Source organism: Aedes aegypti, chromosome 2 (genome assembly GCF_002204515.2).
Source record: "Aedes aegypti strain LVP_AGWG chromosome 2, AaegL5.0 Primary Assembly, whole genome shotgun sequence".
NCBI lineage: Eukaryota > Metazoa > Arthropoda > Insecta > Diptera > Culicidae > Aedes > Aedes aegypti.
In genome coordinates this window covers 77,633,099-77,921,456 of record NC_035108.1, presented here as the reverse complement: position 1 = coordinate 77,921,456, position 288,358 = coordinate 77,633,099, and the positions used below count along the sequence as shown (strand labels likewise).

General features: G+C 37.4%; 5 protein-coding genes and 2 non-coding genes across 8 annotated transcripts; 4 read left to right on the top strand and 3 right to left on the bottom strand.

The window, feature by feature from the left end:
• Positions 1-2,633: 2,633 nt before the first annotated feature.
• Trnaf-gaa lies at positions 2,634-2,706 on the top strand. Its single transcript has one exon. It is a non-coding gene; the product is annotated as a tRNA-Phe (tRNA).
• A 12,977-nt stretch (positions 2,707-15,683) lies between these two features.
• LOC5574797 (mitochondrial import inner membrane translocase subunit Tim10B) lies at positions 15,684-17,262 on the top strand. 2 transcript variants are annotated; one of them, XM_001655302.2, is made up of 2 exons: positions 15,684-15,814; positions 15,891-17,003. In XM_001655302.2, the coding sequence occupies exons 1-2, from the start codon at positions 15,794-15,796 to the stop codon at positions 16,257-16,259; spliced, it is 390 nt and encodes a 129-aa protein (XP_001655352.1). In that variant the 5' UTR covers positions 15,684-15,793; the 3' UTR covers positions 16,260-17,003. The 2 variants fall into 2 exon arrangements, with proteins under 2 accessions (XP_001655352.1, XP_021697006.1); XM_021841314.1 differs by having other exon boundaries at positions 15,696-15,814; positions 15,891-17,262.
• Positions 17,263-32,401: 15,139 nt separating this feature from the next.
• Positions 32,402-32,474, bottom strand: Trnaf-gaa. Its single transcript has one exon. It is a non-coding gene; the product is annotated as a tRNA-Phe (tRNA).
• A 273-nt stretch (positions 32,475-32,747) lies between these two features.
• On the bottom strand, positions 32,748-42,919 carry LOC5574793 (lethal(2)neighbour of tid protein 2). Its single transcript, XM_001655300.2, has 2 exons — positions 42,482-42,919; positions 32,748-34,266 (listed from the first exon to the last, which is right to left on the bottom strand). Exons 1-2 carry the CDS (start codon positions 42,795-42,797, stop codon positions 33,005-33,007), a joined length of 1,578 nt encoding a protein of 525 aa, XP_001655350.2. The 5' UTR covers positions 42,798-42,919; the 3' UTR covers positions 32,748-33,004.
• Positions 42,920-51,983: 9,064 nt separating this feature from the next.
• On the top strand, positions 51,984-55,113 carry LOC5574032 (protein lethal(2)denticleless). The gene is made up of 2 exons (XM_001661071.2): positions 51,984-52,448; positions 52,516-55,113. The coding sequence occupies exons 1-2, from the start codon at positions 52,406-52,408 to the stop codon at positions 54,612-54,614; spliced, it is 2,142 nt and encodes a 713-aa protein (XP_001661121.1). The 5' UTR covers positions 51,984-52,405; the 3' UTR covers positions 54,615-55,113.
• Positions 55,114-85,333: 30,220 nt separating this feature from the next.
• Positions 85,334-208,562, bottom strand: LOC5574790. Its single transcript, XM_021841311.1, is given in 9 exon segments — positions 85,334-86,725; positions 86,788-86,813; positions 95,195-95,561; positions 95,622-95,816; positions 95,877-96,124; positions 103,540-104,325; positions 104,327-105,207; positions 189,410-191,019; positions 208,329-208,562. Coding segments are annotated over 8 exon segments (2,964 nt in total). The 5' UTR covers positions 189,576-191,019; positions 208,329-208,562; the 3' UTR covers positions 85,334-86,430.
• Positions 208,563-215,219: 6,657 nt separating this feature from the next.
• LOC5574792 (retinol dehydrogenase 13) lies at positions 215,220-217,972 on the top strand. Its single transcript, XM_001655297.2, has 3 exons — positions 215,220-215,430; positions 215,506-215,772; positions 216,947-217,972. Exons 1-3 carry the CDS (start codon positions 215,354-215,356, stop codon positions 217,596-217,598), a joined length of 996 nt encoding a protein of 331 aa, XP_001655347.2. The 5' UTR covers positions 215,220-215,353; the 3' UTR covers positions 217,599-217,972.
• The last annotated feature ends 70,386 nt before the right edge of the window (positions 217,973-288,358 follow it).

Sequence of the window (288,358 nt, the reverse complement as noted above, 5' to 3'; positions counted from 1 at the left end):
TGGCGCAGACAACTCTTACAAATCATGAAAGAACTATATCTCCCCTTTCGGAATTTGATAAAAACTTTTGTCTATAAGCGTCTTTGCATTGGTTTTACTATCAAACAAATAAGCTCTATTAAAACGAATTATACTCCTACTCATTATTATTACTATCATTCATTTGAGTGTGTAAGTATTATTTGAGCGTGTTTGACTCCTTCGACCGTGCGCAAGTGACAGCGATGGCGGAATCGGCCGAAAGTGGAGTGTAAGACTGAAATCGGATACTACAAACGGCATTGCATGATTTAAAAAAAATCACGGACAACACGAATCAAAGTTCTGTGAAAATCATACTCGAACCATCGATCACGTCCGCCCATTAAATTGTTTGCTAATCTGGGTCATTATAGTATGCTCTTCATTCGATATAACAAATAAGCATCCAGCTTAGCTTATTGCGAGACTGGTAGCAGCTTATTAAATCGATTGTTTATTTCAAACTGACCACTATGAGAAGAGATATAGAAAAAAAGAGTATAAACTTCAAAACAACAATCATGTCCAAACAAAACAATCAACAACAGCACAGAAGCAAATATATGCAGGAACTGAAATAACACTTTTCAAGTTCGAATCGCAGAAAGTTTCAAACAATAAGACCCCACCCCCTCTTATTCATGCGCTTTTGTATGTTTTCACACACGCGCGAATACTGTGGAACAACATTGTTGTTTTGCCACCATTCGGATCAGGAAGAAGAACCAAAACATCCGTCGAGTTGTAATGTGGCCTGAGGTCCCCAAGTTCCAAGCACTGAATAGCGTGGCTCAGGGACCCTATTTCGGCGAATCTAAACCTAAGCATAAATAAACCGTAAAACAGTTCCTAAGATCGCATCGCACGTCGCCAGCCCTCACACCCGGCCCCACTCAGTTGCGATTATGCTCCTTGCAGCACCGTCATATGCCGCATTTTGTCCGTGGCTAAACTATACACAACCCGAGCAAGGGATGAGAGCATATTTGTAACTAATTTGTATTTGAATTTGTTTTTGGTAACAAAGTAATGTCTAAGTAAAAGGTGTTTTTGAAATATTTATTTTACTTACAGTTTTCATATATTTTTGAAACCAAGATAAATTTTTATCTAGCATGAGCCCTAGATACTTAACTTCAACTGACTAACTTTATTGGAACCCCTTTTATCGTGACAACATGTATACTTGAAGGTTTCAAATAAAGAGCTTTTAGTTTATGTGGGAATATTATTAGTTGAGTTTCAGAAGCTTTATTAGAAACCTTTCATTTTTGCTACTTCACCAAATTCACCAAAAAAATCTGAAAATAAAAGATTTACCGAACAAATGTTGTCAAAAATTGAGCACAATTGTCTTGAAACCATAAATACCACGATTTATGTTAAATTTTATAAACAGTTCATGGTGGGTATCAGTTTGAATAAGAAATTCAGTTTGAAAGATATTGCTTAGATTGTGTTGTAATTGATATCAAATCTCAATTGTCTATTTGATTCATTAAGCGTCATACTAAATATTGAAAAGAAAACAAATTTTGCTTTCAGGAATTAATATCTTATCTTCCTATTAACTGTGTATGTTATCGACTCAAAAAGCTATCTTATATACCTTTATGATTAGAACTAAAAACTAACGCTGTTATTACTAAGATCTTTCGAGTACATAATTTTGATTTCATTCTTGATATGTTAACATTTAAATCAAGCAAAGCGCAATATAATTTTGTAATCGAAATCCAGCGTATCCAAATAAATACATTTTATACCACTTAGATTTCACCCCCGGCTCGGGAAGACATCCCCGATAATGTGTGGAACCGTTGATGGCAGCTCAAGTGAACGATATAAAGGCAAAAGAGCGAAAAAAATTGGACCTTGAATTCGTTTCGTACATAACGTAAATTTAAAGGGCCACCATCCATATCATTACCACCACCAGCGCGAGGGAATAAAAAAAAACACATCATTCGATGTCGACTCAAGCTGTGCGTATATGTATAGCAAGATGATGATGTTGTATATTGGCCGGCACCGGTACACATGGTTTCAGTCAAAAACAACTTCAGAATAAGCGAAAAAAAAACTTCCACTCGATCTAGCTCGTAAAGCAAACACTACTTGCCCCCCAACAGCCCATAACGATTGAAGAAGATATTTTAATTTGATTGATTCTCAATGGATCTGCTACCAGGAACATGCTTCATGAGATGAGGAAGCCGTTAGTACGACTATCATTATTCATTCATATTATGGGCAACACCGGAATGGGAAACGGCTATCGCGAGAGCCCTGCTAGTGGGATTATTCCACCATCAAGCGAGCGACAAAAAAAAACGAGCAAAACAGACAAACATAAAAAGCAATCAAGATATTCACGCTTCCCTGAATGGACATGGTCAATTGGGTAGATCAAGATTGACTTTGTTGCATGTGGTTTTGAAGGGGATCGCGTTTTTTTTGTTTTGTTTTTTCTTCGTTCTACTTGCGATGAGCTGCTATGCAGTTTATGAACGCGATTAGCGATGATAAGGATGGACTGAACGTAGTTTTGTATTCGTATTCAGCGTTCCGTTTGCTTTATCAGTAGAGGTGTGCTTGCTCATCTTCATCTCGCCGAAATAGCTCAGTTGGGAGAGCGTTAGACTGAAGATCTAAATGTCCCCGGTTCAATCCCGGGTTTCGGCACTTAGATTTTTTAATGGGTCTCCAAAGGGATATTTTCCAGATGCAGCAGGTTCCCAATGGACAGCGTAGACAAATTTTGAAGGGTTTCTAAAACTAGACATGCCTTTCATTTAAGTCCAACAGAACTGACATCGATCAACACACTGTTTGTTTTATTAACGGCACTTTACACCATAAGGGCATTCGTGTCAACACATAACTCCACAATGCTGTATAAACATCAATTACAATATTTAGCAATAAATTTGTTTAGCCGTTCTGAGCTGTTTGAATTTTCGGGTCGGAAACGACTCTAAGTGCCCTAATAAGCTTGCCACAAATTGTTGAATTTCTGGCTTTACTGAAAAAAAACTTCAGCTGATCCAAGAAAAACTCCAAAAGTTTTAGTTGGAATCCCTCCGAGAATTTATCCATTTTTTCTAAGGATATTTCTAAGAATTTCCTTCGATATTCATCCAAACATTACGCTAGGTATTAGTCTTATGTATTTTTCATGTTTTTGTCCAGGAATTTCATTGAACATTAGTTTAGGTATTTTCCCAATTTACTTCATGCTTTATCCATTTATTCTTTTACTAATTTCTTGGGGAATTCCTACAAATTGTTTGTTTAGGATCTTTCTAAAATTCAATCAGTAAGTTCTTTAAGGTTAACTCTAAAAAATACTTCAATGATATCTCTAAGGATTTTACCTGAAATTTCGCCTCTGTAAAATTCTCTATTTATTAATCCGATGATAATTGATATCTCAAGAAAATAGGTTAGAGATTCTTCCAGATGTTTTTCGATATATTTCTAACTATTTTTTCAGTAATTCTTCCTGGAATTTGTTTGCAATACATCCACGGATCTCCTTTAGTAATTTCTACAGAATCTTCATGGAATCTGTCAATAAAATATTCCAAAGAATTGGCAAAATTGTTATAAGAACTCGTGAAAAAAAATCGTAAAAAAAATTTTGAAGGAAATTGTAAAGTAATATGTGATAAGGCTTTTGGATGAATACCTAATAACTCCAGTAAGAATCACTGAAGAAACAGCTAGATCCCTAAGAACGCTTGGGAATATTCACCAGCTTCTTCTTCTTCTTCTTCTTGGCAATAACGTCATCCACTCTCAGCTTAGTGTTCTTATGGGCACTTTCACGGTTATTAACTGAGAGCTTTCTTTGCCTAAGTTGCCATTTTCGCATTCGTATATCGTGTGGCAGCAGGTACGAGTATACTCTGTGCCCAGGGAAGTCAAGGAAATTTCCATTAAAAAAAGATCATGGATCCACCGGGAATCGAACCCAGACACCTTCAGCATGGCTTTGCTTTGTAGCCGCGTAATCGAGTTATAGAACACAAAGTGCAGATGCGATCCAAGGGACCATCGAGGTTGCCATGAAAATCAACTTTTACTATGGTTATTAGATTCGGCTGGTGCAGTTTCTGAAAAAAAAGTGTCTATAGTGGAAATAAAACGATTAATTCTGCAAGCATTCTGCTGGACAGTGCTTTGATAAAGCCCAAGCAGCCAAACCTCAAATTTTCAGGAGCGCGGGTTTGGAGAGCAGGACAGCGGATCGAAATGATAGTGACCTGGGAGGGAGAAACCAATACAAAATTTCTCTACGTCACAGTGAGCCGAGATTTTGCTGTCACGAACTGTCACTGTGAGCCCGGATCTTAAACAATGGACAAACATGATAAAAGCGCGTAACAAGCCAAAGCATATTTTTGCTTTTCATCAAAAGTAGCAAAAATCGAATTAGAATCAATTCATGCACATTCAAAAGTAACGTCACGAGAGCGCCGTTTATTCTAATTGAATGTAACGTACTGGAATGAGGCTCTTTTTACTGTTTTCAATAAAACTGATAATTGAACGCATAGAAAATTGTGGCCCTTTTTCAATGTTTGTCCAGAAAGATCGAAAGTACACAACAAATGAAAACTAGCGATTTGCACCAAGCCTGCCTTGATTGTCGTTGGCAAACTGGAGTTATCTTGCAGTTTGGAAAAAAATTGTATCAAATTTCGTGTGTAGTATCTGTGTCTCCCTCCCAGATAGTGACCAACCGATAAGGTTTTCAGCTTGAGCCGCTGTCTGGTTCTCTAGATTTTTGCTGTTAAGAGTTTGAGTTTTGGCTTCGCTGGTTTTTTTTTCTCGTTTCCGTTGTCTTCAGAGTACTGATAGGTGATTTTTTAAACAGAGGTTGCACCAATCGCATCAATTATCAAGGTGAATCCTGATCATGCAGCTATGATCCCTCCCCACACAAAACTCCTTCCCATGACAACCATGGAGATGCAGAGGTGATCTCGGTCTCTAGTAACAATGGATGTCATACCAACATTTCTTCCCTTCCCCGAAGACCGCAAGGACGAGGCCGGCACCGTTATTGACTTTTTAATGTTTGGAGTTCTTGAAAGTGTACATTGAAGATGGAAAGCTATTCCCAAGCTACATCTCTTGGTTCCCTGTACAACTTCGATTATTCTGGTCAATCACGAAGTAGCAAAGACAACAGGTTATCAATGCTTATGCTTATTAAAATTTTGACGGAATTCTTGAAAAGTCTAGAAGATTCTGAATAGTAATGTTTAAATTCTCAGAACTACCCGGAAAACTCTTCTAATTTATGGTCCGGAAAACTTGGGAATTTGGTCCAAGTGGTCCCGGAGTTATTGCAGTACCAAAATTGGCCAAATCAATCATTCAAAGGATCCCAGACAACCAAAATGTACATACAGTCGACTCTCCACATCTTGATGTTCTATATCTCGATATCTCCCCCTATGTCGATGATTCCTTCATTCTGTATACATTTTCCACTTCACTTACCGTATCTCGATATCCTCTATATCTCGATATCTCCCTATCTCGATGTGTTCCTGATTGGTTTGCGTTCCCAATGGATCATTAAAATAACCAAAACCAGAGTGGATCTAGATAAGGGTTCATTCATTTATTTCATAACGCCGAGAATGGCCATTTTTGACACCCACCCACCCCCTCGTAACGCTTTTTGTATGAACACTCTACAAATTTTGTATGAGCCGTAACATCATGAGGACACCCACCCACCCCCTTTGGCGTTATGAAATTTGTGAATAAGCCCTAAGAGTGGTGTCAATGTCAAAATTGGAACAGTGGCGAACTGTCATTTCCATACAAATCCGTGTTCCAATCGAGCAGGAGATCTGTCAAAACTGGAACATGACGTCACTCTTGTTTACAGGCACTCTAACCAAAACGACCGGTATGAAATGCATACATAGATAGTGCAACCGCAGCCTTGTGTGTTTGACACTTTGACAGAACAGCAATGCTGTCACAATGTTAAATCGCATATACGGTGGTGCCGCTGTTTTGATACGGTGGGTGCCAAATGAGTGACCTTCAATGATCCATTCCCTCTCCAAGAATTAATCTATGATGACGTCACGCTGCAACTTCCAGCGGGAAGAAAACTTTTACTGCGGGCCGTGTTTACAGAAAAGGAACGATTTCGCTACACATTCATCCACTTCATGTTCATTCGGTGAACATTCCTTCAGTGGATGTAAACACGGCCCGCATTTACAGGGTGTCCGCAAATTATCCGTACAAACTTTGAAGACATGGCTCTATACAACCAAGCATAATAAATTCAATATTCTTGCATGGTTTTAAACATTGGCTTGTTATATTCTTAAGAAGTAAGTTTGACACATTTCCAATTTCAAATAATTGCACAATCAACCCAAATGTATTGAGGTGTCTTAAAGGGAGCTGTTTCCGAGCTTTATGACGGAAGAGAAATGTCCATGCAACTCACTGGATTTGAACCGTAAAATTTTCTATTTCCAGTCTAACTCGAAGCCACTTACCTGTAGATTACTTCAAATAATAATAGGACATTTGGATTCATCTCTTTGCGGTTTTAGGGATAACACATCTCCAGTATGACTAGCGGCCCTCAGGCAAACGTGGCGCCATACCAGCGTCGAAACGTCGGGTTAAATAATAAAACTCGTTTTTAACAAAAAACACTGCGTTGCCGATATTTCATCAATCATTGAAAATACAGTCGAACTCTCAATAGAAAACAAAATACAACTTTAAAAAATTTCGAAATAATTGCTTGATACTGATATAGGCAAATTTCAATTTTTCGGAGACGTTTTGCCTGAGGGCCGCTAGTCATACTGGAGATGTGCTATCCCTAAAACCGCAAAGAGATGAATCCAAATGTCCTATTATTATTTGAAGTAATCTAGAGGTAAGTGGCTTCGAGTTAGACTGGAAATAGAAAATTTTACGGTTCAAATCCAGTGAGTTGCATGGACATTTGTCTTCCGTCATAAAGCTCGGAAAACAGCTCCCTTTAAGACACCTCAATACATTTGGGTTGATTGTGCAATTATTTGAAATTGGAAATGTGTCAAACATACTTCTTAAGAATATAATAAGCCAATGTTTAAAACCATGCAAGAATATTGAATTTATTATGCTTGGTTGTATAGAGCCATGTGTTCAAAGTTTGTACGGATAATTTGCGGACACCCTGTAGAGCGCAAAACAAAAAGAAAATCGACAATAAAAGAAGACCGTGGATAAGTCCATATGTCGATATGTCCATTATCAAAGGTGACTAGATCCGATTTCATGGATTCAAAACCGTTCGGGAACACGAATTGACGGCTGCTTGTGTTTTATTTTCCTGGTAACGGAGTGGTTTTCAATCTAGTATTCATTAAACACATGTTTTTTGTCTCGATCTCTCCGTATCTCGATGGTCCCTTTGATATCGACTGTATAACCAAATCCTCTTTTGCGTTATGGGAGGCTTACATGTGCAAATTTTCACGTATAAGATGTCGCGAAAAGGCCTTCTACGTATTAAAGTGGAGGCGATATACGTCATATATGGTGTGATAAAAAATGGCGTACAATGCGAGTGTATAAGTTTTCTACCGAACTAGTATGTGATCCTATGCGACATACCTTATGGTAACAAATGTTGATTTGAAAGCTGCTGCGGATTGATTCGACTTACTTTGTAAGAGTGTACGGGACGAAACCAAATGTAAAAATGAACTCAGAAAATAGCGTCTTATGCGAGGAAACTCATCAATCTGACGATTTCATGTGTCGTGTTTTGCGGGTTTGATGTAATTTTTATGAATAAACGAGTTGATACGTGAATTTATATGCGACTTCTGATTGTCTTGGATGTCTAAGGCTGTGAACCGTTTCACCAGTTCGTTTAACTATTAGTTAAAATTTGACATTTCGATAGTTATTTTCCCCTCAAATGGTTAAATTGAACATCGCAGTCGACCCATTTGAGCTTTGACAGTCGAGTAGTTATTTCAGAACAAAGTTGACAGATGGTTAGTTATTCTCAAATTCACGGGAGCAAAAAATTACTTTCGAACTGTCAAGTTTAACCATGCTCCAGAGCAGGGTTATTTCTAACCGGAGGGGAAATAACTATCAAGCTGTCAAATTTCAACTAAAAGTTAAACGAACTGGTGAAACGGTTCACAGCCTAAAAACCCTGATGGACTAGAAGGTTGGTGTTTTCGGTAAAGTTGTTCAGCTGGTCAAGGGCTATCTGTCAATAACAAACCTACTTGGAAATGTATACGCTGTACAGTCGAATTTCGTTCGTTGCACTGTTGTAAGACGGGCTTCGTTTTCATTGGATTCCCGTTAGTTGGGCTACAATCCACATAAAACAAAATTCGTTCGGCAAACGTTATTCTTTGACATAAAGCTCAATTTGCCAATGTTGGTATTGCTGAATTTCTATCGTTATGGTTACACAATTAGACAACCAAATCCTTAGCCCGATTAGTGAAAGTTTTTTAGTAAGTGGGCTACATTTTATTGCAAATTTTCTTCAATCTCCTTTACCACGCGGATAAATTCCCCAATAAACACCACATAGCTTATTAGGATCTCTAAATATAGAAGATTAAAGGGAATTTCATAACTTACGACTTCTAGCGGATCGATTCCCAATTATGTTTGTTGCTGCCAGATAGCCCTCGATCTGCTAAACAACTTTGCCGAAGACATCAACCTTCTTACTCATCAGGATCTTGAGATAAAGAAAATTGAAGGGAATATGTTACTAGTGCCACCTAGCGCATAAATTCCCATTTACTTTTGCTATTGCCAGGTAGCCCTTGATCTGCTTAACAACATTGCTGAAGGCCCCAACCTTCTAGCTCATCAGGATATTGACGTAAAGTCGATTGAAAATTTTTACTAGTACCACCTAGCGGATAAAATGCAAATTAGTTTTGTTACTGACAGATAGCTCTTGATCTACTTAACAACTTTGGTGAAGACAGCAACCTCTAGCTCATCAGATATCAGTTGAAAGGTTTAGTTGGCCTATTTTGACACCCCAAGACAGTCCGGAATAACTCAGGAACCACTTGGACCATATTCTTGGCTCGTTTGTTAGAATCTGAAATTGTTTCTAGCAAAACTACTGCATTTATTTCTTTACATAACTTATTGTAGAGAATATATGTAGGTTATAGATTTTAATGTTTTAATTAATTCGCAAAAACAAATTATTTTTAAATTAAAAATAAATTATTCTTATTAATCATAGCCAATTTTAGAAAACGCGAAACATGAGTAAAATATCCTTACCAACAACACTTGCGTAATTCTAGTATACGTCTTGATTGCAATATTTAGAACAGCTTTGAAGAAGTATCTTTGACAGGCAGGGCTGGCATCAACTCGCACAATGCGCGCAAAGAGCAGAATTTAACCACTGCACAAGGAGGAGACAGACGCGCGCAAAGTGTAACAACACGAACACAATGAGGGTGCGCAGTAGGGAAGAGAGTGAAAGCGATTACGCAAAGATTGATGCTGACGGAGTGTGTGGCAAAAGATGCTCAAAGTGTACACAATTTGGCTCTTTTTGCCTTATAACATGGCCCGTTGGGGGGTCCGTAGCCTTGAGGTTACGCTTCCGCTTCATAAGCGGAAGGTCATGGATTCAATTCCCAGCCCCTCCAAAAAATAACCCGTCCAGCCACCAGAAGACGCCGCACGGAGGACTGTGCTTAGAAGGGGAGCACATCCATTCTCCGTCAGTTTCAGATGGTGACTGAGACAAACTTGACCCACTTCGCAGGCAGCTAGCCTCAAACGACTCAGGAACACGGCAAAACGAACCACCGCGAGAGCAATGGACTATGGCTTATGGAAATCGATTGGACCAACAGCTCTCACTCTCCTACCTGTTCGGTGTGAGAGCAAAAAAGAGCGGAAGAGAGTGAAAGCAGATGTAAATATAGATTAGTTAAAAATAGAACTGTATCGGTAAGGAAGATACAGATAAAAACTGATTCCGGCACAGTAGTGGCCATGAGCACGGAGTGCCTTAGAAAAAAAAAAAAAAAAAAAAAAAAAAAAAAAAAAACATGGCCCGTTCCAAAAATACCCATATTGCATGGGTTTGAGGTGATTTTCACAAACCGGAAGTCGCCATCTTGGAATCTAAAACGACTTCGGACATCGATTTCCGTCATCTACCCGACGGCTCCGTTTCAAAAATTATCCCATATTTTCCAATAGAAGCTCGCCCCATTTAGTAGACTACTCAATGAGCTACACAAAAAGTATGTGTTCACCATTTTCCTTCAACACTTTGTGTCGAAGACTGCATTGCAGCGAGAGCAGAAACACAAAGAGGCATCAAAGAGGTAAAAACCAGTGAGAAAGTGTAGCTGCCGCACTGCACTCACATTCATGATAAACACAAAGTGTATGCTCTTTGTGTTTTTCTGTTTGCACTGAGGAGATGCCAGCCCTGTTGACAGGCAATTTTTCTAAATATCTCTACATTAATAATTGAAATTTAAGCGTGCCTTGGACGAGTTTCTGACGGAGTTCATTAATATTTTTTTAGTTGTAACTAGTTGACCCGACAAACCTTATTTTGTTCCGAAGTATGCTGTTTGATAATGTTCAACCAAAATTCAACTAAAAAATGTTAGTACCACTTTTTTTTCTTAATTTTCCCTTGAAGTTCTTCGACTCACCAAACACCATTCCATTTCTATTTATATAGGGAGCAGAGCTACTTGGGCACTTCCATGATTCACTTTGGCATGGGGAAGCACTTCAATAGAATGCATATTGTGACCAAATATGAGCTCGATAGCTTTCAAAAAACCTTACTGCCGAAGTAAATCAAAAGTACCAAGAATAGGATCCGGCTACATAGATTACAGAGATTCTTTGCCAAACTAGGGCCTTACTCAGCCTCATGGTAACGTCCGTGTCTACGATGTAAAGTCATGTTGAAGGAGTCTGGGTTTAATGCCCGGACTGAGACGAATGAACTGATTAATTAAGTTTAAAGCCTCATAAATAAATACAAAAAAAAAAATACGTTCGGCCCAGGAGCTTTTCGTAATGAAAATTTCCTTGGCTTCTTTGCGCATACAAACTTAGATTTCTTTTTTTCAAGAGCTCGGCTGCGCAAATCTCATGAGTCTGCAGTCGAATGAGAAGAGTTGCATTTTTTTCTGAAAGTAAGTTAAAGGTCAGGTGAGTAGAAAAAATATTGTGAGTATTGCATATTTCTTCAGAAAAAAGATTGAATTTAACAGAGGCTGACCCATCTCGCGGAACATTACTAAAGGACCTATGTACAAATGAGAGATTCTCTTCTCTCTCGTTCTCTTTCGATTATAACAGTGGAACACTAAAGATTTTGGGAAGTTTTTCACTATAGATCGAAAATCAATTTCCTTGACCAGCGTTTCATACAAAAAACGCAACAGAAGAGTTTATGTGACTCAGTTATTAATGAAACAGAAAGTAAACAAAGAGAGCCTCTTAATGTTAGATAGTAATGTTTCGCGAGATTTCATGTCAATAGGCGGGAATCAAACTTTATGACTTTCCATTCGCTTATCATCATAGCTAATAAGTATGTAAGAGAATCCAGATGAAAAAAGAGCAATTCGATTTGGGGATATGGGTCCTGTCCATCTTGTTCCTCTTTACTTTACTTCATATTTTTTTCTACAAGTGATGATTATAATCATATAAGGACTGTTCATTTTATAAAGTGGACAGCTTGTGCATGCTGTATCTTTCTTATTAATCAATGAAATTTCAATCGGTTTTTTGCACATCGTTCGACTAGTATTGTACAATGTTGTGATAATAAAAATTCTCCAAAATAATTAAATTTCACACGAATATGGAACAACGATTAGATCGGTCGATTTTTTGAGGTTATCAAAATCAATGATTGTAAGAAATTGGCTGGAAAATTCGATAATTTATATTTTCTATTTTCAAAAAAGGCTTGTTCTTCGAAAGCATCATCAATCAGAAGCCTGATGGAAAAAATCAAGTTATTTTTGGAGCAACAATTTTACAGATATAATAAAATCAATTTTCCCGTATATTTTTAAAGAAATTTTTTTTAAATTTGATGGGAATTGATATGAGTAGAATTTTTTGTGTAAAAGTACGTCCTGACGGAAGTCCTAATATAGTATTAATATGAAAAATAACTTACGCCTTCATAGAGTTATTTAGTAAGTCCCCACGTCACATTCAAAGCACAACAGACACACAATTGTTTTATTCTTAGAAGACCTATCAAAGTACATTGACAATCATCAAAATTGGCAACACTGCTGTAATAAAATCGATTTTATTTTCTACATATTATTTTCATAATATGTTATTCTGAGATTACCAATTGAAAAATTCGGAGAAAACTGTTTACAATTTGCTGTAGATCGATAAATATGCGTACATGATTTTAAAAGTATGAGACTTTTTAGTAAAACTACCATAAACAGTAAAATTTATACTTAAGACTGTAGTTTAATCTCACGATTTAGCTTTCGTTTATACTAATATAGTTTCTTTAGTAATCCAAACTAGTTTTGAACACGCTTTTTACTTTTCTCTTTTGCTGGGAGTGAAAGGAAGGTGTATCAGCAAATTTGGCCATAAATGGGTAAATCACTAAAGTTACCGTAAAACGGGGTGAAGTTGATCACTTTTGAGCGATTCTGTTCTGTAATTCCTGATAGAATGCATGTATTATTATCCACATATTTTTAAAACATGTACGGGTTGGATATCTATCGAATTATACAAACAAAATTTCAACGAAATGTTCATTTAACTACAAAAATATATTTAAAAAATCAAAAAGTGAAGTTTTTGATTCCGGGGTGAAGTTTCCTGAAATAAAGAGATATGCTATTCACCTAAATTGGGGTCACTGAATCTGGATCAATACTCTAAAATCTTACAACTTAATGACATATCGGTCAATTTTAAATTTGAATGTGGTAAATTACAGAGTACACCACTTTAAACGCCTAAAGGTATGCAATTTTCCTTGGAATTGTCAACTCGCACACAAAAAATTACATTTTTTACTCAGAAAATGATTGTTTATCCACAATGTAAACTCAAAAATGGATTCACAGAACATATCTGGAATGTATGGAACAGTTTATTTAAATGTTGTCTTTGTATAGCCTTATCAATAGTCGATTGTTTGGAGAAGAACCGTTCAACAGTTCATCAAACATTTCACAAAAAAAATCTGTTTTCCATGGTATAATTATCTTGAATGTCAAATCTTGAAACTCAGGAACATCAAGAGCAGCCATCAGGTAATACGACGTCGTATAAATTGTGCTAATTGAAATCGAATAGTAGCTCTCTTGACAGTTTATACTTGTGGGTACGTGAATGATCAACTTCTCCCCACTGATCAACTACACCCCGAATTACGGTACCTAATGTCATAGAATGGTGGAATATAATTGATACTTTTAAAGCTTTACCTTTAGTAGAATAGTAAAGGATACAAACATACATTTGTTCATAAAAATAAGGATTTTTGTTTTGCGAAAAATAATGTTAAACTTTGACGGACAGCTTTTTTTAAGTGTTTTTGGAAAAACTATTTAGCTCTTCAACCAAAAGCATTTTCAAAGATTTTATATTTTCATAGCATTTTAGAATAATAGGTCAACGATATACAGAAAACCGATTACGATTTTATCAATAAATAAAATGTTGAAATAAAACAACGCAAAACAAGGCTATTCCGCTCCACACCGCAGGCTACTGACTGATATCGCTACCAGCCAGCTCCTCTCTTTTATTTCACTGTCTGGGTATATATTACAATTTCCTTCTCTTACCTCTATCTTACAATATGTTTACCTCCAGACACCTCCGCTACAGGGTGTGTGATGTACCTGATCTCCAACACTCCTCCTCATCACACAACCTTCAAACCGCCATCTGCCACCCGAGCTCTCTTGTCCACTAAGCTCCTCCTGGCATCGAGCTCCAGCTACCGAACTCTTCCTAGTCGAGCTTCTCCTGACCAGCTGCATCATCGTCAACCGCGCCGTCCTCTGAGCTCCTTCTGACTTCCGAGTTCCTCCAGCTGTTTCATGCTCGTCGTCCGATCAGCCAGCATCCGCACCTTCAGCCTCGTTCTCAGCATCTTGGCCTCCAACTCTTGGGAACCTCGTCCAAGCCACCTCCCGTCCAGACTCCACCTTCCGTCCAGGCTCTATCTCCTCACCGAGATTCTGCCTCCTCGTCTAGGCCATGTCTCCTCGTCCAGGTGCTTCCTCGTGGTCCCTCATTGAAGCCGCCTCAGCGTCCTCCAGGCGTTCCTGGGCCCATAACCTGTTGAAATAAAACAACGCAAAACAAGGCTATTCCGCTCCACACCGCAGGCTACTGACTGATATCGCTACCAGCCAGCTCCTCTCTTTTATTTCACTGTCTGGGTATATATTACAATTTCCTTCTCTTACCTCTATCTTACAATATGTTTACCTCCAGACACCTCCGCTACAGGGTGTGTGATGTACCTGATCTCCAACATAAAAAAGATATAGCATAAACATAGTGTCCACTTTATAAAATGAACAGTCCTTAGATGGCACCTGGCCGCCTGCTTTTAATTTATTTAAAATTTTGAATTGTCGTCTATAGAGCTTGAAGTTTAAAAGGTTGGAAGTTACTTAGTTTGGCAACATATTGTCATATGTTTATGGTTATATAATAAGATAAATAAATCTCGAAAACTTATTCATATAGACTCAAGTCAAAAAACTATACAACCTAACTTTATCGATCCTACGTGTTTCGCAGACGAAATTCTACACGTTTCGCTCTGAACCAATTCGATTTTTCACTTTTAGAACGTTTAATTTTCGGATTTACAAAACGACGAAAGTAAGATTTTCAACATTCGCAACCTAACCACTACTTTCGCCACCCCGCTGTATGGAGAGACAAACTTAACCACGAATCAAAACAAAACACTACTTGAGTCGATTTTACACTGGTAGAAAAACGTCGCAAGTAACTGAATGAAAAGGCTTATCAGTTTGTCATAAAAATTCTTGTGTGAAATAATAGGAACTCCATAGTTTAGGACGCGAGTTCATTATATGCAAAATTTAAGCATTGTACACGTCGAAAAAATGTTAAAAAGGTGATTCATTTTAAAACAGTTTTAGAAGAAAGGTTGTGATTCTTCTGAATTAATTTTCTCGAAACCGTATGGAAAATACTTACGTCGATTTGAAAAAGTAATCGAGATATAATACATTTTGCACAGACATAGGATAAGTCTGGAAACGGTCATCGAATTATTGTCTAAGGTACTAATACATTCTTGCCTAATGTTTCAATATAATATATTTAATGTCTTACTGTAGTTTGAGTTTCGATATTTCATAAGCCAATTTGTAATTCTCATCATGAATCATGCATGTCCAAATTGTATACGTTACCCTATGAACAAAATATCCGTCCGAAATAACGGAAATAACTCACAAATTTCAAATAATTTCAAACACTGCATGTCTGCCTTGAACCGTAAGCACAGATCGTTCAGTACCACCACGCACGTTAGCACCACCTACCAGCACCACCAAGCGCACGTGCGCTCGAGACCTGTCAAACACATCTGTTCATTGTAAACAAACTCTATCCCCGTGCCGAATGTGTTGAATAACTCGCAAACTTTTTCCGAAATTATAGTGAAAATTCTCGTCAAGTGATGGATTTTGAACTAAGAAATGTGAGCAAACTGAAGCACTTTTTGGCCCCACCAAACTGAGGTAATAATCCTTAACACCGTTTTCTCATCTCATCAGCTGAAAGACTTCCTCACCCTCTACAACCAAGTGACGGAACTGTGCTTCAAGTCCTGCGTGGACAACCTGTTCGGGCGGGAACTGAGCGGAGACGAGATCCGATGCACCGACAACTGCGTCGGCAAGTTCTCCAGCGTCAACCAACGGCTGATGCAGGTCTACGTGGGCGTTCAGAGCGACATCAACCAGCGGAGAATGGTGGAATTCGATGCCCAGCAAGCGAAATTGTTGGAAGCGCAGAAACAGTCGGAAACGGCGCCAATTGAACCAGTCAAGACGGATTCCGGTGCGACGACGATATCGACTGGTGGAACCGAGTCTGCCAACACCACGGTGGACAGTGGGAAAGTTGAGACGGTAGCAAATTAAGGGGGTGTGGTTCTGAATTAAAATTTAAGCGTTAGGTTGATTGTATAGTGGTTCGATTAGTAGCAATGAATAAAGTTTGTTTCGTCGTACTGATAGGAATTCCGGGTGCCGGAAAGACTACCTTTTGCGAAAGATTCCAGCAAATAATGTTAGAAAAATATTCTATGGTTAAAGTGGTTCACGTTTGTTTCGATAAATTTATAAGAATAGGCGATAATCTAGATTTGGAAACAGGTCACATGAAGAAAAAACGGAAGCAGCTTCTAAGAATATTGGAGAAAGTCGTCGAAGGAATCAAGTTGAAAAATCGAATCGAGATTGAAGAAGCAAACGATGAGTTAACTCGAGAATTCAACGAGAATATCCACCTTGATTTAGACCATAAAGAAAAGATTTACAGCCTTTTTCTAGACGACAACATGTATTATAGAAGCATGCGGTATGAAATTCTTGCTCTAGCTCGGAAGCATCGAACAGGATTCCTACAGTTGCATTTCAATGTTTCCCTAATGGAGGCCAAAGCTAGAAACAGCGAGAGATCGAACCCAATCCCCGAAGATACCATGTCACGAATGTGGATCAAACTTGAAAAGCCGAATGGGCACTTCTACAGGTGGGAAAAGAACACCGTCGATTTGCTGGGAAACAACAATTTAGATGACTTGGAAACGGTAGAGCAAAGGATCATACAGTGCACCAACAGCCCGGAATGTCCAATCGAACAGAACGAAGTTAGGGAACCAGTAGAACAGTCAACTATCCATAAAGTAGACTTACTCCTGAGAAAAGCAGTCAGTGATGTCATTAAGCATCAAAAGGCGTTATTGAATGGTGCTGATTTGAAGCTATTTACCAAGCAACTCGTGTGTAAGAGAAAAGCGATTTTAAATGATTTGAAGCTGGGTTTGATCGATGTTGACCCACAATGTGCTACAAAAGAACAGATTGAGTTGTTGTTTTGAAGAAATTTCTTTTAAATAAATATGTTAGATACAAAAACAAAGTCTGTTGTTTCTTTTTCTGTTATTTAAGTTTCTCCTACAATTTCTGAGGTTCCCGTAAAAGGGTAGGGCGGGACAATAGGAGCACCTTGAGGAAAAATTGTTTTTTGGTGAATGTAATCATTTTTTTATTTCAAATGAAATGCAACCGTCTATATCACAAACAAAAATCATTGAATGAAATTATTAAACGAAAGATAAGGTACCGTGGGGCAAGTGGGTAATGGAATTCGCACAGTTGAGATTCTTCATATTCTAGAGATTTTAAATTGAAACAAATGAGATCGTGTATATTTTTTAGCTTGACTCCCACCAAATATAAGCAGTATGCTGAAATTGATTTTTATGTGAAATTAAAGAAAAGATACAGAAAAAGTTTTTGAAAAATATCTTTTTACTTTTCACTTGGCCCAAAAGTGGGGAAAGTGAAAAGTTTTTCGTTGTGAATAATAAATTCAAAAACTAACAGTTAACACACGATTTCTATTACCTTTAACATTTATAAGGGCGGCCCAATGAACAATAACATAAGTAACATGTAAACAAAGAAAATGTTATTCTTGGCACTTGAATTTTCTTCTGTTTAGTTATGTTTGTTGAAATGGTTTACCAACATTATAACTGCACCACTTTCAACGTTAGTTGTTATATCATGGGACAGCAATTGCATTTCTGCTGTGTAGTATTTCCACCGCTCGTTATTTGTTATTAAGAAAGTCGGATATGCCGTCGGATAACTCTTTGGGAGAAATCAAACGAAATCCTTCAATAAAGTATTTGGAATCTGTTTTAAGTGGATAGACCTTTACCTTATTTTTATGTTTTGAACTAGCTTTACAGACATTTCACGGGATTTCCGTGCGCTCTCTTATGTTAGAACTTTTCAATCAACGTCGTCCTTTAAATCGGCTGTCCGAAGTAGACCAGGGTGTCTACTCGTTTACCGAAATGAAATTCCCTAATATTTCCAGGTTTTTCCAGGTTTTTAAAAAAAATCCAGGTTCCAGAAATACTCTAATTTTATATGTCTATGATTTTTTTCACCCCCACTTAGGTCTTAAATCTAGTTTTATTATATGGGTTTAACGTGGTTTACGGCTTAAGCGAAGGTGAAGAAAAGGGCCCTAAAACAAACAAATGACAAATTTTAAAATATTTTCAATTTAATAGCTACTTATACACTTCTGAACATTATTTAAAGCATGCTGATGCGATTCCAATATCCAATATTGCAATATGAACATGCTAACAATACCAAAGCTTAAATTTTATTCAAATGAATTGTATTTTTCAATGATGATGTATTATATTGCGTTTGTTAGAGCTCCGTGAACTGAACGAAACTTTCAAGTACATCAGTATGCTACTTCTTGAAAGTATTTTTAGTACAGATGAATGGTACATATCATTTCCATCGGTCGTTTAGATAACTAAGACAACTTCATGGGCGCAAAAGTAAAACTTTATTTGGATTTGTGGTAATATTTTAAAATAAATACTAAGTTTATCGATGTAATAGCAAGCAATAATACAGTTCTGATCTGCATAAAAACAAAATTCTTTAAAATATCTTAACATTAACACGGTCATCTGCTACATATTTAAGTAGATATACATAAACCCATCTAAATTAATACAAATAATCCGTAAAACTTTTGGATCCCGATCCATTTTTTTCGAAAATAGAAACACGAATTATCAAGCCCCTGGGTAATCGCGTTCGACCGTATAACATATCACTGTGGTAATTAAAATAAATGTTGAATTTTCGCATTTCTTTCGGAAAAGTTCTAAATTATTCATGATTGTTCGAAATTTTCATTTTAACGCTTCAGTCATCCCGCTGTTGTATTTTGTACAACACCGCTGAAAAAACCTCGCTTTTCGTTCACAACAGCAGCACGGTGGTTCTTACGGTGGCAAACCGCGCGACGACTGGAAGGTTAAAGTTGTACAAATTCCAGAATTCTTTTCGAAAATCGTTTGTTCTAAAACCGAATATTTTCCAATAATTTTAAAAATTGTGCATGAAGCAGGGCTGGTGGTGACTGAGTTTCTTGAAAACAGGAAATTTAGAAACCTCTTTCCAGAAAAAAAGGCACTAAAAAGTAATCAAAAAGAGACGAAACAGTAATCAAAAAGCAAAACGAGACCTAACAGAAACCAGGATAGAATAGTTTGATCAGACCACATATTTCTCTGAGAATATTTTAAACTTTTTTTTCGAATTTCTCGTGACATTACGACGACATACCAACAAATCTGGTATATGCCAGTAAATGACAAACATGTATTATGACGACATTACGATGGGGATTGATTGATATCTTTTTTTTTTTTGAGATTTTCACTTTCCAAGAGTTTCCTAAGGAATTCCTCCAAATATTTTGTTTTAGGTATCTCAAAATAGAATCAAGATTTTTCCAAAAAAATATCACATACAATACTTCAGGGCTTCCATCAGAAATTCCTATAATTATTTCCATTGTTTCAGATATTTTTCGAATAGCCTTTAGTCCTCTAGGATTTTATCCGGTGATTATCCAATCAGTTTTTCTACAAACATTGAAGGATGTTTGTAGAAAAACTCTCGTTTAAAACATGTTATAATATTCAGCTAGAAACTTCTCCAGATGATTCCAAATTTTCAAGAATTTCTACAACATTGTTCTTTAGATTTTTGTTTAAAGATTTTAACAGCAAATTTCTCTGAGGGTACCTTCAGGAATTACTCCAGAGATTGCTCCTAAGATTTCTTCGGAAATTCCTCCATTAATTCTAAAAGATTTCTCAAGGAAGTTTTCACAACTTTTTTCTCGAACATTCTTCCATGAGTTTTCTTCGTGGAAATTTGAATGAAATTTTCCAGTATGCTGAGAAATTGTTGAGAAAAATTCGTGACGTATTCCTAAAGCAAATTTTAGGGTACCTTCTGTTACAGTTACTTATGTAATTTCATAGGTCACCTTTGATGGAAAAGGTTTTTAGAAAGAGTCACTCTTGAAAAACTATTAGAAGATTTCCAAGATTATTGCTAAATTATTGCTAAGATAATTGAAAAATATAAAAGAAAAAATGAAATCTCGCAGGATATTGTGAAGGAACTCCTGAAAAAACAGGAAGAAATTCCTAAAAAAAATGTGAAGGAATTATTGTTACTACAATCGTTGGATCTCATGAAAAAATGTTGGAGTGTTAACTGGGGTGGAATTTTAAATGAACTTTTCAATATTCCATGGGGATTTTTTGAGAATTCATTCAAAACGTTTGGATGAACTCCAAAATTCCTTGGAAAAAACCGCTGGAGAAATTTCTAGAAAAAAATCTAAAGAAACTTAATAATGAAAACAGGTCAAATATAAGGAATTATTTGTAATGTTCTTAATAGATTCATTCGAATAACCCCTCGAGGAACTTTGGAGCTATTCTTTGGAATAACCGTAGATGAAATGGCGTTGAAATGCTTGTCGGGTTTTCTTGGAAGAAATTCTGTGGGAAACTTTGGATATCTCTTAGATTAACGACTGTAGAATTCGGTTGAAAAGTTAGTGAAAAAGTATCTGGAAGAAGTCCTAGGATAGACTTTGTTCACAGGGAATACCCTGAGAAAATTACTAGAGGTAGTAACGTTGAAATGCTCAATCCTGAAGCAATTTCTGGAGAAATTCTTGTGAGCATCCTACAAAATATTGCTGAAGAAATTGGTTGAGGAATGATGAAATCTCTGGAGCAACCACAAGGATAATTCCTGAAACTGTTCTCGAGAAATATGAGAAGAAATTTTGTATCTTAATTATCTGCAAGCAAGATAATGGAAAAAAGAGACTTTAGAGACTATTTTGGTAAAAAAAGAAACTTCAGACCCCTTTTATCAAACATAAAGACTTTTTAGAGACTTTAATGCAAGTATCTAAAATAAACCTGCTACCAGCCCTTGATATGTTAATCTTTCACTAAAAACAAAAGCTGATAAAAATTCATACTTAAAAGGATCTTCATTGAATAGCTCATGTAGTGCTCATGAGAGCGGCGCAGCCGAAATTTTTTTCGAATTTTTTTCTGGATTATGACGCAAAAATCCATTGTCGTTAACATATTCTATCATGAATTACTGCCTCAAAATAATTTCCCTGATTGTGATCAAAATTCCCTGAGAATTCCAGGTTTTTTCCAGGTTGAATAAAATTCCCGGTTTTCCAGGTTTTTCCAGGTAGTAGACACCCTGTAGACATATTAATATCGTAATGTTTTCAACCTCTTTTAAGAGAAGTTCCATGATAATACCTTTTAACGCTTTGAGTATAGTGTTTCTTGCATTATCAGCACGTTCTGTTGTTCTATGATAATTGCGAGCCTTGTTTACTTATGGCTACCTGAAGAGAAAACAAAAAATCAATCTCTAATGAGCAACTTTTCACTTGTCCCACGTGGTTAGAAAATTGACGGTGTTTTGATTTAGTTATTTTTTATTGCAGTTTGAAACTGTCAGAGGGGACAACTTAGAAGTGATACAGAAAATTGTTTTCCGCAACTTTTTTCCACTGAAAATATTAAAAGAAGATTGCACGCCGCCAACTTGTTACGGAGTTATAGTTGACAGGTTGAATGTTTGAATGTTTTCCCTTTATTCATTTCCAAAATTCTGGTGATCGGCAGTTCTATCAAGATTCTTTCGCTTGTGAGGGTAATCTGAAGCTATAAAATCTACAGTACTGCACAGAACAAAGTAGGTACGCATTTACACAAGTCTATCTTCGCACAAGTTAGCCAAATTGCAAGGCACAGATCTCAGCTTTTAAGACTCTGATTTACCTGAAACTTCAACCACAGCTTCAAATAAAAATGTTCAAATTCAAAACTTGATATGGTAAAAATTTAAATTAGAAGTAACCTAGTTTAGGAACAAAAAATATGGTGTGATATTCTCATTTGAAAATCCGTTCAATTTGGTAAAATTCCCTGGCCACGATCACAGGGTTTGACGGTGCCAAAGTAGAAGGTGCACCATAATAATACCCGTCTGTGAAACATATCACCTTCCCAATACTTTGGCACACCTCCAACGGTTCATGATTTATCATGAAACGGCTGCATTCAGGCGGAGGATCTGTTAATATGTTTCGGCATATTATCAGGTCCTCTTCGAACGGAGGGACCGCCAGGGCTCATTAGTTACTTATAAACCAGTGCTGGTTGTTTGATGTTTCAATTCGTTTACACGAGCTGTACACTGAACGAAATCTCCCGCCACGAATTGAATGATTTATAATTCACTTGTCTGTAAAACGTCACATTCCTCCTTTTGAAAGAAAATCCAACTATATGATGAATCCATCGACAAATTAACGAAAATCATCCAATTCTGAGATGACTTTCGTTGTACATCCGTATGACATTAAGTAGATATTTTAACTATGCTAACGCAAGTGAAAAACATCTAACTTATGACGGATTTTAACTTCTACCATGTTCCAAATCAAAAATCATTCAATTACCGTCCGAAACAACATATGGAAAGCTTACGATCATAGCTGTCAAATTATTGTTGTGAATCATAGTGTAAATATGGCGGCAGAAGCGTGGCGGATCCGAAACTCCCGATTGAATATAACAGGTAATTGCGTGTTGTGATGATATTATCAATGGTTATCTTCACTTTAACCATGTCTCTTTTATTCTAAAGGCCGGAAAAATCACTGATAAATGTGCGGCGGTTAGACGGAATTATCATGGAAGTTCTGGAGTCAAACTCGTGCGCTCTAGAGAGGCATCTGTTGCTGGCAATAATAATTATTATGCTCAATATTTATCCCTAATAAAACTCATATTGCGTGAACAGTCAACAGTTGAGAGTTATTCATTGTGAAATTGAATAGTTTGGAATTATTAATAACAATATAGCATGGGGTGTTTATATGTATGAACGATAATCATTCAATTTTATCCCTTTTTCAGAAGGATTGGAATCCTTTCAAGTTTGGATGATTTTCATTCAGTGCGATATGTAAACAGAGGATTCCAACGAGGATGAAAATCATCCTGAATGTGTCTGAGAATAGGTATGGGGCTCGGATGAGACAAAAATCATTCAATTCGTGGCGGGAGATTTCGTTCAGTGTAGCATCCTTTGTACTAATCAGCAATGGTGGTTAAGTTTCGAAGCCAACGTGTGATCAATCGTTTTATAATGCAACATAAGAATGGGTGTTTGGTGGAACTGTGCGTTACACTCGTCGTTATTAAATTTAGTGATTGTGAAGGTGCTAATAGTGATTTTATAATTAAATCTATAGTGATGAAAATTTGAAAATTAAGGTGAAGTGATTCTGATAGTTTTGTTAAAAATATAATAATAATGATGTGAACTCTACTAATTTAATAATGGCCATAATACATTGTGCAATCATTTTTCTGAATATAAACTTAATTGCCTAGTTCTTCAAACGTGCATGATAAAAATATTAATACATAATGACAGCGAGTGCAGAAGAATGGATCGAATTGATTTGTTTTTAATGTAACTTTCTTGATCATAGTGCTAAATCGTAGTTTGAATTGTAATGACTCTACAGCAACAAAAATAATGATACATTTAAATTGAATATTTTTAAATTACTTAGTAATGCTAACAGATGGTAATGCTAACAGATTTATATAAAAATGGTGTGATGTGAAAAGTGATACAATAGAAAGTATATCTGAAGTGTATTACGAAAGTTGATGAGTGATAATCGGTGATATACGTGATAGTGTCGAAAATAAAAGTGACGATAGTGAGTGATGAAATGAAATGGGGAATGAGGACCTTTTAATAAAACTATTTCGTTCTTCACTTTAACCACTCTAGTAGCATTTCAGGCCTTATCATAGTTTGATAGTATTTTGAACTACTAGACTGCAAAACTACGGCAAGGGCTGATTGCTGCTAGCGTACACAGTGACCATTTGAGCAACATTGCTTAGGAACGTCTGTGTGATGAACGCAATAGAGGCTTATAAAAGCAAATGCTGGGAAGGAGCTTAGGGCAGATTAAGAGTGCCAGTACTACCCCTATCGCTACCGACAAAAAAAAAAAAAAAAAAGATATTCTCATTTGAAAATCCGTTCAATTTGGTAAAATTAAGGCTCTAATTTTCACATTATTCACGTTAATTCACATATTTCATAACACTGAAGGAGGTGGGTGTCTTAAAATTGTTACTGCTCCAGTGGCGTACCCAGAATAACGCTCAGGGGCGGGGAGGTTTTGGATTTTTTTCCGAGACTGGAAAATGGAACAACAGCGATAAGTGAGGTACCACTGAAAGATATAAAACTATACTGATCCAAAATTTATGCCTAAAATGTATTTCGTTAACGATATAGCAAGGGAGTGGATGTTTTTACCTAAATTGAGATTGCCGTAAGTTATACATATTTTTATGTATATTTGTTCAGCAAGATAAAAGAATTACTGCAGAAAATGTTGAGTTTTCTTATTGATAAATTGAACAGGTTTCACTTTTTCGTGAGATTCGTGCACGCTAAAAAGATTTCCAATAATATATATATTGTTCGAAACAGATTGAGTGTTCGTTCACCAACTTAGAAGAGTATTCATATTATAGCTCGAAAGGTTCTAATAATCAAAATCAAAATGATTAAATGCATACCATATAGGTACAAGCAAATGTTATTCATCCATTGCTAGACTAGCAAATTCTGAGCTTTGGCGAAGTTAGCGCAGCCAATTTGGAAAACTGTATGACTGTAAAGCATGCAAGGATGATGTAACTTTCATGCAATACGACGTTAGCTTCTTTCGTTTCTCTTAACACGTGCTACCAGCCCTATAAGAATATATACCGAGCATACAGAGGTGAGGTTGGATATATTCACAACCAACCGCTGGCACAGACTGAGGAAGATGATAAAAGTCCAGGAAGAATGTATTTCAATGAAATTGAATAGGGTCGCGCTTTTTTTTCGTACACTTCTCCAACCAACATTTTTTGTATAATATTTAATTCCCCTCTATTTATTTTTTCCACATATTATTGAAAGATCCATGTTGTTTGTTGAAGAGGGTTAACAGGCCAACATTGTACGCTCGCTTGAAATATGACACTGTATTCTTAAATTTTCGCTGTACACAGTACAGTACATATCCATTATTGGTAGCAATGATTGAAGAATTTGAAAAAAATATATTTGAATAATAGTTTATAATAATTTGAAAATAGAGAAAATAAATAAGTCGAGTCTAGCACACGATACTGAAAACGACCTTACAGTTGTGGTCGAAATACTCGTATCTATACAAACTCTAGTTGAATTAAGTGGTAAATGTTTGAAAATCCAATCTCCCATATGTTCCTTACCATCCTTACTATAAAAATAGTGTTCTGTGAAATGTTTAGCTTTCTGGGTGGTGATTTGAAGGTGGCCCAAAGACAATGTTGGTTTATGTGGAAATTACTATGAAGAATTATGGAAATTAATATGAATTAGGGGCCCAGATAGACGTAGCGGTAAACGCGTAGCTATTCAGCAAGACCAAGCTGAGGGTCGTGGGTTTGAATCCCACCGGTCGAGGATCTTTTCGGTTTGGAAATTTTCTCGACTTTCCAGGGCATAGAGTATCTACGTTCCTGCCACACGATATACGCATGCAAAAATGGTCATTGGCACAGTAAGCTCTCAGTTAATAACTGTGGAAGTGCTCATAAGAACACTGCTGAGATGCAGGCTCTGACCCAGTTGGGACGTAATGCCAGAAAGAAGAAGACTATGAAGAAATTTTGCGATATGTTCCAAACACACTTGTACTGTAATGTAAGTACAAACTTATGAATCTATGACAAAAGGTCGAAAGACAAAAGGTCGAAAGGACAGAAGGTCAAAAGACAAAAGGTCGGAAGAACAAAAAAGAAAGGACAAAACGTCGAAAATCTTTTTTCCAAGAAGAAAAAATTTCCCGCCAAGCAAATCACTTTCGACCTTTTGTCCTTTCGACTTTTTGTTCTTTCGACGTTTTGTCTTTCGACCTTTTGTCTATAAGCCCAAACTTATTATGCCATTGGAAAAAAATATTCTTCAAACCATAATAAAGAAATTTGCTGCAGAGAGAAATTCAATCCGACGGATAGCAGAAAAGATATTCATGAGTTTGTTTGCTATTATTTAGCTTAACATGCAAACATGTACAAAAATTCCAAACCCATTTTAGCCTCATGATGTTAGTTTCTAATCTTTTCATAAGTACTGTGCTGTTAAGGAAATAACATAAAAATATAAGATTTGAAGCTTCTTAAATACCATAGAAAATAGCGTATTTTTCAGCACCATGGGGCAAGTATGTTACATGCCTTATAACAAGGTTTATCACATGCGAAGCCCTCTACTATTCAATTCGAATAGCTGAAATTGTGTTGTTTGAAAGGCGGATAAGTCACTTTTGTATCTAGGTACGAGTAAAAAGAGAAATCTCGCATTATTTTTGATCTCGTCCTAAAAGCCATAGGTGGCCAAGTGTGTAGCTTGTTATTACTGAGCAAACGAACGGATTTACACTTTATTTCACAATGCTACAATGAAGAGAAGATCCTCCTCTGTCTTCCAGCGGTGATAGTTTTTATTTTGTAATTGTAATTGCTCAATCCACACCCTGGCAGACAATTATCCGCCCATCTAGACACGGGCTGGGTGAGGACCTACCAAGCCTCCCCCGTTAACATGTCCTATACCGTTTAGCACACCGGGATCTTCCACAAGCAGGCGCCGGAATTAAAGCGGTCCCACAAGCTTCAGATACATTAAATAGATATAGTCCCTCTGGCACTAAACCGAATGGCGCCCTCCGCTTCACCACTAGTACTGCCTCCCCACACGCCAAGCACAATATCGAAAGTAGCGCGTTGTATAGCAAATACAGTACACCACCTCCGACACTATGCCAAATGTACAGGAAAGACAGCACCAGTAATAAAGCGGAAGGCGCACCACTCGGTTCAGTGCCAGAGGGACTATAAGTATAACGAAGAAGAAATGAAAAGATAGTAGAGTTGGTTCGGTTTTTGATTGCTGAAACGAAAAAACAGAAAAAAAACAGAAACAAAGTGTTAACATTAAAACGGGGTTTTATAATTAATAAATGTATCGATAGTTTCTCATCTGTTACGTTTCCTTATCGTAGCGCTGTCGATTTTTCCATCTCCAGGGTGTTCGTCTCCGCTCGAGCAATGAGGACCATGATGAAATGAGAATATAAAAATGTGAGCATTAGTGGTGATCTACTAATAGATTAATTTAAACTGCTTTTCATGTGCTAAGTAACTTTTAAACTCCTACTCAATTATGTTTTTTTGGCCTACACGTTTTATTTAGACACAATTTTTATTCAGCAAACTATTTGGATCCGAGATTTTAGGTGCCGATTGAGCATGTTTGATAAAACAAGCATCCTGTTTTCAGTTAAAGAATGTTTAAGAAGTTAATGATATTGTTATTTATACTAGCTATATACAAGAATTCACTATTGATGTAATATATGGATATTGAATAAGTTTCAACGCGCGATTATAATACTTCAGTTTTCGTGCTGTTGTATTGGTGTATGTGGTGGGAAACCAATCAGTTTGGTGATTCTAACGGTAACAAATAGCACGACGAAAGGAAAGTCGATAATCTATCATCATTATGATTTCAGTCCTAATTTCATGATCCGTTTAATAAATTCCGCGTATGATTCGGCAATTTTAACAATTTATACATGTGTATTCGATGAAAACAGACTACGAGTATTTATTACCTTGCAACACATTCCTAAGTGATCAGATATTTACCATTTTCTACAGCCTAATTTAATAATACCTACATTGGTTGTAACAAAAATTTGATCTTGGGATGTTGATTTGCCTCCTAATCATAGTTTCGACAATAGTCACATGCTTACTATCCCTTATGGCAGTGTTGTTGATTCTATTGTCTATCGCTCATCAGTTTCGCGCCACCCGGCAGGGACTTGGTCCTATGTACCCAATACTCTGCTGTGTCTAAACTTCACGCAATACATTCTGTAGATGTGTGATACAGTTTGCGGAATATTATGATTTATCACTTCGTTCAGATGGAAAATTCTGTTATGGTACCATATTCACATATCAGATAACTCCCACCTGGAACGATGTAATACATCGGAGACATGTAGATTCAGATGTATGTATACGATCTATGCCTAGTTCGGCTCTGATCGACAGGCAATCAGTGTATTCAGTTTTTCAACTAGCTTGAAGCGATGAACGTTTCAAGACAAGCTCTCCACTATATCTGCTACACGCAGAGAAAACAATTTTGATATCAAATATATTCTGAATCATTACAACAAATTTTCTGTATTATTTGCCGGCTTATAATAGCCTTTCATTGTTTTAATAACTGTTAGTGATTTAGTTTAAAAATATTTATTTTTGAATTTGACAGCTGAGTATAACGCGGTTTAACTAAATAAATATTTGATTGAATACGTTTTTCTTTTGAAACAACAATATTGTTGCATTAAAGTAAAAAATTACTGTTTTAGAACAACGCATAACTGTTTTTTGATTTTACAATATTTTTATTTGAAATAATAACATCTTTTTATCGCCTGCAGTCCCCTCTTTCTTTATTTTGTTTTTATTTTGGAATGAATAAAAACGATTATAGATTAATTCATTTTCATTTTTCATTCTAATTCATATGTTACAAGTAATGTAAGTATCTGGGCCACTTTCCAAATGTATAATCGTTGGATTCCTGCTCTGCAATTAACGGGATGAAATTAGCAGCTCAACTTCCTTCTACTAAAGTAGTATCAGCGTTTCAATACGCAATTATGTAAAACATTTAATTAGAATAAATATTAAATAAATGGGCATTACTTACCGAGAGTAGTTTTAAAAGTTGTTTCAGATATTTCAAAACAATTGATTGAACTTTTACAGAAAAATGAATGAACCTTTCCGCGTCGTACATTTGCGCTTTTGATTAGAACAAAAAACAAAAATGGCGGGTCACTTTACACTCCAACAATGAAAATAATTGAAACAAAAAATTTTCCAGTTGAAATTAAATTAGTTTTTGTTGTTTTAAAAATATATCTCATCGAAAATGCTGACCGTAGTTTCAACAATATATCTGATTTGTTTTGATAAAAATCATTGTTGTTTTAACGCAATTTCTTCAATTACAACAAATTGACAATGATTGTTGAAAATAACAAAAATTATCATTGTTTTGAATGACTGTCAATTCTCTGCGTGTAGCAATCACCGGTCATCGATAGACATTTCGGTTCTTTTCTGCTAAAGAAAGATCCGATTGTATGCCAAAGACTATGGCTCATGCTTTTCAATACAGCTGGAAAAACAAGAACTACACCCAGCACCAAATAGTACGTAACTATGAGGCGGACCGGAAGGTTTGATGAGCAATCCCCACCTACAATGAAGAGAAGACCCTCCTCTGTCTTCCAGCGGTGATAGTTTTTATTTTGGTCCATTTATCTGCTTTATAACAACGAGCTACACACTCGGTTACTAATGGTTGTTAAAGCGAAGATACATAGAAGCCAAACCTCTAATTTTCAAAAGCACGAGTCTAGAGAAGCAGACAACCGGTAACTCACTGGTCACTCGCTGATGTTGACCGCATTCAATAAAATGTTCAACGCAAAAGGTTGTCAGGTTCTCTAGATTTGTGCTCTTGAAAATTCGAGGTTTGCCTTAGATGCATCTTCACGTTAGGACGAGATCATAAGTTTTGCGAGAAATATTTCTTAATAACTTCTTACATCATTATGATCAATTTAAGTAGGTACAATTTTCAAGGTTTTTCATGGAACACAATTTTAAATGACTCTTGAGACAGTTTTGAGATTATGCGTATATCATTTCTGGACAAACATTTGAAAAGGGCCCAAGAGGTCTTGAGCCTTTTTTCAGAAACGTTGCTGTTGAGCCCTTTTTAGCCCGACCACGCAAACTAACACCGCTATAAGAAAGATTGGTGTTAGCTCTTCCTGATAGAGGTATTGGTGAGCGTGATCGAATTGAATTGGGCTCAACAGCGTCTTGCAAAGCCAATGTTTACCAATGTCGATGTGCCCTTTTGAAATGTTTGTCCAGATTTATGCTTATTACAGCTCTCTTGACCAAGAACAACTTTACCTTCCATGCCAAGGTGTTCAAATGGTTTGATCTTGCAGTTTGCCCCGTATTTCCATACGTTCAACGCAATGTGCGTCGGTACAAAAACACATATCCATAAATAACTTCACACAAAATTTAAAAAAAAAAAATGTTCTGGATCTCCCGACCGATTTTTTTTTTTTTTTGATTTTGGTCGCAAATGAAAGAGCAAAGTCTAATTGTTTTTAGTTCGAAATCTCAGACTTACCTATTTTTTTGTAATAAAGTTATTCCACACAGACACCGTGCATACTCTGCACATTGAATTTATTAACAACATTAAATTTATTAACAACTATTAAATTTGCAATTACATTTCAAAACCCTATACAAAATTATAACATTGCAAAATTGCATGAACCTATTTCATGTTTCTATAATTCACAAGCATAACGAAAACGTAAGCATAAAAAAGAAAAATGGTCATTGGCATAGTAAGCTCTCAGTTAATAACTGTGGAAGTGCTCATAAGAACACTAAGCTGAGAAGCAGGCTCTGTCCCAGTGAGGACGTAACGTCAGAAAGAAGAAAAGTGAAAACCGAGTAGGTTCAGAGTGAAATGCGTATAATTGTGTCTGTAGAATAGGATGAATCAAGAGGGTAGGTTCGTTTACTATTCGGAGATAAGGCTGTTTAGATAGTTTTTCGAGATTTGCTCGAGGCGCGCGAATGTGCAAAAAGACTTAGAATTGCTTTTTTTATGATTTGCCTGGAATACTGATCGAGATGTGTATTTTATGCCGGCAAGCGCTAATGCAGTTCACCAGATTGCTCGTCCATGCACATAGTCAACATTTGGGAGATATGAAAGAATGCACCTATTAATCTTAATGAAAACAGATGAAATTTGGACTCCTTTCAGGATGCTAGTCAAGATACGTATGGGGAATTCAAAATCCGAGAACGCGTTCGAACGTTATTAAAACGTGGATAGGCCTGATGCAAATCGATTTGACCCGTTTTATTCCATCTCACACTCTTATTACACATACACCAATTAGTTATAACAAAAGGCGAACGAAAAGTCATAAAGTTGGATACCCGTCTTTTGTGGAGCAATTTGACATATTCTTAAACTATATTTTTAAAACCTAGGAGCAAAATGGTCGAACTCAATATTTTTCTCTCTTACCTAACCTTCACATACATATTGACTAAGAAGAACAAATCGACAAAAAGATGATACCCGTACAATTCGTATGATGGCCCTCTCAAAAAGCTACCCAATGTCATATTTAAAAATGCCTAAAACTAAAGTAAATTGATTGTTTATCAATAGCTGTACAAGTGAAACAGTTTGTTGACTTTTGGATAAATCTGATAAATATGTAATTGTTGGAGAGCAGGTACATCACACGCCCTGTAGCGGAGGTGTCTGGAGGTAAACATATTTAAGATAGAGGTAAGAGAAGAATTGTAATAAAAGTGTGACAGTGAATAAAAGAGAGGTGCTGACGTGGTAGCAATATCAGTCAGTAGCCTGTGGTGTGGAACAGAAGAGCCTTGTTGTTTTGTAGTCGTTTTATTTCAACAGTAATCATATTCTAGTAACTATTTCATAGTATTTATCTTATACGATTTGTCTCCAGTTCATCGAAAATCAATGGAGCTCTAAAGCTACCAGAAAGGGTTAAAAACAAGGTGAACTCACTTACCCTTTTTCTAATTATACGTCGATTGTATATATCGGTAAAACAGCGACTTTATTTATTTAATCTTATTTGAAAGAAACGTAAAAAACTAATAAAACCAACATGTATCCCTCAAGTAACTACATGTTTGTGATCTAATGAACATATTCAAGCCATAAAATAATAATAAAATGCGCAGACCTTGCACATCCCACCACCATGACATTTGTTTTGAATTGAATTATAAATCTTAAAAAGTGACTATGGGTTTACTTACTTTATTCTACTAAAAAGTTTCCTCTGTCGAAACCCGGGATTGAACCGGGGACCTTTAGATCTTCAGTCTAACGCTCTCCCAACTGAGCTATTTCGGCTCGATGAAAATAGGGCATTGATAACAGCACTAGGTGATAAAAATAATTTCTTAAACACATAAGTATTTCGATCCAATAGATTAAAGCATACCTCTGAAACAGAAAACCAAACCCAACCAACCAAGGTACAATTTCTTCATAGATCTTTAGCTAACAATTCCAAACGAATCGATATCGATCGCTATCGAGGATCATCCACCGATTAACCGGGAACATGATTCAAAGGTTAAAAGGAAGTTTCTTTTAAGCTCCGTAAATTCAACGCCCGCCACGTTTCACATCAAATAAATTAAAGCTCTATTACGTTACAATAAACACATCAAACACAGAAATCGGTCAATAAAAACCCTACTCTACAAAACACAAAAAATATAAGAAAACCCTGATCGAAAACAATTCGTATTCGAGCAAAAGGCACACTATAGCGCAGAAAAATGCATCAATTTCGTTGTCCTCCCGTCCGTCTATCGTCTTTTTGATTGGCACACGTTCCTTTCGCCTACACGAGATCTAAACCCTGACCCCGAATCTCAATCGGTGGCTTTGGTCATTTGCGATAGTTCCGGAATTTTGCGGAACATCTTCTTCCCAATTCCGACCAGCAAGATGATGTGGCAAGTGTGCAGAATGAGGCTACTTACCGCGGTGCTCGGGTAAGTGTTCCAGCTAAACTCTATCAGCAGGAGGAGTAGGAACTTTAGGCTGGTGCTGTACTCGGTGAACCAGGTCAGGTAGGGCAGACTGTGGAAGTACCAGACGTAGAACTGGTAGTGTAGACTGCGAGCGCACACAATTCCGATGAAGTTCGCCAGGAAGATGGGAAGCAGGGCCAGCTGGGTGGCACGATCGAAGTGGATGGAGAACTTGCTGGGTTGGGCCTCTTCAGCTGGAGGTTCCGGGGAGCTGTTGACCACAGGTGATGGGGCGGATTCCTTTCCGGACATCTTCTTGATGCCTTTTTCGAAAGACTTCAGGAACTGTTCCTGCTCTTTGGTGAGCTTTTCTTCAGGCTTCTTCGGCGCCGGTTTTGGCTTTTCCTTCTTCTTCTTTTTCTCTAAGGCGACCTCACGGTTCTTAGCGGCAATTTGTGGCGCGAACATGGCTTCCAGATGCCTGAGGCGACAATAGTTCTGGAAGTATTTGTAGCAGGGTGAAGCGAAGGCAATCAACAGCAGCACGTGCAGTCCTAGGAGTGCGAGATGGAAGGTCTTGTTCTCGAAAATTTCCCGCTCAAGGAAGCGGTAATTAACGGTCCACTTGTGTTCGAAGATGCGACCGAGATCGAAGCTTCCCTTCAAATATTCCCACGGATGTGTCAGCAGGAATGGAGCTCCCAGAAACAATTGAATCACACCGCAAATGGTTAGCTGCACAATTGTCTTCACAAGTCCTAGATTGGTGATGAACATCAGGAAAATGGCCGGAGCGAACAAGAGAATGTTCATTTTTACGGAAACGCCCAAGCTGAGGAAGATGCTGCCCAAAGTCCATCGATTGTCGATGTAAGCGTTCAGTGCAAAGTATAGGAACAGAATCGCTATTGGGTCATTGAACAACCTCAGCACGTAAATCGAATGAATCCGATAGGACGTGAATGTGGTAATGACCAGCACATACGGTGGCAACTTCCGGCTCTTGCTGTACAACCTCAGAACCAATCCCATTTGCAGCAGGTAGATGCCAATAAAGATGTACTGCGCCAGACGGATGTTTTGACCGTGGGACGTGATGAAGTACAGGGCACTGTAGATATAGACAAATCCAGCCGGGTAAACCAATGGACCAGTGTCACCTAGAGAACACAGAACAAACTTATTATTATTATTATTATTGTTATTACCATTAGCTTTATTAGGTAGATTTCTATCCAGTGGTTGGGTCATCTCCAAGAACAAAATTAAATTGGACATCAGGGCACCACGCATACAATAGCCGCCTTATGCCCCAATTTCCGCTCATATGTGTAAAAACATGTTTTTTGTAAAAATACAATATTTTTCATACGGATATCTTCTGAGGTACTGTATTGATTCAAAGTGTTCGAATGCTTCGAGTCCCGGACACCGGCCTTAAATCAATCAAAAAATTTGATTTTGTTTGACAACTTTTATACATGGAGTATGTAGAAGACGTCTTAATTATGGATTCTAGGTGGAAAAAGTAAGAGGTTGTTTCGAGATACAACCGCCAAGTTGACGTTGGATAACGTTAGCTTCTTCTATTTCCTGGCTTGATACCGTCACGAACTTATGAAAGGTTTCTACGGATAAAAATCCAATCATTTTTTTTACTATTTGTTGCATGCCATTCTGATCTATTATGGACATTGTGTAGTATTATTTGGTTGGTTCGGTTAACACTTCAACACCGATAGAATCGGTCGATTGAGGAAGAAGCATGAGCGGTAACCCTCGCTTCCTAAACAAATAGTTCGGTCAAACGTTAGGTCCACGCATGATCCACTAAGATTAGTTGCTTTAGTGGGTTCCGAATCCAGTTTGAGGTTGAGGTACTTCTCCATGAAGTCCGCGAGCTCCATGTTCTCCTCTTTACTTAAATCGATGTTAAAGTTGCTAGTCACGATGATTGGCATGATCTTTTTTTGATACTCGAAGAAGCTCCGCACCATGAAGAACTTATTCTGCTTCGTCGTGGTATCCGGGGAAATGTAGAGCCAAATCTGCGATTCTGGAGCTCGGCCGTCATGGTCCTGCAGGCGGCGTCCTGCGAGTGGCCTAACTGATCGGTATCCGTGGAGAACGCGCTTAAAATGATTTGCAGCATTTCAAACAAAATGGTCTTTTTCAGGGTCACAACAATGCATTTGACGTAAAAGAGTTACAACCAGAGACACTTCATCTATTACTATAAATTGATTATTTAATTTATTTATTTATCAATTATAATTGATTAGTTTTCAACGGAGATCAATGACAAGCAAAGTTTAGGTTCCCGTCGCTCGGGTCGGGCGGCTATGTGTGCATTTACATGTAGGTAGCGACGACGACAACGGCACTATTCATAGTAAGTGATGTTTGTAAGGATGCTTAAAATATATCCTTGAGCCCGATTTCATCTTATAAACTCGTACCAATTAGCTCATACGGTTGAATTAATTAAATTTCTGTTAGGTACCGTAAATTCGGGTGAAATTGATCACTGTGTCACTCGATTTTATTTCTTCCTAATGGAGCACAAATATCAATGTAACCTGCAGTGAATGAACGTTGTTTGTCGTAAGTATGTCCAAATTGTGTGTTGTGAAGTTTTTTGCGTTCAAATATGTTCATTACTATGAAAATAATGTAAAATTTCAAAATCTTGTACGGTGCAGTGTTGACAAACATCAAAAAACTTGTAGTTCTAGATAAGGATTTGGACATCGTATAATCCTGAAAGTTTGTGAGGATACTTAAGATCAAAACTCGTACCAATTCGTTGATTTGGTTGAAATAATTGAATTTCTGTTATACATCAGGAAATTGCATACATTTAGGTGTTTACTGCGTTATTCTTGAAATTTAAACATTCATTATTTCTATAAATATTGTATTGTTAAGAATTTGGCAAGCATATTCGGATTCAGGGAGCTCAAATTTATTATGTGAAGTTGTTTTGAAAACTAACAATAATGGCATTGATAAGTGATCAATATCACCCCGAAATGAGATCTCCAGATTTTTTTTTATTTTAGGCATGGTATTTAGCACTAAAATTACATTTGTTAGAAAATTTCGTTACTTGAGTCAATGAGGCTCACCTTCATACTTGTTTTCCTGCATTCAGTTACTTGGCATTATCAGCCTTGTAGAAATCAAATATTAGTGATTTCCTTAGGAAATTGCCTAAATTTAGGCGTTTTCATCGCAATTCTTGAATTTATTTATTAATTATTTCTTCAAATATTGCATTATTAAGAATTTAGCAAGCATTTTCGGATTCAGGGAGCTCATATTCATCATGTAGAGTCGTTTCAAAATATAACAATAATCGCATTGACAAGTGATCAATTTTACCCCGAAATGGGATTCCCCGATTTTTCATTTAAAGGATGATTTTTAGCACTAAAAACAAATCTTTTAGAAAATTTTGGCACATGAGCCAAAGAGGCTGACCGTCGTACTTGTTTTCCTGCATTCAGTTGTTTGACATTTTCAACATTATTGAAAACAGACAAGAAAAATCATGAAAAATGATCAATTTCACCCGGAATTAGAGTACAAAGACGTCAAAACCTTATAACAGCAAGAAAAATGTGCTTTTCTATGAAAAATAAGACATGCCTCGATATTTACCCTTTTTTCAATAGTTTAGTCATGAAAATCAATAGTTTTCCATATTGGAATAGATTCGTAGAAACATTTCCAATCGATTGGTGCAAAAATCTTTAAAATCTATGCGGGCATTAGTAAGTTATTAACAGTCAAAATCTAACCACTTTTCGTGACGCGAGCGATTTTTCGTTTTTCGAAATTGTACCCCAGTATGTTGCCGTAAGACGTTATCCAACGTCAAAAAACGGAATTTGGTTGTGAAACAACGTGAAAAAGGTCAATTCGATGCAGCACGGTAAGTACCTTTAATAGTTTTGAAATGAAGCCTTTTTACCCTTCTTACAACCATAAGAAGGGTATAAAGATCGCTTGAAAAACTGACTTTTGGCCCGGAGAGCCAAGTCTCATATACTAATCGATAGAGCTCGACGAACTGAGCACATGTCCGTGTGTGTATGTGTGTGTATGTGTATGTGATTACTAGTTACAGAGATATCAATGGAAGAATTTTGAAAAAAATAATAAATTTATTTAGTTGTTCTGATACAAGGTTCCAAATGAATGATGAATAATAATTACTTATAACCTGCATTGAAATGTAAGAAGGGTTCAGTCTCAACATCGGTGGATAAAGTCAGGTTTTGTATTTTAGATTAATTCTTAGCATTGATATTATAAGACTTTGTGAGCAGATATTGGATCACAACTCCAGTTAAATCACTTGATACTGCAATGATCTGATGTTTGCTTTATAATATTTCGTAGTTCCAAATCGAGCATTTTGTTCAGTAGTCTAATACTAACGCGCTCGCCTTTTCCACGAAACATATGAATAAATCTCATTTTCTATGCACAGCATCAGCGCGATGGCTTTTAAATAGACAATCACGCAACAAACAAAAGATCAATGGGTACACGCCTACGTAACAATGTTTGCCTTCATAAAAGTTTCTCAGTGTTATTTTATTTAGCTATCCGTTGTTTATTAAATGTCGTACCTAAAATGAAACTATTATTCAAGCATTATTCGCCCAGAAATAGAGAATCTGTCCAATAACAACTTTTTCATTTATGTAATATACTGCCTATAAACGCATGTCAGTCCCATGTTTGCTGGATTCCCTGTGTACATGGGACAATTATGCGTTTATGGGCAGTATACCTAGTACATGTTTGTTCCATTGACTTGCTTCGGCTGTTCGACAATAGTAACATTATACTTAAATAGGCTCTACAATGTTTATTCAACATTTAAACCACCAGTTGTTATCCATCGAATATCCAGAAATGCTTGTTCAGCGTTTGTCTAATAGGGTTGTATAACGAGTAATTACTGAATTGTGGAAGAAAAGTTGTAGAAGTCAATATTACCTTTGATCACCGTCATTAAAAATAACAGCCCAAAAACAGTATTAATTCAACCACATGTTTATATAAAGTGATTGTTCGTCTATTATTAAACCGTAATAAAGCTGATAGGTTTGATAATTATCTTAAGTCTTGTGTTTAAGACCTTGTGACAAACAAGGTTCAACAATGGAATTTAGACGATGTTTGAACAACATATTTACGATAACCTGTTCGATTATCTTATTGCATCTTTTAATACTGCTGATGTATGTAACCTTGGTTGACGCAGAAGAGATGCAAGTACCTGTAAATCGGAAGGTCGAAGCCGGCATCACAACAATGTTTAATTAATTTAAAAATGAAAAATTTAAATGAAAACCGATTTTTATAGGTACTAATTTACTGAACAGCACGAAGATTTATTATTTTTTCAAATATGTTTTTCTCAACAGCAGGTTTTTGTTGAGTTTCAGACAATTTGATCAACAAAAGGCTAAGGTAAATCATCGAACTGCTCAAGTAGCAAAGTGCTTTTATATAACATATCTCAAGCTGGGGGATGCGAACTTAAAATCAATAAGCAGCCAGGCTGCTGTCAAACAAAAATTTTCGTACAAATAATCAGAGTATGCCTGGAAACGTATGGTCATGATTTCTTCACGCTAAAAATTGTTACACAATTTATGCAACGCAAAGACCATATGTTCTGCCTTGTTGTGATAGCTGCCAAGAACTTCTTCAGGCGAAATTGGATTTTAATCGCCTTACTGTGCAGCAAAAGCTTCTAACGGAGCAGCTCCATGCAAACACCGAAGTGGCTCATCGGTCTAATGTGCAGCAGAACAAACAAAGCATGGTAAATGAAGCTTTCGAAGGGCTCGAGATTTTGATGACCACAATAAAGAATGAGCTTGCTACCATTAAAAAAACCAGTAGTCTAGCTGGTTGCGTAGTAGCAATAAAAAAACATATAACTACAATACTTGATACTGTCACTAAAAAGACGAACGATAACATATCAAAGTCTTTCGAATCTGTGTCATCTAACTTGGCCACTGAGCTCAAAAACATTAATGATGGCATATGCCAAATCAATCAGCTGCACCTGGATTTGTCAGCCACAACCGCAATGTCTTCGAACCCATATCTAGGAGCACTGAACCTTCTACTTCGTCACACGATTCATGCACCAGTTTAAACCACGAAAATGATGCCGATAACTCAGGTTGGCGCTGCCTTGGAACAAGAAAGGTGTGGAGGGCTGACTGGACGGACTACGATGCGCGAAAAATAGTCCGCCTTAAGGTGAATATGAATCGAAGCCAAACCTAAAATTTTCAAGGACACGAATATGGAGAACTAGACATCCGTTTTTACTGAAAACTTAATCGATTGGTCACTAACTGGCGGTGACCAATCGATTACGTTTTCAGCTCAAACGGATGTTCGGTTCTCCAGATTTGTGCTCTTGAAAATTTGAGTCTTAATCAGCAAAAACAGGCGGCAAAGGCTAAGCGGAGAAGGAAGCAAAAAATCAACCGCAATAACACAGCTGACAACGGAATGAATCATCATCCAAGCGACAGTCGAAATCGGAATAGTGCGGCAGGCGGTCACAGCTTTCTACCACCGGACCGAGTACTTTTGGCAGCAGCAAAGGAGAGATTTTCCAGACCACCACAGTGCTCATCATCAGGAACACCGGCTGCTCAACGGCCCATACAATTTCAACAAGGAGAAATTTTGAATCCCAGCCGGACATGCGTCGAAAATCAGCAACCTACGCATGGCAGGCAGTAACAAAGGATTTCTCCCGGATGCTCATCAAATTCAGCTGCATCATGTGAAGCGTGCCATGCTTAACATTCGTGTTTTCGGCGCAATCAACGCACTCCTTAGAGGTAGGACTCAACTTAACGCACTCTATAGAGGTAGGACAAGATAGAAGTTTACTGTACTTGACACATTCCTCATACAGTGAAGAGGTAAGAGACAGCCAAGAATCAGGTATTCCAATTGACTCAACCCAAAACACTTCTTCAAATCCAACACAAATTGGAACAGAAATCGTAGTATATTGCCAAAATTTCAACCGAATGAAAAGTTCGTTGAGGATAAGAGAAATTCATAACAAAATTTTGAGTTGTTCCTTCCCAATAATTTTAGCAAATGAAACAAGTTGGGATGAAGGAGCTAGGAGTGAAGAAGTGTTTGGGTGTAACTACAATGTTTAAAGAGATGACCGGAATTTGGAAACGTCTGAAAAGAAGTCAGGGTGTGGAGTTCTAGTTGCTGTTTCAATTCAATTTAATTCGGAAATTATCAGAATCCGAACATGTTTGGGTGAAAATGCTTGTGGAAGGCGAAACACATGTGTTTGCCTCGGTATACTTTCCCCCAAATAACGCTCGTAAAAACTCTTATGATAAATTTTTACAAATCGCTGACGAAATCATGTCTAAGCTCTCTCCAGAAGTAAAAGTGCACATATTCGGAAATTTTAAGGTGACACATCTCGGAATCCAAACATGGCAGGCACAATGGCCGGCTTGTGCCCCTACTCACGATTTCAAAGGTACTAATCTGCTAGAATAATGAACGTACAAAGTCAATCTTCTTATTTTAAGCTTTCTGGTAGTGCACAAAGCTAAAATAGAAATGACACTGTAGTTTGATGCTTCTTTCGCGAGATTTGTGCCTTCAAAGTTTTGGTACATTATTGAATTTTGATTCCAAGCTGTTTCATCTTAATCAAAGAAGCATTGACTTTATTCCAGACGCTGACAATGAGTGCATCTTGCTTCCAATCGTTGGTGATAACGAAACATTGCAATTTTTATTTTACAAAATCGCTAGCTTAGGCCTCAATCTAGTTAACCACATTAAAAATAAGCAAAATAACTATTTAGATTTTTTATTAACGAATATGTATGAGGACTTCTGTTTGTCTGAATCACTAACCCCATTATGGAAAAATGAAGCATTCCATACGGCAATTGAGCTCTCAATTTTTGTACACAAGAATAACAGACCTGATGACTGCGTATATGAAGAAGTTTTTCAATATCATTCTGCAAATTATGAAAATATTAGGGAAAGGTTAAATAGGATAGATTGGCAAACGATTATAAGAAGCGAAAGAAATGTCGAAGCCTCAGTCGACGTATTTTACAAATTGTTATTTGAAATTATTCTTGACGAGGTTCCATTAAAAAGAATAAGACGAAGAAACCATTCCAAGACTCCAGTGTGGTACAAGTGGCAATTTGAAACAACTTTTTCAAAGACATGATTTTTTTATCTCGTATACTTTTTGTGATATACGCCTCTGTATGAGAGTGACCCCTAAAAATCATATTTTTTATCATAACTTTTTTCCAAGATTTTTTACATTTTTTGTTTTTTTTTACAAAGTTGTTTAGACATGATTAACATGTCATCACGCTATCTTTTAAAATAACAAAGTTATTCAAATATTACTCTTTTTTAAGGGGTAGTTTAAGCCCCAATACCTGCTTCCGGCGCATGGCGCAGACGACCCTTACCATTATGAAAGTACGGTATCTTCCCTTTCGGCATACGATAAAAACGTTCATCTACAGTCATCGCTCCCTTACTCGATATTGAAGGGACCATCGAGTTAGAGAGATATCGAGTTACAGAACACAAAACCAGTGTAACTGCGATCCAAGGGACCATCGAGGTAGCCATGAATACCAACTTTTACTATGGTTCTCTAACTCGATATCGAGTTACGGAATATCGAGTAAGGGAGAGTTAACTGTATAAGAGTCTTTTCATGCGTTTTTACTATCAAATAAATTAATCTTATGAAGCCGAAATCGACCGAAAACTTCTCTACTTTAAGAGATAGAGAGTTGTGATGATCAACAAAATAACACGTTTTAAGATATCAAACAACTTTGTAGAATACATAAAAACTGTTAAAAATCTCGTCAAAGAGTTAACCTTAATATGGACCTTAGATCTTTTTCAACCCAGTTCAAAATTCAAATCAATGTAACTTTTGATTAAAATAACCTAGCACCAATTTTGTGTCAATTATTTTTTTGTAGGAAATTTTATATTTGCTAAAACAAAACCATTCAATTAGGTCGCGAATGTTGAAAATCTTACTTTCGCCGTTTTGTAAATCCGGAAAACGTTCTAAAAGTGAAAAATCTAGTTGGGTTGGAGCGGAACATGTAGAATTTGGTCTGTGAAATACGTAGGATCAATAAAGTAAGTTTATTCACTTTTTTGACTTGAGACTATTTGAATAAGTTTTCGAGATTTTGTTGAGCGCAACATTAACCTCAAAGGAGCGGCATCTGGTGCACTGACGGTAACCTCCCAAATCACAAAATCCGCCCAGCAACTCACCTCTCAGTTCAGCGTAGTTGGTAGTTCCGTTCAGGAAGCCTTCGCACTCCTGCATATAAGCCTTCCAGTCGATTTCCGTATACGGAACCTTCCGCACGACGAAAACGTTCAGCACCAGCTCGGCGGCCAGAATAAGCCACGACACCAGCGGAAGCCGGGCCGGATCGAAGATCAGCGATTTTACAAACGCCACATTCAGATACTGCTTCTGCCAGTGGCTCCACAACGATACTTCTTTGGATGATTTTCCGTGGCCGGATGTGCTGCCCCGTTTGGCCGAATGGCTCTTGTTTTTCCCGGCTCCCGGTGGGGCCATGTTGACTGAACTGAACCTGCTTTTTCTGTCTCTCGTCGCGACTCGACGTTCTATTTTGATCACTTACGACGAGTACCGTTTGAACGAGCGAGCGGCGGCACGAAGTGAGAGAAGTTATCGGTATCTCTGTTTTGTGCTTTCTTCGCAATCGGCACTCAATCGGTGTGGGTGGAAGGGTGCCAGCGTGTTCAGCGCAAAATGAAGCGTCGCTGCATTGCACAGTGGGCTAAATGTATAATGCTATGGGTCACTGCACTGTTGTGTTTGCATGGGATTTTAACGTTTATTGGCCTTGTTGTTTACAATTTTTGTAAAGGAGTGAAAGTGAGGGAACGATTCTTATGCAGGGCCCCATGGCCAAAACCGGGAAACCGATATGAAATCCTTCTACGCCTATTTGTCCCATGTTCTCTGTAAACATTATGGGCCGTGAGACCTGGAACTTTTTTTGAACACGTTTGAAGTTAGTACACACTTAGATGAAGGCTCAAGAATCCATCATTCAATCATGATGATTGCTCATCAAAAATTGAAAACCAGTTTTTTCGTTCAAATTTCAATCATTTCCAATGAAAATCTATCATTTCATCATGCTATTTCAGATAGCAAGTGCAATGCAATGATAGATTTTTTTGAGCATTGCTTCAATTTTGAGCAAAAAATCTGGTTTTGAAAATTCGGAAAACGATGATGGTTGTTTCACAGACAAACAGACGTAACGCGACTATTTGAATTTTCACTTGTTTTCTTCATAAATTACTGGGGTCGGTAAAATTTTACTGGGTTTTGGAACTACCGAAAAAGTCAGTGAAATGAAAACTGTCGCCACGCGTAATTGAAAAGAAAATTTCACCATGTTTTATTTTTTATCAATATATGATATAAAAAGAAAGCTCTTTGCAAAATTTCAGTACAAAATCTCAGTTTTTCGATTTCTGACATTTTTTTTAGTTTACTGACTTTTTCGGTAGTTCAAAAACCCAGTTATTTTTACCGAACAGATAGAGTGTGTGTGGAAATCGCTGAAATGTCATTGAGTCTACTATTTAAATATTCATTATTTTTTTATAATGACGAAAATATTTAAAAAAAATAAAATAATTCAAAATCAGTATATTACTATAACAGTTGTTGTAAATGGTTGTGGATAGTTTCGGAAACAGTGCAAGTATGGTTCATATTTATGCGGGTGGTCATTTTGATATCGACTCATAGAGGTTTGATTTTATTTCACTAGTCCCATGACTCTTGTAAGAACACAAAATATTTATATCAGCCAAAAGAGTATCGATAATTAGTAAAATTAAATAAATTATCAAATTTTCTGGTAAAAATCACGCATTAATCTTCAGTTTTTTTTTTCTTAAATCTGGCACAAACAATTTGTTTGCACGTCTCGACATCTATAGAAATTTCGTGTAGTAGCGTGGATGTGAAATACCGGGTACCCCCGTTGGTTTGACCACATTTAATCTGAACACTTTTCAATCTGTACCCCGCTAATTTGCACATCGTTCAGATTTAAAATGGTTCAAACGTCATTTAGCTCATGAAACGGAGTGAAGTGAGATGGAACGCCGTGGAACGGAACGCAGAATCAGAACAAAACAGTGAAAGAGGTAACCAGAAACTCGTTTCTAGGGTGACTAGATGTTCAAATTAAAAATGAACCCCGATGGTTTGCATGAGGTACCGTTCAAATTAGCGGGGGTGCACGGTAACTGATTATATTTTCGCAAAATTTTAACTTATCCAGCTTTTTACGCTAGCCATAAAAGTAAGAGGGGTGATTCGATTTTGACGTTGCTTGCTAACAGAATTTATGGCTTGGTCTTAGTAGGCTGTTATTTAGGATTGTTGATTTGGCTGTCAATGATTTTCACTTTATTTGTGAGTGGCAATTTCTGTGTATTCGCATTGTTGTTGAATATTTATCTCATCTAGGTACTGAATAATTAAATTTGTTTTCAATTTTAGAGATTCAAGATCCACGAAACTGCGTTTCAGGAAAAAATCAAATCGTCTAATCGAAATTGAGATTACAACGAGACTCAATAATCATAAAATCTGCTGGACTGTCCCCACTCATATGTGTCCTGACAAGTTATAAATAAAGGCTATGGAAATCGCATTTACATCAGGGAAATAAAAAGTTATAAAATATGTCGTTTTTACACAAATTGACAAGAATTTTGCTGAAAATTTTACGAGAGAAGCATGGCCTGAGGGGATTGAAATAAGGTTTCTTTTATTTCTATGTAAAACGTGAACCATTGCTTTTTTAAATATGTTTGGACAGAACATTTGTCTAATCCAAGGTCTAATCTAATTGGAACTTATTTCAAGCATGGGCTTGTTTGAATATTGACATAAATATTCGAGGTTTAGAAATCTACGAGAAGTGGATCTTTAATTGCATACATTGTTTTAAACCCAAATGCTTTGCAGAAGTAAGCCCCCACCCCCTTCAATGGATCAGCTTTGTAAGGACAACGTCAAAGCAAAAGCAATCACTACAAACACTGCTCTTAAACGGGTTAGCCACGCCGGTCAATTGTACTCCATAATCTCTAAAAGAATGTCACATTTTATTTCTCTGCTCATTCATGGAGAATCCAATCCATTATCTTAGTTTTGGTGAACTTTGTACATACGAGCATATTCTGTCGAATAGGTCTAATCCGATGCACTATATTACTGAAGTTGTCCATTTTGATTGACCTTAAAGTAGAAGAAAAAGCAAATACAAAAACAAGAAATAAACAGCAATTTTAACTTTCATTTCCTGAAATAAACCACTTTTGACTTTCCATGCCAACACATATTTTTCTTCATTGCAATGCTTACTGGGATCCAACCATATAAATTATGGTGTGGGCAAGACATGTCAGAAAGGGATGATTCAAAATTTATAGCATGCTTGCGTAAAAAGCTGGATATGCTTTCTGACAATTTACTGAACAAACTTTCCTAAGTAACCGATATGTTTTGGAGCCTTTAACTATAAGCAAACAATGAAAAACGGCACGTTAGTTCACCCCTCGGTCCCCTACAAATTGTTTCACCTCGAAAAAATGCAGACCCCTTTTTCCTCTATGGTTTTGCCACCACGTTGTGGTGAATTTAAGATCAGCTGGCATGACTAGATGATTTTTGTTTATGGTTTCATTCATCATATCATAATGGTTCCGCTGGTTTCGCTCCATCCTTCCTTCACGGTTCCTGAAGTCTCCGTAATCACCACGGAAACCACCTTAACCGCTTCGGCCGGTTATGACCGCACCCGACGAACACTACACGGTTCTGTAACGCAAGGATTGTAGTCGACAGATGCCTGATCTCTCTGTTTTGTGCCGGCGAGGATTGAATAAGCCGGAAGCTTCCCGCCTAGAGGCAGCAACAGTCGCTCAAAATTTCCTTGCGCGGCTGTTGCTGTCTTAAGGCGGAAATCTTCCGGATCAACAGCCAACATATAGATTTAGGCATTTGCCGGTATGAATAGTAAAAGAGCATCTTTAACGGGGGCGACTATTTGGGTGATTAAAATGATCACCCCCAGAGTTGTCATTTTAGTTTAGTCACTCATTCTCACACCGGTGGCTACCATATTTAGTAACTCGTTACCGTACCGGTCGTTGCTTTTTGGGTTAACATATGAGTTGTGAAAATAATGGTGATCAATTCAGGTTGGGAATTTTTGTAACTCTGCTGGAATATCTATTATATTCTGGTGCGGAATTATTAGAATTCCATCGGAAATTTTTGAGATTGTTTATGAATCCAACTGGATGCTAATTTGATTGGAACCCTTGCCAATTCTACCGGAATCCTTGTAAATCCTACAAGAAATATTGCAAATTTGACCGTAATTATTATGAATCTGACTGGAATCCTTGGGATTCCGACTGGAATTCCAGTCAGAATCCCGAGGACTCTAATCTGAATCCCGAGGATTCCAGCCGGAATCCCTAAGATTCCAGCCGAAATCCCGAGGATTCCAGCCGGAATCCCGAGGATTCCAGTCGGACTTCCAAGGATTCCAGTCGGAATCCCAAGGATTCTAGTCGGAATTCGGAGGTTTCTAGTCGGAATTATAAGGATTTCAGTCGGAATTCAAAGGATTCCAGTCGGAATCCCAAGGATTCTAGTCGGAATCAAAAAAATTCCAGTCGGAATCCCAAGGATTCCAGTCGGTATTTTTATCAAAATCTCTTTCCATTCCAGTCAGAATCTCGAGGATTCCAGCCGAAATCCCGAGGATTCCAGTCGAAATCCCGAGGATTCCTGGCGGAATCCCGTGGACTCCAGTCGGAATTCTAAGGATTCCAGTCGGAATCCCAAAATCCCATAATACTCCGAAATCGATAAATTCTTACGAGGATTTTCGAATATTTCATAAACTTCTATCGGATTTCCAATAATTGCATCAGATTCCTAGTATTCTTATCAAAATCTTGAAGGTTTACCCGAATTCCCAAAATTTTGAAATTTCTACTTCATGCGCATCATGCATCAGATTTCCAAAACTTCAACCAGAATTTCATATCCCACACCGTATGCTTGAATTCAAATCGAATAGCAGCGCAACTATCGCGCTGCTAAATTTGCTCACCCGATGCTTTCCGAAGGCAGCGCTGTCATTTTGCTACCCCGGTTAGCAGCGCCCGGTACGGATCAGCGTAATGATACTGCGCTATGTAATTTAGTTTAGTCGCGCACCGTTACGGCTGCTCTAATAGAACTAGCGGTACCGTAACTGTTGGGTGGATGAGAGATTTGTGCTAGGGGATGGTTTTGAATTTTGAATCTGTGAAGGAAAATATACCTTCCCAAACCTGAATCGAGTTGGAGTTGAAACTTCGATTCAAAACGGGTTGCGCCAGTTCCAACCTGGTTCAAAAACGTTTGTTTGAGTAATTTGAAATTATTTTCGATGGCGCTCCTGTTTGGGGCACCCTGACCGGGATCAAGGTCAGCTTGTGCGCGCAACTGATTTGACGTTTCCAAATGTAAACAGCATCCCAATGCAGGGGTGGAATCGAAAAACTGTTGCAAAATCACAACGCTGATACCCATAGCTGTGCCCATAGGGTTGAACAAACTGTGCCGCATCTCGAATTATTTTTCAAAATATGATGAGTATCCTTGTTTTCAGAAATTTGTAAGAAAATCAGGAGTGCACACAAACAAAATCTGAAAGCGTTAACATTCATTGAAAGTTATTGTCTTTTGAAGAAAAACACAAAAACTGGGGGTTAGATCTGACCTTGGATCTGACGGAAATGGTCTATTGAATTGAATATATTAAATAGATGTTGGCGATGAATGAAAATTTGTTTTTTACACGTTGGTTAAGCCATTTTCTAAAACAAAATAGATTCTAATGAAATGTTCAATAAAAACGTCTCATTATTCTCCTTTTATTAATTTCTTCTTCTTCTTGGCATTAACGTCCTCACAGGGACAGAGCCTGCTTCTCAGCTTAGTGTTCTTATAAGCACTTCCACATTTATTAACTGAGAGCTTTCTTTGCCAAATTTGCCATTTTTGCATTCGTATATCGTGTGGCAGGTACGATGATACACTATGCCCAGGGAAGTCAAGGAAGTTTCCATTATGAAAAGATCCTGGACCGACCGGGATTCGATCCCAGACACCTTCAGCATGGCTTTGCTTTGTAGCCGCGGACTCTAACCACTCGGTTAAGGAAGACCCCTTTATTAATTTATACGTCCGTTTTTTTTCACGTTTCGTTTTCCACAATCGTCTATTGCCGTACTTCCTTCCCCCATACTAGAATTCTAAAAAATTTGACGCAATATGTGGATTGTCAACCATGGCGGTGATATCGTGCTGCTCTCCAGTCGAATGACGATTCTATCAATGGAATTCTATCTACAAATTTATTTTCATATTATTTTCAAATTAGTTGAAAAATTATTTACCAACTTATAATCTTTGAAAGTATCCGAAAAAATCAAGGGATGAATCGGTTAACACATTTTAAGCTGTGCCGGTTTTTTTAGACTGCCTATGAATGTTTTATGCGTGCCACAATTTGCAGATGTATGCCGATGTATTCCACTAGGTGTTTTTGACCAATTTGGCAACCGGGTTTATGGTATCACGAGGAAAATTACTAATGAAATCCAGTCATGTGGAATAGCGGTCACGTCGGTTCATCGGTGTGTAAACCCCGCATGGCAGCCTTCCCCAATTTTAGCGTTACGTAATAAATGGACGGTGCCTAAGAACAGCGGGAGAATGGATTATTTGTGGAATTGTGTGGTTATTGTCGGAAATAGTTGTGGACGTTCTGGGGAATGGTATCAATATGATTTATAATTATGTGGGCATTAATGGCCGGTACGCTGATCATAAGTACTGTGCAAAAGGATAGGACAAGAAACAGTCAAGGAATGATTCCGCTACCGAAATTACTTGAGCTGTACGCTGCTGAGAAGTAGAACTGATTTCATAACGTCGGTAACGCCTGCTGTAGAAATCAAATAGAGCTGTCACTTTTCCGTACGGAAAAATGTGCCGCTCAATTATTCCGCAAGTAAGTGACACTTTGCTCATACTGGATCGGTTGCTAAAATAACTTTGCTAATGCGTAGTATGCACCTGAAACGTAAAGCACTCAAGTAAAATTTCTCCTTTTTACCGAAGTAATTTTGACAGCTGATCCAGTATGGGCGAAGTGTCACTTTTACTTGCGGAATAATTGAGCGGCACATTTTTCCGTACGGAAAAGTGACAGCTCCATTTGATATGTACGGCAGGCGTTACTGACGTTATGAAATGAGCTCTACTTATCAGCAGCGTACAGCTCAAGTAATTTCGGCACCGGAATCATTCCTTGACCGTTTCTTGTCCTATCCTTTTGCACAGTACTTATGATCAGCGTACCGGCCATAAAACAGAGAAATTTTACTTGAGCGCATTACGTTTCAGGTGCATACTACGCATAAGGTGGGACCTACGAAATACATCATACCACTGCACTATGGGCGATCAGGTGGCCAATAATCGAAAAAATGACTTGTTCTGATAGGTTTTTCTTGTACATTATTGGGTCCTAAAATTTTGAATGAAATCTTGTTTTTATTTAATGACACGAAAGAGCATGTTACTGCAACTATTTTAGCAATTTTTCCCGCTCAAATGACGGCTATATCATATTTCAACTTTAATTTTAAAATTGGAGCCATAAATGAACCTTGACACTTTTGATCATGTTTGACGTTCGCTCAATCGTCAAAAACACCACAGGGCTTTTAGTTTTAACACTGGGGTTGTTCCTATCTGACATTTCGGAAGGGACACGGAAAGCAAAATACACCGAAAATTTAAGTTTAAGCCAAGGAGTGTGACAAAATCTAAAAAAATGTTTTTTGGACTCAAACAAAAGAAAAAACATTGAAAAATTGAGTAAACATGTGTTTTTGGCCTAAACTTAAGCGTTTGGCACTAAAATTGGTACAGGCCTTTAGGACCCTATTCCATAGTAAACTTCTATTAAGATATTCCTGGAATATAAGGACAGGATCTTGTACAGTTTAATTGATACAGTATGTCAAAGTTAGAGTTTTAAAGAAAAATAAAAAATCAGTGAAAAGACAAGGTACACATTGAATACAATATACTGCATAATCGTAATATTTTATACAGATCTTTATACACTGTCCGAAAGTTTATTCAAAATCTTATCCAATTCAAAAGCTTTATCCAAGCTATGTTAGAAAAATAAAATGAAATAAAAATTCGTTCCTTAGGTCGGAAAAAAGCGGGGAGTGCACTAAAAAATATATATATGATTTTTTATCGAAACTTTACACATTCCATACTTTTTTGTCCCAAGTTGTCCCAGGCTAAAATTTATTTCCAAGGGTACTTTGAGATGTAAACTAAAGGATCGTGAAGAGTTTAGCTGCACAAATTTGCACTTTTTTGATTTAGGGCTTTTTGAATTCTTCCAATATTTTTAACCATTTTCTATTAAAAACAGCTAAAAAATAATTCATCATTTCTTTGTAAAGCCCCAAGCACAATGTGAGCGGCAGCGCGGTACAACGGCAAAACGGCAAGCCCATCTTGAGCTACACTCTACTTGTCAAATCAATGTTGAAAAGGATTTAGTCAACACTGGATTGATAAGTAAAGTGTAGATCAAAATGGGCATGCCGTTTTGCCGTTGTACCGCGTTGCCGTTCACATTGTGCTTGGCCTTTAAGTTATAACATTTATAATGGTTTGCACAACGTGAATCGCATAAATGGCTTATATACATCGTTAGTAACAAAACTTATTATTTCGCTATAGGCCCTATTCAAAAGTTAGTCTCGAAAACTTGTTTTAGTTTATTCATATATTTCAAAACGCCAAAAATTGTCATTTTTGATAGCCACCCACCCCCTCGTAACGCATTTTGTATAGATATTTTGCAAATTTTGTATGGGCTGTAACATCTCAAGGACACCCACCCACCCCCTTCAGCGAATGGGCCCTTTTTGAAAATAAAACATCCAATTTGTATCACAAAACTCATAAATACGACATGAGATGAAAAAAATATTTTTGGCCGCCAGTCTGTATGAAATCGGCCATAGTGCACTGTGCGGGGCTCTGCACAAAAATCATTCCTTCTCTCTCACACTTTCATGAAATTAGTACACGGAGAAATATGTTTACCTAATTTTTGAGTTTACTTTACCCAAAATTAAGTATATCGATTATAGTTTCAACCCAAAATCTCTCGGTTTTCTCTTTCTCCCACACGAATGTTGTCAAAAATAGAGAGAGCTGCATCTACCCAATGGGGGTACTTTGGCCCAATAAGCCAAATTTGGGTAAATGCAACTTTTTTTATGTTTGGGTCGAAAGAACTCAATTTTGCGTTAAATCAACCCAAAATTGAGTATATTTTTCTAATGGAATTAAAGCCAAACTACCTAGTGGGGACCTTGGAAATTTAGCCAAAATTGAGTTATTGGGCTCAACTACGGAATTGCGTTGAAACAACCCAAAATTGAGTTGAATTCCGTCTCCGTGTAAACAACAAGGCCAATAAACGTCAAACTGCCATACTAAAACAAAACAGTGCAGAGCCCCACAGAGCAGTCCGATATCAGTTATTTTTCCGTGTTTAGCGGCGTTGCTTCATTTCCTCTGTTGCCAAATTTGTTAAGTTCGTGACCCATCTTCTGTCATTTTGCGCGAGTGCATCGCCGAGAAAAATTTCTCGCGGTTGTTTTCCCGAACGCGATTCCTTTGTTTCTTGCTCGCTCCCACGGGCTTTTGGCCGGCCGATTCCTCGTTTTTGTTTTGGTTACCTTGTTTCGTCAGCAATCAATTTTCTGGTGCGCGAAAGGAAAGAAGGAAGGGAAGGAAAATACGCGCGCCAGCAGCTAAATAACGGACGAAAAATACGGACGACAGTGTGAAGGCAAAGAGCGCCAAAGAAGTCCGCCTAAATTTTCCCGCAAAAAAATCTGCTTTCGGGGACACGGGTCAGCGCCAAACAGTCATCAACCTGATAAGAGACGAACGTATAGGATCAAAAAGGTGTGGATTATGTGCTGGAATTTAATACGGATTTCGCGGAAATGAATTCGGTTCTGAACTTCTTCGGGCGCCAATACGGAAATGGTAAGTTGGGTAGAGGTTCGCTTATGGGGCAACAGGAAATTTCATGAAATTTAACTTTCTGTTACAGGGTTTACAGCTTCGTACGATCCGGCGATGATGCGATTGGCTGTCCACGAGCAGGACAGTTGGAAGGGTATCACTCCATCGCTGTTAACGTCGGACTTTAATCCGGCTCCGCCGATTTTGGCGGCAAAGTTTGCCAAATGCGAGGGACAGGAACATATCCTGGCCATTGCCAATGAAGATGGTAAGATTGCCCTCCAGGATACGAATCTGAGGAATGAGGAACCGGGTGGAGAGCGGGCCCTGGAGGGGAAACAGTGTCATATGAATGCGGTCTTCGATATCGAGTGGATGCCGGGAAATATGAGTTTGGTGTCGGCTTCCGGAGATCACACGGCGCGATTGTTCACCGTGACGGAATCGAGTCTGGAATGCATGCGGATATTCAACGGTCATTCGAGATCGGTGAAGACTGCGGCTTTCCGGCGGACGGATCCGGCTGTGTTTGCCACCGGAGGAAGGGATGGAGTGATAGTGCTGTGGGATTCGAGGGCTTACTTTGGATCGAACATGGCACCGAGGGCGGATAACTGTATAGTCAGCGGACACGCTGGAGGACCAGGAACGCCTTCTGGGTATAGGAAGCGAACGAGAGCGACGCCAAAGATTCCACCGAACGTTTGCAGCAGTAGCATAACCGGTCTTGCGTTCCAGGACGACAATACGTTGATTTCCTGCGGGGCCGGAGATGGAATAGTGAAGGTGTGGGATGTTCGACGACATTACTCCAGTCATAACCGTGATCCGTTACCAAAGTATAGTTTTCCTTATGCTGGCACCACGACGTTGAAAGGATTCACGAATCTGTTGATTGACCACACTCGAATGCGGTTGTATGTAAATTGTATGGACAATCATATCTACTGTTACAATATTTCAACTTATGCGGCTGAGCCGATCCAAAAGTACAGCGGATTGAAGAATGATACGTTCTACATCAAGTCATATCTGAGTCCGGATGGACAGTACCTGATAAGCGGGTCTAGTGACGAAAAGAGTTACATTTGGAATGTGGACAACCCTAAACCATTGGTCCGATTGTGTGGCCACACAGTGGAAGTCACGAGCGTAGCTTGGATGCAAACTCACCAGGACATCCGGATTGTGACCTGCAGCGACGACGCTAGACACAAAATTTGGAGGGTTAGCCCAGAGGAGATCGATGAGGACACCAAAGTGCAATACAGAGGACATTCTGAGTATTGTGATAGCTATAGGCAGGAATTAGCTAAGGTTCGTCTGAAATCGCTGGAGTTTACTCCTCGTTCCATACGAAGGCTCGTGGAAGAGAACGAAAAGACCCCGAACACCATCGAAAAGAAACCAACGGCCAAGAGGACGTTTTCGGAGATGAACGGACACAGTTCGGAAGATCCTTCAACGTCCTACGTGGAAATCAAACGTCCCAACATCGAAACACGCGGCCGACGTCTGTTCAGCCCTGCCAATCAAAACTCAAGGTCATCGGGAATTGCTGCCCTCGAAATCGCCTCCTCATCAGCTTCTTCACGTAGTTTGACTACGGTCCTCGAAGAAAGCGAAGAGCCATCGCCAACGCACTGCAAGTCTCCCCTCGCCATGTCGGATCTCAATCTCAAATCTCCGGAACCGGACGAACCCAGCACCAGCAAACTCCCCAACGGCCTATCCTCACCCACCATCAACCTTCCGAACTTCGTCCTCGATGGAGACGCCCCACATTTGGTCAACGTGAACAAGCGCAAACTAAAAGAGAACGTGGACTGGCTTACGAAAATCCGCAAGCAAAAACTACTCCAAGCCTCGAAAACCTTCGATTCTACCTCCTCCAGCAACAATGGCCTAGGACTGTCAGCAAACCATTCGGAAGACGTGTCCCTGCTGCTCTCGCCACGATTGCAGCTCCTGAAAACCTCCGAAGATCAACACCACCCGCTTTCCTCCAGTCCAAGCACTCCCCGGCGGAGAATGTCCCGGTGTGGTTCCGTTGATGGACAGCCCCGAACGCCCAGCAGTCGAGCGCCGAGCAGGCCAAGCACTCCGGAGACCTCTATTTTAAGATTTTTTACCGTTAAGACCCCGACTAGTTCCGCCGGAAGCGGAGCCAGTGGGAGCAATGCGTGAATTTCGATCCCCATTTCCTCTAGTTAACAAGTGTTCTGTATGATTTGACCATTAATATGCACTGGGATTTGCTTTTCTTTTTTTATGTTTTAATTTTCAAATTACACAAAAATCTACACATTTGACGAATGAATCATTGTTCCTCTTCGATTGCTTTTTAGTGTCTGAAGGTTTTCTATTACTTTCTAGTATTTCCTCACTTAGTTAGAAAACACGCCTCAAGATTGTTACTAACCTGCCTCAACTGCCTAATTATACTTACCGTAACACAACGTATTCTTATAGTTTTTCTAAATGAGATATAACGACTGAGAAGCGTATTAGACAATAGGTACGTGAATTTGTGAAACAGATTTCTAACGCCAATTTTATGCCATTGTTTAGAGCATACTTCCTATTAGGGTTAAAGATGGTAATGCCTGTAAATATTTTATTAGATGTATTTTTACCAAAAAAGAGAGGTCGGAAAGAGAAATATAATTGGAGCTTGAACTTGTAATCGGTGAGTTTTTTTTTTCTTTTGAGTACATGGTGTGAATCTGTCCTGAATGTCATATAAGTATGGGTTTCTCAAGAATACCTATTTACCCAAGCCTCACATTTGAATAATCTCAAAACCCAATTTACAAATAAAACGAAAAATGACTTTTATGACAACCTCTACATTCCAAATATATTCCTATTTAATTCTGGTATTCTTAAAAGGATAGTTTCAAATAGGGTAACTTGCTGTATTTTCGGCAGCTTTGTTCTCTTCGTCATGGATGGTTTTCCAAAAGCTATGGAGCTCAAAATTTGCATCACTACTTTTGAGTGATTCCAAGCAACAGCACCAAAATTTGGTAGTTTTTTTAATTCATTTTTTTCTATTGAGCTGAAACTTTGCACAGTTTTCCAGTTCCATCTAAATCGTCATTTTCCGATATCAAATCTTCAAGTTGAGTCACGACTAACTTTTCAAAAGGGTGTATGTGAAAATGGTTCAAAAATATTCAAAAAGCTGCACAGCAAAAACGGTTCGTTCGATTGTTAGACAACTAAAGAAACAAAGTTAGACAACTAAATAAAGATTCCAAAAAAAAAACACACAGTAAAAAAAATTTTTTTTTGCATTCTAAAACATAATTTTTGACACAAAAACTCAAATATCTCAAAACCCTATCGGAATACCAACGTAATTTTTTGAGGGAAAACGGTCCATTATATTAGCTATCTACCATAAAAATTTGGTGATGGTAAACCAATAAACAAAAAAGTTATGACATTTCAAACATGTCACAATTTTCACATTTAGTAGAAAAAAAATTTTTTTTTTCGGTGTAAATTATTACGGGAACCGCAGTTTGTTGCTGATTTTATTGTTAAGGGCCTTGCGTGAATTAAACAAGTCGTTTTCATGTATTCATTAGTATTATGTATATTATATGTATAAACCTCGATTACTTTTTCAAATCGACGTAAGTAACTTTCATACGGTTTTAAGAAAACTAATTGAAAAGAATCACAACCTGTCTTCTAAAACTGTTTTAAAATGAATCACCTTTTTAACATTTTTTCGCCGTGTACATCGCTCAAATTTTGCATACATACAGATCGCGTTCAAAAACTAGGTAGTTTCTATTATTTTCAACAAAAATAATTATAACAAAATGATAAGCCGTTTCATACAGTTACTTTCGACGTTTTTCTACCAGTGTAAAATCGGCTCAAGTAGTGTTTTGTTTTTATTCGTGTTTAAGTCACTTTGTCTCTCTATACAGCGGGGCGGCGAAAGTAGCGATTAGGTTGCGAAAGTTGAAAATCTTACTTTCGTCGTTTTGTAAATCCGGAAATTAAACGTTCTAAAAGTGAAAAATCTAGATGGGTAGGAGCGGAACATGTGGAATTTCGCCTGCGAAACACGTAGGATCAATAAAGTAAGTTTATTCACTTTTTTGACTTGAGACTATTTGAATAATTTTTCGAGAAATATTATGTATATGTATAAATATTATACAGGGTGTTAGGTTCGTGAGTGCAGACATTTTAAGGGGTGATAGAGGACCATGTTAGATGAAAAAAATCGTTCTACGGATATGGTCAATTCTTAACTGTTACTGAGTTATTAAACATTTAATGTTTTAGGATATGTTTGTCTTTAAGTGGTTATAACTTTGGAATAGTTCAACGAATCTCAATTCTCTTACTTCCATTTGAAAGCTAATTAAATTTCCAATCTACTAACAACTTTACATCTGATGGGTTTTGCAAATAAATTCATTTTTAAGAGCAAATAAGTTCAAAGGTAGTGATTTTTCTCTTGTTTTTGTCAGTTTACTTTAAAAAATGCGTAATAAATTTCATGCTCGTCTTAAGCAAAGCTGTGTGCTTCAAGCTGCTCTACAATTCGTTCTTTGACACCAAACTGCTATCTCTACGCGTTCTCTTGCAATTTTGATTTGAACACGCCACTTTGGGTCATAAATTTTGGTCCGTAAACGCAACAGGTAACAGTTCATTTCACCCCACTGTGTTGCAAAACTTGACGCATTGTTTGCATCCGCGCACAGCACACTTGATCTCAGGTTTAGACAACAACAGCTTGGCGCGTATGATTAAGCACACGCTGCTGTGCGTTCTTTTGCATGCTGTTTGAAACTTAAAATAAATCGTTTTTGTCCGATGGAAATCAACTTTACAAAATGTTGAAGGAGTGTAGGGTAGATGTACCAATAGTGGAGGTACTAAGCACTGTTGAACTTCATTCAATCGCCTAAATTCAACAAGCGCGATTAATGGACATGTTAATGTTGTAACGGGAAGTAACGACCATTGCATTGACTTAATGAGAAAAAATATTTCATCGCAGTAATCCACGGCATGTCAGTGAAAAATAATACCTCCACTATTGGTACACTGTTCCTTTAGTTGCGGTATATTTTTAATTTGTGTTCCTATAGTTGCGGTATCCGTGGTTTTCTTATGGGATCCTCCACTATAGGAACACTTTACCGCAACTATTGGTACAAGCAAGAACATTTTTAGCAATTTTAGTGATATTTTCTCAGTTTTAAAGGAATTTGAACGCTCTTTTCAACCTGGGAGGGAGGCACCGATACTACACACGAAATATAGAACAATGTTTGTTTGAACTGCAAGATAACTCCAGCTTGCCAACAACAATCAAGGCAGGCTTGGGGAAAATCGCTAGTTTTCTTTTGTTGTGTACTTTCGATTTTTCCTGACAAACATGGAAAAAGGGCCACAGTTTTCTATGCACTAAATATTCATTTTTTATTGGAAAAAGTAAAACGATGCTTTATATTCAATCCGAATGAAAGGTGCTCACGTGACATTACTTGCATTGTGTGCATGAATTGATTTTCAGTCGATTTTTGTCACTTTTGATGAAATGCGAAAATGTGTTCTAATCAGTTACGCGCTTTTTCCATGTTAGTCCAATGTTTGAGATCTGGGCTCACAATGACAGTTCGTGATCGTGACAGCGGAATCCCGGCTCACTATGACGTACAGAAATTTTGTATTGGTTTCTCCCTCCCAGTTTTCAACTATTCCGTGCATCAACAAGCCAATACGTCGATTGGCAGTGTCGGTTCTGTGGCTAGTGTAATAAAATCAGTGAAAACGGCACTACCGCAACTATAGGAACACCCACAAATAAGGGAACACTTACCCTAGTAAAACATTGATCGGTTTGTTATTTTTCTGTTGATGATTGATCTGAATTGTAAGCAATGGGACTCTGCACAAAAATCGACCTCTCTCTTTCACTCTACCATGAAATTAGTAAACAGCAAGGCCAGTAAACGTCAAAATCCTATACAAAATCAAAACAGTGCAGAGCCCCATAATTGTCATTGCTCGTAGAGTTAATGTTTCAAAGTACTGCATAACAATATTGATGAAACAACATTGAACATACAGAAAATGTTTATCTGGTTGATTCATATCAGTTTATCTAAAGGCTCTGTGCAATGTTCCAAAGACTGCAAGGATGCTGCTAAACATTTGGAAGCAGTAACACGCTTACGATACTTAAAAGCTTTGAGTGTATCCCAGTCCCAATTTTACTGTGAATCTCATTCAACTGTTAACGCCAGGAGTTAAATTGTTTAATGATTCATTCAAAAATAACCTAGAAACTTTGCTAGAAGTTTCCCCAGCCCTATTAACTATTCAAGAATATCTCGAGAAATTAATTCAGGGATGCATCCAGACATTTAAAAAAAAATGTCTACACCGAGGAATTGTCAAATAAACTCTTCTATGAATTTTTCAGCTCTTCTTTAAGAAATTTTTCATGGTAACACTCACCAAATTTGTAGTGGAATTCGTTTTAAAGTGCTTACTTAATTCATCCTGATATTCGATGAGGTATTCGTGTTGAAATTTATCTAGAGATTACACCAGGAATCTCTCAGGTTCTCTTATAAAAGCAGGATAATTGTCAACAAATTCGAACTGGATTTTCTCCAGATGTTTTTTGAGGAATACATGTAATTTTCAATTCAATTCTTCTCAAATTATCCAACAAATTCTTTATAGAGCTGCTGAAAAATGTTTGAAACAAGAAACCTCATGAGGATATCGATGAATGAGTTGATGCAAAAATTGAATTCCAGGAATCCTTGAAAAAATCTTCAATAGACTCGATGGGAAAATGTCTGATAATATTCCTTGAAGAACCACTCGAAGTTTGGTTAATTGTGTTTACTTTAAAGATCCATTCCTCCAGAATTGATCTGGAAATTCCTCCAGAGTTTCTCCAGGAATTTTTCTATACATTCTTTCGGAGTTCTTCCAGTTATTCTTCCGAAGTACCTCTGGAGCTTCACCGGTAGTTTCTCAACAGTTCTTCCGAAAAAGTCTCCAGAGCTCCACCGAGAATTTGTTCTCCGGCAATTCCTTGGTTAAAGTCCGCGGCTACAAAGCAAAGCCATGCTGAAGGTGTCTAGGTTCGATTCCCGGTCGGTCCAGGATCTTTTTGTAGTGGAAATTTCCTTGACTTCCCTGGGCATAGAGTATCATCGTACTTGCCAAACGAGATACGAATGCGAAAATGGCAACTTTGGCAAAGAAAGCTCTCAGTTAATAACTGTGGAAGTGCTCATAAGAACACTAAGCTGAGATGCAGGCTCTGTCCTAGTGAAGACTTTAATGCCAAAATGAAGAACAAGACTAAAGGAACTCCGGAGGAAAACCAGGAGAAACTCTTGAGAAATTCGCGAAGGAACTCTGGGATACTTCGCGGAGAAAATCTAGGGGAATTTCCGGAGTAACTCTTGAGGAATTCCTAGCGGAACTCCGGAGGATTTCCGATAAATTACTGCACAAACTCTGGAAAATTCCTGGAAAACTCCGAACTTTGGCGGTAATCCGAAGAAATACCTGCTGGAAATCCAAAGGAATTTCTGGAGCAAATCTGAAGGAATTGCTTGAGGAACTCCGACAAAAATTCCATGAGGAACTCTGAAGAAATTCGTAGCGGACCTCCAAAAGAATTCCTGGAGGAACACCGAAAGATTTGCCGGAGGAACTGCGGAATATTTTCTAGAGAAACTTCGAATCAAAATCCTGAAGAAACTATGGAGGAAATCCTGGAGGAATCTGGTGGGGTTTGACTGTAACTCTTTATCGTTCTGATTTAACGGCTACGCAGTCTTTCAGAAAATGAAACGAGGTTTATAACTTGCCCAACGTTTCGAACCGGGGGTGGTGTCTTGGAACTTTGGAGATATTTCTGGAGTATCCTTGAAGAACTCCGAGGATTTTCTGGAGGAACTCCGAAAGAATTCCTAGATCCATAAAGGGATTCCCGGCAAAAAATTTGAAAGAATTCTTGGAGAAATTTCTAGAGAAACTACGATGGAACTCCTTGAGAAACTCTGAAAGAATTCCTGGAGAAAATCCGAAAGAATTCCTGGAGAAACATGGAAGCCCGGAGTACTTTGAAAAATTCCCGGTGGAGCTCTGGGGGATTTCCAGAAGGAAGTCTGCAGGAATTGCTGGATGAATGCCCAAATCAGCTCTGAAGGAATTCCTGGAGGAACTCTTAAAAAATCCTGGAGGAATTCCGGATGAATTGCTGGAAGAACTCCGGACAAATTGCTGAAGAAACTCCAGAAGAACTGCTGGAGATCTGCTGAGGAATTTACGAGGGCAATCTGGAAAACATCCTGGAAGAATTTCTAAAAATACTACGGAATAACTCCGAAAGGAGCTATGAAGGAAATCCAATGGAATTCCCTGTGGAGCTCTGGAGGATAAGCTGGATACAATCCAGAAGAAGTACTAGAAAAACTCCGGAGGAATTTCTGGAGCAACTCAGAAAGAATTATCGTTAAAGCTACGAACGAATTCTCGGAGGAACTCTGAAGAAACCCTGGACAAGTTCCTTGAGAATCTCCAAAGCAAATCCCGGAGGAACTACGGAGCAATTCCTGTAGGAATTCGAAGGCGTTCTTATAGAAACTCCGGATGTGTTTCTTGAGGAACTCCGGAGGCGTTTCTAGAGAAACCAATTAGGAAATTCGGAAAAGTTAGTGTTGGAGCTCCAGAGGAACTTTTCAGAAATAACTGGATGAGGAATAGCTTGAGTACCTCCAAAGGATTTTCTGAAATAACTTTGGAAGAATTTCCAGTGGAGAATTTTCCGAGAAGTTGCTGATTGAAATCCAGATGAACTGCCTGAGGAATTGCGGAATAATTTTTGGAAGGATTTGAAAAAAATCCTGGAGGAACTCCGGAAGAACTTCACGAGGAACTCTTGAGGAATTCCGGGAAGGAAGTCTAGAGGAGTTCCCGAAGAAACTCTTGAGACATTTCCTGAGAAATTCTGCAGAAATCCTCGAAGGGAATTTAGGGAATTTTTTGAAGTAGCTTCAGAAGAATTCCTTGTAGAACTCTGGAGCATTTCCAAGGAATTATTTGAGGAACTCTGGGTAATTCCTGGAGAAATTCCGAAAAAAGGAGGACCACGGAAGAAATGCGAAGGAATTCCTTGTAGAGCTCCAAAAGAATTCCCGGAGGAATATTTGGAATTTCTCCAGAGGCATTTCTGAAGGAAATTCACAGAAATTCCTAGGAGAAATCCCTAGATGAATTTCCTGGAGCAAATCCTTGGAGGAAATTTTGGATGAATTTCTGTAGCTAATCTCCAGAGGGGATTTCGGAGGAATTGATGTAAGAAATCCCCGAAGAAAATTATGAACAAAATCTCTGGATGAAATTCCCGGATCAATTCTTGGAGGAAATACTTAGGTCTTAGACGAGTTCTTGGAGGAAACCTCCGAAGGAATTCCTAAGGAAAAACCCCGGCGGAATTTCTGAAGATATCCCTGGAAAGTTTTCTGAAACAAATTCTGAAAGAAATACCCGGAAAAATCGCTATTGGGGATTCCCTGAGGAATTCGTTGAAAAAATCCCGGAGTAATTCTTGGAGGATATCTGATGCAAATCCCAAACATTTCCTGGAGGAAATCTCTGGAAAAATTCTCAGAAAAATCGCCGATATAACTTCTGAAGAGTGAGAATTCATCCACAGAGGAATTCCTAAAGAAAATCTCCGGAGGAATTCTTGGAAAACATTTCCGGAGGAATTTCTGGAGGAAATCCCAGGAGGAATTTCGGGAGGAAATCCCCGGAGGTGCTACTTGAGGTACCTCCTGTAGAAATTCCTAGAGGTAATCCCTGGAGGAATTCCAAAAACAAATTGCTGGAGAAATTCCTGGAGAAAATCCCCGGAGGAGTTCTTGGGGGAATCCCCGGAGGAATTCATAGAGCAAATTGCCAGACGAGTTTCTGGAGGAAATCCTCGGCGGAATTGCTATTACAGATCTCCTGGGGATTTTCTGGAGAAAATCTCCGAATGAGTTTTTGAGGGATATCCCCGTAGGAATCGTTGAAATTGCCGAAGAAATTCCTGGGTGAAATTTCCGAAGAAACTTCTGTGGGAAATCTCCGGATAAATTCTCTGAAAAAATGCCCGAAAGAATTTCTTGACAAAATCTTTTGAAGAAATTCCTGGATAAAATAACCGGGATTTTTGGTGGAAATCAACGGAGGAGTTCTTGGAAAAAATCTATGGTGCAAATCCCCAGCGAAATTTTTGGAGCAGATCCCGGATAAATTGACTGAAAAACTCCCAAAAAGAATTTCTATTGGAAAGCCCCTAAGAAATTCCTGGAGAAAATCCTCGGACAAATTCCTGGAGCACATTTTACACCGAGGAATTGTAAAATGAGGGATATACTACAATAGATATACTACAAGATCAAATATTAGTCGCAGTGGTTTATGTTCCGAACAGAAAAATATTCTTAAACTGCTTGATTTGTTTTTGTTTTATAGTTACTTAATTCCTTTTTTTTTCAGAAAAATGGAAGGTATTTTGTGAGCACCATTATGAATGCCACTACATCCATTTACAATTGCTGGTTGTAGGCATGCAAGAATTGTTAGGAAAATATCTGGATTTATTTCTGAATTACTTTCTTAAGGCATTCTTGAAAAATTCATTGAGCTGAGGAAACTTCCAACATAATTTCCAGGTTATTTTCGAACGAATCATTAAAAAAAATGATGAAAAATTCCTGGCAAAATGTTTTAAAACATTTCTGTAAATGTTCTTGGAAGATTTTTTTTAAAAATATCCTGGAAGTATCTTTGAACATAAAATCCATGATGAATTTTGAGATAAGTTAAGATGGATGCTAAAAACATTTATTATCATAAAATCCTTAGGGAAATTTAAAAAAACTTTTTTTGCAAAGCATGTCAATTTCACATTTGACACGAATCATGTTAATTTGCAGTACGTCACCATTTTTAAAGTGCACATCTCATTCAATGGCTAACGCAGTGAATGTGTAACAGGTAGAATAAATCTAGAAATGGATTTATAATATCGCAAAGACACTGTCAGCTATTCGCAGGAATTTCTTAGGGGCTTCTTTTGGGGACTTTTTCAGTGAATTTATCCGGGATCTACTCCAGAAATTTCGCTGGGGATTTGCACCAGAGATTTTTTCCAAGAATTCCTCCGGTGATTTCCACCAAAAACTCCGGTTATTTTATCCAGGAATTTCTTCAAAAGATTTTGCCAAGAAATTCTTTCGGGCATTATTTTAGAGAATTTATCCGGAGATTTCCCACAGAAATTTCTTCGGAAATTTCACCCAGGAATTTCTTCGGCAATTTCAACGATTTTTACGGGGATATCCCTCAAGAACTCATTCGGAGATTTTCTCCAGGAAATCCCCAGGAGATCTGTAATAGCAATTCCGCCGAGGATTTCCTCCAGAAACTCGTCTGGCAATTTGCTCTATGAACTCCTCCGGGGATTCCCCCAAGAACTTCCCGGAGATTTTCTCCAGCTATTTGTTTTTGGAATTTCTCCGGGGATTACCTCCAGGAATTGCTACGAGAGGTACCTCAAGTAGCACCTCCGGGGATTTCCTTACCAAATTCCTCCTGGAATTTCCTCCAGAAATTCCTCCGGAAATGTTTTCCAAGAATTCCTCCGGAGATTTTCTTTAGGAATTCCTCTGTGGATGAATTCTCACTCTCCAGAAATTATATCGGGGATTTTTCAGAGAATTTTTCCGGATATTTCCTCCAGGAAACTTTCCAGGGACATCTTCAGAAATTCCGCCGGGGTTTTCCCCTAGGAATTCCTTTGGAGATTTCCTCGAAGAACTCGTCTATGACCTAAGTATTTCCTCCGAGAATTGATCCGGGAATTTCATCCAGAGATTTTGTCCATAATTTTCTTCGGGGGTTTCTTACATCAATTCCTCCGAAATCCCTCCATTAATAGCTCTGGAGATTAGCTACAGAAATTCATCCAGAATTTCCTCCAAGGATTTGCTCCAGGAAATTCATCTAGGGATTTCTCCTAGGAATTTCTGTGGGAATTTTCTCTAGATATTCTTCGCCGAGGATTTCCTTCAGGAATTTCCTTCAGAAATGCCTCTGGAGAAATTACAAATATTCCTCCGGGAATTCTTTTGGAGCTCTACAAGGAATTCCTTCGCATTTCTTCCGTGGTTCCTCCTTTTTTCGGAATTTCTCCAGGAATTATCCAGAGTTCCTCAAATAATTCCTTGGAAATGCTCCAGAGTTCCACAAGGAATTCTTCTGAAGCTACTTCAAAAAATTCCCTCAATTCCCTTCGAGGATTTCAGCAGAATTTCTCAGGAAATGTCTCAAGAGTTTCTTCGGGAATTCCTCTAGACTCCCTTCTCGGAATTCCTCAAGAGTTCCTCGTGAAGTTCTTCCGGAGTTCCTCCAGGATTTTTTTCAAATCCTTCCAAAAATTATTCCGCATTTCCTCAGGCAATTCCTTTGGATTTCAATCAGCAACTCCTCGGAAATTTCTCCGGATTTCCACTGGAAATTCTTCCAAAGTTATATCCTGTGGAGGTACTCTAGCTATTCCTCATCCAGTTATTCCTGAAAAGTTCCTCTGGAGCTCCAACGCTAACTCCTCCGAATTTCCTCCTTAGTTTCTCCAGAAATTCCTCTAGAAACGCCTCCGGAGTTCCTCAAGAAACACATCCAGAGTTTCTATAAGAACGCCTTCGAATTCCTACAGGAATTGCTTCGTAGTTCCTCCTGGATTTGCTTTGGAGATTCTCAAGGAACTTGTCCAGGGTTCCTTCAGAGTTCCTCCGAGAATTCCTTCGTAGCTTTAACGATAGTTCCTTCTGAGTTGCTCCAAAAATTCCTCCGGAGTTTTTCCAGTACTTCTTCTGGATTGTATCCAGCTTATCCTCCAGAGCTCCACAGGAAATTCCTTTGGATTTCCTTCATAGCTCCTTTCGGAGTTATTCCGTAGTAGTTTCAGAAATTCTTCCAGGATTTTTTCCAGATTACTTTCGTAAATTCCTCAGTAGATCTCCAGCAGTTCTTCTGGAGTTCCTTTAGCAATTTGTCCGGAGTTCCTCCAACAATTCATCCGGAATTCCTCCAGGATTTTTTAAGAGTTCCTCCAGGAATTCCTTCAGAGCTGTTTTGGGCATTCATCCAGGAATTTCTGCAGACTTCCTTCTGGAAATCCCCCAGAGCTCCACCGGGAATTTTTCAAAGTACTCCGGGCTTCCAAGTTTCTCCAGGAATTCTTTCGGATTTTCTCCAGGAATTCTTTCAGAGTTTCTCAAGGACTTCCATCGTAGTTTCTCTAGAAATTTCTCCAAGAATTCTTTCGAAATTTTTGCCGGGAATCCCTTTATGGATCTAGGAAATCTTTCGGAGTTCATCCAGAAAATCCTCGGACTTCTTCAAGGAGTTCCTTTGGAGATCCTCCAGAAAAATCTCCAAAGTTCCAAGACACCAACCCCGGGTCGAAACGTAGGGCAAGTTATAAACCTTGTTTCATTTTCTGAAAGACTGCGTAGCCGTTAAATCAGAACGATTAAGAGTTACAGTCAAACCCAGCCAGATTCCTCCAGGATTTCCTCCATAGTTCCTTCAGGATTTTGTTTCGAAGTTTCTCTAGAAAATATTCCACAATTCCTCCAGGAATTCTTTTGGAGGTCCGCTACGAATTTCTTCAGAGTTCCTCATGGAATTTTTGTCGGAGTTCCTCAAGAATTCCTCCAGGAATTTTCCAGAGTTCGTGCAGTAATTTATCGGAAATCCTCCGGAGTTCCGCTAGGAATTCCTCAAGAGTTACTCCGGAAATTCCCCTAGATTTTCTCCGTGAAATATCCCAGAGTTCCTCCGCGAATTTCTCAAGAGTTCCTCATGGTATTCCTCCGGAGTTCCTTAAGTCTTCTTCTTCTTTTTGGCATTAACGACCTCACTAGCTTAGTGTTCTTATGAGTACTTCCACAGTTATTAACTGAGAGCTTTCTTTGCCAAAGTTGCCATTTTCGCATTCGTATCTCGTTTGGCAAGTACGATGATACTCTATGCCCAGGGAAGTCAAGGAAACTTCCACTACAAAAAGATCCTGAACCGACCGGGAATCGAACCCAGACACCTTCAGCATGGCTTTGCTTTGTAGCCGCGGACTCTAACCACTCGGCTAAGGAGTTCCTTAAGTGTTCTGTACGAATTTGTCCAGGGTTCCTTCAGAGTTCCTCCGAGAATTCCTTCGTAGCTTCAACGGTAATTCCTCCGGAGTCGCTCAAGAAATTCTTCCAAAATTGTTGCAGTAATTCTTCTGAATTCCATCCAGCATATCCTCCGGAGTTCCTCCAGAGCTCTACAGGGAATTCCATTGGATTTTCTCCATAGCGACTTCCTACGAACTCAGGAATTTTAGGATTAAGTCTCAAGGGATTCTTGAAGGAACTCCCTATGAAAATTTTGAAGAAATTCCCGGGAAAGGAATCCTCAGAAATTCTTGGAGGACCTCTCAAAGGAATTTGTGGAAGAAATCCTGAAGAAATTTTTGGAGGAACTCCCGGAGGCCTTCCAAGAAAACTCTCGGGTATATTCTTGGAAAATTCTCGGAGGAACAACCGGCAGGATTCCTGGAGAAACTGTGGTAGAATTTCTGGTGAAGCTGCCAGATTCTTGAAGCAACTCGCGTGTAAATTCCTAAAGGAACTACAGTACAGTTCCTGGAGGAGCTCCTTAGAAATTGTGGGAGGGATTCCAGAGGAATTTAGGAAGCAACGTTTGAAAAAAAAATCAGTGGAGCTTCGAAGGAATTCCAGAAGAAACTCCCTAAGAGTACCCGGATGAAGTCCCAAGGAATAGCCGAAGAACAAATTCTCGGTGGAGCTCTGGAGACTTTTTCGGAAGAACTGTTGAGAAACTACCGGGGGAGCTCCAGAGGTACTTCGGAAGAATAACTGGAAGAACTCCGAAAGAATGTATAGAAAAATTCCTGGAGAAACTCTGGAGGAATTTCCAGATCAATTCTGGAGGAATGGATCTTTAAAGTAAACACAATTAACCAAACTTCGAGTGGTTCTTCAAGGAATATTATCAGACATTTTCCCATCGAGTCTATTGAAGAATTTTTCAAGGATTCCTGGAATTCAATTTTTGCATCAACTCATTCATCGATATCCTCATGAGATTTCTTGTTTCAAACAGTTTTCAGCACCTCTATAAAGAATTTGTTGGATAATTTGAGAAGAATTGAATTGAAAATTACATGTATTCCTCAAAAAACATCTGGAGAAAATCCAGTTCGAATTTGTTGACAATTATCCTGCTTTTATAAGAGAACCTGAGAGATTCCTGGTGTAATCCCTAGATAAATTTCAACACGAATACCTTAGTAAATATCAGGATGAATTAAGTAAGCACTTTTAAACGAATTCCACTACAAATTTGGTGAGTGTTACCATGAAAAATTTCTTAAAGAAGAGCTGAAAAATTCATAGAAGAGTTTATTTGACAATTCCTCGGTGTAGACATTTATTTTTAAATGTCTGGATGCATCCCTGAATTGATTTCTCGAGATATTCTTGAATAGTTAATAGGGCTGGGGAAACTTCTAGCAAAGTTTCTAGGTTATTTTTGAATGAATCATTAAACAATTTAACTCCTGGCGTTAACAGTTGAATGAGATTCACAGTAAAATTGGGACTGGGATACACTCAAAGCTTTTAAGTATCGTAAGCGTGTTACTGCTTCCAAATGTTTAGCAGCATCTTTGCAGTCTTTGGAACATTGCACAGAGCCTTTAAATAAACTGATATGAATCAACCAGATAAACATTTTCTGTATGTTCAATGTTGTTTCATCAATATTGTTATGCAGTACTTTGAAACATTAACTCTACGAGCAATGACAATTATTGCTTACAATTCAGATCAATCATCAACAGAAAAATAACAAACCGATCAATGTTTTACTACACTCCTTCAACATTTTGTAAAGTTGATTTCCATCGGACAAAAACGATTTATTTTAAGTTTCAAACAGCATGCAAAAGAACGCACAGCAGCGTGTGCTTAATCATACGCGCCAAACTGTTGTTGTCTAAACCTGACACGGTGTCTTTGGTAGAAAACATTAATATAAAAAAAATCAGTATCGCTAAAACACTAACCAAATGAAAGCTTAAGCTTTCCCCTTTCATTTGATACCGGTTTGGAAATGTTCTATCGGGGGGTCCTGAACATTTTTTTTATTTTAATAAGATATAGGTACCATAGATGATCTTCATTCACGAATAGTATAATACTACGTATCGCTTTTGCCATATGATGACAACTCAATAGAATCGTAGAAGGCCATGACAAATATTTCCATGATTCTTCTTCTTCTTCTTCTTCTTCTTGGCATTACGTCACCACTGGGACAGAGCCTGCTTCTCAGCTTAGTGTTCTTATGATCACTTCCACAGTTATTAACTGAGAGCTTTCTTTGCCAAAGTTGTGATTTTCGCATTCGTACATCGTGTGGCAGGTACGATGATACTCTGTGCCCAGGGAAATCAAGGAAATTTCCATTACGAAAAGATTCTGGACCGACCGGGAATCGAACCCAGACACCTTCAGCATGGCTTTGCTTTGTAGCCGCGGACTCTAACCTCGGCTAAGGAAGGTCCCATGTTTCCATGATACAAACTTGTTTTTGTTTTGGCAGTGTTGCATGAGTTGTCGCGTTCTGAAGTGGTATAGCGAAGAATTGGTGCTTGTGTCGCGTGAAAAGTTTATACTGTTATTGCATGTGTCAACATTTTGGTTTGCTGATTAGAGGCATGTATGTTAATGTTTTTTGAGGTAGCACATCTACTCTTTCATGTAAACGAGAATGCAGAAACGTTATTAAAATCTGCAATATACTGTAATAACGTTCAGGGTTTGATTGATTATGTGACGTCCAAAAGGGGTTGACCTGGGCAGATCGTTTTGCAAGATGGAGGAGGAGGGTCCTTTAAGATTACCCTGTCGATTATCGAGCCTAATTCCGACGTCACCAGGACTCAAGTCCGATGTAAGGATACTGGCGTAAAAATGCTGTTGTTGCTCCTTGCGTTCCGAAAAAATATTGCTATATTGAGAAAATCTAGACGACACTGTTGCATTTGAACAATTTCAAGTGCTTCATTGCTGGAGATTTGAAGATTGTCAATCTGCCTTGCGGAAAAATGGCACATAGTTCAACATTTCCTTGCCCATACTGTACCGCGCAATAAAACGATCTATTCAATGTTGCTGTTCATCCACGAACACTTGGTCACATCCGCGAGATGTCCGCGAAATGGAAAAGTTTCGGCTCGGACCATAAACTGGCGAAGCAGTTCTTCAATTCTATTGACGAGCCACTGCTCAATGGATCACCCGACGTACAAATAGTAAATCTTTGCCCACCACCGTCTTTGCATATAACGCTAGGAGTTGTAAATGCTATCTACAAAAAAGTAGAATCCATTGCACAATGGTCGGGCTCCATATAAAGGGGCGGCCAAAACTACCTGAAACTTTTTTTGAGATTTTTATGTTTTTTATCATTTTAAAATATACCTCATGTATTATATTATTATGATCCTCAATTGAAATTGACCTAAAATTTGAATTTCTATGACTTTTTTGACGGCAAACTGGCTGAAGTCAAAAAATTGAAAAATGTTACAATAAAATAAAGTACAAAATTTATAATTTAGGAATGCAATATTTTCCCAAAGTTACGCACTATCTGAAAGCTTATGGTTTAACACTTTTATCGAGCATGAGGATGAAAAAAATATTTGGTTGAAGTTTTAATTCTATTCAATATTACACTTGAGTAATTTTAATGATTTTTAACATGAGAAACAACTCTTGTCGCGTCATGTCGCCGCCATTTCGAATATTGCACATCAATATGCATCCTTAGATCTTACAAAAAACGTTTAAATTTTTTGCAGAAATTTGCTGATTTGCAAGTTAGAGCTATATGAATAATTCAATATTTTCATATATTTTGAAGATATTTTTCATACAAAGTTTATTTAAAATATATTTCATCACTGTTCATACACGTTTTGATCAAACTAGGTCAAATACAAATAAAAAATGTGCTTTCAGCCCAGTTTGATAACATTTGTAATGAAAATAACTTTTTTCAAAAATGTTACGTAATATGTGAATAACCCCTTCTGAAACAATAAAAACGCCAAAAAACATATTAGGTTTACATATTTCATCGATTTAGGCAATAACACTAGTTTTGGCCAAACTTCATTTTTTTCCGACCATTGTGAATTGATCTAAATACTGCCGAGCAATTGTAAAGATCAGCAGTTTGATTGTGTGATTCATAAAAATGACCTAACAATTAATTTGTTTATCACAGGTGAGGACCAGCAGTTGCCAACGCCACAGCAAATATGGATTCACTGGCCGAAACTGTCAAAAGCTATTGAAAAATCGGCATGTTTTGGAAGTGAATGGGGATCTAAATTTGCTAGCAACTGTAAGTTATCGTACTATTCTCTAAACCATCTCGTTTCAATGAAAAGTTGTATTTCAGGCGCTTGATCAATTTGATCAGGTACATAAAAATTGTTTTCAAAAGAGTTTGGCTGATACAGAGAAGGTTGAGAACTTTTCGGAAACGTGGATTGAAGCAGGCTTACCCACCCTTACTGTGTTGTACGGTTTGAGCAAATACGGGGAACAAGCCAGTGAAACCTTGCATTTCGATTTTCAAGTTGCTTGGAATCGTTTTAAGGTTTCGGAGAACTCCGAAGCATATGATCGACAGCTTCTTCAAGCTCTAGTAATGTGCAATAGTGAGCATTTGTAATCGTACGGACCATATCTACTTGTATTCAAATTTGGATTAAATAATTGGATTAAAAAAATGGTATAATGCTAAGTCATTTTTATTTGTTGGTTAACTATACGTAGCAAAATTTCTCATGGCTACCTAGATAAGCATGAAAAATGACTGTGTGGACCATAATTTAGAAATCAGTAAAGAAAAAAACGGCATCGTACTGATTTGAAAAAAATGTTCAGGACCCCCCGATAGAACATTTCCAAACCGGTCTCAAATGAAAGGGGAAAGCCTAAGCTTTCATTTGGTAGATGTTTGAGCGATACTGATTTTTTTATATTAATGTTGTTCTACCAGAGACACCGTGCTGAGATCAAGTGTGCTGTGCGCGGATGCAAACAATGCGTCAAGTTTTGCAACACAGTGGGGTGAAATGAACTGTTACCTGTTGCGTTTACGGACCAAAATTTATGACCCAAAGTGGCGTGTTCAAATCAAAATTGCAAGAGAACGCGTAGAGATAGCAGTTTGGTGTCAAAGAACGAATTGTAGAGCAGCTTGAAGCACACAGCTTTGCTTAAGACGAGCATGAAATTTATTACGCATTTTTTAAAGTAAACTGACAAAAACAAGAGAAAAATCACTACCTTTGAACTTATTTGCTCTTAAAAATGAATTTATTTGCAAAACCCATCAGATGTAAAGTTGTTAGTAGATTGGAAATTTAATTAGCTTTCAAATGGAAGTAAGAGAATTGAGATTCGTTGAACTATTCCAAAGTTATAACCACTTAAAGACAAACATATCCTAAAACATTAAATGTTTAATAACTCAGTAACAGTTAAGAATTGACCATATCCGTAGAACGATCACCCCTTAAAATGTCTGCACTCACGAACCTAACACCCTGTATAATATTTATACATATACATAATATTTATACATATAATATACATAATACTAATGAATACATGAAAACGACTTGTTTAATTCACGCAAGGCCCTTAACAATAAAATCAGCAACAAACTGCGGTTCCCGTAATAATTTACACCGAAAAAAAAAATGTTTTTCTACTAAATGTGAAAATTGTGACATGTTTGAAATGTCATAACTTTTTTGTTTATTGGTTTACCATCACCAAATTTTTATGGTAGATAGCTAATATAATAGACCGTTTTCCCTCAAAAAATTACGTTGGTATTCCGATAGGGTTTTGAGATATTTGAGTTTTTGTGTCAAAAATTATGTTTTTGAATGCAAAAAAAAAAAAATTTTTTTACTGTGTGTATTTTTTTTTTTGAATCTTTATTTAGTTGTCTAACTTTGTTTCTTTAGTTGTCTAACAATCGAACGAATCGTTTTTGCTGTGCAGCTTTTTGAATATTTTTGAACCATTTTCACATACACCCTTTTGAAAAGTTAGTCGTGACTCAACTTGAAGATTTGATATCGGAAAATGACGATTTAGATGGAACTGGAAAACTGTGCAAAGTTTCAGCTCAATAGAAAAAAATGAATTAAAAAATTTATCAAATTTTGGTGCTGTTGCTTGGAATCACTCTGTTGAAAACATTCCTGGGCTAAATGAAAGCGTTGTGACCGGCCAATATGAATAGTACTCTGGATTCACTAGCAGCACGTTTATGTTGGTTTGGAACATAGGTATCCTGGCGTGAAATCGGACAAGTTTTGGCGCGCTTGATTTCGGCAAAGCTGTTAGAAATTTCTAAGATATCCACAATACTGCCTACTTTTATGCCTTTTTATTTCTCAGCATTGGATATCGCTAAAACACAGTTTGGCCAGTCGACGATATCAGTGGTGATGTCCGAATGCCGATGTTGGCCCAAAAAGCTCTGTTACAAATTGTTTGAAACGAAATATAATAAAATCACTGCAGCACGCAACACTGCCACATCATCATGAAAATCATTAAGATTGTTGCCGTCAGAGCAACTCTACACATGCCAAAACTGCACGAAAACTCTCGCACTCTCATGCTCTCGAAAAAGAGAATCGAACATTTACGACAACTAAGCTCACGAACTTGTACGTTGCTGATCATTCGTTTTCTGCTGGCTTAAAAAGTGGACGTACGGGAGGTGCATGACTAGCGAAGCTAGTGCACAGATTGAGTGTGGAAAAATCAAATCTCGGCTCAAAGAAAAATCATCAGGTAATTCGTCACGACGTAGTCCAGAATCGGACGTAGTGCTAAAATCACCATTTATGCTAGCAGGTGTCCAACGACTCCGATTCGACCATCAATCGGAAAGACACGCTCAACCCGCATGGAAAACGGTGAAACGACGCTCACCAGTATTCCAAAAGGTAAAATGGCGTCATATTACAAAGAAACCTAGACGATAATGTCCTTTCACCAACAGAACCCGTCCACACGCACTCGTTGTAGTGCTAGCCAACACTTCGATTTGCAACCGAACGACGTTCATCTAAGGTAATGGCAGCATATTTCCTCATATAGGACTTCTAACTATAGCGTTTAAATTCAGCCAGCAGAAACAATTGGGTCCTAAAATGTGTAATGAAATCTTGTTTTTATTTAATAACACGAAAAAGCATGTTACCGTAATTACTTTAGCAATTTTTCCCGCTCAAATAATAGCTATATCATGTTTAAACTTTAATTTAAAAATTTAGTCCATAAATGAACCTTGACACTTTTGATCATGTTTGACGTTCGCTTAGTCGACAAAAACACCACAGGGGTTTTAGTTCGACCACTGGGGTTGTCCTATTTGACATTTCGTAAGGGACACGGAAAACAAAATACACCCAAAATTTGAGTTTAAGCCAAAGGATGTGACAAAATCTAATAAAAATGTTTTTGGGCTTAAACCAACGGAAAACATTAGAAAATTGAGTAAACATGTGTTTTTGGCCTAAACTTAAGCGTTTGGCACTAAAATTGGGACATGGCTTTAGGACCCAATTGCCGAAATAACTTGGACAGATCGGCAAACCGGTTGGAAATTACCTGGCCGCGCATCACGGAGACGAGAAAATCGAAAGGCTCTCTACGGAGGTAATTTCAACCAAAAATTCCAATTGGAATGTGATTATAATTCCTGCTTTGTCAAACAGGGCCTTTTGTTCGGAATCCTCAAGCGTGATCGCCATCGGCTACGAAGAGTGTGCGAGAGCAAGAAGCACACTCCAACACCATTAGCGCTATCGAATCGCACGACGGTCACCGAGTCACACACACACGAACATCCATGTCAAAGCTCTCAACGAGCGTGCAATCTCGAGCCGCAAGATAACGACACAGCTACGGGAGCGGGAGAAGCAACAGGGTGTGACTGTGTTTAGAACATCAGTGTGATCACACGCAAGTGAAGGGAGTGATCGGTGTTGAATAGCGAGAAAAACGTTTGAGTGTGCGTCGAACCGTACAAGTGGCCGGAGAGCGATCAGCGTAGTGAAGACCGACAGGACCGTTGGTGTGTCGGCGTGCATCCCCGGTTGCAAGTGGTATCAGGTGAATGCATCGTATAGTGAGGTCGGCTTGCAGTTAGTGGCAGTGTGTGAGTGCATGTGCAGTTGAATCTGCTCGAATAGTGAGGGCTCGAGAAAAGCGCGTTCTGAAAACCAGTTGAGAAGAGAGAAGAAGAATATCATCATCATCGCATCGATGCGGGGCCCCGGCAGGTGCAGCATCATCAACAGCATCGGTGCAGCAACGTCAGCATGTGAGAAAGGCACAGGTGTAGTACCTGATATATAAGGTAGGACAGTACATGAGACCTATTGAGCATAAATAGATTGTGATGCTGAGAATGAATATGCTTATGCTTGTTTACTTTATTGTTTATGGCCACCTATTGGCTGAGCGAGAATTTCAAATCCTTTAAGAGCGCCATAGCCGGGCAGGGACTTTCAAATGTTACAAATCTCAATCACCCAATTGTGTTGGACCGTGAACATGAGTTGATTTATGCGAGTTGAGCACTTGGAGGGAAACTCATATATTATTGAGCCCAATATAATAAAGTTAGTAATAGCTCTCCCCTCCATATCGTTGGAAGATGAACCCACCGAAGATTTCGTTGATGGTTGGCCAGACTCTCGTCCTCTGGCAGCTGTAGCTTTGACTTCGAGGAAAGCAATTTATCTTATTTTTTATTTAGATTTTCGCAAGGATTAAAAATTAAATATGTTTCTACCCCTTTATTTTTACGAAATGCTTCTAGTTGCATTCCGGAAAAAAATAAGTCAAGTCAAACCAATTTTTTATGAAATAAAGATGGTTTAAAATACTGACATTTGTAGTATTTATTTCTCTTTTGAAATGAAAACTACGATGCAAGCTTACATAACAGGAAAAGGTTGGCTTTACTTTCATAGTAATCTACTAGTGGGACTGTTATGCGGGTACTTTCAATATGGGACGCACATGGTTTGGTATTTTTTCGCATTTTGTCCATACAAAGATACAATTTTAGGTATAATACCAAAAAGTACACTAATAATAAACACGATTCATGAAGAAAACTAAAAAATGACGAAAAGTCAAATGGGACTGTTATGCGAGTATGGGCAGACATCATGAACCCTAAAAATACAACCTTAAATGCTTTAGTAGGGCTTGTGCATTAAAACTGCTTTACTAAGTATTGCATTAATTTGGTTGTTGTGGGGCCCTTTCCCATTTTAATTATGCTTTATGAAGCTCTTAAAGATTATGTCGCTTTAAAACAAAATCTGATAGCACACTATAAAGCAAACATAAAGTATTCATATAAAGCTTCGTGGTTACTTGGGCAGTGTACTAATAGTGGAGGTATTATTTTTCACTGACATGCCGTGGGTTACTACGATGCGATGAAATAATTTTTCTCATTAAGTCAATGGTTTTTACTTCTTGTTACAACATTAACATGTACATTAATTGCACTTCTTGAATTTATGCGGTAAAATAATTTTCATCGTGATTAGTACCTCCACTATTGGTACATCTACCCTACTTAGCTCAATGTCTCCAATCGAGTGGAATACTACCAGAATAAACGCGACAAATTGCTGGATGGCTTTAAAAAAAACGTTAATCTAATTAAAATAAAACGTACAAATTTTCATAGCTCATAGTTCAGATTTTTTGGGATTTGGTGGGTTTTTGTCAAGCATTTCAATCAAAACGTTCCTTACTGCATGAGCGTGTGGGATTTTGCATGAAGTTCTGAAACGTGTGTTGTCATTTTTTATAATTATTTATCTTTGGCTTTTGCCCTATACAAAAAAAATCTTTGAAAATTTTTCCTAGAATTTGTTGCGTCGAGATTTGTTATTTGCAGCAAGTATGCAAGCAACATGTCGCGTCTCAGTTTTCGATTCGATTTATTGAAGTTATAAATAAAGATTTGTTAGTAGTTGACTGCTTTTCAAGCCCAACATATGGACGATGCTCGAGTAGGACCTGCAAGCGCTTGGAGTCTTCGAACGCTAGGTGCTTAGGATGATCTTTGGCGGCGTGCAGGAGAACGGTGTGTGGCGGCGAAGGAAGAATCCAGAAGGTGGCCTGAGCTGGAAGGATACGATAAGCAGGGCATGTTGCGAGAATACCGGACAGCAACCCTGCAAAGATGGTAATCGCTTCGAAGCCGAATGGTACAAAAAGGCGTGGAGCGTAGCGAGCCTGGTAGGCGGATCAAGCAGTGTTGCATTTTGAACAGAACGCGAGCAGATTAGCAAGCCAATTGTTCTTCGAAATTGATCTTGATCACAGTAATCATTGATCATTGTTCATTTTTTCCAAATGCTCTTGAACTCTCAGTTCAGTTCTAAAATTTGAACGCGTTCAAAATCAAACAAACATGATACCGTCGATGGGGGTGATAATGAGTTTGAACATTATATGAAATATGCTAAAAAAAACACCATTTCCAATTTTTTTAGCCCAATGTCACACCCTCGATGGACAGAGAATGGGTGAATTTTCATATATTCAATAATCAGTGAAAAATTAATAATTTCGAATTTATTTTCAACATTTACAAACACATTACCCATCGAATTTACAGCAAATATTGACACGCTGGAGAGAGTAGTGGGAAAAAAGACACGTTTTTTAAATAATGAGGATGAATTATGCAAAACTAAGACTAGCTTGTTCTGAATCCCAGCTATTTTTTCTATGTACTGTTTAGTTTCCCTACTCCCACTCCATAACATAATGAGAACAAGTTTATTGTTGGAGTATGTTTGGATTTCTTAATATATAAGCTTATATTAACATTTAAAGTTATTGGGTGATATGCAAGTTACAGAATGTTACTTTTACAAATCTTCGTAATCTAAAACAACGCAATGAAACAAATCTTCATTTAGCTTCACAAACAATATGTTCGCCAGATTTTCGTCGGAGAGCTGCAGTCTTCTATCAGTGAGGATCACGCTCAGGGCACTGAAAGAACGCTCAACAGATACCTGAGTACATGGGGCTGCTAGAACCATTTGGGATAATTCATATAGTTCTGGCTCAGCTGATCTCACCATTTTCCAATATGAAAGTACATTTGTATCAGCAGAAACTCGAGGTTGTGTCCCAAACGATTCTAGCTTTTGTTCAAACGTTTTTTGGGATAAGTCGACCGCCGATTCCTTCGTACGTAGCATTTGTTCAATCTTTGAAATCGATGTTATATCGAACGAAATTTCCTTACTCTGGTCATTTGACTTATTTGAAAATCGGTGTTTGATCTTTTCCCATACGTTGAGCAAGTGTGTCGTAAAAAATAAGAATATACGTTAAAAAATTTAAAACTAGTAGTATTTTAATTACCTTTGCTGTAACTCTCTGTTCATGGGTAATCAGCTCACTTCCTCTGTAGTTTATTCGTGGATCCAAACTTATTGCTGCCAAAAATGAATTATTATTAAATAGATTGGACTGCCGCTTCTCCATTGCTTCAAGTAAGCTTAATGACAATGGCGACGCAACTTCTTCCAATTCAATGCGGCATGTCAACCAAACGAAATAAAAATCTCCCATGGTTATAGATTCATTCTGCAACTTCAAGCTGTAGCTGAATAAACTGGTTTGAATGCCTTTGAAAAATCTTCAATAAATTTCCACATTTTAGATCCAATTCGCAGTGTTTGATCGTTCTTCAAAATATTCTGGATGAATTCTTTATGCTCCATAAAGTATTCAACCATCAAATATGCTGAATTCCATCTTGTGTCACATTCAAGTGTCGCAATGGGTTTTTTATGTAACTTGAAAATATGTCGCCACTTTTTTGTGCGAAGCGCCGCAGCAATTTTCTTAATAAACTCGATTTTTTTCTTGAATCTTTTCGATTTGATGACATCGTACACTGCGAGTTGCAACGTATGTGCAGCACAACGGACTCCATGCAGCATGGCCTCGGATAACAACACTTCCTCAGTTTCATCGTTTGTATCATAGTATTCATCTTCATTAAAGTTATCTTCATCATCAGATTCCCAATCCGCCAATACTGGTGATTCATTGTCCTCATAGTCGATTGCACTGGGCTCGTCATTTGGAGCATCTATATCGAAATCTTCATCGTCATTTTTAGTTATATTTACTTGATCTTCTTTCAAAAGTTCTACTGCTTTCACAAAATTGGCGCCGTTATCGGTGGTTATTGAGTAAACTTGATCCAATCCGATTTCATATTTAGCAAGTATCTTATGTATCTCTTCACGAATATTTACCGCCGTTTGTGCAACTTTGATGTCCACCATGCCGAGCGTCCTTACCGTTATTTTCGAATCCTTCAAGTATTGTATATTGACACCCAAAATGCTCCGTCCTTTTCTCGTTGCTGAGTCCAACTTCAAACAAACGAATCTGTTTTTCAAATCTTCAGTTATGCGTTTCTTGAATTGGTCAGCTGTGTACTTAACCTTAGACGGTATGTTGTTGCGATTGAGTTTTATCTTGAGAGCATCTTGAATTTTTGTCAGAATTTCACAAATACCAGGTTTTTCGAAAATAGACAACGGCAAGCCTCCGGATGTAACCATTTTTACACATGCTCTTGTGAGAAAGTTGGAGTCGATTTCATTTTCATTTCATTTTCATTTTATTGGTTTGTATTAGCATATAAACGTGTTACATAATTTTCTTAGCTGAGATATGGAGTTCCTTTCAACAGCTCAATAGTTCAGTTTGCCAACAAATTTACCGGTTACAAAAAACAAATTAGCATTAAAGGGAAAAACTACAAAAAAAACCTTCAAAATTGCAAAAAAGTAATGGGGATAGTTAGAGGAAGAGTTAGAGTCCTTATTCTAATATCACAGTCTACGCGCCAGTTGTTCTAGCAAAGGATTTGCTGAAATAGAACATCCCAACCAGAACTTGGGAAGTACACGCTGGATCCAGTCGTCAATAATTTCCATCTTCGCTAGCCTATGCACGTCTTCAGTGGGGTAGAACGGGTCCAAGTTCAGCATCATCTTCAATATACGATTTTGCTTCACCTGAAGCTTCTTCCTGTGAGTAGCGGCGCAGTCAAACCAGGCAGGAAAGCCATACGTTATGGAAGGAAGAAACAACATCTTGTAAAGAAGCATTTTAGATTTCTTATCCAGCTGTGAGCGTCTCTTGATCAGTGGGTAAAGCATTCTGGTCAGTTTGTCGCATTTACTCAGTGTGTTCTTGATATGGGATGCGAAGGTCAGCTTACGATCTAAAGTTAGACCAAGATACCCCACGTTTTCGGACCATGGAATTTGTTGTCCCCATATTGAAATTTCATTCTGAGGAAGTTTTTGTGGGGATCGTTTTCTAGTGAAGAAAATTGTCTGCGATTTGTTCGAGTTGGTCTTGATCTTCCATCTACGCTGATAAGTTTCAATGGCGTTTTGTGCCGCTTGCAGTTTGTTCACTACAACACCTGCATCCTTATCCGCTGCGATGAACCCAGTATCGTCCGCGAAGAGAAAGTACTGCACGCCATCTAGCATCACCAGGTCACCGGTGAAGATGTTGTAGAGCGTCGGGCTTAAAACAGCACCTTGAGGGACGCCGAAGGGCACTCCATGTCTGCTAGAGGTATGACCGTTAACAGTCACGTGGAACGATCGATTTGACAGGAACGAACGAATAATTTTCAGAATGTAGGATGGAAAGTTCCCAAGATGCATCTTGTGCAAGATTGCTTCCTGCCACACAGAATCGTACGCCTTTTCAACATCAAGAAGCACCATTCCTGACGACTTCTTCTGCGAAAAGTTGGTTCGAATCTCCTTCACAAGTCGAGCTAGCTGATGGTTGGTGGAATGTCCAATTTTGAAACCAAATTGAACATCAGGAATAAGACGCGTAGTTTCAAGATGTTGTTCGATGCGCTTCAAAATTACACGCTCAAGAAGCTTGCTAAAGGCAGATAGCAGGCTAATTGGCCTATAGTTGGATGCATTCGTTGAGTCCTTGTTTGGCTTCGGTATAGCGATCACTACTGCGTGCTTCCACTTGGCAGGAAAGTAACCAAGACGGAAACAAGCAGAAAAGATTTTTGCGAGAAAAATATAAGCCTTCCGAGGCAATTTCTTGAGCACACAATTCCGGATGCCGTCTTGACCCGGAGACTTTTTTGCCTTGAGCCTACGGATAAGCTGTATAATTTCTTTTGGACGAATCAACCACGGATGAGCATCAGCCAGGCGAATTTGATCGATGTGTGTGATCGACTCGTTCACCGCAACCACAGTTTCTGGATCATCAATCATTTTATTGACATGAGATTGAGCAAAACTTGAGGCTAGTAGTTGGGCCTTCTCAGACGACGAAGCGATAATATTGTCTTCTTGACGCAACGGAGGACTGTATTTGGTTGATTTCTTCAGAGCTTTGGAAATTCTCCAAAGTGTGTCTCGATCGTTGTTCAGGGTGCGCAGCGTGTCCTGGAATTTTTTGAAGTTGGCCTGATAGCATTCTTCGCGTATTCTCTGGTTGAGTGATAGCACTATACTCCGGTAGATGGGATCTCTCCTTCTATACCATTGGCGTCGACGTTTGTTTCGCAATGCAATTAATCTGCGAGTGTTTTCGGGAATTGTCGCTGTTTGATACGGACGTGTCTGCAGTTCAGGGACTGAAACAGATTCGGCTTCAACAATGGTCCTCGTTAACAGTTCGATGGCATTGTCAACCTCTGCTTCGCTGCTTAAGATTGTGATCGCTGGGTCAAGCAGATCCAACTTTGAGTTTATTAATTGCTGAAAACGAGACCAGTCTGTACGTGCATAGCAATGGAACTTCGGTGGTGTCTCCGTAGCTGGAGCTGATAAGTTGATTTTGAAGATTACCGGAAGATGGTCTGATGACAGTTCGTTAAGAGTAGTCGGCTTGGTCATGTCTAACAGGTTGTTGGAGAGAGTTAGATCCAGAGTAGATGGACGACCGCGACCCGTGGGGTGGAATGTAAAAGAATCCGGGAAGTGGATATAAAAGTTGCGGCATGTGGCTTCCTGAAACAGCAGTTGGCCAGCCTTGTTGGCTTTTAAACAGTTCCAATGACGATGGCGGGCGTTCAAATCGCCCACTATGAAGAACGGCTCTGTGAATCTGGTGAGAGTTGAGATGTCGCGACGAAACTGTTGGGCTTATTCTACGACTGGGGTGAGGTGACAATTGTCGGTGTCGTATAGCGAGGTGACAATTCTCGACTCGAGTGAAGTGACTCGCCGTGCAAATCAAATGGAGAGTCACTTCACTCGAGTCGAGAGTTGTCACCTCGCTATACGACACCGATAATTGTCACCTCACGCCAGTCGTAGAATAAACCCATGTGTCCAGACTGATCTTCTTCTTGCTCCTGGGAAGTATGCGGCAATAATATGTATATTTCCGTCTGACGTGCAAATCGAAATGCCTACGCTTTCGATAATCTTGGTAGTGATGTTGAGCTCTGTAAATCTGATGCCCTTTCGAACCGCTATAAGGACTCCTCCTCCTCTTTCAGCATCGTTAGAAGTGCGGTCAAAGCGAACACATGAAAATTTCGGATGAAGGAAAGAATGTTTTTGTTGTAGCCAGGTTTCAGTAACTATCCCTACATCTACTTCATTACGTTCTAAGAAGTCAAAAAACTCGAGTTTCCTGCCATGAATGGAACGCCCATTCCAATTTGCGAGGCGTAAGTAGTCTGAGTTAGACATTGTAGATGTACTTAGTTGTCAGCTCGAACAGAGCTAGAAGTTGTTGCTGTTTTGACTGACAATTTGCTAGCCGATCAAACATATCTCTTGCCAGAGCTAAAAACTCCGAAAGCGAGAATAGATCTTTATTACCAGATGTTTGATCTTTTAAGACCTGGGCGTATGAGCTACCCGAAGGAGGAATGAACGTGTTGTTTGGGCGGTCTTGGGAGGAACGGAAGAGGAGTGGGGGAGGCGCTGATTGCCGGCGTTCTGCTCTTAGTTTCGCCAACTTCTCGATGTATATTTTACGACTTGGACAGCCACGATAGTTCGCAGTATGTTGGCCACTGCAATTCGCACATTTGATTAGTGCCCGTGTTTCGTTCGGGTTGTTTCGCTGCAAGTCCGCTTTTTTCGGAAGTTTGCATTCAGTCGAGTGATGTTTTTCACCACACTTAACACACAGAGGAGGGAGATTACAATTCCTCATTCCGTGACCAAAACGTTGGCAACGGTGACACTGAACAGCATCTGTGGGTCTTCTTTCATAGTAGCGCCATTTCACTACGGTGTTGAAAACAGCTTTTACCTTTTGCAAATCTGCTAGTTTAACACTTCCTTTCACAAAGTGGAGTAGATACAAAGCAATTTCTTCTTGCCCAATAACTTTGAGAGAAAGTAACTTTACTTCAGTGGCTACTACACCGAGATTAGCAAGTTCTGTTTCCAACTCAGCGATATCGTATGACGATAGCCCTGATAGAACGATTTTCACCGGTTGCTCGGATGCAAGGGTGTACGTGTGGAACTCGACGTTGGATTTTTTCAACGCATCGACCGAACTGTGGAAACTTTCTTCGCTCATGCAAAGTAGTTGTACTCCCGATCTGGTTACTTTCATGTGATACTCGGTTTGCGCGATATTGATTTTCGACATCAGTTCACGTAGCTGTTTGGTTGTTAGATTAACAACCGTTATGGGCGGGATACGAATCTTTTTCGTCTTGGACGAAGTGCTCGCAGTGGTCATGACTGGAGTAAGTATTGGCATCTCTTCGGTGTTCTCGTCTACCTCTTCCTCCGATAGAAGGTCGTATTCGTTGCTCACGGTGATATTGATATTATGTTGAATTGAGCCGCTACTGGTACAGCCGCTGGGATGTTGTTCAGTTGGTCTTTTTGGCGAATTGGCATTGGCATTGGATACGGATGACATTTCTTCCATACACGGGCTTTTCGGTCGGGGTGGATGAAGATTCGGGTCGGTGAGGTTATGCTCTGACACTAAGCCGCGCTTTTGCCTTGAATGTGTTTCGCTTCTAAGGATTCTTTGCGACGTTTTCGAGGCCGCATTTTGACCGCCAGTGCTCACGGGGTCTACCTGGGGCTTCAGAGTGCCGAATCGCGATTTTTTACTTCGAAGTGAACGTAGAAAACTCGGAAAAAGTGAGGCGCGAATATATGGTTTGTTTACTAGGCAGGCAGTGTTGCCAAAAAAACTGCGGAGTCGATTTCAATTGTCACTTTCATCATTTTCTTGGGTCGCGGTTCAGAGTCTTCTAAGCTAACTTCTTCAGGATCAAGCCCTAGCTCTAGAAACCTTTTCGGATGCATATCTTTTAAGTGGCGCTTCAAATTACTTTTTTTCGTGGACAAAAGATGTTTTTGGCATAGCTTGCATTTCGCCGGAGGGGTTTCAATATCTGTGAATTGACTTGCTATAATAGCAGCAGATTCCTTGGCAGGTAGTTTTCGTTTCGATGATGTTAGTTTAGTTTTCGAATCCTAAAACATGAATTTAGTTATATAAAGTAGCATTGTAGAGCAATAAAACAAAAATACATACCATTATAGAGAAACGTGTGAAATTTTTCGAAAAGCCGGAATAATAAGTTTCACTTAACAACCGATCAATCAAATTACGCCACGAAAATGAACTTTGTTCGTCGAGCGAGCAATCAAAGCCTGCTTAAAGTTCAATTTTCTGAACAGAACGCGCGTTCTGCTCAAGAGCTCGCCAAGTTCAGTTCATTTTTTTGGAACGCAAATTGAACGCGTTCAAATGCATCACTGGGATCAAGTGCACAACGATTTGCCGAGCGTGGGGCAGAACCGAGGCTACGAACCGAGCATTGTGGCGTGACAAGGTTGATTCAGTGTTATCTGATTAGGGTCAGTGTTCCCTTAGTGGACAGTCCCTTATAGTCGCACTAGTGGCTTTTTACGGCCGTTTTGTTATGAATCTTTTCAAAATATTTTAGACATGAAGGTCAGGAGCTATTTATCTAAGTACCATTGATACACAGCTTGATTTTGTTCAAAAAATGATCGAAATAATTAGTTTTGCTTAAAATTTGAGCTCCCTTGCGCCTATAGTTAACCTACTGTTCCTATAGTAGCACTACTGAGAGAAACTATTTTTTATTATACGAAATAATTAATGAATTACGTACTTTTTTACATCAAACGAAAGCTTTTGATCCACACTTTGAAGGAAAAATATGAAAGCTTTGTAAAAATACGGTTTTGATTAGTATTTTGCCAACTCGTGATGCTAGTGCTACTATAGGAACAGAAATTAGAAATAGTGCTACTATAGGCACATGTATTCCTATAGTGGCACAAGCGATAATAAATGCAAACATATGAGTTTTCGCAGTTTTCATATTTTTCCCACAAAACCAAGATAAAAAGCTTTCAGATGATGTTAAAATAATGACGCTAGCGTTATTTTTCGATTCTATACGAATATTTGTTCTTAGCTATGCGGCTATTGGTACATCGACCCTAGATGTTACCTACATAAATGATGAAAAAATGAGAAGTGGGAAAGAACAAAACCGTTGTTTATGAAGTTTCTTTCAGTGAATAACTAACAGTTAAAGCAAGCTGTAGCACTCTCCAGTAGGTTTCATTGTTTTTCGTGTTTTTCTCGATTTTTTTTTTATTTTCAATACATTTCATTGTTAGAATATTTCATTTCCATGTTTTCAACCTTCTTCTCCTTCGCTATGTAAAGTTTCGTTAGGAATTAAGATGTATTATTCTTGTATGGTCTATCGCTTCAAAGTTCAAACACAGTTTACTCCACAGGTTAATAATGCTCGCCTTGCTTAGTTAGTTCTCCTTCTTAGATATTTCTCTACTTTCGAATGTGATTTTGCTGTCTAAGTCTGTGTCGCCTATATGCTTGTTTATTGGTAGGTATATATTAGGAAGCAATTCTGATCTAACAAGTTTCGCATGATACAAATTTTATCTTTTTTCATTGTTAACTATCAGCGTCTGTAAAATTTTATCAACGAGCTATCTGCTGTAAAAATTTTGATCCTCCACTTTTCTGTGATACTTCTTGTTTATAATGTTTAATGAGTCTCAAAAGAAAGTATAGCTATGCTTACATTGTTTCTCGTTTGGAAAAATCTCTTCTCTGATGTCTCGTTAAATATATTACTATCAAAAAAATAATGATATTGATATTGATCCTCTGAAAAGTATCTCACTTTCTACGAATAACTTTTACTATTATACAATTGATATAAAGGGGTTTCTCCTAATAGCCTGAACACGCGCTCTCTTCGAATGGATTTTTCATAAATACGGGGTTACAACTCTCAAATGTTCTTTAAAAATATGTGATTCTATAGTTAAACCTTTTAAATTATTGCTTCGCTCTCTCTCTTTCAAGAATCATACTGCATCGCTTTGCTTGCGTCGTACTCTCATCTAATCAATGTTTTCTCGCTCGTGCATTCCGGTTCTAACAGATATTTAATATCCGCTCCACTACACATTAACTCACTCTAACTTTATACTGAAAACAAGAACCCGTCCAAAAAACCGAAAAGCACCCTCCCTCAAAACGACCTACTATTCACATCGTCCACCTCGCTGTTGCCGAAAGACCGTTGCGCTTCCGGGCCGCGATCGTCCACCGTTTTCAGCAGATCTCCTACTGCCACCGCTGTTGGTTCCATAGCGATTCGTCGTCGGTTGACCCTGTCAGGCCTTCACGGAGTTGTGCTGCTGCACCATAATCTCCGGCGCATCCAGACCGTTCCGCTTGCCCGAACTGGTGAGCGTCTTTTCCGGTTTCTTATCCTGCTCTTCCTTGAAGAAGATCTTCGTGATTACGATATCTCCGGTGCTGAGCGTTTGGCAGCCGGCTTCCTTCATTTCGGCCTTGGGCTGCTGTGGCGGGGGTGGAGTTGCACCGTGCTGTGACTGATGGCGGGAAGGTTTGATGGAGTTACCCATTGAGGGTCCTACCATTATGGAGGAGGACTTTGGCGTTCGTCTGCGGGAGATAGGGAACAATAGTGGATGCTCTTCCTCGGAAGCATAGAACGTGACACTTACCCCTTAGGTTCCTCCTTCTTCGCCGGCTGTAGAATATTATCGTTAGTTACTACTATCGTATTGGTATTGAAATTGTTCATGGTCTCAGTGAAGGACTGGCGGTGGTGTGATTTAATTTTTTCGTTTGGTTTTGATTTTGGTACGAAATTGGGTAGTAGTTTTATTGTTGGACACGTGCACATGGTGGTGGGTATTGTAGTAGTAAGAGTGGTAGTAAAAAATGGTGTGACAATAGTAGTACGGACCGATTTCGGAGTAGAGCGACAAACATGTAGGCGAAGGGGTTGGTGGTACGTGGTAGTACACAAAACGGAAATAGGGGAAGAAGCAGAAACAAAATCAGAAGATTAACATTTTTGCGGTTGAACAATGTTTGGCCTTAAACCTACTGCTAAACGGGACTAGTTGAACACACTGTGTGAGCCCATGACCGATTGAGATGAATGATGAGGGTGCACCAAAAGCGGATGATTTATGCTTCTACTCAGAACTTAACTAGCGTCAGCATGGATGAATGAGTGATGTTATGATACACAAATGCTAAAAAGGTCAATTGGCAAAGAATAGTTCACAATTTATAACTTTGAACTACCTACTTCAAGAGCATTACGCTTAAAAAGGCTTTGTCTAAGCAGTTATTTATGTGTTGCGTCTTTTTGTCTGCTCAGAAATTTATCCATAAATTTTCGGCGACAATAACTATTTCTGACACCCTTCCTGAGTATTTAGCTTGCCACAGCAAAATACACTGTCGATTTCCAAAAAGTTTTATATAACCTAAAAAGAAGCTGTTCATTCCAAATTCATTTTACCTCCACTTCATATGACCAAGATAAACTAAGCCATTCATAACCACCAAATAATGACTCGGTAATTGTTACTGAGGTTACCTATCATACTTACGTGAAATTCACGTAGGTGCCTGAGTTTATTTTGACATCTCAAGCGTGTGCTAGAATAAGGGCGTAAGTCGCATGATCGATTTCTCTTCATCGATCTTCTCTTCTGTGAATAATGGTGGCAAGATACGGGTTTGTTAGCATTTTTCAATTCAGGTCGCTAGGCAGCAATGCAATCTTGCGTCCTGAGGTGAAAAAATGCTGACAAACCCCCACCTTGTCACCTTTATTCGCAGAAGAGAGGATCGATGAAGAGAAATCGATTATGCGACTTACGCCCTTATTCTAGCACACGCTTGTGCATATTGTACGTACGTTCGGTGTTGAGCTCAAATCCCAAGATGGCACCCGGTTGATTTTTGAAGAACTTCAGAAGCTGCTTCAGAACTTTAAACTCTGTGTAAGATTGATTTCAAAGTAAATATGCTTTGAATACCGAAGAATCCCTGCATTACTTAATATTTTATACCTGATTTATAACCTCTATCAATTATAACACACGAAGGCTACAACAAGACAGACCAAACTCACAAAAATTGGGAAACATGATTCAAAATGCTCCGATTGAATATTGTAATATCACAATCTATTAAGTTTGTTTATATTTTCCAATTGGGAATTAGTTTTATACATATGTACCTAGTTTCTAAAAGTGGTCAAGGAATTTCGGAAATGTTCCTGTGGTCACAGTTATTCCAGTAGGTCACTTGGTCAGGTCGGGTTGAAAAGGGTACTATGCTTCTATGCCCTTGTAGGTAGGCAAATTTCATGTCACAGATAATTCCCGGAATCGGCTAAAATATGGCCGATCATGAAATTTTAAGAAAAACGCATCAGCGTTATATTTTTGAGAAACGATTGAATTAGATAACCAAGTATCCTGCATTTGATTGACCCTGCTAATGATCATTTTTGGGTCCACGGGACGCCTCAAATTTACAATAAAATGACCAATTTGTATCTAGACATCTGTGCCAAACGTGATGTGTATTTTAGTGAACTATTATGTTTGGTCTTTACTTTTCAAGAATTGAAACGGTTTAGTATCCAACAAATCCATGGCCGGTTCTTCAAGGCATTCAGTCCGAGTGGCCACGTCCAGTACATTCTAAACGTTGCAATGCTATTCACTATAATGTTGAATATCAGATCTTAATGATTTATGCAAACTAAAATTATTGTCATTGCAAATAAATAAAGATAAGTTGGCATGTACCAAGTTCCTCTGACCACTTTTAGAAACAAGATATATGTACCAGTATACTGACCAAAAAATATTTGAATCCGTTAAGTATTCGCTGAGCGCTGAGGGTTTTAGCAATTTTGCTTTCACTCAGGGCTATACGGGTTAATTCACATCGTTTTTGTATGAGTATTTTAAACTTTTAAGTGTGCCAAATATATTGTACTCTATGTCACTCGAATTCTTTCAAAGATTCATTCAAGAATGTGATGAAATGAACTTTTACAAAATACTAACAGTAATTTGTTCAGGAGGTCCCCTTATAGTTTCATAACGCATCATTTAGATATTTCTACAACATTTTCACGTGAACTTCTACAGAAGTTTCGCGAAGAATTACTACAAAAATTTATAATATTTTCAATTTTTGTTCTTAAGTACACTATATAGTTTGTCCGTTCTATAAATTCTTACACTTTTTACTGAAAACATTGATTGAGTATTTTGTTTTATAGCCAGAGTTAAGCCACACACAAACCAAACCTAATGGTTAATGGCAGAACAAACAAATTACAAAAGCAATAAGGTTTTGAAAATGCCTTAGATCGGAAGAATTTTCCGGTATATATAACACAAAATCGACCAAAATATCCCTTACACCCCTTTGCATTTGAGCCTCTCAAATGGTTGATTGGGATAAGGCAGCTTTTCAAAATGTATGATGGAAAAAGTTGAAGACCTTAACTCATAATTTATTCACTGATTCATTTAAAAAATTTCACCAATATTTTCAACAAAACTTGCAACTTTTCATGACACAACACTTCGGATTAAAAACTATAGTTTGAACTATTCTGCGAGACAGTGTCATTGACTATAACCCATCTGTTATTCGCGACAGTCTTTTTTGGACATGTGTGTCTGAATAACCTAAAAAAACAAAGAATGGCCACGTTGCGAAAAAAAAATCTCAATCGGACTTCTCACGTCCAGACAGTCCTTGATCTGCTGAACAGCTATCCCAAGGAACAATTGGTAGCTTTTAAGATACTTACGTGTTTAATACAAGCTGCATAGTAGCAACCATTGCTGAACAAATTTTTAGTTGAATCATTAATTGAATAAAATTAATTTCCGCTTATAAAAAATCTGTTATTCCACTTGCAGTTTGTGTTTTGAATAAGAGCTGAATAAACCTCCAAAAATGCAAATATAGTAGCTTTTGTTCTACAACACATAAGAAGTTTAACAATAGACTGATTAAAAGCTTCTATAGGTTGTAGCCATCATTTTAGTAGCATATTGAACATTTGATTAACAACAAATCGTACAAAAGTTTTAGTGTCTAATACTTAAAATGTTGACCAGCATGATTAGTAAAACTTATAAACAATGTGAATAACAGTATATGAGTATGCTCTTATTCAAGCAAAACATATTATGTCATCTACTTTTAAGTTTCTATATTATGTCGTTTTATGTTATTTTCAAATGTTTCAAATGTTTTTCAAATCAAATCTAAGACGTGTATGCGATGGATGGATTAACGTAATGGACGTAATGGCGACGTAATGGATCAACGAGGGTAAAGTTCGAATCACATTGGATTAAAAACATCAAAATTTAAATTTTCCATATGTAGTGATCATCATCTGCGACGTTATTGATATCGGAAAAAGTTACTAATCATAACATTGTTAAGCATAATCGAAGTAAAAATAATAATTTAACAACAGTTACATGAAAGTGGTTACCCAACTTACAGTCAAGTGTCACAAATAAACATACATAGTTAATTATTGTTGAATAATGATGACAGCTGAAAAAATGCCCTACAAAGAACTGAGAAGATGGTATTTAGATCCAAATTTAAGTCAATGTTCAACATTTTTCATTGGAATGAATAATAGTAGCAATCAACACTTATTAAACTTCTCCAAAGAATCTCTGCCGACTTCTCAAGATTGTTTTACTAATGAGTTGAACAAGTCATTTTTCCTTCTTTTAAAGAGCCAATATTCCACCAAACAAATATAATTGTGTAAACAGATGTACAGGAGACGAACTAACGTTTTGGTTGCTTCGCACTTCAGCTGTTTCCATGTTTAACATGAACATGATCAAAAGCTGAATAGGTATTTTATAAAATCCTAATACAACATAGATATATCATCCGAGCAGGTCATCCAAAGAAGTCCAAAATAACGATTACTAAACACATTGTTCAGCAACAAAGAAGCCTTACAAAAGAGGTCACACCATAGCCAAATTTTTGAAAAATGGACAAAATATCTAAAAATTGCGTTGTATTCCTAATGTATTGCAATGTTCAACTTACTAATATTATTATTATTTATCTTTATTTGGGTGGCTTTTTCGCCCTTGGCGAATTCGCCACTAACTTACTAATATATAAAAACATGTTGGATACAATAATAACTGATGCTTTCTCAATACAATATTTAATTATGTTTAGAAAATATTTTGAATCAGTCTTCTGGCATAGGATTATTGATTGAAATATATTTTATATTTGTATAATGTTTAACAGATGGAAAAAGTACGACAAATAATTAAAATATTAACCTAGTAGAAATATTATACTTTTAATAAATGAATTTTAGTATAGTTAGATTAACAATTCAATTAAAGTTTTAACAAGTTAAAACTTATTATGAAATTCGATTAATCATTTCAGACTGTTTTTACTTTGTGAATAAACTTTATTTTTGACCAGCATTGAAATAAATTTTCTCACTGTGCGCTATAAATAGCCGACTGAGTTCAGCTCGCATCAGTACTGAACAGCAGCAGAAGTAATGCGCTTATTCAGTTGTTGATCAGCATAGCACGTGTTGATTAGTTATTGTTGAATAGAAGCTCAAGCATGATCAATAATCAGCTACAAGAGGTTTATATTGGGCACTGGAAGGCTGATATATGAATTCAAGGATGACGCAGATGGCAAGGTATACCGCTGACGATGGGAAGGTCTCGAGTTTGAATCCAGTATTCAGGTAATCATTAAAAGTGTGGTTATTAATTCATGGTAAAGGTTATACACTGCAGTTGATGTATACAGTGTTAGCTATTTTTAGTAATTTATTTGTTTTCAATCAATTTTGTGGCAGTTGAATAAAAGCTGAGATGAATGCTTATAAAGCGATTTTGAAGTTGTAGAATAAAGTCAATATACAACGAGACGCTTTATAACTTCTCCAAATTTGTGTGAACAACGCCTGAACAAAGGCTTCACTTGGAAATAATAAAAATGTTGTTCAACATGATGCTGAATTAAACTGCAATAATGTAGTTTGTTAAACTAGCGTTGTTAAATCATCAATCCTTATTAAGCTAAGTGAAACCTGAATAAACATCATTACAATATATGATTATAGTCACTAAATGATAAGAAGCTTAATAATTTCGCCAGATTTGCTTGAACAATGTGTGCGTAGCAGCTGAAAAGTAATATAATAAAGCAACTATTCAGTATGCAGTTGAGAAAAATTGCTTAATAAATGATTATAAAATAGGCAAATGTTTCTTGGGTATGCCGAAGCCACCAACCTTTTAATTGATAAGGATCTTAAGATACACACAACCGAAGGAAATTGTTACTAGCGCCATCTAGCAGATAAATTCTCAATTACATTTTTTAAGCTCCAGGTAGCCCTCAATCTGCTAAATATCCTTGCTGTAGACACCACCTACTAGCTGATAAGGATCAGCTCGTATCGTAGGTGGTGTCAGGAGGTAAAGAACATTGAAACAAAATTTTTACTGCTCACATTGAAAAAAAGATAAGTTTAGTTATCAATGAAAATGTTAGTAGTTACTCTCAGGGGGTGCGAACTGGATATCAACAAGCAGCCAGGCTGCTGTCAAGCTAAAATTTAAATGAATAATATGATCCGAGTATGCCTAGGAGTGTGTGGCCATTACTTCGTCACGCTAAAAAATGCTATACATTTTACGTGACACAAAAACTATCAACTGTTGAAAAAACTTTTACATGGTCTGATTAATGCGTAAGTTTGTTAGTATTTTAGTGAAATATATTTTTAACTAACATACGGTCCGAAACAATCTTTTCAGCTGATTTAATTGTCTGATTGCTTGCATCAAACTACAGAAGCTTTGTGTGAAGTATTTTGAATGTGCATCTTGAAATCGGTTTCCTGCGAGATAAGCAAACAAACTACGGTTAGCACAGGTAGCACCCCTCTGGAAGTTACAATGCAAACCACTAGCTTAACAACTTAATTAGAAAGAACAGCCTATGATCAAAAGAAGGGAAAATCAAATATGAAAATGTTAGCAATTACAATACCAAAAACATATCGGTATTGTCAGGTTGTCAATGGTGCGCACAATCAGCAAATTGCGGTAATTGGAAAGGGCAGTATCCTCAAAAAACATTTCAACTCAGTTTTCAATGATTTTGCCAAACGTACATTATGCCAAACGATCGTTATGTCAAATGGCTGTTCACCCTAGAAAAATCTGATAAAATATTCCGGTATACTTCCAAAAATAACTCCAGCGATTCTTCCAGGGACCAAAGTACGCAAATAAGCTCAAGCATGTCCCTTTCATAAGCAATTGGTTCTAGTGATAGTCGAAACTTATAGGGTTGATTGCCAATTTTTGCATGTATCTTAAATGCACCAGTTGCACGCTATCCGTATAAAGCTTTGATGTTGTTTTGGATGTTGAAGTACGTATGTTGCCTCTGCGTAGATGTTACCAAGACATTGAAATGCTCCGTTCTCTATAAAACTGAATTAGCTACTGTCTGGAATGAATTTACCATTTAATTCTAGTAAGTATAATAATTGCTTTATCATATTTTTTTTATTTTTTGAAAACTCAACTGGAACAAAGCCTGCTTCTTAGCTTAGTATTCTCATTAGAACTAGAAGAAAACGAATTATTCATGTTTGGAACTTTTGCCGAAATGGATGATAATTTTATGAAATACCAAATCGGCGATCAACATTATCTGTATTTCATTGTATACCTAGATGGAAATATACAGAGTGTGCAAGCAAGTGCAGTGCAATAATTGGTTATCTACACTTTGCACTCACAAGACATAAAAATGAGAGATTTGACAATAATTATCAAACAACAAAAATATACTTAAAAATGTATTATCTTGCAAAGATCTTGTAACATCAACGAGCTACTAGATTGATTTGCAAATATCAAGTTTAATACTGATTTAGATGTTCCTGATACCATCAATGATTCTAGGAATTATTATACAAATTGCAATGATTTCTACAAGTACGTATTTATTTTAGGACACTAGAACAGTAATCTGATTCTAGGATATCCTTGTAAGATATATTGAATGAACTCACGTATCCTGGAACAATTTATATAGTAATTCATTGTGTTAAAAAATAATAACTTCGCTTTTCGAATTGCTTATAAATTTTTACTGAAATTCGTTCAAGAATTCTTCCAGTAAATTCTTTCGTAATTTTTCAAAAAATGCCACGAAAAACTCAGGCCTGGAACTCTATTAAGGATTCATCTTGAATTAACTTCCTTCGGGATTTCTGGACAGCTTTTTACAGAAATTAATTCAATGGTTTATCCAAAACATTGATCAATGATAAATATTTGTACATGGCTTCTTCCAGATTCCAGAGATTTCTTCAGAAACTCCTATGGAGATTCCACGATAAACAACTATAGAGATTCGTACAAGAATTTGCCTAGCATTTTCTACAGAAACTTCTTTAGGAGTACGAAGGATTAAATCCTTACAAGAATTATACTCTTAGGTTCCAGGTATAATTTCGGAATTCCTACAAAGATCCATTCAGAAATGTCTCAAGAGATTTCTACAAAATATTTGCAGAAACTCTTCAAAGGAAGTTCTCAGAGATTTAATGAGAAATCCTCTAGGAACTTTTCTATGCATTCCAGAAATGTCTGCCCTCCTTTTAGCAGGAGTTTATCATTGTCTATGATGTCTATGAATGCCTCCAAAGATTCTTTCTTGAAATCATTTAGTTATTCTAACAGTATCGAACTTCATAGTAAAACTATAGTTAAATCCATTCTCAAGCGAAAGCTCCATCACCATATGCCATAAACTATGTACAACTTTGGGAAAATGTGTGCATGTGCACTGTGTAGTACTGCAAAAGCTATAAGTGTATGTTGATTTGTGCAGAGAATTCACCCTGTGAAGGGTCAATCATCAATCAATCATTGTGCAAATTCAAACCATCAGCCAAACCGAACCAGCCTCCATCCAATCCGTTAAACAAAAGCAAGAAAAAAAACGCACACGCGCGACACTCACCTGATCGTTTGGTAGTAGGGTCGCCGCCGACAGGATCGCTTCCAGCTTGTCGATTTTGGCCATCCGGTCCATGGTGGTGTTGGACAGGATTTCGTCCATCAGCTGCATCGACTCGGTCAAGCTCGGCGGTTCGGAGTTCTTCGGTGAAAACGTGCCCGGTCCTCCGCTGCTTCCTGTGCCCGGTAGCGAGTTATCCGACGGCATGCTGTCCAGGCTCTGGTAGTCCTGCTCGATGACGTCGCAATCATCGTCGGAATCGCTCGCATCGCCACGGTCCCGGTCGAAGTTCTCCAGTTTGTCTAGCTTCTTCGCTACTTTGTAGGAGACGCGAAGTTTTTCCTTTTCGTCTTCCGTCAGGTCCATGTACCTAAAAAGGGTTGAGCGTTTTTGGTTTTTGAAGGTTTTCGGAAACTCCGACCAAAATTACCTCAACAACCGAATCTCGCGATTGCTCAGCACCACGTTCTTGCTGGCACCCTTCAGCTTCACCTTAAGGTCCTGGATCTCGGAGCGGACCTTGCGCTGCTTCTTGCGCATCTTGACGTCCACTGGGCGGATTAGCATCAAAATCTGCTCAGTGCACAGCTCCGCGAGCAGCTCGCGGAATTCCGCCTTGATCGATCTAGATAGGAATACATAAATCAGATTCGGAAACACCGGCGACAATCGAAAAATCACTCACGTGGCCATGTTGAGGTACAGCTGCTCGTTGATCAGTATCAGCACGTCTCCGGCGGCGTACAGAAGCATGTCGCGGGTCAGCGGCCTCCGGGCCCAGTACTTCTGGTCCCGTCGGTACACGTTCTTGAGCTGGTCCTTCATCGGGTTGACGGTGGCGTTGTACATTTCGCACAGGGTGTTCAGCGAGACGTTTTTCACCTTGTAGACCTGCTTGCCCTGGTCCTGGAACTGGAGCACAGCGTGGGCGGACTAAAAAGGAAATTTGTTGAAATATTAGATAAGATTAGATCTCTAATCACTCTTAAGAGTAATCCATTCTTTGGTTGGATAATGCTTCCTTGGAATTCTACTAACTCTATCCTAGGACATTATAACAATATTTTTTCAAAGAATGTTTACGGAGTTTACTTCAGAAATTCAGCCAGAAACTTATTTTTTCCAAAGAGTTCTTTATGCTGAAGATGAATCGAAGCCAAACTACGAATTTTCAAGAGACTTCCCTGGGCATAGAGTATAATCGTACCTGCCACACGATATACGAATGCGAAAATGGCAACTTAGGCAAAGAAAGCTCTGTGGAAGGTGGAGAAAGCTCTGAGGAAGGTGGAGGAATTGATGTTACATTTAAAACTTGCCCACAGTAGACCGGATATACCCCTGCATCTACGCCAGTTCATGAGAGGCATGGTCATTGTATGGCAGAGAGGTTTGCTTTTTCGTTAGTGTCATGTCTACCTATCTCGAATGATATTCCTTATTCTGCCTTATGACTCTGGTACCTTTTACTTGTTCGTACCTAAGGGATTTCTGAGCTATAAATACTGGTTGTTGTAGGAGCAAAAGAGAGAGGCTTCCCGGACTGTGGACAGATTAACATATTATTTTAATCTTTAATTACAGGATATAAAAGTTAGCAGACTGCCTATATATCAGGCGTAAGGAAAGGTGAGCTATAATGATGGAAGAATGGGATGAATGATGGAAGAATGGGATGAATGATGGAAGAATGGGATGAATGATGGAAGAATACGGGAAATGGTTACTTGACCGTCTCTCTTGCTATGCACGAATAGTTTGAGTTTGATAGATTAAAAATAGAATATAGAAGCATGTGAAATATACAACTGTAGAGGGGCGGGCTTGCGATTGAACCCATGACCTTCTGCTTGCTGAACAACAGCGGTGGCCACTAGATTTCTCTATCCACAAAAAGTCTTGCAAGCTTCTCTTTTAAATTCTTGACAAAAGGTCGAAAGAAGTATTTTTTGTTACTTTAGCTTTAGCTCATCATTTTTTACTTCAAGTCATTCAGTTCAATCAGGCACTTTTCAAGAAATTTTTCAAGGAACAAGCACTTCTTAGTCTTGAGGTTTTCCCATTAACCTGCCAGTTGTCACGTGGATTGCCACCGTCAGAACCACCGCGCTGCTGTTATGAACGAATACCGAGGTTTTTTCAGCAGTGTTGTACAACATACAACAGCGCGACGACTATATTTTTTTAAGTTGGGTTCAAAACTTCTAGATTTCTCAAGTAATGTTTGAAGAATTGTGCTCAGGATTTCTCTAGGCATTCCATTTTTTTAAATGGCGACCGACTAAATATTTCTCTGAGGGCACTTCTGAGAAATTCTTCTTACACATTCACATTACAGCAAGTTGGTTAACTGGGAAATTTTCTTCAGAAATTCATCCTGTGGTTCTTTTACGGATTGTTCAAGGAATTACACCAACATTTTCGTATAAAATACCTTCTACAATTAAAACTTTTTTAAAATTACTTTTTTTTTAAGATTCCTTTTTTTCAGAAAAAAAAATCAAGGGATCCCTCCAGGAAATTATCCAGTAAGTCTTTTCACTCAGTAGCTCCCATTTTCCATGATTTCTGTTCAGGATTTTTTCTTTAAACATTCAATCAGGTATCTATAAAGATATCATCAGAAATCACTTCAGGGATTTCTAAGAAATGTTTCGTAAGATTTTCTCAGAAAAAACGTGGGATTCTTCAACATTTTTTTTTCATGAATTCATCCAATGATTCTCCTATGAGCTTTTCCTAGAATTTCCTCTATAATATTTGATCGGGACTTCTTTGAGAGGTTACCAGTTGTCTAAGGATATCTCCAGGAATTGTTTAAGATATTTGAAGAGGAATTTCTTCTTCTTGTTTTCTCCTTTAATGGCATTACGTCCCCACTGGGACAAATCCTGCTTCTCAGCTTAGTGTTCAATGAGCACTTCCACAGTTGTTAACTGAGAGCTTTCTTTGCCCAAGTTGCCATTTTCGCATTCGTATATCGTGTGACAGGTACGATTATACTTTATGCCCAGAGAAGTCAAGGAAATTTCCATTACGAAAAGATCCTGGACCGACCGGGAATCGAACCCAGACACATTCAGCATGTGTTTGCTTCGTAGCCGCGGACTCTAAACACTCGGATAAAGAAGGAATTTCTTATTTTTGAATATTTTTACAAGACTTTAATCAGCATTGTTTTTGAAAATATTTCCAGGATTTCTCCGAAGACTCTTTCAGAAATATATTGATATTTTTTTTCTGGGAGATTTTCATATAGCCTCAAGGAAATTGATTTCATTCAGAAATTGTACAAATGTCCAAATTGTCCAGAATTTCTTACAAGCATTTCTCCACTAACTTCCCAAGGGTAATGCAGAGAAAAAATCAGAGATTATTAGAGGAATTCCTGAATGACAAAAAAAAAACGAGATCTTATGCTAAAGGAAATCCTAAGATAAGTTTCAATGAAACTCCTACCTGATGAACTTCTGCGAGGATCTCTGAAAAAAACTTCAGAAAATTGAGAATCCTGGATAAATTTGTATAAGAATAATCAAGAAGCTATCGAAATGGTTGACTAAACAAGAGAAGCGTCATATCTTTGGAGGAATCAGTAGGAATCCCTGGTTTAATTCCTGAATCTTTGTCTGAGTCTACAATTTTGCCTGAATCTACAATTTTGCTGAAGATAATAAGCATAACGCCATTACTTCAACTTTTCATGTTACGTAAATTATACAAAATTGTCAAGAAAAAAAAAAAACGCTTTATTCAAGCTGTTATTGCTTTTGAATTTGTGATTGGAAAAATCTCTCAAAAATATATGTTAAAATTCAAATTACGTCAGACGTGCTGTAAAAACGTCATTCAAATCGGTCTATAAATAACTGAGATCTAAGCTTCCAAAGTTGACCGTTTTGTATCGAAAATCGAAAAATTTGCAAATGTCATATCCAATACTGTATGTATCCTCGTAACTATTTCTTGAGGAATTTTTGTAATTATAACTTAAATTTCTTGTAGAATTTACCGAAATAATTCCCAGTAGAATTTCAGAACCATTTCTTGACAGAACTCTTAAAGGAGAATGTTTCGAGGAATCCTTGTAAAAATGGCTAGGAAACTTTGGAAGAGTACCTAGATGACCAATCGGAAATTTGTTGAACGAATAATTGGAAGAATTCTCTAGAGCAATTGCTGGGAGAATTTCTGCGAAAATTATTTAAAGAACCAGTGTTGGACTGCTTAGGAATATCGAGAATAAAATACTGGAAGAACGCCTTGAATCAACCTTTGAGATATCGTTAGAATGAATCCCTGAGATAATTGGTGAAAGAATCTTGGGAGGTGTTTCCAGAAAACCTCTGAATGTGTTCTTGAAGATATTCTGTAGGAATCATTCCAAAAAAAGTCGTTATCGAAGAATCTGTGGAGGAATTCTTGAAGAACCTTTGTAAGAGTCGCTTATAAGTCTCTGGAGAATCTAGAATTTACGCTAGTCTGTCTGCAAGCATTATTCCACGAATTCTTTCAGAAATTTGATCTTAAATACTGAATTTTATTCATTGAAGGAAAATCGCTAGTGAAATCTATTGAGAAAATTCATGGAGGAGCTTCATGAACAATCTCTGGTCGACAGTGAAACCATTGACGAATCCTTCAAGCAATTAAACGGCGCCGGTCAAGTCCTTACAGTCAGTTGGAATGCGGAAGGAATGTTAGTGTGTAGTGATTGTTGCTTTTAGAGACCGAGAATACCTCTGCATCTCCACAATCACCACGGAAAGGGTGTTTGTAGTGGTCGGTGATGAGATACATGGATACGCAGTAAAAATACGACTTTTATTTTAAACTAGTTCTGCGTGTTTGTCTCGCAGTGAAAATATATTGGTAGGGGAATTAGGGGCATAATGGACACGTTAAGGAAATGTTCGTTTTAAGACCATAAAATGGCAATGTTTTTAATGCTATATTCATTCATGATGATAAAAATCATAACATATGTCAGAAAAGCGAGATAGAAAATTGGGTCGAAAACAAGGCGGGTAAAAAGGTATCGGGGCGAAATGAACACATGCATGAAATTTAGTGATTCCAATATATTCTATGACTGTCAATCGTTCCGATATGTTGATGGACTCTCCCTCAATCATAATAGTTAAAAAGAACCTTAATGGGTTCGTTACTTTGCTCAAAAAATAGATTCTTCGATGGCCTTGCTTATGTGCCAATTTGAAACTGAGAAAAACTTTAAGTCAAGTTTTGAAGGAAAATTGAAGCAAAAAATATATTTTTATACCGTCATACATTTCAGATGCAATACAGATTTCATGCAGTGAATGAACTTTTGATAGAGTATGCATATTCTCAGATATTGAGGGGGTGTCCATTTCGCCCCGTATGTTCATTATGCCCCTAATCCCCCTAAGAGATTAAGAAAATACGTCGACATTCAAAATGTCGAACTATTCAAAGGTTAGTTTTAACAATGACGCGAAAAGAAATAAAATTATACAAAACATGAATAAGAGATTATGCCGACACTTGAAATGACGAACCATCCATGGTTTGTTTGAAAATTACATAAACGTAGCGTTGTCACAATAAAAATGTGTTATCATAAGCATAAAACGAGCTCACCATTTTATAATTCATCCTCGACTGAACACGCCCTTTTCGCCCTCGCACAACACGAACCGGAAACGACGCCCCCTCCTCTAGGACTGAAAATCGCCTCCAGGGGGGAGGGAATAGGTGGGGTTTGTCGCCTACTTTGGGTGTAATTGTTTTAAAGTCTCGAGACTTTGAGGAATTTTTCCAGGGAGTTTTTTTTATTGAATTCCATTACAGATTCCTCAAAATATTTGTTCCAAACTTCCAAATGCTTTTCAAGGAATTTGTGGAGACAGAACTTCTTCAATGGATTCTCAGTGAATTGAATCAGGTATTTTTTTAATGATTTTCTCCTGGAATTTCATCAGAAAATAATTTGGGCATTTGCTCAAAGTTCACATTGGAATCACTCGGAAAATATCTTAGGAAACCACGGATTTTCAAATAATTTTCAGCAAGATTCTTGTGTAGGATATTTTTAAGGATCAAAGAGCATTTTTTTTTCAAGAGATTCCTTTAAAGATTTTTCATGAACATATCAAGGAAATTTAATCAGGAATTCTTTTAACATTTTCAAAAATTCGATTGGTAACTCATATTTCCTAGGAATTCTTTTGAGGCTATTCCAGAAATTACTCCAGAGATTTCTTAAGGAATGCTTTGAGAGAATTTTAATTTCTCCAGGTTTTCATCCGATGATTTCCGATTAATTTGACTTATGAATTCCTCCAAGATTTTTGATCAGCTCTATTAGAAATCTTTCAGACATAATTTGCAAATTTTTCCTAGAGAAACTTTTCTTCAATATTTTCGCTCGTGATTTCTTCAAGATTTCATTCAAAAATTTCTTCAAGCATACTACCAGGAACTATTCTAGAGATTGCTCTACGGCTAGCTTCAGAGATTCTTTCGGATGTTTTTGAGAAGTTCTTCCAGAAATTTTGCAATCTAATGCTCAGTAAAATTATCCAGACATTCTTCCAGGCATTTCTCCAAAAAATGCTTCAGGGCGTTATCAAGAAAAAAAAGCAGAAATTATTAGAGGAATTACTGAATAAAATATCCAATTGGAAATTCAGAACAAAATCTGAAAGTAATCACCAATGAATGCTCTACTTTGTCTGTTGTGATCCCTGTAAGATTTTCAGGAGAAATATTTAGAAATTTCTTGGGTGGATTCTAGGAGCATCTACCGAAAAAAAATCCTGTAAGAATTTCTGGAGCGATTCTTGGAAGAATCTGCGGAGGAATTTTCGAAGGAATCACTGTGGAAATTGCTTAAGTAATTACTTGTAAAATCAAAGAAGGAACTCCTGAAGTATAACAATCCTTATAGAATTTATTGGAAAAACCCTAAACGAGTTTTTCCTCAATGTATTGAAGAAAAAAACTGTCGAATATCGCTTGAAGTAACAACTGGAGATATTGGTGGACAAATGATTAGAAGAATCTCTAAACGAATTCTCTTGAGGAAATCCTTGGAGAATCCCTGAGAGAATTTTCTAAGAAAAAAACTATAGGAATTATTGAAAGAAACATCGTTAGAGTTCTGGAGAAAAAAATCCGAGTAGAAACTTGTGGAGGAATTCTTGATAGATTAACTGAAAAAATCTCAAAACAGTTTTGAAAGAATTCCTGTAGGAAACTTCGAAAGCGGATAAATTGGTAAAATAATTACTAAAACAATCTCTAGAAGAAATTCTTAAAGCAATTCCAGTGAGAATAGGCAGAGCATTCCTTATGAAAATTACTGGAGAAATCAGTTTAAAACTACTGAAAAAAAAATCTGACAGTTGACCTTCAAACGTTCTTCGAGTCTCTGAATGGATTCCTAGCGCAATCTTTGGAGAAATCATCAGGGAAAAAACTATAATCTTTGAAGAATGTTTAGAAAAATTGTTGAAGAACATGTGTGAGAGTCGTTTTAAAATTTAAATCAGATTTCTTCCACAAATTATTGCAGAAATTCTTCCTTGATCACTTTCCCGGAATTTTTTAGGGATTTCTCCAAAATTTCACGTAGCAGTTTTTCTTATGTAAATTTGAGGAATTTCTCAAAAACCACCTGCAGGGATTTTACCTGAAGTTTTTTTCGGTGGTATTCACAGAATTTCTTTACATTTATCGAAAATGTTATGGAGAAATTCCGATTGAAAAATAACAGTAAGACTCTAACAAACACTTTATTTAGGATTTCTGTTGAAAATACCAGTAGTTTATCCAGAGATTTCTTTAAGTAATTTTCTAGAATTTGACCAATGCTCACATGTTTTATAAATTCCACTTAAAATATCAGCGGGATTACTTCTGAAATATTTCCGGAGAATCATTGAAAAACATTCGTTCAGAAGTTACTCCATGAATATTTGCAGATATTTGGATATGTAGTTCGTAGGTTGCCTTATGACAAAACTTAAACCTTAGAAGAATCTTTGAAAACCTAAATGAAAAAAATGGGAGAACTTCAGGAGTATTCTTTTTTTTTTCTTTAGAGATTTCTCTAGGATATTCCCCTGAGATTGTTTTTATGATTTAGCGAATTTTTGAGCAAGTTTATCGAATTACTTTTAAAAAAGGAATATAATCATTGACGACCAACGGCCTATCCTAAAAAGTTTCTAGTTTTGGTTTAGCAGCTGAAAAGGGTTTCAGTCCGATTGGAACATTTTTCAAGCGTTTAATCGCGCGGTTGCCTAATCAACCTTTTCAACGTGTTCTTTTGAGACCTCCCGCCATATTTATCAGCTACATACCTGCGTATCGAACACATTCTTCAGCAGTATCTGGAACTGGTTGAACAGATTCACCGAATCGTTCCGGCAGTCGTGTATCACCTTGATCACCTTCTCCGACTCGAGCACCTCCTTAATGCCACCGTGCGGCACCATGTCCGGACAGGACGCCACATCAAAGATGAACGCCTCGCCCCGGGTCGTACCCAGCTGGATCATGGTAATTTGGCCCCGCACGCCCAGATTGATGCCCTCGCAGTCGAACGAGACCACGGCCTGATCCTCGTAGGTGGACGCTTTCAGGATGGCATTGTTCACGAAGAGGGACTCCTTGACGGTGGAGATGACCCGGGTGTTCTGCAGCACCTTGATCTTCCACGTGTCCCCGATAAAGTAGTTGTTCGAGTGCACCGGACTGGTCGGCGTCGGCGAGACGGGATGTGGCGCTGGGTTGTTGTTCGGTGGGGGACCACCCCCTCCGGGACCGACGCCGATGCTGTGATGTTGAATGGCAGACATTGATTGCTTATCTTTCTCTAGGTTTTCGGCGAGCGTTTTGATCACCAAACTATTAATACGTTGTTTGAGGGTTTGATTTTTCGGATTCACAGCCGGGTTGTTGTTATTGTTGTTGATGAGATTGGCTTTCTCGTTGGCTATCGGGTTGTTCGATTCTAGCCTTGCCGTTTGAGTGGCTTGCTGTTGAACTGCTGAGTTCTGTTGGGATTTTGAGTACGCGGAATTGGAGGAGAACGGGCAATTTTTGGGACAAAGGTTCTCCATTTTAAAAATCATTATTGATTAGTAAGCTATCGAAACCACTAGTGGGTTCGCTTTTACTACTGCTCAGTACGGTGGCCGGATCGTTGGGGACTATTCCGACCGAGACCGGTTCGTTGAGTTTAAAATCTCCGATCATGTTTTTGGGTGATGCTGTCCGACTGGTATTGTTACTACCGTTGGCACTTCCCACGGCACTTCCGGCACTGCCGATGCTTGGTATGGTGTTGAACGAGCTGTTGGACAGGTTGAGCTTGTCCTGCGCCTGCCGAATGTGTGAGTCGGACAGTTTTGGCTTCTGTAGAAGCGTGACTAGATTGGATTGTATGTGGAAGCAGTCCGAGAAGAGCTTCAGAAACGTTTTCAGATCGCTCGGGTTTTTGAACATGTGAAACCATTGTTCCTGGGGGAAGTTGGATGTGACCATGTGGAAGAGCTGATCGACGATGATGGGGCCCTTGACTTCTATCACCTGGGCAAACGAGTCCAGCAGCTGCTGGGTGGCCTGTGTGTCGATGGATGAGTTTGGCAAATGCAACCGCTCCGATGCGGGGACGTCCTCCTCGTTCTCGCACCCGACCAGGACGACATTATCTCCGTCCACCACGTGGAAGGTATCCGGATGTTTGAGCAGGAATTCGGTGAACTCTCGGATGTGCTGGCCGGAGATGTGTCGTACTTGGGGAGAGGCCTGACTCCGATGGCCGAGCAGACTACGAATAGGCACTTCAGTACCCTTGCCGTACTGGAGTAGTTTGTGTTTGAAGTAGTCTTTAGCCTCCTGGATGTAGTCTCGTTTGCCTGTGATCGACGAGTCGTCCACGCTGCTCGATGTGTAGCTGTTGATGTGAACGAAATCGCCGTTGATTTCGAATAGGGCAGGGTACTGTGAGAGGAACTTTTTCAGGCCTGCAAGAGAGGAAGAAAAGATGACTTTTAGTGGGCTTATTATATTGGTTTACAAATATTTGACAAATTGCAATCGGCCTTTAGAGTGATTACTCCAAAAACTTATTTTCCATGAAGCTAAAACTCCTATTGATGAAACTAAAGTAATTTTTGAATTTACATTTTTACCACTATCCTATGAATAAAAAAATCTAACATTTGCAAATTAATAAAAGGACTATTATTATTATACTGGTTTACATTAAAAGTCCGAATCAGTTCATCACACAAAAACGCATTCTTCATACAAATCATATCAGCTTACTTTCTAGTTATCTCCAATCGCCCATTTCTGTTTCACTTTCATGCATTAAACAAAATATTGCCAATTTATTAGTGTTTCCTATCGCCCCCAAAGCTCGCTCAGTAGCTACTTCTGCCCCAATAAACAATTTCCCGGGGGAGTTCATTTCACGCTAGTTCACCATCGCAGCTCGTAGAATCCATTGGTAAATGCATAAAACAGAGCCGGGAATTGGTGAACAGACGGGATGCATCGCCTTGCCAGCAATCCAGTAGAATACTACTGCAACACATCAGCTGTGAACAGCGTGGGCGTGTTCGATTTGTCTGCAGACTATGCTAACGGGTGGCGGAACAGGCGGTAGCAATTGTTGGGATGAAACTAAATGTTCAAACTTATTCCTCAGCCCACGCGTTCCGATTTCCCCTACTAGCCCAAGTCGTTTCTGTATGGTGTTGTAACCCAGCTTCCAGATGCAACTTGTGCAGGCTGTTTAGCGATCGGACAGTATTGCTCGATGGTGTGCTTGTTACAAGATGGAGAGATAGTTGTGTTGATTGCCTTTTGGTAACGTGCCTATCCGTGCAGAAATTTACAATGTGGTAATTGAGATCTTAAAGGAAATTAACCAGCGTTACCGATGGGCATCAAAGAAAATTATTTTTAATTTGATATCAAAGACAGTCAAGATATCATTATTATATGAAGTTTTGAGATAAGATTTATTAACTCATATTTTAAGCGATACAGTAGCGCAACCAGGATTTGGTTCTGGGGGGGGGGGGGTTTGATATCTTGAAGGTAATATTTTTTTGGGAAAGTAGGAAGCCAGACCCCATTCTTGGCTCACTTCGGCAGTGGGGTTTTTTAAAAAAGCTAGAGCGCTCATATTTGGCCACAATATGCATCGTACTGATGCGCTTCTTAAACCAAAGTTTCAGACAATTCTACCGAGAAAAACCCCCCATGCCAAAGTGAATCAGGGAAGTGCCCAAATGGTTCTGCACCCATATGTTTCTACAAAAAAAATGGGTTGTAGAGTTTTAGTATATTTTGTTTTGAATGTGCATAATTGGTTAAACTCATTAAACAAGATTAAAATACATAACACGTGATAATGCTCAATCAGCATTTACTTATCTGTATTTGTTGAATATTTACCATAGCATTCGTTGTCGTCCCATGTTACAGTATTCGATATGCAGAAGGAGAAAACATTATCTGCGTAATTTTTTAAAACTGAAGAAACGATTCTCCGGAAATTCATATGCTCTGAAGGTCGGAAAAGTTTGCAATGTAATGAGCAAATTGAAAGATTATTTATGCTGCGGATGGGACCTTTTTCCCAATACCGTTTTGATTCATATTACGGACAGCTTCAAATTCCGGACACTCTACTTTGTAAGGGAAACATTTCACGCGAAATGTTTCAATTTTTGCTGTTCAAAAGTTCTCAATTTCAAGGCTCGTTTTAGTAAACTTTTTCCATAAATATCTTTGAAAATTTATAATGCCCAACTACCTTAGATGTCTCTTTGGTGGTTTAAGGGGACACGGGAGACCGTGTTATTTTCCCTATCTTTCGTCTCACTCTAACAATAATCATCAAAACTTTCTGGAAGCAAATCTCGATTTTTAGTGAACCGATGAAGCTGAAAATTTATCGGGTTGTGCACTACATATATAGAATCATAGTGATACATTTTCGCATCGATATATGGAGTGGTTCTTGGGATTTGCTTCTTGAAATGGATAGGATGATTATGATGACGTCCCGTGCGGCCTTAACGATTTCGATTGATGATTTGACTGTTCCATTAATGATTGTCATGAGCTGTCCGGAATTCGATTCAAAGTGTCCGGAATATGAGGCAAAAGTGAGGAAGCGTCCGGAATAAGAATCATGAAAACGCCACACATTTTGATTTATTTAAAATTATTGAAGTTGCGGAAGCGTATTATTCACCCACCGTTCGAAAGTAAAGGGTTTCCGACGCTCAATAGCGCTAAGGAATCATACAGAATGATTTATTTTGTATGCTCTATGCTGGGTTATATTTACCTGAGTCCTTAAGTGTCCGTAATATGAATGAAAACGGTATATTTAAATGGATGACCAACTTCTGACACAAATGCTTCAGTTAAGTTTTCAGAAAAGGCAAAATAATATTATAGCCTTACAGCACTGAATAGCATAAATTACCCACGGGTCGCTTTTCATATTAAAAGGTCAAACTTGGAGACCTGGGTCTTGGCTTCTAGTGGGCTTTTTGTAACTTGCACTGAAATTCATAAATAAGCTTTCACTCACTTCACATAATTTCACTCAGCAGAAAATTCATGATATTTCAAACACAAACTTCTTTGTCTTCGTATGTTTCGCATCGTGTGAAAAATGTCTTAACTTTCACTTTGATTTTATTTGAATACAAAACTTTTACTAAATAATATAGTTCTAAAAACAAGTTTGAATTATTGATCTATTTCGCAAAATAAGTGGAATGAACAGTTTTATTTTTGTGTTTATGTTAAATTTGAAGATTTATTATTACTTAAAAGATTGATTTTTTAAAGCTTCGTATTTCCGGCTAACCTATGTATTTCCAAGCTAGGATGTATATTTTAAGTCAATCCAAGTACTAGAAGCCGAGATTCAATCCTCCAAACTCGACCATTTTGTTTTGATAAAACGACCAACTTGTACTATATTTTGTTCAGTACTGTATTATAGTACAAGTTTGCAAATATTTTTGTTTTATTAACCTCTTCAGGGGTCTAAGAATTTAAAGAAAACATAGAATAAGAATGTTACTGTTAAAACCACTGAAACTCAGAGTGTTAATACGAGCCTAAATTACTGATCCATAATTGTAGAATGTTAATGAAGTACAGAAATATACAAGATAAGCCTTATATTTTTTCGGCTCCGGGGGGGGGGGGGGGTTACCCCCAAAACCCCTTGGTTACGCCACTGAAGCGATACTTTACAATTTACAGGACACAAAATCATTCAAGTTTCTAATCTTGAAAGATTTTGTGTCCTGAGAGTGAAGATTATGTGTGAAACAGCTTTATGAAGTATATAGGGTGGTCCAGGAAAAATTGGCACAACTTCAATAACAAGAATAATAATACCTATTTTTGTAGCAAACAATTATTTTTATAGTTTTGTGTTTCTCTTACGGCGATTTAAAATGCCACATGAGGCATTTTTATGAATTTATCTATAAGGTAAATTACATCGGGGCAAGTTGAAACGGGTGAGGCAAGATTAAATGTGAAGTTTTGAACATGATGCCAACAAATGTTAGCTGTTTCTTATTCCGCAAAAGTTGACTTCATCTGTTGACTGAATGTTTCTATAGTTGAATTTTTCAACATTACAGATTTTTACAATGATATCTTGCCATTTCGATTTACCCCATCCGTTTCAACTTGCCCCGGTGCGCCATAAAAATTGAATGGTGTTTGTATGTCATGAAATAACTTGAGAACGAGTCAACTGATTTTCCCTATTCTTTCACAGTTCTTGAAGTGTTACTTTGTATTGTAATCAAGTAGGCTGTAGTCACATGCACTGAAATACCCCATGCACAAGAGACTTTCCTAAAATTTTACTTCGCATAAACACGTTGGAGTCCTGGATGAATGCAACAGTGAAAAAATATTCAAATTTATTGACCCGTTCACAAACCATTTCGTGACATACAAAAACCATTCTATTTTTATTTATTCAAATATGCCGGAAAACCGTTCAATAGATATTGAGATAACATTTTTTGAGCAATAAATATCGCAGGGAAGGAGTGGGATGATTTCAAATTCCACATGGAACAAGTTTAAAAATAATAAATAAATTTTATAAATATTACTAGGAAGATGTTTTATTAACATATATCAACATCATAAGCTCAAGTACATTTAGGTGTTTCATAGAAATTATTGTTGAAAATTTAATTTGGCTTCTAATCCTAATTTATCCTACAATTCGAAAAAAATATTTGTTTTTCAATCTTCGTACAGTCGGGTCTCCAATTGAACGCAATCCATTAACGCGCATTCATATTACGCGCACTCCCATAAGACACACTAGAGCGTTATAGGAGACTCAGTCAGGGCTTATTGGATTTCATGAATTTGGGGGTGTTTTTGAATATATCTTATGCGTTAAGCACAGTACTGTCTTGGGTGAAGTTTCAGTGCTCAATACGATCTACCTTTAGGAGTTGAAGATCATCTTTTTTGTTGAGAACTTGGCCGGTAGGGGCGCTTTTTCTTACTTGTACTATATGAACCTTGAGGGATAAGAATGCAAACATTGTAACATACGATATCTATGAATCCTGATGATTTGGAAAGTTGATGTCTTCAGAAGAGTTGTTCAATGGTGGTCATTGAGATATGGAATTACGCCACTACGCGGAGTTAGTGAGCATTAAATTTTTGATTAGCGGATAGCTCAATAGCCTGACCACTTAGAAAGATGGCGTTTTAGGCAAATTTGTTATGCAATACAAGGGCTATCATTATTTGAGTCAAGATATTCGAGATTTTGCCACCAGGCGGCGCTAGCGAGCATGAAACTTTTGTTTTGCGGATATCAAAGGAGCATGACCACTTGGAAAGTGGTCGTCTTCAGCGAAGTTGTTCAGTAGTACAAGGGCTAATATTATTTGAGCCAAAAGTTTCAAAATATTGCCACCATGTGGCACTAGTGAGCAAGACAATTTTGTTTTTGTAGACTTGACTGTAAGACAATATCATCTTCTTCTTTCTGGCGTAACGTCCCAACTGGGACAAAGCCTGCTTATCAGCTTAGTGTTCTTATGAGCACTTCCACAGTTATCAACTGAGAGCTTTCTTTGCCAACTGACCATTTTTGCATTTGTATATCGTGTGGCAGGTACGATGATACCCTATGCCCTAGGAGTCGAGAAAATTTTCAACCCAAAAAGATCCTCGACCGGTGGGATTCGAACCCACGACCTTCAGCTTGGTCTTGCTGAATAGCTGCGCGTTTACCGCAACGGCTATCTGGGCCCCTGAGACAATATCACAAAATTAAAATTTTGTAATAATTTTGGTATTTCAAACACAATTTTCAGAACTCCTTATAATTTTCGATAGGCTACTAAAATTTTTAATTTAAGCATATTTCAACGTAAATATAACGATCTTAAAGACTTCATGACTAAAATTGAGATAAAAAAGAGATTGAACACGAACTAAATAGAGACCAAACAGAAACCTGAAAAAGCTCTCCATAAATAATTCTCAGGGTACATAATTTGTTTAGGGGATTTCTCATCACATTAAGTTAAATTAAAGTATTATTTTATGTATTTTTCTCAAAATATTTCATCAGAAGGATATTCTGGTATTGATTATAGGTTTCGTACGGATGTTACTCCGAAATTTCCCAAAGAAGTGGATTCTGTGATTCTTTCACGGATTTCCCAATGAATTTTTCCAAGATTTTCTTCAAAGATTTCAAACAATTTTTTAATTTTTACGTACAGAAAATACAACGAAGATTTCTCCGGAGTATTTCAAAGTTTCGTTTTGACATTTCTTAAGTTCCCAGAGAGATCTTGAAAAATATTTTAAAAAATCTTCCGAAGCTTGTGTTGTTAGCAAATTTGTTCAGAAGCAATTTGAGGAAGCACTGTTTGGCAAGCAATTTTGATATTTTCAAGATAAACGGTCACAGTACCCGTACAATTTTGACAACATGTCAAACATTTTGTCTAAATCGAAGCATGCTAAAATCTAACGGTTGTTTTTATTACAACTTTTGCCTCCATAATAATGACTACGAATTAAATTTACCTATTTTGAACTTGATACCTAAGCCTCAGAAAGGTTCACAAAAATATTAAGATTAACATGATGACTGACCCATGATCTTTTTTTTTTTGTATTAACATTTCCGTGTTGACAAAATCGGCCGGTTTCGTTGCCAAAATCGAACGAGCAATTTTTGAATTTCGTTTAAGTGTAGGAGTTTGTAGAAACATTCCTTCTTCTAAATATTTATGCCTAAAGAGTATTTCAATTCGAATATTTTGGCATTTCTCTCAAAATTATATTTTAAGTTGCTCATAGATTAAAGTTCCAGTTATTTCTGACATACAGGTCAAATTTCTGACATACAGGTCAAATTTCTGACATACAGCTCAAAGCTGTGATACAGGTCTTCAAAAATGTCCATTTTATATGGAAATCAGCTATTGTTTACTTCATTCTTGCCAGTACTGTAATTTTAAAAGCAATCGTGCAACTCTGGTTTGCTTTCAGTGTTCTGAGTAAGTATGACGGAGACACTACTCTTCTAGATCTAGGTGGTAAAGATCATAATATAAAGCAGTTTGTAAAGCGATAAAATTATACATGATACTTTTCAATCAAATAAACATTGCTGGTCAAGTTTGTTGAAACCAAATTATTAAGGTTTTGAGATGTTTCATCGTTTTCTTTCCTTTCCTTCCTGGTGATGCTTCATTTTTTAGATTGTAGAAAACATTGCGATTACATATATACGGTGGGTGATACTTTCCCGAAGATGCCTAAAACCTATTAATGTACATGCAAACTGGCAAAAATAGCGGCAACATTTCTACCAGAACAGTGCTGCCTCAAAATACATTCAAGCTTCTGAATAACTTTGCTGGAGACACTTAATGGGTCGGAATCATAAGCTAGACTCTACTGGAATATACCTAATTTACATGCACACTAGCACAACGTAGCGGCAAAATGCGGCTATGGTCCTCATAGAGTTCCTTATCAGATAAGTGAAATAACAGGAATATAAAAACTTTTATCAACCAGAGATGTTATTCCGAAAGGATTTTATAGCAGAATGTGTTGTATCTAATAGCCAGCTAGGTGTTGAAATAACAAAAAATTTAACAGAAATTCTTGAGGTGGTATCATAATTGGTTGGTTTTCAGATAGACTGGATTTGATAACATGCTCTAGAGCTGCGTGCTCTTTGCCTGTTTGTGATAGAGCGAAAAAACTACTTAGAGAGCCATCACAACTTTGCGAGGCCTATTTGAATACAGATGTTTCAACAAATAAGTAAGCTCCATCTTTACGAAAAATATTGCAGATGTTATTCCGGATGCATGAAGGGCGTTTACCTTGATGTTATTGAACACGTACCGTAAAATGGGGTGTTAAGAGATGAAAAACAATTAAACTCAATTTTCAAGCTACTTCCAGTATATCAATAGATGAACAACAGACAGCCCTACCATTCTCTTATCGTGTAAATCAAAAGCCAAATACAATGATGACGATCCTATGACAGATTTCTGAGATAATCGTGAAAATGCGTGATTTCTTTTACGGAAATGCAAAATGGAGTGTTAAGGACTTTGAGTTTCGTAAATAAAACCATATTTTGCCGACAACAAAACATAATATTTTTGGTCAATAAGTTCCATATTTTCATTCAACATCATAAGTTATGTTTAACCCTAATTAGATAACACATCAATATTATTGAACTTAGAACTCTTGCATTTGGGCTTTGGGCGTTTTATTTTAACTGCTAAATCTTTCATAGTTGTTAATCTTATTTGGGAACTATCAATGTATCGTAAAATTATCTTGAAATGATTTTTGTGCACATAAGGACCATAACCTATAGAGTAAGGTGGGGCAAAAGTCCGACCTTAGTGGTATAATCAAAGTTTCCAGGAAAACAATAGCAGTTGAAGCAAAACAAATACCATACTGTGAACCTTCAACATATTGGCTATAATTTTGCTGAACAAATTTGGGTCAAAATATTCCCTGGCCACGATAACAGGATTTGACGGTGCCAAAGTAGAAGGTGCACCTTATGGTATACCCGTCTGTGAAACATATCACCTTCCCAATACTTTGACACACCTCTAACGGTTCGTGATTTATCATGAAACGGCTGCATTCAGGCGGAGGATCTGTTAATATGTTTCGGCATATTATCAGGTCCTCTTCGAACGGAGGGACCGCCAGGGCTCATTAGTTACTTATAAACCAGTGCTGGTTGTTGATGGTTCAGTTCGTTTACCACGAGCTGTAGCATCCTTTGTACTAATCAGTAATGGTTGTTAAGTTTCGAAGCTAACGTGTGATCAATCGTTTTATAATGCACCCATAAGAATGGGTGTTTGGTGGAACTGCGCGTAACACTCGTTGTTATTAAATTTAGTGATTGTGAGGGTGCTAATAGTGATTTTATAATAAAATCTATGGTGATGAAAATTTGAAAATGAAATTGGAAGTGAGTTTGATAGTTTTGTTAACACTTCAGTCGTCGCGCTGTTGTATTTTGTACAACACTGTTGAAAAAACCTCGCTCTTTGTTTACAACAGCAGCGTGGTGGCTCTGACGGTGGCAAACCACGCGACGACTGGAAGGTTAAAAATATAATAATGATGATGTATGATGATGTGAACTCTACTAATTTAATAAAGGCCATAATACATTTTGCAATCATTACTATGAATATAAACATTATTGCCTAGTTCTTCAAACATGCATGATAAAAGTGTTAATAATGACCGTGAGTGCAGAAGAATGGATCTAAGTGATTTTGTTTTACGGTATCTTTCTTGATAGTGCTAAATTGTAGTTTGAATGGTAATGACTCTAAAGCAACAAAAATAATGAAACATTTACATTGAGTATCTTTTAGTTACTTAGTAATGCTAACAGATGGTAAATGGTAATAACAATGAATTTATATGAAAATGATGTGACATGAAAAGTGATATAATGGAAAGTATATCTGAAGTGTATTACGAAAGTTGATGAGTGATAATCGATGAAATACGTGATAGTGTCGAAAATAAAAGTGACGATAGTGAGTGATGAAATGAAATGGGGAATGAGGACTTTTTAATAAAACTTTCGTTCTTCACTTTAACCACTCTAGTAGCATTTCAGGCCTTATCATAGTTTGATAGTAGTCTGAACTACTAGACTGCAAAACTACGGTAAGGGCTGATTGCTGCTAGGGTAGTGACCATTTGAGCAACATTGCTTAGGAACGTCTGTGTGATGAACGCAATAGAGGCTTATAAAAGCAAATGCTGGGAAGGAGCTTAGGGCAGATTAAGAGTGCCAGTACTACCCCTATCGCTACTGACAAAAAAAACAAACTTGGGTCAAAATATTTACCCATTTTTAGTTATAACACCGGTGGGGCAAGAGTTCGAATCTTGTGTGGGGCAAAAGTTCGCTGGCTTAAATACAAAATATCGATACTTTTATGACAGGCAACCTTTACACTAGCCGTAAACTTAAGTTTGCAGACAAATACACACTAAATTTTCATCAAAAAATTGCCCAAAACAGGGTTAATTGTAATATACTCAAAAATAGCAGTTTTTCGCAAAACTATCAGGTATCAGAAGGCCGGCTCCAGAGGCACGTTCCCCGCCATTTGGGAGATTTGTGCCATCGCCATATTTGAGCCTATTTCATCATCTACCCGATGGGAGAGGAAAGGAAGGGGAAGATGGGAGGAAATAGGAGTGGGGTCCCTTGAAGAGGGAAAATCGCACAAGCGAATTAAGAGCATGTAGCTCCATACCACAATGGGTTCGAACAGCGCCCTAAAAAGGGCACTGCAAAACGCATAAGCGCAAAGAGAGCCTATAGCTCATTACCACAGCGGGTTAAGAATAACAGAAAGTCCTGAAGATTCAGGTTACTTAAATCAGTTTCACTTAATAAGTGTTTACCAAGTAATTGGAATCGCAATTACGCGAGAACTTGACAGTTACATATCAGGTTTGGGGTGGCTCAGTAATGTACAGACGTCCACTCGTCCCGCGAAGGGAGTAGGAAGTTGTCCTATAAGCAAAGTGACAAGCAATTTTGAGATCACTCGAAGCAAGGACAATTGTGTCCCAATTCACCGGAAGTGGAAACATCCAAATCACTAGGATTTCCAATGGACGGAGAGAATTCATAGAATTTGCACACAACCAATTCACAGTTTGTGGAGTATAACAAATGCAAAGTCTGCGAATTTAATTCTTATGTTCATATAGAGATGTAGGAGATTTCCTACAATTAGTAATCCAAGATTTGAACTACTTAAGCATTCCATCAGACTAGAGCTTCTCAAATTGATATCTGAGCTGTTCCAGATGGTGTGATGAATATCAGCATCACTGCCCACAATTAGCAGAAGGCCTTTTCATAGGCAGTGAACGACTACTCGTTTGAAATCATCCATTGGGGATGGTTCATCATGTGGTAAATACACCACAAAACGAAAGACGTATTTCCTATTGAGGTCACCAACAGAAATATCAATTGTGACAGCACATACATCTCTGGTTGTTAACTCAGAAATGAGTGTAGAAACGTCAGCGCTATTTACGAGCACGCATGCACGAGGCATGGTACTCGAGTTTGCCATTTCATGTTTCTGAAAGTAGCAAAAACTGGGTCCATAAGGTTACCTAGATAAAAGTTCACAAAAGTAAGGTTTTTGAACTAGCGCCACTTGAGCTGTACCATTTGCATGAGTCTACAAAGATTGATCGTTGCTGGAGATTGATCTAACTAAGCTATCCTAGCCGTAGCCACTACCCTAACTAGGCAGGATTTAGCTTTTCGCCATCTCAGAACGAAAAAAGATTAGCAGCGAACAAAAACCAGATCGGTATCTCTTAAAAGTCGCCAAAGGCGAAAAGCACGGAATACACTGCGTAAAACACATAATGCGAAACCATATAGGTGAAAATTTAAACTAAATTACAATGTATTAATAATCCCACCCTTATTTAGCCTCAGGCTTGAGACTGAAGAAGGGCAGCCGATTATCTCGGAGAAACACAAGGTCACCTGCACCATTGCTCCGGGTAGCATAGGAAGGGCATTATACTGTGGAGGGTGCCCTGGAACTCCACAGGCGGCTAGGTTTTATTTAGACCCCCCTAACTATTCATTCTTAGGCACGGTAAGCTTAAAGCTGTATGAATTAGGGGTCACCTGTGAGGTGGACTTTTACCACCGGAACAGGCAGTCCGTAGTGTTAACTCTTAGCCAGTTGAAACAACCGCTACCGACACTACGCGGCTATCTAGGCTGATCGGGAAAAGGAAGTTAACATTGATGATTAACTCCTGACGTGCCCTAACAGCCCATATTGCCCAAAACAGGGTTAATTGTAATATACTCAAAAATAGCAGTTTTTCGCAAAACTAAGTGGAAATGTAAAATTTTGATGACATTTTTCGCACGATCAAACAAATTTTGCTAAATTTGAAGATAATATGTGGATTTTAGGCAATTTTCAGATTTTTCCGTGAGTTTATACATGGGTCGAACTTTTGCCCCGCTGATTCGAACTTTTGCCCCACTATGGGCTAAAAATGGTTTTCAAGCATTTATGCAAAAACTAATACACCTCAACGCATCCTTATGATAGGCCTAGAAACGCCCTTACATAAAGTATTAAAAGAGATTTTATCTTTAATTGGTTCCATGCAACGAAAGTTTGACCAAAAATTACAATATTCACGTCGAAAAACAACAAATAGCCATAACTTTTCCAAAGTGAAAGTTTCTTACTTGAATAGCATTCGAGCCACCATGACATTTATAAGTTTTGTTTTGAATTGAGCTAGAATCTTAAAAAGAAGCTCTTGCCCCACTCGAAATTTTGCCCCATTTTACTCTATACTTGCAGTTTACGAATCCTAGAAGCTGTGCAGAGCAACTTCGTGAAAAACCTACCATACAATTAACTCTCCCTTACTCGATATTCTGTATCTAGATATCGTGTTAGGGAACCATAGTAAAAGTTGGTTTTCATGGCTAACTCGATGGTCTCTTGGACCGCAGGTTTTGTGTTCTGTAAATCCAAATCTCCATTACTCGACGGTCTTTTCAATATCGAGTTATGGAGAGTCGACTGTATATGAAAAATTTCAACAAGCTTTTAGTTATATATTGGAAATGGTCAATTTGTCCTGTAAATAAAACACTACACTAAACAACGTATTTGCATGCAACACCCAGTTGTATGGTCGGAGAAATACTGAAGAAAAATATTCCAGTATGGAGCGGAAATTTAACGCACACTCTATAGCACAATAGGTTTAGTGCCCGACGAGGCTCCGCAGTTTCTCAAAAACAGCTAAAAATGACATAATATCATTATTGTATACCTTCCACTCCAAAACCTCTTGAGGAATTGAAAACCATTTCTGAAAAAATAATCATTCCTGTGATCGAACGAGTTTTGCAACATGATCAAGAGAAATCCCATTTTTACTTTGTTATCAAGATATAAGTAAACCTAGTACTTTTAACAAATTTCCAGAATAGACATTTTGGTGATATTCAGTAAATAACAGAATAGACCCCTTAACTTTTACAATGCAGTTTTATTTTACAGAACAAGCTAAAAGTATGTTGAAATATATGACGGCATAAATCGAATGCGTTTAGTAACTTGGAAAAAGTAGAATGGATAATCCCTTAACACCCCTCTTATTTGCAAAAAGAAACATTTTCCAAAAAAATATCAGAAGTCAAAATCTAATGTTTGAAACTGGTCCACAGTAGACCGGATATAACCCTGCATCTATGCCAGCTCTAGATGAGCTCTGGAGGCAAGTAATTCGTATGGCAGAGAGGTTTGCTTTTTGGGTAGTCTTATGTATCAGGCGTAAGGAAAAGCGTGCTATAATGATGAAAGAATGGAAGCGTAAAAATCGTGATCTTGTCCGTCTCTGGTTCTAGAAAATGCTATGAACGAATAAATCAGTGGTTCTCAACCTTTTCGGTACTGCGACCCCCTTTGAAGCTTTATAAACGTCTCGCGGACCCTTAAAGGTGAATTTTCTTGAAATCAAATGCAATCAACCAAATGCAAGAATCCTGCTATGGTCCTTTGGAGGAGTTTACTTATAATTTAGCCAGGAATGTAGATTTCTGACTACTAGCATCTTTTCAAAAGTATGACAAGGAACCTCCATAAACAACGTTGACTAAATCCAACAAAAATAATGCAGGGAAAGTAAGATAAACCCTTTGGGAACCTTCATCTTTCACATTAACATTGTGGATTTTATCCAACCGAAGGTCTGAAACTCTGCAGTAAATCGCATTTATGTCCGGTTTCAGAATATAGTAAAAAAAAAAACTTGGGACAACAACGATTCAATTTAAGATGGTTATTTTTTTCTCGGCCGAAACTTTGCAATTAAAACGTTTCGTTCGTTTTCTCAACAAAAATATTCCCAAAGCCCTGTCCCAATTTAAGTACCAAACGCTTATGTTCAGGCTAGAAACACATATTTACTGAATATTTAAATGCATTTCGTTGGTTTACGGTCAAAAAACCCTCTTTCCTGATTATTGAGATTTTGACACACCCCTTGGTTTATACTTAAATTTTGGGTGTATTTTATTTTTCCTGTCCCTTCTGAAATGTCAGATAGGAACAACCCCAGTGTTAAAAACTTGAGCCCCTGTGGCGTGTTTGTTAACTAAAGGAACGTCAAACATGATCAAAACTGTCAAGGTTCAAATTTGAACCCATTTATTTGATTCAAGTTTAAATATGATATAGCTGTTATTTGCGCGGGAAAATTTGTCAAAATAGTAACAAGAACATACCCTACCGTGATGTAATAGAAAAAAGTTTTTTTCAAACATTTTAGGAGCCAATTTAAGATTTCATCAGCTTAAGCGCTTAAGAGATTCCTCATATCAAGAGAAACGACACTTATTCTTAATGTCTTCACGGACCCCCTGAGAGCTCGTCACGGCCCCCTAGGGGTCCGCGGACCACCGGTTGAGAATTCCTGGAATAGATCAACTGTGGAAGTTTAAGAGTGGAAGATAGAAGCAAGTGAAAGATACAACTACAAAGTACGAGGAAAGGGACGGGCATGTTATTGAACCCATGACCTGCTGCTTATGAAGCATAAGCGGTAGTTATTAGACCACCGTCGGTTTTTACATTTATTTATGATTATTACTTAAAACTGCTATGCAAATCATGACCATCAACTTCAAAATATCAAAAATGTTGACATTTAACATAGGCCAGTTATGCTTGCACCAGCAGTACACGTTATTGTTGCTACTGGGTTATGCTCTAGAGAGACTCTCTTATCAGTTTTCTCTAATCGATTCGACCCAGTAAGCTTCCTCCTCCCGGTAAGCAATAGAAGAGGAAGCTAGCCACCGTTTCTGTTTTGCTTGTTTTGTTCGTACGAATGATTGGACCGTGTTTATGTGTAGTTTCAGTCGGGAGGGGGTGGTCAGCGGAATCATATTGTAGTAGTTGTTCTGCCGAGCCTCTCCCCACACCGTTTAGCAGCGTTTGAATCGGTGAGCTCGGCATGACTACAACAAGATCAGATAAGACCACAGAAACCTACTAAGCTACTTTATACTGGGGCTGTGTTTTATGGCTGTTTTTATATTGTTTATTGGTTTGATAAATTAAGCATTTAAAGTGCTAATTGCACGCGTATACGGTTCCATCGTGTTCTAGATTTCGGACGGAGCTTCTCCCGTTGACACTGCCTGCTTCGAGTGTCGTGCTCGTGTACCACTATGGGCAGTTTTCATATAGTTTGATGGCCAAAAATATTTGTGCCGTCTTATGTCTTATTTATGAGTTTTTCGAATAGGATTCGATCGAAGGTTGTATCCACCGTAAACAGGAAGGTGAGGGTGATAGTTACGATGTTACATTTTGACATACATTTCACCATGTTCAAATATCCCAGCAAGCTTGAGCTAATATGAAAGAAGATTTATTATAAAAAAAATATATGAAAAATCACCTTAATAAAATCAATATCAGCGCGAGTAATCAATTAGCTACACAGCTGACTAGAGGAGATTAAGATCAAGTCAATTGTGTAAAGATTTCTAGAAGTGAAAAAATAAGTAGGACTATCAGGCTATTGAATCGAGAAGTATTTAAAATTGAGAAATATTGTTCCGCGAGCGATCTAAGTCATCAACGTCAAAGAAATTCAAGCCTTTTGCGAATCAATTTGAAGCAATTGAGCTTGCTGCCAAGTATATTGATATGCCAAATAGGCAGCTATGAAAGAATGTTTTCTTTGTTTTGCTTTGGCATACTGTATCAACAAAGCTAAAAAAAATCTTGCTCTGTTATATCAAGAATATCCTAATAAAAGTATTTATTATGGAATGGTGCGCATAGAAAACCTATCAGAACAAGTCATTTTTCCGATTTTTAGCCACCTGATCGCCTATAGTGTGTAAGTCTTAGAGCGTGTGTTTCGGAGTCGGACTCTGAGCAATTAACCGATCACCGATCCAGATGAGTAAGCTCCGAATCGACGATCGCGTTCATTCGCTCGTCCGCCCATCCGCCCAGTCGTCGCGCCGATGCTTTCGATTTCTACAATTGATCTGTGCAAACAACGGTGCACCGATTTCGTAATAGTTTCTCTTTTTACTTCTCGTTGCCAATGCTGTGTGTGACCTGGTTGTGAAAGTTCAAGAAAAAGTGCCACCAAATTTTTCCGATACTTTAAGATGACGATTACTTAACGTGTGATGATCGCAGCTCATTACGATCGTCTAATCTGTGTTATTAATCTATCGTTCGCTCGTTAGTTTAAACAAACATGGATCGTGCCCTGGATGATTTAGGGGCGATCATAGTTTATGATGATGTATGGCTGAAATGGATCTCTCAATCCAAGTATGTGACTAGTAAATAACATACGATTGGATCCGAGATGATTCTAGTTAAAGAGATGAGAAATGAATTCAGATTCAGTAGCAGCTAGTTATTCTTTCCTCCTCGGGTTGCCAGATATTGTTTTGATCATGTAATATCGTAACAAGATATTGTTCAATACTTCTCCATATCTATTTTTGATATTATTTTTGATCTCTTATCTCAACAAACCAATAGTCGATTATGATTGTCAGTAATTACTTTAGAGCAATAAATTATGAGCTTGGTCAGCTTTTTCCACCTGCTCGGCAAGTACAAAACATAAAGCTCTATATTGTTTGAGTCCAAAGTTATCCATGAAATATTTCTAGTTCAGATCTTCTGATTAGAGCAGTGGTTCTCAAACTTTTCGAAGTTGCAACCCTTTTTGAAGTTCTTCAGAAGACCGGCGAACCCCAAAAAGTTATGTGCCTTAAATCAAAGTTTATGGAAAGATCTTCTAATGAATAACCAGATATCCTCACAGGCATGTATGTAGTCCACCACAGATAATGTAAGGATTATGCTAAGATTCTTCTCACTAAGAATCTAGACAGGTGTCCACCAAACATGTTTCCTAGAGTCTAATATGGAACTTCTTAACAATGATCTTATTAATATCCTTTGAAAAATCTTGCAGGTGAAGTATTTTGGAAGATTTCAACTCTCGTCAACAATTTGTGAAAGATATTTACAGGAGCTTGATCTTGATTTCCTCGAGAATCATCACAAAAAGTATTCACAGGATACGAAGTATTTCTTCAGGTATCATTTCACCAGAATCCGCGAATCTTTCGAAAAAAATAAGCAAAGATAGGTTAGGTGCTCATTAAATTCTAGATTCCGTTTTGAACATTAAAAAAAACTTGCTCATCAGGTTTGAGAAGCCAACTTATTTTGGTTGGTAAAAAAATGTTGGAAATTTCGTCAGGAATGTATCACTAATCCAGATATCAGTTAAACCGTATAATGGTAGATTCGAGAGCATTCCGCCAATGGGATACAGTGAAGAATTTCAAATTCCTTCAATTCGCAAAAAAAGTTCGCAAGAAACTTCCACAGAAGTTTAAGAAGAATCTAGCAACGATGTTAGTATTATTTTTCAATTCGTGCTGGAAAAAATATTAAAGCGAACAGAAAAGTGAAAAGGCTTAAACAAAATGGCAAAAAGGCAGAAAAGTAAGGCTTCCAAGAATATTATCATTAGTCTATCGCGTAGTAGATAACACATATCCTTAAGCGATTCGAGTGAGAGTGAAAGAGTGAAAAAATGTGAGGATTTTTTCTGGTATTCTCTCTCTCTCTTTTATTTATTCACGCTTCAAAAGAACTCTTGAGCGTCCCGCTCGAGCAAGGCAGTCCTCGGGGAGTTGTGAGAGCATTCTTTTTTTTTAATAGTTTTTACTCTGGTGTGTTTTGTACTGCTTCTCGCTCAATTTTCGTTGCCTCTCTGCTTAGCATTTTTTCGCTCCCTCGCAAAGAGGCAGCACGCTGCTCTAGAGTATGTCACCGAACTCTGATGATGTTGAGGAGTATTATCAATATATTAGAATGCATAATCATGGTTTTGGGATTCTGAGTTCTACCCGTGCTGTTGTAGTGGCAAGAACACACGCCTCTTACGTCAAGGACCTGGGATCGAATCCCATCTCCGACATAGCCACTTATGACGTAACAGTTATAGTGACAGCTAGTAAAGCGTGATGAAGTAGCCCACACGGATAAAAATCTGATCCCCAAATCATGATTTATAAATCATGAAATTCATAAATTGGTTAGGTCATAATACCAGGATCACAAATCATGGTTCCTGGAGTCATAATCATGATTCTTCATAAGCGTAACATCCAGTGTGAAAACATTAAGCGGTGCACTTTGCTTCAGCTTATTCGTATCGATCACTCTTAATTCAAGATTACGAAGTGGTTGAGTGGTAAGGTACGAGGCTATCAATCGGAAGGTTCTTGGCTCGAATCTCAGTGTATGCTATTTTTTTTTAATTTTTGTTGATCATAAACGGATGCGCGACTCAGCATTTTTGGCATTTGAATCATGATTCCGAGCAATCAGCAACAAAAACCTAACGCGTGTGTTGCGTTACGGCAATCTGACTCATGATATCATGAGTCCAAATCATGGTGTATTTTCATAAGATGAAAACACGCTGGAATCATGATATCATGAGTCATAATCTTGTTTTTGGATTCTGATTTCTACCCGTGCAGGGCTAAAAAGCTCGTTAATAAAAAAAGAAAAACGATACTTATTTACAAAAGGCTCTGCGGACCCCTTGTGAAGTCGTTACCACGGTGCTCCCCTGACCGTTATTATCAGAAAAAAATCTCCATCAAATCTGTGCTCATCAGTCGTTTTCTATAGTTAAGCTGCATGTCTGGGCAAAATTAAAAAAAAAATCGTAGGACCCATTTTTAAGTTACGCCCTTTTGATTGTTTAAGTTCACAAATTCGAAGAAAATCTGCAATATTTGAACGGGTTTTCATTAGCCGTGACTACCAGAAGCAATATACCATCAAAATGTGGTAATTAGTTGCTTTATATATTTATTTGTTACTTATGGGAGGAGTTTTGAATGAGTTAATCAATAAAATTTTGAGTTACGCCCTTTTGGACGTATAATGATTAAAAACACTAATTTTAAATAGAATAATTAAGCATGTTCAAATGTTTTCAATGGCACATTGCATTTACATGCAGCAAAAGTGTTTCACCATTAACTGATTTTTCAAAGGCTCAAGTGCTATAAGGCATTACGGAGCCAATTATGTACCACATACAAACAGACGTAACAACTAGTACAACTATCAATTAAAATCATAATCACGTGAAAATTTACGCCAATACTAATAATACTTCATTTGGAATCCTACACAAACTGAAGATTTCTATGAAAAGAATCACCAGCTGCTATAACCCTGCACAAACAAAAATCATACTTTGGGCGCGACCCAAACTTTCCCAAGCTGACGAAGACAAAATAATTAAAATTAAGCTCTGTAAGTGCTGCGATTTGAAATTCCATTAAAAAAAATAATAACGGATGCTCTAAACTTTGCATTATTTTCTTTCATTTTGTATCGCTGCTTTCTCTAAATTTTGTTCTACTACTGCTACCCATAACGCCTACTATTTGTATGAAGTATTCGGAGCCTATACGGATTTCGGCCCCCCACTGTACGTATACATGCGTTTCGTTACACAACATGTACCAATGATTTTCATGAAAACTAATCTAAATCGTAAGTACGTGGGTTCACCAAACTAGCCAGAATATTGTGCTACAAAAACTAATTTGGTTACATTGTGAAATTGGCTCCGTAATGCCTTATAGCACTTGAGCCTAAGTAAAATCAGCTAATTGTGAAACACTTTGGCGGCGTATTAGCACAATGTGTCATTGAAAACATTTGAACATGATTAACGATATTAAAATGCCTGATAATTCTATTTCACATTAGTGTTTTTATTGATTACACCTTCAAAAGGGCGTAACTCCAAATTTTGTGGGTTTTCTCATTCCAAACTTCGCCCATGAGTTACAAATAACTATATAAAACAACTTTGATTCAAATTATAGCAATATATTTATTCTGATAATCACGACGAATGAAACCCCTTTTAAATATTTAAGATTTTCTTTGAAATTGTGGACTTAAACAATCAAAAGGGCGTAACTTCAAAACGGGCCCTACGATTTTTTTAAAATTTTGCCCAGACATGCAGCTTAGCTATAGAAAACGACTGGTGAGCGCAGATTTGATGGAGATTTTTTTCTGATAATAACGGTCAGGGGAGCACCGTGGTTACGGCTCCCTAGGGGTCCGCGAGGGAACCCTGTTTCCAGAATCCAAAAACTGTTTGGTTATTCAAGAACTCCTTTCAGTATATTATATTCCAATTTATTACAGTTGTTGAAAACAAAAGTTGAAAGAATATAGTTGAATGAACTTACATAACTATGAATCTTATACATTACCCTCCAAGAGATCTCTGATTATGATTGTATATCTTTAGGCCATCCTTAGCCGAGTAATTAGAGTCAGCAGCTACAAAGCAAAGCCATGCTGAAGGTGTCTGGTTTCGATTCCCGGTCGGTCCAGGATCTTTTCGTAATGGAAATCTCCTGGACTTCCCTGGGCATAGAGTATTATCGTACCTGCCACACGATATACGGATGCAAAAATGGCATCTTAGGCAAAGCAAGCTCCAGTTAATAACTGTGGAAGTGCTCTAAGAACACTAAGCTGAGAAGCAGGATCTGTCCCAGTGGGGACGTTAATTCCAAGAAGAAGAAGATTTTTAGTCCTGCACTCAAAAGAGAAGCATTCCAGTAATTCCAGGAGTAGAAAGGATCGAATAAGAAATACTACCAAGAAGTAATTCCCTAGAAATTCTTTCGAGTAATTTATCGACAATTTGCGATTAGTCATTCAGAGATTTCTACATGCATTTTTCCAACCCCTCCAAACTTTTCCCAGGAGTTTCTCCAGAAATTTCTGCAGAATTACTTACTTACTTGATACTTGATGGGCTACAATCCGCTACGTTGAATCTACGCCGAATGAATAGTTCTTCTCCACTGGGCCCGGCCCTGAGCCAATCGCTTCCAGTCGAACTAAACGCTAAGTGCCCTTAAGTCCTCTTCAACTGCAAAAAGCCAACGTGGCGCGGCCTACCACGAGCCGACAGCCTCGTCCTGTTTCCCTACTGAATATTATTTTTGCTTGTCGTTCTTCCGGCATTCGTACCACGTGACCAGCCCAACGCAGCCTGCCGTGTTTTATGAGCTTGATTATATCCACTTCTTTATATACTGGTACAACTCATGATTCATGTGACGTCGCCAGATGCCATTTTCTTGTTTACCGACGAGTATTTTTCGCAGCACTTTACGCTCAAAAACTCCAAACGCTTTCCGGTCGACCTCTTTTAATGTCCAGGATTCATGGCCGTGTAGAGCAACCGGATGGATAAGTGTCCTATATAGCGCGAATTTTGTTTTCGTCTGCAGGCTACGGGAGTTAAGCTGGTTACGGAGCCCGTAAAAAGCCCTATTCGCAGCTGCAAGACGCCTTTTCACCTCGAGGGTAGCATCATTATCGCACGTCACTAAAGTACCAAGATACACTAATTCTTCCACTACTTCAAATTTTTCACCACCCAGCACCACTTCACTACCAACGTCACGATTGGAACCACGCTGTCTACCAGCGATCATGTACTTAGTTTTGCTGGTGTTGACGGTAAGTCTAATCCTCGCTGTCTTCCTTTTAAAAGGCAAGAATGCCTCTTCTACGGCTCGACGATCAATTCCGATTATATCGATATCGTCCGCAAAACCCAGGAGCATATGCGACCGGGTGATGATGGTACCGCTTATTTGCACGCCCGCTTTCCTTATAGCACCTTCGAGAGCAATGTTGAACAAAAGGTTCGAAAGCCCATCTCCTTGCTTCAATCCATCTAAGGTTACGAAGGAAGTTAAAGTCTCATCCGCAACCCTCACACTTGATTTCGATCCATCAAACGTTGCACGAATCAGTCTAATCAGTTTCGCCGGAAAACCGTGTTCTACCATTATCTCCCATAACTCATTTCTCTTTACTGAATTGTACGCCGACTTGAAATCAATGAACAGATGGTGAGTCTGCAAGTTGTACTCCCGGAACTTATCAAGGATTTGTCGAAAGGTAAACATTTGATCCGTCGTTGATCGGCCCACACGAAAACCAGCTTGGTATTCGCCGACGAAGGACTCCTCCAGCGGTCTCAATCTGTTGAACAGAATACGCGACATTATTTTGTACGCCGAATTGAGGAGCGTTATTCCTCGGTAATTGGCGCACTCCAATCTGTGGCCCTTCTTGTACAAAGGGCAGACGAGGCCCTCCAGCCAGCTAGCAGGCAATTACTCAGAAGAATTACTTAGAGTAATTTCTGTATCAATTTTTTATGGAATCGAAGAAAAAATATTTTGAGGAATTTTTATCTCAGGATAGATTTTTTATAATTTCTTAGAGGAATTCTAGGTTGAATTATTTGTGAGATCCTGTTATAATAATATACAACACAAAAATAACTAAGAAAATTGTTGGATTAACTTCTGATGTCCTTCGTCAAATGTTGGAAAATATTGGCATACATACTGGAAGAAACCAAGACATAATACTTTGAGAAATATAAAAAATAAACCTTTTAAATTTTTCATTGTGACATTTTTAGAAAAAATAAATCATAAATTTTCGGTAGATTTCATGTAAGATATTCTAGTATATTTTTTGAATAATTAGAGAGGAAATATTTAGAAGAATGGCCGAAGGCTTTCTAAAGAAATACGGAATGTTTCGTGTGAAAAAATGGGAATTAATGCTGTAGTAGTTTTTGGAGGAGATCTTAGAAAAACTACAAGAAAAAAAAAATTGAATGAATGTAGTGGTGAACTCGCCCAGGGCGAAAAGGCACTATAGTGAAGATAATAATAAAAATATCTTGAATTATCCCTAGACGAATCCGTCGTGCTGATTTATCTTGAGACTAGTTGACCCGACAAACTTTGTTTTGTCCCGAAGTAGGCTATTTGATAATGTAAATGAAAACTTTACTAAAAAGTGGAGACGTACCCTGTTTTTCTTTGTTTTTTCGTGAAGTTTTTCGACTTTTCTTACAATACAACACGTCAGAAAACTTCAAGAACCTAACGTAGGTACGATCTTTTGCAGAAGCTAGATTTTTAAGTAAACTTCAAGAAGTTATGACGTATTTTTTGCTAAATGTGAAAACTGTGAAGTCCGAGCAGGACGGTTCGTTTTTGCATCGCGAGGAGAATTTTGTTTCAGTTTTCGCTCGTTTTTGCGTCGCCATTCCGTTTTCGCTAGTCTAGCTGGGCAGTGCTTCGTGTAGCCCGAGCAATCTGACTCGTTATTGATTTTACCCGTATGCGGTAGGCGTACTGAATTTGAAAAAATTTGGAACTGCCTTGTCAACGATGGGTTATCAAATGGTGAGCTCGTTTCATGCTTTTATTACTAACGAATGATGTTTATCGTGAAAACGGTTTGAATGTTTGTTTAATTTCTGTATTTATTAAAAAAAAACAATGATTCGTTCGACACTCCAAGTGTCGACGTTTTATGAAAGTCATATTGAGGACTATTTCGAATGAATGAATCGAATAACTTACCAAACGCAACAAACTATTTGAAAAGGTGGCGACGTTTTTTGTTCAGAAGAAAAGAATAGATGAAAATATGTAAGTAGATAAATTTTTAAATTGAGGTTACACGAATCGCATCGCTTACCAACGTGAATCTAGATTGTGTAGCTTCTGAATCCTTCCCACTAACAAAAACTCCTTTCCGTGACAATCATGAAGATGCAGAGGTATATTCGGTCTTTAGCAACAGTGGATATCATACTAACATTCCTTCCTTGCCCCGATGACCGTAAGGACGTGGAATGCGCCGTTATTGACTTTACAATATTTGGATTTCCCGAAATTATACACTGGTAAGCTACTCCCAAGCTTAATCTGTTGGTTCCTTGTGCAATTTCGATTATTCTGGTCAATCACGGAGTAGCAATTACGAATTGTACGGTCATCAATGTTCATGCTCATGCTCAATATGAAAACTGTGAACAATCTTCCAAAAAATCCTGTAAAATTTGGATAAAATCATAGACCAAAGTGGTTTCGACACAGAAGCAGCAACTTATAGATGTCTTTCTACGACAGCTCTCAACTTCAGCAGATAATCGAGCAGTTATTAACCTTTTTTTCTTTCTCCACTGGTCGTGATTATGTATGAAAACAGCTGATCCGGGGCGACCGGTTTCAGAGCTCCGAGAGCTCCTCAATGGATTGCCATCATTATTTAGTTCAGTCTCAGTGCGTAGTCAAGGCCGCGCCTCGGAGAGACGTAAACCAACGAGTCTTATGCATCCAAGTGGCAAAGCGCTGTCGTTTGCTCTGTGGTGGAATGGTTTGTGCCACCATCACTAATGACCAGCAGTAAAACAGTCCTACTACAATCGGCAGGTAATCTGGTTTTCCTCGTGTTGAGCAGTTCTGTTTTTATTATACGTTCAGTTGAGAGTGGAGAGCATCGAATCAGAGCTGAAATAGGTTTGACCAGCTGTCAACAGGTGTAATGTCTGTTGAATGATTTAAGACATATTTACGCAGTTTACGATTCTGTTGACTTTGTCCTCGAGAAAAGCGGATGCGTATATCGTGGCTAACGACAAGAAATGAATAATCCTTCTTACAGTTGTACCTTTCTGTGTTAGCAATTCAAAGTTTATGTTTGTTCCCAATTATCCAGGTATGAAATCCGTAGGATTAGTCTAGTATAATTGTGTACTCAAATCTAATAGAGAGTTATTACACTAAACTATCCCTCCGGTTTACTACAGACCGGTTTTAATGAATGTACCTAAATGACGACAACATCCACACCTTTCCACTCTCATTCTGGCGTCCTGCTCATCAACCATCTCTAACATATCACGCATCCGATCAATCCGGAAAAGGTTGTTGCAAATCTAAACAAGCACTGCACTGCGTGAATGGTCTTCGTACATGCATGGAAAGAAGATTGGATCTATTCACAAGCCGTTGGCACCGAGCCACAGTGGCGAGACTTAATATGATATTTTTAAGAACGGCAATGGATTCAACAACCTTCAGTTCAATAAAATGCGATATTTTGATGCTTAGGACGAAATCGTGTTCCGCAGTGGAATTGATGGAGTTTCACTAGATCCCGACGACACCATTTTCTGTCAATTCAGTCGAATATTTGGCTTTTTTTCAATTAATTTTTTCAATTTGCATCCAACACAAGAAAGCAAATTTGATATTTTTTAGGTTTTGGCCACGTCCCGCCACTGTGCAAGGGTCTCTTTCGCCGGGGGAAAATAAACATGCAATCATAACTGGGTATCAGTGAGCAATAAAATGCTAGAGAGCAGCGGCGACTGGCACCGAGCAGTATACTACGTACGTTACGTACAATATACCGACAACATGCCCGGAGAAAACATCATAGACGTGGAGTGCGTTGGGGCCGGCAGTCAGTCGACTTATTAGTGGCAGGAGAAAATAGTAATTAATCGAATGATGCCAATTGAGGGGCACGACTGCACCTCTCAACACTATGTAAAGGTGCTGCACGGATTGGTGTGAAGTGGCGGACAGTTGTAGGGAAGTAGTTGTGTTAAGATTTATTGAGTGTTAGGAAGAAAAGTAGAAGAAGGAGCCTTCCTTATCCGAGTGGTTAGAGTCCGCGGCTACAAAGCAAAGCCATGCTGAAGGTGCCTGAGTTCGATTCCCGGTCGTTCTAGGATCTTTTCGTAATGGAAATTTACTTGACTTCTCTGGGCATAGAGTATCATCATACCTGCCACACGAAATACGAATGTGAAAATGACAACTTTGCCAAAGAAAGCTCGCGGTTAATAACTGTGGAGGTGCTCATAGAACACATAGAAGCTGAGAATCAGGCTCTGTCCCATTGAGGACGTAATGCCAAGAAGAAGTAGAATAACTAGGAAGCCTTTCATAGATTTGTGATAATGAACGTGGCTGTAAAATAAGATTATGCTGAAGGTGTCTGGGTTCGATCTTAGGTGAGGCTCAAGAACTTTTTGAAATCATCTAATTTACTTGGCTGCTTACCTCTTGTACGATAGGAAGAATGCACACATGTCAACTTTTATCAAAGAAATCACTCAATTATCAATTGTATAAGTGTATATTGAATATCAAGCTGGAAAGCACTGGAGTTGTAATTTCAAGTAATAGAAGAAGAATTCGATGGTTGTGATGGCTGTGCTCATGGTTAATAAGAGCAAGGGGGTTTTGATTGTATCGATTTGAAAGATGAAACAGTCCCTCAGGTCTGATTAGGAAAGTTAAGTAGAACATCTAAGACTTCACTATGGGTGGTTTCCATATAGACTGACGTCCAAAAATATGTTGTCATCTAATGTCATATTTCAAATTTGATGTTTTGTTTAAAAAAAAAAGTTCTCGATACCAACTTATGAATAGGGCTTATAGTGAAAAATTAATTTCCTTACTAATTATGCATATAGGCCACTTATGCGGTCAACGTTGCCAAAACCATCATAAATAATAAATCTTACATAGTAATGATGATATGAATCATTATGTGATGTTCAATGATCCCCGAAAATAATCTTCAGCTGTTGTCATAGTAAAATTGTCAAAAATATTGAAAAAAAGTCAATTAGCCCTAAAAGAAAAAAGTGCAAAAATGTGCAGCTAAATTCTTCACGATCCCCAAGTTTGCAGCCTCCGACAACTTGGGACAAAAAGTATGGGATGTGTAAAGTTTCGATAAAAAATCGAATATATTTTTTTCAGTGCAGTTCCTACATTTACCTGAACTAAATTAAGAATTTTTATTCGATTTTTTTGTTTTTAAGATAGCTTTTTAAGTAAGCTTTCAAACTGTAGAAAGATAGAGCAAGGTGGGGCAAAAGTTCGACCTGAGTGGTATAATCAAAGTTTCCAGGAAAATAAAAGCAGTTAAATCAAAACAAAACAGTGAACCTTCAACATATTGGCTATAATTTTGCTGAACAAACTTGTGTCAAAATATTTACTGATTTTTAGTTACAACAGTTTCAAAATTGATTGTCTTATTCGAACTTTTGCCCCACCGGTGGGGCAAGAGTTCGAATCTTGTGTGGGGCAAAAGTTCGCTGGCTAAAACACAAAATATCGATCCTTTTATGACAGGCATACCTTACACCAGCCGTAAACTTAAGTCTAATGAAAAATACACACTAAATTTTCATCAAAAATTGCCCAAAACCGAGTTAATTATAATATACTCAAAAATAGCAGTTTTTCGCAAAACTAAGTGGAAATGTAAAATTTTGGAGACAATTTTCACACGATCAGACAAATTTAACTAAATTTGAAGACAATATGTGGATTTTAGGCAATTTGCAAATTTTTCCGTGATTGTATACATGGGTCGAACTTTTGCCCCGCTGATTCGAACTTTTGCCCCACTATGGGCCAAAAATTGTTTTCAAGCATTTGTGCAAAATCTAATACACCTCAAAGCAATCTTATGATAGGCCTAGAAACGCCCAAACATAAAATATTGAAAAAGATTTTATCTTCAATTGGTTCCATTCAACGAAAATTTGACCAAAAATTACAATATTCACGTCGAAAAAACGACAGATAGCCATAACTTTTCCAAATTTTAATCGATTTTTATGATATTTGGAGTGAAAGTCTCTTACTTGAATAGCATTCGAACCACCATGACATTTAAAAGATTTGTTTTGAATTGAGCTAGAAATCTTAAAAAGAAACTCTTACCCCATTCGAACTTTTGCCCCACTTTACTCTATGTATAAAATATTACGATTATGCAGTTTATTCCATTTTACATATACCTTGTGCACTGATTTTTTTTTATTTTTCTTAAAAACTTTAACTTTTTCATACTGTATTAATGAAACTACAAAAGATCTAGCTCTAGTATTCCAGGAGTATCTTACTATAGGTGTTTAATATTCAATGATGTACAAGAAGAATCTGTTAGAACGTGTTATTTTTTCGATTAACACTCATCTCTCATAGTGGACTTGATAGGTGAAAGGAAAAACGGATTAATTTTTGTCACGACAGACTATCGATTCTATTTAATAAACCACGTGCCGGATGATGCGTGATCTTCCTTAAAACGTCTGTCAGGGCCTTTAAAAGCCCAAACATAGACTCGGAGCATTACTTCGTAGTTGCTAATTGTGCTGAAATGACAACGGCATGAGATTGGCACTTGGATTAACATTATTTAACGATTGGCACATCAAAACACCTTCTAATCGACCAATGGAGTAGACGAAATCAGTAAAAAACATTACAAAAGGCCACATTGACATTGGTTTGCAAGACGCTTTTGAACCCAATTAAATTCAATCACGCTCACCAATACCACTATCAGGAAAAGGACTGAATAGCAATGTTTCCGAAAAAAGGCTCAAGACATTTTTTATGTTTGTCCAGAATTGACAGAAGTGAATATGCCGTCAGTAGTCGAATGCAAGTGGCTTTTTTCCGACTCTACAAGGAACAGAGGGGCAGAAAAGAGTCTGTGATGGACCGAAACGATATATGGGGATTCTCCGCAACGTAACGATGTCACACGTTCTGGAAAGGTGTGTATATTTTTAGTAATATTAATTAATAAAAAGTCTTATTTTTGTGACCCCATTTATAATTATTGTTTCAAAAGGGAAGAATATAAAAAATCATGCTTGTTTCCCTATTATACAAAAAAAAAAAACAATGCTTGCTCTAAAACTAGCATAATCCATAAATCACGTGATTCAATTTTAGTCGACTTTCTCTTCCCCTTACGTTGGTTTTGAGCACATTTTTTTTTCGAATATCTGCAACAGTTAAGGTCAAGGAAGATATGAAAGTCTTCTGTGAAGATGGAAAAGTGGCAACACTGATGCAACTGGCAATGGAATAAGAATTTTCTGATATAGTACAACCACCATTAGTCGATGTTCCATGACTCGATAACGACTTATGGAATCATAATTTAAACAAAATATTATGGTTACTTACAGAGGAAGACCCAGGCTATTTGAGGATATCAAGTATATTTTTTCAATCAGACGTATATGCAAACGAACAAATCGAGATTTGCTTTGCATAAACTTGACAAACGCATAATCCACATATCGAGTCTACAAAAGTATTCATAAAACCATTTATGGATTTTTTAAACAAATCTTAGTTATGTCTATGTGCACTTGTTTCAGTGTTTTCAATTTGGCTACATACACCCTCGCTTGTAAAGCGACTCAACTGTCAACATCTTTCATGCTAGCACATACATCGCACATACGCTCATGGTAAAACGACCTATGTGCAGAATCAAAACACAAAATTTCAATCAGCAAGTACGTCATACTGTTTCTGAATCACTAAACATTTTGGAAATCGAGAGACTCACAGCTGACATCAGGTCGGCAAACTTATGTGGCACATCATCAGTATTTGGTTTTGGACAATATTTCTCACAAATGTTAGTTCTCTATCTACTTTTGTAACTCACGTCCGGTGCTCCTGTTAGTCGTCTATGAAATTGGAAACATTCGAAAACCAATATTCGTTGTAGTTGAACAAAGCAACTGACAAATTATTTTACTTTATTAAGTTTTTATGGAAATTTACAAACCGGCGTAAGTACAACTTCAAAACAAATACCGGTGTATCTGATGTGACGCAATTGCAAAACAAACAGTCAACGCATAAAGCAACGTGTATGCAACAAGCAGGGTATTATATCGACGAATCACCATGATGTATGTGACAACCACAAAGTAAAGGGTATATTTGATAATTTTATCAACTTTTCAATGTTATTCAAAACAAATCGGCATTGCCTAATAGCGATTAGAAACAGTGTTCTGTTTTAAACGTATAATAGATAGAGTAATAAAAAATTGCAAAACATTTTAAATAAGTTTTCAAATGCTTCAAAATAGATTGCATTGCAATTTTTCTCGAATCCTCCCAAGTGTTAGATACGTCGTTTTGAAAAATTATGCATGATATGCTTTCGTGGAGGACGATCCTAGATAAATTTAAGGAGTATTATTCGTAGAATCAGGTCTCACAATGTGTAACGAAATTCTTCTTCTATAAGATGTTAATATTCATAGTGGGTCTCGAACATGGCAAAAGATTTTTCATGTCAATTGAAAATATTATATTCCTAGGTATGTTTATATCTCACAAATAATCGTTTATCATGGTCTAACCGCTTATCAAAGTGTGACCCAACGATCCTCCACATTAACAACCATCCCTCCCAGTAACCTTTGTGGAGATGCAAAGGAAAACACGGTCTCCAAATAGCAAAGGTTTCACACTAACATTTCTCCCCTTAATCCCACCTGACTGCAAGGACGTGGTCGGCGCCGTTATTGACCATGTATAAATAGAGGCACTGAATTATGCACACTGAAGAAGATTATGGCCAATCCCAGCCGAACTTCTAGTTGATTCTTTGTGAATATTCACTGACTTCCGTCAATCACGGAATAGCAAACATTGATATGTGTAGTCAGTCTTAGCTAAGTTAAGTTAAGTCCAGAATAAAAGTAACCAACCTCAATAATCTAATCTAAGTGAGTTATTCCTTAACCACAATTTTGCTGGACATGATTATTTGAAACGACATGTTGAAATGTTCTATTATCCACCACGAGAAATTCAAAGGAAGAACTTTCCGACTATGAACTTACACCATATTAAGCTGGGTTAGAAACCATCTGAAGTTGCGAATTCGGTGAAAGATTAGCTTTTTTCAAAATTTCTTGTATTTGTAATTTTGATACTGCAAATGAATGTTATTTTTGAAAGAGTTCATCCAAATGTTAAATTGGACTTCTTGCGATATTAGCTGATTTTGAGCTTACGAGCCAAGATCGAACATTCTGTTCACTTTCCTCCAAGACAGTTAGGTTTGACAATTACCTTCACGTCCGAACGATCGATCGTAAAGATCGTAAATCAAATGAAAGCGACGCCTCGTGTTTTCTCATTACACGTCGCGAATGATAATAAACTCAGGTTAGGAATAGCTTCAAAAATTAAGAAAAAAAACTTTGCGGTGGATTTATGTGTGCTGCGCTGTCATGAATGAAGCTTTCAAAATTAATAGCGGAGATTGGGGTTGAGTAGGCCAAAATCATATGAATAGGTCGAAAATTGTTGCTTTTCCCCTATCTATTTATCATCTGTGCAGTTAAACTTAAAAAATTAAAATGCGTTTGAAACCAAGTAATGTCTTGGAAAGAATGTTTGGTTACTTGAATTGCATATGATCAAAATTAGATCATCTTTCCATGTAACTTTTGAAATAAAATCGAAAAAAAGTTTCGACCCAAAGACAGTCATGAAACGTCATCCCCTATGGAAGTAACTGACGGCGCACTTGAGGTATGCATCCACTTTACATCTGTGCACTAAAGGCCAGGAATGGGACGTGATTTGGAAGCTCAATCTCAATTCCCGGCCGAACGACGGGTGGTCATAGCCTTAAAATGCATTTGGATCGTTCGAAGGCGGATAGGCGGACCGGCAAAAGTAAAATGACCATAATTTTTCTAGAAGCGTGATTTTCGCCCACCCTCCTTTTGGCAAACGACAGCCACCAGACAGACTTGCTGAACTTTGCAATGCGGTAAATGGTGTTTTCTTCTCTTAATGGTTTAATTAGTAGTTACATTGCAACGCCATCCTCGACGACAACGCTTCGCAAACGTGCCGAGCATGCAATAGAAAAGTGGAAAAATTGTTGCCATACCATCTCCGGTAGGGCGATTCACAATATATAAAAAAATAAGATCTTATCTCCCATAGGGTAGAGGTACCACATATGACTATAGTACCAATTATGGCAATAGCAGGAATAAAACAAAGCTTTAACGTAAGGATGGTAAAAGAGATATGAGAAATTGGATTTTAAAACTTTTTTGAGTTTTGAGTCGCCCTAATCTCCAGTAAGGCAGCTAGCGGTCGTCCAATTTGTAGGCTGGGAAGATTGAAACGGCCGAGAAGAACCTCGGCCATTTGAAGATGATGAACTCATCATCTTCCTCCAGTAGCGTCGCTTCTGTTGTTTGCCAGATTAACGGTGCTGACTGACGCTTTGCATACAATTGTCAATGTTTTACTAATAAGGTGCCTCAATGGAATGTGAGAAAGGTCGGTTGTCTTCATCAACGAACGGTTGTACGCAGAGGCTGAAAATTGATTATGAAGCAAAACTGTTGCGTCGTCGCAGCGAACGGAGAGCAGGCTGAGAGAAGCATTCGCATGATTTACGGTCTACTCCGTGGCACGTGGTTTACAAATCGAATGAATTTAAATGATACTCAAAATGTGGGAAATGGGCGATGATTCAGAAATTACATTGTTATTAAATCTGAAAAGGAAAGAAGTGGACTAAATTTAATATATTTTTTAATAACCCTTGACTCTGACTTAACAACTTGTCTCCGAGCGATAACGAAAAAGGTACTCAAGAAATAAAAATCACATTAAGGGCATTCAAGCCAAATGTAATAAATATGTAAAATGTCTGTATCCACTTATTCATAGAAAATCAAAACTTTGTCTTAAGAACAAGCTTTTGATATTCAAACAAATTTTCAGGCCAGCCATGTTGTATGCTATACCAATATGCACTAGCTGTTGTAATACCAGGAAGAAAGCTCTGCAGAGGATTCAAAATAAAATTTTGAAAATGATTCTGAAGCTTCCTCCCTGGTATAGTATCAATGAGTTACATAGAATATCCAATGTTGAAACATTGGAACAAATATGAAATTGAATAATTATTAATTTAAGGCAAAAATCGTTACAATCTTCTATTGCCACGATTAATGCGTTATATATTTAGGTTAGGTTAGGTTAAGTAAATTAAAAGCGTTTTTTTCTCTTATAGCAGGTGAAATAAACTCACCTGAAAAAAATTTGTACTGCTACGGCAAATGAAATGTAATATGTTGTTAACAAAATGTTAATAAAAGCTTAATTTTGATATTCCAAATTAGGATGATAGTGTTGTCTAACACAGAACACCTAGATATAAGAAATGAATGTACTGTTTAGAATCATACTGATAAAGAAATTAAACAAAAAAAATAAATATTTGAAATGCGACTAATAAAAAAGGAGAGTCTAGCCAACGTTTAACACAGAAGTACACTAGAAGCTGAACCTCAACTGTATCGACAAGACGTTTGCAAAATCATTCTTCAAAAGCTTTACTCAATCTCCATTTACTAAATTTCTCATTTTCATCACAAAAACAATTACCGATGACGAGAAGATTGTCTGCCTACCTACAACACAGAAGCGAATGTTTTTGTTCACGGATTTCGTGAAATTTGAATCGCAGCACCTTTGACGGATTTCATGGCTGCTGTGCGTACGAGTGCGTTTTGTCGATGCGTTCGTTACTCAACCGTCGTCGAATTTTTGTATGTGGTACACAACCGAGCGCCGCGCCGTAGCGGTATTCAACCCATAATGTACCTACCACCAAGTAGCAGTTCATTGACCAGCCAGGCGTAGGAAGCGACGAGGAATGGTTTTGAACTCTCTCATCATCAAGATGTGGTCTGGTTTTTAGATGCTCAATTTGCAACCGCCCCTCGGCTCATGTTTACCAAAAGCAGCAAAGCACAGAGGTCCAATTTTGTAGCTGGCAAAAACCTAATGTTCAAACATTTATTTATTTATTCTTGACATTACGTCCTCACTGGGACAGAGCCTGCTTCTCAGCTTAGTGTTCTTTTAAGCATTTCCACATTATTAACTGAGAGCTTTCTTTGCCAAAGTTACCATTTTCGCATTCGAATATCGTGTGGCAGGTACGATTATACTTTATGCCCAGGGAAGTAAAGGAAATTTCCATTACGAAAAGATCCTGAACCGATCGGGAATCGAACCCAGACACCTTCAGCATGGCTTTGCTTTGTAGTCGCGGAAACTAGTGTAATATTGAAAATGCATAATTTGAGCCATGATTTTTCAATTCTGGACCACTGTTCAACGGTCGTGATTTTGTTTTCGTTAGATCTCTTTTCTCTCCCCCCCCTCATCGTGGGGAACATCGATTGCATCTCGAGGCAAGTCCATTGAAATTGTGTTTACCTCAAATGGTGCGTGCATGGAATTTAAATCTACAACTGGATGCTTTTTTTTCTATCTCTCTTAAATCTGAAACTACTGCTAAATGCGAAATGACCACATCTGAGTAGATTTGGTTAGTTTCGAAAAATTTGCAATGCCAATTTAATCGATCGATGGTGGCTCGTTTTCCAACAGTAATGTCAACATTTGGGATAATTGGTGCTTTGTAGTCAGGCAATGGGAGAATCGGTGGGCACTATTTGATTGGTAAATTAAATAAAGTACCTCAAACCGGATCAAGCAAGCAGCTCATAGTTAGTTTTCAACTTTCAACATTAATGCCTTTCCATTTGCACTTCATTGTAGCAACGGTTTGCTGTCCTTGCTTTGTGATTTCTAGTTATATTATTTGAATGATTTAAAAAATAGAAAAAAGAGCTGTATCGCCGAAAAAACTATTCTGATATCTTTTTCTTACCGTCGTAGAGTTTTGAACAAATAAATTTATGTCTTGATTTACCCACAGTACCGAACAGTAGGAGGAATAATCATTTGTAGATAAAGGCTGCACACAAACCTGCAATAAAAGAAAAATAAAAACATAATTACTAGTTGTCACATTTAACAGCTAATGATATTTATCTGAACAATAGGATACATAAAGGTAAATTATAAAAATAGTTTTCCATTTAAGCTTACTATTATTTTCAACACGGTGATTCTAACCAGTCCGCGGAACAAATTACAGTAAGCTTTACTTTTTCCTATCTATGCTTTGCTAGCCCTATGTCTTGTTTGCCTGTATTTCAAAATTCAAAGAAATGACATGTAGTTATTACGCCATAGTATTGTTTATTGAAGTCAATTTAATAAATTCAAATAGAAATACACATTTTTCAAAACACTCAAAATTGATTTTACCTAAGAACTACGAAAGAACCTTTTTCAACCTGTTTGCCTGAACTTCAAAATTCAAAGGATTTAATTTATCTAAGAATCTGCTAAAAACGCTATTTTATGAGTCTGTTTGTCTTCAAAGCAATGACAAGTAGGTTTTTTTTTAATTAATATGCTATAGCAGTTAAGCAAATATGTTTGAGAAGAAATAGACATTTTGTGATGATGTGATGATATTTTTTTTTGAACTTGTTTGCCCGTTTTTTTTATTTATTTTTTATTTTATGGCTGTAGCGGTCATGCGACTTAAAGCTAAAAGGAGTCTGTAGAAGCAAATGATGGAAATGAATAGATATATAGGCGTAGCAAGGGAGCGACAAGATTGAAATTTAATTAGGTAGTGAAAGTTGAGCAAGCCAGTAAGCATCGAAGCGTCCTGTATTTTGCCTAGTTTCTCTACTGGAAAAGGGTTGGCTCAAAGCTTTGAGTTTTGCTACCAACTGTTTGCCTGTACATCTAAATTCAAAGCGATGACACGTAACTTTTTCAGAATAAATTTGCTTACAGAGAATATGTTTAATTTTTTTTTATTATTTGAAAAGTCAAGACTTGCGACTGTGAAAGAAAATTAGAAATCTAATGACTAATTTTAGAGTATTTAATGACTGTTCAAAAATCTGCATAACTCTAATTTTAGCAACGTTTCCTGACTGTTAATCCGAAATTTTTAATTGAGAGTTGCTGTAGTTTAAATTCCGGATTACTTTTCCAAAATCAGTTTAGAAATTTAGAAAACTGTTGCCTGAAAAACTGTTTGCATTTTGAATGATTTTTGCAAGAAATTTCATCAGTAATTATTTCAGGTATCTGTCCAAAGATTCAATATTATTCCGAAGATTTCTTTAGGTTAGGTAAATGGATTGATATCTTTATTTTAGAGATTTGCATTTTCCTTCAGTGACTATTTCTCATTTCCCGCCAAATTTTCCATGGAATTCCTCCAAGAATTTAGTTGGGGGTATCTCAAAATACAACCTGGATTTTTCCTAAAATTACCTCAAAGATTTCATCAGGAATTCCTTCGTATACTAAATATTTTCACGAAAGCCCTTTGTCCTCCTGGGCAAAAACTGGGTTATTCTCTCATCGGTTATTCTAGACTTGCGTTGAAAACATTCAGGAATATTTAACTAAAAATTTCCCCAGAGATGCCTCCAGGATTTTCTACAAAATTGTTCTTCAGAATTCCTTGAAGATTTAAACTTGGATTTTTTCTAAGGATACCTTCAAGAATTGATCCAGGGATTGCTCCTGAGATTTCCTTAGAAATTCCTCCAGTAATTCTAAAATATTTCCCAAGGAAGTCTACAAAGGTTATTCAAGCATTCTTCCAGGAATTTCTTCAGGGAAATGTGAATGAAATTTTCCAGATATTAAAGAAATTGTTGAAAAGAATTCTTGACTTATTCCTAAACAAAATCTGAACATCGAGAAACACAAACACTGTGGAATGAATGTCGTCTGACAAGATGACATTTTCATAAATCATACATTATGCATAGATTTCAGAAATGTCCGATCATAAACATCAAGGTTAGTTTATTATCATCAAGATTAGTTTACTTTTGCTTGTTATGTCGAATGTGACACACACATACAGTGAAAGCACCTTCTATTACGAAAAATAATAGAAATAAACAAAAACGAATCGTTTTCTAGCGATGTTATCGTGGTCAGCTCCATTCAAATGACATTTTTTTTTTGGACGTTGTGTGACCGCTCGTGCTGTGAATGCGAAAGCAAAGAAGGTCGAGTCACAGTTCCCAAGCCTAATCAGGTCACTGATTGGTCCGCAAAATTGATCAAGTATTCGCCCAGAGATTTCTCTGGGAATTCCGCTAAGGATTCCTCTTCGACGTCCACCAGAATTAAAAAAAAAATTCCAAAGCGTATTGTTTAGGGATTACTCTAGGATTAATTGATGAATTTTTTTTGATGATTCTTCGTGAATTTCCTTACCAAGATTTCTAAGAATCTCTACGTTATTTTTTTAGGATTTTTTTTCTCAGTAATTTATTGATTTTATTTAAAAAGTTTATAAGAATTTCACCAACGACTTTTCCAGAATGAATTCTTGCAGCAATATTTTTGAGATTCAACTTTGAAATGCTTCAAAAATGTCGCCAATGCTACTGCATGTAATCACATGTAATCACCAAAATTGACCACAATACACAAGGGTTAACGACTTACTCCGCATCCATTATTTTGAAAGAACTCCTCTAGGTAATTTTCTACGAGCTTCTCAAAGTAAATTGACGCTTATATCGAGCTGTTCGGTAATCCAATCCGCATGGTAAAAATGGATAAATTATGGGGGAAATTATGAAAAAAAAAAAATCCACGTGCTCGGCTGGGATTAGTACTCAGAAATCGTCTAGTATAGTCCTGGATTCGAATCTCAGCCGAGCAAGTGGATTTTTTTCATAATTTCGCCCACAATTTATCCATCTTTACCACGCGTAATGAGTTAATTATTTTCTAAAAGTATTTTTATATGAGTCCTACAAGAGATTAAAAAAACTGCTATTTGTTCCTTCAGAAATAATTTCTTTCTAAGAATACGATTTCAATAATTTTTTTAAAGAAATTCTTTCAAAGAATTCTCCATGCGTTACTTTGTGCATTCTTCGTAACATTTCTGTCACAAATTCCTCAAAGGTAGGCTAGCATAGTTCCAGTTATTCTTCCAGAGAATCGTGCATACATTCATCCAAAGATTCTCACAGCTATTCCATCCATTCTTTCGATTCTTCCCTGATATTGCAAGGATCTTTCCAGGAACTATTTGTAGATTTTGTTTAAAGATTGTCCAAAATTTCTCCAAGAGTTTTTCCAAATCTAACTCCATGAATTGCTCAAAAAGTTTCTACAAAAAATCTCAGATTATCCTATGGATGTTAAGATACTTAAGAGTTCTGCAAGAATTTTTAAAGTGTTTTTAATTTTTTGTTTATAAATATTTCCATGATTTGGTTCCATGAGAACTTCAACAAAAATCATACAGAGATTTCATCAGCCATTTCTCCAAGGTTTGCTGCAGAAACTCCTCCAAATTTTATTTTCAAATTTTTCAGAACTTTTTTTTTTATCAAAATAGAATTGCAGTTGAAGTACTGATTATGGATACGTGATATTGGCTTGATTGATATAAGAGGTAAAAGATCTAAATAGGTAAAAGATCTAAAGCAAAAAAAAAAACATTGCTGAAACTTCTGAACTATAGCTAAGTTTGATGCTTACTGAAGAATAACTTGCTGGCAAGTGTTAGATCATGCCAAAACTATATATGATAGATGTCTTTTTTTGTATATTGTCACTGCAACAATGTATTGATACTTCTTAAGGGAAGGAGGAAATTATGGATACCACATTTCATATCTATCGAGTCAATAGAACTTTAAGCTGTCCCTAGATGTATGAACCCATTGTGCTATGAGATTTTTTATCTACTATTTGTTATCTACGTCTACATGTCGATGGCAGAAAACGTCGTTCTTGTTTCGGATTTCTGATGTTTTGCAGGAAAGGAGGATCAACAACAACAATTTTAATGAATCTTTTTTAAGTCCAGCAATTGCTAATTTGTTGCTTCTGTAATGTTTTAAGTTTTGGCAATCGTCATCAGTTTGAGACACTCACTAGGCAGGTAAGTTTCTCATCTAACCAGTTTCCAGTTCCCATCACGTTCACCTGTAGCATTAAAAAAGCTGCAAGCTAGGAAAAACGGAAAAGAAATTCATTAAAGAAAATCAATGCTCAATTTTGCGTGACTTTCATTTTTCAGTTTTTCCTGCTGTCGTTTCGGTTTGTGTGTTAGGGGAGGCAATCACCACAGCGGCGCGGCGATCGGAAGAGGTGCTGCCGTTTCAAAACAGATCCGCAATAAAGCTCTTTATGATGGGCTATCGTACACGCAGGTCGTGTGTGGAGCTTAGGGTGGTTCATATTACAAAAAAGTTTGGAACTCATTCAAGACTGAAAAGTGTCCGTGATTAGGGGATATGATAGTTCTACCGATGTTAGAAGGGTTATTTTAGTTTCTCCATATAATATAAACCTTCAATTTCTTTGGACCATTTTCGAATCATCACCGAAACGGCTGAAAATTTGACAGAATTTCATTGCCATCTTAAAGATTGTAAGGAAGATACGGGACGTAGATATTTGAAACCTTTTTTTTAAAATTAAAACGCCTTTAGTGTGGGGAACTACAGCTGCTCACCGGTTGCAATTTGTGCGACTTGGTCTTGGTAGGTTTGTGTCCCATCAGAGGCAGGGATTGTGGAGGGGTATTGATTTGGACGGCGAGTTGTCGTTTTTCGGAAAACCATCGCCCGCCGATTGCACCGAACTTAAGGTGGTGGTGGTGCTGTTCGTTCGACAATTACGGGGAAGGGCAGGGAACGGTTTGGTGATGCACCTTGCACCTTGGGTTTGCCAAACGGTGAAATAGACGTCGAGCAGGGCATTTACGGTTGAGTAATGCGGTTGAAAGTGATAACTTTTGGATTTTTGGTGTGAAGGAGAGCTAATTGTTGGTTGGGCGTGCAGTTTTGTATGGGCGCTGTCGAAAGCGAATCGGTCAGCTGATGGTAAAAGGAATCGTGGCAAACACTGGGGTTTTGTTATATAATAGATAGGGTTAGAGTCGAGCTTTAACTGAAAGTAAATCACAATTATGATTTTCCCTATTGTAACAATCACTACGTTTCAAACAGAATTCGTTTGCTACAATATCATTTTCATAAAAAGCCACCAGCTTCCGACTGTTAGAATACTAAGCAGATAAACAGGCATTATATCACAAAAAAGAAGCCAATAAAATAGAACTTTTTGTAAAATCTTCTTGACCTTGGGAATATTAGCAATATTTCAACCTACTCGAATATCATTTCGATTTGTCATGGTCAATAAAACCACAATCAAACCAAAATTGTTACAAGTGTGATTCCTAAGGTCGAACAGATATAGATGTGGATTTATTGCAATTGTTCACGATGTTTGCATACTACTAGCGCAATATCACATGTGTCGATAGAAAATGATAAGATAATTGCTAAGGAATGTGCTAGCTAGCTTTTATTTCACCAAATATTATGATAAGAGACTCGTCAGTATTTGTATAAACAGTTGTGGATCAAAACATTTTCAGAAATAGACTAAACAAAACGGAAAACAAGTGGAACTTGCATTCGCCAGATGTGGTATATGAAGAAGAACTGTTCCTTCATTTTTCGCAAACTCGCATGATTATTCTATTTAAGAAAAAAAAAAATGATGGGGGTATAAGATTGTGCTTCTGGGGTGTCGGATTGGATGACATGTATTTAATAAGAACCTAAATGAAAAACGGAAGATATTTAGAAGAAATTTCAAAAATAATGAAGAGGTTCACTTATTGGAGAGCTATTCTTTGGATGATACCATCACTAAAACTCCATGCATTCCTTCAGAAATTAATCTAGACATTATTGCAAGGGTAGCTCCACAGCTATGCACAAGATATTTTCGAAAGAAAAAAATGCCACAAACTCCACTAAGGATTTCTCGTGAAAGTTCTCTAGTAACGGTTTGAAATATAACTCTAGAGATTTCAAAAAATTTATTGACAAATGGAAGAAAATATGAAGCATTTCGCGTCAACTCGAACAGCACCCTTCTTCTTCTTCTTCTTCTTGGCATTTACGTCCTGCTTCTCAGCTTAGTGTTCTTATGAGCACTTCCACAGTTATTAACTGAGAGCTTTCTTTGCTACAGTTTCCATTTTTGCATTCGTATATCGTGTGGCAGGTACGATGATACTCTATGGGATGGTACACAAATTATGTCACGCTAAATTTCGACTTTTTTGACCCCCCCCCCCCTTTGTCACGTTTTTTGTATGAGTCCTCTGAAAATTTTGTAAGGCTTATCACGCTTGGCTTGACCACCTCCCCCCCCCCTTGGAGCGTGACGTATTTTGTGCATGATCCCTAATGCCCAGGGAGGTCAAGGAAATTTCCATTACGAAAAGATCCTGGACCGACCGGGATTCGAACCCAGGTGTCATTTTCAAACAAAACTAAACAAGTAAAAGTCACAATTGTCTCAGAAATCAACAAACGAGTCAATTTTGTTAATTAGTTCACTTTAAATTAGCGTAAAAAGTATTTGTTAGACAGAATTTCATTTAAATAAATAATGGTCATATTTTTTAAATCGACTTTAAATTTTGAAAATCATTTTTTTCGGCATTTTTCATTTAAAAATTTATACAACTATTTGCACGTCCTCCATACAACACTTTTTTGTAGGAGTTGCCATTTACAAATTATACACCCTCGTTTACGGCGGATCCTATTTTCGATCGAATCCAAGGCCCACTTGGTTTTGCTGGCATAAACGGAAATGCAAAACGTTTTTCGATGGAAAGAGCATTCGAACGTAAACAAGAATAGGGTGATAGTCCAGATACATTTAGGAAAAAATAATTGCATACTTAGTAGCTTACTTAGAGAAGGTTTACACATCCACAAAATTTCATTGAAATCTAAGAGGGCGCTGTCAGCTCGAAATACGATTTGGCCCTAAATGGTTCATGTGTAAGAAGTTCTTGCAGTAAATTATGGAAAAATCTCTTAAGAATTATTGGAGGGACGAATACATTTTAGAAACTCTAGAGAAAACTGAAGGATCTCAAATATACCTTCAAAAAAAAGAGATAAAACTTCGTTGGAGTTTCAAAAATATTGCGAGATAAATGAACCATGAAATGATTGTTAAAAAATATTAAGAAAAATGAATTCAACTATTTTTTTTAAAGGATTTTCTGGTGGAACGCACATAGAACGTCTGGAAGGATTTTTGGGAGAAATCTCTAAGAAACAAGTGAAGGAATGTTAAGAAGAACACCAAAAAATATCAGGACGAATTCCTTAGAAAACCCCCGAAAAAGTCTTAAGAAATAAAACTAGTCCTAAGGGACTTCTGGTATAACAAACATCATTGGCAATTCTCATGGATGTGTATATTACAACGAAATTCTATTGAAATCACAACAAAATTTGTTACAAATAACAAATTTTGTTTTATTTTGGCTGAGTTGGTCGAAAAAACTTAACAATAGAAACAAAATCGATTATAATGACGAAGTCTATTCAAAATTTGTTTCAGTTAAAAACATAATTACAACTCAGTGTGTTATAAGCAGGCTTTAATTTGCTCATCTTGATCTGATAGATGGAGCGACCTCGTACGCTCACAACAGTTATTATGAGTCAGCATTCGATGTTGGTTGAATAATCCGTGGCAGAGAGCGTCGAGAGAAACGTTGGCTCTATCCAAACCAGGGGGTGGTAAGAGCTAATAATTACCAACCCAACATCAATTCAACATGGCGTCCAGTGTTCTTGTTTTGATTATTTTGGGATGGACAAAACAAAGTTTTTATGGGTAGGAGACATCAATGATATCTCGCTGATGCGCAAAACAATAAACAAAATGATGAACAAATGAAAAGCGTATTAAAATACGACGATTTAATGCGATATGTATAATTGCCAGAATCTAGCACTAGCAGCGTATGAGCCATATACTCGAAAATCAGGAGCAAGGTTAGGGCAAACCGACCAGAAAGTGGGTACCAAAACGCGAAGTACCAAAACAATGTGAGGAAGAGCCGAAATGTATGCAGTATGACAGTCGCGTCAGTCCCCTGATCCAAACGCACATCTTCCATTTGACAGTTCTAGCTTACTGCGAGGCTCTGCAAACACATCATTATTGCTTTTGGGATGTACTGAGGTTGGTCCGTCAACGCAAGAGCATGATTTCGCTTTCCTCTTTGCCCTTTTGGGCAAAGAGCTACAAGGAGACAACGAAGAGCTGTCTGGAAATGCTCTTCCCCGAACTGAGAAATGGGAAAAAATGCTCTCCCCCTAACTGAGAAAGGGAGAAAATAAACTTTTTTCTCTTTTAAGCACTGAAATTTCAAAACAAACTCTTTACCACTGTGGGAATGAAAATAAGCAAACACAAACGTGTCAACTCTTCATCCCGCAGATCACGTACACTCAGTTTGTGTGTGGGTAAAACCACTTCTCTATTGTAGCTGATCATTAAAAGGGGGAGAAAGAGGATAAGTCAAGAGTTTCTTCCTTGCTCTTGATAAAAAATTTGTCTAAAGCAAATTTGGAATTGAATGAAAATACATTTTGTATTATAACCCGATCAGTGGAGTACAACAAAACCATATCACAATTATATCAAGATCTATTACAATTAACACATTTCGTTTCGTTTTTGTTAAGAGCAGTTTGAGTTGAGTTGGAAATTATAACATTACTGAAACAAAATCAGTTATAATAACAAAGGGTGTTTCCAATTTGTTTCAATTTAAAACAAAATTATAACACAATTTGTTACAAAAAAAACAGAGAGCGATTGCTTATACGTTTTTGCTTTTATATTTTGTACAGAAAAGAACAAAATTTGTTATAATTCAGTCATGGAAGTTAACAAAATTAGATATTTTTGTTTGATTTAAAACATAATGAGTGGCATTTCTGATTCAATTACAACATATTTTGTTTCAATTTTGTTTAGTGTAAAAACCAATTGTTTTATAATTTCTGTTATTTTAACTACTAATCAGCCAAATTATATAAAAGTTTGTTAGAACAAATGCGCAAACTGCGTAACAAAATATGTTACAACTCTGTATTAGGTCGGGAGGGTTTCAGAAATAACACAAAGAGTTATATTTTTGTTTAGTTTGAAACATAGCGAGTTATAATTTTAATCAAATTATAACAAATTTTGTTCTATCCTTTTTATTTTTGTTAGTTTAACTACTAATTAGCCAAAATTATATCAAATTTTGTTAGGATGAAAAACGTGCTTGCTAAGTAACAACATCTGTTACAACATTGTTGTAATTCACTGGTCAGGATATGTGAAGGGATTTATAGAAAAAAACTCGATTGAATTCCTGATGAAAAAAAAAAGACAAAAGGAAGCCAGGAAACTTAAGAGTCTTAGGCTAAGTCTGTACAAAAAGTTTACTGCAAATAAAACTTTGCATGCTTTTTGGGGAAATATCAAGTGTATCAATGTATCAAATCTTAGAATCTTCTGAAGATATCTTTTATCATCTATCTGCAATCTTGCTCAGACCTATTGTTCCATAAAGCAGGGAAGATTTTTAACATACATTTATAAAGTCATTCACAGTAGCATTCCGGATGGGTTTTTTAAAGTAAAATCCGTGGTAATTTTTGAGAGAATTTCAGGATTTTTCTTTCATAGAATGCCTGGTTGAATTTCGGAAGAATTCTTAGATGAATCCAAGCATGTTTCTAGCGTGAACTTCAGTACATTTCCATAGAAAAAGGTCTAGAATTATCTCTGGCAAAAATCCTAGTGGAATCCTAAGAGTTTGAAGAAATTATTAATACATACCTGAAGATTTCTGTAGAAAATTGTTGAGAATTCTCGAAAGTGAATGAAGCAATATCTACAGCAATATCTGGAAACGTGTTTTCAAAATTCTCAGCTGTCGCTTGAAATCTCTAGCATTCATTCGGAAACTACGTCTTACTTGTTTCTCTCAAATCCAAGAATATCCTCATCTTCAAATCACTAAGATTATTTCTTTTTTTAAGTTATGACAATGGTTTTGTTTACTGTTATATCATTTGGAACTGTCTTAAACTTTAAGGCGTGTGTATAAAAAATCTAATAATCCAACAAAAATGGTAAATTTACATTATTTTGAATTCGTCACCAAACTTTCATGTCATTCGGATCATATCACTACAGGCCTTCAGACATGTTCATTTGGTGTGGAAATCGGTATTTGTTAACTTATATTTACAACACTGTATAACTTTACAGAAGATGAAGGCAGTTGGTCATTTTATATGGAAAATCAAACAATTTGCAAAAGGAGTTGTGTTTGATCTTTCGACCTTGACGCTTGCTCCTGCGAGGGCGGGCGATGAGGGCAGGATCAAACATGTCACGCGTTGTTCGCGTAGTGATATGAAAAAGCTCCGCGAATCGTTAGTAGTGTTTGATCTATTGAACGTGTCGCTTGCTCCTGCGTGGGCGAGTGATGAACACTTGTTCGGCGTACAATGCGATAATCGAATTATTTCGCGATTCCGATTAGGCGTGATTGTGTCGTGGATCGTATCACCAATCATTGGTGACTCCCAGATCTTTACCTTATCACACTAACCCAGTATCCTTTCCATGACAGCTGTGGAGATGCAGAGGTATACTCGGTCTCTAGTAACAACGGTTTTCTAACTAATATTCCTTCCCTTCCCCGATGACCGCAGGGACGTGGCCCCCGCCGTTATTGACTTTTAATATTTGAGCTCTCGATTTGTGCACATTGAAGAATGGTAAGCTAATCCCAAGCCCCATTCATTAATTCCCTGTGTAACTTCGATTGTTCTGGTCAATCATGGAGTAGCAACTACGAATTGTACGGTCATCTATGCTCATGCTCAAAATCAAACAAGTTGCAAATGTTTTGTCCAATACTGTACAGTGTTAAACAACAAATCTTATGTCCCCCAACTATGACATTTAAACATTCCTACAATTTTGTAAGAAATACATTTTTCAACTTTCGTACAAAGAAAAGTTTTAAAAAGTTTTAGAGCAAGAAAATAACAAGTTTTGTTTTGTTACAATTATGAATAATAACATAATCTGAAATAATTCAGTATTATACTAACCTGTTTCTTGGAACACTGTGTGTAATAGCATTGTTCAAATTATAACAAATATTTTTTTGAAATTTCCATTTTGTTCTGTCCATCTATCTATTTTTCTTTGAATAAAATTGGAATGGTGTTGGTATGTCACGAGTTGGTTTAAGACCGGGATACACGACTTTCGTTATTTTTTTCTACGTGTATTCCGATCTTTTTATGAAGAATAATATCAGTGAGATTAAACCAAGAAAATTGAAAAAAAAAAACAAAAATGCAATGATAACATTATGTACCGTAAAATAGGGTGAAGTTGATCACTTTTAGGCGATTCTGTTCAATAAGATCTGGAGGGCCTTCCTTAGCCGTGTGGTTAGAGTCCGCGGCTACAAAGCAAAGCCATGCTGAAGGTGTCTAGGTTCAATTCCCGGTCGGAAATTTCCTTAAATTCCCTGGGCATAAAGAATCATCGTACATGCCACACGATTTACGAATGCGAAAATGGCAACTTTGGCAAAGAAAGCTCTCAGTTAATAAATGTGGAAGTGCTCATCGAACACTGCGCTGAGAAGCAGGCTCTGTCCCAGTGAGGACGTAATGCCAATAAGAAGAAGAAGGGATGCAATAATCATCAGCCAGATATTTTTTAAATCGGTACTGAATGGATGTTTATCGAATTCTGTAAACAAAATTTTGACAAAATTGCATAATGACATCAAAAACAATTTTTAGAAATCCAAAACCGAAATTTTTGATTCCGGGTGAAGATGAAAGGTGTCCAAAAATAAAAAGATTTACTAAATATGGGATCACTGAATCTGAATCAAGTCATGCCTAAATGTCGGCAATTTTCATTTAAATTCTGATCACGAAAAGAACATTTTTTCCAGTGAAAATATATTTTAAACCTCAATGCAAGTTTGAAACTTGTTCAGAAAACAAATCTGGATTGAATGAGACAATTCATATGATTGGTGTTTTAACATGGGCTTAGTTGTAGTCGATTGTTTGTAGAAGAACCCTTCAACAGTTCATCAAAAATTTCTTGAAAACCTGTTTTTCCATGTGTAATTATGTTCAATGTCAAACCAAATTTAAGAAAATCATGTGCAGCTATCAGATAATACGACAGCATAGAAATTTTGATAATTGAAATCGTATTATAGCTCCCTTGACAGACTGCACATGTGGGTACGGGAATGAACAATTACACCCCGAATTACGGTACAGTTTTTATTTCAAATCCTACTACAGGGTTAACTGGGCAATATAATGTTTTCCACTACAGTCGGGTCTCCTCATCTCGATATCGAATGGACCATCAAGATAGGGAGAGATCGAGACAAAGAACAAATTTTGAATGAATACTAGATTGGAAATCACTCCATTACCAAGAAAATTGAAAACAAACAGATGCCGTTCTGTGTTCGCTAATTGTTTTGAATCCCCAAAATCTAGTCTAGTAACCATTGAAAATGGGTATATCGACATTCGGAGAAAAAAATTGGGAACGAAAAGCACTTCGAGGTAGGGAGATATCGAGATAAGGAGGATATCGAGATAATATGGACAGTGAGAATGAATGCAGATTGACGGGACCGAAAAAAACATCGACATAAATAGAGAGATATCGAAAATCTAGATGTAGAACGTCGAGATGTGGAGAGTCTACTGTAGTAAATAAATAACTTCAACTAGTAACTAAATAATACAAGTTTTTAACAAAATATATTATACCCTGTGTATGTAATATAGGAGCATAAGGATGAACTCCAGTAGCGCTTACCCTAGACCACCCATGCGAGTAATAGGAGCTAACCTTTTTGCGTGCTGCCCACTAATTGGCTTATAAGAGATCATCGCTTTGAGACATTTTCGCTGCCAAGCAGCACGATATGGCACCTGTTGGGACACGAAGAAATTGGGATGGAATGGGCATAGATACCGACCTCTTAGCGCTCAGCTAGCCCGGCCAGGTCGAGAAATAAGGGTGTTTTATGTCCGATATACCGGACCCGAAACCCTTATCTCTATTTGACCATTATATGTTTACCCACTATAACGTGTGTGTAGTAGCTGGTAGTAGGATAACCTAATGGTGATGACCATACGTGACTAGGGAGCATACGTTAGAGAAGATGGGGAGCGTAGGAAGAACGAACGTAAGTTGTTTCCCATTTGGGAGTCATCATTGGATGTTTATCGACATTCTTTCTTGACTGCCGCTCGACAGTTTACCGTCGTCATAGGGCTGGTAGGAAAGTGTTTTAAAATAGGAAGGAACATTAGAGACCTCATCAATGAGGTCTAAGGATTATTCCCCGTAATTATTTCACAATCCCTATCGGTTGGAGTTAATTGCTGATACTATATCCCGCATAGAAAAGTACTATTCACATTATGTTTTCTCCAGATTTTTTTCATTGCATCTATCTGACAGGAAGAATAACTAACAACAGCTTTTCCATATGGAAAAACATACAACATGGCCGCCTGAAAGTATGTTTGAATATCGAAGATTGCTCTTAAGACAAAGTTTTGATTTTCTGTTTATAAATTGATACAGACATTTTTTATATTCGTTACATTTGGCTTGAATGCCCTCAATATGACTTTTAAAATTTAAATTTTCATCTAGCATAAGCCCCAGATACTTAACTCTATCTGACCATTTTTTTTTGGAGTTCCTCTTGTTGTAACGATGATCTACTTAAAAAGTTCAAATAAAGAGCTATTGATTTATATAAGAATATTATAAGTTAAGTTTTGGAAGCATGAGCAGAAATCTTCCATTTTTGCAAGTATGAAGAAAAAGTATCCAAATTTGTTTGTAATCTACTACAGATGAGACGCTGGCTTTTTACTTTGGAGGAGAGGACCAACCCTGTCGTCATAACCTTTCGGTATGTGGCTCTCACTCAAGTTTATGGTGATAATGGATCCACACTTGGCGCTGAGTAGCAGTGCCAAACCAAGTCGAAAAACCTGTTGGCATTGACCAACCCATTCCGGGGAGGTGGATCGCAATGATTAATTGATTGATGACGATCTTCTCACTTAGGCTTAAGTTTCGAGGACAAGACCTTCCAAGTTGGCACAGTAAACCCTTTTACGACAGATTATTCAATCAACATCAAAGTTTGTTGAGGCAAAACCATCAGAAGCGCTCAGAACATCGCTAAAAATATCCCCGCTCAAAAACAAACGAAACAAGCTGCTGCACCTGGCCTAGTCGCTCTATCACCGCGAAAAATGGATGTCATGCGACCGTCAAATCAGAGAAAAAGAAAGACATGCGAAAAGGTGACTTAATTTATGCAAATTTGGACCAAACAAACTTCAACAATACCAACGAACTCGAATGGCTGCTGCTGCTGCTTTTGTAATCGTTGTCCCCATAGTCGATTGAAAGAAACTGTTTGCCTTCGTGTCGCTGACTTACTGCTTCCATGTGGTTCAGGTTTGCGTATTGGATTGATTATGTGGTCGAAAAGTTTTCAATATAGGATATATGGCATCGTAACTTGATAATTTTGTGAAGCTAACAAATGCATCCAGATATTGAGTAACAGACGTGAGACTCTACCAACATTTTCGTACTTGCTTTTAAGATAATAACATGAAACGAGCTCACCATTTTGAAACACCCTGATCCTGATCAAGAATGATTTTGTAGATTTTCTGAAATTTTAACTGCGTCAATATTATAAACATACTAACGGTCGTGCAATCACAATATTTGTCATCAAAATTGAGAACAATTGTGTAAATATTGACTTACTATCAGCTATAACAAAACAAGAAATAATGGTAAATTGTTCTCAACTCTCTAATCTACCTCTAAAATCGTTGTTCGAACCGAGGGTTACTATTCCGTTCGCTTGGGGAATTCAACACTCGTATCACTGATCAATATGTACAGAGTATAGTCTTGTTCACAGCTAAATAATGCCTACATCAGCGTAGGTACTTAGTTAAATTAATAAAACATTACAACCTTTCATAACGATTCTCGTAAGCAACGATTATCAGTTTAACAGTAATTAACTCACACCTGCAACTTAATCCCATGACGGCAAGTGTTTACTCTACACCTGTGCTCTCCTTCCCGTGTATTTCTTCCCATTCCGACAACCCATCTAACATAGGCACGTGCTGTGCGCGGTAGTGTTTCCATTTAAAATTTCCTTAATTCGATTTCAGCTGGATTTAAATTTCCAACAATTACCGAACGATTGCTACCGCTCCCGCCGTTACCGACTAGGAACACCGTATACCATTGACTTCAGTATAGAGCTTTTCCATCTCGAAACGTAAATCACACAAACGCTACCTTGCCCGATTTGAATGAAACTTTGCACATGTTTTCGTGGCTGTCTAACATAAAATTTACCAAAAAATGCTAAATTCGTTGTACTAAGTTGTACTAAAAACCCTTCTAAATTGAAGATTCTTTTTGGTTTGAAAATTTATAACTGAAAAATGGTGCATTTAGCTAGAATGCTATATCAACCTTTTTTTGCAAATCACAAAAAAAAACTTATATCCTAAACTATGGTTTTAACAAAACCGGCTCTACACATAATCTAACGTGGATTCGGCGTATGACAATCGAGCAGAAAATCATTTGCATTGCAAATATTCAGTACGAAAATGCCATTTAAATTTTGCATTCAGAGCTGGAAACGCTCTAACTGCTCAGTGCTCAAACACTTTCATTTGTTGTCGCGTCATTAGATTCGGTTCGAAGGCAATCGTTACCCCTGAACGATCAGACAAGGTGTTGTGAGAAGAAATTTACCTTAATACATTGTCAAGTAACAAGCAAAACAGATGTGTGTAAAACTGGAGGCAAAATGTACCTATAGTCGAGGAAGAGCCGCCGAAAAACGATCCAACAACCGGGTGCTGCACCCGCGGGTCTTCTGTTCGCGTAAAAGTGAAATAATTTAGTATTAGAGGTAATGGCGTATAGTTCCAGCTCATTTATCTTGGTACAGCTCTCTGGACTTCTTCTGTGCGGAACTGGGCGGGCGTGCAGTCGGCACACTAGGCGGGCACACAAACACTTCACCATCACATGCCATAAATTTGCTGCACATTTAAGTCCGGTCGTTCGTTGCTGACGTTGCACCGCAGTGGGGTAAAAGGACCAATTCCAGGGTCAAAATTTTCAAATGGCCTGTTGTACATGTATAAGCAGTAAAATCTAAGATTTTATCATTTTGGATTGACAATCACTATTATATAAATATTACGTCCTTTCGGGACGGATGATTTTTCATGATTTTGAGAAGAGGACACAAGATTTTAGTTTTGTGAACTTTTGGAAAATAAGTCACTCAATATACAGCCAATTATATCTAAATCGATATTGAAGAGACTGTCGAGGTCCAGCACAGAGTAGTGTGTGGTCTTCCATGGCATGCTCCTGCAGGGTGAGCGACGGAATCAAGATCAGTCGTTCGCGTAGTCAATCAAGGATGAAGGATCATTTGGTGAGCTCGTTTCATGCTTTTTTTAATCTGTAAAATATGTATGACCACACATTGAATCGTTACAACGATGAACGTAAATATGATTTTTCAACAAACTTTGAATGGTCTTCATTATCATTATCATTCATTTTCATTATCAATCGAAAATACACTGGAGAAGATTATGGCCAATCCCAGCCGAACTTCTAGTTGACTCTTTGTGCATCTTCACTGACTGAATCTGATTGTTTCTGAATTTTGTTTAAAGACTTTTATTCTATATTTTTAAAACAGGTACTGGTGTCTAAGTGATCGATTGCAGTTAAAAGATTGCATTTTTTTTTTCAAATAATCGAAAGCCGAAATTTTTGACATCCGAGTCAGAATATGATTCATGCGTAGTTCTCCCCGATAAGCCACAGAATGATCATGTGTGTGGCTTATCGGGGAGAAATACGCATGATATGGACAAAGAGTCCATGACTGTGTAATGATTACCCAAAAATATAAGCCACCGATCGATAGAACCTGCTTGATCGCCAAATAGTATTAGGGCGCTTGAAACCTCCTTCCTTTTTGGCTGTCTTGGTAGTATCATTCTCAAAACACACCCAAGCCGTTCTCATAGGGGAGGTTAGCCACAAGGAAGGACGTTTCAAGTAATACTGTTTCATATGGTATGCCCTCTTCAACATCTAATCAAATTTCTCTCGCCGTTCCCTTACGGTACCTATCCATCTAGTATTCATTGCTTCCTTCTCTATGCTCCCTCTTACTTCGAGCAGAATAGACCGATATGCCGATAAACAAATTCAAAATATAATTATCACGGTCGATACCTTTGTATGTTGAATCATTAATGTTTGAAGGATATTTGTTCAAAATTGCGGATGCCTCATGGTAATGTCATTAAACATAACTACTTTCTATAATTTTTTGGAGGTTGGTTTGTAGATTACAGCTTGAAAGTGTTCGTTCAAAACTTCTCAAATTCCCGGCTTTCCCGGTAGATACTAATTCCCGTCTTTTTCCCGCTTTTCCCGTTTTTCCTGGTTTGGTGGTCACCCTAAATCATGGAGAAGTGCTTGGACTTACGATTGAAGAAAGAAGACGTTGAACATCAATTTAGTGAGATAATTCCATCTGATTATTTTTGAAATCCTTGCTGTGAACGAGTCAATTCTAGTTTAATGCCAAATTTGAGTATGGATTTAACCGTGGATAAGTATTTCACAGCGTCGCTTTTACGGAGACAGCATCGCTATTGCTACTTGCTCAGCCTCAATTTTGATTGTTGGCCATGTATGAATACATATTCTTGCTCCTATGTTTTCCATACATTGATTTGGTTCATAATGGGAATGGAAATGTTTTCTTTTCATTTCAGAGAGCGAGTAATGGCACTTAAGCCAAGGCTCTAGAGCCAGGGCATAAGGCAGAAATTCCTATGTCCCATCCCAGGAATACGAAAGTTCACTACGATGGATTGCGCCCTAACAATCTTAGCAAATCCACTCCCCACGATTTTATCTATCCCCTGAAATGAAACGGATGTTACGGTTGTCCCCGTTTCTTCCTTCAAACAGTTTCGAAATTATCGTCTATCATATTATTCATGAGTGAATAATCTGATCGCTGGCAATTTCCAAACTACAGTGATACCTCCATTAGTCGATGTTCCATGACTCGATATCGACTCATGGAACCATACTAAAAACAAAATTTCATGGTTACTATGATGGTCCCTAAAAGCAGCTTTCCAATGGATTGCTGTTCCATGACTCGATATTTCCAGGAGCCAATGGTCCCTTCAATATCGACTCATGGAGGTTTCACTGTATCTTCAATACAAAGTCTGCACAGTGGGCATGGTCATTTTAATATTTGTATCATATTACCGATTTGCTGCAAATATTAATGCTGACAAGAAAATACTGGAAGAAATCCTGGAATTTCCAGAATGCTTTTCAACATTGGCTGCGCAAGCGCTTAAGCGCTTAGAATAGAATAGAATAAATAACTTCAAGGAATATGATAAATCCATAAAGTCCTTCAAAAATAACTTTTTCTGGAAATTATTGATGAAGTACAACCTGCGATTATTTAAAGAGTTTGTTCTGTGTAACCTATGAAAATTCCTTCAAGGACTCTTTTTCTTTCTGTAATTAATGTAGAATTCATACCAAATCAGGAACTCTACTGAAAACATCTTCTACATTGTCAGTAATATGTCTCGAGAAGTTCTAATATATTATGCCAAGAATATCTTTTGAAATGCTGACAAAGTTTCCAAAATTCTTCGCATAATTGAAAATTGCTTAGGAATTTTACCTGTATATTTTCCAAACCTTTCTTCTAGGATTATTCTGGGAATAAATATAGTTATCACATTCAAAGATCTTATAAAAATATCTTTAAGATTTCTTTTGGATTCCATCAGAGGTTTTGCCAAGAATTTCTCCTTGAGGTTATTTTAAGGATACCTTAAAAAAGTTCATCAAAAAATTATATAGATTTCTAAAATTTGGAAAATTTTAAAAGTTACATGTAATACGCATGCTATTATGCTTTGATTTTCTTCAGGTAAGATAACAAAGTTCATTTAACTTATCTCGCATTGATGGTTCCATTAATTAGTGCTGCGATTTCCATAGAATATTTTTTCTCACTTCCTGGATTCCATAAATTTTTTCAATTGAAAAATCCGGGATAAATCCTTGATCGACATCCTGGAAAAAATTCTGACGAATATTTGGAAAACAAAATCCCAAAAAAACTAGATGGATTTTTTAGGAATTCTGGAGAAAATAGATTTTTCAGGTCTGCATTCAATACTTTCTTCGAGTTTTGGTCTTTAAGTTATATATTATTTGATTATTTTTTTTTCAGGAGGGCTACCTGAAAAAAATCTGAAGTATTTTTACAAGAAATTCATGAAGTAGTTTTTGGGAATTCGTGTAAAAAATTAGGTAAAAATCTAAAAAAAATCTTAAGGAATACTCAAAGAAATGTTAAGAAGAGCTCAAGAGAGAGTAGCTGTAAGGAAGGCTTGAAGGAATCCACAGAGTAGCTATTACATGAATCTCTGTAAAAATTTATATGATCTAGGAGTAATTCTTGATTCTTGAAATAGTGGTTCGTGTTAGTTTTGAAAGAATTCAAGAAAGAATTTGTAGAACAAATATAAAAAGATTTGTTACAGTTTTTTTAATGATACCCCTTATAGAACTTTTGGAGAAATCTTTATATGTTTTCCACCCAAAATCTCTAAAGGAACTCCTCCAAAGAGTATGATAGCAGATTTTTTTAATAGAATTGTGGAACATGTTTGGAAGGCTCCCCCAGTAAAAATACTTGGAGTAATGCCTAGAGAAATATCTTGACAATACCTTGAAAAAAAAAATGATGAGATTTAGAAGACACTTTTGTAAAAATTTCAAATTGATTCCTGAAATAAACATTGACAGTATCCCTATAAAAATCCCTTGAAAAGTTTTGAGTGTTAAAGAGGAAATATTCGAAGGAACCTGCTAAGCAATTGAATGTACCATTTGTGGAGCTCTTAGAAAAATACTTACAGAAATCCAGGATAAAATACTTGAGAAATCTATGAAGTAGTTGAGATAAAGATGCATCAAACCTCTCATATTTTCTAGAGCACACATCTACAGAACTTAACAGCCGCTCGTTAAGCTGCAAACATGATCGATTGATCATCACCAGCGTGTGACCAATCTATGAAGTGTTCAGCTCAAACCGTGTCTGGTTCCCTAATTTAAGGTTTAAATTTTTTTGGTATGGCTTCGATGTAACTTCACCTTAACATCTGTGCAATATATGTTATATGTTAATCTCTACATGAGTCCCGAGATATTTTCTTGGCAAACTTCTGACAGATAGCTTAGAAACATTTCTAAAAACTAGTTTGCGGATATCTAAAAAAAATGAGAGATCTGGAATCTTCCATAGGAAATGTTTAAACCGCTAATGAACAAGGTACTCAGAAAACAAATGGAACCAAAGGGTATTTTGATTACACTTTTCTAACTGTGAATGAAAAAAGGGGGTAAATGTCCTTCATAGCTTAAAATTCCAAGCAAAAAGGGTGCAGAGGTAGTGTTGTTTTGTAGAATTCGTTAATGAACTTTTAAGGTCGCTTTTGATTGTGAAAGTGATAATATCACCTAATTTTCTAATATTCGAATACAAAGCTTTAAATGTCCCTATTTTCATTTTTTCATGGAGCATTAATAAGTTCTTAGTTTCATACCGTTTCAAACTTTTTCAATGCCGAAAATGATGGAAGATTTTTTGAATATTTAGCGTTTCGCATAATATATTATATAGTGTTTGTTATACCGTTTTGATTCACATTACGAAAACTTAAGGCCTCAGCATAACTCATCGAATAGCATATAAAATAATTCATTTTGTATAATTCTCAGCATTATTAAGCTTCGAAAATACTTAAGTTTTAAATGGTGGGTCAAGAATATTAATTTCACAAATTGTATAATTTAAAATATGAATAGAAATGAGTGACATTTTCATGATTTTAATTCCGGACGCTTTCTCACTTTTGCCTTGGATTCCGGACACTTTGATTCGAATTCTGGAAAGCACATGAAAATCGTAATTAGAAAAGTCAAATCAACAATTAAAGTCATCAAGTCATTAGAGAAACTTCGAAGGCAGATGGGTATTCTAAATTTTTATAGATATTCATGAAAATTGCTAATTGAAACGAGTGTAGAAATGTGAGAATATTTAATCGACAAATATTTAAACATTTCTTCTGAACCGTTTCCCATAAAAACAAGATTATATGAATGAGAACGGTATTTTATAAGATTGTTTTGTAAAAAATGTCAGTTTCGAGCAACTGTGTCAGAGAACTATAAACAAATAATAGAATTGTATCATTAACATCACAACGAAATGAGGCAAACTTTTAAGTACTACAAAAGAATGCTCGCTGAACTTTAACGACCCTTAACCTATTCTCTCCTCCCTTGCTCTCTTCTGATTATAACAGTGCAATACTGAAGCTTTTGGCAAGTTTTTCACTATAGATCGAAAGCCAATATCCTCTGCTAGCGTTTCATACAAAAAACACAACAGGAAGGTTAATGTGGTTCAGTTATTGATTGAAGAGAAGAGAAGAGTTAACAGTAAATAAGTAAAAGAGCCTCTAAATTTTAGATAGGTCCTTTTGAAAAGTTAAACCAGAATAGGAGCAATGTAGAAAGCTCAAGCAAAGACTTTCGACTTATGGCCAGGACTTTGGTCCAGTAACTCCTATGTGCTCCGGTCGGTCGGTGCTGGTGCAACTCTAGTACTGCAAACAAGCACCAGCATTCTTCGAATATTTGCTACCTCTGCAGTGTGCCTTCGCATACTGCACTCGGTGAGGGTTTTAAACTTCCTCAATTACCGAGGGCTGCTGGGAAACTGCTGTAATGTGACACATAATTTACAACGACGTTTTCTCATGCAATAGACACTGACTCCAAAGTGGTTCTATCACACCGGTGCTCCAAAGCAGCACCCAGAATGAGATCTCAATCAGAGCGGAACCAAACAAACCTCCAGAAATTTATCGATATGCGAACCATCTGCCGGAGTGGATGGAATTTGACTCGAGAGAAATCCATTAGCACCGTGATGTGATTGCGCCCTGATCGATCCCTGTCTTGGAGTTTCGCGAAATGTGGCAAAAAATGTGTGGTTCGCAAACCGACCGGATCGTAAAAATGACATCAAAAAGTAAACACGCACGTTCGAACGATAATTCTTCGGTCGGCAATAGGGTAGAAGCACCGGTTTTGACCGGTTTAGCATCCACCACAGCCATCATAGAGTCTGCAGAGTTCTTATGAGCACTTCCACAGTTTAAAACTGAGAGCATTTTTGCCTGTTGAACATTTTTGCATTCGTATATTGTGTTGCAGGTACCGTAATCCGGGGTATCATTGATCAGCGGGGTTACATTGATCGGAATGACCCATCTCATAAAAAGTTCGCATTATCATTTATTGATGGAACATTTCCAAATCATGAATGGTGCTTCTCTTTCTTATATTCATCAGCTGATAAAAATGAAGATTTTTGCGAAAATTGCGTTTACCTTATGCGTAAATTTGGCAACTTTTCGAAACAATGATTTCAATGGTTAAGGATGACACTACCAAACATTCATGTCTCACATAAGTTCTGTAAATGATATGAGCAAGGAAAATGCGGTTCTTACTAAAAACGGAATCGCCGAAATCGATTCCGTTATCAAAACTTTCACAAGCATGTTCAATTATGTAACTTTACCGAATTACTGTTAAGAATGTAACTTTCCCTTAGGAAATTGCCTACCTTTAGGCGTATTCCGTGGTTCGAGGTGTTTTTAATTTTAAAATAATTCAAAAAGTAAATGACTTGTAAGCATTTGGCTTTCATATTCGACTTCAGGGGCCATGATATTAGTAGGTAACGACATTTTCAATATTACCGAACGTTGTTTACATAGGTGATCAATGTTACCCCATATCAGCTAAATAAAAAATCACTTAAAACATATTTTTTAACATGCTTAAACCTTTCAAAAAACAAAATAAAGTATATAGTCACGAGCTATGGGTGGCAGTACTTGTTTTAAAAATATAAAATTTGCAACTATTGCATTTTCGAACCAAATATTTAAGAAATATTCAAAAATATGATCAATGTTACCCCGGATTACGGTACTTACGAAGATACTCTATGCCATGGGAAGTCGAGTTTTTTAAAAAAAAAGAGAACCTAGACAGGTGGGATTCGAACCCACGACCCTCAGTTTGGTCTTGCTGAATAGCTGGGAGTTTATCACTACGGCTATCTGGCTCCCCTAGTGGGTCATACATCGTTCAACATAGCCAATTAGCATGGAACATTTCGTAATTAGTAGAACACATTTGCTTAATAAGGCTGCATTTAATGATTCGTCGGATTTTATTAAAAAAAAAACTTTTTCCACAAGGTTAAAATTTTGCGTTTCGGGCAACTTTCTTTATCAAGGTTTGAAAAATGAGTTTTCACTAGGTGATGATAAGTATTTACTTAGATTACAGTGCCAACGTGTTTGGAACGTTTTTTTTAATATTTCTTCATAGTAATTTACATATAAACCTACATTGTCTTTGGATCATCTTTAAATCACTCCAGAAAAAGCTGGAAATTTCTCAGAACGCTATTTTTATCGTAAGGTAAGATTGATAAAAGAGATATAAGAGAACGAATTTTCAAACTTTTTCTAGATTTGGACCGCCCTATTGTAGGGCTTTCCACATATTTGAAAAAAAATATCCTCAATTGTCCAAAACTGGTACTTCCACCCTAATGGCTTGGTGTAGGTGTAGGTAGCGAGTGCTCTTACCTCGATTGGGGTTGGTCTTGCTAGAATGAAGCGTGATTGCTGTGTCACTTGCAGTGAGTCGGAACGGGGCGTTTGCGGGGAGTGATTGGGAGTTGCCGTACGGAGCGAAAATCCGTTTCGGTATCCGAAGTTGTTGGGATGTTGGATAGCGAATGTGGGTGGAATACTAAGAACCCAGGATAGAGTAATTTTCTTATAGAGGTTAGGAAAATTATGAATGGTTATGTTGAACGTAGCTTATGACCTGACCGTTCAGAACAATTTTTATCTTTTTCAACATCATGTTATTTAATAATATGACCTCAACAAGCTACTTAAGCCTGAGAAGCCTCACATTGCAAGAAAGAGATGAATCAATTATCTTATTTTTCTTCTTTTTTTCATTACGTCCCCACTAGGACAGAGCCTGCTCCTCAGCTAAGTGTTCAATGGCCAGTTCCACAGTTATTAATCGAAATCTCGGCAAGCCCCATTGTATGAATGTACTACTCGTGCTGTAAAAATCATCGTTCTGCAATAGGCTGGCCCAGCTCAGTATAGGAGAAAAATAAAGTTGTATGATTCCACGGGGCACCCTCTAGGATTATTTCTTGGGGTTAGACGAAGCCTTTCTGAAAAAATCAGCTCATTTGGTCGTTCCATGAGCTGGCGCAATTGAATTGAAGTTAACATGGGATTTTCAGCTCAAACATATGAGCAACAGCACATCATCTACTGTTTGGTTCAGGAAAAATGATGATCGCGTTCAATTGGACCCAGAATGTCAAAAACACTACTTGATGTAATAGCAAAGAATATTGTAGAAGATTGTACCATGATCAAAATTAATAAAGTTGGTGTTTTAACCATCTGAAGTACCGTTTTGTCTCAAATTCCGAACAGACTCATATTCCGAACACTCGGTTTTTGTATGGCGATTTGGTTGAAATGTTTCGCTGAAATATGTCAACAAATAACAAGGAAATGGTAGACAATTGCAATTCAAATTTGCCGTCTCCAATATAATTTATTCCGCGGGAGTAGTGATGATTCTCTAGTTTAAAACCAGTAGAACAAGCTCAAATAGATTTATTTGCGAAATTATGAAATTGAATACGATTTATTCGTGCTGTTCGGAATTTGAATCAAGGTGTTCGGAATACGAGACAGAATGAATACAGAGTTCGGCATTTGAATCAAAATGTTGTTCCATACTTTCACGTGAAAACAATACTAAAACTAACTAAATCATCATTATTATCGCTACACCCAACAGCTAACAGTTAGACTTTACACAGAATTTAAAATTAACACAAATATCAGCCAATTTATGCCAATCAGATGCATTTGAAGTCACTGTTGGCCTTAAGTGTTCGGAATATGAGGCAAAACGGTATATCATGCAGTACTGCTTGTATTTCTTCAACATAGCTTGGAGATAGCCACTAAGCGCATCATAGCCACCTATGACGCTGGGCGAGCTGAGGCACATGTCGCATGCATATAAGTGACTGTACGTGAGTGCTGATCTAAGCCTAACTTTCAACAACTGAAAAAGTAATGAAAATGAGATTAAATCCAGATACATTCTTCTGCATTTATGTTCATTAGGGTATCAACTAGTGTATTTGTCATTCTGGGCTTATTTGAACGCGAAGAATTAGTATACGGAACGAAACAGTGACATAGGATCAATTTTCAATATATTTGAGACGAATATCCCATACAAACTTCAAATCGATTGCGCCAGCTGGTGAAGCAACCAATTGAGTTGAAATTTTGAGAGAGTGTTTTTCTTACCCTAAGGCTCATATCTAGGGGGTGCCCCGTTGAGTTTTACAACTTTTTTGTTTAAGGGCCAGTCTATTCTGCAACTTGTTGCTTAAATTACTATTTTTCGCCAAAAAGGAAAGGTAGGATTGAAAAAATACTAAAAAACGAGCTAGTAGGGTTACAATTTAATTGCTACGCACATTACTAGAGGCATTACGGTATCATTCACCCCAATCGTTTATGGAACAATCAAGTAAAATTTGACATTCTCTTTCTGTGCGTGATCTCTCGCAGAATTTCACAGGGAAATTTTCCGTCCGTATATTGATGGCAACTGGTGTCATCTACCGCAATCCAATTATTCAAATAATCGTTTGGAAAATTGATTGATCCATTATTGGGAACCATCCTATCACATTACCAGTAATTATTACGTTACATATGTGGATCACGCCCCGCCACAGTTCCACTGACCACCACTGATTGCCGAGATGAGGGGCACAATTATTGTGGAGAAATTTCATTCAATGCAAACCCATCAGCAGCGAGAGCGAGGCGATCCTACAAAACACCACTCGGTCATGTACTCGAGGTGCACCACTTCGTGCATCCCCATGCAAACTGCTTACCCTCATAGCATGGAAAAGATAAGATTATGATGAGCCACCATCGTCGTCGCAGACCCAGTAGCGTAGCTAGGAGGTGTGCTGTCTGCTCCGGGTTTTAGGTTTCTAGCGACCTCTAATTCGTGGTAAGAATTTCTCGTATCAGTAAACATTCGGCTTCTATCTAACTACCGTTTTGATTCATATTACGGACAGCCTCAAATTCCGGACACTCTTCTTTGTATGGGAAACATTTCAATCGAAATATTTCATTTTTTTCTCTTCAAAAGTTCTTATTTTTGATTCTTATTTTAGTAAGCTTTTTCCGTATATATGCATGAAAGTTTATCTTGCCCAACTGCTTTAGACGTCTCTTTAGTAATTCAATCATTTCAATTGGTCGGGGTTCTGCTAAACCGCACCAAGTGCCATTTTTTTCCCTAATTGACTTTTTTACACCAGAAGACTCAAACAATCATTACCTTTCTACCATAAAAATATCAAGTAATTTGAACAGTCCCTTGTAATATTAAATCAAAAATTTTCTTTGGGTGGACATGAAAAACTGTAATTTTGTTCAGCCAGAGCGAACCATAAACCAACGCACGTCATCAGATAAAATTCATTTTTCAGATATAAAGCTATATTTTTTCAACTTCCCTCTATATTTTTACAATTTATCTATTCCAAGCAACTCATAGAAATAGAGGCCAGTGAAATTGGGCAGCAATTGATTAATTAAAATTAAATATTGCTCCGGTGGCGTTGATCTATTTTCTTTCAAATTTTATCCAGCCACACCGCACTAAGTACTATTTATCAGAAAATCCCATTTAGACATGAAGTAAAGGCATTTACATGCAATAAATACTTGCATTAGTTTGTTATACAATACGTTTATCAAACCACACATAAGCCGTAATAAAAAAACGAATTAATTTAATCTGATACTGTGTGAACAACTCAGGTGGACTTGGTGCGCTTTAGTTGTTCAGAAAATGGCATTATCGCCATCAAACCCCGCCAGAAAAACTGCACATTACTTGATTCAAGTTTATCACCATTCCTTCAAGAAGTGAAGATGACCTAGTGGTAGCACACTAGATTACCACTCAGAAGGCAAGAGTTCCAATCCCGATGGTGATGGAAATCAAACAACTTTTAGATTCTGTGATTATTTTTATATTGCAGAAAAACATCACCAGGTCAATGTACCGTTTTGATTCATATTACGGACAGCTTCAAATTCCGGACACTCTCGTTTGTATGGGAAACATTTCACACGAAATGTTTCAATTTTCGCCATCCAAAAGTTCTCATTTTCGAGGCTCGTTTTATTTGGTTTTTTTTTCCATAAATATCGTTGCAAATTTATAATGCCCAACTACCTTAGACGTCTCTTAAGTGGTTGAACGATTTCAATTGATGATTTGACTGTTCCATTAATGATTATCATGAGCTGTCCGTAATTCGAATCAAAGCGTCCGGAAAATGAGGCAAAAGTGAGGGAGCGTCCGGAATAAGAATCATGAAAAGGCCACACGTTTTGATTTATTTAAAATTATTCAAGTTGCGGACGCGTATTCTTTACCCACCATCCGAAAGTTAAGGGCTTCCGACGCTCGATAACGCTAAAAATCATACAGAATGATTTGTTTTGTATGGTCCAAGCTGGGTTATACTTCACTGAGGCCTTAAGTGTCCGTAATATGAATCAAAACGGTACATCTGAAAAGATGGTGATTCCTGGTAAACACTTCACGCATTGAACTGTGAACTTGATCAGCAAAGGTGCACCAAATGGGAGCAACTTGGTGCGCTTTGGCAGAGCGAATTCATGGGTTTCTTCGATCATTAGGATCTATGTATGAACACGTGAGAACCTTGATTCAATATACATGAACCCTTCCCATAAACACTTGTGACATGGATTCCAACATGCACGGTGATGGTAAACATAATTTGTCTCCAATTTTACTTGTGTTGTTGGACACTGTGAAACACATCCAACCATACCAAACCAAGAACCATATTTTTCAATTATTGTTCAGCCAGAGTGAACTGAGTGCTTCATATGGTTTAATGGAATCCAATTACATCGTTAATTTTTGATGATTTACTAGTATATTTAATCTCGGTGTACTTATCGAACACTGTTAATCGCATGTGAGCGATAAAAAATATAAAATAATCATCCGCGATAAACTAGTACATGAAAAAACTTTAAAGTAAAATATCTCGGAATAAAGATTTTGGCACTTGGTGCGGTTTAGCAGAACCCCGACCAATTGATGATTTGGGTTTTCTATTAATGATTTCCATGAGTTGTCCGGAATTTGAATCAAAGTGTCCGAAATATGAGGCAAAAATGAGGAAGTGTCCGGAATAAGAATCATAAAATGTCCACACATTTTTATTTATTTAAAATTATTCATGTTATGAAATCAAAATCTTCACCCACCATTCGAAAGTTAAGTGTTTTGAAGAATTGATAACGTGGAGGAATCATACAGAATAGTTTATTTTATATGTTTTTTGATGAGTTATACTTCACTGAAGCCTTAAGTGTCCGTAATATGAATCAAAACGGTACTTTGAGCCAGGGTTTAATTGAGAAATTTTATTTTCAAAACTTTTGTTTAGTGGCAAAATAAAGTGCTCAACATCTTGCAGGAAAATCTGGAGGTTTCGCTGATCCAGACGGGCCTTGAAGAGAAATTCATATTTCTCTAGAACAACGACCCGAAGCATACTGCCAAGAAGACCAAGTCTTTCTTCCGATCTTGTCGGATTAAACCGCTGGAGTGGCCTCCACAAAGCCCAGACATAAACCCCATCAAGAATTTGTGGGCGATTCTCGATGCCAGAGTTGACAAAACTGGTGTTACCAACAAAAATAATTATTTTGAAGCCTTGGAGCGCGCCTGGGAAGAACTAGAGCCACAACACCTACAAAACCTGGTGAAAAGCATGTCGAAGAGCCTCCAACAAGTCCTTAACCCGTTAACGCCCAAGGTACCTCACAATTGGAATTCAGCTCCGTTTTTGTTACTCATAGTCGTATTCCCATAAGTTAAACCTTATTTCACCAAAAAATTTCAAGTCTATGGTGGGGATCCAAAAAAAATTCTTGAAAGTGTGTCGTCCATATCTAGCTGTTCTATAAGTTTATTTTCGAGATTAATCAAATATATTTTCATGCAGTTCGACCCATTACAATGTAAACAAGTTGAAAAAAAAACTGTTGGTGAGGGGTAATTCATAAATTACGTCACCTACAGAAGAGGAAGGAGGGGGTTACAATGAAACATGACTACTCATATAAAAATTGGAATCCATACAAAAAGTGTGATTCAGAGGAAAATTGAGGAGGATGAATATGGCAAAACTTTGCGTGACGTAATTTATGGACGTACCCTGATAAAGAAATTGCAACATAAAGAATAAAAATTTCAGAGGCGAAAGGTGCATGCCAGAACTAAATCATTTAGTGACTTAAATTCAATTTTCTGCTCTACCACGTAAGTAAGATACAGACATACATACATGTCCATACATGTACATGTACAATTATGCACACTTAAGCTATTTATACCAAAAACAAAATAAAATCTTACATAAAATATTTTTATTTAGAAAAAAAAACCTACAGATGTTTCAGAATAGTCTTCAAAAAGATTATATAAAACTTGCCAGCTGGTAATGGAAACATAACTATCAAAATATTTTTTTCTGGTTCAAGTTATTATTATACAATGTGACTCTGATCTGACAGTGTTCGAAATTTATATATGGCAATATCAGAATTTCGTTAGTGCTGATCAAAAGTTAGTCCTTCAGTCCAATGACAGTCAAATATTGGACTTCAACTATTACATGCTTTACAGATGTGAATATTTGAAGCCAACATTATTCGGCTATAACGCTTGAGTTACTGCATCACTGATGCATATTGTCTTATTCACCGATTGAACCGAATCCACGCGGTCCAAGATTTTTGACACTAGAGCTGACCAGAATACCTGGGGAGCATACGGAAGCGTGCCCACTCAAATGTCACAATTCTTGGACCGAGTGAGTTCAGCAAGGAAGGCTCTTTGCTGCTACCTCAACGCGTCGCTGGTTCTAAAAGGTAAACAGCCTTACAAAACTACGACCAAACAATGGCGAAGGCGTAATCAGTTTTCTCGAAAACATTCTTTTTGGGAATTAAGTAGAATTTTCTGATGAAATTGGCAACAACGCACTGCAGTAGCGCGTAGTAAATAACTGCTTGCAAACAATATCTTTCATGCGCATTTATTACCTGTAATTTTGTGAATAATAATTTTTACTTTTCCACGTTTAAGTCATAAAACTGGCTCTGGACTTAGGTTGGCGGCTATTCAATTTTACTTTCATTTGACAGCCGCCCTTCACCATTGGAGTTCAGTTCATGGATGGATAAGTCGTTTTTTTCGTTCTTCACTTCCTTCAAAAGATCAAAGGATCTAAATGGTGTCAAGATTCATCTAAAAATGTAAGAAGCATTGCATCCGAAATAAGCGATTGTTGCTCGAATCGATAGTAAGTATCCATTGTTTTGATCTAGGCAGACCAATTTCTTATAAGTTGTTTCCTTGATGTTTCGCACATAAAAGCAATTCCCAGCTAATATGTTTTTTTGCGAAAATATCTCCTTTAGTTGGCAATCGTTTTCGAAGATACCAAATTTTTCATCACTGGACTTCAATCATGAGAATGACTTCCTAACTAAGAAGGTTTTAGGCGAATAGCTTTCTTTGGATTTAATCTGTGGACTGATATATAAGCGAAAAAAATGTGTGCCCAGTAGTGACATTTAGGTGATTTCCAAAGTAATAAGTTTCCAGGCAAATAGGTCACATTTAGTTCTCCAACTTTGCCAAAAATACTAACTTTGTATTCAATCTCTAGATTGAGATAAAAGCAAATAATGTGTTTATCTACTAGCGCCACCTTAGAATTATTTTCCAAACAACTATGTTTCTAGGCGAATAGATCCCATTCAGCTGAACACTTTTGACGAAGATACCAAATTCGAGAGTTCTATTTTTTCAGTCCCATCGCTGGACTGATATAAAAAAATAAAATATTTGACCACTAGCACCACCTTGTGAGTGTCTTCCGAACTAATATAAATTTTAGGCGAATAGGATTCATTTAGTAGTTCAACATTGTCCATGACACAAACTTTGTATCTAATCACTTGACTGAGATATTAGCTAATTAAATCTTTGCCCACTAGCGCCATCTTGTGAGTGTTATAAGGTTTTATGTGACTAAGTATCATTTAGTTGTTCAACATTGTCGAAGACATCAATTTTGTATCTAATAACTAGACTGAGATACAAGCAAGTAAAATCTCTGCTCAATAGCGCCATATAGTGAGTGTTTTCCCCACTAATAAGTTTTCGGGTGACTAGATCTCATTCAGTTAAACACATTTGTCGAAGACACCAACGTTGTATATCATCACTGAACTGAGATATAAACAATCAAAATGTTCGACCGTTAACGCCATCTTTTGAGTGTTTTCCGAACAAATAAGGTTTTAGGTGAATAGTTCTCATTTAGTTGATCAACTTTATCGAAGACACCAATTTTGTAACTCATAACTGGACTAAGATATAAGCAAATAAAGTTTTGGCTCACTAGCGCCATTTTGGGAATGTTTTCCGAATTTGTAAGGTTCTATGTGAATAGGTGATATTTAGTTGTTCAACTTTGTCCAAGACACCATTTTTGTATCTCATAACTGGACTAAGATATAAGCAAATAAAGTTTTGGCTCACTAGCGCCATCTTGGGAGTGTTTTTCGAATTTGTAAGGTTCTATGTGAATAGGTATTATTTAGTTGTTCAACTTTGTCGAAGACACCATTTTTGTATCTCATAACTGGGCTAGGATATAAGCAAATAAAGTTTTGGCTCACTAGCGCCATCTTGGGAGTGTTTTTCGAATTTGTAAGGTTCTATGTGAATAGGTATTATTTAGTTGTTCAACTTTGTCGAAGACACCATTTTTGTATCTCATAACTGGGCTAGGGGATATAAGCAAATAAAGTTTTGGCTCACTAGCGCCATCTTGGGAGTGTTTTTCGAATTTGTAAGGTTCTATGTGAATAGGTATTATTTAGTTTTTGAACTTTGTCGAAGACACCAATTTTGTATCTCATCGCTGGACTGAGATATAAACGAAGCAAATATGTGTACGCTGGAAAGTTTTTTTATATGTTGCTTATTTATGCGACATTTGTTGGCGTCTGTGCGCCACCTGGTGAGTTAATTCTGAATTAAAATAGTTACCAAGTGGAAGTCAGCAGTCCTGTGATCAACTTTGCAGAAGACAGTTTTCTCCTAAACCTCTTTATATTTGCTCTACAAGTACTGTCCTATTTATAGGACGCTGGGCGTTCGGGGCTTCTGTCCTATTTTTAGGACGCTGGGCGGATATGGGTTAAGGCCAAAAGAGGACACATTGAGTATTAAATTGCTTTTTATTTTTCTTAAATCATCTTTCCTGTGGCCAAGAAGGAAGTGGGCACTTTATTTGTCACTATTTTTGTTTTTTCAATACAAATTGATTTTCTTTTTCTTTGAGTAAAATTCGTTTTTTATCAAAATTACGTAGGTGCAACTTTAAAAGAATATCAAAAATAAAATATCAAAAAAGATTTAAGTGTGTTAACTTTAATTTGAAGCAAATCAATGAGAGAAATTCGAAAACTGGTGAGGTGGGCACTTTATTTTGCCTATCAGTGTAAATATGTTTAATATAGCAAACCTAAAGGATTACTATAAAAATGTATAATTTTCTAAGAAAACTTTCTACCTTTAGTATTCTGCAGTTCATGGTATTTCAAATTTTCAAATAATTCAAAAAGTAAATGACTTTTAAGATTTTTGCATATTCGGATTCGCGATCCATGATTTTTTAAAGCAAAATACATTATACAGTTGCATAAACAAAAAGTGCGTAGACAAGTTCACCGATTGCACAAAATGTTTCTTGTGAAAGTTTTTCCCGTATTCAACGGGACTGTACGATTTTCATCAGCTTGACGAGCTGTCCCGTCGTTTCATTTAAAATGCTCAAATTGTCCCGTATTTTATGAAATTGCGAATAGACACAGAATATTTTTATTTAGTTTGTGAGTTTTTTGTTTTACTCATTTCAAAAGTTGTCAGCTTGTCATTCAAAGTTAAACTAAAGTTGCAGACAGCTTATGCTTCTGATTTAGGGGTTTCTTGTTATTTTATGCCTATATTTATGCCAAATTTTGTCCGATTTCCAAAACATGGCTAGGTCTCATTTAGATATGTTTTGATATACAAAAATAGTATAAGTCAGTTAGAAAATCCAGGTTGAATAGAAATATTTTTGGAATACTGTGAAAATTTCATATGAAATAGCAACATTTTTAAATAGTCTAGCTTAAAATTGAGGATGACAAGACCCATTTCGGGGATGAGTCCAGCAATCGAACCTATTTTCAATCAATTCCTAAAATTTCTCTTTTACAACATTTATTCTTAAACCATTTTTTTTTCTTAAAAACGCTTCTTAAACCGAAAAACAAACTTAAATTCACCTAAATTTTGAGTAATTTATCGATACCATGTATTATATAAATATTTCTGTTTAACCGAGAAGAGTCAATATTGAAAAAAGAAGAAGTTATTTGGACTTAATACACATTGCATATTAATCTTCCAAAGCCCATAGGTACACTTTATTCCAAACATTGTTAATTATTTTGACCAAAAATTCTATTTTTAATATTCGTACACAATTAGTTTTTCAATGAAATGATAAAGTATTAAAACAACTTACGGTTATGATTTTTTTCTTATTTATTTTTTTTATATCTATTAACGAGATTTTTAGCTCTGGGCTAGTTCATCTCAACACGCCGAAGGAAGTCGTCACTACAACTTCATAAGTTTGGGGATGAAGTTCCATTCCAGGTCCTCGACGTGAGAGACATGTGTTCTAACCACTACATCAGGTTTATGATTTGATTATCATAACGAAAACATTTTCGTCTTACTTTTCCTAATGGTAAAATCTGCTGATTGAGAATCAAATTTTTCGAGTTGACAATTGTAACGAATTATTAGAGTGAAATTTTTAATGATCGATATTTCTCAGAATTCATTAGACAGAGATTTATCCATGAGAGATTTTTTTTCGTGTTTTATGATTGTCCAGTTTTTGTTCTTCATTTGTCCCGTTTTTATCGGATTAGCATATGGTCAGTTTACTTGAAATGGTTTTGATCATAACCTGCGAATTTATAATATTCGATTCCAAAAAACTGTGCTGTGTATACTTTTGAATAATTTGCCCAACCTATTTTTTAATTTAAATATAACGCACACTCTATAGCACAATGCACTTAATTTTCTAATAACAAACTTCGCCTTTAGACGGGGTACCTTTTCGAATTTTGTCTATTTTTCCGTAGCTCGAATATCAAAATGATTTCATTTTTGACTTATTTTTTGGACTATTACACGCATATTAGGAATTTTTTTTTGGGATATGGGAAACATTTTTGTGTTTTAGAATAATGTTTGAAATTGCAATTTCTGTAACCTACAAATGCTTGATTCTTATTTAATGTGTAATCTTGCATTTTATATTCTTCAACCTATCACAGAAGTAGAGTCTGATGGTGGTAAATTTAATCCAAAACTTTTCTGCCTTCAGTTGCACGAAAAATTAAATATAATTCGAAAAAATATGAAAAAAATACTGTTAAACTTTAAATTTATATCAATATCAAAAATAGGTAACCAAAGCAGGCTTCAAAAAAAAAAATAAAAAAGAATGGGGATTTTCAAAAATAAAAATTAGAAAAATCATAAATAAAAACTTATAGGTTCACAAATAAAAATAAATCATTGCTTGAAACGTGTTCAGTTTGATTTTAGATAGCTGTAAATGACATTTAGATCAACAATAGAAAGTTGGGTATTAGAGAGTTAATGCCTACCCGAGCTGAAGAAAATAACTACTGAATACCAAATTGAGTTGTTCCATACCAGATAATTTCCAATACTTACAACCTGAATGAGGTATGAATGAGCCCTGCATAAGTGGTAAAATACCTCAAATAATATCTTCTGCATATACTACAAATACCAAGCTGATAGTTAGATCAGGTATTGTAATACCTACATAATACTTGACGGATTTTCATATAAAAGTGAAATTTTTCAATAGTATTTCAATACCTCCAGCAGACCTCAATACCTATCGAATACCAAAATGAAGTATTTTTAATTGATTTAAACTTTTTTTTCAAATTCCATTATAGTACCAAAATGAGGTATTGATAACTGAAAAATACCTTATTGTGGTATGATACCAAAATATGGTACGCACAAGTTACTCCGAGTTATTTTTTCCTCCTCGGGTAATAATACTAAAATAAAGCCGTAAAGCTCGAAAAGTTTGTCAAAAGAGCTTAGATATGACACTGTATTTTTTTACCTAGGTAGTGATTAAATGGATCAATAGCTCCAAAACCATTCCCGAATAAGAGAATCATTCGTCTTTCCAAACATTTTCCAATGTGATCAAACGCATTTTAAAAATAGTAGTAGACACACATCTTTATTTTGAGTATTTATTTAGGGGATCCTTAATTTTAATCTCTGCACCCGGGCCCACTACGCCAATGTTCAGACCGCGACAGCTCATCGTAGATACAATCCAGTGAACATCAGCGTAGCACCTTGGTCGGTCGGTCATTCATCGAACAAGTCGACAACCAGCGATTCCCCCCCCTGCTCCAATCAAGAAAACGATCATCTCCGCAGAGAAAAAAAAATCAATGAAGTGCACCTATTTGCTGATGAAGCAATGCAACTAGTTGAATGGAGCTGGTGGATAAAAAAAAATAGATAACACAATCATCGGTACCGTAAACTGGGGTGAAGTTGATCACTTTTGAGCGATTTTGTTCAATGAAATCTGATGGGATGCAAATTTTATCATCCAGATATATTTTAAACCTGGTGCTGGTTGGATGTTTTTCGAATTATGTAAAGGAAATTTTAACAAAATGCCTAAGACATATCAAAAATAATTTTTATAAATCTAAAACTGAAGGTTTCGATTCCGGGGTCAAGACGATCAATTACTGTGATAGGTTTCCAAAACTAAAGAGATATGCTATTCACTAAATATGGGATCACTGGATCTGAATTAAGTCTCAAAAATTTTACAACTTGTTGGTAAATCGGTAAATTTTTGAATTTAATTTAGTGATTTACAGAATATACCACATTAAACGCCTAAATGTAGGCAATTACCATTGAAATTGGCACCCTGTTCACGAAAAGTGCATTTTTTTTTCTCTGGAATTGTTTTTTTTTATTGTCAACTTATATTTGAAACTGGGTTAAGAAAACATATCTGGAATGAATGCGACACTTTATTTAAGTGGTGTCTTTACATGGCCTTAGTAATAGTCGATTGTTTGGAGAAGAACCCTTCAACAGTTCATTACACATTTCCTTAAAAACCTGTTTTTTCTATGTGTAATTATTTTCAATGTCAAACCGAATTAAGGAAAATCAAGTACAGGTATCAAACAGTGCAATAACCCAGAAATGTTGATAATTGAATTCGAATTATAGCTCCCTTGACTGACTGTACAGGTGACTACGGAAATGATCAACTTCTCCCCACTGATCAACTACACCCCTAATTACGGTACCGTGAAACGGGGTACCTTTGATAATGTGGGTGACTTTGATAGTGCGGGTCCCACAGCATACTGAGTGATATAACTTGATTTATGTTAATCAGTCAAGCAGATATAATGCAAAAGTAAAGAGTATAATACTACTATCAAAGTTACCCTTAAACAGAAAACCGACTTTCGATTATATGAAAAATTTTAGGTGCATTCAAAATGAATCGTTATGCAATCGTTCATTTGCAATCAATAATTATGATGATTTCTTTGAAAATATTAAATACATATTATTTAAACTGAATGCAGATTCAGGTTTTCTCCCAAAAACCCATCAAAGTTACCCCGTTTTACGGTACACGATACGGGGTGGATGAGGGGACCCATTATTGAAACGCACAACCTTGTGAGTCTGGCGACTAGATTTTCCACGGATCGGGCTTTGTCGTTATTAAAATGGTAGCGAGCAAATCGAAGCCAACAACGTTTCGTAGATACCTACCTACTTGTAAGAAAGCAGTTCGACCACAGGCTGGATGGAAATCGGAAAACAATAAAATACCAAGGATCATGGTATGTGTGGGGGGGAGTTGGGATGGGAGGTGGCGATGTTCAAGGCACCTGTGAGCTGTATTATAGTTGTTACACGGGTTGTTGCTGACGGGGCTGCTCTGCTACTGTTGTTTGACTATGCGCCAAACGAAACCAACCATCAGGACCAGGGAGCTTTGAACTGGGTCACCCAACAATACAAGTAAAGTTGCTCGCTGGATGGCGGTGCAACCAGATATGGTCTATCTCGCTCCGATAATATTCAATTTGTATCCGGTGCAATTGGTAAATTGAATGAATTGATTTTTGTACAGTGCACACTTACTATCTTCGATATTGAACACTGTGAAGTTGCACAAGTGCATCATCGCAAGAAAAGGCAAAAGTTCGGGGACGTTGTATTTTGTGCTCTGGAATCAAACTTTCTTCTTCACAATTGTTTCTAACATGTTGCCCAAATTTGCATATTTGCCAAAATAGAACTTAGGCCGGACTTCAACACTGCACCTGCATAATTTACAGAAGGGAAAAATTCCTAAAAAAGATCTCTACGGATTACTGGGCTCGAAATTCGCTTTGATATGCAAGTCACATAAACTGTAATTTTTTACACAAAATTTTCGGACACATCTGGCAAATTATGCCTTCTTTCGCCATTCGTCGTGACGACGTGATGGCATTCTTCCCGATTTTGTAGTCCATCGATCCACCAACCAGCGAAGAAATTCTCACAAGTTTTGCGTTACCTAGATACATAAATTAAAAGGGAAATGCCCATACTTGTGCACGCTCGACTCGTTGTGGGCTATCCAACTTATAGAAAACAAAAGCCCCAATCAGAAGACGAATGGAACAAGTAAAACAACAACCGACCGACAGACATGCATAAAGTTTAGTCGACGGCGGCAGTCGTCTGTCAGCGAGCGGCACACGCTCTGCATTCTCAAACACATTTTATGGCACTGCTGCCGTTCTAGATTAGCAGTGCTTTATGGTTTTATGATTGTGCTTCTTTTTCTCGAATTTCGTTTCCCCGAATGTCATTCTCCAGAATAATGTGGTTCCAGAGCAGAAAGGTGTATAACAGATTCGTGTGTAGAGTTATGAATGCTGAAAGCTTTTCGGGAAAATGGGATATTTGGGGAACGAAATATTTCGGGGTAATGACATTCGGGCAACCGGCATTCGAAGAAAACCAGCACAGCCGCAGTGCTTTATGATTTATGACGGTCCCCCGGAACATATATAGAACCTACTAAACTCGGCAATCGTTGAGAAAGGGTTCAAGTTCATTGCGAAGGAAATTTCTCAAAACCTACCGATCTCGCTGATTATCTCGATTGGAAACCCCCTTCTACTTACCAACGTGATTGATTTCATGGAATGTGTGTTCTGGAAACCAAACCCACAGAAGTTGAAAGTTCCAATCGAGTGAATCCCATGCGAGCATGTAAAATATTGAGAAGGCTTCCTTCAACGGTACCCACATACCGACATAAACGTAAGTCCATTAGAGGTTTTTGTTTTTATATCCATATTGTGCTGCACAGGGGAGTAACTAGAACAAATTCGAGGCCATAAGTTCGAATTTGAAAAGTTGAGAATTTGGATTTTGCTATTTTTAAGCATAGTTTTTCACTGTAAAAGACCATTAAACCTCTCAATGCTCATGGAGTTGAAAAGTGATTTGTTTCAACGCATCGTACAGAAACTTATTCAGATCGATATTGTAACGTTGACATTGGAATAAGAGTATAAGCTTAATAGAACGTTTGTACATCCTAATTATTGATCCAACAGTGTAATTATTGATAAACAATAGACATTTTTTTTTTCAATTTCGATCAATTCGGACAATTTCCTACAACTTTTGATTAGAGCATTTTTTTATTCAAAACATTGAAAGAGGTCGTGTGCTGGAAGGGGTTAAAGAAAGAACATAGTTCTCTCCAAGATTGTCCCAAATAACTCCTATGTACACAAGTACGAAAATCATGTCATAAAGGCACCTTTAGGGTTTCTCTCAAGTCCCGGACGGACGTGGACGCGCTTCTGTGACCATTACTTTTTATTTGTTGGGGAACAATCGAATGGTACGTCGGTTGTAGTCGAAACTGCGTCGCGCCATTTGACATATCGCTGTGGGAATCGTAAAGCGAAGCAACTCGCTCGTTTCAGTTGATTTGCTTAAACAATCACATACCTACCAACGACGGGTTTCAAAGCACTCCCACTGCCATCGCTTATCGGACTCGCGGTGACAAAGTACCCCTTTGGTATGACGCGGGTTGCACCACACTCAAAAGTTTACGTAATTGACACACGGTACGAACTGGCTTTGAGTAATTACTTGTGTGAGGAATGATTGAGTGAAAAAAATGCAGTGAATCTGACCCTGATCGGGAGCTGAATCGACACAATTGTTATAAAGTTAATCAGCGAACTATCTGATCAAATGGGGCCTTCCTTAGCCGAGTCGTTAGAGTCGGCGGCTACAAAGCAATGTCATGCTGAAGGTGTCTTGGTTCCCGGTTGGTCCAGGATCTTTTCGTAATGCAAATTTCCTTTACTTCCCTGGATATAGAACATCGTCGGACTTGCTATTCAAAAGACGGATGCGAAAATAGCAGCCTTGGCAAATAAAGCTCTCAGTTAATAATTGCTGAAATGATTATTTAACAGTAAGCTGAGAAGCAAGTTCTGTTTCATTGAGTAATTTCAAGAAGATTACAATGAGGAATTATTTAAAAAGTTATACCTATGCGATAAACCAATCGGAATATTAAGGCCCAAGTAAAAATAGTGCAAAAGTCAAGATAAATTACCAAAAAGTTTTCACATTCTAATGTCTTATAAGATTGTACTCATTTTAAGCAAAAAATATGTGTAGATCTTCGCGATAAAAAGAAAGTTATTATCAAAAAAACAGCATTTTTTTAAGACTTGCCTCGGGTTTTTCAGTTCTCAAGATTATAATACTGTACAAATTTGAGTTTTCGACATTTTGCAGTAATCTCGATACCTGGGAAAATTGATACGTGAAAAAAGATTAGAAATCGAATGAAAACTCACTGAGATATAGCGAATTGAAAATACCGTTCCTACTGATTTTGGGTCACAGCCGCCGGAGTGTTAAGGGCTTTTACCTGCAACCCCTCTCTTCATCAGGAGTTTCTCCAGGGATTTCATCAGGAGTACCTTCCAGGACATTTTAAGGAATTCTTCCAAGGATTCCAACAAGAGTTCCTATAGGGATTCCATCAAGAGTACCTCTAGAATCACCATCAGAATTCCTCCAGAGATTCCGTCTAGAGTTTCATCGGCGATTCAACTTGGAATTCGTGCTGACATTCTTCCAGAAGTTCCTTCATAGATTATATCAGGATTACTTCTAGGGGTATCATAAAGAGCTCTTCAATGGGTTTCATCAGGAGTTCCCAACAAACATTTAAGTCGAACAACAGTCACTCTGAAGCAAATTTTCAGCTGAATTAATTGTTGTTCAGCTACTAATGTTAATGGGTTCCATCAGGAATTCCTCCAGGAATTTCATCAGGAGTACTACTAGGGATTTCATCAGGAGTTCCTCCAGAGATTCCATCAGGAGTTTTTCAAGAATATCCTTAGGAATTTTTCCAAGGATTTTCTCTTGGATTTTCTCCAGGGATTCAATCAGGAGTTCCTATAGAGATTCTATCAGAAATGCCCTTAGGGTTTCCATCAGAGTTCTTTTGGGGATTTCATCAGGAGTTCTTCCAGGGGTTCCATCAAGAGTTCCTTCAGAGATTCCACCTGAAATACCTCCAGAAATTTAATCAAGAGTTTCTCAGAAACTACATCAGGTGTTCGTCGAGGAATTTCATCACGATGTCTTCTAGGGATATCATAAGTAGTTCCTCTAAGAATTCTATTAGGATTTCCATCGGGAATCTTATCAGGAATTCCTCCTGGGATTGCATCACGAGTTCCTTGAGAGATTCCATCAGAAGTTCCTTCGAAGATTCCACCTGGAATTCTTCCAGAGATTATATTAGGATCCTCCATCAAAAATTACTTCTGGAACCTTATCAGAAATTTCAAAAGAAGTTCCTACAGAGATTCCATTGGGAGTTCCTCTAGAGATTATATTGAACGTTAGTTCAGAGATTTCAGCAGGAACTCCTCCAGAGATTCATCAGGAGATCTTTTGAAGATTTCATCAGGAGTTCCTTCAGGGATTTCATAAGCAGTTTCTTTAGATAATCCCCCAGGAATTCCTCCTGAGATTCTATCAGAAGCTTCTCTAGTTTCCTTGAATCTTTCAACATGATTTCTTCCAGAGATTCCATCAGGAGTTCCTTCAGGGATTCCATCAGGAGTGACTACAGGCATTTCATAAAGAATTCCTTCATGGATTCCATCAGGAGTTCCTCCAGGGATTTCATTCGGAATTCTCCTGGTATTCCATTAGGGGTTCTTGAAAGGATAACATCAGAAGTTCTTCTAGGGATTATATTAATAGATCCTCCAGGGATTCCAACAAGAGTTTCTTCTGGATTCCACCTGGAATTCCTACAGGAGTTCTTTCAGAAGTTTCTCTAGGTATTCCATCAGGAGTTCCTTTGCAGATTGCACCCGGAATCCCTCTACAGATTATATCAGAAGTTTTTCAAGAAATTCCATCAGGATATATTCTTGGGATTCCATAAGGAGGTCCGCTGACATATTATCATGAATCCCATCAGGGATTTCATCATGAGTTCCTGTAGGGTTCCCTTCAGGAGTTTCTTCAGAGATTCTATTAGAAGTTACTCCAGAAATTACATCAGAAGTTCTTCTAGGGATTACAGCAGGAGTTTCTCCAGGGTTTCCATTAGTAGATCCTTCAGAGATCTACCTGTAATTCTATGAGGAGTTTTTTTTTTGGATTCCTCCAGGGATTTCATCAGAAGTTCTTCAATAGATTTCATTAGGAGTTTCTGCAAGGATTCCATCAAAAGTACTTCCATGAATTCCATTTGAAATATTTATAAGATTTCATTATAAAATTCTTCTGAGATTCCATTATGGATACTTTCTGGAATTCCATCAGAAATTTTGTCAAGAATTCTATCAGGATTTTTTCTAAACGTTCGTTCAAGAATTTCTCTAAGGTTATTCTGGGCCCATCAGGTCATTTCCCACGGATCCCTCCCGAAATTTATTGAGGGATTCTATCAGAATTTGCTTCCATTAGTTTCTCTAGGGAATTCCTCAAGAGATTACTCCAGGAATTCTTCAATGGAATCCTCATAGAATACCTCAAAGGATTTCTCCTGAAAGTCCTCAAGGGATTTCTCCCAGAATTAATCAAGGGATGTCTCCCGAAATTCCCCAAGGAATTAATCTCGGAAGGCCTTAAGGAATTCCCCCAGAATATTTCCATGGATTCTCGAAGGTTATCTGGAATTCCTCCAAGGAATTCATTCAAAAATTTCCAAAGAGTTCTACAAGATTTTTTTTTGTTTTCTGAAAAACCAAAAATATTTCCACGATAGAATCGATCAGGAACTCCACGAAGGATTGAATTATAAATTCTTCCTTTCTCTACTTTAGGTATTCCAGGAATCTTCTGCAAAGTTCCAAAAGATAATTCCTCCCGGGATTCCACTTATATTTATTCAGAGTATTAAACAAAGCATTTTCATTAGGGGTTGAACACCTAGAGTAGTACCTGGAAGTATTTTTGGGAAAATTTCTGGAAAAATCAATGGAGAAATGTCTTGAAAAATCCTTGGAGGAATCACCAAAGAAATCACTGGAGAAATTCTCAGGGAATTCCCTGGAGAAATTCCTTAATATAACTTTGGAAGAACTTTAAAGCGATCCCTGAAGGAGCTCCTAAAGGATTATCTAAGTCGATTCCTGGTTAATTCCTTGGAAAAAATCCTGCAAAATATACTGAAAGAAATTGATGGATAAATTCCTTTGGGAATCCTCGGAGAAATTTTTGGTAGATCCTTGAAGTAATTTCTGAAGGAATCCCAGGATGAATGCCTCGTAGGCTTTTTTCAGGGGTACAATGAGAAATTTATAAAATAATTCCTGGTGGAATTTCTGAAGCAAATCCTAGCGGAATTTAAGGAGGAATGCGTGATACAATCCTTGAAACTAACTCTCAGAGGATTTCTTGAAGAAATTGTTATAGCAATCTCTTCAGAAATTCTTGGCAGCCTTGTAGTTCTCACCTTTTTAACAATCTTTTTCTAATCCTTGAAAAAGGTGTTAAATACATCGAAACGTCGAACAATTGAAACGAATCAGCTTTTGATTTACACTGACTGCAACGCCAATAACAGATCACTGCTATATCTAAGTCTTAAGTGCAAAAATTTATTGCAATAGCGAAACTCAAAAAAAGAATTAATATATGAAAGAAGGGTGATTTCTGGATAAATAGTAAAATATTATTCGCAATAACTTTCCTAATATGCTTCAGTTCATTCAAGAGTATATGATTATTGAATATAGTGTCATTTATTGTCAATTGACTCCAAAACAAGCCTGATGTCATCAGAAAGATTTAATAGAAACGTAAAAACGAATGTCATCTTAAGGCGAAGTAAGCCGTCATTGAAATTTGTACGCGTCGTTGATGATTGTTGTTGATTCATCTCACGATAACAAATCAAAGAAAATCAGTTGGTTTTACACTGACACACCTGAAAAAATATCAGCATACTTTATGCATGTTAGCGTGTACAATGATACTGTTTCAAGTCAATATAAACTAGCAAGGCTGAGTTTTATCACTTTGTAATGCAAGCTGAAAAGTTATCATTGTTGCCAAAACAAATGACGGGCTACTTACCCTTAAGACATTCTTGGTTTCAGACTCATTATGCCAAACGACCATTATGCCAAACGACTTTATGCCAAATGACCTACCACCGTTGAGGTTCTTCAACGACGTGAATTTCATAATGATATGACGTCAAATCAGAACTGTTTTTCCAATGGGTTACAATCATTTATAGATGTATTGTCAGGAATGTGATAAAAGTTCTCAAAAATGTTTCTATCGCTCACGTTTTTGTATGGTGTTTATTTTACCACCAACAGCTATTCATTTTACCCGCATAGTGCAGATAATACGAACATTTTCATCATATATTGGTGACGATAAAAATATGCGAAAATTTAGCTATCTTAGTCTTAACTCGCGTCGCTGTGTTAGATAATATCTCTAGTTTTAATGTTGTGCGATCGAACTTTACAAATTTATCGTTTTTCCAAAAGAAACGTGATGATATTCTTAAAGTGTGCATTTTAGTACCCCTTCGCCAGAGTGGATTTAAATAAGAGTGGCGTCAATGTCAAAATTGGAACAGCGGCGAGCTGTCATTTCCATACAAATCCGCGCTCCAATCAAGCAGGAGACCTGTCAAAGCTGGAACAAGACGTCACTCTTGTTTACAGGCACTCTACCCTTCCCCTACTTGAAAGTAGTGAGTGCAGCTAATACATAGTTCGGAATATGATCCCGAAAGTATCATCTTGAAGTTTGATGCCTAGTTGGTTATAGAGAGTCTCAGTAGCGTAACTAGGGGGTGCGGTTCCTAGGGGTCCCAAAATCATGGTGAATATTTCCTATAGCAGTAGAAATTCAGTTTTTAACTAACTAAAATGTGTACAAATAGGAAAAATAAATTTTGGGGGGGGGGCCCTGTAGCATCCAGTTATACTGATAAAAAGCGTTTATTTCAACCATATAGAACAGTAGTTTTTAACAGAGCGTCGTGTTTTTTTTTTCATTCAAAAATACATCATTCTGGTTATCAAAAAGTATCTGGGGCCCTCTATTAGTTGAGCTGGAAGAAGCCAGGAACTGCTTTGAAAATATTTCTATTGTGAGTTATATTCTAAACGAAGCCGGTCTCCAAGCCTTTCAAAATAAATGTTTGTATTCCTAAGAGCGGGTATTCCATGGGTTTTCATATTCATCATGGAAAAGCTTCAGGAATTCTTCTAGTGATTTGTCTAGAACCTTTTCTTCATAAATAAATAAAAAGATTCCTCCAGGGATTGTTATAAAGATTCCTCTAATGTTTCTCTCAGAAATTTGATTTGAAAAACTTGAAATGATTTCATCAGTCCAACAATGTGCTAATTATCCCAGAAATTCGCCAAGATTTCCTAGATTTTTTTTAGTTCTACCGATATTCTAGCAATTACTATCTCAGCGTCATAACTACAAAAATATCTCCTACAAGAATATTTCTGAGAAATTAAACATAGGTTCGTTCCAGGTTTGAAAACATTCGTGTAGAAACATTTCTCGAAAAATCAAACAAGAGAAGCTCTCATGTCATTTTTTTCAGTATCACTTTATGTCATTTTAGAACCACTCCTTCAGGCATTACCCCACAGATTATCACAGGAATTGTTACATTTTATTAACATTAACTAGATTCAACCAGGGATTCCACATACATTTCTCCAGACATTTTGAGTTCTTTCAAACATTTCTTGAATAATCTGTGAAGAAATTTCTCAATAGATTCTTCAAAATAATAGTTCATTTAGAGTTTAAGACCACAAAATACTACAGCAACTATTTCTATATTTTCTTCAAGAGTTAAACTCCAGAATTTCCAGGGAATTCCACAAGAAAATCTTACCAGGAAATTATGCAGGGTTTCGTTTGGTTAACTTTTCAATAATTACTTCATCAGTTTCTCGGGATGCTTATTCAAGACTCTCCCAAGAGTCTAGAAGAAATCCGGAGATCTTTAAAAAGCTTCTCCCTTGTAGAAATGTATCATATATTTTATCACAATCAGTGATATATCTAGGATTTAGTCTAGAAATTTTGGAAAAGCCTGAAGAAGAATTCTTATAGAAAAATCTTTCAAGGTAGTTTTAGATAAATTTCTAGTTGCAATATTAAAGAAACTATGAACGAAAATAAGAGTAAATTAAAAAAAATCCCAAAAGAAACTCAGAAGTTATTTCTGAATTCTATGGGAGAACCGCTGGATTAGTTCCGAGAAAGATAACTTTCTTGAGAAATGTCAGAGGGTTTCTTTGAAAAAAAAAACCCTGGTTGACCACTTCTTCCCAAAAAAAAAACTTTGAAAGGAAATTTCGAGTTTTTGACTAACGAAAACTTTAAAAAAAACACCTGAATTTCGTTCTCAGGTAATTATTAAATATATGTAGTAACAGATTTTTTAGATGACTGGTTGGATTCTCTGAGGAATCCTTATTAAAACGTGGTTCTTGATCAGTCTCTTTTTGATCACTTTTTTCAGGCATGAGGTCTCTAGATCCATATTTCAAGATATTTAGCCGCTACCAGCCCTGTTGTCTAGTCACATGTCAACACCATTTCTCGACGTTTCATGCAAAAATAAGGTTTTGGCGGAAAAAAAATGTATGGAAACTTTTTTTGCACGGCCGTGTAAAAAACATCCGTGCAAAAACAGAAACGGGTGTACATTGAATTTCCATTTACGATATATTTCAATATGTGCTCATATGGTGTATGTAGGGACCTTCCTTAGCCGAGTGGTTAGAGTCCGCGGCTACAAAGCAAAGCCATGCTGAAGGTGTCTGGGTTCGATTCCCGGTCGGTCCAGGATCTTTTCTTAATGGAAATTTCCTTGACTTCCCTGGGCATAGAGTATTATCGTACCTGTCACACGATATACGAATGCGAAAATGGCAACTTTGGCAAAGAAAACTCTCAGTCAATAACTGTGGAAGTGCTCATAAAAACATTAAGCTTAGAAACAGGCTTTGTCCCAGTGAGAACGTAATGCCAAGAAGAAGAAGTAAACGCGCTACTGTTCATCAAAACCATGCTGAACCCAAGTAACATTAGTTGCTGAGCAATAGTTTATTAAACTGAAATTAGCTTAAGAGTGATTTGTTCAACTCTTATTCAGCAAAAATGTTTGTTGGGAAGGCTGTAGGTTCGAATTTCATCAGCGGAAGATTTTTTCTGGTTGGAAATTATGTGGACTTTCCAGAAAACACAGTAGGTACTTTGGTGTTTTATACACTCATGCAAAACTGATTAATTTCCAAAGAATCTGGTCAATTTTTTTTTTTTTTTTTTTTTGTATGGTATTCAGTTGGAGCTGCCTGACAGCTTAACTTGTCAAGGCTGAACCCTCGGTCTGGCTTTTGCCAAGTTTCCCCTCTACCAGGACCAATACTCAGACGGACTAGGCAATGGCGCCCACATGAACACTGTTTTTTATTAGTATTGTGACGTGGTAGTTTTTGAAAAGTACCCATATTCCCTTGCTTCTGAGAAAAGGAAGCATTATGAAAATCAGCAGCTCCATTAGAATTTGTTTGAAATAGTAGTGTAGAATTTGTTTGAAATAGTAGTGCATTACTAATACTGTCTAGTCGAAATGGTTTTGAATAATTTGTCATTCAAGTGCTATTCTGATTACTATTGTCTTTTACGTAAGATTAGAGTCTTAATGTCAAGTGTCGTCAAGTCTTAACAAAATTAGGCTGTTTAGTAGTAGTTCTAGTTAATTTCATTTTTTGTTGTTAAAAATATTTATTGGTCATTACGTTCATATATCCTTAAAGAAAAAAGTCGCTTTCCTTGTCTGTTCAACAATTTTTCGAAACTAGCAAGTGTACCCTAATGATCGATCTCAGCGTCTTACTTTCCATAGTCATTTTTATAGTGAATATTGAAGGGTAAAGTTACCTTAGGCTTCTATTACAGTCTCCTACAAGATTCACTTTTCGGTGGCAAATGCAATGCTTCACAACACCTACTTTCTACTTGTAAATTTTGCGAAAATGAAGCTGGAATTAGATTATTTATACCGCTGTTACAAAAGAGGTATTTCTTATTATGGCAATGTAAAAACCATATTAAAATAAGATTGTCGCCACTCATTTCTACTCAGTGAATCTACTAGTCATTTTCCTAAGAGTTCCTAAGTATTCCCTACGTCGTATATGATAACGATGTATCTAGCTAGCTAATAGTAAGAGTGGCTACGGATCATTCTGGTTAGCAAAAGGCAAACTGAACGTCACCAATAGTATTAATGTCCACTTCGAATAGATTAATTATTTGAAATGGGCATCAATTCGATCAATGACGCAGAATGTCCGTTGGATCACATCCGAGATATTATTGCGTCTATGCCATATGAATTATGACGCGGCTTTAAGCAAAAAATGCCAAAATGTGATACCACCACTACAGGTTACGCCTTTGGTTTCCATCATATGGGCTAATGGATTATGCCCTCCCATCGCGGCAAGGTCGCATAACCAAGGGGAGGGAATTTCCAAAGAATCTGGTCAATTGGCTCTATATTATTGACCATGGATATGCTCATAATAAAATTATGCTAAGAAGCACGCTCTGCCCCAGTTTGGACGAAACACTAGAAAGAAGAATAATATTAAGCAAAATTAGCTGGAAGTGTTTTATAAAGTTTTCTTGGGAATTATATAAGTACCGTTTTGACTCATATTCCAAACACTTAAGGCCAACAGTGACTTCAAACGCATCTGATAGTCATAAATTAGCTATTCTTTGTAGAAATTTTAATTTCTTCGCAAAGTCTGTCTGTTAGTTGTTGCTGATAAAAATATTTATTTAAACTTGTTCAGTATTGTTTTTACGTTAGAGTATGGAACAACGTTTTAATTCGAATTCCGAACATTGTGTCCATTCTGTCTCATATTCCAAACACCTTGATTCAAATTCCGAACATCACGAATAAATCGTATTCAAATGAATAATTTCGCAAACAAATTTATTTGAGCTAGTTTTACTGACTTCAAACTAGAGAATCAACACTACTCCAGATGTTTAAAAGGAACTGGAAGACGTAAAATTGAAATGCAATCGACATACAAAAACCGAGTGTTCGGAATATGAGTCTGTTCGGAATTTGAGACAGAACGGCATTCTTCCAGAAGACACTTCAAATATATCGCAAGAAATTCTTTTTTGCAATTTTTGGAAGAATGGAAGACATGTTCATTTAGTTAGGTATTGCAAGAAACATTCAATAGGAATATTAATACAAGTTCTTGAATAATTCGGGGATTTCTGGATAAAAAACCGTCGAGTTTGTAAACTTTTGAATATCTTCATTATTTAGATCATCGCTCTTCAGACATATTTTTTTTAAAATACTTTTGCTCATTGACAGCCTATCATTGAATCTGAGTTGATTTGGAAAACTGTTTTAGGGTACTGCAAGTCGGAAAACCTTTTTTCTACTTGTTCCCTATTGTTTTGTGCGTAATGAAACATACCTGATTGACTTCCGCCGGCAATCTGTCGCATCTCCTTGGTGAATCCGCGGGCCCCGAACTGACAGGACAGATCGTGCAGGGTACGTGGCTCTCCGCGATCCAGCAGCCGTTCCAGAAAGAACAGCAACGTCATGTTGCGTGCCATCTCATACTCCATCGATTCCATGTTGCTGGTCACTACTGTATCTGATTCAGCTGCTGACAGGCGTTAATCACTTTGATGATGTAAAAAAAACTCAAACGACTGGGGGGAATCTGTTGATGTCGATCAACGTCGATGCAACTGCTGCACCCCCTTGAACCACCAACCACCAAAAGTGTGATACGTGTGCGCGCACGACGTGTTACTTAATCCTTTAAACTCGTGTCGTCTTCACAGCTTCGTGGTCGTTGTCGCCGTCGTCTTCGAAAAATTTCCTATAAATTATTGAATTTTGCTTTCTTCGATGATGATGACCACAAACTCTGCAGCCAGAGTCGACAGGTTTCTCTTCACCACTATTTTCACCGATTTTCGCCTGCACTTTGCTCGACTCGAAACCACCGCGGATTATGTGGTAGGTATTTGTGTGTCAATACCCGCGCGCGCAATTTCGTCGGTGCACTTGTTTCGCGCGAACAGACCAACAGAAAACTGGCACTTTTCGCGTGTTGTATGATTTTTTCCCTCTTCTCGTAGCTTCTTGTTATATTTCCTCTGCTTCGGCTCGTCTTCTCCAACTAGCAGCACCTCCAACAAGACAAACGCGAGGCCACGCGAGTGTGGGTGCGAATTGCGATTTTTCTTGGCTTTATCGGTTCGGCCCCCGTCTCGAACTTTTCTACTCTCTAGCTACGTTTGCCAGTGTGTTTGTTTTAATAATTTACAATTATTTCTTCCTTCGATTTACTTACTACGCGATATGGGAATACTATGGGCAGCACTTAGACTAATTAACTTTTTGTTTCCTATCTTTTACTTTTCACCACCAGGCAGTCAGGTGAGATTTTCGTGATGTGTGTAAAAATTGAGCTTAAATTTCGTTTTGTATATTCGTCAAATTCCTACAGCTGTTCTTACTTGCACCGTTGACGTAACTTCTTATTGCCAAATGTGTAACGAGGAACGTCCGTGAGTTGACCACAATAATCTGGTTATAGAGGCACTAAGCAAAACCGAGTTCCCTGCTCTTGGTCGTTGCTCCAAATTCCAACAAAAAAAATAAAGAGTTGCCACGATTTGATCCTCGCGTCGGGGATTTGAGTGCCGTGAAATCTAGTCGCGTAGTTTCACAAAAAGCACTCGCACTTTCAACAAATTTAAAGTAGAGATCGAACGAAACCGATTCAATCGAATCACATGAAGAAAAAAATAGTACCGAAGCACTCTCGGGGCTCCTTCTCGCGGATCTCGATCTTCGACCTCCTTTCGAACGCTGCGTTTCGTCGTACCGTTTGTTCGAGGGGGTTAATATCACACACGGTGGTAGGTGAGATTTTTAACAGACACTTTCGACGCGACACTGTAGGTCCTCTTTCGACGACGCACCGCAACCGAATCAGTTGTTGGCACTCCGAGGAAAATCCACTGGCCACGTACGGTTCCCAGCTATGCGATGATGATGGTGCACCTAGAAAACGCATTCGGCCGACGAGAGATGGACGAGAAAGGAGAGTGGTTAGTGTTTAGCTTCGGGTATCCATGGTACAGTGTGGTCCATAATAAAATGTGAAAATTTTACGAATGTGAATTCAGTCCAATTGAAGATACGCAAGATTTCGAAAGCATTCTCAATCGAAAGAACGTTTTCGAAAATTCCTGGGATACTGATTTGGAAAAAGTGAGAACTATTATTAAAAAATTCAAAAATATGAAAGCCCCTCGCGATGTTGGAATTTTTTACATCCTCATCAAGAAACTTCTAGAGAGTAGCTTATCATTCTTGGTTGATAATATAACAAATGTTTTCATTTGGAATATTTTCCTGACCAATAAAAAAGCCAAGGTTTTGTGCCAATTTCAAAACCAGACAAAAATCCTGCCGAAGCTTCTAGCTATCAGCCAATCAGCTTGGTTTCCTCCATCAGTAAACTTTTTGAAAAGTCATTTTGAACAGAATGATGGTCCACATCAACGAAAATTCATTTTTTTCCAGTGAACAGTTCGAATTCCGATATGCAAATTCAACCACTAAACAACTTTTACGTGAAACAAAGTTGATTCGTTCCAACAAATATGACGGCTATTCTACTGGCCTTGCTCTTCTAGACATAGAAAAAGCATTCGACAGTGTTTGGCATGAAGGCCTGATAGTAAAATTAAAAAAAAAAATTCATTTTTCAACAAACATTGTTAGAAAAATCCAGAGTTTTTTGTCAAATCCTACACATCAGGTAATTATTAGAACTGTGAGAGCGGGTGTTCCTCAAGGCAGCATTTGGGGACCAATATTGTACAATATTTTCACTTCTGGCTCACCTAAATTACCTCAATGAATGTAATTTGTTGTTAACAAAACGTTAATAAAAGCTTTACCAAATTAGGATGATGGTGTTTTCTAACTCAGAACACCTTAGTATAAGAAAGAAATGTAATGTTTGAAATTATACTAAAAAATAAATAAAGAAGTCTAAAACTAAAACCCGATTCATAACAGATTTAACAAATCACATATATAACAGATTTAACAAACAACATACAGTCAACTCTTCATAAATCGATATTCAAGGGAACATCGAGTTAGGGAGGTATCGAGTTATAGAACACAAAACCGATGCAAATCCGATCCAAGGGACCATCGAGTTAGCCCTGAAAACCAACTTTTACTATGGTTCTCGAACTCGATATCGAGATACCGAACATCGAGTAAGGGAGAGTTAACATTATTAAGAAAATTTATGTTATGGTTAATGAAACAATGATTTCACATTTTTTAGGACCATACTGTATGTTTTTGGTGCAGCTGAGCTGGTGTTGGTCCGACCGACATGTACGGCGAGTGTACGTGTTTAGGTACAGCAGTGCTGGTGTGGAACTGGGTGTACCAGTGGAAACAGAAATTACGTTCGTCGATGTTCCCCATTTACAGCCCCAAACGTAGATGTGGAGCTGTTGTAATTGGTGCTGTGTTGTTAGGTGCAAATCAGTGGGGCCAGTTGGAGAGTTTTTTTAGAAATCTATTCAGGAATTGATTTGAAGATTCCTGCAAAAATTATTCAAATATTTTTTTGAAGAAATTCACTAGAGAATTTCCCTCACATTATTCTAGGAATCATTCGAATACATCCTTAGAAAATTTCTCATCGAATTCATTCTGTATTTCATTATGCAGTCAACTCTCCCTTATTCGATATTCTGTATCTCGATATTTCCCCTAACTCGATGGAATGGACGGTCCCTTCAATCTAACATATTATGATCCCTCTTTTAGTCGATACCTCTCTAACTCGATGCGATCTGATTCAGTTTCCTATGCGAGTTTTCTTCTTTAACTTGATATTTCCATGAATCTCATAAATTTGATAATTATTATTGTACTAATAGTAAAATGAAGGTCAACAAGCCACATCAGCGTGACAAAATTTAATATTTTTGAAGAATATTCAAAAAATGTTCAAAGTAACTTACTTTTATCACATTTGAATTACTATTTTGAATGTACTTTCTCAAAATAATGAAAATTTCAGAAATTGAGAAATATATTCTATCCCGATATATGTCTAACTTGATTGATCCGGCAATATCGAGTTAGGGAGAGTTGACTTAGAAATCTTTCAGGGTTGAATAAGGCACTCTGTAGAGATTTTTTTTTTTCAAATTCCTCTAAAGTTCCATACAAAAAAAGCAGGAACACCGTTTAGATTTTTTTCAGAGGTTGTTTCATGAAATTTTCAAAGATTTCCTAAAACATTAGTGAGGAATTTTTAAGGTTCTCCTCCATAGATTCTTTTCTAAGGAGTTGTTCAGTGGTGTTGGCGTGCTAAAAGATTCAGGAAGAGTACCGAAAAGTTGACGAAAAACAAAGTATTTTTGATTTTCTAAAGACCTTTCATCCAATAGTGAGAGTAAGTTTATTTATTTAAGGATATTTTGATTAGTCAGTACAAATTTTGCCCTTTATTGTACTAATTTTATTTGAAGCCTAACATTACCGCTAGTCGACTTTTTCGGTGTAACTCTTAGACTTAAAATATCGTATCTATCATGGCAACTTCATCAGTGTTCTAATTTGTTGATTCGTTCAATATTTTAGATATAGTCAAACATTCATTTTTTTCAGTGGGAGCTTGGCAATGAAACAAAAATACTTCAAGAAGTTATCATAGGAAATTCCTTGCACATTTTCGTCTAAACCTAAACCATTGTAGATTTTAAATTCTTTTTGGCGTGATCCTTAAGCCATTCATCGATACCCTTGTATTGCGGGATAAAATAAATTTCAATTTTTTGTATTCAAACTATTTATAGAATCCTCTAGAATCTAGCAGCAGGACTTTTACAGAGATTTTCGACTGATTCTTCTTCTTCCTGGCATTTACGTCCTCACTGGGACAGAGCCTCTCAGCGTAGTATTTCTTATGAGCACTTCCACAGTTATTAACTGAGTGCTTTCTTTGCCAAAGTTGCCATTTTCGCATTCGTATATCGTGTGACAAGTACGATACTACTCTATGCCCAGGGAAGTCAAGGGAATTTCCATTACGAAAAGATCCTGGACCGACCGGGATTTGAACCCAGACACCTTCAGCATGTAGCTGCGGACACTAACCGCTCTGCTAAGGAAGGTCCCATTTTCGACTGGTTATTATAGTAGAATTTCTTGGTAAATTTCAGCAAAGTTACTTTACAGATATCTGACAAGATTTTCTCAGAGTTTCTAGAGAAGCTTTCAACAAATTCTTTCCACAATCTAAAGTTGGCCGACTGCCTTTAAGGAGCCAATTAGCATTGTTATTAATATTTATTTATTTATTTTTTTTTTTTTTAATATTCATAACAGTCTTCAGAGGTGGATAACCAACAATATTCCTGGATTTCAAGAGTAATCTTTGGGATATAGCTGAGTAAATCTCTCAAATCTTTTGTGAAGCTTGCTGTGGAAATTGAAGAACTTCTAAAAGTGACGCGTCATGACGAATTGTTAGCGGGATGTTTGTTTGAAATATTCCTAAGGATTTTGGCAAGATCTCTTTTTGCAAGTTCCTTATCGGACGCTTGAATGTACTTGTTAGACTCTTATCTTCGAATAATGGTAGCAAAATTCTTGCATTATATGTGGTGGCATAACCTACGCAGTTTTTAAGCGTGCTTTCTAAATATGTCGGTTGATTTTTTCTCCAGCAGGTTTCTATAAACTATAATTTCAAAAATACTTTTTCGGGTGTTCGCGAGATACTAGAACAACAAAAAGGAGTCACAGCATCAAAAAGGTTAGGAACCACTTCTATATATCAATTGAACATATATAATATGTGTCAATAGACAATACGTAATGCCAGACTAGAATTACTTTAGAAATTTATCCTGGAATTCATCAAAGCATTATCTCTAAAATACATATAAAAAATCTCTGGAATACTTTATGATTATTTTTCTTAAGATTGCTATATATTAATACCTTGAATTCTTCAAAGGTTTTATGTTTTACCGAGTTTTCAACGATACCTCTTGGAAGCTTTTAAAATTACTCCGCGAACTACCTCTGGCATTTCTCCAAGTATTAATTCACACAGTTTTCTATAATATAATTTTCTCCACAGATTTTCTGTTTCCCAACTACATATACAGGTCATTCAATAATGGACCAATAAAAGTGTTACAACCTGGAGTTTAGGGTGGCCGAGACACATATTCGTGTATTTAAACTCGCAGGAGTAAACGGAAATAACAAATTGAAAGTAACTTTACTAACGTATATAATTACATGACTTATTATCAGTTTTTGTGAATCTTTCGAAAGGATGTCCAGTGATTCTCAACAAAAAGAATTCATTTTGAACGAGTATTCACGACAATTAGAGGTTCCTTGGTATGGGCTTGTGATTAACAAAATTAAAAAAAAAACAAACATAATTATTTGCATTCATTTAAAGATTACTCCACTAATTTCATAACATATAATTTTATAGAAATTGTTAAAATTGACCAAAGTGCTTTAAAGAAATATAAAATAACCTAAGATTTCTCCAAGAATTGCTCTACACATTTCTCCCGAGATTGAATACAAGTAATTGCTATAGACATTTCTCCAGAGGTTCATTGCTTTACATTTTTACAAATTTCCATATAAGAACTCCTGTCTCAATAGCTTCGACATTTCATACGAACATTTATCAAAGATATCTTAAGAATTTGATTATTGTATTCATTTAAGAATTCCAGGCAAATCTTCAAGGCCTCATTCAGAAGTTTCTACAACGATATGTTAGGCGATTCTTTTGTGGAATTATCCATTGATTTAATTGGGAATCCCTTCAGATTTTTTTTAATGAATTCTATGAATTCTTCAAGGAATACCTCTATGTATTGGGCAAGGATTCCTTCAGAGTTGACTCCCCAAGTAACCACGAATCTATATATGAATACTTTATGTTTGCTTTATAGTATGCTATCAGGTTTTGTTTTACAGTGACATAATCTTTAAGAGCTTTATAAAGCATAATTAAAGTGGGAAAGGGTCCCACAACAACCAAATTAATGCAATACTTGGTAAAGCAGTTTTAATGCACAAGCCCTACTAAAGCTTTTATGTTTGTATATTTAGGGTTCATGATGTATATTAGCTTAAAATAATGTATGTTTAGGGCTTGCGTTAAAAATAAACAAAACAATGAATCCATTGACTATCTTTCAATGGTTTTCTTTACCAGCTTAATGATTTTTTTTTTGTTGGAATCAGGATTCGAACCCACAACGTTTCGAACGTTGCCTGGCGCGTTGGTGTCCTGTGCTAAAGCTGCTGATGTAATAAGGTAGGATAAAAGTTCCTTAAAAACGAAGCCACTGTGTGTGTTAACATTACGAATAGAAAGAATTCTCTTCGGCGATTGATTTCCTTTCCTCACCAAATGAAACATCAATAGAAATAATTTGATCTCCATTCTTTCTCGTAGAGGAAATAACAGAACTTAACCCACAAAACAAAGCCCTAGTTCATTAAACAGATTTCGGGGGAGAAAAATTGATCGACATTTCCTCCCGCTCCTTGTGAATAAAAGAATCTCATAGATAAAATACAACAATTTTGAATGAATACATATATTTTTAGATCATGAAATGGGGGTTCGAGATGAAAGAAAGTCATTTCATTATTCCTCCATATCCCAAAACGTAATGAGCGAGTGAGAGCGTGCTCGATCGTCTTACTTATTTATTACAGATTCGAGTGCGTTTAATGAGGTTATGTAATCTTGAATGACAGCATAACTGTATATTCACTCTAAACGCTTAGCATAATGCTATATTAAAATAATGCTACAAAGCATTTACAATGTTAATCAAATGCATCATTGCTTGACAGTTATTGAATAAATGCATGATAACATTATTAATGCAAAAAATGTTGACTTTCGACCAAATTAATGCAATGGTATAATGCTTGTGGTTACTTGGGTCCAGCAATTTTTACACTACTCGCTTATCTACAGAAAACCGCCCCAGTCATATTTCAAAAAATGTCTTCAGAGATGCTTCGAAATATCGTTGCATAAATTCTACGTAATATATGCTTGTTGGTCTAATAGCTATCGTTTTTGATTGATCAACAGAAGATCATGGGTTCAATCCCAATTCCCGTCCCGCGGTACTTCGAATGTTTGACAGCCAAAAAATAGTGGCTTCAGAGATCAAAATGATCAAAAAGTGACCAAAAAGTGACTTGAAACTACAAGTAATAATCATAAAATTGACTATAAATAAAAATGTTATGTGTATACAAACCAATCTACATATTAGGCAAATTTAGAATGTAGAGAACTACAATAATTTCGAAATTTTTTTTTTCAGTTATCTGTCCGAGAAAAGACTTGATTATCAGAAATGATCAAAAAGATGGCGCATTTGAGCTTTCACTTATCATTTTTTTACGAGACGAACATTAACTAATTATAGGTTACTATGTTATATTTCGCATTTCAGACGAAAAAAAAATTAAAATCAATTACATGAACTCTGGTAATTGTTTACCAGAGTTCATGTAATTGATTTTACAGTAGTTTCTCGATTTTATCACTGCTCGTTTTGATAACGCTTCATTATTTCACTCTCGATTTTGGCACGGTTTTCTGTTCGATTTTATGACGCCTCAATAATTATATTAAGTTCATATATTTTACATTTAAAAACATGCTTTTCATTTCATTCGCTTTTATTCTGCAATACAAACTTTGATGAAAATTATATGACAGAAAAGTACATTTTCAATATATCACGCTTCGGTATATCATGCCAAAATTTTTTGGGTCCGTGATATAATCGAGAAATTACTGTATTATGTTTTTTATTCTCATGATAGAATTTTTATCAAAATTCCAGTTCATGAGGAACTTACAGGCGAAAATTCATTGAAGATTTTGAAGTAGAGATGCAAAACGAATTACTTGAAGCATTTCTTAACAAACCTATGGAATAGATCGAGAGAAAATTTTTGGTTAGCATTAAGCATTTCGCACACATTCGTAGGTGGTACAGTCCTAGACCATTGTATCAGGGTTGCCTCCTTCCCGTCCGTTACCAAATTCAGAAATTTGGGATTAACTTCTAACTCTTAGACAAGATTGACACATCCTCCAACAGTCGAGAGCTGTCCTGGCCACGTCCTTGTGAAAGCTGGGGAATGGGAAAGGATGATTGATTGAACACCTTCTTAAGAAAGATGCAGAGAACTCTACGACCTCTCATAGGTGTTACGGGATGTTGTGGAATGTCGATGGAAAGGGGTGTGCCATTAGATACGTTGGGTAGACGTTCTGGAAGACAAATGGTTAATATTTACGAATTGTTATCATGCGCTGCTGATCAGAGCAAACTCACCAAATTCCTTTTTCGAAACTTCTCTGCAATCCGTAACTCATCCAACAGTGAACAATAGCATGAGCCGTAACTTAGTGCTCAACAAAATGCACAAACAACCGACAAAAACTGCAGTTCATAATCCATCCTTGTATCCATGAACCACAGTCAATTTTTGAATCGACACGTTTAACACGCAGGAGATAAAAAGAGTCGCACAAAACGAAATCAATTGCTGGTGCCACCACAGAGCACCCTCAAGCAAAACGCAAGCAATTCGAAAACACTTTCATCACTTTGAAAAACATGTTTCCACAGAACGTTTGCACGTGACATAGCATCATCCGCCGAACCTAATTTTCACTAATGAAATCGAAAAAAAAACGCGGAACGAGATAAACTTAATACAAAATTCAAAACGCAGCCGCCCTCGCGCACGGCTTGCTACTATCAGATCTAGAGAATGATTGTAGACAAAATTGTGGCGAAAATCTTAATAGATTTTCATATACAAACGAAAAGTAAAAACTCATGCCAAAATGTGGAAGAATTTCTGTAAATTTTAACCATTTCTTCTAAATAAACAATAACTCCAGAACACAAATGATTATTGACGAACTTGAGGGGAATCGAATGTCGTGCATGAAGAATTAGAATATGATCCCATGCGTACTTCAAATATCTATATTTGAACTGAACGTTTCAATCAATAAATTATTGAAAATAATAACATTACTCAGTGGCGACTCGTAACCTCACGTTTTATCTGATCTACGACTATGAAAATGACATATTGTGTATGCTTAGATAGAAATCCCTGCTGAATTTCATTATAGAACCGTGTTTAGTATAGAAATAGTTGACCAAAGTCCAAGAAACAGTGTCAAGGATTAATGGAAAAATGTATTCTTTATTGTTTGAATTTCTAATGTAATTTCTGAAATGATTTCCAGCAAAATAAGTAGATACTCGCTTTTGTAGTTCTAGACAAGTTACTGACAAGCTTTTTGAATTTTTTGGTTGTTATTTCTAGCCGTCTCTGGCTTATCTGCCGGAAGAAGCTGGTTTCTGGATTTCTCCTAAAGCCTTAGATTACTCAGATCAGATATTTGGCTTCATTCTACGAGTGACGTGAGGTGAGAATTGTCAGTCTCGTGTCTTAGAAGTCGAGTCTAGTACACGACACTGAAGACGGCCTTACAGTTGAGGTCGAAATACGCGTATCTGTCAAAGGATACAAACTCTAGTGGAATTAAATGGTATAGTACTAAATTCAGTTTTTTCATCTACTTATAGATATTCTACTAAACAGCTCGAAGATTTATTATCAACATGGAACCCAATTGTTTTTTTCCAGGAATATCTCTAAGTATTCTACCAGATACTCCAAAAATAATACCGACAGGAAGCGCTCAGAAATTCCAGTAACCCTCTTAATATTCATCGGTAAAAACATTTAAGGATTCTTTCAGAAATGGTCCCAGGATTACACCAGATCCAGAATGTATTTCAGATATTCCCCCAAGAGTTCCAACCTTTGATCAGTATTGATTTGTTTTAACGGATTGGGCATTTCCTGGAGCTCTACCATAAAAGATGGTTCAGGAATTTCTCCAGCAAATCCATCAGAGATTATTCAAGAATAAAGCGCTCAGAATATGCCTCAGAAATGTTTATGAGGCTTTCTGTATGTCTTCGATAGTTTCTTAAAAGATATATCTATGAATACTACTAGGGTATCCGTCCTATTATGGAGGACTTAAGCACGGTGTTGAAATTAAAATCGTATTGCAGTGTCCAAAATCTAAATATTATAGTATTTTGCAATGTTAAGTGTTAAAACTATCCTTTATCTGGAGTATAGTGAAATAAAAAAGTAATTTTTGGAATCATACATACATTTTTTTGACATAAATCTGAAGCTCTTCCTCTGTCCTATTATTGCGGTATTTTGTCCTATTATTATCAGAGGCAGAAAATAATTCAATTCAACCCGGTGAAACTAATCAGGACTTGGTAACAAATAATAATGACAATTCACCATATGGTTTAACAGACTTAAATAACGAACTACCAATAATTTCTTCTGAAACACAGCCAACTGAAATTTTAATCTATTGTCAGAACTTTAATCGCATGAAAAGTGCTTTTAAAATTAATGAAATTCATAAAAATATATTAAGTTCATCGTACTCAATCATTTTGGGAACAGAAACAAGTTGGAATGATGATGTGAAAAGTGAAGAAATTTTTGGTAGCAATTACAACGTATTTCGCAATGATCGTGACTTACTTTTAACACAAAGAAGATCGGGCGGAGGAGTCGTCGTTGCAATATCATCAAATTTCAGTTCTGAAATCATTGCTACACCTAAATTTAAAGAATTTGAGCATGTGTGGATTAAATCAAATATTGGTAATGAAACTCATATTTTTGTATCAGTTTACTTTCCCCCAGATCAGGCTTGTAAGTCAACATGCGAGAGTTTTTTCCTGATAGCAGAAGAAATCATAACTCAACTTCCTCCCGAAAACAAGGTGCATATTTATGGCGATTTCAATCAACGTAATGCAGATTTCATTCCTGATTTTGAAAACGAGAGTATTCTACTCCCTGTTGTTGGCGATAATGAAACTTTGCAATTTATTTTTGACAAAACTGCATCCTTAGGCCTTAATCAAATAAATCACGTAAAAAATAAACAAAACTGTTACTTAGATTTTTTATTGACAAATATGCATGAAGATTTCTGTGTAAGTGAGTCAATTTCACCATTATGGAAAAATGAAGCGTTTCACACGGCAATAGAATATTCTATGTTTATGCATATTTATCATACTCCTCACGAATATGTGTATGAGAATATTTTCGATTATAGTAGAGCCAATTATACTAATATTAGATTAAAATTAGATAACGCAAACTGGCAATCTGTTTTGAGAAAAATCAAAATAATATTGAATGTGCAATAGAGATCTTTTACAATTTATTGTGGGAAACCATTAGGGAGGAAGTATCTGTTAAGAAGAGACGAAGGAATCACAACTCAAAAAATCCAATTTGGTTCAACAAGCAAATCATAAATTTGAAAAATCGAAAACAAAAAGCTCACAAAGTTTACAGAAAATATAAAAAAACAGACGATTTAGAAAAATATTTGGTTATTTGCGACCAACTCAATTTAGCCATTTCTACAGCACTTACCGAGTACAACATAAAAACTGAAAATGAAATAAAGTCATGTCCAAAGAATTTTTTCAATTACGTTAAAACTAAACTCAAATCGTGCAACTTTCCATCAACAATGACTTTGGATGAAAAAGTAGGAAATAATTCTGAAGATATTTGCAATCTTTTCGCAAAATTTTTTCAAGAAAATTATTCTACATTTTCGGAAAATGATCGAGATTATTCTTACTTTTCACATTTTGCTGACTTTTCGAGTGATGTTGGCGTTAATTCTATAAATGTTCTAGACATTTTGTTTGGTCTTAAAAATTTGGACGCCACTAAAGGATCAGGGCCAGATGAAATTCCACCCGGATTCATTAAAAACTTAGCAAGTGAACTCACAACTCCATTATTTTGGTTATTCAATATGTCTCTTCAAACTGGCCAATTTCCAAAGGTATGGAAAAAATCATTCCTCATACCAATATATAAATCAGGTAAGAAATCGGACATTCGAAATTATCGCGGTATTGCTATTATGTCATGTATTCCAAAACTTTTCGAGTCAATTGTAAACAAAAATATGTTTACCCAAATAAAAAATCGTATAACAAACGCTCAACACGGCTTTTTCAAAGGTCGTTCGACCACTACGAACCTTCTGGAATTTGTAAATTACTCACTGAGTGCAATGGATAAAGGTTACTTCGTAGAAGCTCTTTACACTGACTTTAATAAAGCATTTGATAATCTTGACATTCCAATGTTGACTTTCAAGCTTGAAAAAATGGGAATCGAAATGAGTCTCCTAAAGTGGATCAAGTCCTATTTAAACGACCGTCAGCAAATAGTAAAATTCAATGGGAAAAGATCAAATCCAATACATGTTACATCTGGAGTACCTCAAGGCTCACACTTAGGCCCTCTTCTTTTTATTTTATATGTTAATGACGTTTCTTATATTCTAAACAAACTGAGGGTCCTTATATATGCTGAAGACATGAAGCTATTTTTAGAAATAAAGAATGATGACGATCATAATGTTTTTAAGAATGAGATACAAATTTTCTACACGTGGTGCTGCAAAAGTTTATTGGAATTGAATATAAAAAAATGTAACCTCATAAGTTATAGCAGAAAACGAACCACACCAAATATGTCTATTGTTTTAGGAAACGAACATGTAAAAAATGTGATAAAATAAGAGACTTAGGAGTTATCTTAGACTCAAAACTATCATTTGTAGATCACTATAATGCAATAATTCATAGAGCAGGAAATATGCTCAATTTCATAAAACGATTTGGCCAACACTTTCGTGATCCTTACACATTAAAAATACTTTATGTTGCATATGTAAGATCAATATTAGAATATTGTAGTATTGTTTGGTCACCTTACACAAAAAAACATGAAGAACGTATAGAATCGATACAAAAGCAGTTTTTATTATACGCACTACGTAATTTAGGCTGGTCAGTACTTCCTCTACCATCATATGAATCACGATGCATGCTTATCAATATGAAATCACTGAAAGTGCGTCGTGATTATGGTATGGTTTCTTTTGTTAACGATATTGTTTCACAGCGCATTGATTCTGCTGATATACTTTCAAAACTGAATTTTTATACTCCAACTCGTCACTTACGCAATCGTTACTTGTTCACAGTAGGTCATCATCGCACGAACTACGCTAAATTTAGTCCGTTGAATCAGATGATGACTATATACAATCAGCATTGTGAAATGATTGATGTTAACATGTCTCGAACAAAACTGAAAAAATACTTTTTTGATATACAAAACAATAGTAACTGAGGAATGTATTATGAATCGAGTATACTCAACAAATTTATAATATATAAACACATAGATATTAAGAACACAATGTAATTTAGAATGGTCTACAAAATGCTTGACGTCAAATAAATAAATAAATATTGCGGTAGTGCAGCCCTATTATTGCGGTATACCAAAAATCATAGGTTTTATTACATTCAACACCACACAATGTTCGAGCATTGAAATTATGCTCCCTCCATGTTAATGACACTGCACGGTACTGTCAGTTTGTGTGACTTTGGACATATTTATGAGGAAAACTAATTCATTACTCTATGTCACGATTCGAAAACAAATCAACGGAATCGAATGATTTTCTGCCGGTTTCGTCTCCCCTTTCGTTGTAGGTGGACAATGTAAAAGTGAATAGACAAGGTTCTTCCATCTGAGACCACTAGTCACTATATAAGAAATGAATTTGTTGACTTTAGTATAACCTACAATTTTAATGCTTTTAAAAAATATTTGCCACTAGCAACACAATTTTAAAGGATTGCTTCCTTGCGATCATCTTATATCTTAGTTTTTCAACGTATTTTTGGCATGTGTTCCGATTTTCAGTTCGTTTACGTGATTTTTTTGGTAAAACATTATGTTTATTTGCAAAATATTTGTAAACAAGAGGAATTACAGGGTAAAAATAAACATAAACCTTTTATTTGACTAAATAAATGTATGAATAACTCAAAATTATGTCCCAAATTAGTATCTTAATAATATAATTAATGTTTCCAGCAATTACATTTAAAATTACTATTGAAATATCGAATTTTTGAATGAGATTTACAGATACCGCAATAATAGGCAAAAAGCTATTTTCATTGTCCTATTATTGCGGTATAGGCTTTTTCTCAAAAATGTGGAACTTTTATTCAAAATTCACTATCTATCATGTAACTACATCCATACTGAACTGATATACCCGCTACATATAATTGTTTTGGTTTTAAACTTAAAATTTAAGCCTCTGAAAACCCGCCCGTAGATAGAGAGGGTGGTTAAAAATATAGGCTTTTCTTGATGCATTATTTAAATCTGTTCTTCCAACGATCAAAATCGTTTAATTTTTAAAGCATTCATCTGGTACTTGGGAATACTAAAAGCTTTCATCATCATCAATAATATCCATAGAAAATAGAGTTTCCGATTAATAATGAGGGTTTAATTCTTATACCGCAATAATAGGGAATACCGCAATAATGGGCAAATTACCCTATGCCTTTGATCTAGAATCTCATTAGGAAATTTATCCAAAATTTTAAGTAAATTCTACTATGAATTCTATAAACAATTCTGCCTTCGACACCTATAATGGTTTTTTTTCCGGACTTGCTACAGGTATTTAACGTTCAAGAATACGTCATCACCATCATCGTCATCATCGAAACTTCAAAAGCAGTTTTTCTGCTGAAAACTGAAATTTATTCGCTGGCAACATGTTCACAGTATCCTTCCATAGCCGAGTGGTTAGAGTCCGCGGCTACAAAGTAAAGCCACGCGGAAAGTGTCTGGATTCGATTCCTGGTCGGTCCAGGATCTTTTCGTAAAGGAAATTTCCTTGACTTCCCTGGGCGTAGAGTATCATCGTGCATGCCACACGATATACGAATGTGAAAATGACAACATTGACAAAGAAAGCTCTCAGTTAATAACTGTGGAAGTGCTCATAAGAACACTAAGCTGAGAAGCAGGCTCTGTCTCATTGAGGACGTAATGCCACGAAGTAGAAGAAGATGTTCACTGTATTTTAATTGGATAATAATATACAGTGAACATATTTTCATTTAAACTTTATTGATTTTGAACTATAGAACTGCTTTTGAAAATTCTGAAATTGATAATGACGAATCCTCTTTATGTAGAACCCAGTAATTATTCGTGGAATGCTCTAGAAACTATAAAAAACATGCAGATATTCGTTGAAAAACTTGAAAAACTATCATTTCTGAATATCTTCGGAAAATTCATTATGAATATTTGTATGAGTTTCTCCAAGGATTTATCCAAGAACTACGTACTACCTAAATTTCTCCAAGGATTTTAAGCGGAAATAAACCCTTCATTGATTCCAGCAGCAATTTCGTAAGAAAATTCTCAATGGTTTCGTTCAGTTATTTTTTTTATTAAATTCTTAAAGTATTCATCCATAGATTTTCCTATTGCAAAATTTTTCAGATATTTTTCCAAAAACTTATCAAGTTTCCAGATTTTTCAATTCAACCAGGTTTTTCTTCAGGAACTTTACCATTGAAGGAAATTTCTCGTTATTAATGGAGTTATCTAATGATTTCTCCATGAATTCTCTTAAAATGTATTCTAAAATTCTTGCAAGAAATTTCAAATGTTATTTACTGTAAATTCCTGTTTCAATATTCCTCAGAGTAAATTCTTGAAACTCTCAGTTTGTACAGAGAACCTTTCAATATATTTGGTTGAAATTGGTCACAATGCACCAAAAATTGTTTATCAACTGCTCAGCATTAACTTTATTTTGAGATTTCTGAAAAATCTCATCTAGGTATTATTTTTGAAGTTTCTTCAAGTATTGAAGGAATCCTCCAAGGATTTTTCCTTGAGTATTTCAACACTTTATTTAAGGATATACACCGATAATATCTAGCTCGCTGTAAAATTGTCTCTGTTCTAATAGATACCTAAAAAAAAAAGATGAATCAACAGAGTAAAACATTTGAAAATATTAAAAAACACATGTAAGAATGACTGAAAACGTCTGTTAGGTGAGTAACATCAATTTGAGATTCGTTTTCCCATAAAAAAACATCCGTTGAAGAAAACAAGTAAAAACTGCTTCGATATAACGTAACGAAAATAAAAATCTTGTTACGTTATATCGAGGTATTACTGTATCCCAACTGTGCTCTACTCGTTTTATAAAGTTATTGAGCAGCCAATTGTGAAGCGGTGAAAGAACACTAGTTATTTATAATTGAACTTTTCATTGTGTTCAAGCTATTGAGTATATTGAGCTTTTTTTCGTCCCATAATTCGTAGAAGCTTGGCGCGGCTAAACAATTTCTATGCAGGGAAACTTTTGAGCTGTTTTTCTCAAAAGTAGGAATTTGGTCACTTACACCTTTTCGTTTCTACTTCTAAAATTCGATAATTATAATAATTATTTTTGAATTTGAATAATTGAAACTTGTGATTCATCCAACCATTTTAATGGGTTTTTATGTTTTTGGCTGATGCTCCGATAAATATTTCAACGTAAATATCACGAGTAGACTGGCCCTTAAACAAAAAAGTTGTAAAACATAACGGGGCACCCCCTAGATATGAGCCTTAGGGTAAGAAAAACGCTCTCTCAAAATTTCAACTCAATTGGTTGCTCCACCAGCTGGCGCAATGGATATGAAGTTTGTATGGGATATTCGTCTCAAATATATTGAATATTGATCCTTTGTCACTGTTTCGTTCCGTATACTAATTGTTCGCGTTCAAATAAGTCCAGAATGACAAATACACTAGTTGATACCCTAATGAACATAATTTCAGAAGATTTTATCTGGATTTATTCTTATTTTCATTACTATTTCAGTTGTAGAAAGTTAGGCTTAGATCAGCACTTCCGTACAGTCACTTATATGCATGCGACATGTGCCTCAGCTCGCCCAGTGTCATAGGTGGCTATGATGCGCTTAGTGGTTACCTCTGAGTTATGTTGAAGAAATACAAGCAGTATTGCATGATATACTTCAGATGGTTAAAACACCAACTTTATTAATTTTGATCATGATACAATCTTCTACAATATTCTTCGCTATTATATCAAGTTGTGTTTTTGACATTATGGGTCCAATTGAATGCGATCATCAATTTTCCTGAACCAAACAGTAGATGATGTGCTGTTGCTCATATGTTTGAGCTGAAAATCCCATATTAACTTCAATTCAAATGCGCCAGCTCATGGAACGAGTAAATGAGCTGAGTTTTTCAGAAAGGCTTCCTCTAACCCCAAGAAATAATCCTGGGGGGTGCCCCGTGGAATCATACAACTTTATTTTTCTCCCATACTGAGCTGGGCCAGTCTAATCACGAGTGAACGAATAATAATCACAAAAGATTATTTTTGTTATAGGAGAAGAGCACTAATTTTCGACCCATTCATACGATTTTGGCCTACTTTGTATGATAATCCGAATATTGGCACAGATTTCTTGTAGGTATTTAGTATTTATTTCATTTAAACTTAACGTAAGCCTGTCGGTTATACCATTTTTCAGGTCAAGGAAACATTAGTGTTTGTAGGTCGAAAATTAGTGCTTTTCCCCTAATTATTAGTTACGTTTTACCTATAATATAATAATTACATTGCACAAAATTAATATTAAAGTTTGTTTTGTGAGAAAATTGTTTTGTTTTGTACTATCTTTTTCTAAACAAATGTAAAAGGTTTACGTATTTTCTAATAAAACTATTAAACTATTAAAAACACAATCAAAGACAAACAAACCGAACGTCGGTAACAAAAATCCCCTGGCAACCAGTCTAGGAATGCACCTTGATATAATTCAACGTTCCACTACAGGTACAGGTTAATGATCGGACAGGTTCCTCGCTTACGTTGTCTCTTTTACACCGCCGTAAAACAAATAGGTTTAACGCCATTTTGAAATCTTCACAGATATCTTCAAACAATAATGAAATAAATACACAGCTGGACTGGGCACACTAACGCACACGCACACACACACACACACACTTTCATTTGATTTCATTCACCAGCCAGCTAGACAGACAGGAAAGCACCGATCTGATCCGAATCGTATACGCAACACCATTTTTCCGAAGGAATGCTGTATCGGAAATTTCCGATTAGAATTTCCGAAAAGCGACACACTTTCCCAATTTTTCACACCGAACAAACCGAAATTTATCAATGGATCCTTTACCTTTAAAACGTGCCGTTAGTTTAAATCCCCCTGGATGTCACAGCGACACAAATCTCAGGTGAGCAAAAAACCGAACGAACCAAAAACGCAGCGCCCACGATGGATCTGCGAAACGACAAAGGCGAACTACTGCCAAGAACCATACATACGGGGTTTTGTTCTAACGGAGCGCGAGAGCAAAACGACGATGATGACGACGCGGCGAAAGCAACTGCACTACTAACAAACAGCCAATCAAGCGTTGAATATGTGGCGGCGGCGGCGAGACACGACGAGACAACGACGACCGCGATATTTTCGTATACGTAGACAGACAGACAAAACAGAATCTGATGCATGGATTTTTATTACCGCTCTTGGAATCGCTTCAGGTGTATTGTATCGAGTTGGGATTCGAATGATGAACACAACCGTGAAGCACATGGGAACGATAGAGTGCTAAATGGTCAAAACAAAAACATCATGTCCTATCAATGCACACAAGTTTTAAGGTGATTATAGAACGAAGCCACACCTCAAATTTTCAAGAGCACAAGTCTTGAGAACCTATAAGCGCTCTGCGTTGAAAATGTATGCTATTGGTCACCACCAGCAAGCAAGCAATTTGATTGATTTTCAACGCGAACCGTTGTCAGATTCACCAGTCTTGTGCACTTGAAATTCAAAGTTTGGCTTTGTTTTATAATCACCTTAACATTTATTTTTTTCAAACCCTTCTGAATAGAAATATAATAATATTATAATAAAATAATATTATCACAAAATACGTTTGAGATTCTTCCAAGTATTTGTCCGATGCAACATAGACCACACTGTTTGATGTCAACATACAGCTGGTAGTCTGGCTAGAAGGAGACTGGCACTTTGTACAATGCCTCTTATTCGGTGAAGCTCCATTGTCATCAATGAACCACATATTTCTACGATTTCCGGGCCATTCCACAACTCGATTGCGATGCAATTTGTCTCCTGTGGTATGTCAGATCCGCAAGACATAGGATCGCTAGCCGCATGTTTATAAGCCCCCTACATTGACCTAAATTCAAGATACTTCTGTCAGATGTTTTTATCATAGCTATCTCGATGATATCATAAAAATAATATATATTAATCAGTATTAACGGATATTAATACCAATATTAATGAGTGTCGTACCTCATGCCTTACACTTAAAAAAATTGCAATTAACTCATACATGTTTCCAAAAAATTATTTCAATGATTCTCTAAAAAGTTTTGTTAAGATTATTGCTTTCAAGCCATAATTTAACACGTATAGGCCTGAGTGAAATAAATAAAAAAATAATACTCTCATCGTTTAGAGAATACAGTCAACTTTCGTTCGTTGCACTAAACCCGTAGCCCACCTAGTGAAAGACTTTCACTAATCGGGCTAAATTTTGAGCTGTCAAATATTCGATTACAATAGAAATTCAGTGCTACCAACAATGACAAATTAAGGTTTATGTCAGAAAGTGACGTTTGCCTTCGTTTTAGGTGGGTTATAGCCCACTTAACGGGAGCCCAATTAAAACGAAGTGCAATTAAACGTAGTGCAACGAACGAAATTCGACTGTACTTAACAATTTCGATATTTTTGTCAGTATACTCGTATACATATCTAGTTTCTAAAAGTGACCAGAAGAAACTCGGGAATAATCCAGTGGCCGGAGTTATTCAGGTGGGTCACTTGGTCAGGTCGGGTAAAAAGAGTTCTGTGCTCCTGTAGGTAGTAAAATTTCAAGTGACTTAGTTTTTGGAATCGGCTATAATGTGGCCACTATATTAAATAGTGGGGCCTTCCTTAGCTGAGTGGTTAGAGTCCGCGACTACAAAGCAAAGCCATGCTGAAGGTGTCTGGGTTCGATTCCCGGTCGGTCTAGGATCTTTTCGCAATGGAAATTTCCTTGACTTCCCTGGGCATAGAATATAATCGTACCTGCCACACGATATATGGCAAAGAAAGCTTTTAGTTAATAACTGTGGAAGTGCTTATAAGAACACTAAGCTGAGAAGCAGATTCTGTCCCTGTGAGTACGTTAATGTCAATAAGAAAAAGAAGAAGATGTCAAATAATTTAAAGAAAAACACATTAGGATGAACCTTTAGAGAAACGATTGAATTGGATATTCATTTTTCCTCCATTTAATTGATCTTGCAAACGACCATTTTCGAGATCCCCAGGGCAGCTCAAATTTACTTTAAGTGGCTAATTTGTATCTCTACACCTGTGCCAATCATATGGGACTGGTATCAACTTTACGATTTAGAAGTTAACAAATCTATTAACGATTCTTCCGGACATTAAGTCTTAATGACCATATCTGGTACATTTTAAATGGTCAAAAGCTCTTGATTTATATTGTTGAATATTATATCTCAATGGTTTATGCAATTAAAAATGATTTACATTATAAATGAATAAAGATAGTTTGGTACGTCCCAAATAATCCTCCGACCACAAGAAGTTTTTCTGGCCATTTTTAGAAACTGAATATGTGTACGAGCATACTAACAAAATATTATAGAAATCCATTGAGTATACGTTGAGTGGTTAAAATTTTAATATTTTCGCTTTCACCCAGGCCTATACGGGTTAAATAATAATTTCTGTTCATAAAATCCCCCAAATATTCTTCCATGGATTGGATTCCTCATTTCCATAAAATTACTTTAGGAATTCGTCAGGAAACATAATTTTCCCTAATTTATCCAGTATTCCTCCTGGATTCCTAAAGGAAATGTCTAATAACATATCTTTGGAGATTTCTCTGAGTGTCAGTCCGTAGATTTTTCCAGACATTTTAGACAGGTATTTCTCGTGATTTTCTTTTAACTTTAAATGGATTCGACTTGGAAATATGAGAGAAATTATTGAAGGTTTTCTCAAAGTAATTTATTATGAACTTCAAAGATGAGTTTCAGATTGGACTAACTAAAATAAAACTAATATAGTTATAAACTTCCCAGTGCTATTTTATGGTAGAATACTACAGTGAAACCTCCATGAGTCGATATTGAAGGGACCATCGACTCATGGAAATATCGAGTCATGGAACAGCAATCCTTTGGAAAGCTGCTTTTAGGGACCATCATAGTAACCATGAAATTTTGTTTATAGTATGGTTCCATGAGTCGATATCGAGTCATGGAACATCGACTCATGGAGGTATCACTGTACCTTCCTACTGAATTTACTGGAAGAATTCCTGAAATTATTGTCGGAGAAAACGCTGGAAAAAAACAATGAAAACCTCTGATATCATTCCATAAGGAATTTCAAGAAGAATCTATGGATAAATTTTACGCTGGATTTTCTGAAGAAACCCCAAGAAGAGCTCAGGGCTAGTAGCGAGACACTGATTGATGGCTTATTTACTATTTTTAAGGCTAAGTAGCCCGTCATTCGTTTTGACTCCAATGATGACTTTTCAGCTTGCAATTCAAAGTGATAAAACTCAGTCTTGATAGTTTATATTGACTTGAAAGTGTATCACTGTACGCGCTAACATGTATTAAGTATGCTGATACTTTTTCAGCTGTGGCAGTACAAAAGCATCCAATTTTCTTTGATTCGAAATCGTGGGGTGAATTAGCAACAATCATCAACGACGCGTACAAATTTCAATGATGGCCTACTTCGCCTTAAGTTAGTCATCAAAATGTACAGTTTTGAGCTTGCGCACGATAGGCAGCTTGTCTCTAAAGAGTGTATAGAAGGAAAAATACTTGAGGAGTCCCTGAAGGAATGCTTTTTTGATTCATTTAACGAACACTTAAGGCCTCAGCGAAGGCCTATCAGAAAGCATACAAAATAAATCATTCGGTATGATTCTTCCGCGCCTCCAGCACTGAAGATGGCCATACAGTTGAGGTCGAAATACCCGTATCTGTCAAATAATACAAACTCTAGTAGAATTAAATGGTTCAGTACTAAATTCGGTTTTTCATGTATTTGTCCCATACGAATTTGCGAACCAACATCATGAATCGGTCATAAAAAAAATCACTGAATTATAGGTAGAATATTCACAAAATCATGGATGTTAATTATTCAATCAAAATCTTTGGCAAGAAAATTAAAATCCTTGGCTTCGTAGACGTGCGGTTAGTTCCATCAGGCATTTAGCCGCATCGTGTTAAGGAGTGTGGGTTCGATTCCCGCTGCAGATCGGAAAACTTTTCGTGAAGAATGTATTCCAACTGTGCCACTGGGCGTTGCATGCTAGTCCGTTACCTAGTGTGGTGCTTCCTTCAAAGGACGAATCGTCCACTGGAAGCATTAACGTGCTAGTGTCAGGACACTCACATATTCCTTGGATGGATTCTGATAGAACTCTGAACAGGATTTATATATGATCCATGACATAATTTTCATAGATTACAAAATAGATATTGAACAAGATTCTGACAGAATTCTATTCGCAGTTTCCACATAACCCTGTGCATGATTTTCATTGAATCCTAGGCAAGATTCTCGTAATATTATCACAAAATCCAAAACATGGCTCTATTAGTATTCTGAACCGGACTCTAAGGAACAGGTCAGGTTTGGACAGATTTCAACTTTAATTTCTGATAGAAGTCTGAGTATAGATTTCTTATAAAATCTCGAACCAAATACTCATGAAATTCAGAGCATGATTCTTAAAAATAGACTACATGGCATAATCCTGAGTACAGGCCACACAGAATCCTCGGTAGGATGCACATCAGCAAGTATCTTTTTTAAGTTTCTAAAAAAGGCGTTTTTAAGGATATACATTTGGACGATTTTATGAAGATGGACTTTTTTTTTATAATTTTTTTAGGACTACAAAAAATTTGGCCCGTCGCCTTAGACTGTTGTTGAGATTTGGCCCACCGTTCAATAAGGTTAGCAGGCCTGCTCTTTATGAACTTTCAATCGAAACAGCATCTGCCAAACGTAAATTCTGTTCAAGTTTATATATTTTGTCAATCAATACTAGCAAAATAAGTTCTGAGTGGTGCAGAAGGATTATGGCGTGAATAATTTCACTAAAAGTTATGAACATTTGTATGAGAAGACAAACTTTATCAATGCTAACTTCTTCCATATGGAATAGTTATGCCACTATGGCCAATGTGGCGGATCTCTGAGACAATGATAGTGAGTAATTACCATTACATAGTTGCATTGGAGACGTAGAGTTATAAGCGATTTCTTCACCACCGCTTAGGTCTTAAACCTAGTTTAACGATATGGGTAAACGTGGTTTAGGGCCTAAGCGAAGGTGAAGAAATTGGCCCTTAGTGAGTCACATTGAACACAAATGGAGCAATCACAATAATGATATATGTAGTACAAGCTCAAATTTGGCTTGGCCAATCTAGAATCGAATGAACGGCGTGGAGCAAAAACGATATTTTGAACCGCTGTAATACAGGTATACCCAGATTTAGTGGATTCTCGATTTTATGTACATGATACCTCTTTTGTGTAATTTGTGCTTATTTGATGAATGCCTGGAAGTGGTCACTAGCCTGGGACACGGTTATATTAAAAGTATAAATTTTTGCTTCAGCCCACTTTTTGGATCTTATTTGTTATTTTTGTGTCATTATAGGTAATCATTGTGTTCGTTCCACGTTTATTAGCAGTAAAACCAGAGACGAATAGAGACATAGTAGTCGGGTTCAGAAAAGGGTACCTTAGGTCCCTTGGTACTGCAAAAGGTACCCAAGTTTGACAGATCGCAGTATATTTTTCACGGCATTCCAGATTTGGCTCTATTATTTTATGTGCCATATTTTTTTTTGGCAACTGCAATGAATATGGAGGTCTTTATTTATATTGTGTTATAATATTGAGTTATTTCTAACGATCTGGAAAAGCGTACCCTGAATTCATTAAAAAAACACTAGGTTCAGTCTGTCTGAACGCCGACTAAATATGCTTCGATTTGATGAACAATTTGATTTAACGTTCAACGCTCCGTCATCGAAATTTCAACACCAGTTTTTCTGTACAAAACTGAAATTTATTCGACGAAAATGTGTTTACTGTGTTTCGGTTGGAGAATAGAATACAGCGAACACATTTTCATGGAAACTTTCATGATTTCGTACGAAAAACCCGCTTTTGAAAATTTTTAAAGTGATGACGGATTCCGCCCCTTAATGGACATTTTGTTTTATCAAAATGTTCACTAAATCGAGGTATACATGTATGTACATTTTTGCCCATCTAAAATTACATAGCGATAACAGTGCGACGCCTTCATCCTAAAATCCTCCGTCGTGAGTGAGAGCTCCAAGCAACGGGTGTTTGTGTAGGAGTACCTACTGAAACCATCGTGTGTCAACAAGATTCATTCATCATTCGACTTCGGATGCTTGATCGTCGCTGTCGAAGCAAGTGTGCGGCTCGATTCTCACCCACACACTCATAGCCGAGGTCGGGTCCATCGAAGAGCAGCGGTATTTCGTGTGCCTAGACAGTGGCGCGACAGTGTGCAGACATAACTGTAGTGTGCGTGATGTGCTTGTGTTGGTTTCGTCCGGCTTTCGCTTCGTGAGTCGGTCGTTCATTCCGATGTCAAAACTGTTGAAATAGGGTGGCCATGTCGCCATAACAAGCAGGAAATAAAGCCCACGGAAATATTTCACGACGGGTGATTTGATTGATTCGTTAATAAGTAAATTTGTTGGTAAAATAAACCATAGCAGTGGATAGTTAATGGGAAGTTTAAGAATTCAGAATATTGAACTAATTAAATTCTTGCCATTTTTTAAGGTTTCTTACATTAATAATTTGAATCTAGTAGCGTCGAATCCGAGAAACATTTCACATATCCCAATGTCACATCAAGGCTTTAGTCAGCTGGCCTTCGGTTGTCACGTGATTACAACGAGAGCGAACTGTCAATCGTCGTGTCTTGATGTAAACATTATCGATTTTTCCAATCGGATTCGACCGAAGTTTTGAACGCTCTTCTGAAAATCGAAAATCATGTGTTGAAAATTGTGCATTCTGAACGGAAAACTAACTCAAGTGAAGCAAAAATGTCCATTTTCCGCAATAAATTGGTTTTGGGCATGAGTGCCGTTGGAACGGTTGCAGGCTGCGGCGCTCTCCTCAAGTAAGCGTTTCTTTCTTCGCAAGCCGGCAATTGATTACGAAACATCTCCTCCTGATAACTCTAAATTCATTCTAGAGATTACATGCAAGGGGCTCGCTTCGAGCGGAAGGATGTTCGAGCCGACGGGAAGGTGGTGATTGTGACCGGATCCAACACCGGCATCGGCAAGGAAACCGTTATGGGTCTCGCTGGCCGGGGGGCCCACGTTTACATGGCGTGCCGGGACATGGACAAGTGCGAGGAAGCCCGCAAGGATATCGTGCTGGAAACGAAAAATCCCAACGTGTACTGCCGGGAGTGCGACCTGAGCTCGCTGCAGTCGGTGCGGAAGTTTGTGAAACAGTGAGTATCGATTATTTTTGGAGCATTAGAATTTTGAAAAAACTTTCCCAGAAGCTTCCCAAGAGGTTTGGAAAAGCTTCGGCAAATGGTTGTAAGAGCTTTCAGAGAAGCTTGGGAATGTTTCCACAAAAGCTTTCCCATAAGCTTGAGGAAACTTTCCTAGAAGCTTTAGTTTCCCTAGAAGCTTGAGAAAGCTTCCCTTGAAGCTTGAGAAAGCTTCCCTAGAGCTTGAGAAAGCTCCCCTAGAAGCTTGAGAAAGCTTCCCTAGAAGCTTGAGAAAGCTTCCCTAGAACCTTGAGAAAGCTTCTCTAGAAGCTTGAGAAAGCTTACCCAGAAGCTTTAGAAGATTGACAAAGCTCTTCCAGAAGCTTTAAAAAGCATCCCAAGAAGCTTGAGAAAGTATCCTTAAAAGCTTGAGGAAGCTTCTCCGAAAACTTGAGAAAGCTTCTCCAGAAGCTTGAGAAAGCTTCACCAAAAGCTTGAGAAAGCTCTTCCAGAAACTTTGAAAAGTATCCCAAGAAGCTTGAGAAAGCCTCCTCAGAAGCTTGAGAAAGCTTCCCCCAATGCTTGAGAGAGTTTACCCAGAAGCTTGAGAAAGCTCTCCTAGATGTCTGGGGAATCTGCTTTAGAACTTTGAGAATGCCCTAGAAGCTTGGGAAAAATGTCCTAGAAGCATGGGGCAGCTATCCTAGTAGAAGCTTGGAAAAGCCTCCCTAGTGACCTGAGAAAGCTTTCCTAAAAGCTTTGTAAAACTTCCCCCCAAGTTTGGCTAGAATTCTACCTTACCAATGAAAAACTTCCACTGAGTCAAGCTTCTACGGCAGTGCTGCAAAGCTTCCCCTTGAAATGGTGGAAAAGCTTCCACAAAGGCTTTGTAAAGCTTTTACCGAAGCATCATAGAGTTTCTATGGAAGCTAAGATACACTTCTAAGGTATTTCGGAAAAGGCTTCCAGGGAATATCAGGGAAGCTTTCGGATAAGCTTTTGTGGAAAGCTCGAAAAATCTCGGAAAAACTTTAGGAGCGATTGAAAAACTTTCAGAAATTCCAAAAAAGTTTCCTGGAAAAGAGTTTTGGAATGCTCAAATTAGCGCAAATTAACATGAGATAGTCATTGGAAAACTTTTTCTTATTTGCAATTATTAAAGCCATATTTTTTTAAATTTTTTTTTCAGATTCAAAACCGAACAGAATCGGCTGGACATTCTGATCAACAACGCCGGAGTCATGCGCTGTCCGCGCTCACTCACTGCCGAAGGCATCGAGCTCCAGTTGGGGGTCAACCATATGGGACATTTCCTCCTAACGAATCTACTACTAGATCTTCTGAAACTTTCCGCCCCGAGTAGAATCGTAGTATTGTCTAGCATCGCCCATACCCGTGGAAAAATCAACGCCGAAGACTTGAACAGCACCAAGAAGTACGACCCGGCCGAAGCGTACGAGCAGAGCAAGTTGGCCAATGTGCTGTTCGCGCGGGAATTGGCCAGGCGGCTGGAAGGCACTGGAGTCACGGTGAACGCATTGCATCCCGGAGTGGTCGACACCGAGTTGATGCGACACATGGGCCTATTCAATAGCTGGTTCTCGTCTTTCCTCATCAAACCTTTCGTATGGCCATTCCTTAAGTCACCAATTTCGGGTGCTCAGACGTCGCTTTACGCTGCACTGGATCCGAGCTTGGAGAAGGTTTCCGGGCAATATTTTAGCGACTGTGCGCCGAAGGACGTTGCCGAGCAGGCCAAGGATGACCGGTTGGCCAAGTGGCTGTGGGCCGTTAGCGAAAAGTGGACCGGAACGCTGACCGGAACGGCTGCTGTTTCCTGACAGCGGATCGTCAGGCTAAAGAACAATAAGGACATTATCATCTTTAGCGAACCGAATTTGCAGGAGTGAGACTTATTGTGAATGGGGTAGGGATTCGTTAGGTTGAATCGGAATAAGATGGTTAAAATGGTTATAAGGCTTCCATAGAGAAATTGCATGATAAATTTGATAATTTTTAGAGAAAATGACCATTTGCATTTCTTGAAGCGCAAAGTCAAATTGATTCTTGTACTTCTAAATATGTAGTGAGCTTATTAGTAGATTTAGTAAGCCTACAATGTAATATTAGTTGTAGAAGATGCAGATGGAGTTGGCATATCGTTACATTACTCCATGTCCAAACTAATTCATAAGTAAAATAGAGCCAAATAGCAGAAGCAATAGTTGCAAACATACTGAGGGTGATACGTTCTTATCCCGACAGTAAAGAATCTTTTCGGGTTGGTTTCTTCATGTATTTCTCAAGAGATTTTTTGAAGGATTTCTCGAATTCTTACGAGAATTACACTTGGATGTTCTTTGGGATTATTTTGAGATTTCTGCCTAAGATGTTGCAAGGAATAACTTCGACATACCTTCTGGGGTGCTGTGGTGAATTCAATCAAAAAGACCCGCTGCCCACAGATACTTATGAGAATGCTATAGAGAACACTTTCAGGATTCCACCAGAAATCCTTCCAGGCAGTTTTGCTCGAATTTATCTTGAATTCCCATCAGCTAATAATCCTGAAATACTTTCATCAATTCAAAGAATAATTTCCTCAAGCTTCATAGGATCATGATTTTTTAGAATATTCAGAAATCTCGAATCATGACGAATAGGACGAAATACTTCTGTTAAACTTTTAACAATATTTCTCAAGAGTTTATCTAAGCTCCTGTATGCATAAAGGGATTTTCGAGGAATCCCTTCTGCACGTACGAGAATTTTTTTAACCCTTTCTTTCCCACAGCTTTGTGCGACAATTCAACTGTCAAAATGACGTTTCATAAAAAAGTGCTTGAACAAAACTTGTTGCAAATAAGCGAGTGCTTCGTGAAGCCCAAGCAGGACAGTTCGGTTCTGCGTCGTCCGATTGATTTTGCTGACGGATTCGCGCGTGTTTTCGTTGCGGGAGATTTTTTTTCCCCCCTGTTTGGAGCGTCTTGCTGGGTAGTGCTTCATGAAGCCCAAGCAGGACAGTTTGGTTTTGCGTCGTCCGATTGATTTTGCTGACGGTTTCGCGCGTGTTTTCGTCGCCGGAGAATTTTTTTTTCCCTATTTTGGAGCGTCTTGCTGGGTACGTATTTGGGAAGGCCCAAGCAAGACGGTTTGTTTTCGGGACGCCAAGAAGTTTTGCTCTCAGTGTCAGTTTTGTGTTCAGTCGAGAATGGATTACCAACTGGTGAGTTCGTTTCATGCTTATGATAACACATAATTTCTTGAAAGCGTAACTTTTATGTAATATTAAAACAAACTTTGTATGGTTTGTCTCTATAAGTGTCGGCATCATGCTTTTTTCTTATACAATTTTAATATACATAAATTTTTCTCTTTTTGACATTATTAAAAATTATCTTTTGAATTGTTCGACATTGTGAATGTTGACGTATTTTCTAGAACTGCTACCATATCGAGACAAAATGCACAGTAATACTCATATGTAATTTTCAAACAAACTATGTATGGTTCGTCACTACAAGTGTCGGCATTCATGTTTCATATAAGTTAAAATATATACCGCCGTGCGGGGTGACATTGGGCCTAGGAGGTGACTCTGACCGCCTTTTTCGATGCATCTCATGGCTAGTAGAAAGGTAAAAAAACTTATCTATGACCATTAATTGGCTATTTATAACGTATTCTTGAAACTTGACACATTGTTTTCATTATTCTGGCATTAGCTTGCTGTAAAAACATTGGCCCAGAGTCACCCTTATTGCCCAATGTCACCCCGCCTTACGGTACATGCAATTTTTAGTTTTCGTCATTAATAAAAACGTCTTTTGAATTGTTCGACATTATAGATGTTGACGTATTTTTTCCAAAAACTTTTCGAGACAAAAATACAAAACTAGCTTTAAATACAAGTCGTATATTTCCCCCTTGTCCATGGATCGCATCACCGACCAGAGGTGACTCCCAGATCTTTTCCTCCCTAACTAATAAACACCCTTCCCGTGGTGATTGTGGAGATGCAGAGGTATTCTCGGTCTCTAGAAGCAACAATCATTACACCCTAACATTCCTTCCCCATCCCAACTGACTGTAAGGACTTGGCCGGCGCCGTTATTGATCAATAATATTAGATCTGCTAAAATTGCACTTCGAGAGTAAGCGGAAACTCCCATCCCTTATTTATTTGGATCGTAGTGCAATTCTTACCAGTTCCGATCAATCACGGAGTAGCAACCATTGACATGTACAGTCAGTCTATGCTATGCTATGCTATGCTATGAACAAAACTTGTTGCAAATAAGCCAAATTATTCAAAATCACTATAAAAATGTTTGATTGTATTTCAATAGTTAGTTGATTGCAGTGCTGGGAATGGTAATAGTAGTAGGCTTGAATTTCGCGAAAATCACGTGGCTTTCCCAGTACAGTAGTTCAAAAACGTAAATCTCATCAAGTAGCCTAAGTTGAGTGCATGAATTTTCTAAATCGTGAGTGTCATTGAAGGCTCTAAATGTGGGAAATGCAGCGGGAAATAGAACATTTTTCTACAGTAATTTTGGGTTGCCCTTAGCAACGGGTTTTTTGCAATTTTCAAGGCACTTGCGATAGGCGTGAGATTCACTGGCTTCGCTGATGATTGGCTTTGTTTGGCTACTGTAGAATGAATTTCAGATTTTTTTCCAATTCTGGTTGGTTGTTTTTTAATAGTTGTACCATTAGGTCACTTATTTCTATGTTTGATGAGACAAATAAGCGCATAAATTTATTCCAATCATCATTGAGCTAATCGTACCACTTCGGTTTAGCTAGCGTTCGTCTAAAAACTTCAGGGAGACATTTTTCAAAAACTTTTTATCTACGTTTTTCTTCAATTTTTCATAAAAATCAATTTCAGCGTACTGCTTATATTTGATGGGAGTCAAACTAAAAGATATACACGACCTCATTTATTTCAACTTAAAGTCCTTAGAATTTGAAGAATCTCAACTATACGGTTTCCATTACCCACTTGCCCCACGGTACCTTATTGAAATATTTCCAAACATTACTCATCGTAATATTTCAGGACTTAACCCAGATATTACTTCACAGAATTGAATTATTTATTAAGATTTGTTTCCACGATGTGTTAGATTTCAAAGAATTCTTCTCTCTTTTCTGCTATATTTTTCAACAATTACTACGATAATGTGCCACTAATTAGAGGGTAATCAGATAATTTGTTAATTCTGGATCTATTCCAAACATTACTCAGGGCTTTATATCAGGAATTTACGTAAAGTTTGCCCAGAGGTTCTTCGTGAAAAAGAAAAGAAAAATTTCTGGAGGATGTTCTTGAGTAACGCCTTGACAAGTCTGTAAAAAAACTGGCAAGAATTCTAAAATTCATTCTTGGAAAAATAACGTATAGTGAAACTGTTGGTTTTGTGTGAATCTCTGAAAATGAAATTATTGCAGTAATGCCTGGAGCAAGTTTTGAAAATCAGCGACAAAAGGTTACTAGTTCTACTTTCATGAATCCCTCTTAAACGCCTGCATTTTTTTGAAAAAAAAAAGTTGAATTCTGGATTAAAATTCTGGATTGATTCGTCTACGAATCTCTGACAGAATTGAAGGAGTAATTAATTGTATATTTTCTTCAATAATTTCAGTAGAAATGCATGGAAGAATTTCTCGGGGAATACATGAAGTAATACTTCGTGAGTGATGAATTAACAACTGAGTCTCCAAATCCACTACTAAGCTCCATCACCGATTTTACCAGAAGCTAATAATAACAGAAATTGGTCGGTCAAACTCTACAAAAGGGCACAAACGAAATCTGCTAGCAAGCATCAGATTGAAATCAAGTTATATTGGAGCAGGCCCAGACAACCAGCATGTACTAATTCCAATCACCTTTTGCGTTACACGATGCTCATATGTGATAAGTTTCACGTACAGTGTGGCCCATAAAAAATGCGAAAATCGTCATATCATGGTTTTATGGTTGTTTTTATAAGAAAACTGTGAACCAAACATGAATTTTATCCATTATTTATACTGTTTAATCTGTTTGGACTCAGTTTTTTTTTTTGCTTTGCACATGATTTTTATCTGTAACTTTCACCTTACTAGAGAGGAATTGGAAGCACACCTTCATATTTTATCATGCGTTCATCGAGTTCAATATCTTTGTGATAAAGCATAGCATTTTTCATAGACCTTGTCTTCAGCATTCGCCCATATGAAATGATATAATGGCTTCATACCTGGATCTTTGGAGACTTAACCATATTTTCGATAAAAATGGTTCATTTTGGAAAGCCGTGGTTGAACTATCATATAAGCACGATAACCGGCTCTGTTTTGGTCAAAACCTAAGAGCTGTTATTGTTATAAGTTGTCTCTAACCGAAGTAACAAATTCTTTCCTCCAAAAACTGTTATAGACTTTCATATTTATATTTTATTAAACTTTAACAAAAATTAAGACATAAGACGCAAATGCCTTCAAAACTATGACCCTGGCAAACACGTTCTCTAAGAACACCTCCATCCTCTGATACCAAACAAACCAATATTTTCAACGATAAAGTGTGATTTTTGAAGGTGGAAAGTTTATCACCAGAGTATACGACAATCAGACGCTGTTTCTAACTTTGAGTCACAGAACCGTTAAACTTCTTTGCTTTAGTACATTGTTTAGGACAGTAAGAAAAACATGACAAAAATTGTCCTAGATAGCGAAGATATTTCAGAATATACTACAGTAATTAGAAATTTTATTCACTCACAAAAACAGTGAAAATAACGTTTGTGGATGTCAAATTCACGATCAATCAATTTTCACATTTTTTATGGGCCATACTGTATAAGATGTCGCCAAATGCGACTTACACTTTGTATAAATCAACGACTTTGTTCGTAAACTTTTATGCGACTTTTGGTTGTCTGGGAGGCATTTCAGGACATTGCAGCGAAGTGAACGCTCCATATTTGGATTTTAATTTTCCATACAAAAGCTGTTACGGGGGGAGGGAGGAGCTGTAAAACTGACAAATTTTGCGTTACTTAATATTTGAATCATCCCTAAGATCACTAAGGCTGTAAACCGTTTCACCGATTCAATTTAAATTTAACTTCGCCGTCGACCCATTTGAGTTTTGACAGTCGAGTAGTATTTCAGATCAAAGTTGACAGATGATTAGTTATTTTCAAATTGCCGGGAGCAAAAACTTGAACTGTCATGTTTAACCATGCTCCAGAGCAAGGTTATTTTTAAGGTGAAACATCTCGGAATCCAAAGATGGCCGGCACAATGGCCGACTTCTACCCCTACTCACGTTTTCAAAGGCACAACACTGGATAAATAGTTGGCAAACGTTCCTGATCTTCTTATTTTAAACTTTCTGCTAGTGCACAAAGCCAAAATAAAAAGTGCACTGTTGTGGGATGCTTTCTTCGCGAGATTTGTGCCTTTGAAGTTTTAGTGCAATCTTAGAAGTTGATTCCAAACTGTTTCACCTTTAACCGTAAGTAGGTAGAGAGTACCAGCGACTGGGAGAAGTTCTGTATCGTACACAGCTAAATCCAATATGGTAGCACATCCAAAGCTGTGGCACTACAAATGAGTTAGGAACTGGCTTCATAGTGTAACTACAGCATTATCATCGTACACTGCTCACACGTAGGGAGACCCAACGACGAGAAGGAGACGTTTTACGCTGAAGCAGACGGGATACGATCTTCAGAAAGTTCGTCCAACTACTTTGTTTCGCCGACAACATTGATATTTTAGCACGGAACTTTGAGACGATGGCGGGTCTTTACATCCGACTAAGGGCTGAAGCTAGGCGAATCGGACTGAACATCAATGTGTCAAAGACGAAGTACATGATAGCGAGAGGCCCAAGAGAGGACACGGCACGCCCCCTCGCTTCGAGTTTATATTGACGGTGATAAAATCCAGATGATCGAAGAATTCGTGTACTTGGGCTCACCAGTGACCGCCGATAAATGACCCCAGCAGAGCAATCCAGAGACGCATCGTTGCTGAAAATCGTGCCTACTTTGGACTCCGCAGAACTCTTCCATGGAGTAAAGTTCGCCTTCGTTCAAAGTTAATTATCTACAAGACGCTGATTAGACCGGTACTCCTCTATGGGCACGAAACATGGATCCTACGAGCAGAGGACCAACGCGTCTTTGGTGTTTTCGAACTGAAGGTGTTGTGGACCATATACGGTGGGGTGCAGATGGAAGACGGATCGTATAGAAGGCTGATTGCACCAGCTAAAAAGTAATCCAACCGGCATAAGACAACGTGGTGCGCAGCGATCAAGATGGGTCGATCAAATTGAAGACGATCTGCGGACCCTTCCCAGAATGCGTGGCTGGCCAGTGGCCATGGACCGAGTTGAATGGAGATATCTCCTACGTACAGCAGAGGCAGTCCAGGTCTTAGCCTGACTGGTACGGTAAGTAAATAGAAGTACTAATAATACAGGGTGTCCGTAGATTATCCGAACAGCAAAATAGGGGAAAGATGATCTCGTATTGAAAACAATTGAAAGTCAATGTACATGTACCTTTTTAAATACATCTATATGTTAACACAACATTCACCTCTAAAAAATTTCGAAATTGTTGCGTCTTAGTGAGATAGGCCAATTTGAATTTTTCAGAGATGGTTTTTCTGAGGGCCGCTAGTTATACTAGAGATGTTTTGTCCCTATAGTCTAAAAGAGATGAATCCAAATGTCCCATTATTATTTGAAGCAACCTACAGTTTAGTGGCTTCAAGTGAGACTAGAAATAGAAAATTATACGGTTCAAATCCAATGGGTTCTGTGGACATTTCTCTTCCGTCATGAAGCTTGAAAAACAGTTCCCTTCAAGACACCCCAACACATTTGGCTTGGTTTCACAAATATTTGAAATCGGAAATGTGTCAAACTTACTACCTAATAATATAATAAGTTAATGTTTTAAACCATGCAAGATTACTGAATTTATTCTGCTTGATTGTATAGAGCCATGCCTTCAAAGTTTGTAAGGATAATTTACGGACACCCTCAGTCTCAGTTGGCCAGGATAATTGGGTTAATTCTACGAGTGGCGTGAGGTGACAATTGTCGGTGTCGTATAGCGAGGTGACAATACTCGACTCGAGTGAAGTGACTCGCCGTGTAAATCAAATGGAGAGTCACTTCACTCGAGTCGAGTATTGTCACCTCGCTATACGACACCGACAATTATCACCTCACGCCACTTGTAGAATTAACCCAAATATGAGCAGAAGAATACGCCAGCTTCATCTATCACTATCATTCTTAAGTACTGCATCAACCGAGCAAAACCGAATTAAGAGCTGAGAAATTATTGATTCTAATTGAAGATGGATCGAGTACACTACGAGAGAGCGAAGACGAAACATGCAAACAAGCTTTCAATCACAGAGAAATTTAATTGCAATGCAAGGTGTCCAGCTGTCCAGCATAGTCATGTGCAACGGAAGCTCAATAAGGAAATAAATGAAGTCATCATTCGTACTGGGATGGAAATCTACGCATTGGCTCATAAATTCTAGTGGGCTTCGTGGCCGTGTGATTAGCGGCGTCAGTCGTTCAGGCGTATTGTGTCACGTAGCATGGCTTCGATTCCCGCTTCAATCGGACGAAACTTTTCGTCAAACGAAAAATTCTTCACTGGGCTACTAGGTATTTCGTGTTGCCCGTTGCCTAATGTTAGTGATTGTTGTGTCTGGCTGAAGACGATGTAAATTGTATTTTTTATATGATAATGGCATATAAGCCAATCAATGCACTTGCTCTATAGTCAACTCTTTACAAATCGATATCGAGTCATAGAATCGTAGTGAACATTGATTTTCATGGTTATCTCGATAATTCCTTGAATCGGAATTGCACTAACTTGTGTTCTATACATCGGTATCCCTTATCCCTTTGAGTTATGGAGAGTTCAATGTATTTGTTAACTTTCGAGTACATCACGTTTATTGATCTCTTTCCCCTAACTTGTTTTGTCTGATGAGAACAAACTCTTACTGTACAAACTCAGTTGAATCAGAATAGGACACACTGTAAACATATTCAAAAAGAATAAAAATTGTAATTAGTGTTCCGAAAGCGCTTACATAATTACAACCAGCCATTAACGTTCTTGACCATCTCATTTGGATTCAGTTTTACCGCATTAAGAAGAATGCACAACGGTGTAGATTAGCGAAATTGATATAAATATTTAGCAGCTTTATAGGAGCAACACGATAACCATTCTCACACTAGACCTGTAGAAAGAAGATCAAACTACCGTCGGTAGCCGTTTTCTTTTTCGTTACACTTTATTGTTAGAGGATTTTTGCGAGGAAAGAAGGCGTCAAGTAGGAATGCGAGCGATTTGCAACACAAATTAGAATCTTTTTGGGCCACTCGACCGATGTGGGCATGGTCGTCGACGTGAAAATTCCATTAAAGGTTACTCAGGGATCCGAGCTCGTCCGGATTGGTCCGGTTCGGTAATTCGAGACGCTTCCCATCCCTTGCTTGCAGAAAAAAAATCGCACAAAACAACCATCAGTAGGTAGATTGATGGCAAACAATGTGTGAAATGTGCTTTTGTGTGTGGGTAGGATTTCGCAAATGTAAATTTGGTTCAATAAAAATGTTTTATATGCTTAGAAACCCTCTCCGGGGCATAAATCTTGTCCGAAATTCCTTTGTTTGCGGGGCTGACGATCGACGTGGGGGAGGATGGAAGAGAAAACGTCCTTGGTGACCTTTCGCGAGGATGATCACCGTGACCACCATAAGCCGTTGTTGAAGAGCTGTGTAGAGTAAGGCCGCGTTTTTCGATTGGCGACCGTGTAGAATTTCTAATCGAGTCAAGAACGCGGACGTACCGAACCGGTTGTGGTGCGGGTCCGGTTTTCGCATGCTCAGAAGTCGGTTGAGGATGCCTCTTAGTCAAGCCCGTATGAGGAATAGACATTACATAAATTTCAAATTTGAACATTTAGCTTCACCGCATAGAATTAAATATCGGAATGTATGGAGTGGCGCGCGCCTTGGCGTCAGCTCACAGATGGTTTAATCTGGCCCGGCTAGACGCGTGTCGCGACTTCATTTTCGCGCAATAATCTCGTTAATCTCCATCAACCGAGCTCATTAGAAACGATGCCGAAACATTCGGGCGCGATAACCGCCGCAAAAGGAGACCATTAGGTTATGAGGATTACCACCGAGCTGGAGTACGGGCTTAACAAGCGGTGGTTTTCCGATCTTTGGACAAAAATAGCACTAATCCTGGTCGTTTGGCGCGACAAAACGATCAATATATCAGCGATCGGGCGGCTAGAGAGTTCCGGAATGTGATAGGTTGGCATGCGACAATCAGAAGCGTTTCTATTGGAGAACAGGATCGGTTTATGAGCTGATGATTGGACGTATGATGTGATCTTGAGAATATGCATTAATTAGGCAACATTTTCGTACTTATTCCATGGAAACCGATTTTTGTACATAGAAAATTAGAATTTTCCTGCTATTATAATTTGAACCGTTCACAGCTTATGATTCGCTTTCGTGTATTTTCCGTATATAAAATGTTTGTATTATTTAAAACCAGTATCAGATTTACTTTACTATGCGGAGTTTTTATCGGTCAATCTGAGTGAAGTTATAAATTGCATCTACATTTGAAGCATATTGAAGCATGTTTTTTTATTGTTTATATTTCTTTTATATTTATTTCAATATTGTAGAGAGCTTCTGGTTTTTTTTTATGTTTGATTGAGCATGTTGACGACAAAATTGAAATTAGCTCGTTGCTGCAGACAGAATCACAAAACGACCTCGTTCTGATTGATGGACAGCACTTTTCCGACATTATCGACGTCAGGACCTAACATCGACATTGACCACTATCTGATGATTGTTAAACTATGCCCAAAACTATCCGTTGTTAACAACGTACGGTACCGACGGCCGCCCCGGTATGACCTAGGGCGGCGCAAGCAATCGGATGTCGCAACTGCAAACGCGCAGTACCTCGAGGCTGCATTACCGGAAGCGGGTGAGCTGGATGAAGCCCCTCTTGAGGACTGCTGGAGTACAGTGAAAGCGTTATCAACGATGCAGCTGAGCGCAACGTCGGGTACGTGAGACGGAGTTGACGGAACGATAGGTTCGACGAGAAATGTAGGCAGACTCTGGAGGAGACGAATGCAGCGCGGGCGGTCAGGCTGGAGCAAGGAACCTGACAGATCGTGTAGCGTTTTAGATGGAAATAGCAGCAGCAGACCCGCCCTGATAGGCATAATCTGGGAAACAAAACATCTACCGGAGCAGTGGAAGGAAGGTGGAGTATTCCCCATCTACATGCAAGGTTACAAGTTAGATAGTGAGAACTTCCGAGCGATCACCATCTTAAATGCGACCTACAAAATGTTATGCCAGATGTCACCTATATTAAACGAGTTCGTGGGAAGTTATCAAGCTGGCTTCGTTGACGGCCGATTGACAATGGACCAGTTCGTTTAAATCCTGCCGGTGATAGACTTTCGTGCCTATTGTTCCATATTGCGCTACAAGGTGTTATGCGGAGAGCCAGGCTCAACAGCCGGGGTACGGTTTTTACGAGATCCAGTAAATTTGTTTGCTTCGCGGATCATATGGACATTGTCGGCCGAACATTTGAAAAGGTGGCAGACCTGTACACCCTTCTAAAACGCGAGGCAGCAAAGGTTGGGCTGGTGGTGAAAGCGACCAAGACAAAGTACATGTTAGCTGGTTGGGCCGAGCGCGACAGGGCTCGCCTAGGTAGTACTTAGTGTTACGATAGACAGGGATACGTTCGAGGTGGTCGATAAGTTCGTCTGCCTTGAATCCTTGCTGACGGCTGACAATAACGTTAGTCGTGAAATGTGGAGGCGCATCATCAGTGGAAGTCGGGCCTACTATGGCCTCCACAAGAAGTTGCGGTCAAAAAAGATTCACACTCGCACCAAATGTACCATGAACCAAACGCTCATAAGGCCGGTAGTCCTCTACGGGCATGAAACGTGGACGAAGCTCGAGAAGGACCTGCAAGGACTTGAAGTCTTCGTACGTCGGGTGCTTAACACGATATTTGGCAATGTGCAGGAAAACGGTGTGTGGCGACAAAGGATGAACCACGAGCTCGCCCAACTCTACGGTGAACCAAGTATCCAGAAGGTGGTCAAAGCTGGGAGGATACGATGGGCAGGGCATGTTGCAAGAATGCCGGACAAACCTGCAAAGATGGTGGTACAAGATGGCGTGGAGCACAGCGAGCTAGGTGGGCGGATCAAGTGCGCATCGATTTGGCGAGCGTACGGCAGAACCGAGAATGGAGAGATGCGGCCACGAACCGAGTATTGTGGCGTGAATTTGTTGATTCAGTGCTATCTGTTTAGATATTAACTAGATAAAAGAAAAAATAAATATAACTTTAGCCCGTGAAAAAAAAAATTCCTGTGACAAATTTTTTTCAGATCTACGTTCTGTTGTCACATAAGCAGTGCCGTAGCATCCGGTTGGCCAGGTTGGCACCTGCCAAGGGCGCCAGCCTGTAGGGGCGTCAAAATGCGTGACTTTGTAATTTTAGAAGATAAGGACGCCTTTAAAAAAAAGCATCTTAGAAGATGCTGAAAAATTAGATAGGTAATTCAAATCTCCTATGATGAATCTCAGATCAATTAATATGAATAATTGAAAACTTTTTAATGCTAGTAATAATTTATAGATTACTTTACCCAGACATCATTTTCTAGGAAACACCAAATATTAAGGCTCACCAATTCGAAGCTAAAGGGAAACAGCTAAGAAAACAAATTAAATATTGTATCAAAACTTTGAATTGACAAAAAAAAGCTCTCAGTTGATAACTGTGGAAGTGCTCATAAGAACACTAAGCTGAGAAGCAGTCTCTTTCCTTTTTGAGACGTAACGTCAGAAAGTGGAGGAATATTGTATCCAACGGAAAACAGCGAACGCTCGATAAATCTATTTGTTCTATTTGTATATTCTAGTAGGTAGCACCTGAAAGTTTGTTGCATCCGTTCGGAAACGCTTTATGATCTTGCTCACCTTCTCCACATTCCGTTCATTAGTGGCATTCTCATTCTCAAGCCTAGTAGGTATCTAATAACTCGTGCTGATGATGTTCTCGCACCCGCAACTAAATTGAGCTATTAAAATTGTCCATCTTCCTACAACATCTACAGCATATCTCGCGAAACATTACTAAAGGACCTATCTAACATTGAGAGGCTCTCTTTGTTTACTTTCTCTTTCATTAATAACTGTGTCACATTAACCTCTTCTGTTGCGTTTTGTGTATGAAACGCTAGTCAAGGAAATTGACTTTCGATCTATAGTGAAAAACTTCCCAAAATCTTTAGTATTCCACTGTTATAATCGAAAGAGAACGAGAGAGAAGAGAATCTCTCATTTGTACATAGGTCCTTTAGTAATGTTCCGCGAGATATGCTTACCCATCTAGACGAATCATAATGGGGATCGAGCTTCGGCCCGAACAGCTAGATAAGACCAGATCTGCCTCTTCGCGACTGTTAAATGTCATATAGGCAAAGCCGACGCACGGTGCTCCCAAGACCGTTATGAGCAGGAGAGTTTCTATCAAATTTGTGCTCACCAGTCGATTCCTGCACTCAGACTGAATGTCTACACGGTAAAAAATCAGCACGTTCGATTGAATAGATTGATCACTTGACTCAATTCAAAACACCAATCACCATGATTTGAAGAGTTTCAACTTTGGATTTGCTCTACTGTCTCTAGAACTAGACTCTGAAGTGAAAAGTCGTTGATTTTGAACATCATGTCTTTTGTATGAGAGCAATCATTGACAGCTCGTTGTAGAAAGCGATTGAGGTCAATTCAATCCCTTTCAACAGATGCGAGTTGGTGTCGAGGTAAGACACTAGACTTGCACTCCGAAGATTGGTGGTTCAAATCTGGGTCAGGCGGAAATGTTTGTTTTATTTTTTTTTATTTCAAATCAAAACATGCAACGTTGTATTCAAGTGCTGTTACCTTGATTTTGTCAAGATTCAACAGTAGTGCAAATCCTAGTGCAGAACTATTGATAGCATGGTGCTTATTTTTTACCGTGTAGGGAAGATTAAAAAAAATAATCGTAGATCTTGTTTTTAAGTTACGCTCTATTGATGACATAAAATTGACTAATGAACATAGATTTGGTGGAATTATTTTCTTTCTGATAATAGCGGTGCATGAAGAGCACCGTGGACAAGCTTGCTAATCACAAGAACGCGGAAATAATGCGGCAGATGCTTTCGCGCTCAATTTGCCTGTTGGGCGCCATATACGCACCCATAGAAGTTACCGGAGCAAGCCGGCAAGTGGCGGAAGATCGTGAAGGACGATTTCACACTGCCTGCCTTCGGAATCGGTTTCCTCTATGAGTCTGGAAGGTGTGTTGGCAGATTGGCCCTCGTGCTGGTAGAAGGGATTAAACAAGTTGCAGAAGGTCGAAAAGAATATTTTAATATTAAAACATTTAACTTGATTTACGCTTCTCCCTGAAGGGAGTCTGTTTTGTAGATTTGGCTCAAGGCCGTGCGAGCCCTTGACCGAAATATGAATAATGATGTTTTGTTTTATGGCGTAGTAGAATTTTCTGGCCAATTGACATTGAAGAAGGGTTTTTGGGTTTAATTTATGATCATTTGATGATCTCTGTCTGTCCATCAAATTGAGCAGGTGGAAGAGTCGATCGTTTTATGCAACATGTTCCTCAAATTTATAGCTGAATTTATAGATGAACTTTTTTTTCAAAAACACAGCTGTGCAGAACTTTTTACAGGGGTGAGATTGGTTCAAGCATGAAAGACTGTGAACGAAATCACAAGTCTACATTTTTGACGTTTTTCTGTACCATTCTGAAATATCTATATGGGAAAATAAATTGAATTACGTAAGCATGATCGAAAACAATCATAATTTGAAAGTATGAACGTATTTTGTATCATACTTTATCAAAATGTAGACAAAATAAAATTTTGGTCAAGCCCCTCCTGTTTCGGACAGCTTGTACATGTACATGTATTTTTGCACCAAAGGGATTCCATGGAGACTCGCGAATCCATCCAGCACGATCGTTTTCAATTAAACTGAAAACTTGCACCCTTGTTCCTTTTCCTTTGTAGCGAAAAGAGATATAAATCTGAAATTATCTAACTTTTCCTAACTTCTGAATACCAACATTTTCGTGCTAAAAGAAGCTTTCAGCGACCTCTACACACACAAAAAAAATGTACGGTTGAAACTACCATTTTAGAGGGTTAACTTAAGCGCTCGCACCGACAATTTTCAGCAGACTACAAATGCACATGATTTTACCATGTTTGTAATCGAAGACAGATTGACGAAAAAGATTTATATCAAATGTAACAGAAAGGTGGTTTTTTTTTCTGAAATTCAATGGTAGTTTTAAGAATAAGCGTAGTCAGCTAAAATAGTAATTTTTACCACAGATTTTTTCCCGTGCAGGAGCGGCGCTACAAAAAAGTGACACATTATGCATTAAGGTGAAGATAAATCGAAGCCAAACCTCAAATTTTCAAGTGCACGGATCTGGAGAATCAAACATCCGTTTGAGCTGAAAACTTAATCGATTGGTCACTCACTGGTGGTGACCAATCGATAAGGTTTTCAGCTCAAACGGGTGTTCGGTTCTCCAGATCCGTGCTCTTGAAAATTTGAGGTTTGGCTTCGATTCATCTTCACCTTAAGGGTAAAAAAATGACCCATGACTTTAAAACGTTCTCAAAACCCCATATTTGAACCGATTTTTGTTCTTTTAGCTTTATATGAAAGATGTGGAACTCTAGAAAGGAATGTTTTTTTTTGTGAATATGGCCATTCTGGGCACAAGGGAACCTGGAACATGTTCCAGAAGGAACAGGCGTATATCATATTCAGCAGTTCATACACATGTACACTCCCGTGCTAAAGTTTGGGTTCACCCCCTCAAAAACATACAAAAGTGTTCTGTCCATATCACTGTGATTACACGTCTAATTGAAACTCTTTAAGCCGCATTCGAAAGACAAAGAGTTATTCTTACTTCGAATGTATTTTTCCAAAAGCATTTTTTGAATTTTGTATACTAAATTTTAACTTAAAGTTGTTACATTTTACAAAAAACACACTGAAAAAACATAGCTAATTTCCTCAGCATTGGGTCGACCAAAATTTTAAATCATAGTGTCATTAAAATCGTAATCTTATATTCTTTGAAGAGATCCCACGAAATTTTGGCGGAAAAATCTGGAAAGTATTCAAAATCAATGAAACAGTCAGTCAAGTCATCGTGCAAAAGTTTGGGTTCACCCCTCAGTATGATGCAAATCGTGCAAAAGTTTGGGTTCACTTGAGCAGCACGCGCATCATTTTTGTCAATATCTCAGCCATTTTTCAACCCATTTTAATAGTTTAAAGCTTTTTTGAGCGCAAATAATGGCGCGTACATGATTGGTTTGAGATTTCACAGATTTAAGTAAGTTCAGGTGAACCCAAACTTTTGCACGATACACCATACTGAGGGGTGAACCCAAACTTTTGCACGATGACTTGACTGACTGTTTCATTGATTTTGAATACTTTTCAGATTTTTCCGCCAAACTTTCATGAGTGCTCTTCAAAGAAGATAAGATTACGTTTCTAATAACACCTTGTTTTAAAATTTTGGTCGATCCAATGCTGAGGAAATTAGCTATGTTTTTTCAGTGTGTTTTTTGAAAAATGTCACAACTTTAAGTAAAAATTTAGTATACAAAATTCAAAAAAATGTTTTTGGAAAATACATACGAAGTAAGAATAACTCTGCTTTTCGAATGCGGCTTAAAGAGTTTCAATTGGACGTGTAATCACAGAGATATGGACAGAATACTTTTGTATGTTTTTGAGGGGGTGAACCCAAACTTTTGCACGGGAGTGTATATAACGATGGTCGAATGTCATGGTTTGTCCGTTGTTTCGATATACAAGAGTACCAAGAGGACAACATTTAGATTTGGTCGGAGTATTCCGGAACCGGAATACTAGGGTGCGATGTGAACATTTTCAGACCAGCATATAGTTCCATCGGTTTCGAAAAGGCTCCAGAAATACTTTCAGCAATTCTTTCAGGAATTTCGGCCAGAGTTCCTCGAGGGATTCCTCCAACGATTTTTCCTGGAATAATTTTTGCAGCGATTTCGCCAAGAATATCTGAAGGAGTTTCCGCAAGAATGTCTCCAGTGATTTCTCTATAGATTCCTCCAGTGAAATCTTCACTAGGATTCCTCAGGGAACTTTTCCAGAGATTACTTCTGGGACTCTTCCTGATATTCCTCCAAAATTTCTTTCAAAGACCCGACTAGAATTATATAACAAGATTATCATATTTTGTAACAAAAGCTGTTAAAAATAACAGAAGTTAATAAAATTTTGTTATCAAGATGACTTTGTTCTTGTCTTGTCACATTTTTCGTAACAGATTTATTACAAAATTTGTTATATTTTTGACATTGCACATGTGAGTTGGTTATAAATAACTGTTCGCGCACGGGTAGGACCCTTTATCCGTTGTGAAGGAAGCACCACACCAGACAACGGCTTGTTTTATAATAAAGACTGCGTAGAAGAAAAGCATATTTCATTAAAATATGCATTTGATTGTGTACCAGCTCATCCTTGGAACAATTTCTAGAGGAAATCATTTCTTGATTTTGCATAAGCAATTCTTTGCGAAATTTCTGAAGAAAAAGCTGAAGAAATCTCTGCAGGAATCGCTGTAGAGATTTTACTAGAGAAATCCCTGGATGAGTCTCTGGAGAAACACCTGTAGGAACCTCTGAAGGGCTTCTGGAAGAATTTCTAGAAGAATTCCTGGATAATCCTTGGAGGTATCCCACAAAGAATCACTATACAGATTTTGCTTCTGGAGAAATCCCTGGAATAATTCTTGGATAAATTTCAGAAGAAATCTCTGGAGGATTCCATGAAAACGTTTACCAAAAGGAATTAGTGTAGAGCATTTACTGAAGAAATTTTTGTAGAGATTTTCCTGAAATAATGCCTGCAGTAAGGAATGGAGGAATCCCCAAAGGATGGAGGCCCAAAATGAGTGCCTGGAGAAATTTCCGGGGATATCCCTGGAGGATTATATGGAGAAGTCATTAGAGTATTTAATGTCGCGATTTTTCTCGTGGTAACTCTGGGAGAATCCCTGTAAGAAATTTTTGAGCAATTTGTGAGTTGTTGAACACCTGCAGGAAATCCTGGTTGAATCCCTAGTGCGATCCGGGGAGGAATCTTGGAAGATATCTCAGAAATAATTACTGGAAGAATCTTGAGAGGACTACTTGGAGATATCTTTGTATGTTTCCGTGGGGGAATACTCGGAGGAAATTCAGAACGAATACTTAGAGAAATATTTTAAGTAATCCTTAAAAAAATTGCCCTAGTGTAACTCCTGGAGAAAACCTTGAAGATATGAAAACTACTAGTTGAACATAAACATACTCTAATAATCCCTCCATAAAATTAAAAAAGTGTAACCTTGAAGATATCTCTGCAAGAATCGTTGGATGATTTTCAGGAGGAATCTCTGAAGGAATACCAGAAGAAAGCGCTTGAAAAATCTCTAGAGAAATTCGTGAGCTTTCCTGAAACAGATCTTGTGGAATTTCTGGGAGAAATTCCTGGAAGAATCCCAGTAAAAATTTTACTTGTGGAATCTATGGAAGAATCACTAGAGACATTCCTGCAGGAATTCCATGCGAAATCTTTAAAGTTATCCCTGTAAATATTTTTTTGCAGGAATTCTCAGACGAATCCCTGGAGAAACTCCTGGAGGAATGGCAAGATATTTCTGGATCCCAACGGTACCGGTCTAAAATGTATCATGGCAAACAAAAGTTCTTCCTGGAGGAATCTCTAGCAAAAGCTCTAGTGAAGAAATTGCTGTAAGAATTACGGTAGAGATTATGCCTGAAGGAACCTTCGAAATGATTCCTGTAGAATTCTTTGGATATATTTAGAAGGGAAAAATTGAAGGAATCTGTGGAGGTTTTTCTGAAAGAACGTCTGGTGCCCAATTTTAACAGGTCGCAAAATGGCGATTGATGCCAAAAGTTATAATTCGTCAGCAATAAAATGTGGATTCACTTATCCAAAACATGAATTATGACTTGTCGAATGATTCTGATTTCTTATATTTTTTTCTAATATGGTGATAACAAAAATGTAATTCGAGTATGATAACTTTGCGTTTGAGAGGCCCATATAGCCTTAGCAGTAAACGCGCAGCTTTTCAGCTAGACCAAACTGAGGGGTATGGGTTCGAATCCCGCCGGTAAAGGATCTTTCCGGGTTGAAAATTTTATCGACTTCCAAGGCATGAAGTATATTCGTGCTTGCCAAACGAAATACATAGGCAAAAATCGTCATATGGCAAAGTTCTCCGTTAATTACTGAGAAGCAGGTTCTGTTCCAATAGGGACGTAACGCCAGGTGTATGGCATGGAGTCAATTTCCATCTGGATGAAAAATCGTGTATTTTGAACCTTCACATGATGGAACTGGTGGAAAATGATGGTCTGAAAATGTCCACATCACACCCCAGCGGAACCAGTTCAGGAATAATCCGGCCAAATCTAAATGTTGGTTCTCTTGGTGCTTTTGTAAATCGGAATTAAAACACATGAAATTTGAATCGTCGTTATATACATGTGTATGAACTGCTGAATGTGATATACGACAGTTCCTTCTAAAACAGGCTCCATGTTCCCTTGTGCCCTTGTACCCAGTACCCAGGTACCCAGAAATGACATATTCACAAACAAGGGCTCCATTTTAGAGTTCTTTATCTTTTATATGAAGCAAAACGAACAAAAATCGATTCAAAAATGGATTTTTGAGAGTGTTTCAAAGTCATGGGTCGTTTTTGACCCTTATGATGTGTAACGTTTTCTTGATGCATTAGGAAGGTGAAGGATGTTTATTTCATATTTTTAAAATAAGGACTGGTGTCTCAGTTATCGATTGCAGTTGAAAGATTGCATAATGATTAATTTTGAATTGACCGATAATTTTTCATATAATCGAAAGTCTATTTTCGGTTTCGGAGTAATGGGTTCGTAAAAACATGAAAATCGATAGCTAAACTACTGTTTGGCGTCATTGCAGTAGTAACTTGATTGGATAATGTTACTAGAGAACGTGGATTAGATTTTATTCATAAAATAACAGAATCTATAGGAAAATTCACCTACAAAGTTTTTTTTCAGTTCAAACATGCATGACAAACACCATTATAAGTCTGTATAAATTGGAGATATGCCGCTCACTAAACATAGGGTTACTAAATCTGAATCAAGTCTAAAAACTGGTTATCAGAGTTTTGTTGATAAACCGATAAATTTTAGAATTATTTTCATCAATTACAGAATTAATCACATCAAACGCCTAAAAGAAGGCATTTTTTGAATGAGGAAACCTCTTCAAGAAAAGAACATACTTTTCTCTGGAAATGAATTTCTATCCTGAATGCAAATTCTAAATTGGGTTCAGAAAACAAATCTGGAATATATGGGGTTTTTGTATAGTGCCTTAGCAAAAGTCGATTTTCCATGGCATAATTGTATTCAATGTTAAAACAAATTAACGACAATAATAATATTCTTATAAGAAAAGTTAACATCAATGCAACATCACAGAATTTTGATAAGTGAAATCGAATTATAGCTCTTTTGACAGGCTTTACATGTGGGTACATGAATGATCAAGTAATCATCACTGATCAAATACACTTCGAATTACGGTACAGTTAAGTGAAAAGAAAGCTCAGTCCTGTTAAAACGCAATAATAAGAACACGAATGATGATGCAGAAGTCTTTTACTTTTCAATTGAGTTCATGTACGCCAACTACATTTGAATGAATTAAGCTTGTCTTCTTCTTCTTCTTGGCATTATACGTCCTCACTAGGACAGAGCCTGTTTCTCAGCTTAGTGTGCTTATGAGCACTTCCACTGTTATTAACTGAGAGCTTTCTTTGCCGAAGTTGCCATTTTCGCATTCGTATATCGTGTGGCTAGTACGATGATGCTCTATGCCCAGGGAAGTCAAGGAAATTTCCATTACGAAAAGATCCGATCGGGAATCGAACCCAGACACCTTCAGCATGGCTTTGCTTTGTAGCCGCGGATTCTAACGACTCGGCTATGGAAGGCCCCACAATTAAGCTTGTATATGACCATAATAAATGGGGCGGGACGTTTCAATAATTTTATAGGTGGCCGTTTAGCATAATGAGAGTTGTATGCCTTCTTTAAAATGCTATTTGTTTTTGTATGGAACCACTTTATCCGAAAGGTTGAGCTTATCGTAAGTTGGTTGCCTATTTAAGTTCAAACACCATACCGAAAACAATTTTGTTTTACCACGCCGTAGCTAGGTTACACCTCAAATGAAAGTCCTCGAGTTTCCCGATAAAACGTCTTATTATTGATTTTTTACGTTGATCGTTGGGTAAGAAAAAAGTTGATCTTAGTATTTTCTCCACTGCGATTAAAATAAGATGCTTATTTTCTTTAAACTCTGTACAGTAACTCTAGCAACTTTTGTGGTAGACCGTTAAGACCCATCTATAGTCAGAGATGAATTGACCTCGAGCCGAAAATTTTATATAACATGGGGTAGTCATGCCAATTTAAGCAAAATCCATGAGTTTTAACTATCCTTATAGCAGTTTTTCCGATTTCGCATGTTTTTTGACATAAATCTATTTTGCTTTATTTCCCCTTCATGTAAGTATCTGTATTTTTGCAATATCTTCTTTCATTTATGTCGATCAAAACTTAAAAAATTCAGCCCAATCGTTACAGTATGAGGTATAGCGAACTAGCTCTTAAGGAAGTTCTCAAAAATTTACTCAAAATTTACAGCCGACGAAATTCAAAGAAATACCTGATATATTTAATCTCCAATCACATCTTATCGAACAAATTGGTTTCAACAAACTTATAGAATGGTTCTCGGCAATTATCCTCGCCCAACATACCGCATCTTCACGCTCAGACCGCGCAACAGAAAACATACTAATCCACGCTGTCGCCAACAGTCCGGGCAAAAATCCGGGAAGAGGCGACGCGTTGACGAAAAGCAACTTGTAAATCCATCACAAAACAGCGAAAATCCCCACGTTGTTACGTTGTTGAGGCCGGCGATGGCTCGCTGAAAAAATTATGACGGTAGGTCGTGCGAAGCAGACGCGAAGAAATTCCGCACATATAAAAAAAAAATCTCTGAGATGTCCATCAGTGGTCGTTCATAATGTTTTGGACCGGCCGGCAAACAAGGGGTCAGAGGTTTCCATGCCGTTGGACTGACCTGCCGTAACGTGATCATGTGATGTAAATGCAGGTGCTTGTACTACACATATAACTGATGTCAGTAACATACAAAATAAATAAGGATTGAAACAACCCAAGTAATCATAAGCTCGAATGATAAGCCCCATATCAGCATCCTAAATGCATATAGACATTAATAATAGCACTACAATTGGAGAAATGCCTAATAACAGTATTTGTACCGTTTGTAAATGATATAACTGCAACCTATAACAGAATTTTCTGAATTTTGTTCCACTCTAAATAACATGTTCCCGTTAGGTCAGGTTACAGATAAATTAGGAGAAGGGAGGGCAATTGACTTTGGGTTTAGGTCAACTACTGGAGACCGTGTATACCTCTGCATCTACACTAGTTCGTTCGGGGTGATGTGATTTATGGCAGAGGATTGTTTTGGTTAATAGGTTGCCGATGAATCAGGCGTAAGGAAAGACCTACACACTTAGATTTTTTTCACGAGATCCCAGGAAATTTGTTTGCCGACTTCTCGGCTGTGCAGATCTCGGTTAAAATTAGCCGAGATTCGGCATTCTAATTTAAGTGTGTATGATTATCTACATATAAAGCAGATGCGATAGTTATTAGACTAACCAACCTCGACAATATCTTAAAATAAATGGGTAATAATAAGTTCAAATGCATTGACCTGCATGACATTCTCATCAACGGAGCACACTTGCAAACCCCTGTCCAAAACTACTTCGATTGCCGTTGAACCACTCGGCCAGCAAAACAACAAAACGATAAAATCGACGACTACTTTGCTTTGGATATAAAAATTAATACCATCACCTTTTTCCCGATCCCATCAGGAGCTCAAGTCCATCGATTGGCATCAGCATCAACATCAGCAGCAGCAGCAGCAGCATCTGCTTTTTTTTTTGGCAAACTTTATCCAAACAAAATTCGCGAATCGCAACCTATTGAAAAACAAAAACCAAGACCACGACAACAACAAAGATGACGACGACGCACAGTGGCGCTCGATCGAACAAAATCTCAAAAATTGAAGTTCATCAAAGGACCTCTGGGGCAGATTGAAACAGCTGGGGTAAGATGGAATGTGAAATATAATAATAAATTAAAGTTAACAAATGAGTCAAACTTTCAGACAAATAAACAGCCAAAATTTATTGACAACATGTTCAATTATGCATTTCATCTTGTTCCACCCCTTTCAACTTGCCCCAGTGTACCTTTCATTTTTTATAGATTTCCTTACTACTGAAAAATATGTTACCAAAAATTTGAGATTAATCGTTTTTCATCGTTCTTTGTCGTTATCATACGTGACTACAAGTCATTCGTAGCACCTACTTCCAGCACAACCTTCCATACCGATACACCTGGAGATCACCACAGAATCACAAATCAACCACGTTCTGATTGATGGATGGCACTTCTCCGATATTATCGACGCCAGGACCTATCGTGGCGCTAACATCGACTCTGACTATTATCTGGTGATGGTTAAACTGCGCCCAAAACTCTCCGTCGTTAACAACGTACGGTACCGACGGCCGCCCCGGTATGACCTAGAGCAACTTAAGCAACCGGATGTCGCTGCAGCATACGCGAAGCACCTCGAGGCTGCATTACCGGAAGAGGGTGAGCTGGATGAAACCTCCCTTAAGGACTGCTGGAGAACAGTGAAAGCAGCCATCAACAATGCAGCTGAGAGCAACGTAGGGTACGTGGGCTGGAGTCGATTAGGAATGTAGGCAGAACCTGGAGGAGAAGAATGCAGCGCGGGCGGTCATTCTGCAGCAAGGGACCCGGCAGAACGTGGAACGTTATAGACGGAAACGGCAACAGCAGACCCGCCTCTTTCGGGGGACAAAACGCCGTTTGGGGGAGACGGAGTGCATGGAGATGGAACAGATGTGTCCGTCTCAAGAAACACGTAGGTTCTATTAGAAGCTCAACGCATCCCATAACGGCTTCGTGCTGCAAGCCGAGATGTGCAGGGATAAGGATGGGAGCATTTTGACGGACAAGCGTGAGGTGATCCAAAGTTGGAAGCAGCACTTCGACGAACACCTGAATGGCGCTGAGAACACAGGCAATCAAGGACGGGACAACGAAGGAAATGTCTTCTTGAGTACTGCGGACGGTGGAAATCAACCAACACGCACTTTGACGGAGGTTAGGGATGCCATTCACCAGCTCAAGAACAATAAAGCTGCTGGTAAGGATGGTATCGGAGCTGAACTCATAAAGATGGGCCCAGAGAGGCTGGCCATTTGTCTGCACCGACTGATAGGCACAATCTGGAATACAGAACAGCTACCGAAGGAGTGGTAGGAAGGGGTAATATGCCCCATATACAAAAAAGGCGACAAGTTAGATTGTGAGAACTTTCGAGCGATCACCATTCTAAATGCGGCCTACAAAGTATTATCCCAGATCATCTTCCGTCGTCTGTCACCTGTAGTAAACGAGTTCGTGGGAAGTTATCAAGCCGGCTTCGTTGACGGCCGATCGACAACGGACCAGATCTTTACTGTACGGCAAATTTTCCAAAAATGTCGTGAATACCAGGTCCCAACGCATCACCTTTTCATCGATTTGAAGGCGGCATACGATAGTATTGATCGCGTAGATCTATGGAAAATCATGGACGAGAACAGCTAGCTGGTGGGGCCGAGTGTGACAGGGCTCGCCAAGGTAGCTGTGTTACGACGTTTGAGGTGGTCGACGAGTTCGTCTACCTTTGGTCCATGTTGACGGCTGACAATGGCGTTAGCCATGAAATACGGAGGCGCATCATCAGAGGAAGTTGGGCCTACTATGGTCTCCACAAGAAGCTGCGATCAAAACAGATTTATTATGTATAAAACGCTCACAAGGCCGGTGGTCCTCTACGGGCATGAAACGTGGACGATGCTTGAGGAGGACTTGCAAGCACTTGGAGTCTTCGAACATCGAACGTCGAAAAAATCATATAAAACATTTTTGTAAACATGCTTAAATCTTTCAAAAAACAAAATACAGTATATAGTCACGAGCTATGGGTGGCAGTACTTGTATTAAAAATGTAAAACTCAGAACATTTGCCTTTTTGAATTTAATATTTAAGAAATATCCTAAAAACTGATGAATGTTACCCCTGATTACGGTATTTTCAAATGTTTCAAGATCAAGATATACTTGATATCAAACTACTTGAACACACAGTGCCTTTATTTATACAAGGTCAATAACGGCGCCGGCCACGTCCTTCAGTCAGGTGGGATTGAGGGAAGGAATGTTGCTTTTTGGAGACCGTGTTTGCCTCTGCATCTCCACAAAAGTTACTGGGAGGGATGTTTGTTAATGGGGAGGATCGTTGGGTCAAAGGATTCACTTTGATAAGTGATTAGACCATGGTAAATTTATATTTGTCAAATATAAATATGCTTTTATGAAAATACAATATTTTCATTTGATATGAACAATTTATAAGTAGAGAAAAATTATGCCGACACTTGAGGTAACGAACCATTCATAGTTTGTTGAACAAATACCTAAATGTAACATTCCTACAGCTGTCAGGACGAAAGCATGTGTTATTATATTTTACTTATTTGAAAAGAAACAAAAAACTCGATTGGCTGAAACCTCATAGAACACTCTTATTATTATGCCGACAGTGGCGAACCATCCAAAATCTGTTGAATAAACTGAACTTTTCGCAATTCTACACTTGTAGTGTCGAACCATTCAAAGTTTTTTGATTACAAAAATAAAGATAAAAAGAAAGGGGTGTTTTGAAAACAAAAAATGTTAAAAAAAAATAATTCATGAATTAGAGTTTATGTCGACGCTCACAGTGACGAACCATTCATAGTTTGTTGAAAAATCATATTTACGTCCTACCGTTGTATCGATTAAATGTGCAGTCATACATATTTTATAGATTAGAAATAGTAGCATGAAACGAGCTTACCAATTGATCCGTCATCCTTGACTGAGCAGCAACAATCCACTTTCAGCTTAACTCGTTTGATTGGCTATATAAAAGCACTCAGAGAAAATAGGTGCACGACCCGAGAGGGAAATCAACTGACGACTGCTCGGGCTTTCTTGACGCACTACCTCAAAGTTAGAAATTTGGGACTAACCTCTAACTCGTAGACAAGATCAACGCATCCTCCAACAATCGAGAGCTGTCCTGGCCACGTCCTTGCGAAAGCTGGGGAATGGGAAAGGATAATTGATTGAACACCTACTTAAGAAAGATGCAGAGAACTCTACGACCTCTCATAGGTGCTACGGGATGTTGTGGAATGTTGATGGAAAGTGTAGTGCCATAGTATACGATTGGTAGACGATTTTCCCGACAAATGGTTAATATTTACGCATTGTGATCATGCGCTGCTAATCAGAACAAACTCATCAAATCCCTTTTTCGAAAGTCTTCTGCAATCCGTCGCTTTTGACATTCTATTTTTCAATCAACACGCTTAACACATACAGGAGAAAAAAACAAGTCACGTGAAACGAATTAAATTGCTGGAGATATCACAGAGCACTTTCGAGCAAAACCAAACGAAGCTGAAATTATTTGAACATGCTTATCGGTATTAAAATGTCTAGGGAAAGTGTACCGGTTATGGCCATAGTAGTTCCCTATATAGTCATCTGTGTAATTTCGAAAACTTTCACATTTTTTATATTTTTGAATGTTTCAACATGAAGATACATCATTTGTGTAATTCCTAAAACACACAAAAATTTTCAAATTGTGAATAATCTATTAATCTATTTATGAGATGAACCAGCCTAGGGCTGAAAGTCTCAATAATAAAGAAAGAAAAAAAAAATAAATATTAATCTATTTCAAATTAGTGTTTTCAATGCTTACACCTCAAAAAGGGCGTAACTTCAAATTTCGTCTATTTTCGCATTCAAAACTCCACCAGGTGATTATAAATAACTAAACAAACCAACTTTGAATCAAATTTTGATGATAGATTGCTTCTGATAATCACGGTCAATGCAAATCTGTTCGAATATCTCAGATATCCTATGAATTATTAGATTTATACAATCAAAAGGGCGTAACTTCAAAACGGGCCCTAGGTTTTTTTTTTTAATTTTGCCCAGACATGCAGAAACGACTAGTGAGCACAGGGGAGCGCATTGACTATGAAATATGTGATATTTAGTTAATCATACGCTACAATACTAAAAGATCACATACAGTTTTAAGGAATAGTTCTAACGACTTCTTGTAGTGTGGACCTTCTCGAGTTTAACGAAGTTTTATCAAAGGTTTATTATAGTTGTTAAGATTAATAAGGTCTGAAATTAATAAACAAACTAAAAATGTTACACACTTGGGATAGTGAACCTGTTGGAAAATATAATATTGTTACAATAAAACCCATAGAATTTTTATGATAATATTTTTATTAAAATAATATTTTCAATCGAATTTGAGCTTTTGTTCGACCTTTTCTAGCAGACGCGCCACTGTGCGGCGACGACGTTGACTTTTATAAGTCTGGCGCCGCAACCCGGATCGAAAAATTGGTTGTCGCCGAGTTATAAATTGAGGTATGTGGCTAAGCCGGGATGAAACCGCGCGAAACGCACCCGTAAACTTTGCGACATCCCTCCGTTAGATGAAAAAAATGTCGTCGTCGTGGGCTACAAGGAATGATTGTTTTTCGCAGATGCAACGGTGAGTGGGAGCTTTCTGGCGCAAAGCAGTGATCAGCTAGTTGATCTTTTCGGTAACGTGGCAGGTGTGAAAATTATAAAAGGCTAGGTGTGAAAAGTACAAATTCTGCGGATATTAAGATCATCGCGCATAAACAATCGAATTCTTGCGATCGGAGGGTGATAATGAAAATCGGCGCCTTTGGACGGATTGACGGCGGGACTCTCGGTGGCCGGGTTATGTTTGAATCCCAAATTAGAGAACTTGCACGATTTGCTTGTTTCTATTTTAACGGAATTAATGAATCAATCCGAAGGAATTCCGCTAATTGAAATCAACGCTTCGGTGTAAAATGAACACATGTTATTGTGGCAAATTTCTGTTTTGCGTATTGGCACCACAGAGTGTGAGATTTGTTGGATAATGGAAATTTTGTTCGGCCAAAGGTGGACGATGAGTTACATGCAACTGCGGGTAAGGTCGTTGGATAATTTTGTAAAAGCGAAACTGCACGTGAACGTGAAATTGCTGAATTAGCAGCTGGGTGCGACAATCTCCAACGGTCTTATAACTGTGGATTTTTTTCTTTTTATGAAATTATTAGCTTCTTGGGTTATCTCTACTACGGTAACTACCTTGAATTTTAGGTAAATTAGGTCACGGGTAACTTCATAATGGTTATGCCATGTCCAAGCTACATGAATTATTTTATTTTTCTTCGTCCACTTTATTGTTGATCCACACCGTCTAAAGCCCGATTCTTTTTATTCTCGCAATATTTTGATAGTTTGTTGATTGGTTCAGACCTTTACCTATTAATATGCGTAGACCGATTTATTTGTACTAATATTCTTGGTTATCTATGAAATTAATGTATTACAAGCCTTATAGTTAACGAGTATCAATAAAAACATTCAAAAAAAAAGCATGGAACTCAAGATTAAAAAACAGCCAAAGATTGAAAAGATTGATAAATCGATGAGATTGACATTATGATTGACAGATTGTGAATATGATGCAATTAAGTTGTAGTTTCAGGCAGCATCTTAAAAGCCTTGCCTTCTCAGAGTCAAATAACTCAATAGCTCCTTTGAACACACTGGAATTCGTGGAAAGCTCGACAGTAATCTCTTTTGAGATTTTTTTGTATCTACATCAACCACAAAATCACCAAAAACAGCCCCAACAAGCCATTTATTTTCGGATTCGTGAGACGTTGCGGCTGAGTGTTTATTTTTAGATGGATCAGATGTAATCTCCGTTTAAGCCATAACCAAAGAAGGAGTCATTAGACAAACGCTATCAAAAGAGAAAGAGCAACTTTTTCACAAAAAAAAACCTACCGGTTCGGGCTTCTAAATATCTACAGTTGGATGGATCATCGTGGCTGTTTGAGGAATCATTGGGGTAGGACTGTTTCCAAGAAAAAGATTCTCTGGAAGTGATTGCTGGCGTGGAGAGTTTCGATGAACTATTCAAGATTTGTGTGACAGTAGGATGGGTTATTATAATTGTTTTCAGAAGATCAAAGCTTTTTCGATTCCATTTTTGGTGCGATCGAATGCATCGACTATTTGTATGATAATTGTTGATTTGAAAGTGACGTTTGAATTGTGTATGAAGAAGTGACCTTTGCGAAGCAATCATATTGGGTGCCGCTCTATAAACTTAAGAGAGGATAGATTTACGCTATAAAGCTTGAATCTAGCCAAAAATAAAATGCTTATCTTATTACATCCATCGCTTCTGAACTGTTAGAAAAATATATAACGACTGGATCTAATTGTTAAGAAAAAACTAAAAGTTCAGAATAATTCATGTTTTCAAGTTTTCAAATGTCTAATGATGATGTTTAACTATTTGTCAAACAGCGCCCGAGCCTGCCAAATAAACGAGATAAGTAAAAAAAAACTATTTATCATACGACCTCAAAAAGTAACTTTCAGGATTCACATTAAACTGTTCATTCCTTTGGGGATTTTTGAGGAGGACTCGAGTTAAATCTATATGTGATGATGATGATGCGGATGATAAGGTTCTACCATCTATTGTAGCAAGGCATCTGCCTATAGTACTGGAATAATTTGAAGAGCAATTTGATGAAGATTGTACTGTTGTTTGTGAGCAGTCAGTCTCCTGTATGAAGAGCCAAAAATGGATATGCGGACCCACAAGCAGAGACACTCGCACGAAACCCGCGCCAGGGGAAAAAAAGTTTCCACTAAGATCTGTAAAATCAAGCCCTCGATTGACAAAATACTCCCAATATGCCCTCAATCCACGAAATGTAAAATTCAACAGGGAGGAGCCAGCTGACGAATTGGCATGTATCAGATGATGAATCATTATCTGATCATCGCTACATTTTCTATGATCATTTGAATGTGAATTCGCAGACTTTGCATTTTGTATACTACCTGTTAACCCATCAGCCAAACACAGTAATTTTAGCATTGGGCGTTCTCGTGACTTCGATTTTTATCACGATTTGTTCTAAGTGTGACTTCTGTTTGTCTGTGGCTTTACTATATGGTGATCAATTTGGGCCCAGAGCATCCTTTTTAAATTGAAATTTGTATAGTTTGAATTAAAAAATACGTGATCAATTTACTTCCGGTTTACGGTACATTTTTTTGCATGTTTGTATAAAAACAAATCAATCAAAAAATGAACAATTTTGAATTCACACTATTGAACGGCTTTTCTTCCGTTACTTCCTAACTGGGACAATTTATTAGCTTAGTTTTCAAGTAGCACTTGAGCAATTCTCGCTGAAACCAGGTCGCCATCGGCACCCATCGTTAGAATTCCAATTATATGTCACTGATCGCTAGTTTTCGATAAAACTTAAGGGTGGTCCTTTCTGTTTTCTCAAATTGGTGGACTCCTCGTACGTCAGCTAGCTGAACATTTTGAGAAAAAGCCCATTTTTTGATAAATCTTGGGTATTTTTCACGTGATATGTCTCATATTTCGCTTGAAACACAGCAATCTTAGTGGCATTGTATAGAGAAAGGATATAGCTTTCATTAAAACTTGAAAAAATTTTGGCGGCCATTTTGAATTTGGCCGCCATCTTGAATCTTGTTAGAAAAATCGTTTTTTCGCCATTAGCGCACCGCTAGTTTTGAATTCTGAGATCACCATCAGAAAGCTGAGGAAAAATTGCGTAAGATAGGCTACAAAAACTTGGTGAGCAAAGGTATCTACCCCATGATATGAACGATTTTCTAAATCATGTTCTACTATTTTGACGTATATGGCGAGTGCAATCGATGCAAGCATCATTTTTTGTACAACAAAGAAACAAGTTTTCAATCGTTGGCGTATTATTTGAGACAGATAAAGAATAGGAGTATTATTTTGAGTGATAAAATCTGGCGGCCATCTTGGATTTTGACGCCATCTTGGTTTTAAGTAGTAGAATGAGTTTTCACCTTGTTAGCACTCAACATGTTGATTTTAATTCTACCGTTACACTTATTCTTCTTCTTGTTTTTTTCCTGACGTTACGTCCCTACTGGAACAGAGCCAGCCCCTCAGCTTAATTAGCTTTAAAAACAAATTATCAAATAGGATTTTTTTACGCTTGTTTTCTACCTGAATGATTCGTCTGCATACATTTGAGTTGAAAAATAGCATTATTTCTTTCATGTATTTGGTCTAAAACCATTGATAGAAATGAACAACTAGTTGAATAGAAGATAAGAAAGATAGAATTTGATTGTTTTTTTTTTTAACGGAGGCCTCATAATACAACATGATGAGCACTGAGATGGTAAAAAATCATTCAACTGCTTAAAACCAAGATGGCGTTGAAATCGAAGATGGTCGCCAGATTTTCCAACCTCGAAATGATACACCTGCGTTTCGGCAGTACGTCCACATTAGAACAAAACCTGCTTCTCATCTTTCAATTTCACTATTTTTCACATGCATGTTGGGCGGTACTGAAAACAATACTTTATGGCTCAGAAAATCAAGGATGTTTTTATGCTTCAAAATTTAAGATTTCCATTCTAATTTAGTGCACTTTTGTCAATGTTTTACGTTAAAACTACAGATATTACCAATACTCATGTCCCGAAGCGCAATCTATAAACTGCATTCATTGAACAACAATGCAAATAGTAAAAAATGCTTATATAATACAATCAATGTTTTTGGACGGTTTTCATTTATTGAATTTATTTATTCATTATTACTGAATTCCAAGATATGCCGAAGAATTATTCTGTTATCAGAAATCGCATTATAAAAGAAAATTCCTATTAAATAACCTGGATTTATAACTAATAAAGCTGAGTATCAGACTCGGTACCAGTAGGGACGTAACGTCAGGAAAATGAAGAATAATAAGAAGAATAGTATACGTAACCGTTTTTTTATTGGTAGCCTCTAAATTCAACATGCTGAGTGCTATAAAGGTGAAAAATTAATTTTTCTACTTAAAATCAAGATGGCGGCAAAATCCAAGATGGCCGCCAGATTTTTCCCTCAAAATAATATTCTTATTCTTTACTCGACTCGAATAAAACACCAAAGGCTTGAAAACTTGTTTCTTTGTTGTACAAAAAATGATGTTTGTATTGATTGCACTCGCCATATACAGTATTGGACAAAACATTTGCAACTTTTTCGATTTTCCATACAAACTGACCAACTTTGGTAAGCTAGATCTCAGTCATTTATGGACCGATTTTGAATGAAATTTTCACAGAATATCAGATATAACTTGAATTTTAACATATAATTTTGAATAATTTTTCCAATCACGAGTATATACACTACCCGTCATAAATACGGACTCACTAAAATAAGTATTGCAACACTCAGCTGGATATTGAATCACCCTGAAAAGTTTAGCATCACCTCAAAACAGGTAATTTCACATTGCTATATCTCGAGATCCATACGACTTGCAAAGAAGCGATCTTTAGCAAAGTTGTTCAGGGGATCAAGGACATCCGGAAAGCGAACAGTTTAGTTCGCAATTTTGCCGCTAGGTGGCGCTAGTGAGCATGCAAAATTGAGCATTTCAAACTAGTTCTAGCTTGTGATCCATAAGAGATAGAAAGTTCGGGTCTTCGGCAAAGTTGCTCAGGGGTTCAAGGACATCCGAAAAGGTAACAGTTTAGCTCGCGATTTTTTCCGCTAGGTGGCGCTAGTGAGCATGTAAAATTGAGCATTTTGAACTAGTTCTAGCTTGTGATCCATAAGAGATAGAAAGTTCGGGTCTTTGGCAAAGTTGCTCAGGGGTTCAAGGACATCCGGAAAGCGAACAGTTTAGTTCGCGATTTTGCCACTAGCTGGCGCTAGTGAGCATGTAAAATTGAGCATTTTGAACTAGTTCTAGCTTGTGATCCATAAGAGATAGAAAGTTCAGGTCTTCGGCAAAGTTGCTCAGGGGTTCAAGGACATCCGAAAAAAGAACAGTTTAGTTCGCGATTTTGCCACTAGTGAGCATGCACTCAAAAATGAAGTGTCATATGACATGAATCATTTGGATATAAATTGAATAAGAATGTAATCGGTCCTGAATTACTTGTGCATGAAGTGAATATTACCTTAAACACTTGACAATGAAGTGAATCAGACATGAATAACATGAAGTGATTCGCACCTTAAACACTTGAATATGAAGTGAACTGGATATGAGTCTCTTGGATATGGAGCTAGTCAAATCTGAACACTTGAATTAAAAGTGAATGAGACCTGAATGCCTTAAATTTGCTTCAAAAATCAAACATCAATCACTTGGATATTGAACTTATCAAATCTGAATAACGTACATAAAGTGATTCAAATCACTTCAACTTCCAAATGTCAAAGGATTTCTGAACAGCATTCTGAAAATTCTTTCTTATCAAATTCATAATGTTTAGGTACAGTCATTCCTCCAGAGTAAACTGTTTCCTGGAGCCCTTGACTTTCCGAACAACTTTGCCGAAGACTCAAATTTTCTATCTCATCTGGCTCGGAAGGTAGTATTTGTTTCATATATTTAATTAAATATGCGTACTAGTGTAACCTAGTGGCAAAATTAGGAACCAAAAAATTTGATATTTGGATTTCCTTTACTTTATTTCTGTTCTTTACTTACTGAAGACTCGAACTTTCTATCTCTTGTGGATCGCAAGCTAGAACTAGTTCAAAATGCTCAGTTTTACATGCTCACTAGCATCACCTAGCGGCAAAATCTCGAACCAAACTATCTGTCTTCCGGATGTCCTTGACTTTCTGAGCAACTTTGCCGAAGACTCGAACTTTCTATCTCATGTGGATCAAAAGTTAGAACTAGTTTGAAATGCTCAATTTTGCATGCTCACTTGCGCCACCTAGCGACGAAATCTACAACCTAACTGTTTGCCTTCCGAATGTACTTGGCCTTCTTAACAACTTCGCCGAAGACTCGAACTTTCTATCTCTTATGGATCACAAGCTAGAGCTAGTTTAAAATGCTCAATTTTACATGCTCACTAGCGCCACCTAGCGGCAAAATCGCGAACTAAACTGTTAGCTTTCCGGATGTCTCTGAACCCCTGAGCAACTTTGCCGAAGACCCGAACTTTCTATCTCTTATGGATCACAAGCTAGAACTAGTTCAAAATGCTCAATTTTACATGCTCACTAGCGCCACCTAGCGGCAAAATCGCGAACTAAACTGATCGCTTTCCGGATGTCCTTGAACCCCTGAGCAACTTTTCCGAAGACCCGAACTTTCTATCTCTTATGGACCACAAGCTAGAACTAGTTCAAAATGCTCAATTTTACATGCTCACTGGCGCCACCTAGCGGCAAAATCGCGAACTAAACTGTTAGCTTTCCGGATGTCTCTGAACCCCTGAGCAACTTTGCCGAAGACCCGAACTTTCTATCTCTTATGGATCACAAGCTAGAACTAGTTCAAAATGCTTAATTTTACATGTTCACTAGCGCCACCTAGCGGCAAAATTGCGAACTAAACTGATCGCTTCCCGGATGTCCTTAAACCCCTGAGCAGCTTTGCCGAAGACCCGAATTTTCTATCTCTTATGGATCACAAGCTAGAACTACCCAGGTAACCGACAAGCATTTGAATAAGCCGCCCAGCAGAATGCTTATAGCACTTGATCTGCTTTATGTTTTATCTGAGCAGATTGATTGCTTAGTTGTCTCAAATCAGCAGAAGCACTGCTATCTTAAATCATTCTGTTGTTAATAAGCATTTTCGCTGCAAGAGATGTTTTCAGTTCTGAGCAGCCGACATGCTTGTTTGTTGCTGTACAAGTGTTAAGAAAGAAGAGTACAGGCTGCATGTTACTAATTATAAAATCGCTCCATCTCTCTCATGCCAATGCTTAATATGTAGGATGGCTTTTCCATCTGATGAAATAGCAGAAAGTATACTAAAAGCAAAAATGATGGCCACTGCGGAAACCAAAACGTGATTACTTTTCTTTTTTTAAACTCTTTAATCTTTAATGCATGCAAATATCAGCTGAATTGAGAGCCCTAAGCTCTACGGGGAAATAAAATCATTTGCGCAATTTCATTCATCTTCAATTTCATTAGAACGGTAACAAGCTCGCTCTTACATATTCTGCATCCAACCACTCAGAAACAAATCATCGGGTGTAGCTCCAGTAGGGTATTGAATTATCACTCGGCGCTGAACCTTCTGTGGCATATTCGGCAGCACGGAGCACCATCGTTAATACTTTACTACCCACCAGTACGTGAATTCAAATCTCAATCTAGAATAAAGCAAACAAAAAACTGCACCAGATCAACAAAACTTCAAAAATAGCAACGGCGACAGAAAGAGAATGGAGATGAATAGTATTTTTATTTTGTTTTGCTCTCCACGGGTGGCGTTACTCTTTTTTGACAGTAATTTACAACGTTTCTGAAGGAGTAGCATTAAAGCAGCCCGTTATTTTGCCAAAACCTGCTTTAGTGAAGCACTAAAGGCAGTTATAGTTTCAAAGAGCATTTAATGCATTGCCGTGCTGACGCATATAATGCAGTATGAGTGCTATTTGAAATGCTTATTGGTTACTTGGGTAGTTCAAAATGCTCAATTTTACATGCTCACTAGCGCCACCTAGCGGTAAAATTGCGAACTAAAATGTTCTTTTTCCGAATGTCCTTGAACCCCTGAGCAACTTTGCCGAAGACCCGAACTTTCTATCTCTTATGTATCACAAGCTAGAATTAGTTCAAAATGCTCAATTTTACATACTCACTAGCGCCACCTAGCGGCAAAATCGCGAACTAAACTGTTCCCTTTCCGAATGTCCTTGAACCCCTGAGCAACTTTGCCGAAGACCCGAACTTTCTATCTCTTATGTATCACACGCTAGAATTAGTTTAAAATGCTCAATTTTACATGCTCACTAGCGCCACCTAGCGGCAAAATCGCGAACTAAACTGATCGCTTCCCGGATGTCCTTGAACCCCTGAGCAACTTTGCCGAAGACCCGAACTTTCTATCTCTTATGGATCACAAGCTAGAATTAGTTTGATATGCTCAATTTTGCATGCTCACTAGCGCCACCTAGCGGCAAAATTGCGAACTAAACTGTTCGCTTTCCGGATGTCTTTGATCCCCTGAACAACTTTTCTGAAGATCGCTTCCTTGCAAGTCGTAAGGATCTCGAGATATAGCAATGTGAATTAACCTGTTTTGAGGTGATGCTAAACTTTTTGGGGGTGATTCATTATTCAGCTGAGTGTTGCAATACTTATTTCAGTGAGTCCGTATTTATGACGGGTAGTGTAAGTAATAACGGTTTAACTAAAGTGTAATTTTCGACGAAAAATTCAAAACTATTTACCTCAAAATTTGATAACGCTACACAAAAACTGTCTTCAGCAAAATTATTTATCTCGTTAAAATCTACAACTTTGCTACCATGAAGCTATTTCTTCAATATGTTTAGTTATGTCATTTATGAAAAATCGTCAAAAATTTCACTTTAGTCAAACCGTTACTGCTTTTGAACTTGTGCTTAGCTTAGCTTAGCTTAGCTTAGCTTAGACTGACTACACATATCAATGGTTGCTATTCCGTGATTGACCGAAGTCAGTGAAAATGCACAAAGAATCAACTAGAAGATCGGCTGGGATTGGCCATAATCTTCTTCAGTGTGCATAATTCAGTGCCTCTATTTATACATGGTCAATAACGGCGCCGGCCACGTCCTTGCAGTCAGGTGGGATTGAGGGAAGGATTGTTAGTGTGTAACCTTTGCTATTTGGAGACCGTGTTTGCCTCTGCATCTCCACAAAGGTTATTGGGAGGGATGTTTGTTAATGGAGAGGATCGTTGGGTCACAGGATTCACTTTGATAAGCGATTAGACCATGATACATAATTATTGGTGAGATATAAACATGCTTATATGTAAATATGATATTTTCATTTGATATGAACTATATCTATGCAGAGAAAAATTATGCCGACACTTGACGTGACGAACCTTTCAAAGTTTGTTGAATAATGTGAACCTTTCGCAAGTCTACACTCGTAGTGCCGAACCATTCAAAGTATTTTGAATTACCAAAATGAAGGTAAAAGGAAAAAGGTGTTTGAGAAAAAAAAAAGTAGTCATAATTGATTTATAAATCAGAGTTTATGTCGACACTCACAGTGACGAACCTTTCATAGTTTGTTGGAAAATCATATTTACGTCTCACCGTTGTAACGATTAAAGGTGCAGTCAAGCATATTTTATAGATTAGAATAGTAGCATGAAACGAGCTCACCAATTGATCCGTCATCCTTGAGCAGCAACAATCCACTTTCAGCCTCCCTCGTTTGCTCGGCTATATAAAAGCACTCAGAGAAAATTGGCACGCGACCCGAGAGGGAAAACAACTGACGACTGCTCGGGCTTTCTTGACGCACTGCCCAGGAGCAAGCGTCAACGTCGAAAGATCAAAAAGAACTAATCGAACGCGGAACTTTTTCACTTTACTCGACCGACGCGCGACATGTTTGATCCTGCCCTCATCGCCGGCCCCCGCAGGAGCAAGCGTCAAGGTCGAAGGATCATACACAACTCTCTTTGCAAGTCTATACTTCTAGCACAGACAAACAGACCGAACCATTCAAAGCTTTTTTTTTATAAAAATAAAGGTAAAAGGCAAGGGATTCTACATAGAAAAAAATGAATTAGAGTTTATGCCGACACTTACAGTGACGAACCATTCATAGTTTGTTGAATAATCATATTTATGTACCCCCCCTACGTTGTAACGATTCAATGTGCGGTCATACATATTCTATAGATTTGAAAAAAAAGCATGAAACGAGCTCACCAATTGATCCTCCATCCTTGATTGAGCAGCCACAATTTTTAGCTTTATTTGAAGCATACATACTAACTGAGAAACGCGAATCTTTTTTCGCACTCGCGCCACGCGGACCGAAAGCAATTGGTCTTGATTCCATCGCTCGCCCTGCAAGAGCATGCCATGGAATCGAAAGACCACACACTACTAACGTGAATCTCTTTTCGCACTCGCGCCACGCGGATCGAAAACAATTGGTCTTGATTCCATCGCTCGCCCTGCAAGAGCATGCCATGGAATCGAAAGACCACACACTACTCTCCGTTACTGCTTTTGAACTAGTGATTGAAAAAATCGCTCTAAAATATATGTTAAAATTCAAGTTATGTCTGATGTTCTGCCAAAATTTCATTCAAATCGGTCCATAAATAACTGAAATATAGCTTACCAAAGTTGATCATTTTGTATTGAAAATTGAAAAAGTTGCTAATGTTTTGTCTAATACTGTACGTCAAAATTGTATAACATGATTTAGAAAATCGTTCATTTCATAGGGTTAATACCATTGATCACCTAGTTTCTGTAGCCTATCTCACGCAATTTTTCTTCAGTTTTTTTGAGCACCAATTTGAGAAAACAGAAAGGACCACCCTTAAGTTTTATCGAAAACAAGTGATCAGTGACATAAAATTGGAATTCTAACGATGGGTGCCGATGGCGGCCTGGTTTCAGCGAGAATTGCTCACTATAAACATTAACAAAATGATAAAACGAAGTCCTTAAGTTAAAGTAAAAACTTTAAAACGGTCGGAAACAGTTTTCCCTGTTTTAGCTCTTTCCCGATTTTCTCAACCCTAAGTGCAGCATGGGGAGCTGACAAAATCGGGACATTGCTGTAAGGAAAGTGACCAAAACTCAATGCTCAATGCTGATCCGCTAAAATTAATGATGGAAAACCGGAGGGAGATATTAACGTTATTTGAATAGTTGTCGCATGAATTGGTGTCTATTCAACAAAGTATTCCTCAGGATGAAAATCAGGCTTACATTACGCAGGGCAATTGTATCTCTTCCACTTGTACCTAGATTAAACAAAAATACCCATGCAACCATTTTAAATATGATATCTAGATTGAATCCCACTATAAGCACTAAATATTGTAAGGTTGCTCGTATTCTTCCACCGAAAAACGGGAAATAATCGGTGTATGTTGCGTGTTACCTGGTTAAATTTTTGTTTAAGTTATATGTATAAAATTTATGTGTTAAATGTTTTATTTTTTTATAAAGATGACAATGATTCATAGGCACATACACACATCTACAGTGCAATTTGTGAATGAAAGGTTGAAATATGTGTTGTGATTCTACCCCATTACCCCGAATGCCATTTCCCCGATTGCCATCACCCCGAATTCCATTACCCCGAATGTACCATTACCCCGAATTCCATCACCCCGAATGCAATTTCCCCGAATTTACAATTATTATGACATGATGATATTGATGACATTTCCCCGCGATATTGGAATTCGGGGTAATGTCATTCGGGGTGATGGGAGATTCTACCCCATTACCCCGAATGCCATTTCCCCGATTGCCATCACCCCGAATTCCATTACCCAGAATTCCATCACCCCGAATGCAATTTTCCCGAATTTACAATTATTATGACATGATGATATTGATGACATTTCCCCGCGATATTGGAATTCGGAGTAATGTCATTCGGGGTGATGGGACGTTCGGGGTTTTAGAATTCGGGGTAATGGCGTTCAGGTTAATGGCATTCGGGGTAATGGGATTCGGGGTAATGGGGTAGAATCGTGTTGTGATTCTACCCCATTACCCCGAATGCCATTTTCCCGATTGCCATCACCCCGAATTCCATTACCCCGAATGTACCATTACACCGAATTCCATCACCCCGAATGCAATTTCCTCGAATTTACAATTATTATGACATGATGATATTGATGACATTTCCCCGCGATATTGGAATTCGGGGTAATGTCATTCGGGGTGATGGGAGATTCTACCCCATTACCCCGAATGCCATTTCCCCGATTGCCATCACCCCGAATTCCATTACCCCGAATGTACCATTACCCCGAATTCCATCACCCCGAATGCAATTTCCCCGAATTTACAATTATTATGACATGATGATATTGATGACATTTCCCCGCGATATTGGAATTCGGGGTAATGTCATTCGGGGTGATGGGACGTTCGGGGTTGTAGAATTCGGGGTAATGGCGTTCAGGTTAATGGCATTCGGGGTAATGGGATTCGGGGTAATGGGGTAGAATCCCTACTCGAAGTTGATTAAGCTAGATTCTGCTGCAGCTGTTGTAAGGTTCTCAATTAGACTTTCGCTGCATTATGAACACCTTCAATTGGCGGTGTCATTCACAAAATAATTTTGATTTCGATAGAAATGTAGAATGTTGTCTATCCCACAGATGTAGATTAGTGGGAATGAAGGATCCGTAAAACAGTCATTCCACAATTATGGATCAACTAAGGGGTTTTTTTTAGAATAAAATATGATGAAAAATCATGATGACGCTGTACTACAAATTTTCTCCCTGACACTGCCGAATATGGTGGTTTACGGGAATACATCTCAGAATGCGCGGTGATTCACGACAGTGTCGATTTCTATAGAAATTTCAAACGATGTCCGTCCCATTGATGAATCAGTGGTTGAAACCGACTCATACTATGGATCAAAACACTATAACAGCAATTTAAACTAAATTTCAAGATCCTTATAATCCCACCCTTATTTAGCCTTAGTACACAGACTGAAGAAGGGCAGCCGATTACCTCGGAGAAACACTAGGTCACCCGCACCATTGCTCCGAGTAGCACAGGAAGGACATTATACTGTAGAGAGCGCCCTGGTACTCCACAGGCTCCGTTTGCGGTTAGGTTTTATTTAGACCCCCCTAACCATTCATTCTTAGGCACGGTAAGCTTTAGAGCCACATGAATTAGAGGTCACCTGTGAGGTGGACTTTTACCACCGGAACAGGCAATCCGTAGTGTTAATTCTAGCCAATTTAAACAACCGTTACCGACACTACGCGGCTATCTAGGCTGATCGGGAAAAAGAAGTTAACATTGATGATTAACTCCTGACGTGCTCAAACAGATGCAATAAATGACAAACGTGATGCACGCGTTCCATGATAGCATCATTCCGAATTCACGACACATACCAACCTATCGCTTAATGAATCGAATTTATTCGTTGTTCAGTTTGAAATCTCCCAATTGCGGTTTGAATCGTATGAAGGAACAATGATCATCATTGCTCGTTGCCATTGCATTGCAGTCACATCAAACGCGAGGAACGAGTGGAACAGGTTGAGATAGGTTAAGTGGTCGTCCACCGAACACCGGCTTCGTGGGAGTGCATCTCCTGCCATTTATCGAGCACCTGTTCGACGGATGGTGATTGTTACGGGTATTTATCTCCGTACATTAATCACGCAAGCTGTTACCAGTTAGTTAGGGTGGTTATCGCTTGTTAGTTGACATTCCACTCGAGTCAGTCGCTAGTTGCCGAAGCCACTAACTTATTTGACAATCTTCTCGACCTTGTGAACCCGGATCGTTACCAGTCTAAATTTATACCAACAATGTTGACCTGCACGCGCCCTGATCCGATCCACATGGCGAGCACCATCCGTTCTGCTGAGGAATGCGAAAAATGTTGACGTCTTCTGATTGTTTCTACAGGGATGGTAGTGGCTGAGTGATATAAGAATAGGAACATTAGAGACCTCATAATTGAGCAAATCGCGCCAATCGGTCATCAATGTCTTTGAGGGCGATAAAGCACACATTGAGCTACAATTCTCGCTGCATATGCATCCATTCAAAATTGCATATGGACCAATGCATACAGGGGTTTAGAAAATAAAGCCCATTATATTTAAATTTCATCTCATTGTGTCGGAAAGAAAGCATCGATTTTACTATTGATTTGCTGCATTGCCCAACATACGGAGCCACTTTTAGAGATGTGCGTTCTTTTACGTCCACTGCTTCAACCGTGGTTAATTTTACCATCCAAGGATTCAAATCTCGGCTCAACAGAATACAAACCAAACAAGGCATCATGTCAAGACAACATGACACGTTGAATTTTTCACGGGCAAAGCTAGAATTAGCAGATCACATATCAATCGCATCGCCGAATAATGACGACATTTCACAAATCTTCGATCAAGCCAAGCGAGATGCAACCGACAGACTAATCAGTTTGGGCATTTTAGAAGCAGACATTTCTTTCGAACATCCGCTGGAAAAACGTGTCGAATGACGAGAACCGTGCGTTTGAGTTTATCGACATGTTAAACGATTCCTGCGTTGACGAGGAAAGTCCACCGTGTTAGACTTTGTAGCTGTTTCAGACGAATCAGTACATGTTATCGACGCTATGGACGTTTTTCGAGAATATTGGCGAAGAACTATGTCTAAGATCAGCAACGTCGGATAAAAACACGTCCAACATTAAAAATCGCAATGGAAAAATCATAAATGTTGAGAGGCGCACGTTCCTTTGGATGCTAACGTCAGATATGATCAAATGTTCACCAGATCGACTACACCGGTTCCAACTCCAGGGGGGGTTTGAGATTTCTTTCGTGCCACACACATTATTTTTGATTCTCATACAAAAAATCCCACAAATTTTCGTACGTAATTAATGGACAGCCCCAAAGTGAAACTTTTTAGAGACTTGCATTAAAATGAAGACCAAAGAGAGACCTGCTACCAGCCCTGTTTCTAGTGCGAGGAAGACTATAACAACGACAACGCTCGCCTGATCGCGCAGCTCGAGCGCAATTTGAATAACAAGGAATTTTGTATGCTAATGGATAAATTTTTGCCTCGTCCGAGTGACTTCCAACATTTCGAATCTCTTTTTTCGGTGACTTTTTCGCACATCACCTCTCCCTTTGCCACCCCTCCTGAACAACGGGAATGTTGCAAGAAGGGGGATGAGGTTGAGGACGAGGCTTTATGGCCTAATGGTCGCCTAGTCAAGGTCGTTTGAGCGCGAGGAGGAGCGGGGAGGTCAAATAGTGCTTTGATGGGATTTTATTTTCGGTAATCCGGTTATGGAGGCTGGTTGACCGGCGGAATGGCTGTGGTTGCGCGGTTATGAGCAACTGGCGACAGTTGCCCGTCGGATGAACGGCGCCAGTCGGAAGAAAGCCCAATCGACGAGGAATGGCTAACAGATTTAGAAAATGTGTGATTCGGTGTTAGAAATGAATTTGACGATAGGGTAATAAACTGTTGAACTTTCAAGGCTTGGTGTTAGGCCACTTATCTTTGACAGCCTAGTTATCATAGAACTTGAAAACGGTATCAAATCTCTTAGCGAAAAGCATTTTCACATGGGACCATTTTTGTAATCTAAGTCAGAAATTTCCATATAACATTAAACGCCTAGAGGTATGCAATGCCCTACAAATGTTATGTAATTCATTCAATTTTGTTCGATTTATACTCCATTATCAAAGTTACCCCAAAACAGAAAGCTGACTTTCGATTGTATGATAAATTATATATCCTTTTAAAATAAATCTTTCGGCTTTGAACTTTGAAACGTTTTGCAGCACAGCTCCGTTAATCGGTTGTCACTTATACTATCAAACTTACTAACAGACACTGTTCGGTTCATGCGTCATATGACGATTCGTTATCGCTGTTATGGGAAAAATAAATTTTAGTTTCGTTGGGAATTCACTTGCAGTCGAATATGCAATTTACCTTACACACGACACTTTCTATAATTTAAAATACCGTAAAACGGGGTAACTTGATAAAGTGGGTAACTTTGATAGTGCAAGACCCACAACATATTAAACGAAATAACGAAGTTTCTGTCCATCAGTTAGGAAAAACGAATGCAAAAGTAAAGAGTATTAGTATGACACTTCATGTCAAAGCTATTTTCGTTGGAATCAAATGCATTTGAGGATTTTTATGCAAATATTAAAAATTAACAAGATTTTTGCATTTTTGCAACGTTTACAAACAATCTGTTCTGCGATCACTATTTGATAAAGTCATAATGAGTTTGTCACTTATTCATGACAGCTCAGTTATAGTAGAACGCTAATTCGGTTTCAAATCTTTTAGCGAAAACCATTTTTACAAACTGGGACATATAGCTTTTAACGCTTAGAGGTACACTACCCTTCATAAGTATGGAATCGTTGCAATACAGAGTATTGCAGCACTTTTAAGTTTAGCATCACCCAAAATCCAGTGATTAAAGTATTTTCAACTGAAATAAAAAATCGCAGGGGCTGAAAGACGTAATGTTAAAGATGACCTCAAAAATATATTGATCTAGCCCCTCAGAATCACGAGATAATATTCATTTTAGGTGATGCTAAACTTTTCGAGGTGCTGCAATATTCAGTATGAGTGTTGCAATACGCGATTCCTTAGTTATGGCGGGTACTGTATGCAACGCCCTATAAATGTTCCGTGATTCATTCAGCCGAGGAAAGTGCCAGCGAGCCTGCCGAGGAAGGTGATGGTGATAAAGTTGTTACCACCGACACCTTGCTAAAGGTGGTTAAAAAGCTGACAAAAATGATGATTCAGCAAACCCACGAAAATCACGACCTCAGGGTCCGATTGCGGAAGGCAGAAGCAAAGCTATGTCGGGTAGATTTTGTTATTCAGCGGATGGAGGAGAGGGTGAAACGGCTACCGGAAACGTCGATGGAAACGGCGGTGGAAAAGCTGGGTCATGCAAAACCCATTCCTTCTTCCGCAGATAGATGCTGAAAGCTACAGGAAGTTCATTCGTCAAGCAAGAACAAGGCAACTACCAGTATTTCTTCGAAATGTTTTGCTCGTTTTTTTTGGACCAGAAGCCTTTCAGCCTCTCCAAGCTCACCCCAAAAGTGCGGAGCTGCATAATCAATGCTTTTCTGCACTGTTGGGGGAAAGTGTGCTTGGATAGAGAGTCCGCAAGCTATCAGCAAATCGAAGCGAGAATTAGGGCCCAGTGCCAGTGGTTAAATAAGCAAAGAAACATCCACAGTGTTTCCTAAAGGAATGACCTTAATAACTTTTTTGTAAATATACCCGGACAAAACCCTCAGAGGATTTTCTATTTTTCCAGAGTAATTCTTAGAGAAATTCCCGATAGACAACCGAAAAAAATATGGTTTTGTGGGAAACTTCTGGAAACATTTCCGCAGCAATATATGGAGGATGGATGAGTACCACCTCTGTCGTCATCATTCCAGTGGATCCGTGAACACATATGACAAACAAGTGGAGATTGTTCCAGAGACAAACAGACGTAACACTTAAAACAAATATTCTGGGCAGAAAATGAAATCAGAACCAAAGTGAAATGAACCATTCAGAATGGCATTTCTGTCAAACACCCGCAGAGTTCCTGCAAATTTGTATTCGAGCAGTTCGAGGGTGCATCATCTGTAGTAGTCGTGCCTACTATGGGCTCCAGAAGAAATAGCTGTCGAGAAAAGTTTACCCTCGCACCAAGTGCACGATGTACAGAACGCTCATAAAACCGGTAGTCCTCTACGAGCATGCTCTTTGGCGGTTTGGTGGAAAATGGTGCGTGACGGCGAAGAATGGACCATGGGCTCGCCAAACTCAACGGTGAACCCAGTATCCAGAAGGCAATATACACTGAGCAGGGCATTTTGCAAGAATACCGGACAACAACCCTGTAAAGATGGTGTTCGCTTCGAATCCGATCGGAACAAGGCGTGAGGCGAGCGAGCTGGGGGGGATCAAATTAATTGATGTAGAACCAAATAAATAAATGAATAAATGTCCTGATAGGCATTCAATTCGGACAACAAATTTAATAGAAATTACTGTGGCAGAATAAGCGCAATGAACAATCAACTACAATGCATATTTAAATATGCTATTCTACGTCTGCTGACGAAATAAATAACAATGATGAAGAATTATAGTAACTGAGGCATTTGTTCAGAGCAGCAAATTTAATAGAAATTGCCGTGAAAAGTCATTGATGAGAATGATTTCGTCTCACTTAATTCGATTATGTATGCTACGTCACAGGTATTCATCTTCATTCGAACGATTATATTTGGATTGCCCATGGTGCACCTAAAAATTGATGTCTCGAGAAGGGATGCACATGTAGTTACAGTTTATCGAGTATGTTTGAAACTTCTTTCGGCGGCTATGCGTGAACTTTTGTTGCCTAGTAAACGGTTGCAGAAGTGCGATGCATAGTACCGTAAAACGGGGTAACTTTGATAGTTTTTGACGTTGGATAACGTCTTACGGCAACATACTGGGGTACAATTTCGAAAAACGAAAAATCGCTCGCGTCACGAAAAGTGGTTAGATTTTGACTGTTAATAACTTACTAACGCCCGCATAAATTTTCAAGATTCTTGCACCAATCGATTGGAAATCTTTCTACGAACCTACTCAAATAATGAAAACTATTGATTTGCATGACTTAACTATTGAAAAATTGGTAAATATCGAGGCATGTCTTATTTTTCGTAGAAAAGCACATTTTTTTTGCTGTTATAAGGTTTTGACGTTTTGAAGTTTACATGTACCGTAATCCGAGGTAACATTGATCATTTTTTTGAATATTTCTTAAATATTTCGTTTGAAAATGCAAATGTTACAAATTTCATATTTTTAAAACAAGTACTGCTACCCATAGCTGGTGACTATATACTGCATTTTGTTTTTTTGAAAGATTTAAGCATGTTTAAAAAAATGTTTTAAGTGATTTTTTGATATTGCTGATATGGGGTAACATTGATCACCTTTATAAACAACGTTCGGTAATATTGAAAATATCGTTACTTACTTAAATCGTGGCCCCCGAAGCCGAATATGAAGGCCAAACTCTTACAAGTCATTTACTTTTTGAGTTATTTTAAAACTAAAAACATTTCGAACCACAGAATACGCCTAAAGGTAGGCAATTTCCTAAAGGAATTCTATATTCTTTTCAGTAATTCGTTAATGTTGCCTAATTGAACATACTTATGAAAGTTTTGACAACGGAATCGTTTTTGGCGATGCCATTTTTAGTAAGAACCACATTTTCCTTGCTCATATCGTTTGCAGAACTTATGTGAGACATGAATCTTCGGTAGTGTCATCCTTAACGATTGAAATCATTGTTTCGAAAAGTTGATAAATTTACGCATAATGTAAACGTAATTTTCGCAAAAATCCTCACTTACATTAGCTTATGAATATAAGAAAGAGAAGCACCATTCGTGATTTGGAAATATTCCATCAATATTTGATGATACGAACTTTTTACGACATGAGTCATTCCGATCAATTTTACCCCGCTGATCAATGATACCCCGGATTACGGTACCGTAATTTCGGGTGAAATTGATCATTTTTCATGGTTTTTCTTGTCTTTTTTCAATCATGTTGAAAATGCCAAACAACTGAATACAAGTACGACGGTTAGCCTCTTTGGCTCATGTGCCAAAATTTTATAACAAATGTGGTTTTAGTGCTAAAAATCATCCCTCAAATAGAAAATCGGGGAATCCCATTTCGGGGTGAAATTGATCACTTGTCAATGCGATTATTGTTATTTTTTTTAAACAACTCTACATAATGCATATGAGCTCTATGAATCCGAATATGCTTGCAAAATTCTTAATTATGCAATATGTCAAGAAATAATGAATAGGTAATATCAAGAATTGTGATAAAAACGCCTAAATGTAGGCAATTTCTTAAGGAAATACCTGATATCTAACAGAAATTTAATTATTTCAACCGTATGAGCTAATTGGTACGAGTTTAGAAGATGAAATCGGGCTCGGGGATATATTTTAAGCATCCTTACAAACTTTACTTACTTTGAATAATGCCGTTGGTGTCGTCGCTATCTACATGTAAATGCATGGTTAAGTATATTAAAAACGTTTTTTTGTCTCTTATAAGCAGGTGAAATCAACTCACCTGTAAAAAAACTGAACTGCTACGGCAAATGAAATGTAATTAACAAAATGTTAATTAAATCTCAAAATTTGTTTTACCAAATTAGGATGATAGTGTTGTCAAATAACACAGAACACCTAGATATAAGAAATGAATCAGATCACCAGAGTATCAGAGTATCAGAGCGATCAGAGTATCAATTTGGCAAACAAAGAGCTAAAACTAATAAGCAACAACTAACTAGAAAACTAATCAACCAAAATTATAATTGATAAATGAATAAATTAATTAATCAATTAATAGTTATAGATGAAGTGTCTCTGGTTGAAACTCTTTTACATCGAATGCATTGTTGTTACCCGTTTTGTTTGAAATTGTGCTGCAATTCAATTTAAGCGCGTTCTCCACGGATACGACGAGTCAGCTGGATGTCCTTCGGCATGATGCTGACACGCTTGGCGTGGATCGCGCACAGGTTGGTATCCTCAAACAAACCAATCAGTTAGGCCACTCGCTTCCTGCAGAACCATGACGGCCGAGCTCTGGAACCGCAGATTTGCCTCTACATTTCCTCGGATACCACTATGAAGCAGAAAAAGTTCTTCATGGTGCGGAATTTCTTCGAGTATCAAGAGGAGATCATGCCAATCATCATGACTGGCGACTTTAACATCGATTTGAGCAAAGAGGAGAACATGGAGCTCGCGGACTTCATGGAGAAGTACCTCAACCTCAAACTGGATTCCGAACCTACCTTAACCAATCATAGTGGATCATGCGTGGACCTAACGTTCGACCGGAATATTTGTTTGGGAAGCAAGAGTTATCGCTCATGCTTCTTCTTCCATCCACCGAGTCTATCGGTGTTAAAGTGTTGACCGAACCAAACTTACACCACAGATTTTCTGTGCCAACACACAATGTCCATAATAGGTCAGAATTCGCATGCAACAAATAATATGAAAATTGATTGGATTTTTATCAGTAGAAATCTTTCATAAGTTTGTGCCGGTCTCAAGCCAGGATATAGATGAAGCTAACGTTATCCAACGTCAACTTGGCGGTTGTATCTCGGAAACAACCTCTTACTTTTTTTTCGAAGAAAACTTGAATATTTATGCATGCTGTTTCAAAGAATTATAATTTATGTTTTCAAAACAAGTACTGGCATCCTAGCTATCGATTGCAGTCGGTAGATCGCCAGAAAATTTATTTTAAATGGATAAATAATTTTTCATATACCGTAATCCGGGGTATCATTGATCAGCGGGGTTACATTGATCGGAATGACTCATCTCGTAAAAAGTTCGTATCATCATTTATTGATGGAACATTTCCAAATAACGAATGGTGCTTCTCTTTCTTATATTCATAAACTAGTGTAAGTGAGGATGTTTGCGAAAATTGCGTTTACATTATGCGTAAATTTGTTAACTTTTCGAAATAATGATTTCAATGGGTAAGGATGATACTACCGAAGATTCATGTCTCACATAAGTTCTGCAAATGATATGAGCAATGAAAATGCGATTCTTACTAAAAATGGCATCGCCGAAAACGATTCCGTTGTCAAAACTTTCATAAGTATGCTTAATTAGGCAACATTAACAAATTACTGTAAGGAATATAGAATTCCCTTAGGAAATTGCCTACCTTTAGGCGTATTCCGTGGTTCAAGGTGTTTTTAATTTTAAAATAACTCAAAAAGTAAATGACTTGTAAGCGTTTTGCCTTCATATTCGGCTTCGGGGGCCATGATTCAAGTAAGTAACGACATTTTCAATATTACCAAACATTGTTTACACAGGTGATCAATGTTACCCCATATCAGCTAAATCAAAAAATCACTTAAAATATTTTTTTAAACTTGCTTAAATCTTTAAAAAAACAAAATGCAGTATATAGTCACGAGCTATGGGTGGCAGTACTTGTTTTAAAAATATAAAATTTGCAACATTTGCATTTTCAAACGAAATATTTAAGAAATATTTAAAAAAATGATCAATGTTACCCCGGATTACGGTAATCGAAAGTTGGTTTTCTGTTTTGGGGTAACTTTGATTATGGAGCATAATTCAAACAAAATTGAATGATAAACGAACATTTGTAGGGCATTGCATACCTCTAGGCGTTTAACGTTATATGAAAATTTCTGACTAAGATTACAAAAATGGTCCCAGTTTGTGAAAATGATATTCGCTAAGAGATTTGTGACCATATTTAAGTTCTAAAATAACTAGGCTAATAGATAAGTGACCAACTATTCAAAATTACATCAAATAGTGATCGTATAACAGATTGTTTGTAAGCGTTTCGAAAATGCTCAAATTGTGTCAATTTTTAATATTTGTATAAAAAGCCTCAAGTGTTCTTGATTCAAATGAAAACAGCTCTTACATGACGTGTCATACTAATATTCTTTAGTTTTGCATTCGTTTTGCTTAACAGATTACTAGAAATTATGATATTTCGTTTAGTATGTGGTGGGTTACGCACTATCAAAGTTACCCGCATTATCAAAGGTACCCCGTTCTACGGTACCGTAAAACGGGCTATGTTTGATAATGCTGGTCACTTTGATAGTGCACACGCCTCTCACGCCGAGGACCTGGGATCGAATCCCATCCCCGAGATAGTCACTAAAAATTTCAGTGACGTCTTCCTTCGGAAGGGAAGTAAAGCCGTTGGTCCCGAGATGAACTAGCCCAGGGCTAAAAATCTCGTTAATAAAGATAGAAAAAAAAAGATAGTGCAGATCTCACAACAGACTAAACCACACAATAAAATTTCTGTTAATTATTACTAGTATTTTGCTTAAAGCCAGAGCAATGAATGATGGATTATTGAACCTTAAGCAAAACGAATCCACAAGTAAAAATATTTCAGAAAAGAATGTCAAATCTCTGCTTAGGCCAGTCAAAGAAGTGAAGATATTAGTATGATTGTTTGATGGAAGATCGCGATTCATACAAATTTCAAAATATTCATGAACAAAAAACCACGAAGGAAGAGGGACGGTCTGAAATCCAAAAATATGACCACGCGACTGACTTTATTTTCCTCGCAGATAAATTGCTGTTGCAGTGTTCTGAATCAAAATGTGGGTCCCTTTGATTTATAATTAGAGTACCGTGAAACGGAGTAACTTTGATAATGCGGATAACTTTGATAGTGCGAGACTTACAACATATTAAACGAAATAACGAAGTTTCTGTTAATCAGTTAAGCGAAACGAATGCAAAAGAAAAGAATATTAGTTTGACACTTCATGTCAAAGCTGTTTTCGTTGCAAATCAAGTGCATTTGAAGATTAATACCGTTTTGATTCATATTACGGACAGCTTCTTATTCCGGACACTCTACTTTGTATGGGAAACATTTCACATGAAATGTTTCAATTTTTGCCGTTCAAAAGTTCTCACTTTCAAGGTTCATTTGAATCAAAATTTTCTATAGATATCTATGAAAATTTATAATACTTAACTGCCTTAGATGCCTCTTTAGTGGTTTGCCAATTTCAAATAATGATTTGACCTGTCTTTTTATGATTTTCATGAGCTGTCCGGATTTTGAATCGAAGTGTCCGGAATATGGGGCAAAAGTAGGGAAGCGTATGGCATAAGAAGCATGAGAAGTCCACACATTTCTATTTATTTAAAATTATTCATGTATCAGAAACAAAATCTTTACCCACCTGTAGTAGATATAAGTTCCATCGTACATATTTGAAAAAAAAAGTAAGAGGTTGTTTCCGAGTTACAACCGCCAAGTTGACGTTGGATAACGTTAGCTTCTTATATTTCGTGGCTTGAGACCGTCACGAACTTATGAAAGATTTCTACTGATAAAAATCCAATAATTTTTCATACTATTTCTTGCAAGTTAATTCTGACCTATTACGGATATTGTGTGTTACTATTTGGTTGGTTCGTTTAACACTTCAACACCGATAGAATCGGTCGATGGAAGAAGAAGCATAAGTGGTAACTCTTGTTCTCCAGACAAATATTCCGGGTGAATGTTAGGTCCACTAAGATTGGTTGCTTTAGTGGGTTCCGAAGCCAGTTTGAGGTTTAGGTACTTCTCAATGAAGTCCGCGAGCTCCATGTTCTCCTTTTTGCTCAAATCGATGTTAAAGTTGCCAATCACGATGATTGGCATGATCTTCTTTTGATACTCGAAGAAGTTCCGCGCCATGAAGAACTTCTTCTGCTTGGTCGTGGTTTCCGGGGAAATGTAGAAGCAAATCTGCGATTCCAGAGCTCGATTGTCATGGTCCTGCAGGAAGTGAGTGGCCTAACTGATCGGTTTGTTTGAGGATACCAACCTGTGCGCGATCCACGCCAACGTGTCAGCATCATGCCGAAGGACATCCTGCTGACTCGTCGTATTCGAGGAAAAACTACTATTCATTATTTATTTAAATATTGCATTACTAGCTTACCCGACGTGGTTAGCCACGTTCCAACGAAATTTTAAAGTTAAAAGCTAAGTATATTATACTAGACTGATACAAATTTTGAAGTTTTTGCTCCCCTATGCTTAAACGATGTCAATTATGATGAAAATGATCCTCCCAAAATTTGAAGAGATTCGGAAGAAATTTGATTGTGCACACGCTGTTTGAAGTTTATATGGAGATTACTATGGAAAACTCCAATCTTTTGTGTTCAGCTCTCAATCTCTTCGTCATAACATTTTATGAAAAAGTGAACACACTCATCTCATGTGAAAACTTCCCAGCTACAACTTTGCTGAAGACCACATTTTGATGCGACGTAAGGATAATTTGCTATTCTTGATTCCAAAGTCTAAACCATGCTTAGATGATCATTCAATTACTTTCAGAGCAACACTGCTTTTTTGCTATAGAACATAGTAGCCTGGATTACTTTGATCTATTCTTCCCGCCAGGAGCACGACTGTTGCCTGCCGAACAGTTGGTGAAGCATGCTACATGCAAACCAACTTTATGATTATGAATAACAATTTATCCAGACGTCCAATCAAAAAGTGGTCTTCGGCAAAGTTGTAGCTGGGAAGTTTCCACATGAGATGAGTGTGTAAACTTTTTCATAAAATGTTATGACGAAGAGATAGAGGGCTGAGCACAAAAGATTGGCGTTTTCCATAGTAATCTCCATATGAACTTCAAATGGCGTGTGCACAGTCAAATTTCTTCCGAATCACTTCAAACTTTGAGAAGAAGCTATTTACCATAATTAAAATCGTTTAAGCATAGGGGAGCTAAAATTTCAAAATTTGCATCACTCTAATATTATACGTACCGTAATCCGGGGTAACATTGATCGCAATGACCCTTCTCGTAAAAAGTTCCACTCAACATTTATCGATGAAATATTCTCAATGCGTGAATGGTGATTTCCTTCCTTCTATGCACGATCTATTGAACATTATGGTTTTTGCAAAAATTGAGTTGTGTCTATGCGTATTTTTTTCAATTTTTGGAAATATTGATTTTCATGGATATGGATGCAATGCTCAATGAATCATGTCTCACATGAGTTCTGAAAACGATATGAGCAGAAGAAAAGCTTTTGTTACTAAAAATGACATCGCTGAAAACGATTCAGTTTCCAAATTTTTTATAAATATGTTCAGTTAAGCACAATTCACAAATTACTATTAAGAATGCAAATATTCCTTAGGAAATTGCCTACATTTAGGCGTATTTCACAATTCAAGGTGTTTTTTTTTATTTTGAAATAACTCAAGAAGTAAATGAATTGAAAGAGTTTGGTCTTCATATTCGGCTTCAGGGACCATGATTTTAGTTAGTAATGATGTTTTAAATATAACCGAATGTTGTTTTCATGGGTTATCAATGTTACCCCATATCAGCTAAATCAAAAAATCTCTTATAACATTTTAATCAACATGCTTCAAACTTTGAGAAAACAAAATACAGTATATAGACACGAGCATTGGGTGTCAGTACTTGTTTTGAAAATATAAAACTTGCCACATATGCATTTTCAAATAAATTTTTTAAGAAATATCCTAAGAAATGATCAATGATACCCCGGATTACGGTACGATTCAAATCGCATGATATTGATGAGTACAAAATCGCCTAAATTTATGCACTGGCCATACTCCATAGAGCACGTGGCCTACAAACTGTTGTAGTGTTCTAATCTGAAATAATTACAGCCTTATATGCTGTTGTAGTGTTTTTTCTGTTGTGAAATATTTCAGAAGTTCCAGAAAATTCTATTATTTAGAGAGTAGAATCTTACCAAAAATTCTAGCATGTTCTCCCGAATAGTTGCCGCAGTTTAGTATGATTCACTGTCATTTTCCAAAATCACAGTTGTGGTGAAAAGACTACCGACTCAAGGAAATATCGAGTCATGGAACAGGAATGTTTTGGAAAGCTGTTTTAAGGGATCATCATAGTAAGCATAAAATCTTGTTTTTTTTAGTATGCATCCATGAGTCGATATCGAGTCGGAACATCGACTCATAGAGGTTCCACTGTAAATTAATAAATCTCGAATATTCGGCGCACATTCATCTCATTCATGTTTATCTTGCTTTTATATGTGTCGAGCTCGTTTTTGAACCTGAGCTGGAACTGTGGAAACCTATTTTACATTTTCAACTCCAACCCGATTCAAGTTCGACCGAATTACAATTTGCTTGAAGTTGATTTGTTCACGTTTTAGTCACCAACCAAATTTTCAAACAGACGACAATGACGAAGGGTTCGAGAATATTCTACAAATTGGAATGAACAAAGTTCCAGAGAACTCCAGAATATTCTGTCAAAGAGCTATTGTAGTGCTCTACAATTTGCAATTGTAATGTTCTTACAATCAAATATACTGTTGTAGTCCTCTAAAATTGCTGTTTTAGCGCTCAGTGAAACTTTTCGGTGAAATATTTCAAAGCGTTTTTGACAGACAGACAACTCTGGGATTTTATATATATGATGAAGAATTTAGCAAGCATATTCGGATTCAGGGAGCTCATATTTATTATGTAGAGTCGTTTCAAGAAATAACAATAATCGCACTGACAAGTGATCAATTTCACTCCGAAATGGGATTCCCCAATTTTTTATTTAAGGGATAATTTTTAGCACTAAAAACACATTTGTTAGAAAATGTTGGCACATGAGCCAAAAAGGCTGACCGTCGTACTTGTATTCCTGCATTCAGTTGTTTGGCATTTTCAACTTTATTGAAAACAGACAAGAAAAACCATGAAATGATCATTTTCACCCGAAATTACGGTATATGTTAACTTCAAAACGTTAAAACCTTATAACAGCAAGAAAAATGTGCTTTTCTATGAAAAATAAGACATGCTTCGATATTTCTCAATTTTTCAATAGTTAAGTCATGAGAATCAATAGTTTTCATTGTTGGAGTAGATTCGTAGAAAGATTTCCAATCGATTGGTGCAAGAATCTTGAAAATCTATCCGGGCGTTAGTAAGTTATTAACAGTCAAAATCTAACCACTTTTCGTGACGCGAGCGATTTTTCGTTTTTCGAAATTGTACCCCAGTATGTTGCCGTAAGACGTTATCCAACGTCAAAATAAAATAATAATAATAGCGAGACATGAGTTGCAAATCTTTAGCGTGTCTGGTGCAAATCGAAACATGCCATAAAAAGAAAACCAAAATGATGCGATAAAGAAGTAGGAATGGAATGAACCACGTATAAGGGTTGTGGTAGTATTTGTTCGCCTTCCACTGCAAAGATCGTCGGAATGTGATTCGGCAATTGAATCGTGTTCGGTTGGAAACGGATGCTTCGTCATGGGGAAGAGCGAGAATTAGACTCGTACTTATTAGAGTTCGGCTTCGGATCGGTACCTAGCTTCGGGCTAGAGGTTGAAAGCTATTCGATGATGACGAGACAAAGCAGTCTGTTGAAATATGTTGGAACGATATAACGTGTAATTTTTTAGACGCCAGTATTCTGACCGTGAAGTTTTGCTTGAACTTGGTTAGTTCGGCGGATTTCCATTTAAAATGGGATAAGCGTTACGACAATGGCGTAGTGTACGCTCCCGTTTAGTAAATATGGTTATAGTTGGAGAAAAAAAAAATGACAAACGGATATGGGATGTAGTGCTAGAAAAATGGTGGTAAGTATTCTGAGCCACGTGGAGTGTTGGATTTTTACTGATGAATGTTAAGTGACGGAATAATGAATAGTGTGAAAATGATTTTGAGAAAGTGATTACAGTTGAATTGAATTTGTTTGTAATGTGACGAATGAGATGCTGTTGTTTAAACTGTTTTTGTAACAAATAGAATAGCGGAGCGAGCGGACTCCAAGAAAAAAAAAATGAAGCGGGAGGTCTTCATGAAAAAAAAAATATATAAAGGCGGAGCGAGAGGTCTCCAATAGCGAAATTTAGTTGGATTCCAGAGCGAGAGGACTCTGCGAAGAACAATATAAAACAAAATGAAACCAGAGATTTTCGAGGCATAAAAGAATGGAGCGAGAGGACTCCTAGTGAATTGCTATTATATTGCGACGTTATGTTGATTTATGTTGATAAATCGATACATTGATTATGAACTCATCAATAGAAATGGACGCTTGCCACATCCATTGTTGACTGAGTGTATTTTCAATAGAATCGATGATCGACACAAACATATATGCCGGTAAAATCGTTTGAATGTTGAGTGGATTTGGATTGGATTGAATTTGGATAAGATTTGGATTGGATTTGGATTGGATTTGGATTAGATTTGGATTGGATTTGGATTAAAATAAACTTCAAAGAGTAGAGGAGGGGAATATTGTAGTAGATATAAGTTCCATCGTACATATTTGAAAAAAAAAAAATAATAGCGAGACATGAGTTGCAAATCTTTAGCGTGTCTGGTGCAATTCGAAACATGCCATAAAAAGAAAACCAAAATGATGCGATAAAGAAGTAGGAATGGAATGAACCACGTATAAAGGCCGGAGCACAATGGATACGTTGCGTTTTGCGTTTGAGTTTGCGTTTATCAATCCGTTTGATCCGGTTGGTACTAAAATGGAAAACGTACGCAAAACGGATAATCAACGCACAATCAATACGTTTGGTTGCAGTTAACCAGTTGAGAACAATCTCTTTTTTCACATTTTAAAGATTTGCATCAAGTAGATGCTGAACCGAGTCGAATTAAGAATTTTATAGGAAATTAAACACTATCATCAAGGTTTCAGAAAAATCACAGTACAGTTTTGACTGATGCCTTGGAAGGTGTTAGGTGGGATTATTTGATAACTGCTCAATACTTCTTGATGCAAATCCCTGAGACAATGCGCAAAGAAACATAGACGAAATTTTATTTTATTTTATTTTATTGATGTACAAGGGGGTCAGGGGCCAAGTCTCCAGCATAAGTTTGAAAACTCACACCGTCCATAATACACCAAGGGGGTTTTGGAGTTTGGGAAGTAGGCAACGCAACATCTTTGACCAGAAGGTTCTTTAAGTTTTGCTTCTACTCTTGACTTCCAATACACGTATGAATGATGCATGGCCAAAAGAACATGAATCAGTCATACATATAGCGGTAGTGAAGTGTTTTGCCTAAGGATATGGAAAAGGAGGGATTTTGTGTGTTTTTTTGTAAATAGCTCTGTGGAACAACTTTGCTATTAGTTAAAAATTTAGTTGATCTTATTCTCCTTGCAATCAAGAAGGTTTGCAAGAATATTTACAGAAACAAAAATCCACGTGCTCGGCTGGAGGACAAAAGATTTCTAGAACTGATCCGTAAACAGGTCCTTGGCCAACAGGTTAGATACCATCTTTCGGGGTGATATTGACCCACTCGGGGTGACTTTGGGCCACTATTTGTCAAATTGAAGCTTCGGCGTTCCATGAAGTGGCGATGCAGATGAATGGAGAGTCAAAATGCGTGAATTTACGCAGCGTCGACGCCATGGTGATCTAGCAAATGTGCGCTCTTGAGTTGTTTCTGTATATTCCACTAGCGTTTTCCCACAATCTTTAGCTTATTTCTTTATCAAATCCACCAGCAGTTCTATCTGTGATTCCAACATAAGTTCAATAAGGAATTCCTCCATGGATTGTAACATGAATTCCTACAAGGTATTTCACCAGGAATTCCTACAGGTAACGCTGCAAGAATTTCTTTAGAAATTGTACCATAATTTCTTCATGAATTTCATTGGTAATTCCTTCAATCATGATTTTTACCAGTGATTTAATTAGGAATTCCTGTAAGGATTCCTTTTAGAAATTTCTTCCGAAAGTTGACATGGAATTCTTCACGAAATTCCATCAGGAACTACATCAAAATTTCCTCTTGAGACTTTATCAGGAGTACCTACTGAGATTCCATCAGTAGTTCTTCTAGGGGTCAGGAGATTTTGTGGGTATTTAAACACGAGTTCGTCCAGGAATTTCATCAGGAATAGGGGGAGATCCCCCAGTGCCGGACAGCACCCAATACCGGACAAAGTCGAAACATTGAGAAATCATGGTCCAATCAAGATGGTGTATTAGTAGAAAAGAAAGCTATTATGTAGACTACTGTTTGCGTAGAATAACACATCCTTGAAATATGCATGCCTTTTTAAAAAAGTAGAAAAGTTTGAAAATCTTTTAAAAATTGACGTATTCTCTTAATGTTGAGCCTATTAAGTAATTATTTTCAATATGAAAAAATACTTAGCATCACGCAAGCATGATCGGAAATAATTCTTATTTGATAGTATGAATGTATTTTGTACCATAATTGAACTAAATATGGACAAATTACAATTGGGTCCTAAAATTTTTAATGAAATCTTGTTTTTATTTAATAACACGAAAAAGCATGTTATTGTAACTACTTTAGAAATTTTTCCCGCTCAAATAATGGCTATAACATGTTTAAACTTTAATTTTAAAATTTTATTCATAAATGAACCTTGACACTTTTGATCATGTTTGACGTTTGCTTAGTCGACAAAAACACCACAGGGGTTTTAGTTCGACCACTGGGGTTGTTCCTATCTGACATTTCGTAAGGGACACGGAAAACAAAATACACCCAAAATTTGAGTTTAAGCCAAAGGATGTGACAAAATCTAAAAAAATGTTTTTTGGGCTTAAACCAACGGAAAACATTAGAAAATTGAGTAAACATGTGTTTTTGGCCTAAACTTAAGCGTTTGGCACTAAAATTGGGATAGGGCTTTAGGACCCTATTTTCGTTAAGCACCTCCTGTCCCTCAGTTTAGGACAGCTTGATTTGTTATATGATATCTTTGTAATTATTGCGTCAGTGTCTCAAAATACTTTCATTTTTCATGGGTTCCGACGATCATGGTATCAAACATGCAATAAAATTAAGAAGAATGAACATTCAGAACAACATCGTAAAATGTGCTATTTTTCATCATATATGGAAGAGGTTTTTGATAAGCATCTTGCAAACTAAGAAAAACTCAAATTATTCTTGTAAATGTTGCAAATGCATTGAATTGGTAATTATAAACTATTCCTATAGTGTACACATTCAATGATGTTCAAATTTACAGAATTCGAGGCATTTCCAGATCGTGTCCGGTATTGGGTGCCACCTTTCAAGATCGATCAATTTGGTACTCAAATACACTATCAAAATACATTGTCAAAATTCATATTTATATTTTCAAATTTATTTTTGTACACTATAAAAATGATAATATTTATCATAAATGGGTAACACGAGTCCATAAAATCAATAGTTTTCGAATTATGAATTTAGTGGCTTAAGTGTCCGGTACTGGGGGATCTCCCCCTACTTCTCATCATTCTATCATGAATTCCACGAAGGATTTCATCAGGAGACCCTATAAGGGTTTCATTGGAAGTTTCTCTGGGGATTAAACCGGAAGTTCCTCTAAGAATTCCATCGTAAATTTCTCTAGGAATTCTATCAAGAGTCTTTCTTATTTCCCATCAGGAATCATATCAGGAATTCCTCCAGGAATTTAATCAGGAGTTCTACTAGGGATTTCATCAGAAGTTCCTCCAGAGATTTCATCAGGAGTTTTTCAAGAATATATTTAGGAATTTTTCCAAGGATTTTCTTTTGAAGTTTCTCCAGGGATTCCATCAGGAGTTCCTATAGAGCTTCTATCAGAAATGCCCTTAGGGTTTCCATCAGGAGTTCTTCCAGGGGTTCCATCAAGAGTTCCTTCAGAGATTACACCTAAAATTCCTCCAGAGATTCAGTCAGGAGCTCCTCAGAAACTGTATCAGGAGTTCGTAGAGGAATTTCGTCAGGATGTCTTCTAGGGATATCATAAGTAGTTCCTCTAGGAATTCTATTTGGATTTCCATCGGAAATATTATCAGGAATTCCTCCTGGCATTGCATCACGAGTTCCTTTAGAGATTCCATCAGAAGTTCCTTCGAAGATTCCACTTGGAATTCTTCCAGAGATTATATTAGGATCCTCCATCAAAAATTCCTTCTGGAACCTTATCAGTAATTCCTTCAGAAAGTTCGACAGAAGTTCCTACAGAGATTCCATCAGGAGTTCCTCTAGAGATTACATTGAACGTTAGTTTAGAGATTTCAGCAGGAACTCCTCCAGAGATTCATCAGGAGTTCTTTTGAAGATTTCATCAGGAGTTCCTTCAGGGATTTCATAAGCAGTTTCTTTAGATAATCCACCAGGAATTGCTCCCGAGATTCTATCAGAAGCTTCTGTAGTTCCATTGAATCTTTTAACATGATTTCTTCCAGAGATTCCATCAGGAGTTCCTCCAGGGATTCCATCAGGAGTGACTATAGGCATTTCATAAAGAATTCCTTCATGGATTCCATCAGGAGTTCCTCCAGGGATTTCATTAGGAATTCTCCAGGGATTCCATTAGGGGTTCTTGAATGGATAACATCAGCGGTTCTTCTAGGGATTATATTAATAGATCCTCCAGGGATTTCAACAGGAGTTTCTTCTGAGATTCCACCTGGAATTCCTACAGGAGTTCTTTCAGAAGTTTCTCTAGGGATTCCATCAGGAGTTTCTTTGCAGATTATATCAGGGGTTCTTCAAGAAATTCTATCAGGATATAATCTTGGGATTTCATAAGGAGTTCCGCTGATATTTTATCAGGAATCCCATCAGGGATTTCATCAAGAGTTCCTGTAGGGATCCCCTCTGGAGTTCCTTCAGAGTTTCTATTAAAAGTTACTCCAGAAATTGCATCAGAAGTTCTTCTAGGGATTACAGCAGGAGTTTCTCCAGGATTTCCATTAGTAGTTTCTTCAGAGATTCTACCTATAATTCTATTAAGAGTTTTTCTTTTGAATTTCATCATGAATTCCTCCAGGGATTTCATCAGAAGTTCTTTAATAGATTTCATTAGGAGTTTCTGCAAGGATTCCATCAGAAGTTCTTCCATGGATTCCATTTGAAATATTTATAAGATTTCATTATAAAATCCTCCTGGGATTCCTCTATGGATACTCTCTGAGATTCCATCAGAAATTCTGTCAAGGATTCTATCAGATTTTTTTCTAAACGTTCGTTCAAGAATTCCTCTAAGGTTATTTTGGGCCCATCAGGTCATTTACCACGGATTCCTCCTGGAATTTATTCAGGAATTCCATCAGAATTTTCTTCCATTGGTTTCTCTAGGGGATTCCTCAAGAGATTACTCCAGGAATTCTTCAATGGAGTCCTCACATAATACCTCAAAGGATTCCTCCTGAAAGGGATTTCTCCCAGAATTAATCAAGGGATGTCTCGGAAGGAGATTTTACCAGAAATTTCTTTTAAGGATTTCATCAATAGATTCCTCCCGGAATCCCTTATAGAATTAATCCCGGAAATCCTCAAGAGGTTACTCTCGGATTTTTTTAAGGAATTTTCCGTGGAATATCTCCAGACATTCTTGCGGGTATTCAGGAGTTCCTCCAGCGCTTTTACTGGAGAATATAAGCATTTAACTAGTGATTTGGGAATCCACCAATATATCCTCCAGTAACAGTCATATCGGGGATTTGACGTCGTTTTCATTAAAGATTCCACTAGTAATTCCTTCAGAGACTTCACCAGTATTTCCTTTGATTATTTCATTATTAGAATTTCCACCAGAAAAATATACCAGAGTTTCACCAGTTTCTATCAGAAAATACTTGAAAGGTTTTACCAGGATTTCTTTTCTTTATTGGGGGGAGTTATCCTCCAAGGAATTCATTAAAAAATTTCCAAAGAGTCCACAAGATTTTTTTCTGAAAAACCATAAATATTTCCACGAAAGAATCGATCAGGAACCCTAGGTATTCCTGGAATTTTCTGCAAAGTTCCAAAAGATAATTCCTCCAGGGATACCACTTAATTTATTCAGAGTATTAAACAAAGCATTTTCATAAGGGGTTGAACACCTAGAGTAGCACATGGAAGTATTTTTACGAAAATTTCTGGAAAAATCAATGGAGCAATGTCTTGGAAAATCCTTGGAGGAATCACCAAAGAAATCACTGGAGAAATTCCCAGGGATTTCCCTGGAGAAATTCCTTAATATAACTTTGGAAGAACTTTAAAGCGATCCCTGAAGAAGCTCCTAAAGGATTATCTAAGTCGATTCCTGGTGAATTCCTTGGAAAAAATCCTGCAAAAATACTGAAATAAATTGATGGATAAATTCCTTTGGGAATCCTCGGAGAAATTTTTGGTAGATCCTTGAAGCAATTTCTGAAGGAATCCCAGGACGAATGCCTCGTAGGGTTTCTTCAGGGGTACAAAGAAGAATTTATAAAATAATTCCTGGTGGAATTTCTGAAGCAACTCCTAGTGGAATTTAAGGAGGAATCCTAGGAGGAACGCGTGATAGAATCCTTGGAACTAACTTCTAGAGAAATTCTTGAAGAAATTGTTATAGCAATCTCTTAAGAAATTCTTGGAGGCAGCCTTGAAGTAAATTCTGAAGAACTATTGAAGAAATCACTTGAGGATTTTTTTAGATTGATCTTTAATGGAATCATTGGAGAAAATACTGAATAGTTTGTAGAGCAATCTTTGAAGGAATCTCCGGAAGAATGCCACCTGAAGGTATGCTTGAAGAATTTTCCTCGGAGGAATTTCTTGTGGAATCTGTGAATAAATGTATAGAGGAATTATTGATAAAACTCCTGGTGCATCACCAATAGCACCACTAGTGTGCATCTTTCTTCTTAGAGTAAAGATACATTTAAGCCCCAGGACCTGACAGCAATCATGCTGATCACAAGGTTGTACCTTTACCCAGGGATTTTTGTTTGATTTTTTATTTTTAAAAATTGCTGAGGATTTAATAATGGATTCCAGAATCTTAAGAGAATGTCAAGCAACAAGCGGAGGAATAATAGTTTATTGAAGAAATTCCAGACGCAAATGTTGGAAGAATTCCAGAAGAAACTCTTGTGAGAACATCAGGAGAAATTCTTGAAGAAATTACAGAAGCAATTTTTGGAAGAGTTTCTCTAGAAGCAAATTTTGAAGAAATTATTTAAGAACCTCCGTGGCAAATTTCAGAAACTAATAAATTGAAGAAATGAATGCAAGTCCCAGATAAATATCAGAGTTCATTAAAACACCAGAAGTTATTCATTCATTATTTCTAGAAGCAACTCTTTGAAGAATTTTACAGGCAACTCCCTGAGGAATTCCAATGGAAACTTTTTCAGAAGAATTTCAGAAGCATCTCCTTGAGGAATACCAGCATCAACTACAAAGTAAATTGAAAAGCAACTTTGCGAGAAATTACAGAAGAAACTCGTGGAGGAATTCCGAATGAAATTCTTAAAAAAATTCCTTCAGCCACTCCTTGAGAAATTCCAGAAACCATTCTCTGAGGATTTCGAGAAGGAACTCTTGAAGGAATTCCAATACAACAACAACAACAACTTAATGAGTAATTCCAGAAGCATGGCAGAATTCGAAGAGCGTTAACGTGAGGAACTCCAAATTGAGAAATTTCAGAAGCAACTCCTGGAGGAATACCAGGAGGATTTTCTACCCAATAAGTAATTCCATAGCGAATTGAAAAAATCCAGAGGGAGCTCCAGAAGAAACTTTTGAAGGAATTCCCGAAACGACTCCTTGAGAAATCCCTGAAGCAACTCCCACAGGTATTCCAAGAGGAACTCCAGACAGAGTTTCAGAAGCAATTTTTGAAGGAATTCTAAGAACAATTTTATTCAAGAAGGACGGCCAAATGCAACTTCGTGTGAAATTTCAGGAAAATCCACTAAATCAATTCCAAAATCTACAACTTTAAGAATTCAGAAGCGGTTTGTAGAGTAAGTGTAGAAGGAACTTTCGGGAAAATTCCAGATAAATCTCAATTAGAGAAATTTCAATTTTCAAAACAACTCTTCAAGGGTTTCAGATAGACCTCCAGAAAGAATTTCAGAAGCAACTTCTGAAACAATTACAAAAGAGATAAAAGAATCCAAGAGGCAATTTTACAGAATTTTAGAAGCAGCTCTTGGAGGAATTTGAGGACGAATTTCTAGAACAATTCCAGAAAAACTCTTGAAGAAATTTCTCGAGAAATACCCAAGGACGCCTTAAAGGAATTCCAGGAGACACAATTAAAGGGACTGCAAGAACAACTTTGTAAAATATACTCATGCAACTTCGTGGGAAAACCTTCTGAACGACATCCGGGAGCAATTACACAGCGCAACAAAAATGACATTTTCGCGTGTCTCAAGAATCAAATTATGTGTCTCTTGTAGATTTGGGGTTGCTGAATGTGATGCCGTTTTCAGAAATTTTCCAGCACGTCACAATTTTTAGTTACAGGTCGCCAAAGTTGTATAAAACATTGGTTTTATTGATGTTTACCTAAAATTTGAAGTATATTTTATCAAACTTTTTTGTGATCTTATCCACCAAGCATGTAAAAAAGGACTTAAACTTTCGTTTTAGAAATATTTTGGTTGAAATTTCACGATTAAATTTAGATTAAACCGATTTTTTTAACATGCTTGCAGTCTCCATACGAAATTCTTCGTTACTCTTATATGGCAAAATACAATACTTCTCTAAACCATCAAAAAATAATTTTTCCGCATGAAAAGTATTATGAACTTTGATGATAAGTATTGTTATACACATAAATATTGAATTCTGTGGCAAATTAAGCAAATAATTTCCCTTACAAGCTGGCAAACTTGCATGCAAGTTGGCTGAAATAGTCAATTTTTGCATTTTCAACACCTAATATCTCAAAAACTAGACGTGCTATGATAATTCTGTAAACGGCAATGGATTTAGCAACCCTTAATTAAGTAAATAGAGGTATTTTGATGCTGGAGACAAAAACGTGTTCCGCAGTGTTATCAAAGGAACTCTAGGAGAAACTATTTCAGGAATCATTTAACTTTCAAAAATCACATTGAGGGCATTCAAGCCAAATGTAATAAATATGTAAAATGTCTCTATCGCCTTATTAATAGGAAATCAAAACTTTGTCTTAAGAACAAGCTTTTGATATTCAAACAAATTTTCAGGCCAGCCATGTTGTATGCTGTACCAATATGGACTAGCTGTTGTAATACCAGGAAAAAAGCTCTGCAGAGAATTCAAAATACAATTTTGAAAATGATTCTGAGACTTCCTCCCTGGTATAGTACCAATGAGTTACATAGAATATCCAATGTTGAAACATTGGAACAAATGTCAAATAAAATAATAAATAATTTCAGGCAAAAATCGTTACAATCTTCTATTGCCACGATTAATGCGTTGTATGTTTAGGTTAAGTTAGGTTAAGTATATTCAAAGCGTTTTTTTAACACAGAACACCTAGATATAAGAAATGAATGTAATGTTTGGAATGATACTAATAAAGAAATTAAAAAAAAAAAAATTCAGGAATCAAAGAGGCAGCACTTGAAGGATTTTCTGGATCAAATTCGCAAAACATATGTGTACTTCAGAAGAAATTTCTGGAGAAAGTGAAGGAGTAATTTTTGAAGGAAATGCAAGAGCACTACCGGTAAAAATTTCAGAAGCAACACTTGAAAAAACTCCAGGAGCAACTTGTTCCGATTTTTCAAAAGCCTTTTCTACAGTAATTCTAGATGTAACTCCCGGAGAAATTCCAGTTGGAACTCGTGTAGGAATTCCATAACAAATTTCGGAATAACTCCAGTAGGAACTCTTGAAGTCTTTTTACAAACAACTCTTTACACATTTTCAGGAATTGAGGAGCAACCTCTTGTGAAATCCTAGAAGCAACTCCTGGAGGATTTCCAATGGGAACTCTTAAAAGAGTTCCAGAAGCATTTCCTTAAGGAAATCCATTACCACCTATTGATAAAATTCCAAGAACATCTCCATGAGAATTCATAGAAGCAATCCTTGGCGGAATTCCAGGGGAAAATTTGGGAGGAATCCCAGAAGCAACACTTTGAGCAATTATAGACAATACCTTCTGGGGAACTCAATATAAATTCTTGAAGGAAGTGACTATCTTGAACGATACCCAAAAGCTACTATCGGAGGAAATCCATAATCAAAGAAATTCTTAGAGCAACTTTCGGCAGAAATCAATGGTATCAAATCTATGGTAAATTACAGAAGCAACTCTAATTCCAGGATGGTTTCTTAAAGTGATTCTAGAAGTAATTCCTTGATGAGTTTCGACGCAACTTTCGGGGGAGTCCAGGTTGAACCCTAGAAGGAATTTCAAAATCATCTCCCGAAGCAACTTTTGAAGTAATTTCGATAGCGTTTATATGAGAATTCCCAGACGCAACTCCTTTAGAAATCTCAGAAACAATTCTATGATGAATTCCAGAATTAAATCTTGGAGAAACTCCACTAGGAACTTCTGAAGGATTTCAGAAGCAACCCTAGAATTTATTTCTGAAGGAATTAATGAAGGAATTTTAGAAGCAACTCTTTCAGCAAGCAATTTCCGGAAAATACTGGGAGAGATTCTAGAAGCAAGAATTCCAGTAGCAGATTTTTGAAATAATCTAAAATAATCTGGAAGAATTCCAGAGGTTCTCATGAAGGACACCCAGGATTACCTCTTTGGAGAATGGATTATTGAAGGTCACTCATTTGGCACTCACCGCATCAGAGCAGCGGCGCCACCGTATATGGGATATAACATTGTGACAGCATTGTTGTTCTGTCAAACACACACGTCTATGGTGGCGCTATCTTTGCATTTCATAGCGGCCGTTTTGGTTATTTTAATGATCCATTTCTGTAGCAACTCTTGCAAGAATTTCAAAGTATTTTTTGATGAAATTTTTGGATATAATTCTTTGAGGAATTCAAGAAGCATCAATCCAAGAAATTGCCTCTGAAATTTGAACTGCCAGAGAAATTCTAGGAATTACAGAAGAAAATTCTGGCGAAAATTTAAAGAAAAAATCAATGTTGAATTCCAGAAAAAAACTCTTTAGAAGCATTTTAGAAGAAATACTTGAAGCATTTTCTGAAGCAGCCACAGAAGGAATTCTAGTCGAAACTTCTGGAAGATTTCCATTACAAATAGGAGAAATTCTAGAAGGAGACCCTGGAGGATTTTCTGAAATAAAATCAGAAGTCATTTATTGATGAATTTTTAAAACAACTCCTAGGAAAACTCTTTCACATTTTTTTTTTAATATCCAAAAGAAATCACAGAAGGAACTCCTGGAGAAATTTACTAGCAATTTCAGAGTTAACTTCTCTAGATTAATTTAGAAGTAACTTCAAGAGGAACTTCTAAAGAAATGAGAGAAGCACCTTCTTGATGAAATTCAGGAGCAGCTTTCGAATGAAGAGGCATTCCAGAAGGAACCTCTAATAAAATACAAAAGGAATTCTTAAAAGAAATCAAAAAGATTTCATTGAAAGGAATTAAAAAAGATCTCCAGAAAAAAAAAACTCCAAGAGGAACTCTAGAAGAAAATCTAGAAGCAATTTTTGTAGTTATTGTAAAAGGAACTCCTAGAGAAATTCCAGAAACAAGCCCTTGTAGAGTTATAGAATACACTTCAGAAAAAATAACATAAGCAACTCCTGGAGGAAATCCAAAAGTTATGCCTATAGAAATTTCAGAAGAATCTACTGGAAAATTTCCAGAGAAAACTCAAACAGGGATTCCTCACATAACTCTTGGAGGAACTTATAAAAATCCTGTAGCACCTTCTGTAAAAATCCCAGAAGAAACTCATGAAATAGTTTAAGGAGGAAATCATAGAAAAATTCCTGAAGTATCTCCTGGAAGATTTACGGAATCAATATTATCGTTAATTACGAAATATGACCCTCGTTGCACTTCGCTACATGGTCGTTTCCTTCATCGACCAACGATGAATAGAACAGAAATAGATTAGAAGACCATAACTATCCGCAACATCATCAACAGCAGCATCAACTCCATGCAGGAAATGTTATTAACATCACGCTTCTGTTGCAGCCGAGATTATGCATTGCCCACCAATGAAAATGCTTATCTCACCACCTCACCACAGATCCGGTTGTATTTTATTTAGTGAAAATTGGACTAATTATGCACAAAAATCACTAAACTTAACAACCGTACACTGTAAAAACCGGTCAAAACAAACAAGCTTTCCGCAAACTCAAGCGCAAGATTAGGAAATTTTCTATTCTTCCGGATGACTATGCGGTTGAGTTTGCGTTTAGTACAGTTTAGTACCAAACCGCAAAGTCAATCCGGATGCATTGTGCGTTGGCGCATATGATCCCGTTCATTTAAAATAGCTGTCAAAAAAACGGATTGTCAACCGGATCCATTGTGCTCCAGCCTTAAGGGTTGTGGTAGTATTTGTTCGCCTTCCACTGCAAAGATCGTCGGAATGTGATTCGGCAATTGAATCGTGTTCGGTTGGAAACGGATGCTTCGTCATGGGGAAGAGCGAGAATTAGACTCGTACTCAGGGTTGCCACATTTAAATCTGTATTTTTTCTTTCAATTATCTGTATATCTGTATCCTAGAACAAAATATCTGTATTCTAAATCTGTATGCTTCAAAATTGAGCTAGAAGTTGAAATTATGTAAGAAATTCATGAAAATACCGATCATTTGTAACTACATTGCGGAATTGTCACATCAAAGTTTGAATTAAAAAGTTTTCAAAAATAAAATTTTTCATTTTACTCAAAAATCTGTATAAATCTGTATAATTTTGGCCAAATTCTGTATACAGAATCTGTATATCTGTATTTTAACAAAAAATCTGTAATCTGTATATACAGAATCTTGGTCACCAAATATTCGAGAAAATCTGTAAAATACAGATAAATCTGTACATGTGACAACCCTGCTCGTACTCATTAGAGTTCGGCTTCGGATCGGTACCTAGCTTCGGGCTAGAGATTGAAAGCTATTCGATGATGACGAGACAAAGCAGTCTGTTGGAATATGTTGGAACGATATAACGTGTAATTTTTTAGACGCCAGTATTCTGACCGTGAAGTTTTGCTTGAACTTGGTTAGTTCGGCGGATTTCCATTTAAAATGGGATAAGCGTTACGACAATGGCGTAGTGTACGCTCCCGTTTAGTAAATGTGGTTATAGTTGGAGAAAACAAAAAAAAAATGACAAACGGATATCCCGAGTAACACACATGTTATAATTGATGCATATTAACTCTTATATGACAAAATCTAGTCATATAAGAGTTAATATGCATCAATTACAACATGTGTGTTCCTTGGGATGGGATGTAGTGCTAGAAAAATGGTGGTAAGTTTTCTGAGCCACGTGGAGTGTTGGATTTTTACTGATGAATGTTTAGTGACGGAATAATGAATAGTGTGAAAATGATTTTGAGAAAGTGATTACAGTTGAATTGAATTTGTTTGTAATGTGACGGATGAGATGCTGTTGTTTAAACTGTTTTTGTAACAAATAGAATAGCGGAGCGAGCGGACTCCAAGAAAAAAAATGAAGCGGGAGGTCTTCATGAAAAAAAAAATATATAAAGGCGGAGCGAGAGGTCTCCAATAGCGAAATTTAGTTGGATTCCAGAGCGAGAGGACTCTGCGAAGAACAATATAAAACAAAATGGAACCAGAGATTTTCGAGGCATAAAAGAATGGAGCGAGAGGACTCCTAGTGAATTGCTATTATATTGCGACGTTATGTTGATTTATGTTGATAAATCGATACATTGGTTATGAACTCATCAATAGAAATGGACGCTTGCCACATCCATTGTTGACTGAGTGTATTTTCAATAGAATCGATGATCGACACACACATATATGCCGGTATAATCGTTTGAATTTTGAGTGGATTTGGATTGGATTGAATTTGGATAAGATTTGGATTGGATTTGGATTGGATTTGAATTGGATTTGGATTTGGATTGGATTTGCATTGGATTTTGATTGGATTTGAATTGGATTTGGATTGGATTTGGGTTAGATTTGGATTAGATTTGGATTGGATTTGGATTAAAATAAACTTCAAAGTGTAGAGGAGGGGAATATTGTAGTAGATATAAGTTCCATCGTACATATTTGAAAAAAAAAAAAATAATAGCGAGACATGAGTTGCAAATCTTTAGCGTGTCTGGTGCAATTCGAAGAGCGAGAATTAGACTCGTACTTATTAGAGTTCGGCTTCGGATCGGTACCTAGCTTCGGGCTAGAGGTTGAAAGCTATTCGAAGATGACGAGACAAAGCTGTCTTTTGGAATATGTTGGAACGATATAACGTGTAATTTTTTAGACGCCAGTATTCTGACCGTGAAGTTTTGCTTGAACTTGGTTAGTTCGGCGGATTTCCATTTAAAATGGGATAAGCGTTACGACACCACCATTCGAAAGTTAAGTATTTTGAAGGCTCGATAGCGCCGATGAATCATACAGATTGATTGATTTTATATGCTTCCTGATGGGTTGTACTTCATTGAGGCGTTAAGTGTCCGTAATACCAATCAAAACGGTATGCAAATGTTAAAAATATATAAGATTTTAGCATTTTTGCAACGCTCACAAACAATTGAGTTCGTCACTTATACTTGACAGCCTAGTTATAGTAGAACAAGAATTCGGTCTCAAATCTCTTAGCGAAAACCATTTTTACAAACTGGGACCATTCTTGTAATCTAAGTCAGAAACTTCCATATAGCGTTAAACGCCTAGAGGTATGCAACGCCCTATAAATGTTCCGTAATTCATTCAATTTCATTAGATTATCAAAGTTACCCCAAAACGGAAAACCGACTTTCTATTATATGAAAATTTTTATATTCATTCAG

What these genes read in the sequence shown, in the direction of transcription:
- LOC5574032 (XM_001661071.2), top strand. Translation starts at nt 52,406, where the DNA reads ATGAATTCGGTTCTGAACTTCTTCGGGCGCCAATACGGAAATG. An exon ending in CGGGCGCCAATACGGAAATG is followed by an intron (nt 52,449 to 52,515) that starts GTAAGTTGGGTA and finishes TTTCTGTTACAG; the next exon opens with GGTTTACAGCTTCGTACGAT.
- LOC5574797 (XM_021841314.1), top strand. Translation starts at nt 16,325, where the DNA reads ATGAATAAAGTTTGTTTCGTCGTACTGATAGGAATTCCGGGTGCCGGA.
- LOC5574792 (XM_001655297.2), top strand. Translation starts at nt 215,354, where the DNA reads ATGTCCATTTTCCGCAATAAATTGGTTTTGGGCATGAGTGCCGTTGGA. An exon ending in GGCTGCGGCGCTCTCCTCAA is followed by an intron (nt 215,431 to 215,505) that starts GTAAGCGTTTCT and finishes AATTCATTCTAG; the next exon opens with AGATTACATGCAAGGGGCTC. An exon ending in GTGCGGAAGTTTGTGAAACA is followed by an intron (nt 215,773 to 216,946) that starts GTGAGTATCGAT and finishes TTTTTTTTTCAG; the next exon opens with ATTCAAAACCGAACAGAATC.
- LOC5574793 (XM_001655300.2), bottom strand. Translation starts at nt 42,797, where the DNA reads ATGGCCCCACCGGGAGCCGGGAAAAACAAGAGCCATTCGGCCAAACGG. An exon ending in CAACTACGCTGAACTGAGAG is followed by an intron (nt 34,267 to 42,481) that starts GTGAGTTGCTGG and finishes TGTGTTCTCTAG; the next exon opens with GTGACACTGGTCCATTGGTT.